Source organism: Notechis scutatus, chromosome 11 (genome assembly GCF_049901735.1).
Source record: "Notechis scutatus isolate UNSWTSFEM ecotype Mainland chromosome 11, rNotScu1.2, whole genome shotgun sequence".
Taxonomy (NCBI): Eukaryota; Metazoa; Chordata; class Lepidosauria; order Squamata; family Elapidae; genus Notechis; species Notechis scutatus.
Window position 1 is genome coordinate 9,790,776 of NC_142019.1, and position 288,358 is coordinate 10,079,133.

The 288,358-nt window shown below is 41.2% G+C and overlaps 4 protein-coding genes across 9 annotated transcripts; 2 read left to right on the forward strand and 2 right to left on the reverse strand.

Moving 5' to 3' along the window:
• Positions 1–50,135: 50,135 nt before the first annotated feature.
• On the reverse strand, positions 50,136–122,940 carry LOC113421473 (apoptosis-enhancing nuclease-like). 2 transcript variants are annotated; one of them, XM_087972771.1, is made up of 4 exons: positions 122,895–122,940; positions 54,965–55,697; positions 53,765–53,965; positions 50,136–53,113 (listed from the first exon to the last, which is right to left on the reverse strand). In XM_087972771.1, the coding sequence occupies exons 2-4, from the start codon at positions 55,694–55,696 to the stop codon at positions 52,910–52,912; spliced, it is 1,137 nt and encodes a 378-aa protein (XP_087828897.1). In that variant the 5' UTR covers position 55,697; positions 122,895–122,940; the 3' UTR covers positions 50,136–52,909. The 2 variants fall into 2 exon arrangements, with proteins under 2 accessions (XP_087828897.1, XP_026537645.2); XM_026681860.2 differs by lacking the exon at positions 122,895–122,940 and adding an exon at positions 58,533–58,589.
• A 21,217-nt stretch (positions 122,941–144,157) lies between these two features.
• On the forward strand, positions 144,158–173,497 carry DET1 (DET1 partner of COP1 E3 ubiquitin ligase). 4 transcript variants are annotated; one of them, XM_087972767.1, is made up of 5 exons: positions 144,158–144,252; positions 146,198–147,388; positions 151,942–152,132; positions 156,041–156,232; positions 172,586–173,497. In XM_087972767.1, the coding sequence occupies exons 2-5, from the start codon at positions 146,306–146,308 to the stop codon at positions 172,641–172,643; spliced, it is 1,524 nt and encodes a 507-aa protein (XP_087828893.1). In that variant the 5' UTR covers positions 144,158–144,252; positions 146,198–146,305; the 3' UTR covers positions 172,644–173,497. The 4 variants fall into 4 exon arrangements, with proteins under 4 accessions (XP_087828893.1, XP_087828895.1, XP_026537647.1 ...); XM_087972769.1 differs by lacking the exon at positions 172,586–173,497 and adding an exon at positions 164,615–165,128; XM_026681862.2 differs by lacking the exon at positions 172,586–173,497 and adding an exon at positions 160,883–161,328.
• A 6,224-nt stretch (positions 173,498–179,721) lies between these two features.
• On the reverse strand, positions 179,722–190,077 carry MRPS11 (mitochondrial ribosomal protein S11). Its single transcript, XM_087972765.1, has 6 exons — positions 189,930–190,077; positions 188,650–188,763; positions 186,826–186,924; positions 185,104–185,233; positions 182,398–182,463; positions 179,722–180,015 (listed from the first exon to the last, which is right to left on the reverse strand). The coding sequence occupies exons 1-6, from the start codon at positions 189,980–189,982 to the stop codon at positions 179,908–179,910; spliced, it is 570 nt and encodes a 189-aa protein (XP_087828891.1). The 5' UTR covers positions 189,983–190,077; the 3' UTR covers positions 179,722–179,907.
• Positions 190,078–192,505: 2,428 nt separating this feature from the next.
• On the forward strand, positions 192,506–200,887 carry MRPL46 (mitochondrial ribosomal protein L46). Of its 2 annotated transcripts, XM_087972766.1 has the most exons (5): positions 192,506–192,743; positions 195,293–195,473; positions 199,754–199,927; positions 200,449–200,621; positions 200,735–200,887. In XM_087972766.1, exons 1-5 carry the CDS (start codon positions 192,522–192,524, stop codon positions 200,744–200,746), a joined length of 762 nt encoding a protein of 253 aa, XP_087828892.1. In that variant the 5' UTR covers positions 192,506–192,521; the 3' UTR covers positions 200,747–200,887. The 2 variants fall into 2 exon arrangements, with proteins under 2 accessions (XP_087828892.1, XP_026537639.1); XM_026681854.2 differs by having other exon boundaries at positions 200,449–200,887.
• The last annotated feature ends 87,471 nt before the right edge of the window (positions 200,888–288,358 follow it).

Genomic DNA, 288,358 nt, shown 5'->3' on the forward strand with positions numbered 1-288,358 from the left:
TCCTTCCTTCCTTCCTTCCTTCCTTCCTTCCTTCCTTCCTTCCTTCCTTCCTTCCCACTTAGCAATAGCACTTAGACTGATATACCACTTCCCAGTGCTTTACAGCCCTCTCTAAGCAGTTTACAAAGTCAGCATATGTCCTCCAACAATCTGGGTCCTCATTTTACCGACCTCGGAAAGATGGAAGGCTGAGTCAACCTTGAGCCTGGTGAGATTCAAACTGCCTAATTGCAGGCAGCCGGAAGGCAGCAGAAGCAGCCTACAGTACTGCATTCTAACCACTGCACCACCTCAGCTCAAAAATGATCATAAGTCACTTTTTTTAGTACCATTGTAACTTTGAACGGTCACTATATCAACTGTTGTAAGTTGAGGACTAGCTATATAGCAATTTCAGAATCTTCATGTGGTTCATTCTTTTTATACTGCTCTTGGAGTGGCATTTGGACAGCCTCCAATCTTGCTGGACTGCCTTCTGTCAAGTAGCACAATTAACCTGTTTCTTTCAGATTGAGAAGGCATAATTTTATAGCAGTGCTGCAATTTAACTAATTATAGAAAGCCTGATAAGAATGCAAAAGTCTTGTGGATAAAATTAAGGCTGATCTGGCTCATTATCTGTTTCCCATTGCAAATAGCTAGGTATCTTGATATCCATGAAGGCAACAGTTGCCTTCTGATGCTTTCCTGACTGTCATTGATACTTTGCTTCTAAACTGATGGGTTTCATCTCTAGCCATTACAGCAAATAATAAGCAACATAATCATCTCCTCCATGAATTCATTTGACTCCTTTCTCTGTTCTTATCAGACGGCATCATCAATTAAGTCTTGTTTGGGTGAATACTATTAATGAATGATCTACTCAGAAGATTTCCCCTCTTTCCCCAACATCTTTAATCTTTTGCCCATTAGAGAGTCCACTGGAGTTAGGTGGCTAATAAATTCACACACACACACAAATAATAAAAAAGAGGGTTTAGAACAGTGAGACATGAAAAGAGGCACATATTGGGATCTATGGCAACATCAACACTGAGGATCTTTAGGTGGTAGTTCACTATCACAAGTAACTTTTGTGTCTTTTTGGATGTCTGTCCATCACTCCTTTCTTGAATCCATGACATGGCTGTTTAGATGCAGGTCAAAGGCAAAGAATTACCATGTTTCTATGGATCTGTAAAATAATCTTGGAATCTTTCAGGTTAATCAGTAAGATATAAACAGCTGCAAAATGAATAAAGTGAATCACTTGGCAGAAATTTTTCAGAACTTTAGCACAGCTCTTTCCTAGCCGTTCCTAAAAATAATGGCAAAAGATTGAACCTTGGGTTCATTGCTTCTAGAATACCAGCTTTGTGGTTATATTTTGCAGAGGTCCACAGGAACCTGGGACACAATGCATCTTGGCTCTTTTATTTGGTCACATCCCTCAACAGAAAACACCCCAGTATGTCAATTTTTAAAAAATATTTCCTTCATTTACAGAGGAAAACTATTCCACACCTAATTATAATACCTGAACAGAGTATACAAAAAATGAACTTACTGGAAATGTTAAAGAAGAAACAAGGGAAACTCTGTCTTTTTATTTCAGCAATTTGTTGAAAGTCTCCAGACTGCAAGGGATGGAACGGGACAATATGAAGGTTTACGCTGTAAGAAAGAGCTCCTTCACAAGCAAGGCAGGACTTCCAGGTGTTGGGAGAAATTGAGCCAGAAATGGACCACAGCATATTTTTCCAGGTTTACTGAACGGCATTTGTCAAGGTGACTCCTCCGTAATGTTTATGTTAGAATAACAAAACACTGGTTTGGGGAAAATATCGGACCACAAAACAAGGCATTTCACATTATTGTAGGCCCCTTTCCTTCATTAGACATATGATTCACTATAATGTCACTGGCACATTCCCTATGACTCCATTCCCATGCTAGGCTGGGTCAGTTGAAGTTTTAGCAGATGCATTCAGACAACATAGCAGCAGTGGTTAATGGTAACCCTGACTGGAGGGTTTTTTTTATTATTATTTAGACTATTGGTGATGCCTGGACTAATCCCTGAAGGTTTTTTTTTTGGGGGGGTGTGTGCAAGGTTTTTTGGTAGTGGTTTGCCATTGCCTCTACCCTAGAGCTAAGAGAGAGTGACTGGCCCAAGATTCCCCTGTTGGCTTTGTATCTAAGACAGGACTAGGACTCCTGTTTTCCTGGCTTCTAGCCTGGTGCCTTAATTTCTACATTAGGGGTGGACACTATGGCCCCTTTACCACCTGTGGACTTCAACTCCCACAATTCATGAGCCAGCCATAGAGGTCCAGAGGTCATAAAAAGGCCATAGGTGCCCAGCCTGCTTTACACCAAAAAGATTCTCGACAAGGGCATTATTTCCTATTGATATGGACTGAAACACAAACCTAAACTAAATCTATAAACTACCTCTTTCCAGCGGCTCACGTAGAACACAGAACAAATATTTGCAACTCCTTAGATCAACCCAGAAACCCCATCCTTTCCTTCTTGTATGGCATTATTCCTTATCCACTGCAGCCCTTGGAGCCAAAGAACTCAAAAGTCTGACCCTGTTCACCAAAGGTTGCTTGTTTCAGCATGTGGCTATCTAGCTGCTCTGGTTAGCCACAACCTCAAAGGTGGAAGCATTCATCATTAGCTTGGCTGGAACAGAAGTGTCTAGTCTAGTGAAGAGAAGGACCAGGGGAGACATGATAACAGTCTTCCAATATTTGAGGGGCTGCCACAGAGAGGAGGAAGGGGTCAAGCTATAGTCTAAAGTACCTGAAGGCCAGACAAGGAATAATGGGTGGAAATTGATCAAGGAGAGATTCGATCTGGAAATAAGGAGAAATTTCCTGACAGAGAGAACAATCAACCCATGGAACAGAAGTTGCCTTCAGAAGTTGTGGGATCTTCATGACTGGAAACTTTCAAGAAGAGATTGGACTGCCATTTGTCAGAAATGGTGTAGGGTCTCCCGCTTGGATGGGGGGTTGGACTAGATGACCTACAAGGTCCCTTCCAACTCTGAATATCTGTTATCTGTTTATCTCCATAGATAACAATATAAGTGGGAAATATATATATATAGGAAATATCATCCAAATGCTCCATTGAGTAGACAGCTGGGGAGGAGGAGCAGTATTCTTTACAAAGAGACAGACACCTCCCTGGGGCTTTGATCAGTCTCTACCCTGCTTTAAAAAAGAATAGAAAGTATATGTAATTTTTGTTATTGTTGTCAAGCAATTTAGAAACCTGCTCAAGGCTAATTTCAAGCAAAGTGCCTTCACAAAGTCCTTTGCTTGAGGACTTCCTTGAACCACAGACTGGCTTTGAATAAGCCTCAAAGAAGCCTGACAATGGAAGAAAAAATAATAACATTATACTTTTTAATTCATTTAAAATGCAGTGTGAACATTGATAAAGGAAGAGGAGAATATGCTCTCACAAACCATAGGTAAAGTACACATCAGGTATGCATTTCTTAGGTACCCCATATCTGGATTTCAAAAATCCAGAATATTGGGTGGCCCATACTGTACTTCTTGGATTCCTGTGCTGTATCAAACAAACACTCAAACAAGCAAAAATCTAATTAAAGCTCAACTTGACAGCCTGATTCATGCAATCCACTAAGACAATGTAGCTGTCATGCCCCTGGTGGAGACTGACTCTGAGGAAGAGGAGGAACAGCCAACAGGGAGTGGAAGTGTGGCTCCAGAGGTGGTGGAGGAGGTTGGGGAAGGGCAGAGGCCAGCTGAGCAGTCAGAGGAGGACCAAGGTCCATCCCCTATCCATCCGCGCAGGGAGGAGAGGATCAGGATAAAACGTGGTCTACTTGGAAGGAGAGGGCCATGATCCTCTTAATGGATTGCAGGTGTGAGATCTGCATAAGAGGTTGGACCTACATGCTAACAGATGCTGGAGACAAATTAGTGTTTTATTCCTAAAGAAGGTTTATCTTGGTTTGGCGTTCTTCCAATGGACTGTACTTGGTTATCTTCCTGAAGTTGGCAATTATCTATTCTGGTCTGTTGTGGAACTTTATTCAGTGCGGTTTGTTTTTGTTTTTTGCTTCGTTATCGGCTCTTTGAATTTGAACTGTGTTTCTTTTCTTTGAAATGTTATTTTGAAAATAGTTTACTCCTCCACTATGAACAATTAAACAGTGAAGCCAAGTTGAAGGCATTAAAGGACTTTTATTTATGTTTTAGTTTTTGTTATATTTCTGATATACTCTGGGTCATCACATTTTGTCTCCAGCCACCCTTCAACTTGTTTCTGCTTTTCGTGGGGTGACCATGGATCAGCTCAGAGCAGACATCACCCAGTTAAACCAGCAAGTGGCTCTTTTGACTGCGCAAGTTGCACAAATGCAAGCTGTCCAGCCACGCTGTAAATGCCCAGTAGCGGTGCCAGATATATTTGATGGATCGCTGGTCCAATTTCCAGCATTTTTGGGGCTGTGCCAGCTTTATATGAGCCTTCAGCCAGAGGACTTCTCCACTGACCGGGATAAGGTGGGGGTTTTGATTAGTTTGTTGTCAGGCTCTGCAACACATTGGGCGACGCCTCTGTTGACCCAGCCCAACCAGGTGTTGGACAATTATGTCAAGTTTTGCCGTCAGTTCCAGGCCATGTTTGAGGACCTTATTCAGAGCTAAACAGCAAACAGATGTTTGAGAGAGTTGAAGCAGGGGTATGGCTCGCTCATGGATTATATTGCTAGCTTTCGGGTGGTCACCCAGGACGTACAATGGAATGAGGCAGCACTGTTAGACCAGTTCCAGGAGGGTTGGTCGTCGGAGCTCCTGGACGAGTTGGTGTGTACTGAATGCCCTCACACCCTTCATGAGCTCATGCATCTGTGTCTTCATATGAATGCTAGGCTTCAGCAGCGACGGGTATGACGACAGACGGAGACCGCCCCAGCAAAGCGGCACCTCTGGTGGGAGTGCCTTTGGAAGAGCCCATGCAGTTGGGGGCTGCCCGCCCTCACCTGACCCAAGTAGAAAAGGATAGGCATCGTCATGATTGGTTATGCCTCTATTGTGGCAATCGAGGCCATTTTGTGGCCAAGTGTCCTATTAAGACATCCACAGCAGGGACGTCAGTGGTGGTGGGAAACAGGTATCGCCTGGCCTATGGGGGTCTATAGGTCAGGTTTCAAAGTCCCTAGGCCCGCCATCTTCACCATCCTTGACACCCTCACCATCTTTGACATCTTTGACATCTCCGCCCCAGTCGTCATTGGTGAAGCATCTTGTGCTGACAGCAAGTGTGTTTGTGCCTGGTCATGGAGCAGTGGAGATCCAAGCCTTGGTCGACTCAGAGGCCACAGCCAATTTCATGGATGCTCATTTTGTTGAGCAGTGATTCATTCTGCAGCAACAGGTGTCCCTGCCAGTAATAATGGAGACAATTGATGGTCGGCCCCTTTGTTTGGGACCTGTGGTTGCTGCAACCAAACCCCTTCGCACGTGTATTGGACAGCATGTGAAGGAAGCTGTGTTTTACATTGCCGCAGTATCTCATTTTCAGGTGGTGCTGGGTTTGGAGTGGTTACAGGCCCATGATCTACAGAAATGTTATTTTGAAAATAGTTTACTCCTTCACTGTGAACAATTAAACAGTGAAGCCAAGTTGAAGGCATTAAAAGACTTTTATTTACGTTTTGGTTTTTGTTATATTTCTGATATATTCTGGGTCATCACAGTAGCTGAATTTCACAGTACACTGAATTACAGATTTGAGCCTTGTGGAAATTCAGTATCTGTTTCTTTATAACAAATAAAGGTAAAGATTTCCCCTGTCCAGTTGTGTACAATTCTAGGGGGCTGTACTCATTTCCATTTTCTTTTCGAGGGAGACAGCATTGTCCGCAAACACTTTTTGTGGTCATGTGGCCAGCATGACTATACACCGAGGCACACAGAACACATTCACACCAAAGTGGTACCTATTTATTTACTCGCATTTGCATGCTTTCAAACTGCTACGTGGGCAGGAGCTGGAGCAAGGAATGGGAGCTCACCCCATCACACAATGCTTAGGTCTCGAACCTAGGTAGTCAGCTTTCCAGTTGACAAGCTCAGTGTCTTTAACCGCTGAGCCATTGTGCCCAAATGGAATGTGGTAAATCTGATCTGCGGCCTTATACAACCATGTTGGGAATAAAATGAAATAGTTTGCCATTGCTTTCTTCATTTGTTCAAATTTCCTTTCCTCTCTAATCAACAGATGTGGCATTTTCTTGGTGATTTCTCCTCAAAATGCAGACCATATTCAATTCTGCTTAGTTTCCTGAAATTTGCAAAGTAGACAACAATTTTGCTAATACCTCTGGTGAAAGAAAAAAAAAAGCGAAACAAAACAAACAGCAGCTTTTGTACACTGTATGTTTTGCCACCCAGCTAGGTTGGGAAGTGAGACTGTGTGCTTTGTCCCTTGTCTGAATGTCAGACAATCAAATGGCTGCAATATTGACAAACCCAATTCTGTGTCTAAATTGCATCATTTACTTTTATCTTGAGGTACAGCTGGACAAAAAAGAAAGCAAAAAAGAAATGTAAAATGTAATGAAAATGAAAATAAGAGTGATCCTTTCAGAGACCTTTTGTATACTTGTGTCTTTGGACAGCACCGTGCTATTGATCCACAACTGTGGACTGCACTGAAATTCATCCACAGACGCACCCTAGAAATCACAAGGTTATCATAAACAATGTGAGGCTACCATGCAAATGATATCATTTGTGACACTTATGGCTGCCTCTGAAAATCTTTTTCATACTCTTTCTTCCTCTAGCAAACTTTTCATTGTGTTTGTTCAGGCTAATTTTGTTCAAGGCTGTGGTTGAGCAGTAGTTAGAATGCAATATTGCAGGCTAACTCTACCCACTGCCAGCAGCTCAATTCTCACCAACTCAAGGTTAACACAGTCTTCCAACTTTCTGACGTCAGTAAAATGAGGACTCAGATTGTTGGGGGCAATGTGCAGACTCTGAAAACTGCTTAGAGAGGGCTGTAAAACACTGTGAAGTCTAAGTGCTATTGCTACTTTTTGCATGAAATAATTTCTCTCTGGATTCATATATATCTTTGCTACTTCCGTCACTACAACAGTAGCATCTATTTTCAAATTAAGCATTTTCTCCTGGGCTCAAGTCCCAAGCTCACTTTATTTGGCAGTAAGTAGTTTTCCATATGCAGGATGCCCTTATGGGCTAAATCCTGAAGCAGAAAGATCTTAGCCTGTTGGCCATGACAATTTCCTACTGTGTGGGCGTATGTTGGTGATGGCACAGGAGTTAGTCAACTATAATTGGCTACAGATGGCTTTTGCCATAAAACCTTGCAGAACTGGTATTTTCCAGAACACTATCCAAGAGAGAGAAAAGAAAATTTAGAGCTACACCAGGTGAAGACAGACTTACCTTGATTAATGTTAAATCCACCATCATTCCAATGCTAAGGATTAAGGGAAATAGATAAGTAGTAGAATTTTCAAACATGAGCATTTGCCATACTGTGCCTCTAAGGAAATCCTAAGATGCAGACCAATTTATATACTGTATTAAAGATAGATGAGTTTTTAAAGAAACCAAAAAAGAATTTTGTTTCTGCAGCCCAAAACTTAAGAAACTACTGTCACAGAAGGCTTCATGTCATGTCACAGAAAGCATTACTCTACTTGTGTTTCCATTAAGACAATTTCTGAAGGTAGTAAAGCAATATATGGCTTCTGTGGTTCAATAGCTCTTCATTTTGAGAGAAGTGTTTGGGGACATCTTGTTTTAGGTGCTTCAGCCAGGAAGTTGGTGTCCACAAGAATCTGGCAAGCAAACAGTAACCCCCTAGGACAACATTTTGGAGAAGTACTGGAAGTTCTGGCATGCTCATTTCACAATGAATGTTCGTTGTAGGACCTTAAAACGTGTTCTCTGCATATTGCTGTCTGCACTTCTTGTTCATCGCCTATTTCTTCCCAATACTTTCCCCCTCAATTGCAATCAATCATTTAGGCTTAAAGATGAGCTTCCAACTATATGACCCAAAGCATATGAGTTTCCTATATGAAATAGCAGGGTTATTGCTAAAGAGACAAAAATCTTCTGCCTCTTTTATTTTTCTTCCTGCCAACGTATGGTTAGTGTAGTGATTGATCAATATCACCTGTGTGTAGAATAATAGGAAGTCTTCTTGTCCAACTCCCTGCTTGAACAGGAGACTCTATACCATTTCAGACAAAGGATTTTCTAGCCTCTTTTTGAAAGCTTCCAGTGATAGAGCACTAACAACTTCTGAAGGAAAGCTATTCCATAGGTTGATTAGGATTAATATCTATCTATCTAATTAGTTCCCAATTAGATAGAGTCATTTAAATTAAAAATACACATCCATATGTTCTGTCTCACCTGTAGCCACAAGGTGAGGGTCCAAATTTCCAAAGGAAAATACTTAAACAGACAGAAACAGGAACGACAGAGTTAACTTCCTTTGGCTGAATTTGTCTTTGGCAGTTTTCCCAGAAGCTGCCTACCAAATCCGATAACGAGCAAAACAATAAATCAGAGGCGACCGCCACACAGAATAATTCATCCGAACTGCTAACTCCAATAGACAATTTGACCCGAACAGGGATTCAGAGCTAACACGCCTCCTTATATTCCCTGAGGGGCGTGTCAGTCTCTTTTCTTTTTACGTTGTATGTCACGTTTCTGCCTGCGTCTTTGCCTTGCATCAGACCAGCATTTCTCGGCTTGATCTTCAGCTAATGACTCCGGCACACTCTCCTGATTATCTGCCGACTCCCCTCCCAGGAGTCTCTATGCGGTCCATTTTTGATGGAGATAAGTGCAGGATCTGCACGGAGGCTCTGGGAGGGGGGAAAATGGGCCTTCTGGAAGTCCGGAAATAGGCCTGTTTCTGGCTTCCAGAGGGCTTCCAGAGGCCGGGGGAGGCTGTTTTCGCTGTTCCAGAGGCCCAGGCCCTTGGGAGGGTGAAAATGGCCTCCCCAGACTCTGGAGGGCCACCGGAAGCCAGAAACAGGAAGTTCCGGTAGGCCCCACCCAACATGGCCCTGCCCACCCACCAACCGGGTTGCTGGGATTTTTGAATCCCACCCCTGGGGCAAACCCCTTGTTTTGACAGTCAGCTGGCTCCAAACCAGTTTGCTCCAACGAGCATGTGGGCCTGCTCACCCACCCCTGGCTTTTTCTGTGCTTTATGTCTTTTTGTTAAAGCACAGCTGATTCGTGCAGCACAGTAGCTTGCCTTGCCTCAGCTGTTTTCTTCAGCTGCTGTTGAAGGTAAGTATTAGCTTTTTTAAACGTGGAACACATGCGCTCACCGAACTAGTTGTTATAGCGATTGAATCGCACCCCTGCCCAGGTCTCCTGGCCAGTGATTTACTAGCAAAGTAGTCAATCTGCAAGACAGCAACATGCAGAGGCCACAGAACCTGCTATTTGATAAAATAGGCATTGCTTATACAAGTACAGGTCATTTTAAATCTTCAATGGCATATATGACTTTCAGACTTATATTTAGACTGCAAGAGGAGGTTTCATTAGCGGTTGGCCTGTTTTTTAAAAAGCAAATCAAATTTCCCACTAACTTGGTCCACTTTGGTCAAATTCTCAGCATTTCACCAACAGGATTTTGGTTAAATATAGATATTAAATATATAGCAGATTGATTTAATTGGCATATTAGGTTAACTACGTTAGCCTTTGAAAATCACGAAAGCTTGGCTTCTTAATGTTTTTGCAATTTTTTCTTTAAAAAAAATCCTTTTAAAGATGCAAATGCTCTAATTTTGAAAGGCATGAATCCCTTGATTTTTTGGATAAGTCTCAGCACAAATTTGAATTGATTTGTCTTTTGGGATTTCTAGATCCGTTGCCAAAGAGAAAACTGTAACTTTAGTCACTGAATGCTGATTCAAGGGGAAAGAAGAAACATGGAATCTTACCCAATCATTATGCTTTTTGGGTTATGGATCATGCATAACTTTGGCTTCCAGTTGCCAGGCCCTTGTTCCATTTAAAAAAAAAATCTGACAAGACCACGGTTAAAAAGCCCTCAGATTTAAGGCTACTAACAATGAATTCTGTGGTCTTCAAACCACACAACTAGTATGTTTAGTGAAATTTATTGAAATTAACTGGGCCATAAAAATGTGGTCACCGGATTCTCTCCTTTGTTACTAAAACCAGATGCGACATGGTCTGTTGACAGGCATGGACAAAGAAAGAAAAGAGGGAAGGAAGGAAGGAAGGAAGGAAGGAAGGAAGGAAGGAAGGAAGGAAGGAAGGAAGGAAGATTATATGTTATTATTTTGTTATTCTTTTTGGTAGACATACAAGATAACTGTATAAATCTGGGAGATGCATTATTTTTATTTTATTAAGGAGTTTAAGAAGAAGATAAAAAAACTAACAAGGACTACTATTGAAGAAGGGGAAAGGAAGGAGAAAAAGAACAAAGAAAAAACTAGAAGACTTTAAAAAAGAACAGTAAGAAATAGAAGGAGCTTCCAATTTCCTTTGCATGCAAAATTACCTCCAACTATATGTAGTTTCTTCTACAAAAAAACCCATGTTTTTTATACTATCTATTTTTTATAATCATCAAAACCATAATTGATAATCTCACTTTTTTGAATTTCATGCAAAAAGTCCATAAATGTCTTCCAGTTAGCAATGAATGTAGATATTGACTTTTTTCTCTAATCAAAGAAATCCATTTAGCCATCTCTGCAAATCCCTTCATCTTCACCAACCATTCCTCCATGGTGGGTAATGTTGAGTCTTTGTGTGTATGATAATCTCACTGTAGTTGTGATGTGTAAATACAAAGTTCCACAATTCTCCCCACCAATCCAAATGAAAAGCCCCTGGTTTCAATTGTATGTCAATCTTTAAAATCTTTTGAAACAGTATATGTATGAAGCCAGCCAAAATTTCCTAGTTTTCTTTTTTACGTATCTGCCAAAGATGATAAAATGTCCCTCTGTGTTCTTCACATTTTCAACAGAAATGTGAAGTGCCTTTATACATTCAAGACAATTTTTCTGGTGACATGTACTAACAATACATTTTATTTTTTTAAAAAATTCTTTAGAGTGGTAATATAATATAAATTCCAGTCCTTTCAATCACATAGTTTCCCATTGTATATTGTATCCAAAATGTATACCCCATTTTCAAACAGAATAGAATAGAATATAATTCTTTATTGGCCAAACGTGATTGGACACACAAGGAATTTGTCTTGGTGCAAATGCTCTCAATGTACATAAAAGAAAAGTTACATTCATCAAGAATCATAAGGTACAACACTTAATAATAGTCATAGGGTACAATAATTCCTACACATTCTTTCACCTTTTCTTCCATTTCAACAGAAGTTTATTCCTTTTAGCAACATTTGGCAATTACAGCAATTCTGTTTCAAATTCAGTCTCACAGTGTTCAAAAACATACATTTTTTTAACCTTATTTAAACTTTTAGAATAATTATATACAAGAGAACCTCTGCTACTAGATATGCTCTTGACTTTATTATATGTTGCCCTTGAAAAAAATTCTAATATTCCATGCTAAGTTAACCATTCATATTTACATCCTAGAGCTGCATTGGGTGATATGGTGATAATGACGGAGATGGTTTTGATGAGCAATTGAGAAATAATTCATGTATGGCCCCAAGGATGCTTTTTTCAAAAGGCAACTGGATTTTGTTCTTCTGAAGAAACTTCTTGGATTTTCAAGGAAAAACAGTCCAGCTGCTTTTTTAAAAAGCACTTTTGGGACAACCATGACCAGATGACTGAAAATCTTCATAGATAATTCACGTATGCAACTCTAAATGCCCAGAAGCTGCTGACTGGGTCTTATCTAGTGAGGAAACATGTCATTGTACAAGTCTGTAGAAATTCTCAGTCATCCAAGTCATGGTTGTCCCAAAGGTACTTTTTCAGGAGGCAAATGGACTTTCTTGTTTTATCTTTTGAAGATGTTCTGCTTCTCATCCAAGAAGCTTCTTCAACTCTGACAGGATGGTGAGGAATGGAAAGATTTATATTCCTTGTAGACAGCTGGCAATCTGCATCCTTTTAGAGGGTCGTTGAAGCACTTGGAGGAAACAGATCAACCTCCAAGTGGCCTTAATGACCCTCTAAAAGAATGCAAATGATCAGCTGTCTGCAAGGAATATAAATCCTTCCATTCCCCACCATCCAGTCAGAGCTGAAGAAGCTTCTTGGATGAGAAGCAAAACGTCTTCAAAAGAAAAAAAACAAGAGAGTCCAGTTGCCTCCTGAAAAAGCACTTTTGAGGCATGTCATTGTACCCATTCACATGAAACTTTTCAGAGATAAGGCTGATGGGGCAAGAAAACTTCGTCCCCATTCCATGTATGCCTTGCTCCTGGTTGCTGTATAGTTTTTAAAAAATCATAATATGTGTAGTTTTAATGTTTTGTTCTTTACTTATTTTATAACTTGTAAGCCACCCAGAGTCACTTCATAGGGTGAAACATGTTCAACTACCACTGGGAAGAATTGGCACCCTATACACGCGCACGCACACACACACACACACACACACACACGCTTAGCATGTCATACCTCCTATTCTCTCTCTCTCTCTCTCTCTCTCTCTCACACACACACACACACACACACATGTTGTGCTTTTCCTGATCCTGTTGATGCTTCCCACAAATGGCTTTGTTTTGGCTTCAATCCCTTTGGCCTTTACCAAGCGAGTCCCTTGCCAAGCTGGGTTGATTAAATGACTTACAGCAGGTACTTAGTAATTAATGGAGTATTTCTCAGCATGTTTAGCAACATTTGCTTTGCTAGATATTGGTGCCTTCAAAATAAATGTCAATGCCCCTCCCCATCCCTACCACCCCCAGAAGGGACTCTTCAGCAGTCTCCAAAGAGTGTAAAGGAACCAGCTTCCTGTCTTCAGCTGGACCTCTTGCAGTCTTATAGCGGTGCTGCAATTGGGAAATCAGAACCAGGAATTCAGATGCTGGCCAAAGAATTCCAGCTTGGGCTTGGCGTGTTCAAAATGTAGGCCCAGACCTTCTGTTGAAAGATGAGGAAATAAAAGAGCCCCCCTCCCCCCGCTTCTTTTCTTATTCTGCCTGCATTGCAGGATTTATGCTGCCTTTCCTAACAGAAACACGAGCAATGAATCATGTTGGGTTGGGGTTTGGACATCCTTCTCTGTACAGGACAGAGCTGCTTATTCTCTTTAGTGTTTGCTTCCTGATTCATACGTGGCAGTAATTATAGCATATTCTCAGGCTGAGGAGCTGTGGAAACAGGCAGAGATGGAAGGCATACCTTTCCCTGTACTTCAACCACCCCTTGCAATAGGCTCCCTTTTGTTCCAAGTGGCTGCAAAAACATTGCTTTCAGTGAAAGGTAGAACAAAAAGAACTCTGATGGAAGCTGGAAGAGGCTTCAAGCAGACAATATTTTTCAGGGCAGTTCTAATGTTTCCCCTCAGAAGACTTTTTGGGTTTTACCCATACTAAACTGTCAGTGTGCTCATCCATCACACAACCTGGAAAACTCCCTAATGGGCAAGAGAAAAATCCAATAAATAATAGTAGCAAGAACAGTTAAAAAAATATGGTGGTCCTTCAAAGAAAATCCTGTAACAAGATAGGTGGATTTTGTCCCAGAGAGCAGATGTATCAGATAATCCCTCTCTGTTCCTTTTGTTTCACAGCCTGGATGGCTTATGCAGGCAGACTAACCCAGGAGAGAGTTATGGGGGGTTCTTGGGGCTCTCTGAGTTTTTATCCTCTTGTTCTTCCTGATACTGACTCAAAGAGAGTGGGGATTTGAAGGAAGTTCTGTAATGTATTGAAAACAATTGGACATTCAGTTTCGTAGCTACTAAGATTGTTGGCCGAGCAGGTACAAAGAAAGCCAGGGAAATGATTGAAGCCTGGCCCCTTATTAGTCAACAGGAGTGCTGATTTACCACCAGCTAATCAGGAGTCAAGGGCTTTGGAAGCACGAGGCAAGAACAGCCAATCGCCAGCCATCAACACACCAATCACCCAATAGGAAGGCATCGCATAAATATGACTCATAATATCAGGAAGAACAAGAGGTTAAAGACACTCCAAATGTTTTATTTACTTATTTTAATTTGGACCCCGCCTGACTCCAATTGACTCAGGGCAATTATGTATGAGGGAACAAGAGAGGTCGGTTTCTTATTTGGGAGTACAACCAAGTTGTTTATCAGAGATTATTGGCATTAGTACGTTGATAGAATTTCTGAAGTTTACAAAAAAAACAACCACCTTTCCTATTTATAAAGAAAATGCTATGAAAAGAGGAAGCTTGGGCCACTCCTTCCCATACCCCCTAAAATGTAAAAAGCAAAAGGTGTTATACGATTGTTGAAATAGATTTGGTGGTGGATTGTTTTTAATTTTTCTGGTTGTATATACACTTCAAGGTCAGCCTGGAAGAAAACTTCTTCCAAGGCAGTGGGGGACAGCAGAGACAGAGATAGATAGATTCACACACATACATTCAGAAATTTGGGAAGTGTAACATCATATGCTACTCACACTGACTTTGCAAGAGGAGGCCGGCACAGCTGAAGCTTCTTTAACGTTAGGGGTACATGCCTCATCTCACAGAGGCCATGACATAATCACATGTTTGTGGGAAAAAGCCTGAGAGACTGGTGCTGGAGGAACACTGTTCCGTTTCTCCACAGAACAAGACAGTCTTTGGAAGATTCTTAGAAGTTACAGAGTCTTACTATCCAAACTGCGTGGCTCTGTTTTTGGAGTGCCAAAAAGGCCAGGAGGAACACACAATGCACATGAGGTATCCATGGTTAGCTTCCAAAAGAACGTAGTCAGAGGCTCTGCCATCTGTATAGGACTCAGGAGGAATGTTCTCCAGAGGTTCTTCTCTGATTGCTCTTCTGTTGAAGACCCAAGTAACCTTATCTTGGATGCAAGTCTAATCCCTTTCACTATGAACCCAACCTGGTTTATTGGCTCCCCTGGCATTTCAGAGCTAATTGTCTTTAGACAGAGATAGTTCATTAAAACCACTGTACCAGAGGTGGTATTCAGCAGGTTCTGACCAGTTCTGGAGAACCGGTAGCGGAAATTTTGGGGTAGTTCAGAAAACCAGCAAATACCACCCCTGACTGGCCCCGCCCCCATCTATTCTCTGCCTCCCATTGAGTCCCAGCTGATCGGCTGGGTCTTCTTTTGTTGCCCTGCACAGGAGAACAGAGCTGGAAAGCAGGTTAGTGGGGTGGGGAAGGAATGCAATTTTGCAGTAACCTTCCTCCAGGAGTAGGGAGGGAAGTAGGGAGATTTTTCAGTATCCTCCCCCTGCCCCGCCTGCCAAGCCACGCCCACCAAGTCATGCCCACAGAACCAGTAGTAAAAAAATTTGAATCCCACCACTGCACTGCACCCACCCCAACTGAAACTCGCTTTAAGGCAGTGGGCATCCATGGTGGGAGACGAGGACAAAAGGTCAAGACAGAATCTACATCTCTTTTTAAAGACATGAGTTATTTGTTCAAAAAGGAACGGAGTCCATTGTGGCTGCCATCTTGACCTTTTTTTTTTTACTCTCCCTTCTACACCTTCTTGGTTGCAGTTATGGAGAAGCAACGCAAATTAATATTAAGATTTTCCTGGCATTTTCTTTCCTTCCCAAGGCCATATTCAGGTTTCAAAGAGCCTGGGCAGAATGATTTCTGGTAAGTCCAGCCCAAGACACAATTTTCTGAGGGTAGCAGAAACAGTTCTCAACAAGTTGTAGTGGCTCAGTTACCATGGAGGTAGATAAGGTTAGACCACTTCTTCATCATCTTGTCTACTCATCCTTGAACTGTTCCAGGTCAAATTACTGAATGTCCACAGCAAAATGTCAAATTTGAACACAAAGCTTTTTTACTTCTCTCTATAATAAGAAGCTAACCATATATGTTAACCCTTAGATAGTATCCCCCAGTCCTGGGGACGCAGCGGTCTGCCACCTCCAAGTGGTGTCCCCTGGATGCGCGGGCCGTTAAATCGCTGACCGTAACTGAGAGCAGACCCTCCGACGACAGGCCCACGCGCCAGGCCGGCTGGAGTACTCAAATGCCGCATCAACATGGTGGAAACGTCCACTACTGAACACACGCCCAATGCTACGCGTTCGGGGGAACCGACGGGCGCAGGAGACCATTGGCCTGCGTCAAAAATCAACGAAATGGTCCACGTGGAAAGCACGGCGCACTTGCACCGTGTGAGAAAGCTATGACGGCCGCGTCCGGGTCTGACGCCGCACGGAGACTACCCGATCCGTGTGAAAAATCGCAAGCGGGAACAGAGGATTGCCAGACGCTCAAGGTGGCCACCTGGAACGTGGATTCGCTGACTGGACGCCCGACCGAGATCGTCAGGGCCATGCGGGACAGGAAGCTGGACATCTGCTGCCTCCAGGAAACTCGCTGGAAGGGCAACAAGGCTACGATTATAGACGGCTATAAGATCATATACACCAGCTGTAAGGAAAACCGCGGCGGTGTAGCTGTGGTTGTCAGTCCCAGCTGGCAAAGCTCCGTTGCAGAAGTTAAGCGCCTCACAGAACGACTGATGATAATCGTCGTAGCGACCGAGAGGCAGCGCCTACACATCTTGTCCGCCTCGCCCCTCAGACCGGATGTCACGAGGAGGAGAAGGATACCTTCTGGGAACTGCTCGACATCCAACTCAGGCAGATCCCATATGAAGACAACATCATCATCTCTGGCGACCTGAATGGTCATGTAGGGCGGGACAAAAACGGACACCAGTGCCACGGTGGGCACGGCGCAGGCGATATGAATGAGAATGGCCAGAGGATCCTGGACTTTGCCGACTCCCATGATATGACCATCACGAACCTGCTTCATTAGGCGAGAACCTCAACTCCTCACCTACCATAGCAGAAATGGGAACCACCACACACAGATCGACTACATCATCGTACGACGAAGAGCCGCTAAAAAACGTGCTCAACGCCAAGGTGTACCCGCACGAATCGAGCAGTCAGCACAGGCCGCTGATGGCGAAGATCAGGATCAGCAAGCCCAAGACCAAGATTGACAAAAGAATGCAGACCAGCCACGAATCAAGTGGTGGAACCAGAAGAAGATGGCGGGACCCCTCATCAAACCGGAGCAGTTCCTGCAGATGGTCGACGGGCCACAGGAAGCGTGGTCCATGCTGAAGAGCACTGTTCACACTGCCGGCTGCCAACAGCTTGGTTGTACCAAGCCAGGACGGAGACGCATCGAGCGAGATACATGGCTCTGGACACCGGAAGTACAAGATGCGTGCACCTGAAGAAACGGCTCTACAAGGCCTTTCTTCAGGAGAAGACCAGCGAGAAGCTCTGCGGTACAAGGCGGCCAAAAGGCAGCCAAGAAAGCAGTAGCGACAGCCAGAAGCTCCACTACGATGACATCTACGAGAAGCTGAACACGCGAGAAGGCGAGAATGAGATCTACCGCCTAGCCAAAAGCAGACACAGGAAGACCCTGGACATTGACCAGTTTCATGGGATCAACGATAAAGCGAAAGGGGAAATTTGATCGTCAACCCCAGAGACGCTGCCGAGAGGTGGCGGCAACACCTCGAGAAGATCTCCACCGAGGAGTTCCCACACCCACGAACCCCGCGAGGTGACCCCGTCGAAGGCCCAGTCTCAGGTATTCACGCCAGCGGGTCACCGACGCCATCAAGGCCATGAAAAACGGTAAGGCAACAGGACCAGGCGACATCCCTGCCGACTTCTGGAAAAAGGCACTACCGGGCTCGGCATTGTGGCTGTGCGAGCTGTTCAACAACATCGTCTCCACGGGAATAGTGCCACACGGCTGGTACCGCAGCACCACTGTTCCGATCTGGAAGGGAAAGGGCAGCCCAGCGGACTGCTCCAACTACAGACCGGTCAGGTTACTGTCACACACTATGAAGATCTTGACGCGTCCTCGATAAGCGCATTCGGGACATCGTCGACATCAGCGTCAACCAGGCCGGATTCATCAAGAACTGCGGCACCACCGATGCCATCTTCGGTGTGCGGATGCTGATGGAGGCTCACAGAGAAGAAAATCCCGCTCCACACCGCCTTCTTGGACTTGGAAAAGGCCTTCGACCGAGTCCCGCACGATCTCATCTGGTACGCACTACGAGATCACGGCGTGCCCGAGCTACTCGTACAATGGGTCCAACTCCTATACAGATGTCACAAAAGCCGTGTAAAAGCGGCAGCTGGGATATCAGAGGAGTTCAATATCACCGCCGGCGTACACCAGGGCTCTGCTCTCTCACCACTGCTGTTCATTCTGGTGATGGACACAATTACACCACGACCTGCACACGCCCGCCCATGGAGCGCTGCTCTACGCCGATGATGTGTTCCTGGCCAACCTGCGCAAGGCTGAACTTGAGCACCTAGTCCAACAGTGGCACGACCGCCTCGAGCAGTTCGGGCTCCGGTTGAACCTAAAGAAGTCCGAATACCTGACCACTGACAACGAAACGACAGGCTCCATCCACGTGAACGGGTAGGAGCTACCGCGCGCCTCCACCTTCAAGTACCTGGGAACTACTCTTGGGGAAGAAGGCCTACTACAAACTGAGGTGGCAGCCAGGATCAACGCAGCGTGGGGCAAATGGAAGTCCGTCACGGGCGTCCTCTGTGACAAGAAGATGCCGATGCGCCTGAAGGCAAAAATCTATAACTCTGTGGTGCGCCCGTGGCTATATACGGCGCAGAGTGCTGGCCTACGACCAAAGAAGTCGAAAGCAGACTCCAGACAATGGAGATGCGAATGCTCCGATGGTCGGTAGGCCTCACCCTACTCGATCGCGCGTCAGGAATGAAGAAGTGCGCAGACGGTTCAACGTCGTGCCCATCCCCACGGTCATAAGGCAGTCCCGGCTACGATGGTTCGGCCATGTGAGTCGCGCCAAGGAAGAATCCATCATCAAATCTGCGATGAAGGTGATTGTCGGAGGAGCGAGACCGCGTGGTAGACCTAAGCAACGCTGGATGGACACGATCAAGGCCGATCTAGAGATCGCGAAGGCAGACCCGACATACGTGGCAGACAGAGAGGCGTGGAAGCAGTACTCAAGGACATTAGCGGACCTCGCCAGAGCGCGAGACAAACGCTGAAGAAAAAGAAGAAGAAGAAGTATCCCCCAGTCCAATGAAAGACCAAAAATGCCTACCCTAGTTCCTCTGATAATACCCTGCATCCCTCAATTGCCCCTTTATTGAAGAAGGTGCAACCTTCCTTCCTCCCATCATCTAAAAAGAGTTGCCTTCACCACAACCTTATATATTGATAAAATGGGTTCAGTTCTGGGCTGGTGAAGCAATTATGTTCTCCAAGGAAGAAGTTTCTGCTTTGTAAGCCTCTGTACATCAAGGATGGTCTTCCTAGGCTCCATTTTCTTGAGCAGAAAGAGTGTCCCCAGGAGAAGCCAAGATCTCTTTAAAGCCTGCAAATCCAAACTTCAAAAAATAACTATTTAACAATCAGTCTAATAATATGGAACAAATATCTATTCATGGTACCATCCATGGGAGAATGCTTTGGCCTCTTGTAACAGCTGGGATGTTATATCTATCTGTCTTTCTGTCTGTCTGTCTGTCTGTCTGTCATCTGCCTATCATCTATCAATCATCTATCTATCATCTATCTATCTATCTATCTATCTATCTATCTATCTATCTATCTATCTATCTATCTATCTATCTATCTATCATCTATCTTCATCATCATCATGAGCTGCAGTGGCACAGTGATTAGAGTGCAGTATTGTAGGCTACTTCTGCTGACTGTCAGCTGACTGCAATTTGGCAGATCGAATCTCACCAGGCTTAAGGTTGACTCAGCCTTCCATCCTTCTGAGGTTGATAAAAATGAGAATACAGATTGTTGGGGGCAAGAGGCTGATTCTGTAAATCACTTAGACAGGGCTACAAGGCACTGTAAAGCGGTATATAAGTCTAAGTGCTATGGCTATTGCTATCTATCCATTGATTCATTCATTTATATCCCATCTTTTATTGTTTTTATAAATAAGATGGTGAACATATCATAGCCAACATGTCTTCCACCTTTTATTTTCCCCACAGCAACAGACTTGTGATGTGAGTTGGGCTGAGAAAGAGAGAGAATGATTGGCCCAAGATCACCCTGCTGGCTTTTAATTCTTGAATTCACTCTCTCTTGCTCTCTAGCCTGGTGCCTAAACTGCTAGATCAAACTGTCTCTCCTGGCATCTGCAGCAGATGAAGATTGAGAGGGGAAAAAAAAGATGTTTAGAAGAATTCCTGGGCCTTTGCTTCATCTTTTTGTGTATTTCCCTTCAGCTGGAACAAAGGCGATGCAGCGAATGCTTCCAAGCTTACTTTCCCTCCCTATTTACATGCCTTCTGTTCAGTTTCTGCATTTGTTTGCCTTCCTGGTAAAAATTAAGAGAAACACGCACGCACGCGCGCGCGCGCACACACACACACACACACACACACAAACAATACATTTTGTGTATGCTTCTGCTCAAATATCCATTTCTTCTGCTAACAGACCTATTCTGGGCTGATGAAACAATTTCCTTCTCCTGGCGTCCTCACTGTGCTACTGGATGCAACAGATGTGCTTTTCATTGCAGACTAAAAAAGCCCTGTCTATAATAGCAAGTTTTAACAGACATTGAGAAGGAAAAGTTTCTCTGCTCATCCGCTGCCAGAATCAACAACATGACTTGTCACCTTAACAGAGTCCATCAGTGCTGCTTGTCCTCACTTTCTTCACCCAACACATCAGATCGTATCAGGGAGTTGAATCTCAACACGGCTTTAACGTCCCACAATGGTTTTTGACATCATTCATTCTGTAGGCACTATGGGAAACTGTAGAATAGAATAGAATAGAATAGAATAGAATAGAATAGAATAGAATAGAATAGAATAGAATAGAATAGAATAGAATAGAATAGAATTCTTGATTGGACACACAAGGAATTTGTCTTTGATGCATATGCTTTCAGTGTACATAAGGAAAAATAGAATACATTCATCAAGAATCATAAGATACAACACTTAGTCATAGGTTACTAACAAGCAATCAAAACATACTGGGAAAACAAATAAAACAATATAAATTGTAAAGATACAAGCAACATGGTTATAGTCATAAGTGGGAAGAGATAGGTAGTAGGAAGGATGAGAAGAATAGTAATAAGTAAATTGTAAATAGTAAATAGTAATACTAAGTAAATTGACAATGTTGTGGGAGTTAGTTGTTTAGCAGAGTGATGGCATGCAGGGAAAAACTGCCCTTGTGTCTAGTAGTTCTGATGTGCAGTGCTCTATAGTGTTGTTTTGAGGGTAGGAGTTGACATAGTTTATGTTCAGGATGTGAGGGGTCTGTATATATTTTTACAGTCCTCTTTTTGACTCAATAGGTCCTCAATAGAAGGCAGGTTGGTAACAATTGTTTTTTCTGCAGTTCTAATTATCCATTGAAGTCTGTGTCTGTCTTGTTGGGTTGCAGACCCAAACCAGACAGTTATAGAGGTAGAAGTGCAAATGACTGTAGCTAAACTATATTTTTCTATCCATGGATTGTATGCATGTCACTTGTCCACAAAATCTAGAATTCTGAGATAGATGATTGCCGATAAAGGAGAATATTTGTAGCTCAGAGTTGAAATGAGGGGTCCTTGGAGCTCTCTGAGCTTGATTGTTTTCTTGCAGATGTTCCTCCCAAAGGTGCTCTTTCAAGAGGCAAGTGGACTTTCGCTGTTATTCCTTGAAGACATTTCATTTCTCATCCAAGAAGGTTCTTCAGTTCTGACTGGATGGTGTAGAAGGGAAGGATTTACATTTCTTTCAGTCATTAGGTCGTTAGCACTCCCTCTGCAGAGGGACCAGATGACTGCAAGGAATATAAACCCTTTCCTTCTCCACCATTCAGCCAGAACTGAAGAAGCTACTTGGGTGAGAAGCAAAATGTCTTCAATGGAAAACAATGAAAGTCCAGTTGCCTCTTGAAAAACACCTTTGGGACAATCATGAGCTGGATGACTGAAAATCTCCATGGATATTTTGCAGATATTTCATTACCCCCTTTTTTAGGAATCTGGAAGACAGGTTTTGGTACAAGGTCATAACAATTCTGCATATTTCCAGCAACCCATGGAAATCATTGTAACTTAAAGGAACAGGCAGGAGTAATCTTTAGAGGGCAGAATCTTAATTATACTGACCTTTTAAACCCAAGCTGGTATATAAAGAGCTATTTCACTGCTCTGTCATGGAGTTTGTATAATTTTTTTAAAACACCAAACTATGAATAGATGCTTTGTAGGAATGCACTCAGTGGTCAATTCACAGGGCTTCTTTCTGTAGGCCCTTTGAGAGCTGTAGAAACTGGAAACAGGAGGTGAGAAGTATAGTATCGGCTACCAAAGGTATGAATGGATGGTCACATCTGGGACCTGGGAAAGGAAGAGGTGGTGGAAAAAAAAGAAAGAAGAAAAAGAAGTTTGTTCAACAGATATCAAAGATAAGCCAAGGACACAAAGTATCTTTCAACTGGGAACATACCTCCTTTGGATTTTATTTTATTTAAAACATGGTATCTTTCTTCCATCGTGGAACTCTGGGTAAGTTCCATAGCAGTACCATGGGGGAAAAACACTCCTGAGGTTTGTGCCACCAATTCTCACTCAATTTCACAACTGATCTCAGCCCCACCAGGTAGACCAAACCAAGAAATCAACTTCATAAGAAGACTAGAACTACTTTTATTACGTGGTGGTTCACTGGCTAAGACGTTGAGCTTGTCAATCAGAAAGGTCAGCAGTTTGGCGGTTCAAATCCCTAGCACCATGTAATAGAGTGAGCTCCTGTTACTTGTCCCAGCTTTTGCCAACCTAGCAGTTTGAAAGCATGTAAAAATGCAAGTAGAAAAATAGGGACCATCTTGGTGGGAAAGTAACAGCGTTCTGTGCGCCTTTGGCATTTAGTCATGCCAGCCACATGACCACAGAGATGTCTTTGGACAGTGCTGGCTCTTCGGCTTTGTGACGGAGATGAGCACCACCCACTAGAGCCAGAAATGACTAGCACGTACTGTATGTGCGAGGGGAACTTTTACCTTTTACACAACTGCATTCTAGATTATGTTGTTCAACTCATGAAAATGTAGTGCAAATTAAGAGAGTTAAATAGCATTATTATCTGTTCACAATAATGTGAGGTCACAGCTGCCAGTTATTAAGTGGTATTGGCCTTCATACACAATGAGTTCTTCCCAAAAATCTTGGATGTTGTAATATATTAGCGTAAGCATGGATCCAAGCCCTTTTGCAATTGACAGATGGAAATTTGGTTAAAGTACAGATTTTTTAAAGTTCTATCCAAGGTTGTTGTTGCTTTTTTTGGTAGGGTAGTCAGTGTGCCGATAACCACTACAATCACCACAGCTGGTTTATGCCATCATCTTTCAATTTCAATTTTCAGATCTTGATGCTTTGTGATTATTATTATATTATTATTACTATGCCACTTTCCCTCCTCCTCTTGGTCTTCTGCTCTGTTTCTTGGCCGAGGAAACCAACATTGTCTGAAGACAACTTTCATGGTAATCTGATCTAAGTGTAGTACATAAAATTATCTACTGCAATGTCCTACCTGTCAATGAATACTTCAGCTTCAACCATAACAATACAAGAGCACGTGATAGATACAAACTCAAGGTAAACAGCACCAAACTTGATTGCAGGAAATACGACTTCAGCAACAGAGGGGTCAATGTCTGGAATACTCTACCTGACTCTGTGGTTTCTTCCCCAAACCCCAAAAACTTTAACCTTAGAGTGTCTACTATTGACCTCACCCCTTTCCTAAGAGGTCTGTAGGGGGCGTGCATAAGCACACCAACATGCTTACCGTCCCTGTCCTATTGTTTCTTTTTATTTTTCTTATATGTATCCATTTCATGTATTCATAACTATGTTTATACTTATACCTGTTATCTTATAATTGCTTGACAAAATAAAATAAATAAATAAAAATAAAATAAAAATAAATGTGGACAGCATGCAAAAGCACACAGAATGCTCTTAATGTCTTACTGAAGTGGAACCTATTTAGCCACTCTCATTAGCATTCTTTTGAACTGCTAGGTGTGCAGGAGCTGAGGCAAATAATGGGAACTCACTCCATTGCAAGGAGCTTTGGATCCTCCTCCTCCTCCTCCTCCTCTTCATCATTATCATCATCATCATCATCTTGTGATCTTTTATACAATGTCCTAAGCAATACCTAAAGTTTTGTGACAGATTTATCAAATCCAAATTCATAGCTTAACATACTTTTTTTTTTTTTAAAAAAAGGGAGTAGATTAAGGGATAGTTACCAAATCTTCAGGTGCTTCAGTTCAGATAAATGGACGGAATTATAATGTCACCTTGCAATCTAATTTCCCCATCTACTGTAAATTATCTTCATCATCATGTATTGCAGAACGAATGTGAGCATTTCCTTTCACTGCTAATAAGGCTCTTAACTTGATCAGAGTACATAAAGCGCTTCAACCTGATGGTTGCAAATCCTGTCCCGAAATTATTTTCCCATTCCCTTATTTAAAAATTAAATTTCCCATTTGAGATAGAAATTATTCTGAACCCATTCTGCTATATTTGACAGTTTTTCAATGGGGATAAATCAAGCATCTTGGGGGAAAAAAAAGATTAGTCCCATTAGAGCCATTGTTTAATTCCTACCCTCAGAATAAATCTCTCATTATTTTGTGTTTTTAAAAATGGGTTTTAAATTAATACTATTGTACAGTCTCTTTACAGCATAAAAGATTATCAGCTATCTACTTTGCTAGGTGACCATAAGATTGTAACATTGAAATCTTGCGATATCTTTCCTCCAGGATATCTTGGCTTACATATATCATGATTAAAATTTTATTTTACTTATTTTTTTTAAACCTGGCATTAGGAAATCTCAGGGATGTAATCAGAGGTGGTATTCAACAGTTCTGGAGAATCGGTAGCGGAAATTTTGAGTAGTTCAGAGAACTGACAAATACCACCTCTGCCTGGCCCCGCCCACCTCTCTTTTCTGCCTCCCATTGAGTCACAGCTGATTGGCTGGGTCTTTTGTTGCCCTGCACAGGAGAAGGGAGCTGGAAAGCAGGTTAGTGGGGTGGAAGGGGAATTTTGCAGTAACCTTCCCCTGCCATGCCCATCAAGCCAAGCCCACAGAACTGGTAGTAAAAAAAATTGAATCCCACCACTAGGCTGGGAAGTTTTAAGCAACTCTCAAAAGGCAGTAGTGTTGAACCATTTCCAAATTGCTACCATGAAAATTACAAGGACGGATCCATTTAATCACCAGGAGTCAAACTGAATCAGAGGGAAAATGTAAACGTTCCCTTTTATAAAGTAGGGTTATTCATGCTTTCAACACTCTTCGGCAAATTGTAGGAAATAAAGGTTTGGGATACATCATTCAGCAAGTTGAAGCTGGGGAAATGCCAGTTCTCCACAGTGGGTGGGAAGAATCAAAGCAGGGAGAAACATAGGGAGGCAGTTTCCCCTCCCCTCGCCCCCAATGTGGAAGTAAGCACAGGTTGCATCTCAGTGCAAAAACACCTTACAAGGTACAAAATGTTATGCAAAATGTGAGTTTTGGCAGGCACAGCCTTGTTTCTCAGGGTAACCCATCAAGAGAGGAGTCAGAATGTCTAGGGTTGGGAAGGAAGACAGAGGCAATATATTAAGAAGCTGATGTGACTTACTCTGAACAAGAAAAAACCCATAATCTGACTCAGCATACTGGGGTTTCCAGGACATCTCCAGCCCTGTGAGTCAGAACAAATCTGTTAAGTCTCATGCAGGCTGCATTCATAAATGGATGAGAGGACCTTTTTTATTTTATTTATTTTTTATTTATTTGTCAAGCATGTATTAGATAATAGATATAAGTATAAACATGATTATTAATACATGAAATGGATACGAATAAAAAGGAAACATTAGGAAAGGGATGGTAGGCACGTTGGTGCGCTTATGCATGCCCCTTACAGACCTCTTAAAGTTTTGGGGGTTTGGGGAAGAAACCACAGAGTCAGATATTTTTAAAAAGTTCCAGGCATTGACCACTCTGTTGATGAAGTCGTATTTCCTGCAATCGAGTTTGGAGCGGTTTACCTTAAGTTTGTATCTATTGTGTGCTCCTGTATTGTTGTGGTTGAAGCTGAAGTAGTCATTGACAGGTAGGACATTGTAGCAGATAATTTTATGTTCTTAGGTCAGACTGAAGGTGACATAGTTCTCAGTTGTCTAAGCCCAAAATTTCAAGTCCGGTGGTATAAGGTATTCTGTTGAGAGCAGAAGAGTGGAGGACTCTTCTCATGAAATATCTCTGGACTCTCTCAATTGTATTAACGTCCAATATGCAGTTCCAGACAGATGAGCTGTATTTGAGAATTGGTCTAGCAAATGTTTTGTATGCTCTAGTTAGCAATATAATATTACCAGAGAAGAAGCTACGCAAGATTAAATTAACAACTCTTAATGCCTTTTTTGGCAATGTTGTTACACTGGGCTCTGGCACTTAGATCATTAGAGATGAGTACTCCAAGATCCTTGACAGAGTGGGGGTTGTCTACAAGGTTGTGTCCATCCAGCTTGTATTTTATGTTCTGATTTTTTTTTTTGGCCAATATGTAAGACAGAGCATTTGTTGGTTGAGTTTTGAAGTCGCCACTTGTTTGACCATTGCTGCTGCTGAAGTTTTGTGCGTTTCCAATCAGTGGACGTAATGGAAGAATGAACAGAAGAGCAGAGTTGGAACCAGTGATGGGATTCAAATTTTTTTACTACCAGTTCTGTGGGCGTGGCTTGGTGGGTGTGGCAGGGGAAGGATAATGCAAAATCTTTCCCGCTCTGTTCTCCTGTGCAGGGCAACAAAAGAAGACCCAGCCGATCAGCTGGGACTCAATGGAAGGCAGAGAAGAGATGGGGTTGGCGGGACCAGCCAGAAGTGGTATTTGCCGGTTCTCTGAAGTATTCAAAATTTCTGCTACCGATTCTCCAGATCTGGTCAGAACCTGCTGAATACCCACCTCTGGTTGGAACTAAGGGACCTTGGGGTTCTTCTAGCCCAAGCTCCTGCTTGAGCCAGAGACTCTATTGTCAGGCTTTGTTTTGAATCTTCCCAATCTATTTGGAAGAGGAAGAATGACCTATTTGGTGTAGATAACTTTCCTTCCTTTCTTCCTCCCTCCATGCTTCCTTCCTCCCTCCCTCCTTCCTTCCTTCTTTCCTCCTTCCTTCCTCCTTCCTTCCTTCTTTCCTCCTTCCTTCCTTCCTCCCTCCCTCCTTCCTTCCTTCTTTTCCTCCTTCCTCCTTCCTTCCTTCTTTCCTCCTTCCTTCCTTCCTCCCTCCCTCCTTCCTTCCTTCTTTCCTCCTTCCTTCCTCCTTCCTTCTTTCCTCCTTCCTTCCTCCTTCCTTCCTTCCTCCTTCCTTCTTTCCTCCTTCCTTCCTTTCTCCTTCCTCCCTCCCTCCCTGCTTCCTTCCTTCCTCCCTCCCTCCCTTCCTCCTTCCTTCCTTCCTCCTTCCTTCTTTCCTCCTTCCTTCCTTCCTCCTTCCTCCCTCCCTCCCTGCTTCCTTCCTTCCTCCTCCCTCCCTCCCTCCTTCTTTCTTCCTTCCTTCCTTCCTTCCTTCCTTCCTTCCTTCCTTCCTTCCTTCCTTCCTTCCTTCCTTCCTTCCTTCCTTCCTTCCTTCCTTCCTTCTTACCTACAGTAACTGCACAGTTTTCATGTACTTTCCTTCTCAAAATTGACAATTCTGGGTCATTATAGCAGGGAACTTTGGCGACATCTTTGAAAGGGGTTCAAAGAGTATAAGAAGGTTGTTAGTCTACCACTTAGGGCCTGTCTGTCCAATTCAAACATACTGACCACACCAATTTAATAGTGCAGCAAGTGCTTTAAAGTGATATAAGAATTCAGAACAAGAGTCTAAGCTAAAAAGAAAAAAAAAGCTGATAGAATAATCCTTAGACATTTACAAGATTCTGGTGAAGATGATAGAACTAACAGATATGGTAAAATTAATTTGTTTGCTTAGAGAAAGAGCAATGACTACATGTATTAGTGACTGGAAACCACTTATATGGACTTTTTTTGCTAAAAAAGAATATGAAAGAATATGAACTGGTGATTTATGAGTGTAAAGATTATAAAGGATAGATTATGAAAAGAAGAAATTTATAATGTAACCTTAAATCAGAGAGGTTAAAAGATGAATGTTCTTAAAACTGCCGTTAACAAGATTAGTAGCCATCTGTACTCTTTTTTCCTTTTTCTTTCTTCTCTATTTCTTTCAATTTCTTTCTTTTACTTCCTTATTACTTTCCCTTATTCTTTTTTCTCTGTAGCTCAAGCTCTATATTTTTTTATTCTGTTGAAAACCTCTTTAATAATAAAATGTCTATGCGAGGAAAGAAAGTTACAAGATTCTATAGAGATTTCTGTAGGGATAATTTCTAATTCCTGCAGTGCGAGCTATAAATGTAACTTGTTATAGTAAATGTAAGTAATTTATACAGTGTTTTTCTTTCTCATTTTTACATTAGGGATAGTTTATGTTCATGAGAAAGTGCATTTCAGGATATTTCCATGGCCTACTCCTCCATTAGAAGCTAAATCTGTCTTTCCACATTGGACATAAGCAGGTAGGACTCTAAAAGAGTTATTATATTCAGAACCTGGGAGGGCAGGATGTGAGTTTAGAATGTTTGCATAATTGTTTTTCTGTGACATGGCCAAGTATTTCTTTTAAAGGATCACTTTGGCGTTGCCCTGTTTAACACCAATTTGGATGATAGCTAGTTCTCTGTAGCAACAGGTAAACTGTTTGCATTAGAAACAATCTCTTTTAGTAATTTTTCCTTTGCAAAACATGGAAATCTTGAGCAACACTCTGGATCATAAAATCCATTCCAACTAATGGAGGAGGAGGGGAGGGGGAAGGAAGAAGAGGAGGAGGAGGAGGAAGAAGAAGAGGAGGAGGAGGAGGAGGAAGAAGAGGAGGAGGAAGAGGAGGAGGAAGAGGAGGAGGAGGAGGAGGAGGAGGAGGAGGAGGAGGAAGAAGAAGAAGAAGAAGAAGAAGAAGAAGAAGAAGAAGAAGAAGAAGAAGAAGAAGAAGAAGAAGAAGAAGAAGAAGAAGAAGAAGAAGAAGAAGAAGAAGAAGAAGAAGAAGAAGAAGAAGAAGAAGAAGAAGAAGAATCCATTTGTTGCTGCCCATCTTTGATGGTCCCCACCCTGGGAGGCCCACAACACACTAAACAATTAAAAAGCTAAGTAAGAGAAGCAAACAGACAACCAAACCAGACTGGGACAAGAAAAAGAAGAAAGATGGTGAATCTGGGAAACCTCAAAAATTGCACCAACAATTAGCATAGAGCAAGATGGGCATCAACCACAGAGAAATTGCAGAGAAGAGCAAAAAAGATGATTAGGGGTCTGGAGGCTAAAACATATGAAGAACAGTGGCAAGAACTGGGTATGTTTAGTCTAGTGAAAAGAAGGACTAGGAGAGACATGATAGCGATGTTCCAATATTTGAGGGTCTGCCACAAGGAAGAGGGCAGGCAATATATTTTCCAAAACACTTGAAGGCAGGACAAGAAGCAACGAATGGCAACAAAACAAGGAGAGAAGCAAATTAGAACTAAGGAGAATTTCCCTAAAAGTGAGAACAATTAATTGCTGGTGGAACAACTTTCCTTCAGAAGTTGTGGATGCTCCAACCCTGGATATTTTTAAGAAGAGACCAGAGAGGCATTTGTTTGAAATGATGTAGGTTTTAGATAATAAAATAACAGAGTTGGAAGGGACCTTGGAGGTCATCTAGTCCAACCCCCTGCTCGAGCAGTAGAGTCTATTCCAAATATTAGCCTCTACCTAGGATCGAACTCACAGCCTCCTGATTGTGAGGCAAGACCTCCACTCTAGGTCACCAGAGCTGCCTTTGTTTGTCTCCTTCTTGAGTAGAGGGTTGGACTAGAAGATCTCCAAGGTTCCTTCCAACTCTGGTATTCTATTACCACCCTAACACAAAGTCTGGAGAACAACCAGGTTTTTATGGTCCTTGAGAATGCCAATGTGATAAAAGTCATCTGGATCTCAAGCTGCAGGGACCTCATTCCAGAGAGCAGGCACCATGACATGGTTTCCTTTCTCTTTTGGTTGTTCTGTGTCAGGTTTATACCATCTTTCCCCCTCTTTTTCTGGAAAATGAGCAATATTTCAAGAGGAGGAGGACAGTCCTATATTTCAAATGGGTTTTCAATTTGGAGCAGTCTTAATAAAGAACATATTAACCAGACTGTAAGCAGCCCAATAGTTCCACCCAGTGGCTTTTTTGGAAGAAAAAAAAAGAGAGGAGAATTTAACAGGTTAGCCAAGAACCACCGCTGCATATAAATGGCCTTTGGACATTTTACAAGAAAATTGTGGACAGGGACATGAGCCGGAGGGTTGGCTTTTTTTTTTTCATATTTCTTCAGAAAAAGGAAGAATTTTCCAAAGCCAGGACACTTCCTTAGTGGAAACAGCCACATCACATTGCAAAACTCAAGGGGAGATGTTTCCTCCTGATAGCTTTCCATGGATTGAATGCAAGGTTGGGAAACCAAGAAGGTTTATTAGACAAACCACTGGAGAAATTATTGTATAAAGGAAGACAAGGCAGTGTATATAGGTGGCGCCTTGCCTATTGTGTTGGCATTATTTTAATTCTGCTTTTGTCTTGATTTATAGAGGCTTTATTCAGGGGTGGGCTGCTGGGGGTTCGGGAGAGCCCCTAGCTAAGATTCTGCACAGTTAGGAGAACCCCCCAATCCCACTCCTGGCTGGCCATGCCCACCTCTCCCCTCCCTGGAATCCCCACGCAGCCCGTTTTGGATGCAGGTAAGTGCAGGGCGCGCACGGAAGTTTGGGAAGGCTGGAAACAGGCCCATTTCTGGCTTCCAGAGAGCCTCTGGAGCCCAGGGAGGCTGCTTTCACCCTCCCAGAGGCTCAAGGAAAGCCTCCGGAGCCCAGGGAGGGCATAAACACCCCTACACCATGGTGCCAGAGGTTGACTAGGCCATGTCCACCATGGCCACACCCATCCAGCAACCGGGCAGAGGACCCTTTGCTTACATTTTTGAAGCCCACACCTGGCTTTATTATATTATTTTGAGTGTTCCAGGGTTCATAGCTAAGATGGGAGGAGGGGGTACATACATTTCATAAAACAAAAAAAGTCTTTTTTATTATATAAGAGACTTCCAGGGCATGAAGGGTTGTCACAGAGAAGAGGGGATTGTCTCGTTCTCTATAGTACCAGAGGGCAAGGCCAAAAGTAACAGGTGGAGGATCTTTAAAAAGAGACTGAAGCTAGAAGTAAGAAGTTTTCTGACAATGAGAACAATTAATCAATGAAATAGCTTGCCTCCTGGAATTGTGGGTGCTCCATTACTGGAGGTTTTTAAAAAACAGACTGGAGAACCATTCATTCATTCAGAATAGTGCTGGAAGGGACCTTGGAGGTCTTCTAGTCCAGCCCCCTGCTCAAGCAAAATACCCTATACCATTCCAGACAAGTGGCTGTCCAGTCTCTTCTTAAAACCTCCAATGATGAAGCACCCACAACTTCTTGTGGCAAGCTGTTCCACTGGTTAACGGTCCTCACTGTTAGGAAGTTGCTCCTTTAATTCCAGGCTGCTTCTCTCCTTGATTCGTTTCCATCCCTTGCTTCTAGTCCTGCTCTCTTGTGTTCTAGGTTGTTGTAGATTGGTAAAATTTGTGTTTGTTTATGCGTTTCCTCCAAACTAGATATGAAGATGGGGTGAAAAAGACCATTATGTATATCTTGATTAGTTTCCATCCAATTTGCCTGGGCTGGTTTCCATTGTTGCCTTGAGTTATTTGTAAAAATAATAAAGGCAGGATACAAATAAATTACAATTTAAAATAAAATTAGTCTCCTGCTTTGAGAAAGGGGTTGGACTAGAAGATCCTTGAGGTCCCTTCCAGCCCTATGCTTTTATGTTCTAAAATAAAATTAAAATGTTGGCTACTTTACAACTAAGTAGGTACAAAACCATCATGCTTTGCCATGGGAATGTCAGCCAAATTCTACTCTTTAAAGACCTGTTTTAAAATTCCAAAAGTCATTTCTCTTCCATCAAATTCTAATGAAAAACAGTAGGGGGGAAATATGCCAGGAGAATTTTCCACATCGGGCAAGTTAAGTTTCAGTTGCAACATGACCACAACTACTCCTGCAACTCCAAATGACACCTTGTAACTCTGTTCAATTCAGTCTGATTTACTCAAATGTTGAAGTGTTTGTCACCTTAATAGACAGAGCTTTTTCCTCTTTCTCCTCTTTCTTTCTCTTGATGCACTTTATTCTGAAATACAGACTGAAGAACACTTAAAAATGGAGTATGTGAATTAGAAATAAAATAAAAACTTCCCCCACAGTAACATTTACTCTTTAGAATGGTTTTTAAAGACAGAAGACTGGGGTTTTGGAAAAGAATGCCAAAGCTACATAAGAGTACTAGGAAAGAAATCAAGAGGACTTTATTGATGGGGCAAAATGGGTTTTATATTTCCCTCAGGTAATATTATCAAAGCAAAAGTAATCATATATTCACTTCCAAGAGTACATAAATGGAAAGGTACTGGGGTTCAAAGTATTTGCAGGTGATTCTCAACTTACAACAGTCCATTTAGTGGCTGTTCAAAGTTACAGTGGCACTGAAAAAAGAGACTTATGACCATTTTTTGTACTTATGACCATTGCAGCAGCCCCCGTGGTCATGTGATCAAAATTCTGATGTTGGCAACTGGCTCATATTTATGATGGTTGCAGTGTCCCAGGGTTATGTGATTCCCCTTTTGTAACCTTCTGACAAGCAAACTCAACAGGGAAGCCAGATTCACTTAACAACCATGTTACTCATTTGCCAATGCAGTGATTTACTTAACAAATGGGACAAGCAAAGTATTCTGACCCAAACCCTTTTCCAATAAAACAAACATGAACCAAAGGGAACAGAAACCTTTTAATGATTCTTACGAATCCCTGGTTAAAAGGCTGCTGCAAACTAACTAACTTTGATAAGCACAAACCTTGCCAAAACTGTACAAGGCTGCCAAGAATCACAGATAAGAAATATTTCACAACACAAGTGTCTTCAAATACCAACTTAAGATATTGTAATGTCCATGAGTCTGAGTTTCAAAATGTCTTTGCTTCCTGCAAAGAATGTTCACTTCACAGCTGCCTTTTATCTGCTTGAAGGAGGGACCATTACCTTGCAACCTTACTCCTGAGTCACCTGTGCTGCTGTAATTGTTCTTTCCTGTGAGCAATCCTGCACACACGCGCACTTGGCACGGGCTCCTTGGGAACCTCATCGCTGCTGCCAGCCCCCACAATCTCTGAAGGTAGCAGTCTACTCCCTAATGGTCCTGGCCCCTCAGCCGAGTCCTCGCTCTCCTCAGCTGTCCGCACCTGCTGCCGGCTAACCACAACACAAAGTCGTAAAATTAGGCAAACCTCACTTAACAAATGTCTCACTTAGCAACATAAAATTTGGGCTCAGTTGTGGTTGTTTAATTGAGGACTACCTGTATTGGGAGTCCATAACTCTCCCAAGTAAACTCTGAATAAAATTGGCATAAAAATAACATAGAGTATAATCTCAAGAATTTTATCAAATAATGTATGGGAAAAGGTAACACAATCCTGCTAGCAAGATCATCTACAAAGGAAGGGATCAAAAACTGTAGATGGAGTGCCCACAACTGCAGGATGTAACGGGCATAAGAAAGGGGTTAAGGCTTTGACTGCATAATCACAGTTGCCATTTTGGCATTTTGGGCACCTCCACCCTTTATGCCTGTGCCTGCTACTGAGATTTTGGCATTAATTAATAACAAAAATCCTCAGGTTTTTTTTTTTTTACTTGCTAGGAGATAATAGGAAATCTGATTGAACCAGAAAGGGGGATTTCCTTCTCTTCTCTTCTCTTCTCTTCTCTTCTCTTCTCTTCTCTTCTCTTCTCTTCTCTTCTCTTCTCTTCTCTTCTCTCTCTTCTCTTCTCTGCTCTTCTCTCCTCTCCTCTCCTCTCTTCTCTGAAAAAAGAAACCTTACCAATCTTAGTAATAAGAAATTGCCTTAATCAAAAAAGAGGAAGGAAGGAAGTGAGGGACAAAAGAACAAAAGAACAAAAGAAAGAAGGAGGGAAGAAAGAAAGAAAAAGAAAGAAAGAACAAAAGAAAGAAAGAGGGAGGGAGGGAGGGAGGAAAAGGGAAAGAAAGAAAGAAAAAGAAAGAAAGAAAGAAAGAAAGAAAGAAAGAAAGAAAGAAAGAAAGAAAGAAAGAAAGAAAGAAAGAAAGGGAGGAGGGGGGAGGGAGGAAAGAAGGAAGGAAGAAGGGAGGGGAGGGAAGACGAAAGAAAAAGGAAGAAGGGAGGGAAGATGGAAGGAGAAGGGGAGGGGAGAGGAGAGGAGAAGAGGAGAGGAGAGGAGAGGAGAGAAGAGAAGAGAAGAGAAGAGAAGAGAAGAGAAGGAAATCCCCCTTTCTTCTCTTTCTTTCATAAATGCTCTGATTTTGTTACTACAGAATCGGGACCTTTCTTGGAGGATCCAGGCAGACTCATCATGCCTTGGGTGCTCATTAGTGAAATGTTGTTGCTAGGACGCAGGCTGGCCCTGCTCATTGGTTCCCAGGATATGTTTTGAAACCAACCAAACGCCAGACGGTCTTGCTGGCTTTTACGCACACAGCAACAAGATAGTGGTTCATTTTGAGCTTATAAGGTGTTGATGATGACTCTCCCCGCTTTCCCTTCCTCTGATTCCCCTTCTTTTATTTCTATTTTTAACTGGATAAACTAATTTGGTTGGCACACGGCCACATGTACAGGCGCATGTGAAGGAGGCTTGTTTGTGCATTCAAGGCTTGCTGACATAGGGAGGAGGGAAGTGGTTCTACATTCCTAGGAAGGTGACAAGTTTGGGAGGGGAGGGTTTGGAAAATGTAGGAAGAATGGTTCGTTTGGATGGTTCCCACAAAGTGACTCTTTGAAGCTGCTATGCCGAGCAAGCGGAGACCCCCACTTCTAAAAGGAAGTGGCTACATTATTTATTTATTTTCTTTTAATTGTTTGATTTGTCAATCGCTTACAAGACAATAGGCATAAGTATAAACAGGAGTAAGAATACAGGAAATAGGTACAAATAAATGGGGACAATAGGACAGGGACGGTAAGCACGATGGTGCACTTACGCAGGCCCCTTACAGACCTCTTAGGAAGGGGGTGAGGTCAACTATATTGAGGGTCACGGCTAGCAGTTCCGGGAGCCTGAAGAGTTTTTGACATTGGGCTACGTACCCGACCCTCCTTATGAATGAAGCCTCGAAGCAAAAGAAGGGAACTTGGAGGCAACGACAATCTCCTCTGTACTGCGAAACATTTGCTACAGGCGAGCATGTGCTCACTCAAGCTTAATGGGTTTTTTTCGCCCTCCAAATAATTTCTCTGCAAAGTAGGTGGGCGATCTTATGCTTCAAAAATTTTAGCAACCAGTTCGCTGCCCAGTTGCTGGATGGGCGTGGCCATGGTGGGAATGGCCTAGTCAGCCTCCTGCACCACAGCCGGGGGGGGGGAAGCATTTTTGCCCTCCCTGAGCTCCAAAGGCTTTTTCTTGAGGGCGAAAACACCTCCCTGGGCTCCGGAGGCCCTCTGGGAGGCCCCTTTTTTTGCCCTCCCGAAGCCTCCGCATGGGCCCTGGGATCCAAAACAGGCCTGGTGGAGACTCCTGGGAGGGGAGGGACAGGGTGGGCCATAAAATTAGCTACCGGTTAGCTACGGGTTTGCCCGAATCGGGGAGAACTGGTAGCAGCAGCCCATCCCTGAATAGAAGCCAGGAGGCTTTTGAGTGATGTGCCTGTATTTTTTCTACAGCTGGTAAGATATCTTAAATTCAGTGTTTCTTCCCTTTCAGTTACGCATTGTATTTCCCTTTAGGCAAATATCTGCCACCATTTTCAACCCATCAGAAAAATAATCAGCAAAAGTGAAGTCTGCTGGGCACCTCCATACCTGGGCTTGATTAGAATCATAACGGTGGAAGCAATTGGCTGCTTTTGAATTTAGGACAACAGCTTGATGGGTAAGGGGATATTTATTAAAATGGCTTGGAACGAGTGGCTCACAAGTTTTACTCAATAAGCCAGGCTGCAAAACGATAATCAAACTGCCAAGAAGAGTGAGAAGGAAAAGAGCATAATAACACTCCAGAATTAAACCTTACTTCAGGTAAATTGGAGTATTTTCATTTTATACATAATTTTCAGTACATCTGTTTCTTTTTTTAAAAAAATCTTTTTAATAGCAATAACACTTAGACAAATATACCACTTCACAGTGCTTTACAGTTCTCTCTAAGCGGTTTACAGAGTCAGCCTATTGCCCCCAGCAATCTGGGTCCTCATTTTATCCACCTCAGAAGGATGGAAGGCTGAGTCAACCTTGAGCCTGGTGAGAATTGAACAAAAGTAGCCAATTGTATTTATTTATTTATTTTATTTGTCAATCACTTACAAGATAATAGGTATAAGTATAAACATGAGTAAGAATACAGGAAATAGGTATGAATAAATGGGGACAATAGGACAGGCACAATTGTGCACTTATGCATGCCCCTTGCAGACCTTTTAGGAATGGGGTGAGATACTCTAACCACTGCGTACTGTGTACTGTGTACAGTGTTAGAGTACTCTTAACACTGTGGTTAGAGTATTCTAACCACTGCGCCACCATGGCTCATAATTGTGTCCCGCTTCCCTCTGTGATGGAGCTCTGACTTGAAACTCGTTATACATAAAGTTCGGACTGTGTGGGGTGATAGCTCCATGGTTAAAAATGCTCAGCTTGTCAATTTGGAAGCTGACAACCTGGGTTAAAGACTCAAGCACCATGCAACGGGGGGTGGGTGAGCTTCCATTACCTGTCACAGTTCGTGCCCACCTAGCAGCTCAAAAGCATGTAAATCTGAATAGACAAATAGGTACCATTTCAGTGGAAAGGTAACAGCATTCCATCTGCTTCGGTGTACTGCCATGCTGGCCACCTGACCATAGAAATATCTTTGGACGATGCTGGCTCTCTCGGCTAAGAAATGGAGATAAGCACTGCCCTCATGACTAGACAGGGTAAACCTTTTCCTTTACACTCCCCTTTTTAAGACCCTGTAATCCCTTAATTTGGGGGTAGAGTCATTGGATTGGATTTATTGGGCAGATACCAGAGGTGGTATTCATCAGGTTCTGACCAGTTCTGGAGAACCGGTGGCGGAAATTTTGAGTAGTTCGAAGAACCGGCAAATCCCACCTCTGACTGGCCCCGCCCCCATCTCTTCTCTGCCTCCCGAGTCCCAGCTGATCGGCTGGGTCTTTTTTGGTTGCTCTTCACAGGAGAATGGAGCTGGAAAGCAGGTTAGTGGGGTGGGGAGGGAATAAGGATTTTGCAGTATCCTTCCCCTGCCATGTCCACCAAGCCATGCCCATAGAACTGATAGTAAAAAAAAATTGAATCCAACTCCTGCCAGATACCCTTCCTCGCCCCACGTAGAGGTCAGAAAGAGCATCTTACCTTTACCTTTATTTATTTATTTATTTATTTATTTGATTTGCCAATTGTTTACAAGATAATAAGTATAAGTGTATACATAGTTGTGAATACATGAAATGGGTACATATAAGAAAAATAAAAGAAGAATAAGAGAAACCATAGGACAGGGACGGTAGGCACGTTGGTGCGCTTATGCACGCCCCCTACAGACCTCTTAGGAAAGGGGTGAGGTCAATAGTAGACAGTCTAAGGTTAAAGTTTTTGGGGTTTGGGGAAGAAACTACAGAGTTTACCTTAAGTAAAATTATTCTAAAGTCAAAAATTAACTCTTGGTTAATATTTAAAAGTCTGAAATGTTTTTTCAGCTTCCCAGACTATCCTGAAGCACTGAAATGTCCTGTTGGTTTCCAATTTAAATCCTATCAAGTCTGATTCTACTTAGCTCTTTTGACATCAAGCAAAGTTAGTCACTTGCTGCGGTTATAGTGGAGTTCCTGTAAATGGAAGGAAGAACATTATTTTGTTGGTGTTGATTAGAAATGTATGCTAGCAAACAATCCCTCCACCATAACTGGGTTTGGTTGTTGTTTTTTCCCCCTGATCCAATTACATTTCATGGAGCGATTCTAAGTCCAAGGAATCAGCCTCAAGGTTGCAATCCATTTTGTGAGCCTTGCCTCTTACTGGAAATTGTTGCTACGAGATAAGAGGTGAAGTTTAGATTCAGAATGGAGGTAGGTGGATTATCAGGTTACTGCTAAACAGAAAAGCAATTCAGAGGAGGCCAGCCTTCTTTTATTGCTTGTGGGGGTAGGGAGGCATGGAGGGATGTCACTTCCATGACATCATCTTCACTTATCAGCTCCAGCAGCTGTGATAATATATCTCAATGATAAAAGCTATCCTTCTTCCTTTGTTCCAATTCATTATGAGTAAGGTAGTCACTTTGCCCATGCAAAACCAAAGAGTATCAATATTTGCATAAAATCAAGGCACAAACATGCAAATTACTCTCCCGGACTTGATGTAAGTGATGTCCTAGGTCGGATTAGAACTGGAGAACTTTGCAGAGAGTTGAGATGATGTAGTATTTCAGTTGGCCAACACTTGGCTGGGTCTGGAGGCTAAAACACATGAAGAACAGTTGCAGGAATTAGGTATGACTGGTCTAGTGAAAAGAAGGACTTGTGTTGACATGATAGCAGTGTTCCAATATTTGAGGGACTACTACAAAGAAGAGAGGGTCAACCTATTTTCCAAAGTACCAGGAGTCTTTTGAATGAAGACATTTGCATCCACTAAAATATACATCTCTGCAGCTGCTAAAGATACCAGAGTCTTAACAAGATTGACCCAAAGTACTTCCAACTGTGAACTTTTGTGGGGGTGAAGATTACTCAGGGGATAGGATCCTACCGGTTCGGAACGGTTCTATAGAACCGGTAGCTCCGAAGAGCAGCTGACACCAAACTGGTTCACTGGGACGAGGTTTTGGTCTGTTGTTTGGCCCACTTGCCTGCCCGGGCTCTAGGCTGTTCTTTAGTGGCTGCATTTTCCTCTGTGTGGCACTGCTGAGTGCCGCTTGTCAGCTGGAGAAGGTAAATGCTTGCCAGAACTGGTAGTGGGCACGCATGTGCAGCGCACATTTGACATGCATGCATGTGCTCCCCAAACCGGTTGTTATGCTGGTTGGATCCCACCCCTGAGATTACTTAATATTTACAGATAACTTGGCAGAGTGGATTATTACTCTACACTAGGAGTAAGTAACTATGGCCCTTTTACAACAGTTTCTTGCTAATTTATATCATGTAGTTGGTTCAAATGTAAATCAATTCTGGGAGCTGAAGCTCACAGGTTGTAAAGGTGCTATCCCTGCCCTACATTGTCACTCAACAATCTTTGCTCCTGTTCCTTCTATTTTTCAATGGTGCCCAACCATGTCAAGTGATCTTGCAAAATTAGGAAGAATGGGGATTGGAGTCATTTTATGATTAAAAGAAGAAAGGAACAGTCACCCACCAATAAGCAAAGATTACCTTCCAATCCATTTGCTCTGATTCACTTTGCCCTAGGTCACGGTGACTGTCTTCTCACAGAAGGAAGGTCACTAGACTGGAAGTGGAATCTGATTTTAATATTGATGGTGGGGAAAAAAATCTTAACCGACAGCAATTTAAAACGTTCAGGGTGAGCCACAAGATATTCACACCTTTGCTTTCCAATGACCTTACCTGCTCTGAATCCATCAACATCTTCTGCTTAGCAGCTGCCACAGTTTGCCTAAAGACAGAGCTGCCCCTGATCACTTTCTTAAATCAAGTTCCAGAGAGAAACATTGGAAGAAGGAAATGCTGAGTTAAAACAAGGAGTGAAACTAAAAGTAAGCTCCAAATAATTAAACCATTTCTTCAATGTGGTCTTCTCTACATCCACAGGATGGACACTTCTGAACATATATTTTGGCCGGCATGTTCTCTAGGAATCTTGGGAGTTATCCTCCAAGCTCACTTACACAATATAATTTAGCAGAAACTCTTACAGTAGTACCTAAAGGAAATACATTTTGCAGATGTCTTGTGTCAAAGGAAAATGTTATATTCCAATTGTTTCCTTTTCAACAGCTGCTACTCAGAAGTTGATTTAATAGCAGTGCCCCCCCCCCCAGCAATGAGTTCTAATGATGAATGAAATGTTCAATTTAATTTGGTCGCCAAGCTGGATGTTTGCTCTTAAAGAATATTCTTTCAGATATACTTTCAAAGAACCTTGAGGCAAGTCAAGCAATAGAGTTTGAAGAGATCTCTCCAAATAATAAGTGATAATCTCAGATTTTTAATTTCATTTCCAAGGCCTTTTCCCACACAAAATTCTGACTGGAAAGTGGGTAGCTTCAAGGTTGAAAGAACTGATTGGTTCCCTTCAATAATTCAGATGGACTTCTTTGAAAGTAAAAGTAAAATTTCACCAAACATTCACTAATTGTGCCAACTTAGGAAATTGCCTTAAACCAAGTCACCCTGTCCATCAGGTTTAAGATTGACTACATCAGTCTTTTGGGTGGTGATGGCTATATTTCAGACATCTTATGACTGCGGTTACAAAATGATTGCCGCAGTGGGCATACTCATTTATAAAATGTTTCTCTTGTTGGGGCATGGTCAGCCACAGAAAACCCATTTGGATGTTGAAGCTAAAACAAGGTCAAATCTCTAACTGCATACACCTTCCTTTTAAATTAAATGATAGCATTATTAAAAGAATATGTAAAAACATTCTAAGATACATAGGATAAAGAGGTCAATGAATACTCTGGTATTAATACAAGGCACCAAATTTGGAATTTTAAGTCTATGACAAGCTTCCTTCCCAAAAAAATCCAGACAGAAAATTCTTTGTTACTATGCAATGATTATGATTACATAGTATTATCCAAAGTTTTGCAACCTAGATCCTGTTACTCTAGCTTCCCCAGGCTGGATGCTTTTAGATGGTCTTCAAAATTCCATGTCTACATGACCAGAGTTCCCCCCCCCCCCCCCAAAAAATTATTTTTTTGCTTATCGCTATCAAAAATGAACATGAAAGGGCAATCAAATTATTTTGGTCAGTCTCCCACAACACACCATCAGCAAGGCTCTAATTCTCCGGACACTAAGACGAACACTGTTAGGAGTTTGAAAGCATGCAAATGTGAGTAGATAAATAGGTACCACTTTGGTGGGAAAGTACCAGTATTCCATGTGATTTGGTGTATAGTCATACAGGCCACATGACCACAGAAGGATCTTTTGATAATGCTGACTCCCTCGGGTAGGAAATAGAGATGACCACTGCCACCTGGAATCGGACTCGTCTTGACAGGCGAAACCTCCCCTTTACTTTTTAATCCTGAAGCAGCAGTCATAACATTGATGAGGACACAGAGACGTAGACATTAACAGTGGTTTAATATACAACAGTTATATATAGACAATACATGTGGCAGGCAAAATTCATTTACAAGCAAGCTTTCTTCTTCTTAATACACAGAGAACTTCTGCACTGAATACTGGTCACAAGAAAAGAAAACCACACCCTCTAATGGCTGCCTTTTATATACACACCTCTTAAGGGGAAATTTACTCTCCAGCCTTAAAGGGAAATAACCATACTCTGCTGAATCACTCTTGTTACATTAGCCTATTACATCAGCTTCATAGCATCTTGCAGCTACTCACTGCTGGTCAGTTCTTAAATCCTAATACCTTAATGGCAGGGGTGGGATTCTACCGGTTCTGTCCGGTTCTGTAGAACTGGTAGCTCTGAAGAGCAGCAGATATAGAACAGGTTCTATGTCTGCTGCTGTTTTGGCCCACCCGCCCGCCCGGGCTCTTACCTGACCTTTATTTCCTTCTTTTTCAACCTCAGCTGCTTTGCGTGGCACAGCTGTGGTTGAAAAAGCAGGAAAAAAGTGCTTTTTCAAATGCTGTGCACCCGTGTGCAGCGCTGCTCAGCTGTCCTGGTTGCAAGCTGATGAAGTTTCACATGCGCACGCAGAACGTAAATCACTGAACTAGTAGTTACACCGGTCGGATCTCATCCCTGCTTAACAGAGTATATTGCCGTATTTGTAACCAATCCTACCTCCAACCCTACACCTATTTCCAAGTTTCAGAAAAGGATATTCTTACTAAGAGGAGAAAACTGTCAGACAGGTTTCATTATAGTAGCTTGGGGAAATAGGGAAAGCTTTTTATATTTCAACTTATCAAATCTATTTTGTGCTTAGAAAAAATATTTCAATCTGCACCCAAGACAACCTTAGGGCTAATAGGAGCTCTGATCTCAAATTTGAGCACTTCTGAGCCATTGCGACATCCTGTCTCTAAGGTTGCTATTTTGAAATGTTCAGAAAGCTTTGTATAAGTTCTCCTCATGCTATCCTTAAAAACATTTATAGTAGGCTGGTAATCTGATTCACTTGGGGTGCCAGTTACCAAAGCCTAACATGGAGCTTTAAAAGGGAAATTAGAATGATTTCTAATTTTGTACTTGGGGGTTGCACAGGAACCCTGTGGATTGTACAAACACCAGGGATTGAGATCCTCCCTCTTGTCTCTTTGATGTCCTCTTATTGATGGGCATGATGTAGCATGATGAGCAAAAATCTTCAGTACCATGGACAGGTCCTAGTTGACTCCAGGAGCCCCTGTGAAAGATGGAATATACCCAGGGGTCTTCAAACTTGACAGCTTTAAGACTTGTGGACTTCAACTCCCAGAATTCCTCCTCCAATCATGTTAGCTCAGGAATTCTGGGAGTTGAAATCCACAAGTCTTAAACTTGCCAAGTTTGAAGATCCCTGGTATATTCTATCTTTATACTGTATTTCCATCTATATACTGTAGCATGGTCTCTTCATGATGTTTGCTCAGTGTAATGTGAATCCCTTTAAGGTAAATATGTTGACCTACTCTTGGAAGTATATCCTGGGCTTCAAACCTTGGAGGCATGAAAAAATACTCAGTTCCAGCCTCTTTTCTTTATGCAGGCTGCCTAATTCTTTGATTTTCTGAGTTGAGTATACTCAGATGGTTGAATCACTTTTAATTCTGCTTTGGAGGAACACTAACTCATTTAAGGAAATTACTGAAATTCTCATGGATGGGTGCTGTACAATGAGAATTCTTTTCATTCTTACAAAAATTACCAGGAGACTCATTCACATGTTCAGTCAATGTGCTAATTAGAGACTGCATTCATAGCCCTGCCATGGTTATTTTTATCTTTGATTTTATTAAATTAATCCAGTTTTGTGGGTGGGAATTGATTGCCTGAATCCTGAACTAATCCTAGATCCAGGGTTTCCCTGAGATATGTAAGGTGATGACTGGATTAATGGGTTTATAATATAATGAATCATGAACCAAACAAAAGGACTGGGTTCATACAGAAAGCCGAACTCCAAACAAACAAACAAACCCGTTTTAAAACTAATCAAACTTCACATGCTGCTCAATTACAAAGGGTATATCTTTGACAAGATTATTTCTGTACCCATACAATAGGCTTCGGCAGCAAGTTCTCCCAATAGCCCCAAAGCCCCACCACTGTAATTATTTTGGATTCCCATCTTTGGTTAGGCAATTCACACTTAAACCACCTCCTCAAAACCTGATACTGTGGCATTGCTATAGCGAACGCGCTTCGACAATAACATACTTATTAAAATGTGAGTTTGCAAACTTAGGGGAAAACATAGTAAAAACCAGCAGAGTTTTCCATCTGCTTGGCTCAACCTTTAAAAGAGAGAGAGGAAAAAAAGAGGCCAACTCGCTATGGTTCTATATAAAAAAAATACGAGTTGTTAGAAAATAACACCAGGAGTGTGTGTGTGAGAGAGAGACATAATGAAAGAATCAGTTAGTTGACATGCCAATTTTATTTGTATAGACACAGCAGATGGCACACCAGTCTCAGTCAGGGTCTTACAAGACAATTTGGGTGGTTCTTTAAGTTGTTGAGGAGCAGATTTTCTCCTGGAAGAACTCCAGGGTTGAGAGTTTTTTTGCATATCATTGGGTAGGGAAGCTGGAGGTGATGGAGAAGATCAGGACACTTCCTTCCGAGTTAGACTTATTATTTATTTACTTACATTTCACATTTCTCCTTCAAAGAAGGACCTCGGGTGGTATACAATAAGATATGAGAATATAAAAATATTTACAGATAGATCTTGACCTACAACAGTTCATTTAATGACCATCGAAAGCAGAGGTGGTATTCAGCAGGTTCTGACCCATTCTGGAGAACCGGTAGCAGAAATTTTGAGTAGTTTGGAGAACCGGCAAATATCATCTCTGACTGCCCCTGCTAAGCCCATCTCTTCTCTGCCTCTCATTGAGTCCCAGCTGATTGGCTGGGTTTTCTTTGGTTGCCCTGCACAGGAGAACGGAGCTGGAAAGCAGGTTAGTGGGGTGGGGAGGGAGTGGGGCTTTTGCAGTATCCTTCCCCTGCCACACCCACCAAGCCATGCCCACCAAGCCACACCCACCAAGCCACACCCACAGAACCAGTAGTAAAAATTTTTTGAATCCCACCACTGATTCAAAGTTGCCGCGGCACTGAAAAGCATGGTTTATGACCGCTTTTCACAGTCACAGCCTTTCCAAGCATCCCCATGATCACGTGTTCAAAATGTTTGGCAACTGGGTTCATATTTATGACCATTGCTATGTTCCAGAATCATGTGACACCCCCTTTGGTGACCTTCTGACAGGCAAAGTCAACAAAGACGCCAGAATCACTTAACAGCAAATACTAATTTATCAACGGCAGTGATTTGCTTTACAACTGAGGCAAGGAAGGTCATAAAATGGGGCACTTAATCAGTTAACCAATGTCTCACTTAACAAAAATAAATCTGGGGCTCGATTGTGGTCATAAGTCAAGGACTACTTGAATGAAAATTAACATGGGAAAGTTACATTTTAGAATTTATATCTATCTATCTATCTATCTATCTATCTATCTATCTATCTATCTATCTATCTATCTATCTATCTATCTATCTAATATGTATATATTTCTGTCTCTCTGTCTCTCTCTGTCTCTCTCTCTCTCTAATATCTATATCTATCTATCATCTATCTATCTATCTATCTATCATCTATCTATCTATCTATCTATCTATCTATCTATCTATCTATCTATCTATCTATCTATCTATCTAATCTCTCTCTCTTTCTCTCTCTCTCTAATATCCATATCTATATATCTCTGTCTCTGTCTCCATCTGTCTCTGTCTCTCTCTCTGTCTCTCTCTCCATCTATCTATCTATAAATAAATATTTAGCGAGAAAAGCATCATTAAGCCCCATTAAAAATTAGTTGGCAAAAGTGAAGGGAGGGCTTTCATGGCACCAACCAACAGCATGACTGCATGTTCCTTGGGGATCCTCATGTTTTAAACCTTTTTGGGAAGGCCAGGAGAGTGTGGGATGGCTTCACCTCTGCGGGGAGGGGAGAATATTCCATAAGACAAGGGCAACAGCAGAGAAGGCTCTCTTCCTAGATCCTATCAGTCAAGATAGGATGGGGGTCTGCAACATACCTTCTCTGCCTGGCCAGCTGGAACAGACTAATATCCTTGCATGAAAAAGGACATTTTCTTCCTGGCACACATAGACAGAGTGAAGTGGCCACTTCAAACTACAAATGCCAGATGGGCCTCCTGAATATTGCTTCTCTGCTTCCGCCATTTTCCTCTGTTGGAAGAGAGCGACATATTGTGCTCTGCCTGACTGCCAAGTGCCACCTAAGTCCCCTGCTGTCGTCATGTTGACAGACAATCAGAATGCTTTGAAGCAAGTATTAGATTCTGTAATGCAACAAGGACCTACAAATTAACATATCAAAGATAAAAATAGCTGTATTTGACAGGAACAAATGATTGCAAGTTATACACAAATGAAGGAAAATTAGAGCAGAGGTGAATTTGGGTATCGTGGTGGAGCAGTGGTGAGAATGCAGTACTGCAGGCTAATTCTGCTGACTGCCGACTGCCAGCAGTTTGGCAATTCAATCCTGACCAGCTCAAGGTGGACTCAGCCTTCCATCCTTTCAAGGTCGGTAAAATAAGGACCAATTGTTGGGAGCAATATGCTGACTCTGTAAGCTGCTTAGAGTGGGCTATAAAGCACTGTGAATCAGTATATAAGTCAAATACGGCAAAACTCCAGTTGTCTTCAGAAGTTGTGGGAGCTTCATCACTGGAGGCTTTCAAGAAGAGATTGGACTGCCATTTGTCAGAAATGGTGTAGGGTCTCCCGCTTGGGCGGGGGGTTGGACTAGATGAGCTATAAGGTCCCTTCCGACTCTGATTATGTTATCTGTTATCTGTTTACAAATGTCTCATTTAACAACAGAAAATCTAGGCTCAATTGTGGTCATAAGTTGGGGTTCACCTGAACTTCTCCCTCCCCTTATTTTCCCTAAAGCAACCTTGTGAGGTGAGCTGGGCCAAGAGAGCAACCAGCCCAAAAGTTTCTCAGCCAGTTTTCGTGCCTAAACTGGGACTAGAACTCCAACTCCTAGTTTGTAGGGCAGCACCTTAATGACCGGTACTATACTAAAGTGGCTTTCAAGATGGAGCTGATGGGATCTTCAACAATAGGTGAAGTTTAAAGTAATATATAAAGCAAGGAGAAATAGAATAGAAATAAGAACGGTTTGCAAGGACTGGAAGGTAGTCCAGGGACCGAGGCAGAGTGAATGCTGTTGATGTCTATTAGACATTTTTTTTTTTTTTGCATTTTAAGCAAGGAAAACAAAATCTAATAGAAGCTAGAATGGTTTGCAAGGGCTGGATGTGGTGTTGGTGTACATTAGACTTGCTGCGTTTTCTGATTCTGTATCATTCCTTGATTCCTTCTGGCTTACTTTTCTGCATTTTGCAGAATGGTGTTGTGAGAATATGCATCAGTACTAATTGGTGGCCTCATTTAGCAAACAGAGACTGAGACTTGGCTCGGTTATGCCACACGGCAGCCAGCCTTCCATGTGACAACAGTGCAACAATAGGAAAAGATGAGGTGGCCCAAACAAAGGAAACTTTTTCTTCATACCCTAAGAGAAAAGCTGCAGCAGCTGGAACGAATAGGCCTCCCAACTTCAATTTTTCATGGGAAATCTTTCTCTAAAACTAGCAGGTATTTAGCGCTCCGGGTGGTGCAGTGGTTGGAATGCAGCATTGCAGGCTGACTCTGCCCAGTGCCAGGAGTTTGATCAAGGTTGTCTCAACTTCCATCCTTCTGAGGTCGATAAAAAGAAGACCCAGATTGATGGGGGCAATATGTTGAATCTGTAAACCACTTAGAGCTGTAAAACATTATTAAGCGGTATATAAGTTAAATGCTATTGCTATTCTGCACCAGCATTTGACATTCACGGATTCTCCCCCATTCCACCCACCCATCAGTCGCTGTCAGGGTTCTGGTAGTTACCCTCTTTACATCATGAGTCTCTAGCCGGATTTTTAAAGCTTAAATATTTATTAGTAGACATGCCGGTGCTGCCTGGGTGTAGCCGACTCTTGAGACATATCATTCATTGTCACCTTTGACCCTGGTTTTCCCCCACCCCCTGGGTGTATCATAATTCATATTCTCCAATGGGACACATCCACAGCCAAGTCATCAATCATGCTCTCCAGTTAGAATTTTGCCTCGGCAGAAATTTTGGTCACCTGGAAACTATCTATGAAAACATTTCTGGAATGCAGTTTCGGTTTTGCAAGCTGCTGCACTGCTCCTCCCTCCTTTTCTGTTGGCAACTCTAAAAGACCAGATAAATATGAGTTGACAGTCAGTACAGTGATAGCAATGAGGACTCAGCAGACAACCAGATGTAAAACATTATTTATTACTGGTATGTTCAAAGTCATCCTTTGACACAAAGCTGGTGGGGCAGTCAGTTTCTGTGTGTGCCTGATTCCTTGAGCCATTACTGGACCAGTTGGATACCATGCCATGCAATAACAGTGACAAAAATGCACTGGCTTCTTTGCAGTTTCGAGAATGCTCTGTATTGCACAAATCCATCTCATATTCAAAAGCTAACACAGCAGGACTCTCCACATTCGTTTCATAGACATCATTAACCTTCCCTTAAACAGATGAAAAAAAGCCATGAAGATCAAAATCACCTTTCAAAATCACTACAGTATTCAAAATATATTGATTGCAACTTTGCAGCAACGACAGATACAGATCACTTCCATGCCCAGTCTTTGTAAGGTAAAGGTTCTCGCACATACATGCTAGTTGTTTCCAGCTCTAGGGGGTAGTGCTCACCTCCGTTACAAAGCCGAAGAGCCAGCACTGTCCGAAGACGTCTCCATGGTCATGTGGCCGACATGACTAAATGCCAAAGGTGCACGGAACACTGTTCCCTTCCCACCAAAGTGGTCCCTATTTTTCTAATTTCATTTTTACATGCTTTCGAACTGCTGGTTGGCAGAAGCTGGGACAAGTATTGGGAGCTCACTCGGTTACGCGGAATTAGGGATTTGAACTGCCAAACTGCCGACCTTTCTGATTGACAAGCTCAGCATCTTAGCCGCTGAGCCGTGTCCCTTCAGTCTTTGTACTACTCCTTTAATTAAAGACCTCAATAATCTCACACTATTCTGGATCTGAGCCCATTTTTTGACAATTCAGACATAGGATGTCTGGAATCAATGAATTGCATTTGTAATTCAAATTGCCTGAGTTCTGCAATGTTCAAATGAAGAGAAGCTGTTTTCCTATTATTGAAAACCCGTTTCATCCTTGTCCCAAAGATGTTTTTTCAAAAGGCAACTGGACTTTCTTCGTTTTTCCTTGAAGATGTTTTGCTTCTCATTCAAGAAGCTTCTTCAGTTCTGAAGAATGAAGGTGAATTCAGTCAGATCTGAAGAAGCTTCTGGGATGAGAAGCGAAATGTCTTCAAGGAAAAACAAAGAAAGTCCAGCTGCCATTTGACAAAGCATCTTTGGTACAACCTAAACCTGGATGACTGAGAATCTCCAGATCCCCATTTCATCCTTGCTTCTGGACTGTGTCTTCTCTGCACAGAATTTAAATCAACTTCCCATTCACATTTTCCCAGGGATACTACCTTTTCAATTAATGTACAGGGATACTACCTTTTCAATTAATGACCCCTCATCCTGAATTAAGATAGTTGAAGGACAGGAGATCACTGGTCTTAAATTTTTGGGGCACTCCTTTGATCAGTAGGAGGGAGAACTTATGAAACTTAGTACCATTCTGTGTTGAGGCTGGTAATAATGAAAGTGAAATAGTTCAGCTTGGAACTGTACTTGAGATTTGAGAACAGAATCCCACAATGGTCTTGAGGCACCTCTTTATTATGACCAACATAGACTTGGCTGATGGTTAAATTCCTTAGATTGCTGCAGTTACTTATGAAAAATCTTAACATCTTGGTTCTCAGACAAAGCCCCAGAAAGTCAGAGGGGAAAAGAATGCATTTGTGAATTGTGTAAAGCTTAAAAACAAAACTGGAAAGCTAGTGATTGAATGAGTCACATCTTTAGAATGAAGCTTCTTGGTGACGTTTCAACAAATCTCTATGTGGCTTGTCCCAATGAGCATTTTATTCTAAGGCAGGCTATAAATATTTGTAAAATAGTGCTAGAGAAAGGATGGAAAGGGGAAAAAACAACCAAAAAAATGAGCTGCTTGATATGACAGAGGAAACATTTTTCTGCCATCTTGGTTGCTAACTTGCTGGAGATTTTTCTATTTCTTTTTTTCATTGTCAGGCTGAATGTCTTTATCTTTTGGTGCAAACACAAATGCCTTTATTTATTCATTAAGCAAAATTATATATGTATTATACATATGAATAAAATATGCAATGTTTAGTATTAGTAAAGTATTCTTCATGTCAGGAGTTGGAAACCTGTAGATCTTCTGGTATTTTTGAACTACAGTTCTGGATATCTCACGAAGACCCCTGAGCCCCTCACTCCATGAATTAAGACCTGGCTTTAGTTTACACAAATTTAAGGAAAGGAAGTAAGCTTTTTTATGGACTCCATAAATTTCAGATTCCAGCTGGGAAAAGCTTATGGGTGAATACTTCATGCATAAAAAGATACCAAAGAAGACATTCAACTCAACACATCAAGATGAAGCTTAAAAAAAAAATTAAGGGCGTTAAAGCTGTGTTAATCGTCATACCAACATTTGAAGAGTAGGGAAATTTGGGACAGAATGCAAATAAATATTCCCTGTAGAATACTTTGTAAAACAATGGCACTCTTTCAAGAAATTGTGTATCCTCCTCGTAAATTGTGTATCCCCCAATGTACAAAGTGGCCAGTGGTTTAGCTCTGAGAACTTCTGATGTGCACAGAGTGTTATGTGGAAACAGTGACTGTAGTGCAATTTAATTTAAAAGCGTATGGCACATGGAAGAAACTTAATTATTAGTCACCAATAGAGTTTCAGGTAGAGAAATCATACTAAGACAATCATACTCTCAAACTCCCAGTCCGTGAGCCAGATGCATCACGTGCTGGCCACACCCACACCGTTTAGTGATGGGGGGGGGGAAGTCCTTGATACATCATGTGATGTCGCTGTGATGTGACTTTGATACCCCTGCACTAAGACAGCACACACACACACACAGAGCCCTCCAAATAAACTATCAAGTCAAAAAGAGGGCTGTGAAAATATTTACAGACTCCTCACATCCCAGACATGAATGTTTCAACTCCTTCCCTTAAAATGACGCTATAGAGCACTGCACACCAGAACTACTAGACACAAGGAGTTTTTTCCCCCAAACGCCATCACTCTGTTAAAAAAATAATTCCCTCAACACTGTCAAACTATTTAGTAAGTCTGCATTACTATTACTATTAATCCTCCCATCCTTCCTTTAACCCATCTCCTCCAACTTATGACTGTATGACTGTAACCTTGATTGTATCCTAACAATTTTTATTGACTGTTTCCTAGTATGATTTGATTGTTTATTAGTAACCTATGACTATCACTGTTGTAGCTTATGATTCTTGACTCTTGACAAATGTATCTTTTCTTTTATGTACACTGAGAGCATTTGCACCAAGACAAATTCTTCGTTTGTCCAATCACACTTGGCCAGTAAAGAATTCTATTCTATTCTATTCTATTCTATTCTATTCTGTTCTATTCTAATTCTAATTCTAATTCTATTCCATTCCATTCTCCATTCCATTCCATTCCACACCACTCCACTCTCCACTGCATATAAACTATCAACCTCAGAACTTTCATGCAATATCTGGCAAACAAGTCGGATGCTGGTGATTTCTAATTCTAAAGCATAGCAGGTTTCCCATTTCTGTTTGAGTAACAAAGAGAGCCTTGTCCCAATCAGATGATAGCACCAGAGACTTCTGGGGAAGCTGTTCCATTTGAACACCAAGTCATGACCAACTGTCAAAGCGGTGAAGGGGACCCTGCTCTAGCTTTAGATTTCAGATGGAAGAACAGAATGATGGAACAAGAGAGACACATTTTCACATTTGATGCTTAACTCATACTTGTTTTTGGAGATGGCCAATTCCTTCTTCTGTTTAATATTCTGGACAGCCTAGTTTAGCTTTGAACATCTGTGGGGTTCCCCTCCACCCCTGTGTGTGTGTGTGTGTGTGTGTGTGTGTGTGTTTAGCATCATAATCCTTCAACTGGAATTTGCAACAACTCAAGCTGGGCGCATTTCTACTATTCCAAGCAGTACTTATTTGCTGCAGAAAGATATCAAATGTTTTGCCCTAAGTGGTCCCAAACTCCCTTTGGATGTACTCATAAACAGGGAAACTCTCCAAATATGCAAATAAGCCCATCGCTAACACAATTAGAGATAAGAACCCTTTTTTGCAGCTATTATCCCTGCAGGAAGTGTCATTGAAGGTAACCAGGATCCATTGGTTCTGGTTACATTTCAGGATGTGAATGCATTCCTAGGTGGTTTAACGCAGAAGAAAATACTACGTAAATCAGCTGGAACATAACACACAGACGTACACACACACACACACACACAGACCTACACAGCTCCACAATGTTAAGATTGGATACGCATCACCTTAGTTTTCACTCAGCATTATAATCAGATAAGGAAATCTAAAATTAGGCCTGGAGTAAAAGGAAGTAAATTTAATTAGCTGGAAAAGAATCCCTCCCTCCTATCCCCTCCAGGTCTAGGCTGATTCAGCAATGTACTCATACGTCATTCATTCATTCAGCAAGAAAAGAATGGAGAAGGATTCTAAAGCTTTCTAAAAAAAGGAAATGGCTTTTCTGGATAGTCTGGGTTCTACACAGGTCATGTGGCCAACTTCTTCAGCTCAAACTTCAAAGGCTTAAAGGTGCAACTTTCCAAGGTTCAAAACTGAAAAAGCTAGTCTGGGCTTGAAGTTTTCTTTGGCATGTACCACTCTGAGGGAAAAGAATGTAAATAAATGCTGCTTTGTTGATGCTGGAAGGCACGAATCCCCGTTCTCTCTTTGGAATAGCAGCATCACTTCTTTACAAACTTCCTAAAACCCGAACCTTCATTTGCAGTCTATGTCAAGGTCCTTGGGCCAATATTGATCATCCATGTAGCAACTGTGATCGGTATCAACCTCCGGGGTGCCGTGGGAAGGGCCCATGGGGTGACTGGGTGTCAGGAGCTCCTCCCATGGAAACTCTACCAATCTGTAAAGTTCCATAGAAGCTTGAGCATCTTCCACAGATGAATGGCCGTGCTTGCCAACCTGCGGGGAGGAAAAACAAACAAACCATGAAATGTTACGAGTAAATCCTCCATTTAGAACCATCCGTTTACCGACCATTCGAAGTGAGAATGGCACTGGAAAAAAATAAGGCTTTGGAGCAAAATTAGTCTTAACAATTCATCTGCCTGAACACATCACTGTTGGGTGATAAGAGGTGATTTTATGTCTGTCTGTCTATCTATCTAGTTCTATCTGTCTGTCTGTCTGTCTGTCTAGTTCTATCTCTCTAGCTAGATCTACCTACTTGCCTACCTATCCATCTATCTCTATATATGTCATATCTCCCTCCCTCCCTCCATCTATTTATCTACACATCATGTCTGTCTGTCTGTCTGTCTACTATCTATCTACACTCACACACAAATTTGCTAAACCCCCGAAAAGTTATTGGACAATCATGGCATGTAATTAGATTGATTAGGAACCAAGAGGCACTACAGGATATTCAAGGATCTCAAGAAATATCCCTTGAACTCCAGAAACGACCTCGCATCAAAATAACCCAAGACAAGGTGCACTTAACAACTTTTAGATGTAAGGCAACTGAATGATACTAGGGTTTTGTGGGTTTTTTTGGCATGAGGATTCTGCTTTTCAGTGCTCTTGAGGAAATGAAAGATGGCAAGTTACCTGAATGTCTTTGTGTAGCAGCTGATGAGTTAGGTTCTTGAGAGACATGCTTGGTTTCAGAGTTGATGCGATCTTCTTCTTCAACAGAGGACACTGGCTTGTATCACGCCTCCAGGCTCGGGAGGGAAAGTATTTTAAGGCTCGGAAATCATTGTGGAGAGCATGTCCCACGACTATTTTATCCTTCAAGATCTGTATGATCTAGAAAGACAAAATAGGTTAATTCTCCAGTGATCAGGAAAGGACAGTTGTACGTCACTCAAACAAGCAGATCAAGATCTCTCTCTTCATATCTTTCATTTTTTATCAATATCTTCTATCAATATTATCTATCTTTATCATTCTCCACTACTTATCAATATCTATTTTCATATCTATCTTCTATCATTATCTGTCAATATCTATCAATAGCAATCATTATCTAGCATTATCTATCTCTATCACCTATCAATATCTATCTTCATATCTATCTTCTTTCGTTATCTATCAATACCTATCACTATCTATCTATCCATCCATCTGTTCGCTCTTTGATTCCCCCCCCCCAATTAATGAAGACATTTTTATTTTCAAAAATGAGTAGAAAATTTGTAGTAACACTTAAGGAAAAATTGTAAACCATGTTTTCTAATTTCCTGCAACTCAACTGCTGAGTGTCCACAAAAATGGAACCAAAAATAGAACAAGTGAGAAGAAATCAATAAATTGGGACCCTCGAGGTATACAGAGGTGCGTAGTCTTTAAAGAGTACACCTGTTAAAAGGTTAAAAATGAAAAACAAACTAAACAAAACTGGTCAATGAGGACTTAAAACACCCTAGCTTCTGAATTCTAACTGCTTCCCTGGAGATATATTAAAAATGGACAAAAGGAAAATGAAGTGATGGATGGATGGATGTGACGGGAAGAACAGGGGAATTGATCAAGAAGAAATGATGGGATCACCTTCACACATAATCAAGTGAAGCTGATCAGGCATCAATCAAGGATGCACTAATTTAGATACCTGTATGAACCAGAGGACTGGAATTCAGGACTTAAGGAGCTCCTTCCAACTCTACAGTGCTATGACTGTGGATAAAAGTATTGTTGCTTGCCTATCATTCTGCATTTTTTTGCAGATTCCGGTTGACTTATTATCAGGCGTCTCTTAACCCCTCACATTGTATGGATACTCCAAAATCAATCTCTTTTGCTTACCTCGCCCTGCGCAATCCGGAAAGGAATTGCTTTTCTCATGTGCTTCCAGGTGATGCCACTCCAACGCGTCCTATAATCTACAATTGGACATTCTGGAAGAATGTATTTGTCATAGATCACATCACCGTTATAGCTCACCACTGTACAACGTGCCAACTCGCTTGTCTTTCCACAAGGACCCGTGCCTACCATTTCGCAGTCAATGGCCACACGCTTCACAGATTTCTGAGGCAGGAAGGGACTAATCCCTTTTTCTGAGATGCTGGGGGAGGCTAGCAGGTTCTGAAGACCTTGGGAAGATGATGGCTGCCTGGCTAGGTCCTCAGAGGAGATGGAGACAGCTTCACCAAATCTGGAAGAAGTCTGCTGAGTTGTTATCACGTCTGTCTGGAGCAACTGGTGACTTCCGTTTTCCCAGGACGACAAGTCCTGCATCCCATCCATTTCAGAGACATCTGTGGTCCTAACAAGATTCTTCTCTTTTGTTCTGGCTGCCAGGTGTCCCTTCTGCTCCAGCGCTCTGCGCATCATGTAGCGCTGGTGCTTCCGGCTTTTCTTTTTGTTCTGAGTGCCAGCTTTGTCATCCCAACAAAGTTGATTGAAATTATGACTTAGATCCCTTCCGGTAGAGGGGCATTTGACAATCGGAATACTCATCATCTCCAGGGTACTTACCTGGTTGATCTTTATTGGGCTTATCACCCCTGGCACAAACTTGGTGCTAGAGGACATCCTACCAAAAAAAAAAAAAAAGATGCAATCCAGTTAATGTGAATTTGAGAAAATTCACATTATTTAAAATAATTGTGAATAATTATTCTGAAAAGAAGAAAGTCGACGGATTTTTTAAAAGGTGGGTTTTTTTGCAAATGGGAAGATATCATTCAACTTTTCTATTAGGTATGAAGCATTTTATCAAAATTAGGAAGCTATGACTGTTCATACAAATTATTTAACTATTTCAATTAATGACCTCACTGTTAAAAGCCACAGTATCATAAGCTATTAATGCTAATTTGGATTTTTTTTTGTGGTTTATGCAGAACAAATCTACTCTGTTTAATTAGCTTCAGTAATTCACTGCAGTATGAGACTCCAGAAAATTGGTTTATTCAAATACTAGGTAGCCTTAAATAAGTAAAAATCTCCATAGTGACAAGAATAGTAACAATTTTCCAGCTTACGGAGTGACCAGAAAAGAACATAAATGCACCTCCTGAGAGAAACACTCTATAAGGCTGAAAACTCCATAGGTAAAGTCCAATTTATTGGTGCTGCCAACTGCCACCTCCTAAGGCTTATAATGCATGATAAACACTGCATTTAAAATATTAAAAAGGAAAAAAGAAGCAATTGTTAATAATCAAGACCTGCATCTCTTATGGATTCAAAACAAGTTCTATCAAAAGTTTCTTGAGATTTATCACCAAGAATTTGGCGACAACGTGCGAAGTAAACTACAAACCAATATAATTAGAGCCATGGTGGTGCAGTGGTTAGAATACAGTACTGCAGGCTGACTCTGCCCACTGCCAGGAGTTCGATCCTGACCGGCTCAAAGTTGACTCAGCCTTCCATCCTTCTGAGGTCAGTAAAATGAGGACCCAGATTGTTGGGGGCAATACGCCAACTCTGTAAACCGCTTAGAGAGGGCTGTAAAAGCACTATGAAGTGATATATAAATGTTCTTGCTAAGTGCAAAAGCAACCTAAGACCCAAAACTTACATAGCATTTATGGACCTCTTTCCGTTTCAAGGGGCATTTAGCAAACAACATAGAAACATTCCTATCTATACTATTATCTTTTTTTAAGGAACAGGAGAAATAACTTGTAGATATCTGATGCTTCAATTTAAAATGTTAAAATTTTCAGTTTTAAATCATACAATTTAACCTAAACATTATCATTTGCATTGCCTGTTTACATCCAGAACTGCCGCACACTTGTGTCGTACTTTCATACGATTTAAGCCAAACGTTAATGATGGTTTGCTGAACAAACACAACTGATTAGATTTATACGTGATAAAGTTGCCCTCAAGTCGACTTTGATACCAGGTGTCTGCATTATTTTCCAATTTCTGCAAATTTTGGACTTTTCAGTCAAGTTCAGTTCAAACTTTACTGTCAATGCACAACATGTGTACAATGAAATTGAATGAGCCTCCATTGGTGCAGCCCATACAAAACATAGAATACATCTCCATAATAAAAGAAAACCCCTAAACCCAAGTAACTAATAGATCTAGGCGCACATTTCTACATGCATATACATACATACATACATACATACATACATACATACATACATACATACATACGTACGTATTGCCCATTACACTGGCACTGTAAGTCTGTCATATTAAATCTGGTTATGGTGTTGTGTTTCATTTAAAAGTCTAACAGCCCGTGGATAAAAGCTACTTTTCAGCCGATTTGTCCAGCTGGCTATGCTTCTATAACTTCTGCCCTGTGATAGAATAAAGAAATGCTGTCCAGGGTGTGAATCATCCCTCAGGATTTCTCACCCTTGGCAACTTTTAAGATGTGTGGGCTTCAATTCCCAGATATTTATTTGATTTGTCAATCGCTTACAAGATAATAGGTATAAGTATAAACATGATACAGGAAATAGGTACAAATAAATGGGGGCAATGCCAAAGGGACGGTAAGTACGATTGTGCACTTACGCACAATCTTACAGACCTCTTAGGAATGGGTGAGGTCAATAATGGGTTAAGAAATGTACAATTATATTATTATGCGCACAAGATATATGTATCCAACCAACACACTGTAAAATTGAAAGATGGCTTTATTTGTTGTCTTTGTTGTTAAAATAAACAGAACTTTTTTCTAATAATAATAATAATAATAATAATAATAATAATAATAATAATAATAATAATAATAATAATAATAATAATAATATTAATGGGGTTGGGAATTCTGAGAACTGAAGTCCACACATCTTAAAGGAGAAACATTCCAGGAGTGTTCAGCCTTTGGCATCTAAGTACAAGCCAGATCTCACCTTTCATCTCTTCTTTCGTTTCCCTATGACTAGGACCACCACCCACGAATAGAATAAAGTAACAGTTGGAAGGGACCTTGGAGGTCTTCTAGTCCAACCCCCTCTGCCTAGGCAAGAAACCCTATATCCCATTTCAGGCAAAGGGTTGTGCAATCTCTTCTTAAAAACTTCCAGTGTTGGAAGCATTGACAACTTCTGGAGGGCAAGTCGTTCCACTGATTTACAGTAGCATTTACAGGCCACGATTGATGGGATTTCAGAAATTAAGCCCAAGTTCAACCCAAACCACGTTTGACTTACTTTAAGAAACGGAACAAAGGGGCTTTCCCGGATCCTGCTATATTTAAAGAGAGCTAATTTAAAGCCTCAGCCTTTCATGCGGAGTCTTTTCTCTTCCTTTATTCCAGGGCTGCCCCTTTCCTACCCAACAGTCCCAGGACAACTTCCCCACGTTCTCCAAAATCCCCCCAAATTTCTGATTCTTGAAGCTTCCCCACCCACCTCCCGCAAATCAGCCCCACACTTAGCCTTACCCAGCTAAAGCCGGCTTCGCACGTGTAATTCCCGGAAGCGAAAAAAATAATTACTCGTATCCGGACCGATCCGTCGTGCCGGCCACGCCTCCTCCGACTTGATTGGCTGCTTTGGCAAAGAGAGGAGGAGTTTATTTGCATCCTAAATCGGCCTTCCCCCCGGATTTTTTTTTTAAACATAGGACTCTTGCTTGCGCATGCTCACACGCGACTCACTGGTCCCTAAAGTCGGGTTGAAGTGCGGTTGTGTATTTATTTCATCTCACAACTTTTCTTTTCTTTTTCTTTTTTTTGTAGCTTGTCTGCAACGTGGCTCTCTCTCTCTCTCTCTCTCACGCACACACACACACACAGAGCCTTGCGACGCCAATAGGGCTGCAAAAAGAAAAGGATAATAATAACAATAACAATAACAATAACAACAACAACTATTATTATTATTATTTATTATTATTTATTATTATTATTATTATTATTATTATTATTATTATTATTATTATTATTATTTGACACAAAAAACGACAGTGTACACAGCAAACGAGATAACTATGCTGGGTTTCATATCACAACACACTTGGGAAGTGTTCGACTAGTGATTTGTGATACGAAACCCAGCATAGTTAACTCCTTTGCTGTGTACACTGTTGTTTTTGTGTGCATGATGATGATAATAACAGCAACAACAGTAACAACAATAATAACAGTAACAACAATAACAACAACAATAACAATAATATAAAGCATCTCTCATACACACACACACATAGCCTTTTGACAAGGGATAGGGCTGCAGGACTGCAAAAAGAAAAGGAAAATAGTAAGCATCTTTCTCACACTCACACACAGACACACACAACCTTGTGATGGTGGATAGAGCTGTAGGACTGCAAGAGGAAAAGGATAATAATAGTAATAATAATAATAGTAATATCATCTGGTGATCTCGTGCAGTTAACTACACGAACTTGTGACGTGCTAACTAAAGAAACTACAAGGAAATGGGGGGGGGGGGGAATAGCAGATGTTTATTGGAGAGCATTGATGCCTCCATGTCATCATTTATGCACACACACATACACACATATGCAAGCTCACCCTTTAATAGGATTACTGTACCAGGCGCCTAGGGGAAAAAAAGGATGTGTCTTCCCTTTTTATGTTCTCTGGCCAGCAAGCAGAGCCTCGAATAAGCATCCAGCTTTTTGAGTGTCTGGGGGGGTGGGGTTATTTTTATTTTTTAATGGGCTGTTTTCACTCAACAATAATCGCTCCAATTTTTTACAGACAGCATGTCAACACTACATAAGAGTACTAAGAAAAGAATCAAGAGGATGTGTATTGATGGGGCAAAATGTGTTTTACATTTCCCTCAGGTAATACTATTGAAGCAAAAGTAATCATATTCATTTAAATAGAAGGGTACTGAGGATCAAAGGATTTACAGTTAGTTCTCAATGTACAATTTTTCCATTTAGCGACTGTTCAAAGTTAGAATACAGCACAGAGAAAAGTGATATATGGCTGTTTTTCACACTTCTGACCGTTGCAGCATCCCCACAGTCGTGCGATCAAAATTCGGACACTTGGCAACTGACTCACAGTTATGACCGTTGAGGTGCCCTGGGGTCACATGATCCCTTTTGCGACAAGCAAAGTCCATGGGAAAACCACATTGACTTGACAACTGTGTTACTAAATTAACAACCACAGTGATTCACTTCAGTTGTGACAAGAAAGGTTGTAAAATGGGGCAAAATTCACTTAACACATGCCTCACTTAGCAACAAAAATGTTGGGCTCAGTTGTCATAAGTTGAGGACTACCTGTATTTTGGTCTTGTAAATTGCAGCCTCGTTTTTTCCCCTCTGGCTGTCCAATTAGATTTAGATTAGTTAATTTATTTTCTGATTCCATCAATTGGCTTCAAGCTGGCTCTTTCAAATCTCAGATTCCTATAATCTAGATTCCAACACTCCCTGTAAATTGCTAAGGAGAAATTCGAAAAGTGTGCCATTGTGGATTCTCTATTATTGCTGTTGTATGTTCTTGAAAGTAAAGATGTGTTGGAAAAATATTGCGATTGAAAAAGCAGTCTTTCTGATGCTGGAAAAAAAGGTAATTTCATGTACATGTAGGTCTAACTCAAGACTCTTCAAACGTGGCAAGTTTAAGACTTTTGGACTTCAACTCTCAGAATTCCTGAGCTAACATTGTTAAAAAAAAAAAAAAAAAAGTCTTCTTTTGTTGCCCTGCATAGAGGAATGGAGCTGGAAAGCAGGTTAATGGGGAGGGGTGGGAATGGGGTTTTGCAGTAACCTTCCCCAGAGTGGGGAGGGAATGGAGATTTTACAGTATCCTTACCCTGCCATGCCCACCATGCCACGCCTACCAAGCCCGCCCACCAAGCCACACCCACAGAACCGGTAGTAAAAAAAAATTGAATCCCACCATTGCTTAACTCTCTGTTTTCAAATATCCATTTATTTCTTTCAGACTCTCATCCTAGCCCACAAGACAAGGGAGGCAATTTTTAGACCAAGGATTGCAAATGTCTATGAAGATTTTCAGTCATCCAGGTCACTGGAGGAGGAATTCTGGGAGTTGAAGTCCACAAGTCTTAAAGCTGGTCTAACTATGTTTTCTTGCAGCTTTTTGCTGTCATTTTTGTGATAAATACCAAGAAAAGTAAATAGTGTGTCCTTCCCCTCTCCCCTTTGTTCCCTTTTTTAATTGTCTGTGTCCTCCTTGGCAGTGGTGGAATTCATTTTTTTTTTACTATCGGTTATGTGGGCGTAGCTTGGTGGGCATGGCAGGGGAAGGATACTGCAAAATCCCCCATTTCCTCCCCACCCCACTAACCTGCTTTCCAGCTCCATTCTCCTGTGAAGGGCAACCAAAGAAGACCCTGCCGATCAGCTGGGACTCAGTGGGAGGCAGAGAATAGATGGGGACGGGGCCAGTCAGAGGTGGTATTTGCCAGTTCTCCGAACCACTCAAAATTTCCACTATTGGTTCTCCAGAACTGATCAGAATCTGCTGAATACCACCCTCTGCCCCTCGCCTGTTCAAGGTATCTGGTCACCCTACCTTCCCAGCTCTTTTGTGTTTGGCCAAGACAACTGCCTGTGTGGACACTGCACATAACAGGCTTGTCTCTTGCGAGAGCGACTTTCATTAGCAGCTTTCCCATGGAGTGGAAATTGGCTGCAGTTGCATGTATGAAGTCTTCCCAACTGCCTTCTCAGCTTCTCATCCCGTTCCTGAGCTTTCCGTTTGTAGGTTTCCATCCGTGTGTGGCTCGCGTAAACCCTCGCCTACTTGCCAGCGTTTGAATAGCAGGCAATTTGAGATAGGGTTTGCGGGTGCCACTGCCTGCTGAAAAGCGGGGAGGGAGGAAAACAACAACAGAAGACAAAGCAACAAACAAAAGGAAAAGAAAGAGCTTTTGGCCTTCCTTTCAAAAGGGAAACTGATCTGATGACCAACAGAGGAGGTTGACTGGATCAACTTCCAATTTAGATAACAGGAGTCTGTCTGCTTTGTTCCCTGCCAATTTCCGCACCCCTCCCCAATCAAACTAAGCAACAACGGTCTTCAGATCCTGGCTCAGAAAATCTTGGTTGATGTCGCTTCTCATTCTCTCTGGGAGAAGCAATGAGAAAGGAGACATTAGAATTTCCATGGTTAATAACAAGGCATCTTCTCCATTTCCTTTGTAGAACCATGGCAAGCTGTCATGTATGTAGTTAGCCCTTGACTAATGACCACAATTGAGCCTAGAGGTTTGGTTGTGAAACACCAAGTCAGTGGTGGAGTGAATTTTATGGCCTTTTTACCATCTTTCTTGCCACCGTTGTTAAGTGAATCTGAATTGCAGAGGTAAGTAACCCAGTTGCAAAGTGAATCTGGGTCTCCCATTGACTTTGTTTGTCAAAAACATTGCAAAAAGGTGATCGTACGAGCCCGGGACATTGCAACCGTCATAAATATGAGTTAGTGGCCAACTCTCTGAATTTTGATCATGTGACCAAGGGGAGCCTGCAAGGGTCTTCAGTGGGAAGAGTGGTCATAAGTCACTTTATTCAGTGCTGTTGTACCTTTGAATGGTTACTAATTGAACTGTTGTAAGTTGAGGTGTATACCTGTAGTCTACATTCACACAACATGCTAATTGAGTCTGATAATTGAGCTATGGTGGCACAGTGGTTAGAGTGCAATACTGCAGGCTCCTTCTGCTGCCTGCCGGCTGCCTGCAATTTGGCAGATCGAATCTCACTCGGCTCAAGGTTGACTCAGCCTTCCTTCCTTCCGAGGTGGGTAAAATGGGGACCCAGATTGTTGGGGGCAAAAGGCTGACTCTGTAAACTGCTTAGAGAGGACTGTAAAGCACTGTGAAGCGGTATATAAGTTTAAGTGCTCTTCCTTCCTTCCTTCCTTCCTTCCTTCCTTCCTTCCTTCCTTCCTTCCTTCCTTCCTTCCTTCCTTCCTTCCTTCCTTCCTTCCTTCCTTCCTTCCTTCCCAGTGTTTACAATGCAGTATTGCAGGCTAATTCCACTCACATTGCTAGGAGTTTGATTCCTGACTAGCTTAAGGTTGACTCTGCCTTCCACTCTTCTGAGGTGGATAAAATGAGGACCAGATTGTTGGGGGCAAGATTCTGACTCTGTAAACAATTTAGAGAGGACTGTAAAGCACTATAAAGCAGTATATAAGTTTAAGTGCTATTGGTATCACTATAATTTGTAGAAATTATTTGGTGAGTGGAAATCTTGGTTTGGGATGGAGGGCTATCTTTTTGTTGTTGTTGTTAGTTCACAGTTCCATCCACTGGAAAACAAATGGTTTAGAGGGTGCAGTCAAAGATTCAAATCAGGGTTTATTTTAGATTTATCATTGACATCGACCAATAACAGCATTCAGGGAAATTCCCCAAAAAGAACTTTTTACAGCCTTAAAGGTGGGAACACGGCTTCCAAATACGTATGATATCCTAAAACTGCAACTCATTTGTAAATGTCATATTCAATGACATTTTTATTTCTCCATTTACTGCGATTATGCAAGAAAGGCAGCACGCCTGGAATTTGTCTTTCTTCATGCCAGCCTTTTGCTATTCCTTCTCCTGGTCATGTCTCATTAATCTTGGAAGAAATCCCAGCATGGCAGCGTTTTTAACTTGCCTCTTTCCTTCTTGTCCTTCAACCCCCCCTGGAAGTCCAGGGCTGAAGAGAGAGAGATGGTAATTTGCACTCTCCTCTTGTGCAAATAAGATTTCTAACAAGGACGGGCTCCTGCTGGTTTCATTGGTGATGGGCTGACAGGAAGACTGGTGGTTGCAAAGGGCTGTGAGGAGAACGGTGCCACCTGACCTTCTCCTCTCCCCTCAGATACTGCGCAGAGAGGAGTTTGCTGAAGCACTGAACAAGGAAGCAGAGCTTTGGATAAAGTTTGTGACACCTTCACGCATCGGGTTTACCTGGCATGTAGCAACAGATGGGGTGTCCTGTCCACTTCCCTATCCCCAGAAAAATTCTGGAGGTTAGTTTTAGTCTAAAACAGCCCCAAGGCTGTTAAATCTAAGTTTGAATATATCAATAGAATAGAATAGAATAGAATAGAATAGAATAGAATAGAATAGAATAGAATAGAATAGAATAGAATAGAATATAGAATAGAATAGAATACCTTTATTGTCATTGCATTCTACAAATACAATGAAATTTGAAAGCTACTCCAGCACAGTGCCCCAAACACCACATCACAATCACACTACAGAGTATATAATAATAATAATAATAATAATAATAATAATAATAATAATAATAATAATAATAATAATAATAATAATAATAACCTAGTCTAAAATCTATTTAAAACATATGTTAAGTTAGATAGTTTAAAAATGCCACTTTATACATAGGACTCACAAATGCACTGTTTGATTCAAGACAATTATTGCCTTGGAAAAGAAACTGTTTCTCAATCTATTAGTCCTCATTTTAAGACACCTATAACGTCTCCCTGATGGTAACAATTCAAAATATGAATGACCAGGATGAGACCGGTCTGTGGAGATTTTTTGTGCTCTAGAGAGGAGTCTAGAAGGAGTCTAGAAATTAATATTCTGACCAGCTGCGACACTTGAAAGATTTAAGGTAAAGGTTCCCCTCACACATACATGCTAGTTGTTTCTGGCTCTAGGAGCCGGTGCTCATCTCCATTACAAAGCCGAAGAACCAGCACTGTCTGAAGATGTCTCTGTGGTTGTGTGGTGTGTGGGCCGGCATGTCTAAATGCCAAAGGTGCATGGAATGCTGTTCCCTTCCCACCAAAGTGGTCCCTATTTTTCTAATTGCATTTTTTTTCTAATTGCATTTTTACGTGGTTTCAGACTGCTAGGTTGGCAGAAGCTGGGACAAGTAACAGGAGCTAACTCCGTTACGCGGCGCTAGGGATTTGAACCACCGACCTGCTGACCTTTCTGATTGACAAGCTCAGCGTCTTAGCTACTGAGCCACCGCATCCCTTTCCTTTAAAGCTTTACTGAAGCAGAAACAGAATACTTTTTAACACGGGACTTGTTTTACCAATTGTTGACTAACAGAAATAGAGGTTAGAATCTAAAAAAACCAAAATGGATAATAAAAAATGTTTGTATTGAAATTTTTGTAAGATGATAAACTAATGGTAGTATTACTTTGCAATTAATATTGATAGGTTGGTTATGATTATGATTACGATTACGATTACGATTATGATTAATGTTGTATCTCTACTTAAAACTAACTGTGCCCAGACAACACGCTGTTCAGATAGATATGGAACTTTTTATGTGTATTAAAAATGTATTAATAAAACATATATTTAAAAAAAAGAAAGCTTTACTGAAGTAAAGGGGTAACCCTAATTCTCTCCATCTGAGACAAAATCCTTACAAGGCCTTTCTAAAATGGGCTCTTTCTAATCTATCTATCTCTCCTTCCTTCTCCCTCCCTCCCTTCTTATTAAGTGTCATCTCTGCAGATGAAAAGAAAAGAGTGAGCTGTGGATTTATTTGTGGATTTATTTATTGCTCTGGTAGAAAAGAAATGAGAAACTGAGGAAGAGAGTGTGTACCTCTCGTAGTCCTTTCAAGAAGCTGGGAGGACATTAAAAGTGACCCAGTGATCCCAGATTATGTGATGCTAGTGTGTAGTGATGTATGACTTCAACAGGGAAGGGAGCAACTTGATCAACCATGCCTTGCAAACACAGCTAGCCTTAATGTGCACCATGCCTTAATTAGACCTCATATGACACTCTCAGTCCATTTTGAGTTAATCCACCTTCCAGGTGTCCAATTTATTGAACAGTAAGGTATCTAATTAGGACACCAAAAGAAAATTAAACCCATCTTAATAAAGCTATCAAGATGCATGCATTTATCTCTATATCTTACCTGTGCTAGTTAAGTGTTGTATAAACTCAGCCTCTGTGTGTGTGTGTGTGTGTGTGTGTGTGTGCTTCCAATTTTATTCTTGTTTGAAAAACCTCTTTAGCAATAGCAATAAGACTTATATACCACTCCATAGTGCTTTGCTGAGCGGTTTACAAAGTCAACATATTACCCCCAACAATCTGGGTCCTCCTTTTATCAACCTCGGAAGGATGGAAGGCTGAGTCAGCTTGAGCTGGTCAGGATCAAACTCCTGGCAGTGGGCAGAGTCAACTTGCAATACTGCACTGTGTCACTGCAGATAAAGATGCTTTAGCTATATCTCCTGACGTATGCCTAAGCAACCTTTTACATTCAGTCGTATTCACAGCTTGAGATGTTTCTCAATGTAAAGCTCTTCCTGGAAGACCAGATGAATCTTATTAAAAAAGCATTTGCATAATTTTGTCTGGTGCTCCAACTGCATGAGGGGGCATCACTCATTTCTCATACAGGCTGCAGTGTCCAGTTTATGAGGTTGCCCTTGAAGACTGCAAGTAGACACTGAAGCAGATTGAGTCATAATGTGTTTTACAGGCTTTATCATCTCAGTCTTACATTCACTGTAAAGCAGTGGTCCCCAACCACCGGGCCCTGGACCGGTACCAGTCCGTGGACCATTTTTACCGGGCCGCAAAGAAGTGGGTGCCGCCATCTTGTTTCGACGGTGCTTGAGAAAGTGCTTCCGGGTGAGCTTGTCGGTCGTCGGTTGGAAAGCGGCGTTTGGGTGCTGAAGGAACCCTCGCACCTTAGTTTCGTCGGGGGCGGCTTCGAACGAAGAGCCGTCCCGATGGCGGTGGAGTCTCGTGTTAGGAGGAGATTAAGAAAGAGCCCGAAAAGCCCATCAACAAAGGTACAAAGGAGGAGTTGAAGGTGGCGGGGAGAAGCGGGGGACGGCTGGCTGGCCGGTCGCTCGACTCGCCTTGCCTTGGTCGTGCGTGCTGATGCCAGTACCGGTCCGTGGATCATTTTGTGATGCCGGTACTGGGCCGTGGGACAAAAACGGTTGGGGGCCACTGCTGTAAAGGTAAAGATTCCCCTTGCATATATGTGCTAGTCATTTCCGGCTCTAGGGGGCAGTGCTCATCTCTGTTACAAAGCCGAAGAGCCAGCACCGTCTGAAGATGTCTCTGTGGTCATGTGGCTGGCATGACTAAACGCCGAAGGAGCACAGTATGCTGTTACCTTCCCACCAAAGGTGGTCCCTATTTTTCTACTTGCAGCGCTAGGGATTCGAACCACCAAACTGCCGATCTTTGTGATCGCTAAGCTCAGCATCTTAGCCACCGAGCCACCACGTCCTTTACATTCACTATACAGACTTCCAATTTCTTTTTTGGATCCAGTGCAAAACAGGGGCACAGGCATTCCTTGTGGCCAGTGTGGTTTTGGGACCATATTATACTGATGTTAGCTGCAAGGATATTCCAATTTCTTCTGTAGCCAGCAGAGAGAAGGCATTTCAAACCTGCCCTCCTATTGCTTTCCTTTCAAACATCCACAAAAGCAACAGTGGAGGTGATTGGAAACAGCAAAATTCTTCAGCACCCTCAAATACACCACCCATCTTTTTGGCGGGTGGAAAACGAGGACGAAGGGAACCACCAGAGTTGATCCTTTTCCATTCATCACTGAGGCAGGGCCAGACCCCATAAGGCAGACTGCGACTTGTTGTCATGAGATGAGCTACAGAAACAACAAAATCACTAGTCTTCCATAAGGAGTCTGGCAGAGATGTGCAATGGCTCTGCAAGGAATTCATTCCATGTGACATCTATGTTCCCAAAGTGTTAGCAGTGTTCCAATATTTCAGGGGTTGCTGCAAAGAATAGGGAGTCAAGCTATTATCCAAAGCACCAGAAGGTAAGACAAGAAGCAATGGATGGAAACTAATCAAGGAGAGAAGCAACCTAGAACTACAGAGGAATTTCTTGATTGTTAGAATAGAATACTTTATTGGCCAAGTGTGATTGGACACACAAGGAATTTGTCTTGGTGTAAATACTCTCAGTATACATAAAGAAAAGGTACATTCGTTAAGAATCAAGAATCATAACGTACAACACTTAATGATAGTCATAGGGTACAATCAACAATCAAATCATACTAGGAAACAGTCAATATAAATCGTACGGATACAAGCAACAAAGTTACAGTCCTACAATCACAAGTGGGAGGGGATGGGTGATAAGGAGTAATGAGAAGATTAACAGTAATAGTGGTGTACACTTTGTAAATAGTTGAACAGTGTTGAGGGAATTATTTGTTTAGCAGAGTGATGGCTTTCGGGGGGAAAACTGTTCTTGTGTCTAGTTGTTCTGGTGTGCAGTGCTCTATAGCAGGGGTCCCCAACCACCGGGCCACGGACCGGTACCGGTCCGTGGATCACTTTGCACCGGGCCGCAAAGAAAATAAAAATAAAATAAAAATGGCGGCTTTCTTTGCCTTCGGTGAATGCTGCTGGGATCAGGGATCAAGGACACAAATGAAAGAAGGGGAGGGAGGAAGCAACCAAAGCCTGTCCTGCTCTCTGGCTCAGCGGCTTCGGTTTCCTCCCTCCTTGTTCCTCTCTCAGTCGCTCTCTCGCTCCTCCACCAGCCCAGGAAGAAACTGCTTCAAAGAAGCCCGCAGGGTGGCTTTTCCTGTCGGCGCAGCTCCCCCGAAGCGCCTGTTCACCCTCACCCCGCCGCCAATCAATCCAGGTTCAATCCAGTGCTCCGTTCTGCCTGCCTGCCTGCCTTCGTTTGTTTCGGAGCAGCTTCAGCTGAGAATAATAACTACTCGCCTCTTTTACTCAGCCGAAGCTGCTCCGAAACAAACGCAGGCAGGTAGGCAGGCAGGCAGAACGGAGCACTGGATTGAACCGTGGGCGGTGGGGTGGGGGTGAACGGCGCTCGGAAGAGCTGCGCCGACAGGAAAAGCCACCCTGCAGGCTTCTTTGAAGCAGTTTCTTCCTGGGCTGGTGGAGGAGCGAGAGAGCGACTGAGAGAGGAACGAGGCAGACATCTGAGGGATGAGGCTGAGGGAGGGAGGGAGACACCTGAGGGATGGGGCTGATGAAGGCAGGGCCGAGAGGCGGGCTTCTCAGCCGTCCTGCAGGGACTATCTGTCGCTCAGGGTTGCGATGAGGAGGCATTGGCGCTCCTGAACTTGGTGGTTTGCTGGCAGACGTTTTATTACCCGACTAGGTAACAACATCAGATGTTACCTAGTCAGATAATGAAACGTCTGCAAGCAAACCACCAAACTCGGACTCCCCTCCTTGAAAAAGTGTTTCTGCCTGAAACTGGTCCCTGGCACAAAAAAGGTTGGGGACCACTGCTCTATAGCATCGTTTTGAGGGAAGGAGTTGAAACAGTTTATGTCCGGGATATGAGGGGTCTGTAAATATTTTCACAGCCCTCTTTTTGACTCATGCAGTATACAGGTCCTCGATTGAAGGCAGGTGGGCAGTAATTGTTTTTTCTGCAGTCCTAATTATCCTCTGAAGTCTGTGTCTGTCCTGTTGGGTTGCAGAACCAAACCAGACAGTGATAGAAGTGCAGATGATAGACTCAATAATTTATCTGTAGAACTGGATCAGCAGCTCCTTGGGCAGTTTGAGCTTTCTGAGTTGGCGCAGAAAGAACATTCTTTGTTGTGCTTTTTTGATGATGTTTTTGATGTTAGGTGTCCATTTTAGGTCATGTGATATAGTAGAACCTAGAAATTCGACAGTCTCTACTGTTGATACTGTGTTGTCTGGTATTGTAAGAGGTGGTAGTATGGGAGGGTTTCTTCTAAAGTCTACCACCATTTCTACGGTTTTGAGTGTGTTCAGTTCCAGATTGTTCCGGTTACACCACAAGGCAAGTTGTATAACCTCCTGTCTGTATGCAGATTCATCATTGTCTTGAATGAGACCAATCACTGTTATGTCATCAGCAAACTTCAGTATTTTAAAAGATGGATCGTTTCAGATGCAGTCATTGGTTTATAGGGAGAAGAGAAGTGGAGATAGCACACAGCCTTGGGGGCCTCCTGTGCTGATTGTACAGGTATTGGATGTGATTCCACCTAGCTTCACCTGCTGCTTCCTGTCTGTTAGGAAGCTTATGATCCACTTACAAGTGTGTTCAGGTACCGCTAGTTGATTTAATTTACTTAGAAGAGTGTCTGGAATGATGGTATAGAACAATTAATCAGTGGAACGACTTGCCTCCAGAAGTTGTGAATGCTCCAACACTGGAAGTTTTTAAGAAGAAATTGGACAACAATTTGTCTGAAATGGTGTAGGGTTTCCTGCCTGAGCAGAAGGTTGGACTAGAAGACCTCCAAGGTCCCTTCCAACTCTGTTGTTCTATTCTATTCTATTCTATTCTATTCTATTCTACTCTGTTAGGCAAAATGTATAAATCATGAGGGTCAGAGAAGAGGGCAAGAGAAAAATGTCTAAAGATTTCTTTAGCCATTTTGTAAAAATTGGGTTTAACTGGGCACAACTGGAAGGCTGAAAATTGTCTTTAATTTTTAGAGTGAATTGGATTTTCATTTCTATGGTAAAGAAAGGCAGACAGATGAGTAATGAGGGACAGAAGAGAAGGAGAATCTGTCAGTCTTGCCATTTAAAGTATTAATTTCTAATGGCATTTTTAGGGAATTTTTAGGGACTGTGGTTGCTTCCAACTCTACAGTTCTGTGATCTATTGCGCAACCCACTTTCCCTTGCTTTAATTAGTTCCCAAGAATACCATCATAATATCTTTCTTTATATTTTAAGACAAGGCATATTGCTTTTCCAAACATATTATCTTATATGGTAAATTCTCTGACTTTAGCCTCTATTGTTTGAAGTGCAAGGTTTGCACTGAATGAATGAATGAATGAATGATGGTTCATTTAATAAATGATGCTTAAGCCTATCATGGATTAATATGTTGTATGCTTAAAAGATGGGGTCTCCCCAGGCATTCTAGCACAACACAAGCATGATTGATTGTAAACCAGGGATGTCAAATTCGCATCATCAGGTCAACTTTTCCCCTCTTTGCTAAACCGGGAGTGGGCATGGCCAGCACATGATGCATCCAGCTCACGGGCTGTGAGTTTAACTCCCCTGTTGTAAACCATGGTTTATGGCTCAGAATCATGAATCCCACCTAGCCAACTATGATTTATTCAGTTAGCCATGGTTGAATCTGATGTGTTAATTCAGTTTCTCAAACAGTCTTGCCCCATTGCCTTAGGACATTTTGGACTTGTTTTCAGCAGTTTCTACATATCCAAACATCAACCACTAACTTCTGAAATTCTTACAATATTTCAAATAAACAGTTCATTTAGTGACCGTTCAAAGTTGCAACGGCACTGAAAAAAGTGACTGATGACTGTTTTTTCCCCATGGTTATAATCTTTGTAGCATCCCCATGATCACGTGATCAAAATTCAGACATTTGGCAACTGGTTCATACTTATGACCTTTGCTGTATCCCGGAGTCATGCAATCCCCTTTTGTGGCCTTCTGACAAGCAAAGTCAATGGGGAAGCCAGATTCACTTAACAACCAGGTAACTAACTCATCAACTGCATTGATTCACTTAACAGTTGTGGCAAGATACATCATAAAATAAGGCAAAACTCACTTAACAAATGTCTCACTTAACAAAGGAAATTTTGGTTACAATTATGGTCATAGGTTGAGAACTCCTTGCCTTGACTTGGGTCCCAAATTTTGCTGCCTGAAGAGTTCTGTTATGAACTCTCCAAATGGAAATGGATTTTTCGGTTGCCCTTTTTTACAAACTCATCATTTCTGGTCTTTCTTTTGATCTAGTTTTGAATGTTTCCCACCCACACCCTTCCACGTGTTATTCTACATTCTTTCCATCTTTAAAAAACACAACTAGTGGCTAGTCATTATGGCTTTTCCATCACCAAAGGGCATTTTATTCTCTGAAGAAAAAAGAAAGGTAATAATTGTCCTAAGAGCAATATCTCATCCTCTTCCCCTTTTCAATCTTTCACAGCTATAAAAAAAATCTTTGCCCTAATTTTTTTTTTTTTAAAAAAAGAAAAAATCTGAAATATTTTCATGGCCCTTGGTGTCAGCTAATTAATGCTCCCTTAATGACTAAATGATTTAAACATTGCACAATAACTTCCCAGGAGGCCATCAAAGGTCATTCTGATTCATAGCAAAACTCCTTTTTTATTATGCATGGCAAAAGCCACAAGGTATGGGAGGGGATAATTATCCATGTGTTGTTCTTTTTGGAAAATAAGAAATAGGAATGGGCTGCCAAGCTGCTGATAGGGGAAGCAGCATTTGGGTCATGCAGGAAAGTAGGGTCTATTAAAATGCAAAAAACCCCAGAAGCAATGGAGACATAATCTATGTGTAGAAATGGATCATTGACAGTCAAAACAAGTACAAACAAGTGGATTTAGCAAGAATGGCCTTTGTTTGGGGTTTGTTTACTGTTAATTCCAATCTTTCTCACTAAAAAAAAAACATGGTTTAGTGGAAAGTAGGATCTGTGAATTTAGCTACTTGCAAGACAAAAGACAGATTCACATGTATTAAGCCATAGACTGCTTAACCCTGATTTTCTGAGTGTCACAGTTGGGCCATATGTTACACAGAATCATAAGCCACGGTTTACAAAGCACATTACTCAAGGTGGTTGTTTATTAACCTTGATTTATAATTTAGTATTATGAGCAAGATAGTCTGTTATAGCTAGCTTAACAAACTATGATGAAAAAATATATGAAATTTATGAATTATCCATTAACCAAATTTTAAAAAATGATGGCCTAGGATAATTTGTGAGCTGAGCTAACCAACCAATATACAGTTGTAGTATTCCCCACTCACCAAACAGATGTGAGACTTAACATTTTAAAGGCATAGGATGGCAATATAATTTCCCCTTTACAGCTTTGATTGTTCTGGATTTAATTTTATAGCGAAGAGAATAACACAATATCATTTTTAAATGATAAGCAATGTTGTGTTTATACTGGTTGTCACATTGCACTAATCCATAATTCTGCCTTACTATGTTGTGTGAATCCAGTAATTTCAGTTTGTAAGGTATGGTTTAAGTATATGGTATGAACACAACACTTTGTGGCTTTTTTGACACATGATTATTTCATTAAACATAGTGTAAGATATAAAGCTAACCTATAAGTTAGTGGCTATTATTTCAAAAGTAATAGTAATTTCTAAATGCTTTTTTAATATGTTGTATGTCTTCTTCATGGCACTGGCATTCACTTAAATGGAAGATCAGATACAACTATAATATGCTCGATCCACATTTCTATATCAAACCACATTTATTACTGAAAAAGCCTGTAACAGCACAGTATAACAATTGTCTTCATAAATGTCTGAATCCTACCCAAGTGAGATGTTTTATTCAAGAGACAGCTGAAAAGCAATCTTCAAAAAGAACACTTTTAAAAATCTACACTGAATTCTGAACTGCTTCATAGTGAGGAGAGAAACATAATGTTACCTGGGTTGTGTGACCTGTTTTAATATGCTACCTGATTGAATAGACCAACCATTAGCTTCTTTTGTGTAGGGTGTTGGGTTGCGTGTGTGTATGTGTGATTTTCTTCTTTCTTTCGCTTTTAGAGTTTTCAAGGTTTTTATCTGAGCCAAAAACAAAGAAGTCAGATGGAAGGCTTTTAAAGAGAAAGACTTTTGTTTTGTTTATAATATAAACCATTTGCACAATTCCTGAGGTTAAAAAAAAAAGGTTCCTAATGGCCAAGCCTCTAATCAACTCTATTTAGGTGAAGGAACTTAGCCAGGCAGTCCACAGTAAGCCTTGATGTATGTCAGAATTGCTTTTAATGGTAATGGCATGAAGATTTAACCAGTGGAGAGATTTTGGCTGAGGCATTCAGGAACAATTCTGACACACAAAGAGTTACCAATAGGCAGGCCTTGACATTCTGCGAATTGCATGTGGCACCTTTAAGTCCCCTTTCAACAGTTCTTGGACACCTCTTCCCAAAAGATTGTGTTGCAAAATTGTGGCAAGCATTGAACAATATCACATAAGAAAAATATCAAGAACCAAAGAAAAATGGAAATGAGGCTTTTGATAGACTTAACACAATTATGCATAACTAAGTACTTTACAAAACAATGTTATCTCCTTAAAAGGGGGAAATCTTCAAAATTCCTAACTAGATTAGTCTTCTTAACTAGATTAGCTCTTGTGATATCTTTCTCTTAAAAAAAAAAAGACAATTTCATGATGTTTTTCAATAAAGTAGCATCATTATCTTATTTTCTTTAATCTAATAATACATTACTGTAAGGTAAATTGCTATATAATGTTTAATATATGATATAACATAAATGATAAAGCTAGGTGTCTCTTAGTTTCTTTTATTCTATTAAGATTTTTAAATTATTTTTTATATTTTTATATTTTAATTTACTATAGCAGTAGAAGCTGATTCAAATTTATGGAGCTGTGGTCAAACATGCATAGCATGTTCACACAACATGCTAAGTCACACATACATACCAAACAAATAAAGGGGAAACCTGATCACACTTAGCTTATTATGAGAATGCAACAACTTAGTTTTATTGAACCTGATAGGTATTTTATATGATTTCAATTTTTGGCAAATTTCATACAACTTGTTAAACTCGGTTAAAATATGATTAAGTGGTTTCAGATTTGGGGAATTATAGCCATTGTTTTTAGCATATTGTGTGAACTGGGGCCCTATAGTTAGCAGTAATATGTTTGGCACAACTTGATATATAAAGCCTGTGTTTTGTTCTCTGGAGGTTAGATTTCAGCAAGTTACACGAGCTCAAGGATTAACTTTAGCAACGTTCCTTTAATCCATACAGCCCCCCCAAAAAAGACAAATTCATGATATTTTACAACAATAAAGTATTGCCATCATCTTATTATTTTCTATTTAATGATAGAATATTATAGGTAACTTTTCATAAGTTAAATGAAATGAAATGTTTTGGGAGTTTAAATATTTGGGGAGGGAATTTGAGGTTTTATCAGCCTCTGGTGGGTTACATACTAATTCTTGCATAGGAGAGGACAACCAATCAAAGTTCAAACATAAAACACCATTAAATGAGAAGCAGGAGAGCTTGGTTTCAGCACCTGGACAGCTGCCCCAAATGATGTACTGCACAATAGAAATCATATTGAATCTGGTTTAAGATAACATAACATACTATGCAACATACTATGCAACATACTATGCCTATCCCCTATATTACAGACAAAGAGATGGTCTAACTCACACAACACAAAGAGACACATTGAACTCCAAATTTCCTCATCACATTTTTGCTAAATATATATAAGCTGTGCAAACCTATACAAGGGCGTGAAATCTCGCCTTAGGTATGAAAGCAAGTTGCTTGACTTTGGGCCAATCACCAAGAGATGGTGAGTTCTAGTCCCACCTTAGGCATGAGAGCTGGATGGGTGACTTTGGGCTAGTCCCTGTTTCTTTCAGCCCAACCAACCTCATAGGGTTGTTGTGGGGAAGATAAGAAGAGGAAGGAATATTAGGTAACTCAAGTTTTGCTCTTTTGATTTATGTTTTTTTTAAATAATAAAGGAAGGATATAAGTAAAGAAAAATAAATAAATACCAATTTGACTTTAGTCTTTTTGGTTGTTTTTTTTTCATACAATACACTATATTTAAATTACAGCTTTTCTACACCTGGCACCTACTCAAGTAAATTGGCACACACAAATTTTATACTAATGGCACTGAATGCAATGGGGCTGGAGCAAAAGAATTGCTCCATGAATCATAATGTTTTCTTACAGCTGTATTTCCAGTACATATTTTCTACTTGCAGAGCGGTAAATAAATCCAATCCTTTCCTTTATTTCCTTCTCAAGCTTGGGTCTGTTGTTTCAAATCAAAAGGAATATTGGAGGGATTTATTCTCCACCTGCTCAGATTTGTTTTCTAACTCACTTATTCTTATACAAAGATATATCTGCATGTCTTTATCGATACATTCAAATTACTTTAAATGGAAACCTTTTAAAAGAGCAGATTCTTCCTCTTTTGACATTTAATACTACTAGCCACCATTTTCATTCCAGGTTTCTCATATTATTCACTTATTAGTAATTTCTCTAAGATACTCTTCCAGCCTGCTATCATTTGCTCTAAGCATGTATATGTGTGCTCAGTTTTCTGTTTCATCTCAGCCTATTTTTCTCTCTCTCTCTCTTCCATATCAAAGCAGGAGAGCAGCTGCTTAGCCATCTGTCCATACCCCGAACCTGGACCTGAATTATACAAAAGGTAGCATCATGCACTCAAATTAAATTTATGGTTTTGATCCCTTCACTTGGTTCATATCTTGACTTTTCATCAACCACCTGTTTCTCCAGAGCTCTGATTTATCAAAGACTGTTTGAGAACAGGAGGGCAAAGCAAACAAACCAAAACATTAGGCTTTCTTTCATTCTTTCTCTGCGAAACTTTTAGTAGAGATAGGGTTTTTTTTTTTTTTTGTGGAGCTAAATAATAAGATAGATACTAAAGTCCTGGAAAGCATTGAATGTATCAGAGCTGTCATTTTTATTCTGATTTTCCAACTTTTATGATTTGGATTTCTGAATCAGACAAATCACGTTGGTCCCATTTGAAAGATCAATTCAAGGAGAAGAAGAAATCTTTCTGCTCATATGTAAAACACAATTGAATCATTGGTTTGATTCAGAAGCCAGTGATACAATTCAGCAAGCTGAGTTGATGATTCAAATGTCTTCAGACCAAGCCTCTCAATACCTTTGCAAAAATACACCCGCTAATAATCTTAAACTATTGATGCATTTTTGCACTCTGATTTCTTAATCATGTTCCCTTTCTTTCTTCACTCTGAAGATCTTTCTGCAAGTTATGTATGTATGTATGTATGTATGTATGTATGTATGTATGTATGTATGTGTCTGTCTATCTATCTATCTATCTATCTATCTATCTATCTATCTATCTATCTATCTATCTATCTATCTATCTATCAAACTGGCACATTCCTTCATCAATGATGTGATGCTGACCAATCTCTAATGCTGACCGATTGCTTATTCTACTCCCATAGGAGTCCAATTTCTCTGAGATTATTCTGTGCTTATCATATCACCCTGTCTCTTTGAAGAGAGTAATATTTTGCTGAATTGGCTGCATGAATTGAGCTGTAACAAATTCAGATGGAATGGCCAGTGTTCTTGAGGATATGGAGAGACAAGCATCAAGGCTACTACAGCAATGTGTGTATTCTCCCATCTGGCTTTTGTTGAAGCTAGCTGTGGATGTTTGCCCACAGAATAAATCAGAATGCCTGATGAGAGAGAGAGACACAGAGAGAGACAGAGAGACAGAGACAGAGAGACAGGGACAGAGAGAGACCCTGAGAAGGGACAATAGACATTTAGAACTGGCTCTGCAAAGAGACGGGAAGTGAGAAGAACTATTACGGTTTGCAGACTTAATTTAAGTTCATTTTCTTTCCTAGTTATCTTTCTTTCTTTCTTTTTAATCCCTAGCCTATGACTTTCATTGTGTCTCTCTTCCGCCATTCTCAGAGAACTCTTTTCTCCCTTAATCAAAGCCAGATGTGGAATAATAACATCTCAAGATTTGGAGTAGGAAAGAAGATGAATGCAGGCAATGTTCCAGCACAGGGGAGGGAGGCTTGGAAAATGAAAGTTGCTTCTCCGGCAGATAATTAACATGATCATGTTTATGAATGCGGATCAGTAATTCCAGGTAAAATCTCCAGCCACCCTAATGCAGAATAACAATGCCTCTGCCCTTGCTTGGGGAGTAACGTGCAGAGCAGAGGGCACCACTGATGCCAGCGTGTTCCTGACGTGACTCTAAAATGCCTCATTTCTCAATCCTGGGCCTGGGAGTGTATTGTTATGTGTCCTTGAGAAGTGATTATTACACAAGCTGGCATTGTTAACTTGTGGCTTTCATCCATCTCAGCAGAATTTCTCTGTGGGTTTTTTTGTTTCCTTGAAACCATGACGGCTATATGGTGATCTCTGTGCTTTTGTGATGCTTTTGGGCAAAAGATGAAATGCAAAAAGGGAATTTCCTTACAAGAGAGGTATAGGCCTCTGCCGTTTCAGGCAGTTGTAGAACATGGGTTTGCAAGCTTCCTCGGGGGTACCCAGCAACAGTTTTTTCTTCTTTGCAAACATATTACATGCAATAGTCCATGTCAATGTCTGGAACTCACTACCTGATTCTATTGTCACCTGCTCAAGCCCTCACTCCTTTACCCTCAAACTAACCTCTATTGACCTCACCCCATTCCTAAGAGGTCTGTAAGGGGCGTGCATAAGCGCTCAATCGTGCCTACCGTCCCTGTCCTATTGTCTCCAATTATTAGTTCCTATTTCATGTATTTAAACTTATGTTTATTCTTATTTCTATTATATTGTAAGCGTTTGACAAAATAAATAAATAAAATGTCTGTTACATGGACTATTGTTGGGTTTAGATATCCCAGACCGAATTTTATGTATTGTTCAAAAATGAAAACCCTCTGTTTGTTTGCATGTCATCTTATAACATCGATTATGGCTTATTCAACAAATCATAATGAAGTAAACTGCATTTTATCATGAAGATGAACGAGGACACAGTCTGCTTGTATTGGTACCTTCCCTGGTTCTTTGGATTCCTTAACTCCAGAGGTGGTATTCAGCAGTTTCTGACCAGTTCTGGAGAACTGGTAGCAAAAATTTTGAGTAGTTCAGAGAACCGGGAAATACCACCTCTGACTGGCCCTGCCCCCATCTATTCTCTGCCTCCCAAGTCCCAGCTGGGGAAGCTGGGTCTTCTTTTGTTGCCCTGCATAGGGGAATGGAGCTGGAAAGCAGGTTAATGGGGAGGGGTGGGAATGGGGTTTTGCAGTAACCTTCCCCTAGAGTGGGGAGGGAATGGAGATTTTACAGTATCCTTACCCTGCCATGCCCACCATGCCACGCCTACCAAGCCACGCCCACCAAGCCACACCCACAGAACCGGTAGTAAAAAAAATTGAATCCCACCATTGCTTAACTCTCTGTTTTCAAATATCCATTTATTTCTTTCAGACTCTCATCCTAGCCCACAAGACAAAGGGAGGCAATTTTTAGACCAAGGATTGCAAATGTCTATGAAGATTTTCAGTCATCCAGGTCATGGTTGTCCCAAAGGTGCTTTGTCAAAAAGCAACTCGGCTTCGTTTTTCCTTAAAGACATTTTGCTTCTCACCCAAGAAGCTTATTCAGTTCTGACTGAATGGTGGAGGGTAGAAGGATCAATAACCAGATGACAGAAATGAAATCTAAATCTTTCCATCCTCCACCATTTAGTCAGAGCTGAAGAAGCTTCTTGAATGAGAAGTGAAACATCTCCAAGGAAAAACAAAATCCAGTTGCCTTTTGAAAAAGTGCCTTTGAAGGATTACACTTAACTTGGTTTTTGAGTGCAAATGGGAGTTTAAAAATTGGTGGAGCCATAACAAACTTTTAATTTGGTGAAATTCATTAGGGTTAATAAGTAGCTTTAGGAGCTGGTCATTTGTGGCCAATCTTGCATGGTCTTGGAAATGAAGGAGAGTGATTCCAAATAGTATTTATAAGAAGTACTGTCCAAAAAATTCCCCAGCTGCTGTCTGTATTGGAAACTGAAAATCCTTGTCCTAACAGGAAGAATCAAACCCAACCTTGTTGACAATTGTTGTCTCTTTACAGAATGTGGGTGTCTCTTTTTCTTTCTTTGACCCAGACACCCATACTCTGAACTGAAGATGGGAAGATTCCCCAAATCCTCAACCATTACTTGGAGTGACCAATTTCCATGGGATTTCCCCTCCACTTGCACCTTTAACAAGCTTAACTCTTGGAAGAATGAACTGCAATTACAGTCCTTTCAGGAGTTTCATTATCACTCTGACTTGGCCTTGTTTGAGGAGGCCTTTTTATTGCCAAAGTTATTATACATAAAATGTACAGCTCCAAGCTGCAATTTCCTCTCTGTGGTGATAAGCTAGGGAGCACCCGCTGTTCAATAAATAGCTTTTTTTTTTAAAGTCTCCATCTAGGGTAGGAGAAAGGAAGGATAACTTGTCTTTGTTAATGAGATTAATGCTGATGATCCTAAAGGGAAAGGGAAAGGGGAAAGGAAAGGAAAGGAAAGGAAAGGAAAGGAAAGGAAAGGAAAGGAAAGGAAAGGAAAGGAAAGGAAAGGAAAGGAAAGGAAAGGAGGAAGGGAAGATGAAAAGGAAGGGTAGGGAAGGGAAGGGAAGGGAAGGGAAGGAAAGGAAAGGAAAGGAAAGGACTCGGCATAAGAAGTGGGTTATGGATGGAGTTTGCACCCAGTGCCAACTCTTGCAAGATAATTAGTCAGTTTGACTTTCAAATCTCCTGTTTCTAGGATTATTGTCTGTCTAGCTATTGTCTGTTCATCCATCTGTCTGTCTGTCTGTCTTTCTGCCTGCCTGCCTGCCTGCCCATCCATCCATCCATCCATCCATCCATCCATCCATCCATCCATCCATCCAATCTCTATCTATCTATCTATCTATCTATCTATCTATCTATCTATCTATCTATCTATCTATCTATCTATCTATCTATCTCTATCTATCTATCTATCTATCTATCTATCTATCTATCTATCTATCTATCTATCTATTCATCTATCCATCTAGCTAGCTCACTAGTTATCTGAATTGAAGCATCTGCACACATTGTTCAGCAATTGCTTCCTTCCAGACAAGAAATGCAGGAATGTCACATGTTGAGTTATGTGAACAGCACAGACCAAAAAAACCATAACAGCACAGACCATAACAGCACAAACAAAAAAAACAACAGGATAGTGCCCAAGTCAAAAATCATTAAGACCCAGCTGAACACAATCCAGTAGACTGCTTACCTTGGCGCAAAGTGCATGGAGCTCAGAGATGCTCAGTTCCAGGAAAGAGAGTCTCAAAACACAGGGCAGTTTTAATGGTCAACTTTCAGACAATTGAGGTGTATCCTTTACCTTCTAGATAGAAATACCCTTGAATCGCAACAAACAAAATGAAGGCATCCCGCTTTGGTTTCTATCCCTCACCATTGCATTTTTTCTCTCTCTGGATCTATCACAAACAACCAATGTGTGGTCTTCATTCATTTCCCAGAACAAGGAGAAATATTATTTGTTTCTGCACTGGGAATAAAACCCCTATTGATAGATCACCACCCCCAAAATGCTACGGATAGTTTATAGACAGTTTCCACTTGAGCTTCAAATAAGTTGCAATAGATTCCTTTAATATCTCATCCTACCAAAACTTTCCCAACTATGCAAGAGTCTGCCTGACCTATTTCTGCAGGAGTCAAAATTCTCTAGGTTTATTATCTTGCAATGGAAGAGTCACTGTAGTAGAACATAGTGGGGAGATATACAGGGGATTAATTCATCTGAGCAAATGGGACGTTTATATTGTTGAAGGGGAAAATGTCCATGTAAAAGCCAAAAGAAAAAAAGAAAAAGAAAAAAAGCTTTAAATGCATATCTGTACAAAAAAAAGGGTTGTGTCTCAGCAAATGTATCTCTCCCTTTCAATTATGGCCAGGTTGAATAAATTGCATTAATACACAAGTATTCATGGACACACACACAACTGTGGAACCCTGTGATGTTGGCAAGGAAACATCTCCTTCTTAGCAACACAGAGGCACACAAACTTTATCCATGTCTGCTGGAAGCGGAGTAGAAGATTTGAACGTACAACTACACACATAAACACACGTACACACCGTAAGAAGCTCTTTTAAAGTACAGACTGCCTTGCTAGTGAACTAGGATTCCATCTATTGTTTAATAGGAGATAAGCTTAATAAGATTAAGATAAGCAGTGTGCCCATAAACCTCACTTTAAATTGAATCACTGTGGGGAACCGTAGAACAGAGCTGAAAAAAGATGGAAATAGGAATGGCTGTGATCTTACTCCAATCTACACTTGCTCTGGAATTGCTTTCTAAACCAACATCCTGAGATTCAGAAGGTTGGGGTGGAAGATCCCTATACAAATTCCAAAAGTGCTTCTTTCAAAGGCAAATAGACTTTCTTTGTTTTTTCCTTGCAGATGTTTCACTTCTCATCCCAGAAACTTCTTCAGTTCTGAAGACTTCTGAGAACTGAAGAAGGTTCTTGGATGAGAAGCGAAACCAGGGAAAACAAAGGAAGTCCAGTTGGCTTTGGAAGAAGCACCTTTGGAACAACCATGACCTGGATGACTGAGAATTTCCAAAGACATCCCTAGGAAGAGCATCTGAACCACACAGAAAATTTCGAATTCATACGTGATTATAAGGCACTATTTTCCCCTCCCACATTTATATTTAAACTATAAAACAGGTAACTTTTTGATTTTCAAATCCATAGAGAACAATATAGCAAATGAATGCAGAAGTGACAACTGATGGAAAAATTTAGTTATGTATGTATGTATGTATGTATGTATGTATGTATGTGTATGTGTATGTGTATGTGTATGTGTATATGTATATGTATATGTATATGTATATGTATATGTATATGTATATGTATGTATGTATACATGCATGTATGTATGTATCAAAGGTGGTATTCAGCAGGTTCTGACCAGTTCTGGAGAATTGGTAGCGCAAATTTTGAGTAGTTCGGAGAACCGGCAAATATCACCTCTGACTGGGGCCACCAACCCCATCTATTCTCTGCCTCCCATTGAGTCCCAGCTGATCGGCTGGGTCTTCTTTTGTTGCCCTGCACAGGAGAATGGAGCTGGAAAGTAGGTTAGTGGGGTGGGGAGGGAATGGAGATTTTGCAGTATCCTTCCCCTGCCATGCCCACCAAGCCACGCCCACAGAACCAGTAGTAAAAAAAATTGAATCCCACTACTGGTATGTATGTGTGTGTATACATATGCGTATGGATACACACACACACACACACACACACACACACACACACACAACATTAAAATTTTCCATTAGTTGTCATTCTTGCATTTCTTTGCTTTATTGTCCTCTATGGATACTGTACTGTGTGTGTATATTTTCTACACACACAGTGATTTTATAAACCACTCTAAACCTAAACTAGAATTTGACATTTATAATACATCTTTTTTTTCTGGGAACTCAAAATAGCAAATATAGAGAATGAATCCATCTTAATGTCATTCCCACAGATAAGAATAATAACCCTGTGAGAGGCATTAAGTAAACTCTATGCCTGAGTAGTAAGTTGAACCTTGGTCTCTCTGTTTCAAGTTGATAATTAGGATAATGGAATAAGCCAAGGTTAAAGTTAGCTAATTAGTTATTAGATCATTTGAACACTATGTGACATAAGTTTGAGTGCCTGTCTGGGTCAATGAAAACTTGGTTTTAATCTCTGTTTGGCCATCATCTAAGCTATAAATCTTGATTTATAAACTAGTGTGTGTGCTCATGCAGCAGACTGAATTAAAATCAAGCCAATCACCCAATGGCTTTACATGTTGTATGTACCAGATATATATTTCTCAGCTGAATTTACATTACAAGAGTTTTCTGAGAATAAAACTGCAGGGAAATAATGCAGAAGAAAAGAAAACTACAGAATGTTTTTTTTCCCTTCTAAATGCAATTAACAGTATATGTACCCAGTCTGGTTACAGCTATAATCCTAAGTACTTCTACTTAGGTACTTGGGTACTAAGTACTTCTACTTCTGTTATACTCTATATCAGGGGTCCCCAACCACCGGTCCGCGGACCGGGACCAGTCCGTGGAACAAGTCCTACCGGGCCGCTGGTTTGCTGGCGCCGCCATCTTTTTATGAAAAAGTGCTTCCGGTGAGCTTTTCCGGTAGAAAGCTCACCGGAAGCACTTTTTCATCAAAAGATGGCGGCGCCAGCTGATGCCGACCGGGCGCGGCGCCCAGCTGATGCCGGTACCGGGCCGCGGCATAAAAAAGGTTGGGGATCACTGCTCTATATGGTATAGGGTTTGCTTTTTTTGCTTGAGCATGGGGTTGGACCTGCAAGGTTCCTTCCAACTCTGCTATTCTGTTTCCAGTAAAAAAAAAAAACCAACACTCCTGTTGTGCCATTTTGAAAAAAATAAAACCATTTTCTACACTGTCCAAAGGCCGTTTCTGCAGACAGATAAACATTAGTTATAAAATGCAAGCTGTTAATACTGAAATACATGAATTACATAGCACTGGTTTTGAAATACTTTTTAAAGAAAAAACCCTGCCACCAGTTACCGATTCTTCAATAGATATTCCACATCGGAATCTGCAGCAAATAATTTTTTGAAATGTCTTCAAGGGGCCAATTCATTTCTGCTCTAGAATTTAACAGCCCAGCGGTGAAAGCTGTTATTCACCTGCATATCCATTAGAGGAATGAGTCATAGAAGTTAGCAGGGAGGAGGGGGAAATAAAATTACTATGTTCTGACAGCAGCAGGGGCTCTCCATACTTCACTTGATGCCTTATGCCACACTGGGCTAGAGGCACATGCTCTGTGACAGCCATCAAATATGACATTTAATGGCATCTCTTTTTCCTCTCACCTCTAGATGGACTGAAACGCTCTCTGGGTCTTGGTAGAAAGAGTAGAAAGGGAAGGATTCTGAATTGGAAAAACTGAACCTTTGTAGTGGCACAGACTATAGGTGGAGGTTCTGCTGCAGGGACCAAACAAAGGAGACAAGGCTATCTTTGTAAGACGCATAATTGCGGCATGAACCTGCTGTGAAATGAGTGAAACCAGCCAGTTGTGACTCAGGGCCTGGTGACTTGAGGGACTTCCTGTCTCCCATAGCATCTGCCTTGCCAATTCAATCTTGCAAGGTTGGCATGTTCTAGGTTCCCTTTCATTAAACAATGTCCTCTGTTGGGACTGGGAAGCGTGGCCTCCCTTGTAGTAGCTTCCCTACCCTCTGGAACGAGGTTTCCTCTGAGATCTGGATGACTCCCTCTCTCTCTCATTGCTTAAAAGATCCTGAAGATGTAGCACTTCTCCCAGGCCTTCAGTGAGGTAGAGGGAACTCTTTGCTTCACTGCACCTGCCATCTTTTGTTTTTGTTTTCATTTTTCTGTTCTACTGATTTTATTATAATTTTCTTTGATTATGGTGGGGTCCCTAGAGTCACTGAGAATTGGGCGGCATGCAAGATTAATAAATTATTATGGTTGGTTGCATAGTCAGCCAAATGTATAGACTGGATGTTATCCACCTTTTGAATCTTTTCCAAGGGTGAGAGATAGGCAGATATTGTTGTTTGAAGGTGTTAAAAGTGTTGTCATATTATTATTCAAGAAGCCTGGTTCTGTTAACAATAGTTGAGCCCAGTGTATGAACTCAGTCAAAAATCCTTCTAGTCCAACATGCTTGATTTGAAAATTGCACACCTGGTGAGGTATGATGACAAGATACTTAGATAACAGAATAACAGAGTTGGAGGAGACCTTGGAGACAGGGGTGGAATTCTACCGGTTCTGTCCACCTCTGTAGAACCGGTAGCTCCGAAGAGCAGCAGACATAGAACCGGTTCTATGTCTGCTGCTGTTGTGGCCCACCCGCCCGCCTGGCTCTTACTGGACTTTTATTTCCTGCTTTTTCAACTACAGCTGTTTGCACGACACGGCTGCAGTTGAAAAAACAGGGGAAAAGGGCTTTTCCAACCGCTGCGCAGTTGCATGCAACGCTGCTCAGCTGTCCGGGCAGCTCAGCAGGTTGTAAATTGCACTCGCACGACTCGCACGATGCTAATAGACAGAACCAGTAGTTATACCAGTCGGATCCCATCCCTGCTTGGGGGTCTTGTAGACTAACATCTTGCTCAAACAGGCGTCCCCATGCCATTCCAGAGAAGCGACTGTCCAGTCTCTTCTTAAAAGCCTCCAGTGATGGAGCATCCACAACTTCTGAAGGCAAGCCATTCCACTGGTTAATTGTTCTCACTGTTAGAAAAACTTAGTTCTAGTTTGCTTCTCTCCTTGTTTAGTTGCCATCCATTGTTTCTTGTCTTCCCTTCAGATGCTTTGGGAAATAGGTTGACCCCCTCATCTTTGTGGCAGCCCTTCAAATATTGGAACACTGCTTGTCATTTTACCCCCTAGTCCTTCTTTTCACTGGACTAGACAAACCCAATGCCTGCAACCATTCTTCATATATTTTAGCCATCCAGCCTCCTAATCATCTTGGTTGCTCTTTTTTTGCATTCTTTCCACAGTCTCTACATCTTTTTTTTATAGTATAGTGACCAAAACTGGATGCAGTTTTCTAAGTGTGGTCTTAATAAGGCTTGTATTTTCAGACTTGCAAGATTCTGCTAATGTACCTTTACAACAAGGTAGAATCTGCTTATCTGATGGTGTTTCCTGTCCAGTCTACTTGGTAAGGCTGACATAAATCTTGCAAGTGCTTTCTGAAAGTACAGTTCTCTTGCTGACTTCTTTACAAGTGTCCCTTCTGAGCCTCCTGCCCCACCTACTAACCAGCCGAGGGCTATGCTGTCTACTATCTGATTGTTCCCTAGGCAGCATCTCTCCACCACCCCATCTTCCAAAGTCTTTCCATCTTCAGAAAGAGAGTCAACAGAATTCCTTGGCATTGCAAAGATCCTGTTAGGGTCCCAACAAACACAATCCCAAATGAAAGACCTCCGAGTCATGAGGTTTCCTCAAAGAACATTTTATTAGGGCATGTCATATTGGCACAATGCTGGTGAAAACCGGATCTAAGTTCCCACGGGTTCCTCCCCCCACATACACACACCAATTAAAAGCAAAAGTTTGTCACTTCCCCAGAGTTGTCAGTAACTTGGTCCAATCAGCACACAGTCCAGATGTGGGATGGTCTCAGTCTCCACCTCCCAACCACCTGCACACACAACCTTGGTTCCCAGGGGAAAAAATGTTGTTTTGGTTACAGTACCCCAGCTATCTCTATCCCTCATCTCCAGTTTGTGTCAGCACTAAAGCTTTGAAGAAAGGAAAAACCTCAATAGAAGAGGAAGATATAGCCAGCTTCAGGATGAAAAGTTTCCTTTATGGCTCAAAGAAAAGCCATAATGAGCAACTAGGACTAACAAAACATTTACAACATTAGAATCTCTAGCAATAAATATATTGGAACACCACATCCCTTAGAATCTCTCAAGGATAAAAGATTTTGGAACACCACCTCCCATAAAAACAGGAGTGCTAGTTTCCCTATAAATCAGGGCTGTCAAACTCATGACAACACATTGTCATCACATGACATATCACAACTTTTTCCTCCTTTTCTAAAATGGGAGTGGGTATGGCCAGCACATGATGCACCTGGCCCACGGGCCACAAGTTTGACACCCCTGCTATAAATGCTCCAGATACTAACTACAGTTATGTTTCTGTCCTTCATCAGGAAACATATCAAAAACAAACAAACCCCAAGACATTTTATTGATGGATCAGAATTGCAACCAAGTAAAACAACAATCCGTAATTGGTAGTTTTGGAATCAGAAACCTCTTGAAAAATCTGAAAGCTCAATCCCTTTGCTGCCTCCGAAGCCAAGTACTTAGAAGAGCCTTGCAGCTGCTCCCTCCTTGTCTGTTGCAAATTGCATTTGTTGATGCTCAGCTGGAGCTAAAGAGCTGCTTCTGTGTTGGGAAATAGTTCAATTAAATGAAATATTTCCTCAACAATTTAGTTAGAGATAAAACAAGGACAAAAAACATCTCCCTTGAAACACCTGCCTGTTTACTAGTTTCCAGTGTGGCCAATGGTATAGCACCAACCCACACATTATAGTGAAACACAGGTTAACAAAGATTTACAGAAGAAACCACAATGGGTTGTGTTCTCCCAAGCCAGCAGGGAGCCCAGTTGTAGACTCCAGAGGTTGTCCAACTACTTCTAGCTGTATTCACTGTCTGGCCAATGGCTGTAGATTAGCAGCATCAGAAATTTAAGCTGTATGCTGATTTACCACTTTAAGCTGTAAATCATGTTTTATTCACATCCATTGTGGAGCTCACATAACCCACAAAGACAAAAGCAAACTAAAAATATGATGGATGCATGAGTACACATCATGCAATGTGTGAACTCAGTCTGAAAGAAGATTCCCTAGGACAGAGGTCTCCAAACTTGGGAACTTTAAGATTTGTGGACTTCAGCTCCCAGAATTCTCCAGCCAGCTAGGGTTGAAGTCCACAAATCTTAAAGTTGCCAAGTTTGGGGACTCCTGCTCTAGGAACTGCTACCAAGCTTTTGGAATCTTCTTCAAATACTGATTTACTACAACAAATCTTATCAGACATAGTTACATTTCAAACTATAAGCCAGTTTGGAATCACAGAGTTTACAGCACTCTCTGAGTGGTTTACAGAGTCAGTATATTGCCACCAACAGTCTGGGTCCTCATTTTACTGACCTTGGAGGGATGGAAGGTTGAATCAACCTTAATTCTATCAGGATCAAACTCCTGGCTGTGGGTAGAGTTACCCTGCAATACCGCATTCTAACCACTGCGCCATCAGGGCTCCCATGTAGAACAGACTATTAGGGCTACCAAATCTGACCTTGCATCCTGCAGGAATCTCGTCTAAAGTGTTCTTGATAGAGGGCTCTCCAGTTTCTGACTCAGCAGACCCAATTCAAGTATGTCCCATAAAACACCCTGAGATTTAGCCAGGCAGGCATATCTGGGAAAAGAGCTATGGCTGGCGCAGGTTAGAATGCTGTATTGCAGACTAATTCTTCTGACTGCCAGCAGTTTGATTCTGATGGCTCAAGGTTGATTGAACCTTCCATCCTTCTGAGGTCAGTAAAATGAGGATCCAGATTGTTGGAGAGCAATATGCTGACTCCGTAAACTACTTAGTGACATAAAGCACTATGAAGTGGTATATAAGTCTAAGTGCTACTGCTATTGCTAAAATCCAAACCTTCCCTTTCTACAGGGTAAATGCCTGGGGTAGAGTTCAGGGGGAGATAGAAAGTAGGTAATCACCTTGATGTCTTTAACTAACTTTTAGTTAATATATCCTAGGGAAGCTTGTGGAGGAGCATATCGTTGCCATGTCATAAGCACAACTCAACAAAAAAAAGTGATATTTTGGCATGGCTTGGGCATGAAAGCTTCCACCAAAGAACTGTTTGGATTCTGAAACACACATATATCAAACACACATAAAATGCAGTTTCATAATATATTCATTTTGGTAGCCCAAAAGCAACCTTAATGAATTCATGTGTATCTCTTACCGTGTATATAACCTGTTTCCCCAAAAATAAGACCCACCCAGAAAATAAGCCCTAGCATGATTTTTCAGGATTCTTGTAATATAAGCCCTACCCCCCCCCAAATAAGCCCCAGTTAAGATTGTCAGTCAAATGGATGCATTTAGTACTGTATTTCCATGAAAATAAGACCTAACCAGAAAATAAGCCCTAAGGTGACTTTTGGAGCAAAAAATAACATAAGACCTGATCTTATTTTGGGGAAAATACAGGTAATATATCTGTTGTGGGAAACTGGATTCCTAGACTGTGCTGCTCTATGCCCATTCACCAAGCACAGGAGCTAGGTAGCTTCTTTTCCTTCCTTCCTTCCTTCCTTCCTTCCTTCCTTCCTTCCTTCCTTCCTTCCTTCCTTCCTTCCTTCCTTCCTTCCTACCTACCTACCTACCTACCTACCTACCTACCTACCTACCTACACTATAATTTGGTGCAGTCTTCACTTCACCATTGCAGAAAAACCACATTGCCAATTTTCATAAATCCTGGGGTAGAAAGTCCAAATGGTTGGAAGGCCACAGCTTGCTGGCTCCTGCTATAACCAGACCAAGGCTCATTTTTCTTGTAAGCCAAGGTGTTCCTTCCCTGCAGTGAAGACTTCAGCTTTGCCTCCAAGTAGATACATGTTATTTCTCCAAACTGTCCATTCCAATTTCTCTCTTTTCTATAATATAAAAGCAAATCTTGAAAGGAAGAATGAGGAAAACAGCTTGTGGCATTGTTGACAAAAGAAACAGAAAAGGAATACACAAGAAAAGGAGACAAAATATAGTTTTAAAAAAAGAAAGAAAAGCCCTATTTCTTTCTTTTAAAAAAAGATTAAAAAGCAGCCAAAGTATTGAAGGGTAATTATCCCTTAGTTCCAGCTGAAATACAATTAAGACAGCTCTCAATGAGTCCCTGGGAGATTGTGGTTTACTAATTAACAAGCGGATATGCTATGGTCCCTGTCAGGGCAATTAAAGCATAAGACAGCTTCAGGACTTCTAATTACACATCAGACTATGACATGCGCAGCAAAACAAATTAACAAGGAAGCCTAGCTGACATTGGAAGGAGTTTATCTTGCAAGCGGGAAGGTACCACTGACCAAGGACAAATGATGGGTGAGAAGGTGGAGCCAGAGGTAGCTCAAGGAGACACAAAATGTCACCACTGTAGATGTGAAGCATGCTGTGTGCTGAAGAGTAGATGTGGAAATTGGTTCATTCACGCTACACGTAGAATGAATTGGATTGTCTTCCCCCTCCCCATATAACCTCTCCACAAGGAATAAAAGACTGAGGGAGAAGTCCATTAGTTCTACAGATGACTGGGAATCTTTGGTGACCTTTGTTTCCTACTTGCATGGAAGCATCTAATCAAGCACTGCAGGTGCTGTTTGCTAACTTAACCTTTTCTTCTGAAAGATTGGCTTTCAATGCTGGGGAATAGCAATAGCAACAGCACTTAGACTTATATATTAAACCCATAGTGTTTTACTGCATTTCCTGGACAGTTTACAATGGCTGCATATTGCCTTCAACAATCTGGATCCTCATTTACCAATCTCAGAAGGATGGAAGGCTGTCAAACCTCAAACCCCATCAGGATTGAACTCCAGACTGTGGGCAGAGTTAGCCTGCAATACTGCATTCTAACACTAGCCATCAGGCATCGGGGGCCTCCGGGGAATACTGGAAAATATTATCAGATACATATGGAAGGTGCCAAGTTGTGATTTTTGCTTTGAATTTCTTAGCTTCAGGGATAGTACCATTCTCCTATGCATGAAAAGTGGGTGGGTGATGTTGGGAGTTCTCAGTTCCATACATCGCTTAGCAGCCATGGATGGAGAGCCATAACATTTCTAGCTCAGGTAGGCACTGATGAACCACTTATCATTTTAATGACCCCCCAGGGCCATATTAGCAACACTCTCAGCCTCCTGTAATCTTACATGATTATTGATTATGGTCTGGGAAACTCTCTACATCACATCTGCCTCATCGTGCTGTCAACCTGCAAAAGTAAAATTGGTACAAAATCAAAGATGTTTGATTGCATGCTCCTACTGATGCTTAACCAGCTGAGATCACACTAGGAAGGAGAGAGATATCCTTAACAAAAAGCATGGGGTCTGATTTAAAATATTCACTAGAATAGTCAATCTAAAACATAAGATGGAATATTCAGCTATGGAGTTTTTTTCACTACAGCCCAAACATGCTGGGTGAATCTCTCTCTTTAGCCAGAGGTGGGATCCGACAGGGTTAACTACCAGTTTGGTCATTTACGAGGTTCGGTGATTTACAATGTGCTTCCCTGCACGCTTCCGGCACACGTGTAAATCATCATCAGCATGCTGCGTGCAGAGAAGCAGCCTTTCAAAAAGCCCTCTTTTCCTGCTTTTTTAATTGCAGCTGTGCCTCGCAGGGCAGCTGAAGTTGAAAAAAATCAGGAAATAAAGGTCAGGTAAGAGCCCGGGTGGGCGGGTGGGCAAAAACATCAGCAGACATAGAACTAGTTCTATGTCTACTGCTCTTCAGAGCTACCAGTTCTACAGAGGTGGACAGAACCGGTAGAAACCCACCCCTGTTTTTAGCCATTTTCAATGAAGTTGTCTTCCTCTTATTTCCAGTCCATTAGTGACATGGGCTTAATGTATCCATTTTGGTGTGAAAGCAGTGGTGCTATTCTACCGGTTCAGCCCAGTTCTGGCATACCGGCAGTGCCGAAGATCAGTGGAGACCGAATCATTTCTCTCTGATGAGCTGCTGTTGGGCCCACCTGCCTACCTGGGCTCCCATACTGACTTTTATTCCCTGTTTTTGAAGTGCAGCAGCTTTGCGTGCGTCAGCCGTTCAAGAGACAGGGAAAGTGCAGGATTCCGGGAAGTGAGTAGGAAAGCCTCTGTGCATGCGCAAAGTGTGCATTTGGCACATGTGCATGTGCAAAGGCTGTGCGCGTGCGCAAAGTGCACCCACCAAGCCATGTCCATGAACCTGTGCTAAACCACTTTGCAACCCACCACTGGGTGAAAGGAATGTTTTCCTTTTTCTTTCAACACTGTCCAAAGGCAGTGATCAAGTATATAAACACCTTCTTGGGTTTGGTTATCTGCTGTCTCAATGTCATGTTGGGGAACTACAAGGGCTGAAAATGAGAATAGAGGTAGAGATCAAGAATGGGGACAGTCTACTTTCCTGCCCAAGCGATATTTCAATCCTGTATGGGAGAAAGACTCATCCATTCAGATAAATTCACATCAAAGTGTCCTCTGCTTGACTGGAGGTCTGCAAGGCAAGAGAAGGGCATTAAAATCTCATCGGGAGCATACTGGGGTGATTGGCTCATAATTAAGAGCAGGGCATGAAGCAGTGATAACCAAGTAACCACAATTGCTTTGCACAAATTAGGGATGCTGCTGTGGGTTAATTGGATTCCTTGCTGACTAGGTGAACATTGTTGCACCAGAAATGGCTGCCAGAAAAGGATCTTAATAAGGAAGATGCAAACCCAGTAAATTACTGCCCAACTGCTAAATATCATTAGAGAAATTCATACTTCTTACTCTTCCTTTTTAGAGTTCTTTATCTTTAACTCAAATCAAAACCTAATTGCTCCTCATATGCAGGCTTGCTATCATTAAAGCAAGACACAGCATCACTTTTTCTCCTTACATAGTCACCCTGGTAGCATACTTCATTTATTTTATTTGCTGATACTGTGATTGTTGAACCCAAAGGTGCTTTTTCAAGAGGCAACTGAGGCTTTCTGGTTTCTCTTTGAAGATGTTTCACTTCTCATCCAAGAAGCTTCTTTAGCTCTGACTGGATGGTGGGGAATGGAAAGATTTATACTCCTTGCAGACAGCTGGTCATTTGCATTCTTTTAGAAAGTTGTTGAAGCCACCTGGAGGTTTATTTGTGTTGTCAGAGTCACCAGTGTAGTGCAAATGGATGTGAAGCCTTCTTGGAACTGTTGAAAGGACTGTGTGGTAGACTGGAGATAAGAGGATGTTGCATCCCTCTGCCTCTGTTGAAAGAGGACTGTTCAATTTTGACATTAGATGGTCTCTTTTGACTTTGACTTTGCTGTCTTCAAAAGAGTGGCCTTTGTCCTTTAAATACAGATGGATGCTGAATCTTGTCCTGATAGTTTGTTCTCCTATGTTGTGCCATGTGTTTATGAAGCGGCTGTTTTGATTCCCCTTCTTGGATGAGAAGCGAAACATCTTCAAAGAGAAACCAGAAAGCCCCAGTTGCCTCTTGAAAAAGCACCTTTGGGTTCAACAATTATAGTATCAGCAAATAAAATAAATGAAGTACGCTACCAGGTGACTATGTAAGGAGAAAAGGTGATCCTGTGTCCTGCTTTAATGATAGCAGGCTTGCATATGAGGAGCAATTAGGTTTCAATTTGAGTTAAAGATAAAGAACTCTAAAAAGGAAGAGTAAGAAGTATGGATTTGTCCATTGATATTTAGCAGTTGGGCAGTAATTTACTGGGTTTGTACCTACCTTAGTCAATAGATTAAGCAATAAGCACCCAAGTCAATTGCTGGTAATCAGTGTCCTGTCCTGCATTCATGTTTGAATTGTACAAATACACCAGGGACTCCACAGTATTTGAATTATAAAACTGACTTCTATATCTACTCTATGCATGTCAATTGGCGCACATAAATTTTGTTATCTGCTTTTGTCCTCTTTTTTTAAAATAAGGACCAATTTACAAAGCTGCAGTTCTCAGGGGTGCTGGGGAGGATGATGCATTTAGAATGAATGATAACTCTGGTGACTGTTTTAGTTAATTGTTTAATTAGAATGTGTGTGTGTGTGTGTGTGTGTGTATACACACACTGTGGCTTTTTAAATTTTGTTTAGCATGAATGTTTGATGTCTTGAGTGTTATGGTTGTTAACCTCCAAGATTCCCTATAGATTTTGGGAGGATATAAATTTGCTAAACAAATGACAACCCAAATAAAATGTCAGGAAAATGAAGACTTCAAGAAATTGGTTCACATGGAAGGTGCCAATTCCTATATTCATCTATCAAATGTTCACCTAATCCTTAAAGTGCTTCAGGCCACATCAAAGCCCTCCAGCCTGCCCATGCTTTGATGACCCCACTCACTCATTCAGGCACTTCCCCTCTTCTCCCATGTGCAGTGATGCATCTGGAATAGAGGCTTACCCACCCCACTCTCCCTGTGCCACCATGGAAAGAACATAACAGACTAACAGAGTTGAAGGAGACCTTGGGGTGTCTTTTAGTCTAACCCCTGGCTCAAGCAGGAGACCTATACCATTCTGGACAACCAGTTGTCCAATCTCCTTCTTTAAAATCTCCAGTGATAGGGCACCCACAACTTCCTGCCTTTGTTTTTACAAATAATTCAAGGTGGTGAACATATCTAACACACCTTCCTCCTCCTGTTTTCTTCACAATAACAGCCTTGTGAGGTGAACTGAGAGAGAGTGACTATCCCACAGTCACCTGTCTGGTTTTTATGCCTAAGATGGGACTTGAACTCAGATATTCTGCTTTCTAGCCTGGTGGCTTAACTAAACTGGCTCTCAAATTTTATATTTGCTATAGAAAAATGCCATTTGGAATTGATGGACAAATTCTCCTGCTGGAAAAATGGGGAGAATTCATCTGTTTCATTTCTTGGCCAACAAATTGGGTGGGAAAAATCAAAAAGCCATTATTTGGGTGTAGCTCTTGTTAGAAGTCTTTTTCCCGACATCTCACTTTCTCTGTGCTAGGAGTGTGCTGCAGTGGTGATACTTATAGCTTGCAATTCAGAATATTCAGACCACTGAAGACAGCACTTGCTACTTAGCAAGGTTCAGCCAGATACTCTTTATCAGTTTCAGCCTATTGCTAAAGACAAAAGGTTGCTTTGGAGCAGAGGTGGTATTCAGCAGGTTCTGAGCAGTTCTGGAGAACCAGTAGTAGAAATTTTGAGTAGTTTGGAGAACTGGCAAATACCACCTCTGACTGGCCCCACCCCCATCTATTCTCTGCCTCCTGAGTCCCAGCTGATTAGCTAGGTCTTCTTTTGTTGCCCTGCACAGGAGAATGGAGCTGGAAAGCAGGTTAGTGGGCTGAGGGGTGTGTGTGAATGGGATTTCATAGTAACCTGGGGTAGAAATGGAGATTTTGAAGTATCCTTCCCTGCCACGCCCACCAAGCCATACCCACAGAAACGGTAGTAAAAATTTTTGAATCCCACCACTGCTTTCAAGACACCCATAAGGCATACATGAATTACATGTGTCAGAGTTGGTTTGCTGTCAGGATTCTGGAAATTGCTCTAATTAAATACATGAGCCTCGAGCCAAGCTTCAAAAGAATCCAAAAGATTTATTAGGAGCAACATGTCGGCATTATCCCAGTTGAAGCCAATTCTGACACACATAATTCATGGTCACCTGTGACCCTGTTTTCCCGCCCCCCTCTCCCCTGGGTGTGTCATACATCAGATTCTCCAATGAAGCATGTTCACAGGCTGGATGTCATCAATCACATTCTCCAATGAAGGATTTTCGCAGGCAGAAGATCCGGTAGCCTAGCTACAATCTTTGTAAGATAAGCATGGAATGTACTTCTAGTCCCCCCCTCCCCTTGCTTATGGCAACTTAGTAACAGGCATGCTTTACAAGTTGACACTACAACCATCAGAAACCATTTCATAGCATCATTGCAGAGCTGTTTGTCCATCCCTTCTCCACTCAGCTGTTTTGGCATGCATTGTTCTCAAATTCAGCCAAATGAGGGAACCTGTTTTTTGTTTCTATCTCCCTTTCCACCATGGCATGAATAAGATCTTACATTCCATGTTTTATGCAACCACTTTCAGGAATCTTTCTGATTGCCCATTTTCCAGAGTGGCAAGTATTTTCCCTGAAGCTGAAATCTAACTTGTGTCAGGCTTCCAAGTAATAGACCCATAGAAAGTAAAACTCTGAGGCAGGTAGATTCCTCAAAGAATAACTTTATTGGATATATCATATTGGCACGTATCTGGTGAAAACTGATTCTGAAGGTTTCCACGGTTTTCACCTAATTAAAGTTAAATTGGGATAAGTCATATTCCAGAGAGTAAAGCATATTCCAATTAAAGCTATAATGATCATTGTACAGAGGACCAAACATCTGGCAGTGTGCAATGACATCAGTCCATCCAATCAGGAAAGGGACAAACTGTTTATTCTAAAAGACGAATGGACAATGTTTCACAGGATGAGGAGAGTGTATTTCACTTTGGCTTGATAGATAGGTCAGGAACTGGATTCCAAAAAGTAGTGGATGGAATGACTAAAAAAAAAAAAAAATTAAGCTGGGTTTCATGTCTTTTCCATATAGCTAAAGTGAACACAGAATGGAATAATAGAATAACAGAGTTGGAAGGGACTTTGGAAGGCTTCTAGTCCAACCCCCTACTCAAGAAGGAGACCCTGTACCATTCCAGACAATTGCCTATCCAATCTCTTCTTCAAAACCTCTAATGTTGGAGCATCCACAACTTCTGGAGGCAAGTCGTTCTACTGATGAATTGTTCTAACAATCAGGACATTTCTCCTTAATTCTAGGTTGCTTCTTTCCTTGATTAGTTTCCCTCCGTTGCTTCTTGTCCTACCTTCAGGTGGTTTGGAGAATAGGTTGACTCCCTCTTCTTTTTGGCAGCCCCTCAAATATTGGAACACTGCTATCATGTAACCAGTAGTCCTTCTTTTCATTAAAGTAAGATATACCCAATTCCTATGACAGTTTTTCCTGTTTTAGCTTCTAGTCCCTAATCATCTTTGTTGCTCTTCTCTATACTACTGTATAGTCTTTTTCCAAGCCAAGATTTTGCAATTTCCATATCAGATCTTTTAAAAACAATCCATAATAGAGAATCAGGGACTGCACGTAGCCTGGGAACTCACTTTGTGTATTTCTGATCTACATCATAGAAAATATATTTTTCTAGAACCCTGAAAAGGCAGTTGATGAAAACAATTACAGGGGTAAGTGGTGGTAAAAAAAATACAAAGTACCCTCTTTTCAATACTTGTTTTACTGAGATAAACAGTTATCATCCAATTATCTCTGCAATTATTTGGCATCAATGCAGAGCTAACTTTCCAAACTGCAGATGATTAAAAAGAAATCGGGAGGGGACAGCAGGGGGGAGGGAGAAGGAAAGAAAAGAGTACTGTGGATTAGTAAAACAAGCAGCTCTTCAATATTGCTTCCAGAACCTGTTTCTTGCTGCATCCTGCTATGTATGATGTCACTTGTAACCTAGGCTATAATCTGCAAAATTAACAGACCATTATGTTTTCATTGGTTTTTTTCCATAGCACCACTGCTTTCTCGCTGTTTCTTCAGGCAGATAGATTCTTCTGGGTTGTCTTTCTCCAACCTGGGTTCCTCCAGAGGAATCAGGTTTAAATCCAGCAATTGGGTATGTCTAATTCAGTGAAAAGAAGGACTAGGAGTGACATGATAGCAGTGTTCCAATATCTGAGGGACTGCCACAAAGAAGAGGGGGTCAACTTATTTTCCAAAGCACCAGAAGACAAGACAAGAAACAAAGGATGGAAACTAATCAAGAAGAGAAGCAACCTAGAACTAAGGAGAAATTTATTGATGGTGAGAACAATTAAGCAGTGGAAGAGCTTGCCTTCAGAAGCTGTGGGTGCTCCATTACTGGAGGTTTTTAAGAAGATATGGGACAGAATGGTATAGGGACTCTCCTTATGAAGAGGTTTGAACTAGAAGACATCAAAGGTCCCTTCCAACTCTGTTATTCTGTTATTCCTCTGTGCCAATACCAAGACCCAAACTGGTGCAAAGTCGATATACTAGGACAGCCTTGCTCAATCAGGTTGCCTTCCAACTCCCAGAATTCTCAGCACTGTACATGAAGGCTAGGATTTCCAGGAGATGAAAAGTGCACATCTGGCTAGGCAATGTATGATGTCCATCTTCTAAGCACACTAAAGTTCAGGTGAGTCTACATCGTTGGCTAAGAACATAAGCTTGACTTTATTAAGTTTGGAGTGAATCTTACTATGTCTATTCCTGTTTGTGTAACTGATCTCATAAAACATCAAACAAATGGTGGTTAGTGTTTGGATGAGAGGCCAACCTTTAGACTGTGGGTGATAAAGTGAAATAAATGACCCAAAGAAAAAGCAATGGAAAAGCATTTCTTCTCTCTACACTATATGGACACATCTATATAACCAGCTGCAGGTGAGCTTGACTGAGTCTATTATGAAGTCCTACTGAGCTCAATAAGACTTTCTTCTGAGTCAACAAGTATGGGTGAGAGCCAGGCAACATTTCTGCTTCTATTGGCCACAAATAACACCTAGTCATAGATTGGGAGTTGGGAGTTGGGAGGAGTCTTGGAAGTTATCTAATCCAAACCCTGCTCAGTGCAGGAAACCTACCATCCCACCAATGGCTTTCATGCCAATGCCTATGCCAGAAATCAGAAGTAGATGACCTCCTGTCTCCCCCTCTTTTTTGTAGCCCTAAGAGCTCAGCTCCACTTATAACTGCTGAAAATTAACACCAGAGGTTCCTGTCCTCTTTGAAGTGCTAAGACACAAGCACAGCTTGAAAACAAGCATGTAGGTCTCCTTAAAACACACAAAACACACACACACACACACAAAACTCTAAGGGTTCCCCTTGGACACCAAAGGCTCACCCCCAACTGAACATGCAAAAAATGATAGCATATCACCAGAGAACAGAACATAAGTACTTGATATAAAAAACTATTTGGGAAGAACCAGTTTGGTGTAGTGGTTAAGGTGCTGCCCTAGAAACCAGGAGACTGTGAGTTCTAGTCTCTCCTTAGGCATGAAGGTTAGCTAGGTGACTTTGGGCCAGTCACACTTTCTCAGCCCAACTCACCTCATTAGGTTGTTGTTGTGGGAGGAGGAAGAAGGAGTATTATGTATGTTTGCCATCTTATTAGCAATAGTATGTAGACTTATATACCACTTTACAGTGCTTTACAACCCACTCTAAGTGGTTTTACAGAGTCAGCCTCTTGCCCCCAACAATTTTGGTCCTTATTTTACCCACCTTGGAAGGCTGGAAGGCTGAGTCAACCTTGAGCCTGGTGAGATTCGAACTGCCAAATTGCAGGCAGCCAGCAGTCAGCAGAAGTAGCTAACTCTAACCACTGCACCACCATGACTCATAAGTTACTTATAAAGTAATAAAGGTGGATGAAAACTAAATAAATTTGAACAGACTTTATATCAAACCACAAATAAATCATTTGTGAGCCAGAATGACTGATCTCACACCAAGCCATAATGCAAAGCAGGAATCCCTTGCTCCATCTTTCAACAAGTTATCCTTGTTGAAAACTATCTAGAATTCACAAGGCTCAAGTTGGCATAGTAGTCATTACAACTTGATGAGTTGCATGGAAGCTCTCAAGGCTGCTGGATGGAGCTCCTAATTCTCCCCAGTGGGAAACTCAAGAACAGGGAAACGCAGCTGTCGCTTCTGTTAAGCTCTTGGCAATGACATTGGAAAGCCCAAATGTGTTCTCCACAGCCTTGACACTTGCAGTTGCTCTCTCTCTCTTGGAAAAAAATATCTGTTGCCATGGTTTTTCCAAAGACAACATATTTGTGCCCCCTCCTCTATTCCCCTCCCACCACCCCCATCTGCCTTAACCTTGTGGCAGCAATGATGATACTTGTCTCATTCAAAAGGCCACTTCTTGTAACCATGGAAACAATTAGATTGTATTTTATTTTACTTTGGGGGTTATTGTAGCTAGAATGGCCAAGGTTTGTTCTCTTGAGTTTGGGATATTCTTATCTTTGTGGAGCAGAAAGCTTGTGCTGTGATGATCAAAGAGGTAACCTGTTAGAGCTCAGGGTATCAACCATGATTTTGATGAAAGAAGAGTATAGCTGCCCTAGGATCCTTCCTTCCTTCCAGCTTTAAGTTTTCTTTAGAGAGGGAGGGCGGAGCTGGCGTCACGACGATACGGCATGCGATCTTGGAGGTCTGAGATCGCTGCCGATATCTTTGCTCCTGGACGGTCCTATCAGATCTAAACCATCCCGAACAGATGGTGAGAGTGAAGAGCGCATCCTGTCGATCCCAGGGATACCGCAAAGTCCCTGGTAGATCCAGGAGAAGCTCTTCTTGCCAGCGGCAAAGAGGCAGCCATTAAAGCTGCTGAAGTTGGGACAGCTCCGAAACGAAAGAGAGCAGAAAGAGAGAGTGTGTCGGTTTGGTGAGAACTTTTTTTTTATTCTAAGATCTGAAAGGACACCCTAAGGAAAAGAAAGAATCTGTAAAAGTTTTGACAGAAGTGATTAAGTGGCGATTTTAAACAGGAATGTCAAAGTAATGTTGTTGTTTTTTCTCATTGCTGGATTTTCTATATGCGATCTTGTATTTTGAAACTGGACTGATTTTTTCATTTACATCTATTTTCTTTTTTCTCCTTTTTGATTTTGTAATATTTTAGGCTAGAGGCTCCCTTTAGTTATTTCTTTTTTAAAAAATATCTTTTTCTTTTTTTATTAATTCTTATTATATCTTGCTCGGAAAAGGAGGGGGAAAGTGAGAGCAAAGAAACTTTGTAACACTGCCAACTAGAGGCTTGAAAATATTTTATTTTCCTGTGACCAGACAAAGCTGAGAAAGAAAGAACTGAGACTCTTTTTCAAGGACATTGCTATTTGATAAGATAGAGGGAAGAGCATGGGAGAGTATTATTGCAGGTGCTCTTCAGGGTTTCTATCAACAGCTGGAGTCTGGTGTTGAAATCTAGGGGAAAAAAAGGTAATAAGTTTTTGGAGAAGAGAGCTATAATAAGAGCCTTGGATAATTAAACAAAGTGCAGTGTGCCCTTTTTACTTTTTCTAAGTTGTGCTATCCCTCCTCACCAGCTTTATTGCATTTCATTTTATCTTTTTTTCTTGTAATAACTATATGGGGTTTTGGCTTTGTTAGAGCTTGTCTTTGTTTTTCCTTTTTTCTTTGGAAGTCCAATTTCATCGTTTGCTTTTTATTTTAAAGGGAAAGCCTTAAAAGCCTTTTTTTTTTCCTTTCCTGGTATTTTTGTTTTTTCATCTACCTTTCTGGTTTATTCACATGCACTCTTTTCTATTTGAGACCTTTCAATTGGATTAAGGTGTTGAAGAACCTGAATAATTTTTCCTTTTTCTTTTTTTTCTTTTTTTTCCCTTAAGCCTTTTTCTTCATCTAACTATTGATTGGATTAAGGTATACAAGAACCTGAAGAAATTTTGTCCTCCCTTTTTTTATCATTATTACTGGACTTCTTTTTTCTACTATTTTTATTTTGAACTATAATTGGTTACTTCACAATTTGATTAAGGTTTAGAAGAACCTGAAGATTTTGAATTGCTTAAAATGAGTAGGAAATTTACAGCTCCTGGTTCTTCAACTTCTACTTCTTCCTCTCCACCATCTGGAGGACAACGTTCAATACAGACAATGTTAAAGCAAGAAAAAGAACAAGAAAAAGTGACTCTGCAGATGATTATGCAAGGAATTCAAAATATTCAAGCAAGATCAGAGAATATTGAAAAGAGAATAGAGAACATTGAACAAAGAACAGAGAACATTGAACAAAGAACAGAGAACATTGAACAATGAACAGGGAAAACCGATGAAAAAGTGGAGAACATCCAACAAATGATGTTGAAGTATGATGAGGGATTCCAAAAAATTGAAGAAGAAGATAAACAAAGAGATAAGAAGATTGGAGATATTGATAATAGATTAATGGTGGTTGAACAAGATAAAAGTGGTATGTTGAGATGGGAGATGGATAGATCAGAATTCTATCTTAGATTCCAAAACATAGAAAAATAAAAAGGACAAAACGTAGCTGAGATAATGATAGAAATACTGGCTGAAGCTTTGGAAATAACTCAAGAGAAGATCATGGATGGAATAGATGAGGTTTATCAAGTTTTCACAAGACATGCGATAAGAAATAGCTTACCAAGAGAAGTTCACATTAGATTTACAAAGAAAGCCATTAAACGCAAATATTGCAAGTGGCAAAAGAGAAAACATTGAAATATAAAGACAAGGAGATTGTGGTCTTGAAACAAATACCCAGAAGAGTGAGAGAGATGAGAAGAGAATACCGATTCCTGACTAAAATGCTACTTTAAAAAAGAGGTGAATTATAGATGGCTGATTCCAGAAGGATTAATGTTCACATGGCAAGAACAGAGACATAGAATTGACTCAATTGAGAAAGCGGAATTATTTTATACAGAATTTTTTGGAGGAAAAGAGGAAGAGGCAGAAAAAGAGATCTCACTAATTGAATTCCAAGAAGACTGCCAAATGGCAACTGAAAAAGAAGAAGGTGCAGTAGGTGGAAAGGTGGAAGCCAAAGAACAACGTGAACTAAGATCTACGAGAGCTGCTATACCTAACTATAAAATATAACCATGGAAGAGAAAAAATTGATTACAATTAATATAAATGGACTTAACTCAGCTGTTAAAAGAAGGAAAACCTTTCACAAATTAGAGAAATTAAAATTTGATATAATTTGTCTACAAGAAGTACATATTAAAAAACAATATGAACAATTGTCGGTACAGCCAAAATTAAGGAAAATATTTACTTCTTTGACACAATGTAAGAAAAGAGGAGTGGTTTTATATATTAAAGAGACCACCCCAGCAAAATTGATTTATACCAATGATGATGGAAGAATACTAATGGTGGAAATAATGGACAATAATACGAAAACACTCCTGATTGCAATTTATGCTCTGAATGACAAACAAGAAGAATTCTACAAAAAATTACATATGAAAATAATCGAACTGGACTATGCTAATATAGTTATGATGGGAGATTTTAATGGAATTGTAGACAATAAATTGGACTATACAGCACAGAAAACAATAAAGCAAAACAGAAAGACTCTCCCTAAATCTTTTTTTTAAAATGGTAGATGAAATAAACCTAAAAGATACATGGAGAGAAAGAAATGCTAAAACTAAACAATACACCTTCTATTCAAATAGACACTTATCATGGTCCAGAATAGATATGATATGTCAACAGAATTAATAACTAATATTCAAGAAATAAATATTGAAACAAGTACTTGGGCAGATCACAATCTAATGACAATTAAATGGAAAGGACAAAAAACAAGAACTAGATGGACGTTAAATAATACTATTTTAAATGAAAAAGACTTCACACAGTGGATGGAGAAAGAATTGGCTTTTTTCTTTAGAGAAAACAAAAAAGAAGATACATCAATTCAGAATGTATGGGACACAATGAAGGCATATGTTAGAGGCTTGATAATAGACTATACAAGGAAAAGGAATACTATGAAAAGACTAGCCTCTAAGGCCTTAGAGGATGAGCACAAAAGTCTTGAAAAAGAGCTACAGAAAATGCCACAGAAAAAGGATATCCAGCGAAAAATTGATATAATTAAACATAAAATGGGTCAAATAGAAAAAGAAGAATTAGCACAGAAAATTAGAGGTGCTAAACAGAACTACTTTGAAGACGCAAACAAACCAGGTAGATGGTTAGCATACAAACTGAGAAAGGAGAAAGAATCATTGCAATTAATAGATGATCAAGGCCAAGTTTGCCATGGTAGTAAAGAGAAGAAGGAAATCATTCGAGACTTCTATGGGAAATTATATACGCAAGAGAATATTGATGAGGAAAGAGTTAAACAGTACTTACAGAATGCTAATTTACTTCAGATACCTAAAGAGACTGAAAAAATGTTAGAAAGCAATATAACGATGATGGAGTTAACTGAAGTACTCAAGAAGCAAAATAATGGAAAGGCACCAGGACCAAATGGACTTCCGGCAGAATTTTATAAAACATTACATGAATGGTTGAATCTTCCATTGCTAGAAGTTATGAATGAAGTTATGTTAAAGAAGAAGATACCTAAACATGGTCAGAAGCCTATATTACACTTATTCCAAAAGAGGAGGCCGACCCATTACAAATTAAGAACTATAGACCCATTTCTCTACTAAATGCAGATTATAAAATTTTTGCTTCAATATTGGCAGAAAGACTTAAAAAATATTTAAATAATTTTATCCATCCTGATCAAAATGGATTTCTGCCAAAGAGACAAATTAAAGACAATATGAGAGTAATCTTGGACACCTTGGAATACTACGAAGCACATCCTGAAAAACAAATGGCTCTGATATTTCTAGATGCACAGAAGGCATTTGATAATGTGAATTGGCGATTCATGTTATTATTGTTGGAACTGATGGGTTTTGCTAGAAAATGTATTCAAGCAATAGAAGCTATATACTATAAGCAAACGGCAAAGGTAATGATAGAGGGAGAACTGACAGACTATCAATATAAGAAAAGGGACAAGACAAGGGTGCCCACTATCACCTTTGTTGTTTGTGTTAACTTTGGAAGTGCTAAACAGAAACATTAGAGATGAAAAGAATATAAAAGGAATGAAAATCAAAAAGGAAGAATTTAAGCTGCAAGCATTTGCAGATGATCTGGTTTTCATCTTAGAAGACCCTTTAGAAACAGCATCAAAATTGATAGAAAAGATAGAGATATATGGAAAGGTGGCTGGTTTGAAAATAAATAAAGATAAGACAAAGGTCTTGACAAAGAATATGCTATTAAGACAAAAGGAAGAACTGGCAGACCTATTGAAAATTCAGGTCACGAATAAGATCAAATACTTGGGGATATATTTGACAGCAAGATGTAGTACATTAAAAGAGAATAATTATATCAAACTTAAACAGCAGATAGCGCTAGATCTGGCGAAATGGGAAAATTTACAAGTGTCACTAATAGGGAGAATTTCAACAATCAAGATGAATATATTACCCAGAATTTTATAGTTGTTTCAAACAATTCCAATTAGGCTTGGAAAAGACTACTTTGAAGATTTAAATAAAATTGTGTTGAAATATATATGGCAAGGTAAGTAAGCGAGAATAAAGTTGAAACTTTTGCAAGATGCTAGAATTAGAGGAGGATTTGGTTTGCCTAATTGGGAGTTGTACTACCAAGCTACAAATCTAATGTGGGTTAAGGAATGGATAACACTAAGAAATACTAGATTGTTGACATTAGAAGGACATGATTTGTTGTTGGGGTGGCATGCTTTTTATGGTATAAAGCAGGGGTCCCCAACCGCCGGCCGCTGCCGACCGGGCCGCGGAACAAGCCTTACCGGACCGCTGGTTGCTGGGCGCCGCCATCTTTTTGGTAAAAGCGCTTCTGGTGAGCTTTTCCGGTAGAAAGCTCACGGGCGCTGTTTATCATAAAAGATGGCGGCGCCTCGGTGAGCTTTTCGGTAGAAAGCCATTTACCGAAAAAGCTCACCAGAGCGCTGGCGCCATCTTTTATGCTGAAAGCGCTCGGTGACGTCACCGAGCGCCTTTTCGTCATAAAAGATGGCGGCGCCAGTTGACGCTGAGGCCGGCGGCGCCCAGCTGATGTCGGAACCGGGCGCGGCGTCGAAAAGGTTGGGGATCCCTGGTATAAAGGAACTAAAACACAGGGGTATTTTAGAAGACATTATATACGGGAGTCTCTGTGGTTAAACTTGGAGAAGATTAAAAGACAATGTTATTTGAAAATTCCAGTCTGGTTATCGACTATTGAAGCATTTTCTTATCCTATAATATACAAAAAGGAACAAACAGTTAGATATGGTGAAATATTGAATGAAAAGGGTGGACTCAAATCTATACAAAAACTAGAGGAACAAGGTATAAAGATGAATTGGTTTTCATATGCGCAAATACATTCAAGGTATGATAAATATTCTAAAATGGAAGGTTTCTATGATAAATTGATTGATTTAGATAAGATTTTGACAGGTACTGATGAAAAGGTGATTTAAAATTGTATGGATATTTATTAGAAATTAAATTAGAAGAAGAACAAGTTAAAGAAACTATGATTGCTTGGGGGAAGAATTTTGGATATGGGATCGATTTAGAGAAATGGCAAAAATTGTGGTCTCACAATTATAAAATGACAATGTCAACAGCATATAAAGAAAATTTGTATAAGATGTTTTACAGGTGGCACTTTCCCCCGACAAGAATAGCAAGAATGTTCAAGAATAAATCTGAAAAATGTTGGAAATGTCATCAGACACGTGGCTCATATTACCATATGTGGTGGACTTGTGCGGATGCTAAAAATTACTGGACTAAAATCCACATGTGGTTGGAAAAAATGACAAAAAAACATATAGACTTGAAATCAGAGATATTTTTATTGGGAATTTTACCTGAAATATACAGTAAAGACTTGAAATACCTGATTGTAAATGTATTAACAGCGGCCAGGATTGTATTTGCTAAAAACTGGAAAAATGAGAAAATACCATCACAGGAGGAAATCATTAAGAAAATATTGGAATGTGCTAAAATGAGTAGATTGACATTTGAAATTAGAGAACAAGATGATAAACAATTTTATAAAATTTGGGATCTTTTCTATCAATGGTTAGACAATAAAATACACTAATGAAATATGTAGACTTTTAGAAAATAATAAATATATAAAGATGTACTTCTTTCTTATTATATCTACAAAATGATTTTAGGATAGATTTGGGATGATAATATGAACTGATATAAAATAAACTAAGTAAATTATGATTATCTTGTAAAACATGAATGAATAAAAGTATAGTCAAATGATTGATTAATAATGATACTAAGGTATTTAATTTTTGATTGAAAATATGAGATTATATGCAATGTAATTGTAATTGAAGACTACGAAATGGAAGCACAAAACAATTTGTAAACCAACCAGCACACTGTATGTACACATATGGAAGATAGCTTGATGTTTTTATGTTTGTTTGTTTATGTTTGTTTTTAAAAACCAATAAAAAATAAAAAAGGAAAAACAAAAAAAAGAATAAGAAAAAAAAGTTTTCTTTAGAGGAGGACAAATATAGACAAAACTGAAGCTTTACACTTCCCTCCCAGACAATAATTGGAACCACAGAAAGCCATGGCTTATTTTGAACATACAGTAGTTTCTTGAGTAAGCTACTGTCTCCTGCTTTAGACAAAACTTGCCTAAAAGAGAAATACACAGCCAAATTGACTAACAGTCTGGTTTAAACTATAAGTGGTATCTTTTCTTCCCCAACTCCAGCAACAAACCATGTTACTAATCCAAAAACTACTGGCATGCTTAGGCATAATTAACTTGAACCAGAGATTGTTGGGTAAACCACCATGCCCTGGGTTCATAGCCATGGCTTACAAACCACCTGGGCTTGTACAACATACTAAGCTGTAAATGTGGTTTACAAGCTACCAAGACTATGTTCAAACATGGTGATAGTATTCTCAAACTGACATCATGTCACCTATAAGCCTGTTGGTGCCCATTTCCATTCTACAAGGAAGGCTTCTCCTGATGAGTTAGAGTTGCAGCTCACTTGATTTCCATATTTTGATCATTCTGGATTCTTTCATATCTGGTTCTTTCCAGAGGAATCAACTGAACTAGAGGGATGAATGCTTGCTTTCAAGCTGGCCAATATAATTAAGATGCTGAACTTGTCGATTGAAAGTTCGGCAGTTGGCGGTTCGAATCCCTAGCACCACATAACAGGGTGAGCTCCCGTTACTTGTCCCAGCTTCTGCCAACCTAGCAGTTCGAAAGCACGTAAAAATGCAAGTAGAAAAATAGGGACCACCTTTGGTGGGAAGGGAACAGCGTTCCGTGCGCCTTTGGCATTTAGTCATGCCAGCCACATGACCATGGAGACGTCTTCAGACAGCGCTGGCTCTTCGGCTTTATAATGGAGATGAGCACCGCCCCCTAGAGACAGAAATGACTGGCATGTATGTGCAAGGGGAACCTTTATCTTCACCCTTGCTACCAATTTTCAGGCCAGACTCAACCTGCCAGACAAGCCCATGTATTTATGGGGTCTCAATTTAGGTGGCTCATCTTCCTCATCTTCCTCCTCCATTGCCCGTGTTTTCAGACATTCCCTAGAAAGATATTATCTATCAGTGATATTACACAATTCAGTTTCAAGAGCCAGATCTGTTATCCCCAACAGACCATTTCTTGGATATTGGTCAGGGTACACAATTTTTAAAATTTCCCTTAAAAAATCACTAGAAGGCTAGAATTCTACAAAGATTTATACAATCATTAATAAAATAATACTAATGCCTGTGGTGAATTAAAAATGGCTGTTTTCCACTTCTCAAGCAGTTTAGATATACTATAAATCCCCTTGAGATCAACACACCTGATTCAGAGGCTGGATTCACACAACCTGTTTGTCCAGCTAGATATGGCTGCATTTGCATAACATGTTAGGCTTGGTTAATAATTACTTTAGATGGCTCTTTGTGTCTTAGTATGCTGTGGAAATCCAGACCAATTGGTGAATTTATGGTTCAGTGTTTTGCCTGAAAATAGTGTTCAGTGTTTTGCCTGAATTTGGTTCAGTGTTTTGCCTGAATTTATGGTTCAGTGTTTTGCCAGAAAATAGCTCGATTCAATAACCAGGATTAATTTATGTGAAATATGCATAGGATTCCAAAGCATAATGAAAAAAAGGACTTGCCTCTAATATAATACTCACTATGGAACATGCCCAATACTTGTCTGTTGTTACTAGCTCCTATCTTATGAACTGACAATATTATACCACGTTTGCTTTGAGGAATAATCTAGCTCAGAAGAATGCCAAGGACTAGCCACATAATTGCAAACAAGCATTACCATTCCTCCTAATCCCACTGTTTTGACTGTTGTTTTTTCCTCTCTGGAAAATGCATGGGTGTTCCTGCTTGATCAACTGAAGTGCAAAAATTAATCAAGAAGCATTTTCTTCAGTCAGGTAGCAGCCCTTATTATCTTTGACTAGTTTCATCAGAGGAGAGAACTTCTCCCACTGTTAACTAAGCATCAAGGAATGGTCTTGCTGAGCACCAGATGCTCCAACCACATCTTAGATTTTAACTAAAACCTCCTTAAAAGAGAAATACACAGCTGTTTTATTTTTGTATTAGAATTCAGAGTACCAAGTATAAATTCCAACAAAGATAGGAAACCATATTCTCTGTGTCTTCAGGATGCAAAGGCCAGACAGAAAATAGTATAATGAGAAAGAAGTCACAGTGAAGATGGGGAAAAACTTTGTGCTCTCAATATCAGAAATTCAGGAGTGTTAGCGTGAGTTGGATTAATATGAATGATACCTAGAAGTACCTTGCCTATACACAATAGAGAAATGATTAGACTGTGAAAGAAAGATAGATGAAGATAGAGATAAAGATGAAGAGTTAGAAAGATTAGAAGTTTACAGATTTTGGGCATTTTTCTTTTATGAATGTTTAAATAATATAATGAGAATTACTTAAATTTGATAAATGTGATAAAGATTACTAATACTGTTATTGTGAATTGGAATAATATGAATGTTACCCAGAACCAACTCTGTTCACACACAATATGGATGTATATTTTTTTAAAAAAATAATAAAAATATATTTTTTAAAAAGAAATTCAGGAGTTTGTGTGTGCGTGTGTGTTGTGCACCTGTGTGTGCCTGGAGCAAGAAGACAAGGAGAATTGGGAGTCAAGGCCTGGAAACAAACTCAGAAACTACAGGTGCTTGTCACAGAATGGAGCTCTTTCCCATTTTATGGACTTCTTGACAATGGCAGGCCCTATTTAGGTGACCATAAATAATCCAATGTTTCCCCCTATTCATTGTTGTAAATGCAGTAAAGCTGGATTCTCAGCAGATTCAATTCCATCTGTCTCAGAAGGGAAGGAGAGGAGGTGAAAAGGCAAGCCAGAGACTGATAACAGAATCAAACATTTGCTAAACATTGGAAGGCAAGGGCAGATGGTGAGACTGAGGGAGTACGGGAGGGAGGAGGGAGAAACAGGATGAGAAGCTGGAAGGCAGGTGAGGGAAAAGTGTAAGAAAGAAGAAGCACTTAACTTTTACGTTCTCTCATTTACCCCTCCCTGTTTTTCTCTCTACCTACTTGATGTTCAAGGATAGACAAAGAGAATGAAATTAATAAATTGGACAGGTACCATCATTTTAAATTGTAAGCGTGTTTAGCTGTGCTCACAAAGCACACTCAGCTTGAGTGTTCTTTTTAATCAGGGCAACCTGGTCTATGCAAATATGGCACAGAGCATACTGCTTCCACTTTCGCCATTCCGCCCCAATCCAGGAGCCTTCACGGGCAGTCGCTTTTGCAACAAACTATTTTTGTATTGAATTTATATTTACCGGCAAAGGAATAAAGGGAGACTATATTTCAAGCTATTTAGCTCTTGTCAACTAGCTATACCCTTCTGGGATTCGAAAGTAGCCCAGGTTCAAATCCCAGAAGGGTATGGCTAGCTGACGAAAACTAAATAGCTTGAAATAGATCTATACCAATCTCCCTTTATTTCTTTGTCGGTAAATATAAATTCAACACACTCAGCTTGGTTTCCAAATTAACCCACTGTGTTCATATCAATGCTAAGCTTCCGTCCTCCCAGTTAACAATCAAAGTTAAGTCCTATAAATGCAATTTAAACTGGGGTAATCATACCAAGGGGATAATTTGGGCATATCTTGGTGGTAATAGACCAATTTGTGATTGGGTCACAGGGATAACTGAATCAAAAAAAAATTGAGAACCCCCGTCTTAGAGTACTGAGTAAACTCTGCTCACTGTCCAAAAGAACACGGTAAAGGGGCTGAACAAGATAATTAAAAGATCAAGTATCTTTGTGAAAAGTAAACATTTCTGTGTTTCACTTCAGGAAACTGAAGATATTTATCAAGCACAGATTAATTTTTTGGTCTTCAGTGCTTTGTGAATAACAAGCTTGGATCAGCCAATTATACAGGGTTGCCTTTCTTTTCTCAAATATGAGTAAAATAAGAATACTATTCCTGTAAGTTGGCCTCTGACCAGTTGAACTTCTAGAAATAGCTGGCTCGCTATTGAGACAGCTACATTAGCATAGAAGAGAAACACCTAAAATTCAGAATGGGAAATTTCGAACGTTTTTGAAGCTCCTTTTCTCCAGGATTTTGTTTCTAATCCTGGAGAAAAGAAGCTTCAAGAACATTCAAAATTTCCGATTCTGAATTTTAGGTGTTTCTCTTCTATGCTAATGTAGCTGTTTTTCAGGTATTGATGTTTTGGTACTTTGTGACTGAGGTGAACAGTTTTTAGGATTATCTATGGAGATTCTCAGTCCATCCAGGTCATGGTTGTCCCAAAGGTGCTTTTTTCAATAGGCAACTTAACTTTTTTTTTCCTTTGAAGACGTTTCGCTTCTCATGAGAAGCGAAACGTCTTCAAAGTAAAACCAGAAAGTCCAGTTGCCTATTGAAAAAAGCACCTTTGGGACAGTTTTTAGGATTTAATAAGTTAAAATAAAACATATTTTGAAATCAACAATCTAGCTAGGTTTTTCCCCCCAAATTTGGCAACTTTAAAATGTGTGGACTTCGCTACGCATCTTAAAAGTTGCCAAGTTTGAAAAACACTCTCACTATAGGTAGTCCTTAGCTTATGACCACAACCAATCCCAAAATTTATGTTGGTAAATGAGACATTTGTTAAGTGAGTTTTGACCCATTTTATTATCCTTTTATTACAGTTGTTAAGTGCATCACTGCAGTTGTTAAATTAGTAACATGGTTGTGAATCTGGCTTCCCCATTGGCTTTGCTTGTCCGAAAGTTGTAAAAGGGAATCACGTGACCCAGGGACACTGCAAAACCATCGTAAATTTGAGTCAGTTGCCAAGGGTCTGAATTTTAACTACATGTCCAATAGTTGTAAGTGTGAAAAATACTCATAAGCCCCTTTTTTCTGTGCCAGTGTAACTTCAAATGGTCATTCAATAAACTGTTGTGAGTCAAGGACTACCTGTACTAGCAACCTTTGTGTAATCTCCTTCTCCTCTTCACTTCCCCACCGTAATGCTTTTTGGAAATTAAATGAAAGGTAAAGTTTCCCCTCGCACATGAATGCTAGTCCTTTCTGGCTCTAGCAGGGCAGTGCTTATCTCTGTTACAAAGCTGAAGAGCCAGTGCTGTCCGAAGATGTCTCCGTGGTCATGGCTGGCATCAGAGGTGGTATTCAGCAGGTTCTGACCAGTTCTGGAGAATTGGTAGCAGAAATTTTGAGTAGTTCAGAGAACCAGCAAATACCATCTCTGACTGGAGATTTTACGGTATCCTTCCCCTGCCACACCCATCAAGCCATAGCCACAGAACTGGTAGTAAATTTTTTTGAATCCGACCACTGGCTGGCATGACTAAATGCCAAAGGCGCATGGAACGCTGTTACCTTCCCACCAAAATGGTCCCAATTTTTCTACTTGCATTTTTTTTCAGCCTGCTAGGTTGGCAGAAGCTGGGACAAGTAACGGGAGCTCACTCCATTATGCAGTGCTAGGGACTCAACCTGCCAAACTGCTGACCTTTCTGATCGACAAGCTCAGCGTCTTAGCCACTGAGCCATCGCATCCCTTGGAAATTAAATACAATACGGCAAAATCATCCTGAACTTCCAACTGTCCTTGGTTGCCAACTCATGTTAGAATCCAGGCAACTAGCACAGCTGATGATGGAGAATGGGGTGTGGGGGGAACGACATAAGTCTGATATTTTTGTGTGTCTCTGCACCATGCCAATTCTAAAACTCCTCTTGGCTTCCTGAAACACAGCCAGAATCAGGGAGACAAGCCACGTTGAGTGGTTCCTATCATTGCTTCCAGACCAGGAGAGAAAGATGTATCTACTTCTGCATTAGCTTATCTGTAAGGGTACAGGATGCTGCCTTCTATTGAGATGGACCTGTTGGCATATATAGCTGAGTCTTGTCATTGTTGACTGGCAAATGCTCTGAAGGATTTTGAAGCAGGGTTCTTTTCAAGCTCAGCCTAAAGATGCTGGGATTTCATTCATTAAGGTTGATTTAGGACCCCCGCTTCTATCAGAGATATATGGTCATCCTGTAAGTGTTATCTGTTGCAGGATGAGAGCTGGCTGTTTCACCAAGCACGACTTGATTATCCCTCAACTGAGGTGTTGTCATTAGACTTTTTAAAGTAAAATATGCCTCGCAGAGATATCAGCACATCAGTCATCCAAGTCCCAGAAGTGCTTTTTCAAGAGGCAACTGGACTTTCTTTGTTTTTTCTTGAAGATGTTTTGCTTCTCATCCAAGAAAAAACTGGAAAACTGGATTTTCTTTGTTTTTCCTTAAAGACGTTTCGCTTCTCATCCCAGAAGCTCCAGTCAGAAGTGAAGAAGCTTCTTGAATGAGAAGCAAAATGTCTTCAAGGAAAAACAAAGAAAGTCCAGTTGCCTCCTGAAAAAGCACCTTTGGGCTAACCTGAGAAAGATGCATTTCTATAACCCTGACCAACCTCTGTCCAGTAGCTAGGTACACACAATGTGCCAAAATAGAAAAATAATTTTTGGTTTGCATATGGTTTGTTACATAAACCCAGCTGTTGTGATACAAAAATCATAATTTATGGCTTACCATTTTATGAGAAGCTAGTATTATGCAGATAGTATTGTCTCAGTTCATACAGCATGCTGATTTGCGTAAGGATGATTTGTTATAATACAAGTGACTGGGTTTGCACACAACATGCTATACCTGGTTTAGAAACCACAATGGCTGTGTTCACACGATAAGCCAAACCCCCAAAAAGATTTAGCACAAAGTATGAAAACAGCCAATAATTAAACAGATCTCTATTCTTACCTGTCCATTTCTCCCCAGTTGATTCAAGGACTTCCCAAGCGACTATAAGCTATCCAAATACTTTCAAATATAATAATAATAATAATAATAATAATAATAATAATAATAATAATAATAATAATAATAATAATAATAATAATAATAATAGTACACAGCTATGTTTCTAGTCAGCTGCTGATTTTTTAAAGAAAGATTCTTAATATTTTAATTGCTATTCTGCCTGTGTTTAGCTTCTTTTTAAAAAAAATCTACCGTGGAACATTTTTTTGTTTCGTTTTTTTGTTTTAGCCTTGTTGATAGCAAGTAATTATGTCTGAAAGCCTGCTTTGACAGCCAGGCTTGGTTAAAAAAAACAGGGGGAAAAAGCCATTTAAAACAAAACAACTGCTTGCTTGCCTACAGTTGTCAAGGAACACTAGTGGTTAAAAGTTGGCACTGCTTCTTAAGACGTTTTTTTGGGGGGGAAGTGAGGACAACACTTTTCTTCCACCAATGTTCACCTAATGGCTGTTTCCCCGAGAACTGCAATAATTCTGATGTTTACTGCTGTGACATCGTAATCTTGTAATTGCGGCCCCCTCCTCTTCCTCCTTCCCCCTCCCCATCTGCTGCCATTGTAACAAAACTGACAAATGGGGACACATTGCAGAATGCCCAGCCCATCGTTAGTGTAATTAGCAGCCTCTACAGTGGGTACTCTGCTCTAGGGGGAGGGTACTTTGGAAGGAGGAGAGAGAGAGAGAGAGAGAGAGATGATAGATAGATTAGATATAGATAGATAGATAGATAGATAGATAGATAGATAGATAGATAGAAGAGAGAGAGAGAAGAGAGAAAGAAAGATGATAGAAGAGAGAGAGAAAAAAGATACATAGATGATATATAGTAGAAAGAGAAAAGATAGATGATAGATAGATAGATAGATAGATAGATAGATAGATAGATGAGAAAGATAGATAGATAGATAGATAGATAGATGAGAGAGAGAGAGAAGAGAGAAAGAAAGATGATAGAAGAGAGAGAAAAAGATACATAGAGATATATATAGAAAGAGAAAAGATAGATAGATAGATAGATAGATAGATAGATAGATAGAGATAGATAGATAGATAGATAGATAGTTAGGTAGGTAGGTAGGTAGGTAGGTAGGTAGGTAGATAGATAGATAGATAGATAGATACCGTGTTTCTCATATAATAAGGCTGGGTCTTTTTTTTTTTTTGAGCCCCGAAAAAATGGCTAGGCCGTCTTTTCGGGGGTGACTTAATCCCCCCCCCTTGCATCTTCGGGTGGGCGGGTAGCGACGGCTTGGATGTTGACCTTGGCGTTGGTGGGGCACTTCGTATCGGGGTCAACGCAAGCAGCACCATATCCGGGTGTGCAACAAAAGTACTTCCTAACGGCAAGCCCCCCACCATCCGCCCCCATTTCGCATGTTTTAATATAGGCCTTAATATGGGGGGAGGGGCTTAATTTCATTTCATGCCTATAAAACATGCTGGGACTTCCTATTGGGGGAGGCTGTATTGTTGGAGAAACAGGGTAGATAGATAGATAGATAGATAGATAGATAGATAGATAGATAGATAGATAGATAGATAGATAGATAGATAGATAGGAGAGAGAGGGAGGGAGAGAGAGAGAAGCAGGAAATAAATAACCAAAATGAACATTGTAGGATGGAAAGGGATTTACATCAGGCCAGAAAGAAATGGTATTTTGCGTTCATTCTTTGGATTCTTTCCTGCAGATAGGAAACTGGATTGTGTGTGTTTTTTAAAGGAACTTAATGAAAGATAAATTCTTTCCTCCTGTTTGTTTCAGGAGTCTTCGTGTAATGATTTGGGCGTGGGAGTGGAGGAATTCTTTTAAGTATGCATGAAATATACAATCCACCTATTCACTGTTGTGATCCAGAGATGGACAAATGCCTGATTTGTTTGTTCAATTTTTTTACATTAAATCTCTGCATGAGTGCAGCTGGGACAGCTTACTTCTCTCCATGCTTGGTAACAATCATTTTAAGAGATAGAGAAAATGACATTTGTTGCTTTTTAAATACCTCTAGACATTTGCTGCTTGAGTAGGGCAGTTGACCCCACTTTGTCTCGTGACAGTCTCTGGATAATAAACGAATCAAATATTTGGCTTTGTTTTGTTTTAGGATGTTTTTTGAGCTCCCTATTCTTTCTGTCCTTCTGTCCTTTGATGCTAGAATAGCACTAGAGTCATAGCTATTAAATCAGACCATAAGAGATTCCATAAAGAAAAATTATGGAAGAGGGAACAAACCACAATTTATGGTAAAGTCCTATTTTTCTTTATGCTGAAGAAAAATGAGATCCTGTCAATATTCTCCTTGGAGCATGTTTATCTTCGATTGGATGGCAGGTTCGAGCTAAATAATCTGCATTGTGTTGCTTATCAAATCCCAAACGTTTTCTTTGGCTCAGTGTAAACAGCTGGCAGTACAATCAATAATCAGACAGACCTTTTGCTCCAGTTGGCTTTCAGTAGAACAATGTTCTCCTAAAGACTTCTCCGCCAACCTCCTTCGATGTATTTGGAAGGCACCGCTAAGAATCTCAGTTCCCCCCAAATGCTCCTTCTATTGGAAGACTGTGAAAATGGCTCTTTTAAACCTTGAATAACATTTAGAGCAAGAAAATGGTGATGGAATAATAGTCTTGATTTCAAATTGTACCAAGCACATAATCCAATCCATTTAAGTGTGATAGTTTTACCCAGTTTTCACACACTCAAAGCCTTCACAGCCTTGATAGTTCTGTTATTGTTCTTCTGGAGTGAGAGTAAAAGAGTGAGCAAGCGCTCCCTTAATGGTCTTCTTTAAAATAATCAAGTGATATTAGGATGCTATTTGTTTCTCTTTGCTAGGTAGGTAGCTATGCTTCCTTCCTCCCTTCCCTCCTTCATTTTTCTTTCTTTCTTTCTTTCTTTCTTTCTTTCTTTCTTTCTTTCTTTCTTTCTTTCTTTCTTTCTTTCTTTCTTTCTTTCTTTCTTTCTTTTTTTCTCTCTTCCTTCCTTCTCTTTCCCTTCTTTCCCTTCTTTTATTTATTTTGTATATTTAATCTCATACACTTTTGCTTGCCATCTTTCTGCTATTTCTCTACTCTTTCTCATCCTGATTTTAATTTATCTGACCCAGCAGTTTATTAAATGATTTCAAACAGGTTTCTTTTGTTTTCCTCAAGGAAAAAAAAAATAAGCTGAATCGACTCTTCTCTTCCTGTGCATCAATCTGTTTGCCTTCCTCATTTTACAACTGATTCTAGGAAGACTCAATTATCTATCATTTTCATTTAAATCAAAACAAGCTTCGCACATTTGCAATTGTGGGTGGATAAGTGGCCCCAAACCCTACAGAATTCTGAACAGCACACATAGTAGGAATGAACAACAATTTATTAGGCTACTGAATTAAATTGGTTTCACAGGACGGGGGAAGGGAGAATTTTATCATTTGTGATGCAGCCTGGAAACAAATGTAATAGAAATTATGCCGCCCTAGAATGATACACAATAACATGAAAGAATGTTAATAATATGGAAAATAAGGGACATTAAATAGCAATATGCTACTATTGTGTAGAAAGGCTATGATGGACAAGGACAAACTCAGAAAATATCGTAGAACCTTTTCAAATACCAAGAAGGGCAAAATATGTGGAAAAATATGCCTACCTACAAACACAGGTTTGTGAAACTTGAATAAAGAATGGTGTACCATACATCATACTTGGGATTGAAGCTACGCTGCTTCATAACAGCCTTTGGATTGTGAATGCAAATCAGCCAGCAGAACTAAGATATAAATTAGTGTTAACACTTTGGATAAAAACTAGCTTTGTTTGGCATGGATTGCTTTCAAGAGATGAGAAAATTTAAAACCAAACTAACTTCTTGAACTGTTAAGTTTTTACCAGTCTCAGACTGTGAATTGAATTGAAGATTAAATCAATAATAATAATAATAATAATAATAATAACAACAACAACAACAACAACAACAACAACAACTGTGGCAAGAGAGGATTCTATTCACAAGGAGGATCAAATAGAATACAATAGCAAATAAAGAATACATTTGCTTGAATAGAGCGCATTGAAGGGAGAAGGAAAACATTGATACAAATACTTTGCCATCAGGTAAACTAGGCTACAATTTAGCTAAAAAATGGCTTCCTTAATTCCCTTCTGAATTTTTTTGCCAGCCTTTCTGCTTCTGAATTTTTTGAAGTATTGCACACACTACGAAGAATGAGACTGTGAATGGAGATGGACTAATTATGGATTCATCCAGATTGAAGGAGCAAAGGAGTCATATTCCTAAATTCTCCCAACATAAACATCATTCTTCTGGCAGGAAACCAGCATGTGGGAGAGAAGTCTAGCTCTTTCTTTCATGTACATCATAGAGGGTTTAAAGCAAAACAAATCCTCAGTTTCTCTTGAATTTCTCATATCCCTTACAAATACAAATCCCTTACAAATTCATAATGTTCCCAAAGACATTTTAGAGAACAGCTCAGATGTCAGCAGCGCACCAGAAAATGGACGGAATGAATATTTTTCACAAAACTGGGTCTTATGATTATCTTGCCAAGAAAGACAGAGGGGAATAATAATCATAGGCGGAATTCATTGAACATGCAAAATACAATTGCCATGTTTGCTTTGGCACAACGTGATGGCCTGGTTCATACAGTTTGCTGAAACAATAATAGGCTTCCCAAATCACATTGAATCAAATTACACTCATCAGTTTTAATCAGTTTAACCTGTTATGTGGACCCACTCATAAATCTAGAAGGGGACATTTAAGTCCAATGCAGTTACATTCCCGATTAGTGGCTGAGTGTTCATTACAAAGGATGAACTCTAACAGGTTATTTCATTGCTTACTTCGCTGGATCCTAACTCTTGAAATTTACATTATTAAAGAAGGGCAGATTTGTCAGTGTAGGATGATTTAGCTCAGCAGGTGATTGTTCATAAAAATAAGGGCTGGATGTTGATGTTAGATTAAGCTTGCTAAAACTAAGGAGGCCTTTTGGGCAAACATCCCCAGGACCATTTTTATCCCATCATCCCATGGTAGAAAGAAGGAGACAAAGATGTAATGAATATCCAGAACTCATGAAAACATTTTACTTCTTGCACTCTGACCCAGTTACTATTTAAAATACAAACCCACCCAAGAGGGATTTGATATACAAAGAATATTGTACTGATACAAATAATAACATTAGTGAATACCATACGGTCCTCTATTCTTTGTAAAACATCTATTTATTTGAATCTACCTTTTGAAAAAAATCAAAGAGAAAGATAGCAAAAAACAAAAACCACCACCTACCTGTAGCTGAGACCAGTGGTTATCTTCCTTTGATGAAACCAGTGCCCTGTGAATCTAAGAAAAGAGGCTTTCCCAGCCACATCTTCTTTTCCAAAATATTTATTCCAGAGTGGTTCTGTTAGTCTTTAAACATATATAGCATCAGTCTTTATGACACATACTCACCAATGTGCCTGATGGTATTTTGTATTCATCTCCTCCTGTCCTATTCCTCCTGCCAACATGTTTGTAACACTCACCAATAAGTACCATGTCTGCTGAAAGCCCCAAAGACCAACCACATCAAACATGACATTGCAAAGACTTTTCAGTGCCAAAGGCTTTGGTCTGCTTGGTGCCAAACACCAAGCATTGCCAAGAATATATCAACTTGGTGTGACATTCTTTCCAACCCTCTGTCTGTACCGTGAGCCAGTCTGCATGAAACTTGCACGGCAGATTGTACAGTACAACTACAATACTACAAACTTTGCAAGGCAGCATATAGTTTTCTAAGTTTTGTATGAATGGATACCCAAGGGATAGCTAATCTTAAACTATTTTTCTAAAGAGGTTACTCTTAATAATTGCAAGGCAACCATGGCAAAGATTTCAGAAAAATGCCTCTCAGAAAGGAGCTGTCCAATGGCATGGTGCTGAATGATAGCCATCGTTTCTGGAAGACACATGTTGTCTAAGAGCTGTCCCCAGAGAGGGTACTGATATTTCACCCCAATCTACCCTAGACGGCTAACTTCCAGTCAATTGCAAAACAATTTATTTAGAAAAATTAACCACCTTTTCTGCTGTGGAGTTTTCACCCATTAAATTTTCACCAATTATCATGCCATCTCTCCTGTCACAAAAGCATACCATTTATTTTAAAATGCATCAGTGCAAACAATTATGACACAAAAGCACACCATATAGACTTTTAAAATCATTTGCCAATGACATTTCAAGCAACATATCTTCCACCTGATAAAAGAGTAAAATTTATTAACAGTGTTTTCCCCTTCATTATAAGACAGTGAATAAAATAAATATTTTTTGAGGGGGGGATTGTTCAGGTGGTACTAAAATGAAGCATTTTAAAGATTAGTACACCAATACACAGTGTATATTTATCTTGGAAATATTCACTTGTCTAGGCATCTTGCATTAATTATAGATAGGAAAGTCCCCTAATATTTGTATAATTTAATGATGCTTCAGTTATTATTTCCTGAAGGTTTTGTGGTTCTGCTGTTTTGTGAACCACTGTTTTTTGTGTGAACAGAGAAACTGTATTGCTTTTTGGTTGGCATTGAGGAATGAAAAGAGAATCTGATGCCTTTAATTTCTATTGAATGTAGAATCAAAAGCCTGGACTGAGATTCTCCTCAGCATAAATCATTTGACAAACAGCAATCAGATAATTGAGAATGACAGTGACATCCAGCACAATCTCTTTGTTAGCTCCTAGGGTGTGATTGTTCTCCAATTCAATTTGCACCACAGAGAATTCAAAAGAAGCAGTTTCTCCCGTCTTGTACCAAAAAAAAAAAAAAAAGGATGGAAGGAAAGAAGGAAGGAAGGAATCATGACAAGCTCTAGGAAATGAAGAAAGAAAAAGATTCCAAGATTAGATTAAAGCATGACACTGTCATCAAATTTGATGAAATCAATTATTGAGATTTAGTAAGTTCTGCAAAAGGGCAATCAGTGCCCCTTTGCAAGAGATTACCTTGTAGTATCATTAACAGCTTTGATCTCAGAACAGGGAAGGGAGACAAAGTGAAGGAAAGGGCTTTGAAAGGATGAAAGCCAACAGCAGAGAAGAAAACTCAGTTTTGCTACCATCAAATGTACAAGAGGTATTTTATGATCAAAAGGCAAGATAGTTGGACAAATGTTTAAAGTTTCAGAAGATTATTTGATCATTATTTTAGCATTCCAATTTCTCTCCAGGAGCTCAAGGCTACGTTCCTTCATGTTACTCCCACAAGAATAACACTGTGCAACAGAACTGGGCTGAGAGTGAGTGGCCCAAAGTATACAATAGCTGAAGACGGAATCGCAACTCAATCTCCCCAATATACACTTAAACCACGATGACTCTTGAAGGCTAAAGAAATATCAAGAAGAAAGAAAGAATAGTTATCAATACAGGAACAGTGTGGAGCAAGGTTTTATATACCTATAAGATTTACAAAGAGTGTATGAAAAGGCACCTCTAATAATTGGATTCCACAGAGATGGATGTGAAGGAAAAACTCAAATTCCATAATTTATTACAGTCACACCCTGACTTTCCATCCTTCCATCAGGATGAAAAAAAAGCCATCCAAACCTAACAACAGAAAACACACTAGTAGAGCAACAGCAGCAGAAAGTCAACAACAATGATGAGAGCACAGTATGGTGAACAAGTCAATCTAATATTCCGAGAGCAATCTGAAACCATTGATCCTGAAAGCATCTGCTCAAAATATTTCTCACATCTTCAACTTTTTCGGGAACAGGTTAGGAGGTGGAGATTTAATGGTGTCCTGTTTCTTAAAGGGGAAGCACACAGGAAGGAGGGAAATGCAAGCATTGTCTTCGGTAAAGTTTGGAAGTCCTTCTTGGTAGCTGAAAAGGGGAGTGGTAGAAGCCTTTCCTATCTGCCTGGCTTTGATAGATTGCAAGAAATGTTTAGAAAGCAAGGAGAGAGACTAGATGATCTGGATCGGTATCCTGTTTCTGACAGCAGTCAGCCAGATGCCTTTCTGAGTAACTCATTAAAGGGAGACAAAACAACTTTTCCACCAGTTCATTTTGTGTCAAGCCCTGGATGCTTCAAAAGAGGTTGGTGGTGATACAAACAGATCCTACTGATTGATAACGGCTCTCATCTAACACCCAGCCACAATCAGAGGCTTCAAGACAGCAGCTCCCATCAAGCCACTCTATACTCAGGCTCACTGACTAGTTTATGGGAGTTGGTGTCTGCTCCACATGGAGGGCAAGACATAGAATGTTCCTCTGCTCCTTTTGATGGTCACAAACATCAATTCAAGAAATAAAACAAAAATATATATTTTTCTGGGGACATGAATCAATCGATTGGAATAAATTTCCAGAGGTGTACATGGGGTGCACAATTGGCCTTCGGAGAAACTCAACCCACCAACCCACTGGAGCTATGCCCTGAGTGATGGATTGGTTCCTGGTCTCCAGCAACAAGAAATTCTTTCCTAACACATCTTCACATCAGGGAGGTGGGTTCTCTCTCTTTTTAGTCTTTCTTTTTTAACCTCCCTCCTGTCTTTCCCCATCCACTGAAAGGCTGAAGCAGAAAGAAATGAGAGAAAGTGAGAGAGAAGAAAAGAAAAAAGAAAAAAACTTACCTCCGGGTTCATCCCAAAGCATTGCAATGGGATGAGTGAGTTGCATGTTCATTTCCCAAAGTCTCGTCTGGGATGAGATTTCTTTCCAGTGGGGTGATTTTGGGTGGGGGGGTCCTCCTTCAGGATGCTTCTTGGGCTGCTTCTCCTCAAGCACGGCGGGTGTGTGAACAGGGAAGAAGTGCTTTGTTCCCTGACAGCCAGGATCAACATGTGCATGAACCGAGCTGTCAGAATCAAGCTTGGTTAGCAATGGGAAAGGGGGAGAAATTACAGGAGTAGAATGGGGAGGGGGGAAGCTTTCCCCACAGACACACAGAGACAGACCACACAACTAGATTCCCTCTGCATCCAGCTGGAGCCTGTCTCTTTAAAGCCTCGCTCAACCCACAGGTGGCCTCCATCACCAAGGCGGACACACATGACGTCATGCTGAAGAGGGCGGGGTGGCTGCAACGTGTGTGCATGTGTGTGTGAGGAGAGAGAGAGGGATCCACTTCAGAACAAAAGCCCCCTCCCAAAGATGCAACCATGGCAACGCAATTGTTAATGCCTGCACTCCAGCCATTTTGAAGCTGCTCAGCAAAGCTCTCTTGGGTTCTCCTAGAGAAAGAAGGGGCTGTGTTGAAAACACATATTAATGTGCAGCAGATTAATATGTTTTAATGGATCTCTTCCCCCCCCACAAAAAAAATAGGAAAATTGGAAAAGTGCAAGATCACCCTAAAGTTATATACTGGGTTTCAATGTTGTTCTAAGCAACAGCTTTCTTCAGTGAGATGCATTGAATGAATCACAAATGGCTGGGTTTGCCCAAAATTCTAAACTATGGATTATATTTTTTGAACCGTAATGGGTAGCTTCCTACAGAATGGCCAACATCAAACTGTGTTGTCCTTTTGTGTGAAACAGACTGTCTAGAGTGCTAATTGGATCCTTCCTCCTATAATTATGCACAAACCCACCCGAATGTGTTTCAAAGGTTTGAAGAATGTTGGCTATAAACTTAGACTTGTGATTCAGGCCTGTTTAATCTCCATCCCACCTCCTGCTAGGTTCTGTATACTGAGTGGTACCTTATCATGGCACAAAGATTCTGCGAATTTCCTCTCCGTCTTCTGACATTGTTTTCATCTTGTCGTGAAAGAAACACTCTTAACTTATTCTTTGTTGGAGTGGAATTGCAGTCATATTCTGATACAGCCCACTGATAGCCCACTAGCTTGGCAAAATCTGTTAAACTTTGTTACCCATTACTGGGAAGGAAAATCAGAGGAGTGGGGTTAGAGGCAAGATAGAGACCAGCAACTTGACAATGAACGCAAATAGGAATACAAAGGTTCTTACCAAAAATCCGGATGACCACCAAGTGACTGTAAAGAGTCACAATTTTTCATATCTTTTTGCTGCCATCCAGTAGTCATAAGAATTTTGTAGAGTTCAACTCTGGTGTTAGCTCTAGTGTTACATACAAACTAGGTCACTGTAATTTTACCCACAGTCCATATTTAAACAAGCTATCATTTCCAATTATGGGTGAATTCAACTGAAAGTGTCCTGCTAATTTAAGGAGTCTTAGAGTTCTTGGGAATAGAGGCTAAAAATTCTTTGTTTGTTCTAGGTTGGGTAGGGAACATGCAACTTTTTTGATGTTGCTGAATTACAAGTTCTAGCTAATCTGACAACAAAGAAAGCACCCTTAGTACTGTAGTTTAACTTCAGTTAACCTGTTGCCTAAAGCAAGAAAGTGCCCATTTCCAGTTAGCATTAAGTGGATTTTGAAATAAGTTTAGGGTGTTGATTTCAAATTCCAGTTAATACTGACTGGATATGTAGGCTGCCTGCTCTAGGGTTAGGCGACATAGCCTAAACTCAGATAAATCACTCACAACGGTTTATGAGCTGTGCAAAATAGGGTTAAGATGATGACATACATTCTCATTAACCTACCAGCTTGCCTTAGCTTAGTCTAACAATCTCACTAGAGTCAATCATCATCCTTTTAAAAACTATTTGCAGAAATCTAATTTTAAAAAGGAAAATAATAAAATTTCATGCAGGGGTGAAATGTTTTGGACTAGCACAGAGGGGAGTCAGGTTCAAATCCTCCTTCAAATCATTGGATGACTCGGAGGTCCATCCAAAGGATTCTTTTTGTGGGAAAAATTGGAGGAAGAAGAGCCGTATATGCAATCTTCATCTCATAGAAGAAAGGAAATAAGCCCAATGAGTAAACAAGGTCCAGGGCTGTGCTCTAAAGGACTATATTTGAGACTAAAGAACCCAGCTTACTTTGGACTAGCTCACACGCACACTTATTTTTTTCTGCAGACTTATGTTCATTTAAATTCATGTTTGCTGCCATTAATATCGCTCAATTTACACTCAGATCAAGTATGAGCAATTATTTCCATTTCTTCATGAGATTTGCTACTGGAATAATTAATCTGAAATTTATGTAGGAGATGACCAGGCTAAGACCGAGGGAGGGGTCAAATGTGTTATCAGTCATGAGACCTTGCACACCCAGAAGAGATCTAAGCACAGCCCACCTTTAACGTCTTTCTTAAATCCTGCTAATTTCCCTTAACTGGCCAGATTCTTGTAGCGATCTTAAGCTTGCAATAAATCTTTATACTCATTTGAACTGCCTGGATCTTCTGATTTTCCCAGCATTTGACAATTTATACATTTAGACATCATGCAGGAGAATGCACGGGGGGGATTCAAAAGTGTTAAGATGGCAGTGGTGATCATTGTCAGGATTCTGGCAATTATCCTAATTAAACCATGAGCCTCGAGCCAAGCTTCAAAAGAAACCAAAAGATTTATTAGCAGCAACATGTCCGGCATTAACTTGTATGACGCCAACTCTGGCATACATAATTTACAGTCACCTGTGACCCTGTTTCCCCCCTCCCCCCTGGGTGTCTCATAAATCAGAATCTCTAATGAAGCACATTCATGGGCTGGGTGTCATCAATCATGTTCTCCAATTAAGGATTTTCAAGGGCAGAGGATCCAGTACCTTAGCTACAATCTTTGTAAGATAAGTGTTGGAATGTACTTCTGGTTTTAAACTGCCACACTGTTCCTTCAGATTTCCTCCCCCTCTCCCCCCATTTATGCCAACTTAAAACAGACATAGGAATGCTTTACAAGTTGACAATCATATCCACTGCTATGCCCGAGCACAGTCCCTTTATACATGCATTGCACAAAGGGCGTTTTTAAAATGGTAGTTTCAGTTACATGGTTGCACCCAACCTAGTTGGACTTCTTGACCCCCTGCAGACACTCTTAACACGCTGTAAGTATAAAATCATAAAATTAACCATAGTAAAAAAAATTAAGGCTAGTGTCCAAACAGACACACTTAGAAGATTCATGAGCAAGCATGTTGCCTTCCTTCGGTTCTTTAGTATTTCATATTTAGTAGTGACATGAGAATGAAAATTTATTAAGGCTGAGATGGGCCTAAAGCCCTAAAGTTGCACGTGTTCCCCACAAACCATGGAAAAATTATGACATTGTAATTTTTAATATAAATGGTAGAGAAAAAAATTATTATTTTATCTTGGCTTGACCACTATTGAAACGCAGGAGTTTAAGGACCTTGGAGATCTTAGTGATCTTATTTAGCTCTCTTCAAATGTCTTGGGATTTTGAGACTTCTCGTGTTAACACATCTCATGAACAGCAAGCAGGGAAAGTTTAAGAAAATGAATTCCAGAAGCTTCCCTCTAGCAAGGAAACACTTTATAATTCCTGGGTAAGACCACATTTGGAATATTGCATCCAGTTGTGGTTGTCATGATATAAAAAAGATGTTGAGACTTTAGAAAGAGTTCAGAGTAGAGCAACAAGGATGAGTAGGGGACTGGAGGCTAAAACATAGGAAGAACAATTGCAGGAATTGGGTATGCTAAGTTTAATGAAAAGAAAGACAAAGGGTGACATGATAACAGAGTTCCAATAACTAAGGGACTGTCACAAAAAAAGAGGGGATCCACCTATTCTTCAAATCATCTGAAGGCAGGACAAGAAGCAATGGATGGAAACTAATCAATAAGAAAAGCAACCTAGAACTAAGGAGAAATTTCTGACAGTTAGAACAATTAATCAGTGGAATGACTTACTGAGGCAGTTCAATAACCAGTCATTTCAGTGTGCAAAGATGTCTGACTGCCTAGGTAGCATTTATTCTTTTTAATATGATTTTGTACAAGTAGCAAAAAGCAATATAAATACAGCATCAGGATTGGTGCATCCCCTCCCAATCCTTAAGAATAGTGATGATCTTAACAGGTGAGATCATTGTACCAGTCCGGGACTTACCAGCCTGGGACAGGGAGTGAGATTAGGCAAACAGCAAAGAGGCCCACATAGGTATTAGGCACAGCAGTATGCTGCGTGTGCCTTCTACAGGATCTCAATTGCTACTACACTTACTCGAGAAATTGTGGGTGCTCTGACACTGGAGGTTTTAAAGAAGAACTTGAAGAACAATTTGTTCAGAATGGTATAGGGTCTCCTGCTTGAGCAAGGAGTTGGACTAGAACACCTCCAAGGTCCCTTCCAATTCGGTTACTTTGTTATTCTGTTAAGAGAAGCCTTGAAAATTGTGTTCCATTTTGAGGCAGCCTTCAAGTCGTGTAGAACTTTATAGGTCAAAACACACACTGTTAGACTACAGTGGTAAATGCCAAGGAATAGGTGCAAATTGCTCTCCTAGGATGTACTGATTGCCAAGGATATGCATTGTACGCATTATCTTTAGCCGTTGAGTTGTTCTCAGTGTGCAGTCCTCTGATGAATCAGTTAGAGGCTAATGCCCTCTCAGACCTTCAGCCAACTGCATTGTTCCATCGTTTGGTATTTGGATTTGGGAAGTCTTTTGTCCCTGAGCTCACATAAGTGCTTTTTTTTTTTTAAAAAAAAAAATCTACTTGTATCTCAACAAGGGGAAGGTGGACCTTTCATAATTATGAGCTGAATTACTTAGAGTGGAACTTTAAGACTCTGTGTCTACATACAACCAAATTGCCAGTGAATTGGAGATCACTCATTAAAAAAAAACCATGTTCATGATTTGGTTTCCAGGAGCTGCGCAGTGCTTGAAGAAAGCTCTATTGGCATAATGGTGATGTGTAAAACTATACTGCACAAAGTATATAAATCTAATTATAAGAAAATAAAATTGTTGCATTAAGCAACAACCATAACAATGAAGATGTAATCGATTAATTGTGGAATTCCAATTTTCCATGTAGAAAGTCCATGTTTTAGTTCCTGGAATCTTTAGAAGGTTTATAAAAATTCCAGCCTGAAATTCAGAACAGCCTTGGTCAATCACTGTAGGCAATTCTTGATTAAAAGGATCATACAGTGGAAGATAGCTTCTTAGAATTCACAAGATCCAAAGAAGGAAACATTCCATTCAATAATGGAACAATAAAAAGCATAGCTTGGTTAACTGATCAGTAAATCTTTTTATTAGAAAAATGCATTATGAAAGGCTAAAAGTTAAGAGCCATATATATGTCTGGTTTGGGTATTTACATATTGACAGACTTTAAAGTTTTCTCGAAGTCATAAATTATTTTACCATTATTTATTGAACAAGTCAAAATTGGCTTTGTGTTCACATATAACATAAGCCATAAATGATGACTTACACATCAGAGGCCCAAATGAAACAAATTGCTTCATATATGAACCAAATCTAACCCTCATTTGAAATTTTGGAGAGGTTTATTTTTGGAAATCTTAGTTTCCACCAGACAGCAACCAAAAGTATTCTTCCTCTATTTTATCTCCCCATCTCACCACCTTATTCTCCTATCTGGACAAATGCAGATTTAGAATTAATTTAATCGAATGGTGATCCCTGAAGACATTTATTTCATTTTAAAAAGTACTTTTTAGAGTCCCATTTTGTTACGAGGATCAAGGGTGTGTATATGTGTGAGAAGGTTCCAAGATAGCTTTCCTCTGGTGAGAAGGAATTGTTTCTCCTCTCGAATCGAGAACTGCTCCTTTCCTGGAGAGTGTTAATGGTGGCTGTTTGAAGATTTGGAGCCTAACACTCAATTTGATCAATTCTGATCAAAGACTCTTTGTTGGGTACTGTCTGCAATTGTTGAACAGGAACTGAACATTGGAAGCTTCTACTGCATACAGGGCAAAAGTATCATTCTTTTTATTCTGGTTTTCTCACTTTGCTCTTTTTACACTTCATTGTTCCATGCCCACATTACCAAGTACAGCAGCTAGGTAGCTTTCCTTCCTTCCTTCCTTCCTTCCTTCCTTCCTTCCTTCCTTCCTTCCTTCCTTCCTTCCTTCCTTCCTTCCTTCCCTCCTTCCCTCCCTCCCTCCTTCCCTCTTTCCTTCCTTCCTTCCTTCCATGGGTCCTCTGTTTTGCAGTCTGATTCCAGCATTATCATAATGCATGGTGGAAGAGGAGGAAAAGGAGGAAGGAAGGAAGGAAGGAAGGAAGGAGGGAAGGAAGAAAGAAAGAAAGAAAGAAAGAAAGAAAGAAAGAAAGAAAGAAAGAAAGAAAGAAAGAAAGAAAGAAAGAAAGAAAGAAAGAAAGAAAGAGCTGTGTGAGAGAAGAACCTTAAATTATTTAGTAGATTGTTGCATGCTCCTTCTGGTTATTAGGATTTGCATTCCTGCTAGAAATGTAATTTCTCATTTTGTAAGCCTCATTTTAAGAAATTGATTTTTGAGGTGCAGGCAATCCCCTCCCCCATCCCCAAGAAAAATATTTCTTCCCAAAAGGAAGTTATCGCAACTACTTGATGATGTTTCCACAAATAACATCCCAGAGAAATCTCAGCAAAATTTCTATTTTTCTCTGCATGGGTAGTCACAAGCTTTGGTTTTTCTGAAGTCACTCTTGCCCAGTGCCTTTTAATGTCTATGCAATAGACTGTGGGCAGATGACAAAGCATCAAGATCTGGAATGGAAAATAATATTTTTTTCAAAAGCCCAAAGGTTGGACACTTGCTTCCTGCAAACCGGTCTAACCTTTATGGTTCTGCTTTCTCCAGCCAAGCGTCCTTGGAAATGTAATTCATGGAATATGCTAAGAATTTACAGTCTTTGGGCTTCCCTGCAGAGAGGAAATTACTGTGAAACAATTTGAGTTGGTAGTGTAAGGAGATGCTTTCTCAACGGGGCTGATGGAGACTGGGTTTTTTTCAGCTCTCTTTACTGATGGGGAAAAAGCTGAGCCCCATGACAAGAGTCTCTCTGGATGGATAATAATTACTGCTATTGCAAATGGTCAGAATGCTCTTTGGCATACATTTAAGCATGAATCAAATGACCACCTCTGTTCTTCTGGCATTTCAATCGTATTTAGTTTACCGATTCTAATGATATGGTATTAATAGCTAGATGATGGACTTTAAAAAAATGTTGACTTGATTCAATCGGGCACGTTATTTCTTACATCTGTTGGAGAACTTCCTCAGCCACTTGTCTGCCAGTCTGAAATTATAAGCCAAGATAGTCTTCATATGATTTGCTGAATATAACTGGCTGGATACATGGAATTCCATAAAGCAAACCAAGATAGCTAAGCAGAAATAGTATGCTAAACCCTCCATAATTCTCAGTTTTAATTTATTTTATTCTCAGTTTTGGATTCATATGGAGCAGGAGTTCAGCCATTATGATTTGTCCACTATGATTAATAGTTTATTTTGTGAACCAAGCCAACTGTAGTCCATACCATAAACCATGACTGAATAAAAAATGGCTAATTATGATTTCAAATTCCCAAAGAGGTAATTAACTAAGACATATAGTAGGCTGCCACATTGGATCAAATCAAAGTTTCATCAAAACCATCTCTTGCTATTCTTTATCAGTTACCCTGGTGCTTTCCATGTTCTAATCTAATGGCATAATTCTAGCTCAGTTTCCATATTGCCACCATTTTTCTTTGTTCATTTATTAATCCATTAGTTCTTTGATCATTATTTCTGATGACATCCACAAAGTCTAGGAAATTAATTTCCCACCTCTGTCATGCCTAGCATGATATTTTTAAGAAGAGATGGTTCTTGTCTATCATCTATGATTTGTCAGAATGTTTTCCTCTGCCTGAATTAATACAAAATTCAATCCATCATCAATCAAAGTTATTACTTTACTGGGTGCAAATGTTGGATTCCTTCTATTATGATGGAGTGGGGGTGCATGAGAGAGGACAATTTACATATTTTGCACCTAGTATGTTGCATTGCCATCTGCTTCATTTGGCTGTTATTCATTTTGGAATCTTATATCATTTAACCTTTCTCTTCCATCCCATTTTTATTCTGCCATATCTTTTTTCATCCAACGTTTTGTTATAGCCGATGGCTAAAGCAAATGGAATTTGATTTAGTAATAACAGCACTGCACAATAAATAGTATCCGCTCCTATTTATCATACAAACACACACACACATACACACACACATACACACACACAGAGAGAAGTGCACATTCACAGGATGAGCTGGAAACTGGAAATCAGGTCTTATTGGGGAAGAGGAAATTAGGTGTGCTTTTCCTTGCGAAGAGAAGATTGGCAGTCAATACAATAGTTGAGTCCAGTTGCTCACCCCTTTCTCCTGGATGTTTTAATTTGTCTTCCCACCTTGAAAAAAAAAGTTGGATGTTTTAAAGGTATTAATTTGTCCTTTTCAGTTCCATCAATAGCCAAAGAAACATGGGCGGGGGGGGAGAGAGAAAAGTTGAATTCACAAGTCACAATTTCAGCAAAAGTTAGTTTGATCCTGAATGCAGCCCTTTGGTTTCTAAATCACCATTTATGGCCTAGTGGATTGTGGGAACTTGACTATGTCTGAGTCAACAATCATCATTTCCAGCAGTCTGAAAAATCCAGTCACATGCATATCCTGCAGGAGCCAAATCAACAGCCCCACTCAGAGCACTGATTCACACATCAGTGAAGAATGTTTTGGGAAACAAATTTGTAATACGTGACTCGACAGCTCACCTTACAAGAACAAATTCTTGCTTCTAAAAAGGAACATTTAGATTCCGATTGTTTCCATGTCAAAGATGGATAAATAAACATGTGTGGGTGTGATACAACTAGCTGCAGAGTTAAGAATGTAAAAAATATTTGGTCAAGCATTCAGATTCTCACAGACATCAACTAGATGATTCTGCTGCTATTGGCTTCTTCTATGGCTCTGACTTGTAGCCATCACTAATCTTGTTGTACGTTATCCTTACGCTTTTGTCAGAGCTATCCACATACTCTGTATATGGCAGCTGCAGCACAGATAAAAAAATACAGGAATATACACTGTACAGGAGTAGATTTTGGTTTTTCTTCCTCTTCCTTCTCTACTTCCTCCTCCTCCTCCTCCTCCTCCTCTCTTTCTTTCTTTCTTTCTTTCTTTCTTTCTTTCTTTCTTTCTTTCTTCTTTCTTTCTTTCTTTCTTTCTTTCTTTCTTTCTTTCTTTCTTTCTTTCTTTGTTTCTTCTCTTCGACAGCAAATGAGGCAATATGATTTCTCTCAGAGGACTGAAATATCTGCTCAAAGAATGCTCTAAAACGTAGGTTAAATTTGCATGAAGTAATAACAAGGGCCTCCCTCATCCAGCCGTAGAGTCTTCCTCTGCTATATATACATTTTTATTTATTGTTTAGTTGTTTATCATTTATAAGCCAACCAAATCTCAAGACTGCAGGGGGGCTTACATCTAAAAGATATATATACCTGCCTTTTCTTCAAGAGATCCAAGTAACTTCTATGGGGCTTTTCTGACAGCTTAAGAAGGCTTACTGCCTTCTTAGGCTGGACTGCAAGGGGGTGACTGACAACAAGGTCATTCCAGTGAGTTTCCATATGGAAGCTGGACTTGGTTCTGAGACTTTAATTTCTACACCATGATGGCTTTCATTTCTCCTCTAGTGTCATCTACTGACATAGTCCTTATTACTTCACTTCACTTCTATTTTAGGCCTTCTATTTTGTGTCATCACATGGAAGATTTCTTTCGATTTGGGGCAATTTCATATCTCCTAGAAGTACAGAAAGAGATCAGGAGAGCAAAGCCCACCATTTCTGGTTCTGAGTGCAGATCATTCTGGACTGTTCCTCAACCCAATTGTTGTCAGAAAGATTCAGATTAACAGAGTTGGAAGGGGTCTTGTAGGTCATCTAGTCCAACCCCCAACCCAAGCAGGAGACCCTACACCATTTCTGACAGATGGCAGCCCAGTCTCTTCTTGAAAGCCTCCAGTGATGAAGCTCCCACAACTTCTGAAGGCAATTTCTGTTCCATGGGTTGATTGTTCTCACTGTCAGAAAATTTCTCCTTATTTCTAGGTTGAATCGCTCCTTGTTCAGTTTCCATCATTATTCCTTGTCTGGCCTACAGGTGTTTTAGAAAATAGCTTGACCCCCTCCTCTCTGTGGCAGCCCCTCAAGTATTGGAACCCTGCTATCATGTCTCCCCTGGTCCTTCTCCACTTATGCCACCTTCTCCATTTGTCTCACCCTTTCCTGTCAGTTTCTCTTAGGCATCAGCAGAGGAAGTGGCTGTTTGAGCTTTATTTAATGGCGTCAAGCCTCACCAAATCCCAAGCCAAGCCAGAGAAGCAGAAAAGGTGCCCCTTCTACACCAGGCAGAAAAGTTCAAAGGTGGGGCTAACAGATGTCCTCTATCAGCTCTGGAGCACCTGAGGCAGGAACGGTGCTGTTTGTTTAACAGCGTCATCAGTAACTGATTATTGGCACGAGCTGGGAACATCTGTTCCATTTACAGAAATGGCTACGCAAACCCCTTTCTCTCACCTGACATCTTCCCTGGGTTTTATTGAATCTTTGGGCCCACACAATTACCTCTAATTTCATTGCTGGCCTTGTGTGAAGAAAAGTGCTTCCCCCCGGAGCCTCAGCAAAGACACAGAGGTTGATGGCCTCTTCCCTCTATCTCCATCGTTGCCCTTTTATTGGCTGCATAATGCCAACAAATGTATCTGTAACGGCTGGATGCCATTTGTCTCATGGCTGGATTGGTTTGCCTTGGGCACCTGGCTGACTAATCCGGAAGGAACCTGGAGATCTTCTGCTTCAAAATTGTCACTGTCTCATTTTTCGTGGCCATGGTGGCATACAGGAACAACAGATTAGAAAGATCACGATCAAAATGGCCTGCTTTCCCTTTCTGACTGGTGGGTTAGGTTGTTTTATTTATTGGGAGTATTGTCTCTCTTGCTTTCTACAGATTCTACTCAGGGATGGGCTACAAAAATTTTAGCAAAGGGTTCTCTGCCTGGTTGCTGGGTGGGTGTGGCCATGGTGGGCGTGGCCTAACCGACCTCCTGCACCACGGTAGGGTTGGGGAAGTTTTCCTCGAGCCTTTGGAGGACAAAAATGGCTTTTCCGGGATCCGGAGGCTCTCTGGAAGTTGGAAACGGACCCATTTTTTGCCCTCCCCAAGCCTCTGCACATGCCCTGCACTTACCTGCATCCAAAACGAGCTGCGTGGGGACTCCTGGGAGGGGAGGGGTGGGTGGGGCCAGCCAGGAGTGGCATTTGTCCGAACTGCACAGGATCTTAGCTAGGGGCTCTCCCGAACCCCTGTGAATCCCCAGCAGCCCACCCTGATTCTACCCTAATGTTGCAATGAAATCTCCTTTGTTGGTTTTCTACGTTTTTCTACTTGGTTCTCAAGGTATTTGAGAATTTCTTGTGTTAAATGTATATTTTACCAACAAAGAAATAAAGGGAGACTAGTATAGACTTATTTCAAACTATTTAGCTCTCATCAGCTAGCCATACCCTTCTGGGATTTGAACCTGGGCTACTTATATATTAGATAGATGTATTAACCTCCAAGCCACAGGTATAGCTTTGCCAGCTATACCAAGGGAGAGATTAAGTGTTTTTCGTCAGGGCAACCTGGTCTACCCAGATATGAGATGGAGTGGAAGTAGTATGCTCCATCCCAAATTTAGGTAGACCAGGTTGCCCTGTTAAAAAACTTTTGAGAATTTGTTCCAAACTTCTCTTGATGATGTTTATAAGCTTCCTTTAGTGGTGAAGGGCATAGCTACCGTTACTGTTGTAATTGTTAGAAATCTTTAAAACCCACCATAAAACTCATATTAAAAAATAACGTGAGAACACCCCTCTTGATACCTGCCTATATAGAAGCCACCGGAGAAAGGACTGTGCAGGAAAGGAAAGGTTAATCACACATACCTTTGTTACCTTATAGTCTAAGTGCAAAGTCCCACACCTTATCCATTAATTTTTTTTTCTTCTCTCTTGCACGCGCTCTTTCAAATGAAATAATAGAGAAATTTCATTTGAATTGAAATGTTGCACACACTTTCTCTTTCATCAAATGAAAGAGAATGAAAACAGATTAAATTCTTTTCAGTGAAATTATAGATTTATCTGCCTTTCCCACATGTACAATGGAAATGATATCTGGGGAAATAAATCTGAGAGCCTATTGGTGCAGTAGATTAGGTGCTGGACTAGAAACTGGGAGACCATGAATTCTAGTGCCTATCTCAGAAGCTGGTTGGGTGACCTTGGGCTGGCCAGCTTCTCCTCCTCCTCCTCCCTCCCTCCCGCCCTCCCTGGCCCTCTCTCTCACATACACACATCAGAAAACCTGCTTCTTTCAAGATTATCTGGATCTGCAACGGCGGGATAGAAATAAAATAAAGAAAAACTAAAGCACTTTTTCATTTTGGCCTCCAGCTGGTATTTAGCTGTTTGAGAAACTTATTTTTTGTTGCTGCCTCTTCTTAGAATCTTTAATGTTTAGAATACAGCAGATGATTTGAGTGGCTTATGTCTGTGTGTGCACGCATGCGTGCTGGGAGTTGTATTCATCTATGTTTGCGTTCATCCACCCACTCTCTGAAAATTGTAAAGAGTTTGCTTATTTATTTATTTTCTTCTTCTCCAATATTGGATGGCTTGTTTTTAGTAAACATTAAACAAACTAGAATCAGCTAATGAGTGAGCGAGAAGGGAAAATAACATTTATATTCTCAATGTGCTTATATTTATTTGTTTGCTTATTCTGCTAATTATGGTGTTTAAGGAATTTGTGGACACAATTCATTTATCTTTGCTTTTTGAAAATGTCCCAGTTCCTTTTTTCGCATTTAAATAACACAAAATACATATTTTAAGCCCATCAGTGATGCAACATATGTAGGTTATTTCGACTTCTTTCCACCACCATCCCAAGAAAGATATACAGCTCACATTCAATTGTTTTCCACTAAATCAGGAGGTGCTTTGAGAAAAACTTCTGAGTCCCAATATAGTGTCTGAGGGCTGAGGGCTCCTATGCTTCTGTGTATGATAATTATAAAATGAGGCCAAAGGATACCCTTCAGAGCTGCAGAATTAGAGATACAAATAACCATCTGAAGAACGTTAATGATTTTTTCCTCCCAAAGTCAATGCAACAATCATATAGGGGGATAAACAAGAGCTGCAGTTCATCAAAACTGAAAGGCATTAGGCATCAGGCTAGAAAGCAAAAGAACACGAGTTCAAGTCCTGTCTTGGTCATAAAAGCCGGCTGGGTGACTTTGGGCCAATCCCTCTCTTACCCCAGGTGGTTGTTGTGCGGAAAATAGGAGAAGGAAGGTATGTTGGATATGTCTGCTACCTTGAGTGATTTGTACAAATAATAAATAAATGAAGATGAATTTTGTTTCCCGCTGTGGCCAATGAGATGCCTTCAGAAAGCTCCCTTCCCCCACAAATGGTGACAGGAAAATGAAATCTCATCCCTGCTGTTTCCCCTGCTTAGCAACTGATTTTTCCGAAGTCTGCTTCTTATGGATATGATTCCATTAATACTGATAGGCAGAGCCTTGGATAGAATGGCTACTTTTCCTTTCAGAACTAGGGACCAGCGCTACGTGATGTGTTTTTCTTGCTAAATGGAGCAGGCTGTCCAGTTCTACTCTAGTAGTCAATTAAAAGGGTTGGGGGAAAATCAAATCCTAGTATTGTTCAGCAGCCATCTCCCTCCCCATCTTTCTTCCACCCACCTCCACGTCTCTTGCATGTCCTCTACTTCTGAAGTAGCTTCAAGTGCCTACGTATCTTGTGCTGGGGATGCATAACAAGGCACTTAGCTTAGGGGAAAAGAGAACCGGCCAGTAGCCAACAAATGGATCTGAAGAGACTCCTAATATTTATCTTTTCAAAGGAGGGAAGAGGGGTTTGGAGACGAGGAACTGAAGTGAAAGATGGACCGTCTTTTTGCTCCAGCCCTCTTGACTCCTTTTTCCTTTTCACTCAACCCCTCTATTACCGCCATCCCTTCCGAACATAAGGCAAAGGGGAGAAGAGGAGTAGGGGGAGAGTTAAAAGCTCTGGTGGATGAGGCATAGCCTGGAAGAACTGCAGGCTAGAGTTGAAAAACAAATTACTAAGAAAACTCCATGGAAGTTGTAGGATCCAATCTGGGTCAATCACCAGAACCAGAGGTTTTGTCCTCCGAGTTTTTGGGCTTGTGCTGGAGCCCATCCTCAGGGAACTTCTCTCTAGTAGAATGATTGGATCCTGCAACCTTATGCTGGGACACGTAAATTTGCCTTCATTCACTCCGCACTCACCAGGAATAAAGCTTGATTCAAAGATCTTTTGTCTTGCTTTCAAACACATCTCAAATGTACAAACAAATTTTGGCATTGTCCCCTAAATTATGCTTCTCCAAGCAGCTCTAGTCAACTGCCATTACACAAGAGAGATACAGGTCCAAAGCTGGAACTGTAGAGAGCTGATTTCTTGTAGGGTTAGAGAAAAGATCTCTAGACAAAAGTTCTAGAACTGAAAAGGTCTCGCCCTCAAGAAATTATGATGAAAGCTTCCACAATTTAATATCCCTTGAATGCGCCATGCATCGTTAAAAGGACATTGATGAATAATGTGACACCATGGAAATTATTATGTGGATCCCATCATCTGAGTGTCATCTTCAAAAGATTGCTCCTTTATTGGGCCCTGGAATGGAAGCAAATGGAGAGAGGGCCCATCAAAAACTATTCTGATGGAACAAGGAAATGCGAAGTTCATTTTGGATAGTGGTAGGGAGTAGGTATTTTATCTGTACAATATTGAACAGTGGGAAAACATCTACTGAAGTCATTCTTTGGAGTTATTCCTGAAGTAATTTTTCTCCCATTGTCTACTGTTTTTCTGGGAACACAATAGTCAACCTGTTGTGTTTTATGATGAATATCCTATGAATTGGTACCCATCATAACTTATTCCTGTTGGTTAGGATAAGACAAGACCAACTTCTGGCTCTTCCCTTTCCCCTTCCCCTTCCCCTTCCCCTTCCCCTTCCCCTCCCCTCCTCTCCCTCTCCTCTTCCATCCCCTCCCCTCCCTTCCCCTCCCTTCCTCTCCCTCTTTCCTCTAGTATCATGCTTTTTTCAGCAGCATTCCTATAAGCAGGGACTTGGTCTTATTGATGGTTGTGGATCGCTGAGAATGAGAAATCAACAGATAACAAATTTGTGACTAAGTGTACCGGTACGATTGTTCCAAGGCATCTTCTTTACCAATGTTGTTTAATGGCATACGGAGTTAAAATGGTTTCGCTGCAAGGGGGAGGGAACCAGATGTACCAAAGCAGAAAAGTTATCTTCAAGATTTCTGCAAACCGGATTTGTCCAACCCTCATCCTGCACCATAATCCTCCTGATTCCCACTGGGGAAGCATTAGTTGTTGACAATGGGGATTGGAAGGCTCATTGCCTTTCTGAAAGAAGGACCTGAAGTCAAGAAGTACAATCTTTCTTTAAACACAAACAACAATGAACTGAAGCCAGTTCTTGGAACTGTTCTTGGAAACGATTGAAGTTGGCTTCAACAATAGAAGCACAGCCCCCAGATTCTGCTCACCTGGGAACAACGCAAACAACCAGTGGGCTCGCAATGCAGGTTAGCTATAACTGAGAGAGGAAATCTGCAAAGAAAGCAATGGATCGGGGAGCTGAATTATCTGGTTGCCATGGGGGTTGGCACTGATACTCTTCTGTGGCAGATTTATCCCCTGTGTTGCCCCGCAGCTCATTTGTTCCTTGCACCTGTTCTAACAACAGCACTTATCTCTTCCTAATTCCCCCACCGATGCTATTGACTTGAGGGATATTTGCCAACAGAAATGAACTAGCCAAACACAATTTAGGGGGCTTGAGATTGTATGAATTGGAAGCCATTCAATTGCCAGTGTCCCACAAGGCTCAAACGCTGATGTTTGTTACTGAACCCTCTGACACAAAGGCATGTGTGCCAGGAAAATTGTGCAGGGAACTTTTAGTAGATAGGTAAGTAGAATTGTGCAGTCTGTACATTGCGGTATTTGGAATTGCTTGGACTTTTTAACTGCCATTTAATCTACACAGGACCTGGGTGCAAAGGCTAGGGGAATGCTATTTAACATCAATCCGTAAAGTGAAGGGAAGATAGGCATTGTGAATTTTTGCCCTGTGAGTGTGTTTTAATCTCAGAGCTTCTGCTCTTCTGTGTTAGAGACTGGGGAGGGGGGGGCAGAGCAAAGAGGGCAAAAGAAACTCTGTTTTTTTGAAGGTCATCAAGCCCTACATAATTTAATTTTCTGCCAGTTTAGGATTTTTTCTTTGTTTACATTTAAAAAACATATTTAATCTGATTCATAGAGCTAACTCACATGCAACCATAAACTAATGCATCGGGCTAGATCTGTACAATGTTCTAAATACAAAATACCCTAAAACATAACAATTATGGATATAAAGGAAGTTTAAGAGCGAACACTAGCCAAGTTTAATGCATTGTGCTTGCATTCAACTGAGAAAGCTTTACCTGCTCTAGTGAAGGGCATTGTGCCATCATCACTATAAAGTCCAAGACCATTTGACCATGTGTTGTTTGACGTGATGAGGTGGAATTAAGTTGGATCTTTTGTGCTTAACTCTGTCCTTGAGAGGAGATATCCTTTACTTGCTTTGTTTTAATGATAGAAAACTGGGAATGAAATGTGTCAACAGGCAACTACAACTTTTTTGTATCCAAACAAAGAATCCATTTTACAAGCTATTGGAGGATGCTATTCATATATTGATATCAGAAACTGCTCAAAGGGAAGTTTTCTAAACTAATAATGGATGCTAACTTGGAACCAAGATTAACTTGAACGTTTCTGTCAGGGCGCTCCTAAACCATGATTCCCTGAATTAGAACTTCCATAAATAGGAACCCTTACACCTTTGATTTCCCTATAATAATATTGTCACAATTTTTAGTCCTTCAACACAGGGAACCCAATGAGTCACTATATTATGTGTAACCATGAATTTGAGTAAACCATAGCTCAAGTTAACCACAAGTAAGCATCTTCTGCAAATTGCCAGAAAAAACTACAGATGCCTCTCCTTTTCCCTGGTTATAAAAATGCAGTAATAATAATAAAGCAGTTCAATAGCCTTGGATTCTCTTTCTATGATACTAAAATAGGTCTAGGCTAAAATATCCTGCCTTTGATAGACAAAGTGCCTCCCCTCACTTTCCGTAATATAAAAGTCAACAATTTAATCTTTGTTTGATAATTATGTTGGAACAGTGTCTTTGCAATCCCAGAAACAGCCCTGTAGTTCAATGGGCACATAACAAACTATAAAGTTCACAGCTATCTCTCCTTTGGCATATTGGTATCAGTTTCCAAAACATGCCTCCTGACTACCATCTGACCTGCTACCATCTGACCAATGATAGGGTTGGTCTTGCATTTATATCTATTATCATTAAAAGCTGATGTCCTCTGAATGGTCCGATGATTACATCATTTTTGGTGTTTCCTCAAGGCCTGGATAAAATCCAGCTGGTATTTCTTAATTTGTTTCCTTCTCTCCTTTTTTTTTTTTTTTGCTCCATATTCGCTGTTTGGCCTTTTTATTATGGGTGTGAAGATCAGTTCAGATCTGATTGGATAAATTGATTCGATTCAGGTCAGTCATTGATTTGATTTGGAGTTCCAAAATGGATGGTTGAATTCAGCAGATCTTATTTGGATTTGATGGAGAACCTTTCTTCACACAAACAGAAGACATCAAATGGCCGGAGCCATCTGGATGCTCCTAATTTGATTCAACAGTTTCATCATCCAAATCAATGATCCAATTCAGGAAGTCAAGCGGGTTGGTAAATTATGTTGAATCAAATCTTCGCATTGCCTTATTTTTTTCTGGCTCAGAAACCTTGTCTTAATCCAGTGGGATCTCTTTGTCCTCTAGACTTACATGGTCATTTTTGTGGGATCTTACCTCGGCCTGGCTTATTCTGTAGGGAGGGGGTAGTCAAATAAAAATCTTGCAAAAACCTTGAGAATAATGACAAAAGCATGCTGGGAGCTGCTTTGTCTTCCCTGCCTCCACCCCCACCTGCTGAGGAGAGAGAGATAAAATTTGCCCAGAATTTATGAGGCTTGACCTTTTCCACCATGGCCTCCACCCACCCAATTTGCTTAAAGAAATCTTGCCACCTCCACATCTCTTGTATTTCTTTCAGGTATCATAATTTATTAGAGAGCTGTTTCTCTCTCTCTCTTCTCCCCCCCCCCCCCAACAAACTCTCTTGAAGAAGAAAAAGTGAGGAAGATTTGCAGTTGGGCTATTTTTCCCTTAAACTGGACCCTTACAGTAGTAGTTTTTTTTTTTTTTAATTAATCTTCCACTCTCATCAACACATCCTGCTCTGGCAAAGGGGTGGGAGGCATGCTTTAAACCAAGGATCCTTATTCTGTAGTTTAGAGCAAGTTAGAAGTAAACAAGTGAGGTCAACTGTGACTAGATGGGCTCATCTTGAAAAATTATTCCAATGTCCTTGGCTGAGCAGTACTTGAATAAAAGAGGAGAGAAAGGAATGAAGCAAAGCTGCAGGCATCCATAAATAGTTCCCCATCGCCTTTCCTCCTACCCTCTTGCTACTCAACTATCTTGCTTTCCATTCTCTTTCCTCCCTCCTAGAACTTAGCAATCCAGTTTGGTGTAGAAGCTACAACTTTGAATATGTGCAGTTTTATGGCTTTTTCAGGTATAACTGAGAGCCAGTTGAATGTAAGGGTCAAAGTTCTGGCCTAGAAATCGGGACTGTGAGTTCTAATCTCACTTTAGGCATGAAAATTGGTTGGTGGCTTTGGGCCCATCATTCTCTCAGCCCAATCCACTTCAAAGAACCATCTGTAAATTAACAGGTGTTACATAGTCAAGATAAAAATTCAGGGCAAAGAAAGGTGGCCATGGAACTAAAGAACTATAAAACAATAGCATTCAGATGTTTTTTATTGGGTATTAATTTCACCTTGCTTTTTTATTTTTTTATTTTGGATAGAATCAGTATAAAACACTGAATATAATCAAACATATAACTCAAACAATACATAATTTCTAAAGTCTGGGAGAATCAATAATGTTTTCTCTACTATTCCTGAATATTCTATATTGTTGGTGTCCATAGACAAGAGAGTTTTTTTTCTTTATCTGCTGTACTTCTGACCACACTTATCTTCTTTAGAGACTGGCAGTTATGCACTTACTAATGAGCCATTTGTATGTTTGGATAAATATAGGTATAGAAAATCTCAAGTCAAGTGTAAATAGGCCATCCATTGATCTTTTAAAACACTTGTGGTTGGAGAATTAAATGACATGAATGAGCAGAATCTGAGAGAGCAAGCTGGATCTAAAAATTGCTAGTTTGCTATCTGTAATACCTGTAATATAAACCCAGTTCAATTGTTTTGTTTCATAATATTGAAAAATGGAAGACTTTGATTTAAGTCACTTGTGATCAATGTAAGAGAACCCTGATGTTTTGCAATTGGATTCTAGCAGTCAATACACAGCAGGGATATTGATTCCACTAACTTCACATGAAAACATATTTTCCAAACACTAAGCCAAAACAAAATTTGATCTGTTTCATTGACAGATCAGAGAGCAAAGGTTTTTTTTTTAACTTTTACCTTTCTTTTTCATGTAACTTCAAATACTTTGGGTGTTCAAGGGAATGGTTTCAAAAAATCTGAATCATGATCCTAAAATTGGTTTGGTGGACTTTTTTGGAGGGTGGGGAGTTGCCCAAAATAAATTATATGTTTTGAGATAAAACATATGAAAGCTGACAACATTGTGAGCAGCAAATTAATGAGATATTGCTGTATTTAAATTGCAATCCCAACTAAGTCCCATTCATCTCTTAATACTTTCTTGATGCATTAACTTGGGGTTTTCTAAAGAGGTTAATGTACTGTAGTGATAGTAGTTGAATTGCGTTCATAGTAAGTTCTTCAGTTTACATGAACAAAACATGAAACTAGACCATTAGACAGCATTGATCACAATAGGAAAGGAGCATGGATGATAAAAAGTAAAAAAAATATTTTCTGGTCATTAAGCTGGGAATCATATATCATAGTCCTCAAAAGCTTCAAAGTCCAAGTTGGCAACATGTCCTGTTGTAGTATGGTTCCTATCTTTCCATCACAATCTGCTTACATGTTGCCATTTTCCACCTTATGTCTCCACACTCAACATTTCTAGTCTGCATAGCAACTACTCACTACTTGGCAGGTGTAACATGTAGAGGATACTAGGCTGGTGTGTATATGTTCATGTATGTATGAGATGTGGTCGTGATGCATTAGGTTGTCATGGTATCCTGCTAGGTAGCAGCTGTGGTGGCAAGGCATCCAACTGATGAGAGTGGTTGGCATGGCAACCTCAAGGGGCCTGTCTTTATTCTCCCCATACTTCAAAGGTTGGAGTGGGGAAGGTCTCCCTTGGAGTGGTTATCCTAGGGACCACATCTGTTGGTTTGTCTATTGCCATAAAGCAGATCATGAGGCCCATCTTCAGCCACTAAGGTGCCTTCTAGAGGAGCGGGCGGCTCTTTAGATACCAGGAGCGCTCTTCCTTCCTAAGAAGCGGGTTGCCAAGGCGCCAATTTCAACGAAGATGCGGTTGCCATGACAGCGACGCAGAAGGCGAGATAGAGGGACCCAACGCGCGTCGCGCCCTCCAGGCGCCAGGAGACGCTGCCCGGCGGCAGAAGAGACGGAAGTGGAGTAAGACACATCGCGGAGTGGTCACTCTAGCATCCCCCTCTCTCTTTACTCTATGTCCTCTGTGCGAATTTCGGGCTTCAGAGTGAGGCGGACCAGTCAGCTGCGGCGGGACTCGTTGGTGAGGTTAGGCCCGCCTCCTCTGGCGGAAAGATGGCGACCGCCAGCGCTGTCGTGTGAGCGGTGGAAGTTCGCCCCATCAGGAGCGAGTTGGAGCGGGAAGCATCGAGGTGGGCTCTTCCCTTGCCGCACTCTCCGGGGACACGCGTGGAAGGGCTAGCCCCGTGCGTTGAAGGGCTAACCCCGGGGGAATCGCGCTTCTCCACGGCGTGGTTCGCTGTCGCCCAAGGGCTGCTGCTCCTGTCTCTTTCAGGGGGTTCAGTCGCCTCTTTGGGCTCTCCCTTAAGAACATAAACCGGGGGAGGGGGAAGGTCGATTGAAGCCAATGCCAGCCTCTTGCGAGCCAAAACTTTATTTATTTCCTTCTATATCAAACTTCTTAATCGCCCATCTCTCTCGTTGGAGGTTCTCTTGGGAGGTGTGCAATTTAACCAATTATCATAAAACATTTAAAAAGCCCCAAATAATTTAGAATTTTTTTTCAAAAAAATGTAAAACAAAACTGTTGAAATATCTTCATAATCATTAAGATAGCAATAGCACTTAGGCTTATATACCGCTTTGCAGTGTTTTAACAGTCCCTCTCTAAGATAATGGAAGGATGCCACGACCCCAAAGGCTTTTATGATGCTTAATTTCTCAGACCCATAAATGGCATTTATATTTCTCTCAAGTTAGTTAGGGGAAAAGTCCCTTAGTTCTTTGTTAGTGCAGCTGCCCACCTTGATGGGTGGCGACCTCTCTAAATGGCCTTTCCACTTAGGTGGGTTGACTTATTGCAGAAAGGGAGAAGTGCTGGCTGATTATTATTTTGTTTTTTATTATTAAATGTATTTGTTATTTGGATATGTTTGCCACCTTCAGTTACTTGCAGAAATAATAAAGGTGGAATACAAATTAAAGGAATAGATGTATTTGCCACCCATCTTGCCCTTCGAGGTGAGCAGCTTACAACGGGGGAAAATACATTAGGTGAGGAGTGCAGATCTTTGAATGCAATGAATTCAAGAATGCCTTCTATCAGACTTAGATCCTGCCTTGCTTTTGGGAGGTTAAAACGGCACATATAATGCTCCCTCCTCAGTTTTCCCTGAAACAATTACCCTGTGAGTAAAGTTGTGCTAAGAAAGAATAACTGGCCCCAAGTCACCCAGTGAGTTTCTATTCCTGAGGGTGGACTTGAACCTGCATCTTGTTTCATTGGTTTTACTTACCTACTTGCCTAAGAAACTCTTACGCCAGATCAGCTCCATATGATTTGCCCTGACTTAAAACAGACTTTCAGAGGCAAGTTTTTTTTGTCCCCCTGTATCTAGATATTTGAAATGTTCCAAATATAAAATATGCATTCCACCACTGAGTTGTGATGGTTTTGCATGTGCTTAAGAAAGAAAGGTGGAAAAGAAAAGAAGAAGAAACAGACTAATAATGTTCAGCTTCAAGTCAGCTGAGGCATACTGCATTTTACCCCAAATTCAGAAATACTAGATAGAATGGTTGAGCTTGTATTCCAATGTGTATTCATATTCTATTCAGTCCAATCTACTTCACTTAGTTGCAAAGAAAAAACAAATACAAGAAAAAGCACTCTTGAAACAAAGATCCATGCTATTGCAGAGGGATTGCTACTATCGAAACCCTCTCATTCTTATTTGTGTCAGATTAGATCATATTTCATAAGAGGTTGAGTCAAGTTTGAGCTGCTCTTTCTAATATTCTGGCCTGCTTGATTACATCATTGCCACTTCAAGTGGAATGGAATACCCCAAAAGAGGGATGGGCTTCCAATTTTTAGTCATTAGCTCTTCTCAGCAGTTTCTAATTTACATTAAATGTTAGCTGATTTCATTTGGGAAACAAATTCTTAAAGTGTGTTTCTTTATAAGTATGATATTTTAGGAAAGTTCTTCTGATAGTAATCGTGGAAAACTACAGAAAATTGGAGAATCTTGTGGCAGCTTAAAAATTAGCATTTTTTTTTTGTATGTATGAGTATGGCAGCTTAAAAAAATTAAGACTGATATCTCTTTCCTTGAATATCCTCCTTCTCTCCAGTTTTATTACCACTGCCTCCAAATGTTCCATTATTTGACAACATGATTTGCCCTGTGGCTCTCTCGGAGCCCAGTATTCCTGGGACATTCTCTGTTTGAAGAAATTAGGATGGAACATGACAACCCAACCATCAAACCTCGTCGGATCCAGAACCAGAATGTAATCTATCGTTTAGAACGTCGAAGGATCACCTCTGGCAAAATTGGGACACATTGGCACCAAGTCCGCATTTTTCATCAAAACATTTTCCCCAATTTTACTGTGGTCAACGTTGAGAAGCCACCCTGCTTTTTACGAAAATTTTCCCCTGATGGGAGATACTTCATTGCTTTCTCCTCAGATCAGACTTCTTTGGAGATTTATGAATATCAGGGATGTCAGGCAGCAGAAGATCTACTCCAAGGTTATGACGGAGAGATCTTGGCTAATGGCAATGACCAGAGGTCCATCAACATCCGCGGGCGTCTCTTTGAACGGTTTTTCGTCCTTCTTCATATTACCAATGTGGCCTCCAATGGTGAGCACTTGAACCGCGAATGTAGCTTGTTTACAGACGATTGTCGATACGTCATTGTTGGTTCTGCTGCCTATTTGCCTGAGGAGCCCCATCCGCCCTTTTTTGAGGTTTACCGCAACAGTGAATCGGTGACTCCTAATCCCAGGTCTCCCTTGGAAGATTATTCTTTGCACATTATAGACCTACACACGGGTAGGTTGTGTGACACCCGGACATTCAAATGTGACAAAGTCATCTTATCCCACAACCAAGGACTCTATCTGTATAAGAATATCTTGGCTATTCTCTCCGTGCAGCAGCAAACTATTCATGTCTTCCAGGTCACTGCTGAAGGTACCTTCATTGACGTACGAACTATAGGGCGCTTTTGTTACGAGGATGATCTTCTCATGCTCTCGGCCGTTTATCCAGAGGTCCAGCGGGATTCACAGACAGGAATGGCCAACCCGTACAAAGAGCCATTCATCAATTCTCTGAAACACAGGCTACTAGTCTATTTGTGGCGAAGGGCAGAACAGGATGGGAGCGCTATGGCTAAAAGGAGGTTCTTTCAGTATTTTGACCAGCTGAGGCAGCTTCGCATGTGGAAGATGCAACTGTTGGATGAGAGTCACCTCTTCATCAAATACACAAGCGAGGATGTAGTCACTTTACGAGTGACGGATCCTTCACAGGTAGAAATATAGTAATTTTGTAGTATTTGGATTTTGTCTGGTTGTATGTATGTTGTATGAGTCCATCTGATTCAACGGTATGCAACAAAGAACTCTGAAACTTAGTCCAGTCTTCCACAGTTCTATCCAGTTTCCTTTTAAAACCATCATTGCCTCATTTGATAGCAGCAAAATTCTATAGTGTTTGTCTATAGAATAATTATAATTATTGATTCTGAATCTCTCCACATTTAGCTTAAATGAATGACTACAAATTAAAAAAAAAAAACACTCTAGCCACATTTCTGCATGTATATATTGTTTTCCTACCAGACTGTATATTTGTCTAAAAATCTCTCCAATCTGTAATCTTATTTCAAAGGAAACTAATTTAGCCTGTTCACTGTTTTATTTTGCACTTTTTCTGCTTTACCATTTCTCTTTAAAATGGGTTGAACAGAACTATATGCATTATTTAAAATAGGGTTTTGCACATCACACACGCATACAAACTAGTATAAAGTGTTTTACTTTCAGTTATATTCCAACACAGGGACATATTACTATGTTTTACTTTCATTATCTTCCACATGATTCCTAGCAGATTTTGCCTTTTTTAGGGTTAACTTTTCTACTGAAGTATCTACTGTGAGTACAAAATCCTTTTCCTAATCAGTCAAGCTCAGATCTCATTACTGGAAAAGTTGGTTGTTCAGAGAAAAACAACAACAACCCTAATATAGTTTAGATTCCTGAAATTCTGCTTTCGTTGTTTATCTTCACTTTTCATACCTTTTAGATGGAGGAAGAGATGTAATTTGCCAGGAGATCTTCTTACCATGCCTATGTGTGCTGCTGGGACCAAAGCAAACAATGTTCCCCCAAAGGACTTATACATTTTAGTCTTCTAAAGAAAGAAAACCTGTGCTGATTGATAGGACAGACTTCCTGAGGGCTCCATAAGATGATTGCAAGAATACAGAAGGAACCTGAAAATCAAATGGGGGGGGGGGGCAGGGGGAGGAAATTGATAAATTAACCCCAGTTTTAAAGAAATGATGGAGGAACATAACCTGAGTAAATGTTGGCAAGGAGGTAGGTTAATAGGAGAAAGTTATTTGTAGAACAAGAAAGGATGGTCTTAAAGGAACAAAAGAAGTTTGAGTAATCAGAGAAATGGGCCTTTATACAGTTGTCGTATGACACAGTATGTCTGATTGCACTCTTCAGTGAAAAGCTGTACAGTCTTTTGTGTGTGTGTGTATGTGTGTGTGTTTGTAGGAGAAGGAGTGGCAGAACATGGGGTGGAGTTAAAAGAGGGATCAGTTTAGAATCCCTACGTCGCCACAAGTGGTCTAAATCTAACTCCCTTTGAATTCCATTAATCTTTGTCTAACTCCAGATGCCAACTGTTCTTTTGAGAGAAGATTCCTGTGCACATGTATGAGTAGCAGTATATCAGTTTAATTGGACCATCACGTGTGGACCTGGCCTTTCACTCCTGATAGGTTGCTTCTTGGTTCTTCAGCATTCTCCCTCATTTGGGTGTATAAGATGGGCTCAAAAGACAGTGACTTGGAGATGATACCTCTCAAAGTATTGGCCTTTTTCTTGATGGAGACTTTAAAAAGTGTGAGGTTTTCCAGATGTGTATCCAAGGTGCAGTGTTTTTTCAGTTGCTCATGGCAGCTCGGTGGAAGGCCTAAGCACATCTCTCATGATTGGAAGCATGTGGAACGTGGTTGCCTCCATATTTCAAGCAATGATTATTGCCACAGATATATGACAGCATCCATTCGGACTATTCGGACAGCCAGATTATGCTTCTAGGACAGTGATGGCTAACTTTTTCGGCACTGAGTGCCCAATTCGCGCGTGCACACATCCCCAAAATGCAATGTGCATGTGCACACCATCTCCTGCACATGCTCAGCAGAGATTTGAAGACCAGCTGGCAGGCAAGAGGTGCATGCGCAGCAGAGCTCACGTGCCAACAGAGAGGGCTCTCCGTGCCACCTCTGGCACACGTGCCATAGGTTCGCCATCACGGTTCTAGGATTTCCCTGCTTTTCCTGGCCCCACAAATACTTTTAGCAAAAAATGATTTTAGCTGAGATGAATGGAGAGATTTAATACAGGTAGCTCTCGACTTACCTCAGTTTAATTTAGTTTACTTTAATTTATTGTCATTGCACCTTGTACAACGAAATCAAACACCATCTTCACTGCACAATCATGACCATGAAAATAAACAAAACACACATCCTTCGCACTGCATACATTGAACCGAAAACCCGCAACACCGTACCATCACTGCACTATACAGTAGAATTCAAAAGAGCTACTGCCCTGGGATAGAAGCTGTTTTTCAGCCTATTTGTCCTTGTTTTTATTATCCTGTACCATCTGCCAGATGGTAATAGTTCAACAAAAGGGTTTCCAGGATGAGGTGGATCTTCGAGAATGTTTTGAACTTTCTTTAGGTAGCAGGAGCTACAAAGCTCTTCCAAAGGGGAGAGGGCAACCCATGATCTTCTGGGCAATGACGTCAACCCTCTGGAGTGCTTTCCTGTCTGCCACTGTGCAATTGGCAGACCATACAGAGGTGCACTAAGTTAAGATACTCTCTATGGTGCAGCGGTAGAAGATCACCAGCAGTTTTTCATTCAGCTGTTGTTTCCTGAGAAGTCTCAGGTAGAATAATCTCTGCTGGGCCCTTTTGACCAGGGCTGCAATGTGGGCACCCCAGGTCAGGTCCTCTTTTATGGTAACACCCAGAAACTTAAAACTGGCCACTTGCTCCACTCGGTCTCCGTTGATAAGCTAGGGCTGATTGTCTGGTCTGTTCCTTCTATAGTCCACTATAAGCTCCTTGGTCTTATTGGTGTTGAGGATCAAGTTATTGTCTCCACACCACAAAAGTAACTGGTCCACTTCATCTCGGTAGGCAGACTCATCCCCCCTGGAGATGAGTTCCACAACTGTTGTATCATCTGCAAATTTAGCAATAGTATTACTAGCATGAGTGGAAATGCAGTCATGCACATAAAGAGTATAGAGTAAGGGACTCAACACGCAACCCTGTGGTGTACCAGTGTTAAGAATAAGGGCTGAAGAGGTATGATTACCTAATCTGACCCTCTGTGAGTGGCCAGACAGGAAATCCATAATCCAAAGGCAGATTGAATAAGAAAGTCCAAGGTCCAGAAGTTTAGACACTAGTCTGTGTGGAAGAATTGTGTTAAATTTTGTGTTAAAGCTTGTTTAGTGACTGTTTGAAGTTGCGACGACACTGAAAAAAGTGACTTACAACCGTTTCTCACACTTACGACCATTGCAGCATCCCCCTGGTCACATGATTAGAATTTGGATGCTTGGCATTTGACTCATATTTATCACAGTTTGCAGTCTCCCGGGGCTCATGCCCTTTTGCCACCTTCTGAGAAGTAAAGTCAGTGGGGAAGCCAGATTCCCTTAGCAACCATGTTACTAACTTAACAGTGGCAGTGATTCATTTAACAATGGTGGCAAGAAAGGTCACAAAGTGGGGCAAAAATCACTTAACAAATGTCTTACTGAGCAACAGAAATTTTGGGCTCAGTTGTAGTCATAAATCAAGGACTACCTGTACAGAAATTGGTTCATTGCCAGGGATCAACTGAGCATGGAGAAGCTTTAATTTTTCTTATGATTTTATAAGCAATTTTAACATTCGCAACAATATAAACTATAGCTTTTTTTTTAAGAATAAAAAAAGATTCTCAAGATGCAGTGCTCCAAAAACCTAACTTACAAGTCTGTAGAGCTGCAGAAATACAATCAAGCTTTTTGGATTCATCTGCAATCTTATTTTCTAAGGGACAAATTCTTTACCGCTGCTCAGGAGACTCTGTAAAATCAAAACATACCTTTTCAACATTCTTAGATAAGAACACCAGTAATTCAAAAGAAATAGTTAATGGCACTCATCCTTTCTTTTCCAAACCAGCAGGAGATCCTAAACAGTGCAGTGTTTACAGGCAGCAGCAGAGCACAATGCCATTTCAAAGACTCATCTCGGCGGGTTAGAAATATTAAGACAGCCAAAGGAAATTACTGCTCCCCACCCAACCCCTTCCCAAATAAGTCCTACAACTCTCACCTTTCTGCTTATACCGAAGGAATAATCAGCTGCCAGCTCACACCTGAGTGAGGGGGGAGGGGGAAATTAAGGGGAAGAAAACCCATTTCCCAGCAGGAACTAAAATTAAATCTGCTTCTCTGAGAAGAAAAGCAAAATCACCCTTGGCAGAGAAAGAAGTGGACTGTTGAGTGTCCAGTTCAAAACAAACAAAACGAAAGAAAGCATTGGAGGAATTTCACCTAGCTTCATAAACGATTTGACTGTGGTTAATAACCCAGTCAAATCGGCTCTCCTTTCAGAAGAAAAGGAAAATGCAAGGAATTAATGACAAAAGGCAGGATTCTTCCACAAAATGAGGCTTTCTTTTTGGGTTGCTGTGCGTTGGGTGGGAGTTGGCTTGCTCGCCGGACTTCTACCCAACTGGCCTCAATTTCTTCCTTCCTTCTTCCAGCCTTCATTTTTCGTAGTGTACAATATGGTGACTACCGAGGTGATTGCTGTCTTTGAAAACACATCGGACGAGCTGCTGGAACTCTTTGAGAACTTCTGCGACCTCTTCCGCAACGCCACCCTCCACAGCGAGGCCGTTCAGTTCCCTTGCTCAGCCTCAAGCAACAATTTTGCCAGGCAGATCCAGCGCCGGTGAGCCTCATGCCTTCTGTTAACCCCCCACCCGCTGCTCCCCAGGGTCAACAAAAGCAGCAAGGTCGAAGGGGCTAAAGCTGAAAACCTCAGGTTCAGCTCCCCAAATGAATTGGAATTGTTCACACACACACACACACACACACACACACACACACACACAGAGCAGGAAGGGTGGCCCAGGCTTTTGGTAGGCGAATCTCATGTATTATTTACTTTATTGGACAACTACTGGTCTGAAGTGGTATAGGGTCTCCTGCTTGAAGACCTCCCAGGTCCCTTCCAACTTTGTTAGTTTGTTATATTTAAGACTTTTGGGAAAGGGAAGGGCAGCTGTTCTGACCCACCTCCCCAAACACAACAAACCCTCTGGTGTGAACACAAAAGATTCCTTTATTAGGAATGCCAGCAGCCCTGACTCTCTCACTGCAGGCTAACAAGTTTGTCCGGCAGAGAGATGAATAGTTAGTTGTCTGCCACACCTATTCATCTCCATCCCCTGACTTTTATTCCCAGAGCTAAGGTGGGGCTTCGCTTAGTAGCAGTGGCTCTTCTGTCCCAAGGACCGGCCCATAGATTTCCACTGCTCTGCTCTCTTCTGCCTTCTGCGCATCCACGTGTCAGGCACTGGACCCAGCAGTCCCTCCTCTTCTTCATCGGCCACCTCCAGACCTGGCGGCTGTTGACTTCCATCTGAGGGGTGGAACCTGAAGCTCTCAGCTTGCCTTGATGCTGATCCATGCCTCCTCCTCCTCTGATTTGGCTGCTGGAAGGGATGGCGGCTAACAGGCCACAACACTAGCTACGGGACAGGCAGGGACTGCATTTTTCTAATAGGAAAGGGAAGAATTTGGCTTTTTTATTTTTCTCCCTGGCAATTTGTCCCTAATCTTCCAGACCTTCCAACAGTGGCCCCATGGCCACTTTTAACTGATCCCATCCATCCATCCTCTCTTTTGCTTTCCTTCTACCTTTCCCAGCATTAGAGCCTTTTCCAGAGAGCTTTGCACAACATTTCCAAAGCAGGATAACAGGAGGCTGGTAATTTATGCCTGGAGTGAGAGCTCTATAGATCGATTCATTGGATCCATAAGACTGTTTTCTTAGCTCTCCATCATATTCTTGTTTTACAATTTACCTGATAGATTTTTTTCAGTCTTGCCATGCATCTTATTCTCACCCATTGTAAGTTGGAAGGGACTCCAGGAGCTGCGCAGCCAGATACAGATAGTACTCAACTTACAACAGTTCATTGAGTGACCGTTCAAAATTACAACGGTGCTGAAAAAAGTGAGTTACGACCCCTCTTCACACTTAGGAGGATTGCAGCATCCCCATGGACCTGTGATCAAAATTTGGATGCTTGGCAACTGGCATGCACTTATAACTTATAGGAGCCTCTGTGGCACAGTGGTCAGAGTGCAGTACTGCAAGCTACTTCTGTTGCAGCCAGCTGCCTACAATTTGGCAGTTCAAACCCCACCAGGCTCAAGGTTGACTCAGCCTTTCATCCTTCCAAGGTGGGTAAAATGAGGACCCAAATTGTTGGAGGCAATATGTTGACTCTGTAAACTGCTTAGAGAGGGCTATAAAGCAGTATATAAGTCTAAGTGCTATTGCTATAACAGCTGCAGTATCCTGGGGTCAGTCATGTGATTCTATTGAGAGTTTTGCAGCGATAATTCAGCGCCAGAAAAATAAACACAGATGGCTGATGCTTCATTTAACATCTTTATAAACATAAGTAGATTTTACAAACCAGTTGTAGATTTCTCCAACATGGAGCAAACTCAAACAGAAACATGTTGCAAGTTCAGAGCAGAGCTCCTGTCTTCAGCAAGCAAGCAAGTTAGTTTCATCTTCAATAGACAGACTCAGAGCTCAACATAGCTGCAGATTGCAGAGCTTAATATAGAGCCACGCCTAGGCTACTTTTAGTTTCAGTTTCCAGCCTAGGCTACTTCTAGTTTCAGTTTCCAAAAACAGTCCTCATTGGCTGACTTAGTTGCTATGCCTATTCATTGGCTGACCTTGTTACCAAGCTCTATTCCAGTTCATGAATATACTCTGACAGATTCACTTAACAACCATGTTGCTAACTTAACCGCAGTGATTCACTTAACAACTGGGGTGAAAAAGGTCGCTCTTTAGGGTCAGTTGTGGCTGTAAGTCAAGGACTACCCATACATCTGATGCTTCTGATGCCTTAATTTTTTCAAAAAAATACACCCATATTTTCCTCCAGCGGTCTCCAGATATTTTGGACTACAGCTCCCATAGTATCAGTATTTGTGCTGGCTATGCCTGACGAATGTTGAAGCCCAGTACATAAATGGACTTCATGGAAGGCTTTTCAGGTGTTCCTCCCTTTGTAAGATAGGGTTTCCCATCTAGTCGGTGATGAAATTGAGGGATTAGGGTTATCTGAACTGTAAGGAACAGAATAATCTTTCCTAGAATTCACCTTGGTAAAGACAACACGGAGCTGTCCCTGTTTCCTAACTTCAAAGCAAGCATTCACTTTATCTTGCATACTGTAGATTATTGTTTTCAACAACTTAAAAGGACACGCTGCTACCTTCCATTTACATTTCCCTCCTGCCCTTTACATAATTCAAGAATGAGGATGGGTAGCCATAAAACCTTTTGGTTTTCATGTTGTTCTTCGACAAAACATAATTTAAAGGCAAGCATTTCTAATCCTTGTCACCCCATTGTGATGTCTGTCATATTTTGCCGTTTAAAGAGTTCATTTCTTGGAATAGTCATACAGGTTTACTTCTGGACTTATTTCCTAGAAACCAGCACTTGGCCTTTCAAATAAAAGACTTTTTGCACAGATTCAATATTCCTGGAAGGGCCAGAAGTTTTAGGTTTAACATGTACGAATACGAACTTTAAAGAGATCTGAGATTTTTCCCGTTGAATGGTATAAAGCTGTTATCGTTCTGGTATTTTGCTTTAATGCAAGAGATTGAATGAACAATGACCTTTTAATAGTGCAAGGTGATTTGGTTGTCTCTAAATTATTAATTTATGTTTTTCTTGAAGAGAAAGATATTTCATGCTTCAAATGAGTTACCTTTTTAAACTCTTGGTTTCTTTAGTTCAGCATCTGGTTCCCTCTTCCATTTTATTGGCTCAGTATCTGGTTAGTTCTTTCTGATTATTTTTTTCTGCTAGTGTTCCCTTGACCCAACTGTCTGCTGGCCTTGACTTTATCCTTGTCCTTCCACACATCGCCCATTGAATGAAGGCTGATCTATAGAAATTGCTAAGTAATTTTTTGATAGGTTTCTTTATGCCACTACTGATTTTCTGACAGAAAAGCCTGTAATGAGCTGCTAAGGAATCTCTGTTAGATTTTGTTGTTGTTGGAAATGAAATCTAAAAATGATTAGGCTGCTCAATTTCTCTTCAAGTACAGGTGATTCACTACTTGAGAACTATTTATCTGGTTATCTGTCTTCATAGCTATATAGCTGTTTCATTTGTGTCTTAATTGCTATGAAGGAGCTTAACTACATGTTCCTCTTGCTTACATTTTAATCTCAAAACAAGCCCCCAGAATAGACAAGTTTGAATTTCCATAGCTTTGTGGAATTTGAACCTGTCTGTCTAATCTGAGCCTCTGAATGATGCCATTATTTCCTCTAACCTTATTCAGTGACTACAGATTCAAGGTCTTAGGCAGAAGTTCATCAAACTCCTTCTTCCCCAACGTATTTTTCTCAAAAGAGATACCAAAGATTGGCCATAGCTAAACTCCAGTCCTTTTATGAACTCAGGATTCTTGTTTGCCTGATTTCCCCAAAGCTAACATATACTATCAGGTGGGTGGAAGGAAGGAGAGGTGTTTTGTTACGTCGTTTCTTTCAGCTCTGTAGCCTTCACCTTCTCTGCTTCAGTTTCAAGGACACCATTGTCAACGCAAAGTACGGGGGACACACAGAGGCCGTGCGCCGGCTCCTGGGTCAACTTCCAATCAGCGCACAATCATACAGTGGCAGCCCTTACCTTGACCTCTCTCTCTTCAGCTATGATGACAAGTGGGTTTCGGTCATGGAACGTCCCAAAACGTGTGGTGACCACCCAATCAGGTATGCACCATGCCTCGATTTCCACGATCGCATTAGAAAGAGCAAGCCGTTGCGTGTAGTTTGCATCCCAGTTAGCCAGGAAACAGGTAATCATAAGATGTCTCATTCATTGGGCAGTTAATAGGGTCCTTGGTTTGATCCACCATAGGCTACACGTAGCCCTTATCTTACCATCACCATTGAGCCCAAAATTTACATTGCTAAGTGAGAAATTCGTTTAATACAATAGCCCTTAGACTATAGCCCTTATATACCGCTTCACATTGCTTTACAGCCCTCTCTAAGCGGTTTACGGAGTCAGCCTCTTGGCCCCATCAATCTGAGTGCTCATTTTACACAGAAGGATGGAAGGCTGAGTCAGCCTTGAGCCCGGTGAGATTCGATCTGCCAAATTGCAGGCAGCCGGCAGTGAGCAGAAGTAGTCCTGCATTCTAGCCACTGTGCCACCATGGCTCATGTAGCTTTTGTTGAGCTTCATCCACGCTACCTTCCAGTCATACCCTCCATATGTATGAATGACCTCCGTTTTTAATTTCACATCGCTGCTCGTTTTCCTCACTGGTGTCTTTGATGCTTTGGAAAGGTCCTTATAGGTGATCATGTGGCTGTCTAACAAAACAAGAAAAGCAGTTCTGTAGATGTTCTCGGCCATGGGCTTCAGCAGTTATGAAAGCAGATAGCTCAGGTTTGCTCCTACGTTTTGGAAAGGCTGAAAAGAAATCCGAGCTTGTGGATGCTTGCGTTTTCTAGTGTCTGCTTAGCAAGCAGGCCAGTTTCAAGAACTGAGGGGGATGAACCTCTGCTTTGTCTCTCAGTAGCATCTAGAGGGACACGGTGGCTCAGTGGCTACGACGCTGAGCTTGTCAATCAGAAAGGTTGGCAGTTTGGCAGTTCGAATCGCTAGCGCTGCTTAATGGGATGAGCTCCCGTTCCTTGTCCCAGCTTCTGCCAACCTAGCAGTTCGAAAGCACGTAAAAAATGCAAGTAGAAAAATAGGGACCACCTTTGGTGGGAAGGGAACAGCGTTCTGTGCATCTTTGGCATTTAGTCATGCCGGCCACATGACCACGGAGACGTCTTCGGATGGCGCTAGCTCTTTGGCTTTGTAACGGAGATGAGCACTGCTCCCTAGAGCCAGAAATGAGTAGCACGTATGTGCGAGGGGAACCTTTACCTTTACCTAGCATCTAGAGCAGGGATCTCCAACCTTGGCAACTTGAAGACTTGTGGACTTCAACTCCCAGAATTCCTCAGCCAGCATGGCTGAATGAGGAATTCTGGGTGTTGAAGTCCCCAATGATGCCAAGACCAGGGGTCTAGAAGGCCAAGAGCCTTCACTTCCGATCTGCTTTCAACAAGAGCAGTTGATAACAGATAACAGATAATCAGAGTTGGAAGGGACCTTGTAGGTCATCTAGTTCAACCCCCCCCCCGCTCAAGTGGGAGACCCTACACCATTTCTGACAAATGGCAGTCCAATCTCTTCTTGAATGTCTCAAGTGATGGCGCTCCCACAACTTCCGAGGACAAAAGCTGTTCCATGGGTTGATTGCTCTCACTGTCAGAAAGTTTCTCCTTATTTCCAGGTTAAATCTCTTTGTTCAGTTTCCATCCATTATTCCTTGTCTGACCTACAGGTGCTTTAGAAAATAGCTTGACCCACTCCTCTCTGAGGCAGCCCCTCAAATGTTGGAAGACCACTATCATGTCTCCCCGGTCCTTCTCTTCACTAGACTAGCCATGCCCAGTTCCTGCAACCTTTCTTCGTATGTTTTAGCCTCCGGTCCCCTCATCATCCTGGTTGCTCTTTGCACTTTTTCTCAACATCTTTTTTATAATGTGGTGAACAAAACTGGATGCAGTACTCTAGGTGTGGTCTTACTAAGGCTTTATAGAGTGGTATTAGTACTTCCCTTGATCTTGACTGTATCCCTCTGTTAACACAATTTAGGATTGCATTAGCTTTTTTGGCTGCTGCTGCACACTGCTGGCTCATATTTAGCAGGTTGTCCTCTGAGACCCCAAGATCCCTCTCACAGTTACTGCTATTGAGCCTGGTTTCACCCAGTCTATATGTGTACTTTGGGTTTTTCTTGCCTAAGTGTAGGACTTTACTTTTCTCTACATTGAATTTCATTTTATTAGATATGGCCCAGTGTTTTAGTCTGTCAAGATCCATCTGGATCTTGAGCCTATCTTCTTAGGCGTTAGCTATTCCTGCCAGTTTAGTATCCCCTGCAAATTTGGTAAGTTCCCTTTCTATTCCCTCATCTAAGTCATTAATGAAGATATTGAGGAGTACTGGGCCTATGACAGAACCTTGTGGCACCCCACTGCTTACTTCTTGTTGTTGTTTGTCCTACCCGATTGAAGCCCATTCCCCCATCTTCTAGTCCCAGTTCTGTCTGCTCCTCCTCCTCAACTGCTCAAATGCCAGTTCTCACCCTTCAGCGAGCTCCCTTGTGGCACCCAACTAACGAGCTGCTTCGGAGGTCTCCTTTGGATCTTTCCTTATTGGCCTGCCTGAGTTCCAGCACAGTTCTCCATCCCCAAGAATGTGGAGCCTTGCCTCTGCCTTTGTGTGCCAGGCTTGGCTTACTTTTGAGTTCTTCTTCCCCTTTTGCCCACCACCCGCCAGCTGCTAAAATAGCACATTTCATGCTGAGTTGGATGGAAGATGACAGGTCTTTTGCCACCCGCTCCTTACCCACCTTAAGCCAGGAGACTTCTTAGCTGTCCTCTAGCCTGGGCCATTAGGATGAGCAAGAAACAATGGTGGGATTCAATTATTTTTACTACCGGTTCTGTGGACATGGCTTGGTGGGCGTGGCAGGGGAAGAATACTGCAAAATCCCCATTCCCTCCCCATCCCACTAACCTGCTTTCCAGCTCCATTCTCCTGTGCAGGGCAACAAAAGGAGACCCAGCCGATCAGCTGGGACTCAATGGGAGGCAGAGAATAGATGGGGGCGGGGCCAGTCAGAGCTGGGATTTGCCGGTTCTCCGAACTACTCAAAATTTCCGCTACCAGTTCTCCAGAACTGGTCAGAACCTGCTGAATAACCTACCTCTGGCAAGAAAGCCTTCTGTTGACAGTTGAAGGGCCCCAAGACTTAAGCAGACTGAAAAATGTCACCGTAAGCCTTTAAGGGAGGAGCGTTTTAGAAGCCCAACAGTGTGGCAGGTAAGCTTTCCACTGCTATAACAATTGGCCCCCGGAGAGAAGTGCTCTCCATTACTGTTCTTATTGGCACGCATCTTGCATTTCGGGATCTTAATTTCACCGCTGCGTGCAAAGCAGTGCAAATGGCCTCTGATTGCAGAGCACTTTTCAAAAAATAGATGTGGGGGAGGGGAAAATGCAAGACAGAGCGTATCTTGGAGATTACAGAGCACTTTTCTTGAGTATGGCAAATTGCCCTGAATTAGAATGGCAAAGGCAGAAACTCACAGAATGAAGTTTGCTCCCCTTCCTGTTTTCCTCCCCCCCCCCCCCTTCTCCCCTTCGCCTACCAGCTCCACTTCCTGGAGAGAAGGGAGCCATTTAGAAAGTCAGGCTACCCAGATTGTGGCTTGTTTCCCTCTTTTTTGGGTGGGTGGGTGGGGATTCTCTTAATTGTCAGGCCAGCCCGGAGGGGGGAAGGGCTTTTAGGAGCAGAATATCAATAATGACTGTTTAGGAAGAATGTGATGAATGCAACAGGCCATTATTGTGAAAAGCGGAGGGTGTTCTACTTATCCTGAGAGCATCATCTTTCCCACTCTGTCTGCATGTATATGAATGGTGTGTATATTTTGAGGGAAGGGGAGGCACATGAAAGATTCGAGCAGAGAGGAGCACCCTATGAAAATACTCACCTGCAAAAAAGAAGGGAGAATTATCTCTGTTATCTATCAGTCTTACCAAGCTGTGTTTTTTAAAAGCCCAAGTCCTCATGGCGTTTTTCTCATCCCAGTATCTCCTGCAAGGGTTCTAGCTGAATATCTGCCGTGTCGGAATCCAAGGTTTGACAGCATCCGGGTGCAGACTTGATTTGTGTAGGACTGAGCTGGAGAGTGGACAGTTTCCTTGGCACTGAGGTTCTCTGCTTCACTTGCCTTTTCAATTTTTCTCTTAGCCCAACATCGCTCACAATCCTTTTTACTGGAGGAGGGGAGTTTTCAATAGGCTGCCTTGAGCTGCTCTAGGAAAGGCAGGATCTGAGAAACAATTGATAATAATGTACATCAATCCCACCGCTAGCTCGTTTGGTAAAAGGCAAACTTTGTTTTTATTGAAACCTCTTTTTAATAGAGGAGTTCTAATGTCTCCTTTCCTGTTTTTTGCCTTTGCTTTGGTCAAAATAGCATGTGGTCTTTCTTTGTTTACTGAATTATGGGAGATTGATGTTTATTTGGTTCTATGTGCCCAAAGACTAGACATCCAGCATTCTCTCTTTCTTTCCCTCCCTCCCTGTCTCTGTCTCCCTCCCTCCCTCTCTCCTCCCCTCCTTTCCACCCATCTCCCTCCCCCTCCCTCTCTCCCTCCTTCCCTCTCTCTCTCTCTCTCTCTCTGTCTCCTCTCTCCCTCCCTTTCCTTCCCTCCCCCTTCTCTCCCTCTGTCTCCGTCTCCCTCCCTCCCTCTCTGTCTCTCTCTTCTCCCATTCACAGATTTTATGCCCGAGATTCTGGTCTCCTGAAGTTTGAAATCCAAGCAGGACTTCTAGGTCGACCCATCAATCATACTGTCCGGCGCCTGGTGGCATTTACCTTCCACCCTTTTGAGCCCTTTGCTATCTCCGTGCAGCGGACTAACGCGGAATACGTCGTAAACTTCCATATGAGGCACAGCTGCACATAGTGTTTTGCTCTACTGTGGACACTGAATAGAGACATTTTTTTTTTGTTTTTGTTTTTTCACGGATATCCCGGAGCCAAAGTCAGGCTGAAAGAAACCAAAACACTAAGCTTGTGTGGAGTGATGCTGTTTCAGTCCTGCGTTTTTTGAATCTCACAGGAATGATGGTGTTGATGGATCCATAACTATCTCGAATTCCCCCAAGGTGCTAGCCATTCTTCTGTCATTCAGCACAAACCAAACAGATTATTTTGTAAAGATCTCTGCTCTGATACTTGACTTATTACTACACCTACTAGTACTACTTCTATTTAGTGGGAGGGGTGGTTCGGTGGGGTGTGATGACTGGCGTGGCACAAAGGCAACACAGTTAAATAAGCAAGAAGAGTCCCTTTATCATCTCTAACTTTGCCCCCAATGTCCAGGTTACCTTTGGCTGGAGAAAAACTCTCCCAGGAACAGTCTTTAACTGTAGAAAATTCAGTGCAAAACAAGGTAAACGAACTGTAACTAAAAATCCAAACGAACCACACTTGACAGGGCAGGAGAAGGAATTGCAGACTTGAAAGGCCAGCAAAACACACACAGTTGGGAAGACGCCAGGAACACAGATAAGTCTTGACAATACCAGATAAATTCACGATTTGCTCCCAACCCATTTGCCTGAAGAAGAGGGCTTGGGTCTTCCTCTGAACTCCTTGCACAGGAAACCCATTTTGTAGCAAGGCATTTCTTATTTTCCTCTCTCTCTTGGAACAGAGGGATAAAAGTCCTATCACTGCCATATTTCAAGAAGGTCGGTTGGTTCCTTAGTGGGAGATAGGAATATGGTGCCTGCTTTTATACAGGCAGGGAAGAGAATGGGATAAAATACTCTCATAGAAACACTTTAGAGGAATCTTAGCCGTTAATTCCCCATCTCTGTCTCTCTAGATTAGATTATAACCCACAAAAGGTTTTGTGCTGCCCAAGTTCTCTTCTATGAAAACCCTCCTGCCAACCTAAGCATGCCCATCGTCCAGGTCTCAGGGTCCAGGATGGCCTATGTGGAGTGTTAAGGTTCTGTTTTGCTACTAACTGATCATTCCAGTGGAGTGTCCTGCAATATCATGCAGTTGTGTTACATGCCTATTTGATTCACACAGGCTTTAAATGAGGACATGGTTAGTTTGGGTTGCTGCAGCTCAGATGTAGCCCCCTAGCCTGCTTGAAAATCCTTGGTTACAAATTGTGAGCCTCCCAGAATCGTTTGCTGAAAACTATATATATATATATATATATATATATATATATATATATATATATTATATATATATATAAGCAAAAGTCCACTCATGCATCATCACAAAATCTCCAGAACTGTAAAGCCTACAAAAGGATTTTTTGAAATGACCATCAGAGCATTAGTATTTCGTATATCATTATTAACACGCTCTGAATTCAGTGGTGGGATTCAAATTTTTCTACTATCGGTTGGTGGGTGTGGCAGGGGAAGGATACTGTAAAATCTCCAGTCAGGGATGGTATTTGCCGGTTCTCCGAACTACTCAAAATTTCCACTACTGGTTCTCCAGAACTGGTCAGAACCTGCTGAATGCCACCTCTGGCTCTGATGCTAAGGAGTTCTACTCCCCCTCCCCATCTGAAAAAGAAATCTGTTCCAAATGCAAAACACAAGCAGAGGAGAGGAGTTACAGTTTTAGTTTTCATAGCAGCAACCAGGTTTAGTACAGAACAGTTGAGCTAAGCCGGGCCCAGGCACCTTGCTGTCTCCTTGCTCACACAGCAAATACTACTTCAGTTTCTCAACTCTCTCACACACTGACAGGATGCTAGCCAGATGAATACTGATGATGTAGGCAGAGGCAGAATTCCCCCCCCCCCTATTTTCCTCCCCAAAAACTAAGCCTCACCACATAGTTTTGTAGTGAAGCACGGGTATTGAGCTAGTAAGTAAATACATGAAACAAAATAAAACAGTCCTCTTCCCCTGCCTTTGATTAACTTGCAATCAGGTTGAAGAATGGGCCCGTTGATATATGTATCTAACATTTCCCTTTCCTTAAATTTGGTGCCAGTGCTACTTCCTGGCAATTCTCAGCAGGAGGCAAGGTTTTCCAAAAGTTTACACCTGCGAGGACATTTTCATATACTCAAAAATGGTAGGCTTTTGTCTTTGAACCCAGAAGTTCAGGGAAATAAAAGCAACACAAAGAATAAAAGTAACATGAAGGTAGAGTGTGATTTGCTCTTTGGGTGCCCTTTCTCTGTCTTGCTGTGTTTGAAAGGAAACAGCAAAGCTGAATGGACGTGCAAGGAGGACTTTGGTAGCTTGTGACTCTTATGAAAACTAGAAAAGTTCCCGTGAGATCATCTGAAGAGGATCAACTCCAACATTTCTTCATCAGTATTAACTTCCCAGTTTTGAAATTGCCTTCTGAGTTGAGTCATCTGGTAAGGCAAGTCATAACAGATTCTGGTTGGATGCACCTGGACATACATGAAGCTTAGTCACAGATTGTTGTAAAAATACAGATTCCTTTGCCTTCATCTTTACTCCTAAGAACCACCCAAATATGCTTACGTTAGTGCAACACTACAAAAGTAATTCGTTCCTTCTTCTAAGATTCCCCCCCCCCCACACCTTCAAGTTCTGAGAAGAGTCCTGGAATTTCCTGGTGATCTCCAATTTAAGCCATAATTAGTTGTTGATCTTGATTGGCTTTTTTCAGTATCAGACGTGGTTGATGAGGGGCTACCTCCCGAAGATCACGTTTGGTTAAATAAGACATAATTGCCTTTATTTAATTCAACTGCAAAAGGCAGCAGTTAAGGGAGGGGGAAAAGGCACTAAACGGAAATCAATATAAATACATTTGGGTTTGCAAATTGGACGAGATTGTAGTTTGCTGAAGAGTGGTTGAATCCCAGTCAGCTGTATGCTAACCTATCTGTCATAGTTTTACAAAAGATAATGACAATTTACATGAGATGTAAATTGGAAATTTAATGAGACAAATGATCGCTTAGATCAACATGTTTACCTTCATCGGTTGACTCCATGTTATTTATTATTTTGTTTTTACTGTTGGTCAGAGCGGAAAAGACTCAAGCAGTTAGGTGGAATGCTGCATTTCTAAGAAGTCCAACCAACTGCTTTTGGAAAGATATGAGGTGAACAAAAAAACTGTTCCAGACCAGTGCTTATTGTCCCCTAAATACAAAGATGTTCTGGGAGATTTCTCTTTCAAATGTTCTTGAATTGGCTTTGATTTTAGAGTAATATTATTAAGAAGGAGTTGCTTATCTCTTCCCTCAACATAACTGGTTTCCTGATCAAAACTAGCGTCCAACACCTTCCAGCATCACATGTTTGTCACACATAAAAACTCAGGGGAGGTTGTCCCTTAAGGTCTGCTTTTTTGAAGAGAGAACTTCATTAGTTTTGTAGGCATAATGAATTGATACTGCTAGATCAGGTTATTTGTAGCTCAAGGTTGAACTGTGGGGTCCTTGGTACTCAGAGCTTGGTGGTTTTCTTGCAGACATTTCATTATCCAAACTCAGTAACATCATCCGTGCACTGAAGAGAATGGCTTCCTACAACGTGACGAACTGCAAACTACTCAAATCTCTTTTAGCCTTGTCTAGTGAGCTGGTCACTCTTGTCAGCTGAAGACTTACAACTTTATAGGAAAAAACAGCCAGTCCTTTTCTACCACTCTCATTTTGCATGGCCTTCCTGTGATTAAAGATACAGCTTTCAAGTCAGGTACCTCTCTCGTCCATAAGCCTGTTAAACCCTCATTGAAAATTGGCCGTAATCGCATTTTTGTTGACAATGAATTCTGAGGCTTAACTGTTGTGTCTGTTCAACTTGAATTTGCAAGGAGCAGTGATAAGGAAGAGGAACGCCAATTTTTACTACATCAAAGCAGTAAACCAGTAGACAATGTAAACAAGGTTCTAAAACCTGATGCTGATAGGATCTGGGATAATTAATTCAGATGTGCAATTTGTTTCATGAGTCTGCTGTCATTAAAGAACCGACCTGGCTTACACGAAAGGCTTTATAGGTGAAAGTTTGGAAACCGGGGCATCTGGAATCTACAATTTGTAGCATAGAGAGAGAGAGACCCTTAGTAAATTGATATTCCAGCTGCTTTCCAAGGCCATCGAGGGTTATAGATATTAGATATCAAGTGCCTGTTAGTCTGGAACATCAGGAGAACACAATGTCAAATGGAGCATAATTATATAAACTCTGGTTTCCTTCCGCCGTGGGTAATTAACTATTGTGTCGGAGGTTTTATCCTTGTCAGCCATGAAGTTTCTGATCTACTCAAGTCCTCTCTAAGTGTCTTCTGCCAAGACTCGAGAGCTACGGAGTTTTGTTCTCCCCTGGAGAAAAGTCAGATCTTAGGTCTTTCAGCTGGTAGTAAGGAACATTCTCGCTGGCCCTGTTACTGACCACCCATTTCAATCTCCGGTTGACTTTTCAAACGCCAGCCACGGAAGTGGATTGAGCTGGCACAAGTTGAAGGAGGCCTGGGCTGAGTCAAGATGATTTGGGGCACCCGGAAAACTGTCAGACTGACTCAGAAGACAATGAAAGAAGAGGCAAACCTGGCAGGGGCCTATCCGAATAATAGCTGTGCCACCCATTGAGCGGCTCTTCAGTGTTCCCTGAATGCTTTAAAAGAAGGGCAACTCAGAAAGTAGCATCCAGGTTGCTTTTTTAGGAAGTGGGCTGGGAGAGGATGAAGGAAGATGGGGGGCAGGGTTCTTTACTCGTGCTGATGCTGGCATGGAGCTCTTAACAATTGCAGTATCCATGGCAACTGGAAGAGAAAGCCCTGCCAGATTGGCTGTCCAGACAGCAGAAGTGAGGTGTTGGTGATGTTGGTAACTAAAGCAAAAACAACAACAGCAACAACAACACAGCCAAAGTTACTTGTCTATTTTCTTTGTTTGCAAAAAGGATGCTTCTTGTACACATCACTACAGTGTTTGCCAAAAATTTACTTGTTGATCGGATTCACTTGTTGGCTTTCCCCATTATATTCAACCATAAACTAACCAAGAAGAAAGGGACTAGGGATTTTCAGCTGCCAGAACTTCTACCATGTATAAATATTGGGAATTCTCTGGCACTCTGCCATATGCCAAGTAAATGAATACAAATAAACTAACCATCTAGATTAGGTACGCCAGACAGACCCAGAAACCGAACCAAGTTTAACCAAGTTTAGCATCATGAAAAAGAGCAGCCAGGAACAGGCAGTCCTTAACCTATTGCTGCAATTGAGCCAACATTTAGGTTGCCAAGTGAGAAATTTGTTAAGTGAGTTTTGTTGCATTTTACAGCTTTTCTGGCAAGTGTATCACTGCAGTTATTAAATTAGTCACATGGTGGTTAAGTGAATCTGGCTTCCTCATTGACGTTGCTTGCCAGAAGGTCGCAAAAGGGGATTGTATGTCTCAAGGACGCTGCAACCATGAGTCAGTTGTCAAGTATCAATGTAAATTATGTGATCATGGGGATGCTGCAACACCCGGTCATAAGTGTGAAAAATGCTCGTAAGTCACTTTTTTTTCATTGTCATTATAACTTTGAGTTAACTGTTGTAAATTGTCCTCGACTTGATTAAGCAAGATGTGTGAACTACCTGGACTACATACATGAGCCACGGTGGCGCAGAAGTTACAAGTGCAGTACTGCAGGCTACTTCTGCCGACTGCCTGCAATTTGGCAGTTTGAATCTCACCAGGCTCAAGGTTGACCCAGCCTTCCATCCTTCCAAGGTGGGTAAAATGAGGACCCAAAATTGTTGTAAACCGCTTAGAGAGGGCTGTAAAGCACTGTGCAGTGGTATATAAGTCTAAGTGCTATTGCTATTCTGTACATTCTGCACTTTAAAACCAACAGCCGTATTATCCAACTGCAAACCTTCCAAATATGGGTCTAATGATCTGCAACAACCCTCATTTGTTACAATTAATGAAAAATAGCTTATCAGAGCAAAGGTTTCATTTGAACAAGGCTATTCTCTAATCTCATACCATGCCTGAACAGTGCAGTAAAGCCTCTTAAACTGAAAGGCAAACTTGTGTTTGACACGGGATTGTGACAAAGCATGGTAACCTACTCCAAGTAAAAGCCAAAAATTGTGCTGTTCCTTTATTTAATTCCAAATTGGGTGCGACTGTTTTGAAGCTAAGGGCCACATTTAATTCTTGAATGATAGGCAAGAGTTGCTCTCCACTCTAGGCCAGAGCAAATTGATTTAAATTTAAATTAAACCAAACCAAACACAGCTAATATGTTTATTTCTCACAGATCCAGTCACTTTCCTCTTTTATCACATAAAAAAATACAATTTAGTGACAACTTTGGGAGGGGTTCCAAGAGCTGGAGCTATATATAATTTTGAGCTGAGTGTATCTAGCCTCCAGAATTTCAGATCGTGCATCACATTGAATTAATTAACTTGCAAGATCCCAAGGCAAGAGCAATTAGATCACCAAAGAATTGATTTTTTGGTTCCGAGGTGTAACTTAATGGAGCTCCCCCACCTCAACCCTCTGCCAAATTGAAGAGATGGATTTTGCTCCTAATTACGCTTGGCAAATGGAAAACTCATCGAGGATGTGGTAGATGGCAAAAATGTATAAATTTCCCGCGATCCAAGTTAATTGGAAAACATTTAAATGAGGAAAGTCTTAAGAACAGCTTGGGAGGTTGATGAGATCAGGTGCTTCATCGGGGAAAAAATGGAAGAGGGGCTTATCTGTACCTTTGGACACGACAATTTATTTTCCAGGGAGAAACGGCCGACATCTGCCTACCTCTTGTCCTTGTTCCAAATTATCTAAAGTAGGGGTGTGTTTTGCAATACACATCTTGGGAGACAAGGCCGAAGCTTCATTTGTTTTAACAGTGAAAAATAACACAGCTTGGCTGAGAAGCTGACCTTACAAGTTAATATTTATTTATTGTTTGCTTCTGTTAATCCCCACCAAATTCTGCTTGGTGTCAGGGTTCCAGAAAAGCCCAACTTCACTTAAGAACTCTGAGACAGGCATTTGCTTAAAGTTTCCTTTTATTAGAGTAGTTATACTGGCACATCTGAGGAAGCCTGAATCTGAGAGTTCTGGGTTTTCCCTTAGTAATTCAAAAATCAAAACCCAACCCCTGCACCCATCAGTCCATACATGGTCCAATCACTGTCTGTTCCAACTTGAGACATCCCTTCAACCACTCCTCCTTCAGGTGCAGGAATAACATGACCTTGACTGAAAAGAAGAATGCTATTATGTCTAACTACCAACACTCCCCCTCCCCCGCTCCTATTTTTCCAAGCATAGGAATGTGGCAGCATGGAAGCTTTTGGTTCTTTTTTTCTTCTTCCAAAATTACACATCTCTATTTACATTGTTAACAGTATTGTGTCATCAATATTACATATATTTACATTTATTTTTCTACATTAATCCTTATTCCTATGCTCTGTCTACTTATACCATTTATCCCATGCTGCATAATAATCTGATTCTTCCTTGCCTTTTAGTTCTATTGTAAGTTTGTCCATCTCGGCACATTCCAATATTTTTTGTTTTTGACACCACTTTGGACGATATATTTCTAATATTCAGCCCTGCACGAAAACTATCCTCGCTGCTGTTGTTATATGCAATATGATGTATTGGATTTGCTTGCTAAATTTCCCTTTAATTATTCCCAGTAGGAATAGTTCGGGTTTAAATTCCATTTGATGTTCTATTATCTCCTGTAATGTGATCCCCTTTTGCGAACCTTCTGACGAGCACAGTCAGTGGCGAAGCCAGATTCACTTAACAACTGTGTTACTAACTGTAACAACTGCAGGGATTCACTTAACAACTGTGGCAGGAAAAGTCGAAAAATGGGACAAAACTTACTTAACCAACGTGTTACTTAGCCACGGATATTTTGGGCTCCATTGTGGTTGTAAGCTGAGAACAACCTGCATTTGTTTTTATTTATTTTGCTTTTATCTCACCTTTTGTTATTTTTATGAATAACTCAAGGCAGTTACTGGTTCCTCCTTCTATTTTCCCCACAACAGCAAAACCTGTGAGTTGAGTTGAGTTGAGCTGAATGGAAGTTTCTGTCTGTGATGACCCGGGGCATGGCACAAAGGCAACACAGTCAGATAAGCAATAAGAGTCCCTTTATTATCTCCAACTTTGCCCTCAATGTCCAGGTTACCTCCTGGCTGGAGAAAAACACTCCCAGGAACAGCCTTTGACTGTAGAAAATTAAGTCCAAAAGATAAGCAACACAAACTGTCACTTAAAGTCCAAACAAGCCAAACTGAAGTAATTAGTTTGGCAGGGCAGGAACAAGAATTTCAGACTTGAAGGCATGGCAAAACTCACATGGTTGGGAAGATGCCAGGAACACAGATAAGCCACGACAACACAGGATAAAGTCATGTTTGCTCCCAGCAGCCTGCCGCACGCAGTCTGCCTTTCTTATCAACTGTCTTCCCAGCTGTGGCTAATGAAGGGAATCAGGGCCCTTTCCTCCCCCGTAAGCCACATAACCCACGTTGCTCTCTTCTCCGTTCCTCCCTGCGTGCCCTAGAAAGAAGAGGGTGTGGGCCTGGGTCTTCCTTTGAACTCCCTCTCCCTTGTTCTATCTCTTCCCTGCTCTGCCCAGCCAGACTTTGCCCTTCCCCAGCCTCCTCACAGCCAATGGAGCCCCACTCCCACTCCCTGTCAGCTGTTCGGCTTCCTCCTCAGATTCAGACTCCGACAGGGGCATGACACCATCCTACAAAGAGTGGCAAAATAGCCATTTCTGACAAATTGCCCAGGGAAGTTGGTGACTGCAATCATATTTTTTCCTCTTAATCCAGAGATCTGCCACTACAGGGCCAGCAATGAACTTAAAGCTAAGCCGTGAACATTTGAGCAAACAAAACACTAGTGTTTTCCAGGTTGCACTTCACACGTATAGTTGATTCCCTTAAGCTGCGAGGTCTCCGACTTAAGCCAAGGCCTGGAACAGCAACAGGCTGGGTTGCTAAATTTTATTGTATTTTTCCACCCTCCTGTTTTCCAACTGCATTTTGATCAGCAAAGGTTAGCAGGTGGCAATATGTGTGTAATCTTTTGTGCGATGCTTGACTGATTGTGTTTGCAGGACAGGGTAACTACGGTTTACTGAACTAATTCAATTTCTTGGGTCCGTTAGAACACCCTGAGTCACAAACTAGCCGATCCTATTTTAAACTCGCACGTTGTGAGAATATGGCTAGGAGGCTGGTTCGTTCAGGGAAATGACCCTGCTCTCCAGTGTGCCAGAAGAAAGAATCAGCAACCTCTTAAACCAAAGGAACAGAATCTGGAAGTCACATTTGCAAGCTGATGACGAAGAACATATTGTGCATCTTTAAGATTTAGCCCCCAAATCTCTTTTCTTTTTCTTTCATTCTTGGGGTAGGCACAGAGACACGATTCTGCTGACTATCAGTTGCTGATGGGAAAAAGAAACTGGGAAGCATCCTGCCTCCATGTTCCTTTTGTAGAATTTGGGGAGGTATCTGATTCAGATGGAGCAGGGAAAAGGAAGTAGCCTTCGATCTCACCTAATGGATGAGCTAACCAGAGCTAACCAGAATTTATTCCCTGTCTGCCCAATTCAATACTATTCAGGTCTTCAAAATACCAGATATATTTAACCATATTGGGGGCGGGCGGTGGGTGGGTGGGTCCTCCCTGAACTTATAAGCTAACTAAGTTCTTTTCATGTTTTTAATTTTGGAATGGGGAGAAGATGATTTTATTTGGTAGCTGGGGAAGCGCTAAGCTCTGATATATTGCCAGATAGATTAGTCCAGTCCAGGGGTGGGATTCAAATTTCTTAACAACTGGTTCTGTGGGTGTGGCCTAATTTGTGTGTGGGTATGGCTTGGTGGTCACGTGACTGGCTGGGCATGGCTTATATGTAAATATTGTAAATATTTATGTAAATATAGATTTTTTTTTTATTATTCAAAAGCAACTTTTACCCAAAACCAGGCAAAGCATGTAGGCAGACAGCGTTGCTCACAGAATCACAGATTCACTCAGAGATCTACCATTCTGCAATCTGCTACCTGAGTCTGCACTGAATAATAGAAGCTTCAGTCCTAAGGAAGGTTCAGCTCTGCTTTTAGGTTAGCTAGAAAGCAAGAAATCCAACCATTCCCTGCTTTCTAGTTAATCTAAATCTCCCAGCACAGCAGAACAGCTGATGGTCGGGGAAAACAAAAAGGAAAAATAGCAACTTACCAAATGCAGGCAAGTTGGATGGTCTGCATGCCAAGTAAGGAGTGAGTGGGCGGGGAGGGGAGGAGAAGGGCCAGCCAGTGGCGCAATTTGCCGGTTCTCCGAACTGCACAGAATTGTAACAACCGGTCCGGCCAGGTAGAATCCCACTCCTGGTCCAGTCTCTTCTTGAAAGCTTCCAGGGATGAAGCTCCCAGAACTTCCAAAGGCAACATCTGTTCCATAGGTTGATTGATATAACCATAAATAAAGTTCCAGGTACACTTGGGAGTGTGCTTTCTTCTCTGGACTACCTCACAAGGCTGACAATAATCTATATGGCATATATTGGAGCTTAGCACTCAAGTTCAAACCTTTATTGTCAGAGTACAACATGTGTACAATGAGATTGGCTGAGCCTCCCTTCGTGCACACCCCCCCCAACACAGTACAACTCACAGTGAAGACAAGAAAATCCCTAACCCAGTGAATCCCACTAACAAACACACAATCTTATTGCACCATGTGAACTTATTGCATGTTGCACAATAAGAAAAAGCTGAACCAAGCTGCATCGATCAGTGTATTATATAGATCATAAGAGTGCATGAGACCCATAGCAACATTAGCTCTGGGGGAAGGGGGTTGCTCTCCCCTTCAGGGTTTCTGAGAGTTAAAGAAGTGCTGTAGTCCATTACTAAACTCTTCCACCATATTCAAACCTCTTGGATGCTTTTAGGCAGTTCGATAACCAAAGCCCCCGGCAGCTCCCAGAGTGCCAATTAAAGCTTGGGTGTCTTTCAAGGAGTGGAGAAGGATAGAAAACAAACAAGTGGTGGGCTCTTGAGTTTCTTTGCCGTACCAAATGTTACTTGAGGAATGTGGAGATGCTAAGGGCTATAGCTCTACCAGCTTTGGAGAAATGGTTGCAGAAGATTAAGTAAACAATCGACTAGAGCTGCAAGAGGCTGAATAGTCTTATTAATTTTATCATCTATATTATGCTGTTGGTGCTGCAGAGTAGCTTACAATCTTAAACAGGGAGTGTCCACAATCTTGGCAACATTAAGACCTGTGGATTTCAACTCCCAGAACCCCTCACCCTGCTATGCTTAAAGTCCCAAAGTCTTAAAAGTTGTCAAGCTGGATCTAAAGTGCAACACAAAGTAGAAATAGTCTATACCTCAAATTGCTTCCTGTCCTATAACAATTTATTTTAGGTTTTGGAGCCATACCTGTCTAAAGACGTCTCCATGGTCAAGTGGCCAGCATGACTAAATGCTGAGGGCGCATGGAATGCTGTTATCTTCCCACCAAAGTGGTCCCTATTTTTTTACTTGCATTTTGTTTACATGCTTTTGAACTGCTAGGTTGGCAGAAGCTGGGACACATAACGGGAACTCACTCCGTTATGCAGCTCTAGGGATTTGAACTGCCGAACTGCCAACCTTTCTGATCGACAAGCTCAGCGATTTAGCCACTGAGCCACCTTTACGGAGGAAAGAGAAGGAGAGGACAACCAGAAGCAAGGGGGATGGATTCAGTGATGGTGGTGATGGGTGCACTGCTGGAAGACTTGAAAGACCAAGTCAAGGCTAGATCATCAAGGGGAAACGTTTATGTGGTCACTAAGAATCAACACCAATGTGATGGCACATAATCCATTTCCATGATATTGGCCCTGCAGAGAATTCTAGACAGATTTAGCTAAGAAAAACTTCACAGGAAAAAGGGATAGAACAATTCCTACCCCCTGCTGCTAATTAGGGCAAAGCCATAGCCCTCCCCACATGCAAAAATGGGATTCTGTTGAACTGGGAGAAGTTATTGTTCTCTTTCCAAGCTATTTTTCTACACACCCAACCAGCTGCTGCTAAAGGCAAATAGGCTTTCTGCATGACTCAGCAAAGTAAGGACAATTCTATTTAAATTATAAGTTCTATTTTTACTTAAATTGTTTCTATTCTTGACTATATTTTGATATTAGCAATTTCCCCACCCTTTAGAAAAATAACTCCTCTCTTCAATGATGTCTTTGAACTTTGATGTGTCATTGACCACGTTTTCCTCTTCCAAAGAGGAGTAAGGCAGGAGCAATTGCCAATGAATGTTCAATAAAATTCGCTTTCTCAATGACATTGTCCTCCCTTCCTTCTCCACATATTCAGTACCACCTATTAAAAAGGCACTTTCCATTAACAATTACAGTTTAATCAGAGTATTCAAATAAGCATGTGACTCATTGGCCTGAAATAATTGGTTTGAAAATATTTCAGGGAGAAAATCATGAAAATTAGCATGTTTAGGCTTTGGTTTATATGGATTTCTTGAGATTAGGATTGCTCTACATATTTGGTACTTCTGGTTCTCCAGGAGATCAATACCAAAGTTTTCTGGTTCTTCAGGAGATCTTCCCTGCACTAAGCTCGTTTAAGCAACAAAGAAATTTTGCCTTCCAGCCGAAAATTCTGGTCTTGCATATTTTGCATTATTTTTCCAACTCCCGAGATCCTTCCTCCTACCCCAAATTAACTTTTTTTTTTTACTCTTGTGCTAAGCATGATTTGATCAGCCCTGATTTATTGAAGAAGCTACTGGCTTCCCATAGCTTGGTCAAGAATAACTATGCTTATCAACCACGTTATGACTTAAATATGACAATTCAGCCTGTCTACATTGGCCTTTGCTTTGCACAAATGTTAAAGAAAGTTGTTGGAACTCACCTTTGTCCTTCATCAGCCAGATGTCCAGCATTTATTCTGCTTTGAAGGTGTTTTGTGTGTGTGTGTGTGTGTGTGTGTGTGTGTGTGTTGTTTAGACTGGTGGAGTTTGTTTTCAAATCCTTCTAAAGGTTATGCTGAACTGCAGGATTGAGCAAAGAAACAAACATGTCAAGATGTTCCCTTTCCATGACCTACTGGGCAACTGGCAAAATAAAAGCTACTGCTTCCAGGCTAGGTGGATTTCAAGTGCAAAACAAACATATTTCCAGGAAAACACAGGAACCAGATTGTACCAGTGTGATGGTGGGGGAAGAGAAGGAGAATCATGCTCCTTGTAGTCAGATTTTTTTAGACTTAATTTTACAGCCTTGTAGATTTTATTATAATGGAGTGGATTTAAAACAGGAGAACCAGGGAGATGGGCAGTTTGGGAATAAGAAATATAAATAAATAAAACAAACCATCTCTAGGACAAACACCTCTTAAAACTTTAAAATCTCACTGGGGAGAGAACTACAGATCTCAACAGTAAAGTAATAGTAGACACAGGTGTTTTCTAATCTTGGTATCTTGAAGATATGTGGTCTTCAACTCCCAGAATCCCCCAGTCAACAATGAGAATTACTGCAATAGAGTGTAAGCTATTTTTTTAAACAAAACTTACTGATTTGTGTTTTTGTTTTTTTTACTTAACAAGACTGGCTGAAGTTCATGTCAGGCTCGATCCAAATAGCTGAATCACATTGTAACTATCACGATACATGAATTGGCCTTGAATTATTTCAAAAGGTGACAAACCTACCCTACAGTTTGAGCCATGGCCAACTGCCCCAAAGTCTACCTTACTTTAAATGCACATACCACCCAGTCTGCATTGGATGGATCTATGTAGGATCAAACTCCCAATGACTGCTACGTATTGATAGCTATTTGCTACCTTCTGAATTATAGGCAACAGAGTGTAGATGCTGCTGGCTGAGGAGCAGTTGTGGAAAATGGCATCTTCCATCCCAAGCTTTGAGAGCTTCCAAAATGCATCCAGTTGTCCAACGTGGTGCAGACTACTGGAATTTATGACCTGATCCAGCAACGCTCTTCCAATCTCTGATGCTTAGTTGTTTAATAATCCATGGTTCAGCTCTCACTATAGATGTGTTAAAGGACAAAAGAAGTACACACACCAATGTCTAAATCAGTCCCCCACCCCAATTCTGATTATAGAAAAGGCACAATGTAGACTGGGCGGTGTGAATTCCTTCATCATACAGCTAGGGCTAATTCCATGGGTCTTTCCAATGATATCAAGAGCTCAGAATAGTTGCTTACACTGACATTATTGGCACATATACCCCAAAGGTAAAATTAATGTTATCTACCATAAGGCATCAGCTCCTAAAGTCGTCGTATGCTTTACTAGGTTGAGTGCTTTGGAAGAATTTCCTAACAATGAGAAGTTATTTAATCCATGGAACAACTTGCCTCCTGGAGTTATGGATGCCCCATTGCTGGAGGCTTTCAAGAAAACATTGGGCAGCCCTTTTCTCAGTGATGATATAAGGTCTCTTTGCTTTGGACAGGTGGTTGGACTAGGAGGCCTCTAAAGTCCCTTCCAGCCTTATCCTTCTATGATTCTATGAGTGAGATACATCAACAATCTTGAAAGCAGAATATCTTCTAGATCAGGGGTCGCCAACCATTTGGACCTCAGGGACCACCAAACTCATAATTTTAAATCCTGCGGACCACTAATATGAATTTTGGCTGACGGTGGCTGCAGGAAAAAAGTCTGCAGGAAAATTCCCCACCTCATTTTCCTATCGATCGATCATTCTTTATTTGGGATCGCAGGATACCGTCTCCAGCTCTGTTCTTGGGGAGAGAGACTTTTGTCTTCATGCAAGAAAAGCAGCAGAAGCAGCAGAAGTCTTTCCTTCTCTCCCTCAAACTCTGCCAGAAATGAGTCTTTGCCGGCGCAGCCTCTTGGAGCAGGATGCCTTGCAGGGTCCCAAAGACTCATTTCTGGCAGAGTTTGGGGGGGAGAGAGAGACTTTTGGAGATTTCCTTGCATACAGCCAAAAGCAGAAGCAGAAACAGCCTGGTGGCCAGATGGGGTGGGGTGAATAGGGCAAGTTTCCCCCCCTCCGCCCTTTCCCCCCTCCCCTTTGTACTTGGTGTTCAAATGCAGGCGATGCAAGCCTTGTGTTCCCGCAGGCCATGTGGGCAGTGCATCCTTGTGTTCCCGCACAGCCTGGATTGTTTTGGGGGTGACATTTCTCTGCAGACCACCAACATTTTCTCGTGGGCCACCAATGGTCTCCAGCCCACTGGTTGGCGACCACTATTCTAGATTCCATGTTTCCTACAGAGGTGGTATTCTATCGGTTTGGCCCGGTTCTGGTGTACCGGTAGTGCCAAAGATCAGCCGAAACCGAACCGGTTCTCTCTGAGCTGTTGTTTGGCCAACCCGCCCACCCGGGCTCCCATGCCGACCTTTATTGCCTGCTTTTGAAGTGCAGCTGCTTTCCGCAGCACAGCAGATTGCCGTGCGTCAGCTGCTGAAGTGACAGGGAAAGTGCAGGATTGCAGGAGGTGAGTCAGAAAGCCTCTACGCCTGTGCAAAGTATGTGTTTGGTGCGTGCGTGCAAAGTGTGTGCATGTGTGCAAAGCGCGCCCATCAAGCCACACCCACCAAATTGGTGATAAATTATTTGGAAACGCACCACTGGTTTCTTCCATTTTAAGTTATTCTTATTCACCCTAGGCAACCAGGCCAATGGCCGACGTTCCACAAAATAAAGGGAGAAATCGCCATCGCTTTTGGTAGCGGTGCTTAGCAAAATGCAGCAAAAAAATTCACAGTGGGAAGAGTGGGGGAAATAGCCTACCTCCAATCAAGATGATTTAATCTCACACGCTTTTTTTAAAAAATACCCTGCAAATTAAAAACTGAAGGGTATGATACCTGCGACAATTTAACTGAGCTGCAAAATTATTCCCCCGTTTCCCTTATTGTAAGAGGTAAATGGAACTCTAACCGGCCTTCCCACACACTGTGCATTTCAAATTGTTAGCGGAATAATCACCGTAATTGTGTGTGTACGTGCAAGGGTGCGCTTCTCGCCTCTAGCTTGGCCGTCTCCCCACCAGTACGTACAGGAGGTTTTCGTAAGCAGCCTCTGTAGACCACGATCTCTCGTGCCATCCCTGGCCCAATTTTGCTCAGAGGGAAAAACATTTATCCAAATCTCGCCGTGGGGAAAAAGGGTTCGAATTCTAACACGTTGAAAGCAAAAGATGATTTTTTAAAAAAATGGGGGGGGGGAGGGGTAGAGAAAGGAAAAGAACCCTGCCTTATGACATAACAAAGCCAGGAAGGAGTTAAAAGAAAAAAAGGAAAGCTGTCTGGTTGCTATGGTGCCCTTTTCTTTTAAAGAGCAGAGTTGATTACAACATTAGAAACCAGAGGAGCCCCCCCAACAGCCCCTCCCAAAGGGGGAATAATGGAATCAAAAGGGAGGGAGGGAGGCAAGCAGGCAGGCAGACATAACACTCTCTTTTAGTTCTGACAGCTGGGCCAAAGGGAACAACGTACGTCCCATTAGCGCTCATGACTAAGAATGAAGCATGCTTGCTAAAACTTCCAAGCATCTTGTTCTTGGTTCCAAAGCAGCATGCTTTCCGAGATGACTGGCCTAATTCACCAACCTTCTCAACAGCCATCCCTGTGGATCTTGGCAGGTTGGGAAGAGATAATGCTCTATATCCAGGCTGTTTATGATTGATTTGTTGTCCCAGGTTACGGCTAATTTGCAGCAGAAATTTGGGGGATGTTCCGATGCAACCAAGAACAGCAACTAGGATGATTAGGGGACTGGAGACTAAAAGATATGAAGAATGGTTACAGGAACTGGACTTGGCTAGTCTAGTAAAGAGAAGGACCAGGGGAGACATGATAGCAGTCTTCCAATATTTGAGGGGCTGCCACAGAGAGGAGGAAGGGGTCAAGCTATTTTCTAAAGCACCCGAAGGCCAGATAAGGAATAATGGATGGAAACTGAACAAGGAGAAATTCAACCTGGAAATAAGGAGGAATTTTCTGACAGTGAGAACAATCAACCAATGGAACAGAAGTTGCCCTCGGAAGTTGTGGGAGCTTCATCACTGGAGGCTTTCAAGAAGAGATTGGACTCCCGTCTGTTAGAAATGGTGTAGGGTCTCCTGCTTGTGCAGGGGGTTGAATTAGATGACCTGCAAGGTCCCTTCCAACTGTGTTAATCTGTATCAGCTCCTTGTTGGGTTTGCAGGAGAAAAGCCAACAAGCTTAGCACCCTTCTGAAGCAGCAGAGTTACTATCTTGGATCAGTTTTTCCAAGGGAAACCCAGCCCGTGCACCTCGCTTCTCTGTGGTTTGTTTAACTTGTGGCTTATTGGATGAGCTACAGTTGATTGGGCTCACGTTCTCCGCATTAAGCGAAAACAGGACAAGATCCCTTGTGGTACATAAACCAGCTTACGACTGTGTGGTGCCAGTTGAACTATCATTACTTTTATAAAATGGCAGCAGGCAAGAAGTTTTCTTGGCAATCATGATGCCAACTCTTGCCAGCTTTCCCTGAGGCACTGGGGATCCCCAGTGTATGTTGTGTGAACCTAGAATAAAAGAACCTGCTTTCTTTCAAGTCACCCCATAGATGCTTCCACAGAATAATTCCTGATATGTTCCAGTCATCAGCCACCTGTGATTTCACCACTGATGGTAAAAAAAATCTGTCTCTGTGACACACCATAGACATGAAAGCAGCCTTCTTGGGTTCGTAAGAAACTGCCTGAATAAATTGGCTAGAACTATGCTTACCAACCTTGTTCCTTAATTTCCCAAAGCACTAATCAGAAAGTCTTATTGAAATTCAAGAACCAATCATTAAGTCCCTTCATTTCAAACAGTGACTGAACAAATGGCCGTAACTCGAGAACTGTCTGCATTATAAAAAATGTTATCGCTGAATGAACTTAATGTGAAATCAACCAATAACCACCCGTATTTCCACAAATTTTCATCTTCAAGGGATTGCAGGAGATTTGGGAGTAAATTTTAGTACAGGTAACAATCTTTAAATGTTCCTGGTTTGATTGGGTAATGGGTTCATTTATTTACTTAAAGAAAAAAATACTTTCCCCCAATTTTGAATAATTTACTGAGATTTGGGAGGCACTGAGTTATAAGGTCCAGAATGCAAGATGAATGTTGGCTTACTGACAACTATTTTTCATACTTCCTACTGAACTGCTCTGGACTCCCTGATTTTTCCTAACCGACTAAATAGAGAAATTCTAGTAGAGATGAGATCTCTGTACTTGCTGATAAGCCATAAAATATTCCCCCCTGGCAAGTGGATCTGTGAACTCTTCATAAGAGACATGGAGTTGGACCCCCAAATGGCACAGTGGGGAATTCTGTAGATGACAGAAAAGAGTTTCCAGATGGCCCATTTTGCAACTGGAAAAAGACTCGCTCATCACAACCAACCTGGATCGAGTTGAAAATGATGGTAAAAAAACGATTCCGTCCGTAACGTTAAAAGTGGAAAACAGCCCCAAACCAAAGTGTAATTCAAAGGGCCCCCCTGAGATAGGAGGCAATTTTTTTCTTTATATTTTTATGAACACAGTCTCTGGGTTGCCTTCCTACGGGGGCAAACCTCAAGCCTTTCTCTGTTTTGAAAGTTGCAGAAAGAGGAACAGCTGCCTGAAGATGGCTGCATAAACTATTTGAGATCCGGGCACAACCTCTTCTCTTTTTCTTTGCTGCTCCACTCCTCTCACAGCCTTCGTGCTTTCCGAGGGCGGCAGCCGTTGTGCGGTACTGGCGTGTTGTCCGTGATGGAGATCACCTCCAGCCCCCCTAAGGTTAAGCCTTGGATTGCTGCCTGAAAGGGAAACAAGAGATATCAACACGGTGCTCATGGAATGCTAAGTCAGTCTGTTGAAGCACATTTTCCCAGATAAACCATAACTACTTGAGTTTGGATAACCCACAAAGCCCTAAATCAGGGGTGTCCAACCTTGGCAACTTTAAGACTTGTGGACTTCAACTCCCAGAATTCCTCAGCCAGCTTTGCTGGCTGAGGAATTCTGGGAGTTGAAGTCCACAAGTCTTAAAGTTGCCAAGGTTGGACACCCCTGTCCTAAATCTTGCTTTGCCGGATACAATATTAGATTAGCTTTACCATCTCTATGATACCTTTGTGAAATGTGAGAAGCTAGTTCAAGATTTTCAAACAAGAGACAGAGCTTGTTTAGAACTTGCTGCTGTTTTTTTGCCAAGAATTAGAGGTTCTGGAAAGTTTCAGCATCTCCCATTTGATGCCTGAAATATCTAGCATCTTACCTTTTGCATATCTCTTCCCCCCCCCCCCCATGGAACAATTTAGAAATCGAAGGAGGCTGCCTTATATTTAGGCAACAATTGGTTAATCTAGTTTAGCATTATCTGCTTCAGATTCAAAAGGCTGCTGTTGCTGGAGATATATACACACTACAGCTAGGGCGTATCAAAATTTTTCACTTTCGATTTCCAAACATTAGGGGTGCTCAAAAATTGTGACATGCCTTGGGGATTGTTTAAAGGTATTTTGGTTACTTTAATATAATTTAGATGAATAGAATTCTTTATTGGCCAAGTGTGATTGGACACACAAGGAATTTGCATAAGCTCTCAGTGAACGTAAAAGATACATTCATCATGAATCGTAAGATACAACTCTTAGTGATAGTCATAGGATACTAAATAAGCAATCAAAATCATACCAGGAAAGTAAATAAAACAATATAAATCATAGAGATACAAGCAATAAGGTTGTAGTCATAAGTAGAAGGAGGAAGGTAATAAGAAGCATGAGAAGAATAATAGTAATACAGTCTTAGTGTTACAGAGTTTGACAGTTGTGGGAATTAGTTGTTTTGTGTCTAGTTGTTCTGGTGTGCTGGTAAAGCTAACTAAATAAATATCTTTTATTTATGTATTTAACTATATAAACATAATAAATAAGCTAACTACCTACAAGATGTGCTTGGTAAGCAAACTACATAAATATCGTAACTTTTTAACATTTGGGGTGTGTTTTGTTTGATTTGCTATACCCGTCGGCAGCTCCATAAACCCAACTTGTCTTTACATTAATGATAGCTTCTCCCAGGATGACACTGCAACTGCAGAGAGCAGTGGTGCAAACGGGGAGAGGAAAAAAGATGCAGCTGCTTTAAGCAGCTGCAGACAAATGCTCCATTGGCAGCCCCCTCAATTAGCTTTTTGCCATCGTAGCCAAGGTGCTGCCATGCCAGATTAGCTCCAGCAGCCGTCTCCAACCTGGTCAGTCCCCTGTATGAGTGTTCTGACCAAGGCTTCCTGAGATAGTAACAATCACACACTGTTCCCCAAAACCTTGTTTTTTATATGCATTCACAGCCGTAATGAGTCCCAAACAGCTTATGAATAGTCCAACAGAAGCCTGCCACAGTCTTTCGGGATAAGGCTGATAAGCACCCACCTTTATCTCCCTTGAAATGCTGCCAACGACTAAATTGGCAATTAGCTGTACAAGACCAAACGGAGCACAGTCAACACGGAGCTTCAGATTTTAAACCGACCAGAACAAACAAAGTTGCTTCCTGCAAAGGCTCATGTCCCTTTGCTCCTCCTTTATGTCTTATGGGAGGGGCCAATCATCTCCAAACCTTACTCCCGAGTCGCTCCTTTTGTCTTAACTGTTTTTGCCATCTGGCAGCTCAGCGCAAGCACGCGCTGGGAACAGACTCCCCCTGTTCCTCTGCCTCGCTGATGTCAGATTCTGGAGGCTCTGAAGTCAACACATAACTCTCAAATGGCCCTGGCCCCATCTCTGTGTCAGATGCAGATCCCTCGACTGAGCCCTCCCCAGACTCCTGGACTGGCCCATGGTCCTCTCCACTGTCCGACTCTGCTGCCAGCTCCACAGGTCGCCGGCGGACCACAACAATGAGTTGGATTTTGGTTTCCATCACTCCTGCCAGCATGAAGAATGCCAAATCGTTGAGAAAGTATTGGGCTTCTGGTCAAACACAGCTGGAGGACAGCAGATGGGGAAGGGCGTTTGAAATTGAGAAGAAGCTTCCAGGGCATGCAATTGTTGTTTTTCTCAGCTTTCTGGCACGATACTCCCACTTAAGTGACATTCACTCCATCACCGTGGCCCTTGATAAACGCAGGAGTTCAGCCAATAAAGACTCCCTCTCACTTGAAGAACGACTACAAAGAAACAGGAAGTGCTTACCAGCCGCCCAGGTCCCAGGCCTTTCACCACGACTCGAACGTGATACACGCCCTTTTTCGCTGCTTTCTGGACAGGGAGAGAGGGAAGAAGCACGTTATGCAATGAACCAAAGAGTATAATGACCGCTACTCCGGCATTCAACTGAGATCCTATTTGCCCTTTCCTCTCAATAGGAGCTTCTACTCAGTGGGACAAAGACCGCTATTTTCTTTCGAGCAAAAGACATTATTGATTTTTACGGTGCTTTCTTTGTTCAGAGCTGCTCAGAGTCAGGCAGCGTCGGAGTTTAATAAACTAATTGCTCACAGCGATGTAAAGTCACAGCTGCCAGTTCTTTAGCTGGTATTGGCCTCCCTAGGCATTGAGACTTTTTTATTTTTGGTATGGCACCCAGGGTGCCGATAACCACAGAGGCCACCAGAGCCGGTTTAGGCAATAATCCTTCAATTTTGATTTTCAGATCTTGATACTCTGTGATCTGTTTATCGTCATCGCCACCGTCATCCTAGCTTCAATGGAACTGCTCATTTCCCCCAACCCCCCATTAGAACAACTAGTGGAACAGGAGCTACTGGGGAAAAAGGGAGCAGTGATGAAAGGTGCTTTGCAGAAATCTAGGATCTCTGTCCTGTATAAATAGGAAGGCTGGAATCTTTTTTGGATTTGTGGCTGAGCAAAATCACTCTTGATCAACCAGCACCTCCCACAAATGGGTTGGCTATTCACTTCTAGACTTCCAGTCAAAGCACCCACTGATTATCTTGGCTGAAACGCTGGGTGCTGAAGTCCTACATGTCCAGAGATTTGGTGAAGGCTGCTATTTGCCGTCATTTTCCAGACCTGAAAATGCACACAAGTAAAGAGTACTTACAAAAGTCATTTACATTCAACCCACTGTGGAAGAAATGGCTTGCTTGCAGTACACAAGAATCTTGCTACATTTAGAATGGGGAAATTAAAATACTCAGCTGGAAACCTTCCGTATCTGCTATGCCATAGCTCTTTTAAATGTTTCCTACATCCAAAATGATTAATGGGAATTTCCAGAGAAGCCTGACAATGGTTACAGTAAGTCTGTTGGGCTAAGACTGCCATCTAGTGGCTATTTAAAGACCCTCCATCTGGGCCCATGGCGTCCTTGATTTACTATATTTTCATTTACCTGACACCTTATAAAATACAAGATTGTATTTTGTAAATACTGTTCTGTTTTGCATTGATCTGACTGCAGAGGTAGTCCTCGATTAACGAATGCTTTATTCAGTGATGTTCAAAGTAAACAACAGTGCTGAAAAAGTAACTTTACAACTTATGTCTGCATTTATGAATTTAGCGATGTCCGTCAGTCACACAATTGCCATTACGGCCAGTGTGCATTGTCCTGTACATGACCTGTTTCTCCCCCCCCCCCCCCTGCAGAGGAGAGAGAGATGGGAGAGGAAGGGATTGCAAGAGAGTAAACAGACACAGAGTGGAGAATTCACCGGGCTGTTTGCAAAGTGGGCTGGTGGCTGCTGGTGCATTTGCATTGTATGCAAAGGGCAGGGAAGAAAAGCAGATGTGAAACTGACTAGTTTTGTCAATTCTGAGCAGGAAAGTAGTTGCTTAAAGATGAAATTCTCTGTTCCAACTTAAACAAAGACTAACTTAGCATAAACACCTTACTCATACCTCTGAAGTCCCTTTGGAGGGAGGTCTGGCTTAAGGGCATATGTGAACCTAGCCACTGTGAATCCACAATGGATTCAATCCAGCAGCATGGATTAGTCAGACTAGAATATTTGACTTCCTCTCCAAAGTACAGTTTTAACCCTTTCTTCATCTGTTCCCTCTTTTTGAGAAAGGACCAGAAAGTGAGTCACAGTTACTCCCTAAAGAAGGAGCAAAGTTTCTCTGCAAATGGATTTCCCACTGCTTGGTACAGGTTAAAAGATGCAATAAATCTAGGATTAATAAAGTTCTGTCCTTTTGCTGCATAAAACCAAAAACTAGGCAAATCCTTTAGATTCTAGGGTTAATACTGTATATAAAACCAAGCAGTCCCTGATCTTGGTCTCTGTTCATTTATAATCATTTGTTTGTGATCGTTCTCTGATCATCTTATCTAAGTATAAGCAATTGGATTTTAGAATCCAACAATGGTTCAAAGGGGTGCCTCAAACAGCAAGCAAATATTAGGATCACAATAATAAGGATTCCTTGGAAGTTAAATAAGAGTTGCTGATTTAAGAAGCCTGATTCAGCCAGTTCTGGTCAGCCTGATAAGTCAGGATTCCGGAAGTTACCCCCATTTGTCATGAGTCTGGAGCCAAACTTCCAAAACTTAAAAAGGATTTATTGAGATTTAACATGCCGGCACTACCTGGGTGTAGCCAACTCTGACTCAATTCATTGTCACTCTTGACCCTGGTTTCCCCCTACCCCTGGGTGTATCATAATTCATATTCTCCAATAGGACATATCCATAGCCAAGAATCATCAATCATGCTCTCCAGTTAGAATTTTGCGCAGCAGAAACTTCAGTCACCTAGTTACAATCTTTGAAAACGTTTATGGAATGCACTTTTGATTTTGCAAGCTGCTGCACTGTTCCCCCCACCCTTTCTGTTGGCAACTCTAAAAAGACCAAATAAATATTTTATGAGTTGACATTTTGCCCATTTAACTTAGGGAAAGATTGGTTCGAAGAACAGGATGTTAACTTACATTTCCTGCTGCAATTCCAGTTGTCTGTGCTGCAAGAGCTGTCGATTTCTTTGCATTCTTGAACCCCATGTAGCCACAGGTGAGTAGGACCAGAGGGACTTTCTCAGCTGTGAAAACCTGGATGTGAGTGCTACAGGTGTCATGGGATGATAGGAACAACATTTGGTTAGAAATCCATATTCTTGTGATACTTTTGGATTACCCTGCAAACTGTCTGGAAAACAACAACAACCCCTAATATTTTAACTCAGCTCTTGCGTTCTTCCCATGGAAACAGCAAATGGGTGAACTAGGATGCAAAAAAATGAACAGAATCACTGCCAGTTTGAGACACACTTATTCCAAAATGGACTAAAAACTAGGATAATTCTTCCCAACTGACTGCCCTCCAGATGTGCTCAGACTGCAGTTTTTAACAGGTCCAGTCGGTATGTTTGCTAAGCTCCAGTTCCAATGTCTTTGATAGGCACCAGGTTTGAGCAGGCTGTTTTAGACATTTGACCATTTGGAAGGATGCAATTAATCCTCAAAGGAGTGTGGGGACGTGAACTTGTAGCCACTGAGATTCTTTCTCTGTCACTTTCAGAAGTTTCCTTGAGAATTACTACTGAAAATTACTCAATTTAGTGCTCGCTGTTCTAAGACAGGAAATAACATGAAGACTGTAGCATTGTCAGTCTTACCAGATGGAGCAGAGAGAAAATACGATCGGATTGGTTGTACTTTACTGTAAAGCTAATTAATGCAGCATAGTTAATGCAAGTCTGAAAGTACAAATCTCCTGCCATTTCCTTTACACCCAGGAAAATAGGGAGGATTATTTCTGAGGTTTTTGCTCTGTCCACCATCCAGCTGCGGAATATGCTATCTCTTATCTGACCATTCCCTAGGCAGTATCTCTTCATCTTCTCTCCAGGTCTTTCCCACATACATTCCGTCCAAGTTCTACAAGAGCTTTAACTTAGGTTACAAAACAGCCCCGCCCAAGAAACAAATAAAAATCCAGCCCCATTTAAATTACAACCTTGAGCTCTGCCCAAACTCCCAAAGCAAATGTAATGGTAAGCTTTGTCGCCAGAAGTTTCTCTACTCTAATAAGCTTCCTGATACTTAGGTTGTCTTTAGCCAACCTGGTACAAGAATAAATTATTATCGTCATCATTTACATGCAATTACATGAGGGTTTAGATCAGGCAAAGGTAGAAGCAAAGAACTGGAGACTAGGCTGCTCTGTTAGAAGGGAAACAAGCAGGCATCCCCTGTTGTCTATCTGTCTGACTATCTATCTTCTATCCATCCACCCATAAAATTTATTATCTGCCTAACTACAAGGCAACTCTGGGTGGCATTATGTAGCATCACAATAAAACACTATATATAGCACTTCACTATAAATATGCCTTGCATTTTGCACCTGGCAGTTTGCTCTTGAAAGAAACTTAGGTTATTAAAGACCAGCGTCCTTGAATCACCACCCACAAAACCTGTAGCATTAGATAATTAAATGAGCACAGTGGTTAAGAATGCAGTATTGCAGGCTAATTCTGCCAACTGCCAGCAGTTTGATCCTGACTCACCCCCGAGGTCGGTAAAACGAGGACCCAGATTGTTGGGGGCAACAATGCTGACACTGTAAACTGCCCAGAGAAAACTCTATGGGGCGGTATATAAATCTAAGTGCTATTGCTAACTATTCTGTACAAAGAACCTCCACTCACTCACTTATTGTAGGTAGCTTTGATATGAACTATTGGGATTTCTTCAAACTTCTTTCCATCCCACTGCAAGGAGCTTTCTTTTCCCGGCACTGGAGGGAAATAGCTGAAAAGAACAAGAGAGAAGGTAACCACACCAGCCAGTTCAACAGCTCAGGCATCCCCCCGCCCCCTTCTTCAATATTCAAGAGGTGTAAGGATTATTTTTATCAGATTATCAATGGGCATATTTGTTCAAAGATGAGTGGTGCAATGGGCTAGAGGTGGAGCTCTTGCCTCACAACCAGAAGGCTGTGAGTTCAATCCTAGGTAGAGGCAAATATTTCTCTCTGGGCACAATGATAACATATCTGCTGAACAAAGCTCTGCATTGGTGACAGGAAGGGCATCCGGCCAGTAAACACTCAACTCCATTCAGTTTCCCAGACTCCACCCTGCAAGGGATTATGAGGTCATTAAAAGATGATGATATTTGTTCAAAGATGCTCACACAATAGGATTGTACCGGTATTCAATTTCCCACTCTAGAATCTGCATTTTGCCTGCACTGGAACACACTAAGCCGTAAACCATTGTTCATAAACTCAAAGCCAATCAGTTTCACACAATACAGTAAGCTAACATCAAATAAAGAGCATTATAGCGCAGTGCAATGTATATTCCATTTATATAACGACATCTAAAGACAACTAGACGTAGTCTCTCATTCTAGCCCAAAGCGCTTAGGAGGAAGAGAGTGATTAAAAAAAAAGATGTTGGAACTGGAGTGCCTTTTCCCTCTCCTGAAATTTGACTGACCACCTTTTGATGCAGCTCTCGTCCAAACTCAAAATCATTAAAAATATGAATCAATAAGCTCTTGAGGCTTTTAGAAAGACGGTGAAAACCTGGCTGTTCCATTAAGCTGATGGGTTGCATTGTTTTGACTGCCTCTTGGATCATGCATTTGGGCTTTTCATTTGATGTTGTTCCATGTTTTTATTTGTGAGGTTTGGGTCCATTGGAACACGCTGTAGTAGTTGTTTTTAAATATACTGTAGAGTTTTAGCCCCAATTAAAAGTTGGGAGTTGTATACTGATCAGCCTAAAAGCTCTGAAAATAAAGAAACAGGTGATCACTAGGGGCAAAAAATATAATTCTATGATGGCAAAAATCATAAATTATAATTCTGTCAGGCAAAAATTGTTAAGTAAATTTCTGAAAAATTTAAATGTTTCAAAATTTGAAAAACCAAAATATTATGAATTATAATTCTATGATGGCAAAAATCATAATTTCTGAAAAATTAAATGTTTTCAAAACTTGGAAAACCAAATATTATGAGTTCCGTTTCTGCATTGGCAAAATTCCTTGAAGCAACCTAACTCCCCTGTTATATACCTTCATAAATTCTCTAATGCTTGATGTAAACTGATGCAAACATGACTATTTTTTTCTGCTTGTTTCTTTCCTGGACATTTTTGATGGTTAAAAAAAAATTGCAAATATGCAAGAAAACAATGAGACAAAGTGACATCTTTGTTAAAGGATTCCTGAGAATGTAACTTTTGAGAAACACATACTGGTTTGAAGTCCCAATGGTGCTTTTTCAGAAGGCAACTGGTGTTTTTTCTTTTGAAGATGTTTCACTTCTCATCAAACTTCTTCAGCTCTGACAGAATAGTGGGAACTGGTTTTGAAGTGTTACATTTCACAATTTGTCTCTTTCCTGCCCCCCTCCAAAATACCGGTATTCACAAAATGCCCAATCACTATTGCAATTATGCACACCATAATTTTTCCTAGAAATAAGCAGCTACCTGCATCCCATAAAATGCGACATTAACTCACCTGAAGCCCTTTGACTGTGTGGAATCTAGCTCTTTGTCTGTTGCTGAGTCTGAGTTTTCCAGTAACGTTTGAAATCTCTGGATGCCTGTTTGTATACTCCGAGAAAAGGTGATGCTGGAGCAGTTGCAAATAAATAAAAAAGAGATCCAAATTTAAGAACAGCGTATTGAGGAACGAGTGCAGAATTCGTATGAACTGCCAAGGCTGGCCCATTGCTTCCAGCTGCAGAGAGGATAATTTTACAACATTTGACCTTCCAGATGTGGGACTCTAGCACACCCAACTACCTGGGCAGTGTTAATGGATGGCTGCTTACTTCCATGATTTCCTCTTTCAGCTAGGACCAATCTTGATGCCCATACAATTAAGGTTTCCACAGTAAAAACACAAAAGTTAAACTACTTCATTAAGCTCAATGACATAATTCAACAAACATTTTGTCAGCCCATCCAACAAAACAAGGGCCTGAAAAGGAATAAAGAAACCATCAGATATAGCGGTAGCCTGTCAATTACCTTTTTTAATGCTTAAAGTTTTTTGGGGGGGTGGGGCGGGAGGGAGAGGGAGAAACCCTGTCTTTTTTCCCCCTGGCTAATGTCTAGTGTGATTTTCTCAATTTCTCTTCTTTGGAGGCAGCAAATGGGGATTCAAAGCTCCATTCCTCATCAGCCAGCCCTCGCAGACTTGCAACTGGTCTGGGATTACAGGATCCATGATTCCCAGGAAGCGTGGAGATTACAGTCAAGTAGCAGACCCTTGCCTGTGAAAGGCTGCCTGAAGTCTTCCCTCAAAGCAGTCCTCGCCCCTGGAGTTAAAAGGGTGGGATTAAGACCGGTTGCCCTGGGGAGGCAGAATGATGGGAACTGTAGTTCTCCAACTCCTTTCCAACCCATGGGACAAGTCAAGTCAAGTGAAATTCAAGTCAAGTGAAATTCAAGTGAAATTCAAGTCGTGAAATTCAAGTGAAATTCAAGTCAAGTCAAGTGAAATTCAAGCGAAATTCAGATGAAATTCAGGTGAAATTCAAGTCAAGTCAAATCCAAGTCAAATTCAAGTGAAATTCAAGTCAAGTCAAGGTAATGCACATATCATCCTCGTTGAATTGACCTGGGATCCTAAGGTCATCGGTGCATGGAGGTTTAAGGAGGGGGGCGGAGGGAGGCAGAAATGCAACAGGAAGTCTGGACCGGTTGGATTTCTGCCTTCCTCCGCTGACAAGCAGGAGCCCGACCCTTGCATTCCATAGACCTAGAGACCACCCCGCTTCTTTCCCACCTTACCCCGAGCCGCCACCCAACAGCCCCCGCCGGGCGATGGCCACCGCAGCCTGCATGGTCTTTTCCCCCCCCCGTTCCGCGGTCCGGGACTCCGAGCGTTCCAAAGGGACAGAGTCTCCGCCGCCGATCAAATCTCGCGATGCGTGGCTGGAGCGGAAAAAAAATGGCGGCGCCCACTCGGAGAAATAGGCGAGCCTTCAATGGCCGCGCCCTCGCTGCGGAACGTCCGTACGGGAGCTGGCGGCTGGTCTCCCCCTTCGCTTCTCTGACAATTGAAGCGGGGCGGAGGGGAAGTTTAACCAGGTTTAGGGCCGCCGAGAAGCGTTGTACGATTTGGTTTTGTTTTTTTAGAGATGTATTCCCGAGTATGAAACATCTTCATTCATCGTCTATGGAGGTTCTCGGTCATCCCTAGCAGTCTCCAACCTTGGCCACTTTAAGACTCGTGGACTTCAACTCCCAGAATTCCTCAGCCAGCAAAGTCTTAAAGTGGCCAAGGTTGGAGACCCCTGACAGATCATGATTATCCCAAAAGTGTTTCCCCCTCAATTCCTTCAAAAGGCAACTGGACTTTCTGATTTTGCTTTGAAGACGTTTCACTACTCAGTCAAGAAGCTTCTTCAGCTCTGACTGGATGGTGGGGAATGGAATCCAGTCAGAGCTGAAGAAGCTCCTTGGATGAGAAGCGTAAGGTCTTCAAAAAGAAAAACCAGAAAGTTGCCTCTTGGGAATTAAAAAAAAAAGTACCCTTGGGTACTTTCTTCTGTCAACCCTGCTTTTTAGGCTCTTGTGGGGAATGGCCTTGCGGGAATCCCAAGCCGCTCAATTGAGCAATGATACTATAAGGGAGTCTCCTGCTCGAGCAGGGGGTTGGACTAGAAGACCTCTAAGGTCCCTTCCGACTGATATTCTATGTTCTATTGTTGACGGAATGACCAGATGAATATAGGAGCCCACGCTTCTGGCTCTTGTTCAATTAGACTGTGTTGTTTCTCTGTGTCATATACTATATAGGGGTATGCGCATGATTCTGTGTTTATTTTGTCATGGTATATGAATAATTTATTAATTTATAATGTTTATGTAGTGTACATTGGAGGTGGAGACTCTTTTGAGAGCTGCATGCAACGAAATTTCATTTTCATGTATGCAGATTAGTGTACATTCAAAGTGACAATAAAATAATTCAAAGTCTAATTAATCCCCTTACAAAGAGGAAATTCCAGTAGTTTGTGGGGAATATTGTTTTATAGTAGAAAAGTCCTTTTTCGCCCTTGCCTACCTACTTTTACAGAACCCAAAAGATATATGAATGCTGAATACGAGTCCCACTAAGCCATGATTAATACAGAATAAGAAGGGAAGGCTTTTTATTGTGCCTTCCTTCTGCATTTGGAGTCTTATGAACGGCGCTTGCAGGCAAGGTCTACGACCCTGATAAGGCCTGGATTGGATTTTGAATGAAGCTTGGCTTAGCATAGCACTAAGTCTGTAGAGATTCTCAGTTATCCAGGTCATGGTTGTCCCAAAAGTGCTTTTTTAAGAGGCAACTGGACTTGTCTTTTTCTTTGAAAATGTTTCGCTTCTCATCCAAAAAGCTTCTTCAGCTCTGACAGGATGGTGGGGAATGAAAGGATTTATATTCCTTGCAGACAGCTGGTCATTTGCATCCTTTTAGAGGGTAGTTGAAGCACTTGGAGGTTAATCTGTGTCCTCAGGATCACCTGAGTAGTGAAAATGGTTCCTGCAGCCTGCAATTTTTCCCTCTGGAAATCCATTCCTACTCTCACACAATTCGAAGGGGGTTCATCCCAAATTGTATAGCTAAACCTCTGTAAAAGTCCACAGATTTGCAGAAAATATAACCCTAACCCTAACCCTTTGAATGGGGTGGGAGTAGGAAGGGATTTCCAGAGGAAAAACTGCAGACTACAGGAACCATTTGCACAACTCAGTTGACCCTGAAGACACAGATAAACCTCCAAGTGCTTCAACTACCCTCTAAAAGGATGCAAATGACCAGCTGTCTGCAAGGAACATAAATCCTTCCATTCCCCACCATCCTGTCAGAGCAGAAGAAGCTTCTTGGATGAGAAGCAAAACATCTTCAAAGAAAAAAAACAAGAAAGACTAGTTGCCTCCAGAAAAAAAAGCACCTTTGGGGCTTGGCACATAGCACATTAGGGCACTTCAGGGTCCCAGCCATTCTCTCAACACGTGGATCAAAAGAGTCCCCCCCCACGGATCTAGGGGTCTTGGCTGAACCCAGGAAGCTTGACTTCACAGCCTGTCAATCAGGTGGAAACCCTGGGAGCAGGGATCTCCAAACGTGGTCACTTTGAGACTTGTGGACTTCAACTCCCAGAATTCCCCAGCCAGCGTAGCTGGCTGAGGAATTCTGGGAGTTAAAGTTCACAAGTCTCAAAGTGGTCACGTTTGGAGACTTCCTGCCTTGGAGGCTGCCTTAAAGCGAAACGATACTTTGAGCAAAGCCACCAACAGCTTGGCCGGAATGCCCCCTTTCCTGGAAGCGCCTCCTTTCGAAGTTTTACCGGAAGCGGAAGTTGCGCTCCCGGCGGAAGCGGCCGGCCCCGCATGGCATGGTGGGCCTTTGGCGGTAAAATGGCTCCCCTCGGCCGGGTGCTGGTCTCCGTCCGCACTTGGAGCCGTTTTTGCGCCGGCCGGAGGGCGTTTTCCGACAGCCCCGGAGCTGCGTCGGGATGGAAACTGTACGGGGCGCTTTGCTTGCAGCGGAGGCCTCTCCTCGCTCAACTCCCGAGCCCGGAGGAGGAGGAAATGGCCGAGCTCACGCAGCAGGTGGGGCGCCGCACGGGCTGGAGCTGCCCGGGGTGGGGTGGTGGGAGGGGTGGTAAGCAACTGCGAGGCTTTCTTGGAGACGAGGCCTTCAGTGGGGGGGAGACCCGCTTTGTTCGGGAGACGGCCGTCCCTGCCCTTCCAGAAGCCGCCCTAGAAAGGAGGGAAAGATGGGGCCCAAAGCGATGAGGCTTTGGGGTCTTTCTGTGGCTATCTGGACCCACCAGCAGGTCCTGACAGCCTCAAGCAAGGGTTCGATTTTGGGTTTCTTTGGCACCTTCGAGGCAGTCTTGACACCTGGCGACTGCGGAGAAATCTCTTGGCGAGATTTCAGAAGGAGCTTGCCATTGCCTTCTTGTTAGGGCTGAGAGAAAGCGACTGGCTTAGAACTTAGAAAGGACTTACAATAACTTTATTGTCATTTGAATGTAGCACTAGCACTTAGACTTATATACCACTTTACAGTGCTTTACAGGCCTCTCTAAGTGGTTTATAGAGTCAGCCTCTTGCCCCCAAAATCTGGGTCCTCATTTTACCCACCTCGGAAGGATGGAAGGCTTGGGAAGGATTGAACTGCCAAACTGCTGCAGCCAGCAGAAGTAGCCTGCAGTACTGCATTCTAACCACTGGGCCACCATGTGTCTTGAAACCTAAACCTGGATCTCCAATCCCAATGCAACTTTTTAACCCCCATGCTACACTGTGTCCCACACTTCATGACCAACATGCTTCCTAATTATCAAATTAAACCTTAATCTGGTTTGCATGATGCATTAAATTCAATAGAAATTTACACAAGATGCAAAACCGGAATAGCAATAGCACTTAGACTTATATACCACTTCACAGTGCTTTTACAGCCCTCTCTAAGTGGTTTACAGACTCAGCCTATTTGCTCCCAACAATCTGGGTCCTCATTTTACCCACCTCAGAAGGATGGAAGGCTGAGTTAACGTTGAGACTGGTGAGATTCAAACTGCCAAATTGCAGGCAGCCAGAAGAAGTAGCCTGCAGTACTGCACTCTAACCAACTGTGCCACCACGGCTCATGCACAATATATACAGTAGTGTACACTAATCGGCATACATTAAAATGAAATTTCGTTGCATACACCTCTCAAACAGTCACCCCCTCCAATATACGCTACATAGCCATGACAGAATAAATAAGCACAAAGATATGCATATACCCTCATATATGACACACAGAAGCAATACAGTCTAGTTCGGATGCATACATGGACATGGCGAGAAAAACGAATCTTGAGAGTTTACCAGACGGCATAGGGAACAAAGCTGTTACAGAATCAAGGTCATCCTGCTAGATTCAGGCCTAAATGAGGATTAGAACTAAGTTTCTAGTCTGATGTGTTAACTACTACACCAAACTGGGTCTCAATGGCTCATTGCATCTGGTGATACCCCAAAATCACTTCCCTTCATCCATCTGGAAGAAGCTCAAGAGTGCAGGATCCCCAGTGCAGAGGCCAAGTAATTGGGCATCTTAGTAAGAGCGTTTCCTGGAGTATGGGGGTTTGGAACAGGATTGGCTTTAAGAGCCCAGATCAAATTAATTATTTCATCACGAATGAAGGCAAATATACGTTTCCCAGGTTAATGTTGCATTTCATCCTTGTTGACTGACTGATGTTTGGGGGAAGGGATTGGGGGAGGCTGATCCCACAGAGGCCTATGTGGCTTGAAACCCAATTAGCTGTCATTCATTGGTGTAAAGTAGTGTTTCTGAAAGTGTGGTTCAAGAACCCCTGGGAGTCTCAAATCAAAATTATTTGTCAGATGTTGAAGATATTTTCAAAAACTTGAAACAATGTCCCTCTTCTCATTATTTTGTATTTGTTAAAAATACAGGAATTTTTCATGAAAAATATAGTAGATACCTAACAGGTTTAATATTGTTATTTTTATAGGAGTCTGTGAATGTGTCAAGTTTAATTTTTGATATGGTAAATGTTGATAAATATGATCCATACAAAGAAGCCTTTTTATGTGTGTGTTTACTTTCATGGTCATGGTCATGATGTGCACTGAAAATAGCGTTTGATTTTGTTGTACAAGGTGCAGTGACAATAAAGTAAAGTAAAGTAAACTTTTTAGGTTCCTCCATAGTTTTTAAAAGTGGAAAGGGGTCCTGAGAGCAAAAGGTTTAAGAAGCTCTGATCTATGCTACAGCAGTATTGTCAACATTATGTTCTAAAGCTTTCCATGACTGGAAAATACAATAATACCTGTAAACATGTATTTCTCTGAAGAAAGGACCTTCTAAGCTTTTTGAATGAGTGACGAGTGGGACTTAAAATATGAAAGCATGATAATTACTGCTGTGCAGAATCTCAAACTAGATGGACCAATGGCCTATATAGTGCTAAGCAGTACTTCATTTAATTAGGATTTACTGAACTAGGATCTCATGACAGGCTGCATTATAAGTGAATGACTGATTTTGGATTGATCCAGGTTTGTAAATATTACTCTAGGGTGTGTGTACAAAGCAAGCTAGTTTCTACAGCTTGGCAACTTGTTTTTCTTTTCAGATAGAGGTAGATAAAAGCTTGTATTCAGACCATGAACTCAGATGTTTCGCAGAGGATGAGTTTCTGCGTCAAAGGAGTAAAGAAAAATACGATATTCCTGAGAAGATTGTCCTGGTCCAAGATATTGAAGATGCCTGGGAACAGAAATTTCAGAAATTCAAACCTGCCCTACGGATAACAGGTTCAAAACCATGCTTTTTCATACTAACTTTGTTGCATATGTTTGGTTATAGCTGAATTCAGATGAATTCTACTGAATTTGGAGAACTACATGCTTGAGAAGACCATTGAGAGAGAAATCAGCATTTTTCAACTCAGGTTGCAAAGACTACAATATGTTTTTTTTATCATTTCAGAATACACCATTTCTATAACTTAAATCAGGGGTCCCCAACCACGGTCCATGGACCGGTCCCGGTCCGTGGAACAAGTCCTACCGGGCCGCTGGTTTGTTGGCGCCGCCATCTTTTGATGAAAAAGTGCTTTGGTGAGCTTTTCCGGTAGAAAGCTCACCGGAAGCACTTTTTCATCAAAAAAGATGGCGGCGCCCAGCTAATGCCGGTACCGGCCGCGCCATAAAAAAGGTTGGGGATACCGGGCCGTGGCATAAGAAAGGTTGGGGATCACTGACTTAAATTACAGAAAGATTCTGGTTTAAGAATTTTGTAAGAAACTTCTTGGGCCGTCTGAAAGCAGAGTTACAAAGAGAGGTGGTGGTTTCTTTCTTTTTATGTGAAAGTCTCAGAAATTCTTTGCACTCAGTTCCTGCACTGAAGACAGAGGCCTCATCCCATAATTTTTCTTTGCTTTTGTAAAGCTGGTGAAAGCAGGACACAGACAGTGTGCAGAAAAGAGTGACTTTCAGTTAATTGGGAGGGAGGAGAGAGGAGAAACAGTATCTAGACCAAAGTGGAACTGATTATATATAGGAAAAGACGAGACCTCATGATTTCCAAAGAATAATGAAAAAATATGCACATGTACATATATCATGAGAAAACATGATGTATGGTTTATTCTGCCAAACGTAAATACCAAAATCTGGTCATGATGTGTACATTCTTGCTTCAAGTTTCACACTGGAAGAAGTCATTTCATTTTCCCCTTATGTGGAAGAGTAGCAGCTCAGTGGTTAAGGCTTGTTGGTTCTAAAGCTGGCAGCCCGGGTTCAAGACCTGAGCGTCACACAACGGGCTGAGATCCTGTCCTTGCTCCAGCTCCTGCCCACCTAGCAGTTCAAAAGCATGCAAGTAGATAAATAGATACCATTTCCGTGGGAAGGTAACAGCGCTCTGTGAGGTCATGCTGGCCACATGACCACGGAAATGTCTTCAGACAGCCCTGACTCAATGGCCTTGAAATGGAGATGAGCACTGCCCCCTATAATCAGCAACAACTAGTGGAGTAAAATCCACATTGGGACTCCTTATGTGGAAGAGCACGTGATTAATTCCATCCAAGGCCAATCAATTTCAAATGACCTTTGTTACACTAGATCAGTTAGCCACAAGCTAGCAACATTAAGGATGCTGAATATTAATAGGATGAAAAAATATGCATGGCAATTAACTGCAATATGTGGTTTTAAATTTCACATCTTTAAATATTAAATATCTTCAGAAGAATCTCTTTCCCTTATCTCCAGTAAGTACAATCAGGTACTGGCTGTCCTTTCTGATTTGAAAGAATGAACTTGTGTGTAATTTTTCTGCTTTTTCCCCTGGAGGCATTTCCCACTTACCATTGGCAACCCACTAAATGGCTGTCTGCAGCTTCTGTAAAGCATCTGCCTGGCTGATTCTCCAGGCCAGCTAAAACCAAACTGCTTTCACTGTTTCAACTGTCAGGAATAGGTATGATTAAGCCTGGCTGAATCTAGATAGTGGCCAAGTTGAACTGAAGGAGAGACTTTCTGTAATTTTATTATTATTTTTTTTAAACAAGTTTTATTAATTTTTAAAACACACAAATTATCATTATTCATTACATGTTTAAACCTTTTTTCATTGTAAATTTAACAAGTCAGATAAATTATGATTCTGTTTTAAACCATTTCCATATAACATACAAAAACCTCTTATTCAATTTTTCTTTACTTCTCTTTACTCTTATTCAATATCATTATTATTATTTCATCTATTTCTTTCTGACTTAGTTACCATTATTCTCATTCTATATTTCTGCAAGTTTTTACTAATTCTCCCCTCAAAAATACATATACACACAACACACAAAACATAAAAAAATCTTTTGGAAAGTAACTTGGACCCAGGTCTCTCTCTTCATGGACTTCAATTATATTCATGCTCATCTTACATATCATTACTTATTTTATTTACCATTCTAAGCCTTCTATATTAACTTCTCCACATATTTCACTCTTCTTAATTCTATCTTAATTAATCATCTTAGTTTGAATCATTATATTTGTATCTTTTGTCCATTTTTTATCATCCCTTTGTCTCATTCCTTATAAAAAAAAAAAAGAAAATAAGTTTCTCCTGAAATCATTAATCAGAGTATGATGCCTTTCTATCTCCCCCTAAATTAATCAAATTAACCTTTAAGATAACATCCAATACCCAATCCGATTTTGCTTGGTACATTCTATCTAACTAGTACATCCAAAATAATTAAATACATAATTAGACAATAAATCCAAATATTAAAAACAAATACTATAATAAAATTTTATAATAACATCAATACCATAATCTTATTAAACTCTTTAATTAAAACAGTATTCTAAACCTCCCTATTATTAAATTTTAAAGCCAATCATTATTAAACATTTTAACATTTTAATCTCTTATCAACTCTTAAACCATTACAATACTACCATCTCATCTTATGTACCTTGCAAAATCTTTTTTTAAAAAATTATACTTTATCCATTATCCATAAAAATTCCTTTTTTTCATTTAATTTCAAAACGTTGTAGCTTTTCTCCACCTTTTCCCTTTCTTTCTTCTCCCAACAAACCTTTCTACCCCCCTTCTTCTAGCCTCTGCCTTACTGGCTTCTCTTCTCTGTCGTATTCCTTTTCCCTTTTGTTTACTATCATCATATTGATTTTGCACCTTATTTTTCCCTTTTTTAAATGTTTTTTTAGATCTTAAGTCCTTTAGTTCTCTTCTTTTCTCTCTTCCTTCTTTCTTGATCAAATTCTGAGATTCATTAAAAATGGCTCCTTCCTTTCTTTCTTGTTCCTCTGCTGTCTTCATCTGTTGTAGTGTTTGTTGATAGTTAGTAAGCGCCATTTCTAAAAAAGGAAAGCTTCTTCCACACCATCTTTACCATTTTTTTTGCTTGTTCATATTCTTTTCTTAGTTCCTCAACAGAAAAAGCCATTATAAATCTTTTCTTTTCTTTTCCCCTTCTTTCTTCTTACAACAACCAGAATATTCAAAAGAAAATAAAAAAAATAAAGCAGTCCCAAAGTTATCAGTCAGTCCAAACCAAGGCAGAGTTCTCACTTTCTCCTTCTGGGGTAATATCAATCAAAGAGAAAGAAAGTCCAAATCTGTTTAAAATCTTATTGCAATATATTCTAGTCTTCAAATCCTTAAGGCATCTCCTCCAACAAAGTCTTAGCATACAAATATTTTCTTTTTAATCCTCTCTCTTCCCACTCATCGCTTAAAACCAATTTTCACCTATAAAAATAGGTTTCTTAATATCCAGTTATTTATTCCATAGGAAAAGAGGAAAGCTATCCTTTCAGCACCATCAAACTGCCGCTTTTTTTCCTCTTCTGGCAGGTATTATTCAGAAAGTCATACTTTTCAGGAATTTTATTAAATATGTCTTAGAGTCCTAGGAGCCAAGAAAAACTTTCTCCTCTCAAGCACTTTCTCCACTTCCTCCTGCGCATTCTTACCCGGCTGCCAGCTTCTTTGTGGCGGCCATTACGGACCGCCGCTGCACTGCGTCCTGGGAAAAGGGGGTTCTACCGGCCGGGGAGGGGTCTGCAACACCCCAAACCCTCTCCGGATCCCCCTACCTTCAGCTGCCCCTGCAGGGCAGCCTAGCTCCGTACCCGTCTGGGTCGGAGCCCCAAAACGCTAGCGGCAGGGATCGCGCAGCTTCGCAAATCCCTGCCGCCGAAGCCGACAAACCGGAAGTCCTCTGTAATTTTATTATTTTGTGCTGCTTAAAAATGGCTGATTTCACAATGCTGCTGTGGCTTAGATGTGACTTTTGTCAAGAGCATTGCAAAATCAAAACCAATTTTAAGCCAAGTCAGTGGATGGAAATTGGCTATTGCATTTATCTGCATTACTGTTTTCTAAAGAAGAATAGAGTATAGATGGCTGTTTGCTATCACCAGAAGTAGGAAAGAATTTTGCAGTCAGTTCTGTCTTCTTGGTGGCAAGTTCTCTTGTCATTTGTTCTTAGTGTAGCCTCTTTGGATTGTTGAGTAGCTGAATACTTCTTATGCTAAATTTCTTTCTGAGCCAGAGGCTGACCAAAAGAACGACCGGACCTCTTTGAACAGGAAGTTGGACCAGAATTTGCTGCTTTTGGTTAAGCAGAAATTTGGAGATGAAGATATATGGCTGTTGCCCCAGACAGAATGGCAACAAGGAGAGACTTTACGAAACACAGTAGAACGAGTTTTGGTTACCCTTCCAGGTCGGTGACATATTTATATTCTTTAAAACGTCTCTGCTTTTCCCTTCTCTTTCTTTACATACTTTCAGTTTCCTTTGTTGTGTGTAATTTTTCAGTTGTAATCTTTTGGGACAGAAAACTATCCTTTCACTTAGAAGTATCTTGTATATAGTGCTATCTGAACAATAATACATTTGTGTTTGTGGCTTGTTGCTTTTGAAGCAGTAAATTCCATTCTTGCGGTTTGTTATTTGTGCGTTAATAAATTGAGAACCCAGCTGTTATGCATCATGAGCCATGGTTTATGGAACAATATGACGGAAAAACACCTTTGGGACAACCATGACCTGGATGATTGTGAATCTCTATAGTCAATATTAGAAAGCATGTTGGAATTGAAGGAAAGTGCTTTAAAAAGAGGGGGGGGGAGGGTTGGGGCTGGGGACAAGGATGGCATTATTATTTGTTCTCATGTTGCTCACCGGGTTGCTGCCTTTTTCTTTTTCTTTTTCTTTTTCTTTCCACCTTCTGAACCTCCCAAGGAATCCAGACGCAGGCCAAGTTCCTAGGAAATGCGCCCTGTGGCTTTTACAAGTTCAAGTTCCCTAAGGCAATCCGCACCGAGACCGACATTGGAGGGAAAGTGTTCTTCTTCAAAGCCTTCTTGGAGGGCAGCCCCCAGCTTCCATCCAAGGAGAAAGCGGACTGCTTATGGGTCAGCAAAGGGGAGCTGGGGGACTACTTGAAACCTGCCTATCATTCTCAGGTTTTTCGGTTCTTAGTGGATATCTGAATCCTACAACTATGTTTCTCTTTTGTCACTATCAGTGTGGAAAGTAAGAGGAGAGTGACTTCACATGGATGGTGGAGATGGCACCATGCGTCCTTTGCATGTGTAGATGCTATATTGGGTCCAGGATAAGGATAATAAAATAAATACTAAATATAAGCATGCCAGGAAACGGCAACATCTATGTTTAAGCTGTCTGGTGTCTTCATTTCCTCACAGTGCAAACAACTGCCCAAGGAGCATAGCGGGTAAGAATGCAGACTAAGGCTGGACTAATACAAATCTATTCTCTGGATAGCCCAATGACCTGTCTGATGTCTGCTCCTGTGTACCACCTAAGTGAAGCAGCTTCTTTGTTACTGGGACATCAGCCTTTCCTAGGGGATGTAAGAAAAAAACCAAGTAAGAGGGCCCGCAAAACATGCTGCTGTGAGTCAAGAGGACATGCAATGCCACGAGGCAGATTGATTGCAATGCAATCAAGCAGATGGAGAGATGGAATGGGCAGCGTGCCTTCTTCCGCCATAATTTGCTGGATTTAATAGTAGGCCACCTGTTTTCAATCGAGAGCTGTATTATTTGCTTTATGCACCATTGTGGAGCTCATAGTGGCCTTTGAAGCCATTCCCTCCATAAATGAGTAGTGAAAGAAACTATTGCTGCATTCACACACCCTTGTTACCTTGAACAAAACTCTCAATTCTTTGGATTCACAAGTGAGTCTGAATCGTAAACTATAACACTTGATCGAATGATGCTCATTCAGGATGTTTTCTGTCTTTTTGGATGCTGGCATCTTCCTCCTGTACCTGCCAGGTTGTTGGCAGATGGGCAATTCTTGTTTTGAACCAGGTTTTGTACCACAATGGGAGTAGCATACAACCATGGGTTTGCATCAGCCAGGCTGGGTGATCATTGGAGGAGACTTGTCTCGCCTTGTCTCCCTTTTCCTAATACACCATTGTGCCAAGGGAAGAATGGGCGTGTCTGTCACATTCTCCCCTGCCACATTGCAGACTGTGGCTATAAGGCATCCACTTGGTTGAACAAAAGGCAAACTCGAGGTTGAGTTTTGTTCTTTACAAGGGAGTGGGGTGTGTTTTGGCTCTTCTCTAGCTAGGAAATGAGAATATTAGTGGAGGCATGTTTGGTCTTATTGGTTAGGAAGGAGCCAATCTCTGATAGGTTTGTCATCGATATTGCAGACTTGCAAAGAAATCACTTCAATAACATCCTTGTAACCTGAGAGAATTGTATTTTTTCGGAGTATAAGATGCACTTTTTCCATCCCCAAAAGTGGGTGGAAATGTCTGTACATCTTATACAGTGAATGTTGAAGCCCTGCCCACCTGCCTGCCCCCACTCTTTTTTGGCCTCTGTGCGCCCCATTTTCCACTTGTTCTGATCCCTGCTGCCCGGAACGGGCTGAAAACTGGGGCGTATGGAGGCCGAAAATGGGGCACGAGGAGGCAGCAATAGGCTGGCAATCCCTGCAGCCTGAAACAGCTGATCATCAGGAGGCCGATCCAACCCACAATCAGCGGCTTGTGCTGATCAGGCTGTGCTAAAGCTGAAACAGGCTGTTTCTGTAAGGAGGCAAATTGCTGGGAGGCAGAGACACATTTTTTTTTTCTTGTTTTCCTCCCCAAAAGGTAGGTGTGTCATACTTTGGAGCGTCTTATACTCTGAAAAATACGGTAGTCTGTTTTGTTCCTACTAAGAGCCATGGTGGCTCAGTGGTTAAAATGCAGTATTGCAGGCTAACTCTGCTCACATTGCCAGGAGTTCAATTCCCTCAACCCTGACCAACTCAAGGTTGACTCATCCTTCCATCCTTCCAAGGTTGGTAAAATGAGGGCCTGGATTATTGGAGGTAGTATGCTGACTCTGAACCACTTAGAGCTGTAAAGCACTGTGAAGCTGCATATAAGTCTTAAGTGCTATTACTATTGCTACTTTAATATATATATATATATCTGTAGTTAGAAGATCTGGTTTTGAGATAGAAGATACCATCGGGAACTGACCAGAGGGAGACCTGACCAAGTTTATTTATGCAATCAAGGCAGAGGTGGTATTCAGCAGGTTCTAACCAGTTCTGGAGAATCGGTAGCAGAAATTTTGAGTAGTTTGGAGAACCGGCAAATACCACCTCTGACTGCCCCCCCCCCCGCCAATCCTCTGCCTCCCGAGTCCCAGCTGATCGGCTGGGTCTCCTTTTGTTGCTCTGCGCAGGAGAACGGAGCTGGAAAGCAGGTTAGTGGAGTGGGGAGGGATTGGGGATTTTGCAGTAACCTCCCAGGAGTGGGGGAGGGAATGAAGATTTTGCAGTATCTTTCCCCTGCCATGACCACCAAGCCACACCACGCCCATCAAGCCATGCCCACAGATCCAACAGTAAAAAAATTTTGAATCCCACCACTGAATCAAGGTCGTCTAGAGTCCTGTTGTAATAATACTGAAACTCTAGGCTTATTGGTTCCTCTGGACAGTGGTGCGGAACAGAACATGATGAGTCTCCTAAATTGGATTCAAAGCAGAAGATGTTTATACATAGTTTAATTAGTAGTATAGTTTGGGATCTGCTTTAATCAGGAAACAATGTCTTCCTCCGGTAGTCTTTGGCCCCCTACAAATCAAATAAACTACCTTTTAGTGTCAGCTTTATTTCAAATTTTCAAGCAATACGAAATAAACTCCCAGCTCTTAAAATAGGACATTTGTAATCAATAGAGCTCTTTTTTGCCCTTTTTTTCTCCCATCACCAATACACAAGCTCGGACACACACAGACACAAATAAAAATATCCCTGTTTCAATTACTTAAGTACCATTGCAGAGACTCCAAAAATAATGGAGTAATTGGCAGAGATATTAGATCACCCACTTGGGAGTTTCTCTTGCTAGTGCTCCCAAATTTTAAAAGAAGAAAAGGGGGGAGGGGGGGACTTTAACCCATCTCCCCATGCTTCAAGCTGTCTAAAGTGCAGTATGTCAGCTTTTTATTTTTGTAAAAACCAGGCTGCTGTTGCCAAGCTGTAGGGTTGCAATAAATAAAATAGACTTCTACAGCATGAGGCTCCCTCCAACCTTCCCGTGTTCTGAAAACACCCTGGGAGACTCCTTAGGGACTCGGCTCAGCTGCTGAGACTTGGACAGGCAGAGCAATTGCAGACTGTGGAGGGGAAAATAATAATAAAAAGAAGTAAGGATGGATCTGAGCCAAAGAACTATAAATTAGTTTCCCAAGGTCTCGTATAACTAAAGCCTCTCATGATGGGCGGGTGAGGAGAAAGAGGTTAAAAGCAGCAGACTATTGCTAAGGGCAGGGCCTGACAAAGTTTATTTGTGTGCATCCCCCACTGGCTTGGGTTGAGTGTTGATGCAGAATGTGAGGCCTGCAAAATTGGTTTACCAGATCTGGAGAGTGGTAAAATAAAAATGACTGTTGAGGATTGAACAATTTGTGCCCCTTTTCTACTGGTCCAAAGAAACCTAGCCAGCTTTCAGATCTGCAGTGAGACTAGAACTCACGGTTTCTGTCTGTCTCTATCTCTCTCTACATCTGTATCTCTAGATCAAGGGTCGCCAACCTTTTGGACCTCAGGGACTACTAAACTCATAATTTTAAATCCTGCGGACCAGAAACCCTGGGAAAACCCCAAAAAAAAAGTCTGCAGGAAAATTCCCCACCCCGTCTTCCTACCGATCGATCATTCTTTATTTGGGATCACAGGATACCATCTCCAGCTCCATTCTTGGGGAGAGGGAGAGAGAGACTTTTGACTTCATGCAAGGAAAGCAGCAGAAGCCTTTCTTTCTGTCCCCCAAACTCCGCCAGAAATGAGTCTTTGCTGGCGCAGCCTCTTGGAGCAGGAGGCCTTGCAGGGTCCCAAAGACTCATTTCTGGCGGAGTTTGGGGGGAGAGAAAGAAAGACTTTTGCTGCTTTCCTTGTGTGCAGCCAAAAGCAGAAGAAGAAAGAAGCAGAAAGAAAAGGCCTGGCAAGTTCCCCTCTCTGCCCTCTCCCCCCTCCCCTCACTACCTTGTGTTGTTCGCAACGCAAGCCTTGTGTTCCCGTGGGCCATGTGGGCGGTGCAGACTTGTGTTTCCACACAGCCTGGATTAATTGCTTTGGGAGGTGCTTTGAGGGTGACATTTCTCTGCGGACCACCAGTGGTCCCCGGCCCACTGGTTGGCACCCACTGCGCTAGATAGTGAATTGTAATCTCACCCTAGGCATGAAAGCAGGCTTGGTGACCGCATGCATAGATGGGTGGGTGGGTGGATGAGAGGGGGCAGGGGAAGGGAAAGAGGGAGGGAGAGATGAGATAGAGGTAGATATATATATAGAGAGATAGAGATAGATAGATATAGGTAGATAGAAAGAGATTAGAGATAGATAGATAGATAGATAGATAGATAGATAGATAGATAGATAGATAGATTAGATTAGATTAGATTAGATTAGATTAGATTAGATGATTAGATTAGATTAGATTAGATTAGATTAGATAGATTTAGATAAGAGGGAGGGAGGGAGGGAGACTTTTACCTGTCTGTGTTCAGGATTATGTATGTCTAATACCCAAGTTTTAGGTACTTAGCTGCCTGCAAAGCTTTACCTTCTGTTTCAAAAATGTCTGCCTTTTCTCCAGCTTTCCAAGACACATTTTAGCTGGATCTCTTGCATTTCCTCCCCTTGCCTTATCTACTTATAAAAAGCAAGCCTTGTTCAAATCAAGCTCCATCTGTTACATTTGCTTTACTGCACTCCTGCAGGATTGAAGGAAGTGGGAGACTGAGCTTCTAATTTTCTTGGCAGCCTTCTCCACCGAGGCTCTTTAAAAGAAAGTTTATGTTATAAATTCTTCCCTATCGGAAGCCTGCAGGCTTTTGGATGAGGTGGGGTTTTATTATTGTTGTTGCTGCTGCTGCTGGCCATTTCTGAGAACTGGAGCTTGTTTTCTTTCCTTTCTACGACTTGGCATCTGCGACCAGAAAGGGGCCAACAATGGAAAAAGGAATTCCATTCACGGGGGCCAGATGGCGCAGCCGTTCAAGTCAGGGATGCTCAAAGCTTTCAAACATCTCTTTCCCAGATTAAATATGCCTAATGAGGAATACCAGGGTTGGCTGCCAAGGAGCTCTTTCGTATTGAAAAGGATTGTGAGAAGTGTTCACATTCCATTCCGTTCGTGGAAAGCTTGGTCCAGGTGGGTTGATCTTCAATTATCCATGGGAACATTAGCCTAAATATAATGCCCTCCAGACACAATAATTCTTAGAATTCCCCATCCATGATTAACGTCTGTCCATCCGTTGTCCATCCGTCCATTGCCTGCCTGCTTGAACTCCTTGAATTCCCCATCCAGGATTATTGTCTGCCTTCTGTCTGTCTCTTATTCCATCTGTCTGCCTGCCCACTCCCACCCCCAATATATATTATCTATCTGTCAATTGATCTATCAATCCATCATCTATCTATATCTAATTCAAAGGCTGCCAGATTTCTCCAAAAGGAGGAATAAGATATCCATGTATATCCAAAATAAAACCATAGATAAGACACAAAAGAAAAATCAATGGGACCTCAATATTTTCAGAACATCACCAGGGTGGGAGCCATATGGATCTTTGGAGAGATTCTGTGACGGTGATAGCATCTTTTTGGGTCCCAATAGATGACATTAATTGAGGATAGTGAAGCACATTCACTCTTCCTGAACTTACTGGAAGGATAGAAATGAGGATTGGACATAAGCGGTCCATCATATAACCACCCTATGCTGTGAAGGGCTTTATAGATAATAACCAGCATCTTGAATTGCACTTGGAAACCAACTGAGAACCATTGCATCAATGATGACAAAGCAACCTATTTCAGCATGCCATCACTTGCCCATGCTGCCATATCCTAGGCTATTCAGCAATAGCATCCAAATACTACGAGTTTTTAAAATTATAATTCTTTTGAAGAACATCAAGTAGGGGAAAGGTTGATCTGCTTAGCAGTTTAATATAAAGAGAAGGGGCATGACTCAGTTCACAAACCATGTTTAACTTAGTGTCAAGCCCGGTATTGACATATCTGTAGCCATTTTAGTTAGGCTTAATATATATTCTTTTCCTTACTTTCTCTTTGGCAGTCATGGAGGAAGGGTTTCGGGCTTGCCACATTCCTAAAGGATAGAGAGGGTTGTTTAGGCTAGGTGATCATTCTTCCTGTGGGAACCTGAGCTGTCCATGCCTAGGCACTGGAGGTGGAGATTTATGACATAAAGCAACGTTGAATTACTTCTATTGGAGAATGTGACCTTTGGGGGTTGTTTCTAACTTCTAATATTGTGGAGTAATTCCGGGTTGGGTCAGATCTGGAATTACCATGGACTTTGCCAATTTGATGCTTTCCTAAATAAAAGAAATTGTCTTGGAAGATGGACTTTGTGCTTTCCTTTTTAAAATGGATTTCATCACTTGGAAACCTGACACTTAGTTTCTGTCCTAATCAATTTGCTAGATTATAGAATGAATGAGCTGGAAGGGATCTTGGAGGTCTTCAGCCCCCTGATCAAGCAGGAGAACCTATACTATTTCAGATGTGATTGTCTAGAGTTTAGACTCTTCTTAAAAACATTCAGTGATGGAGTGCCCACTATTTCTGGAGTCCAGCTGTTCCACTGGTTAATTGTCCTCATTGTTAGGAAGTTTCTCCTTAATTTCAGGTTCTTCTCTCTGATTAGTTTCTATCCATTTTTTCTTATCCTGCCCTCTGGTCTTTGCAGAATAATTTGACCCCCTCTTCTTTGTGGCAGCCCCTCAAATACTGTAATACTGCTATCATGTCACCCTTAATTCTTCTTTTCTTTAGACTAGCCAAACCCAAGTCCTGCAGCCATTCTTCATATGTTTTAGTCTCCAGGCCTTTGATCATCTTAGTTGCTCTTCTCTGACCTTTTTCCAAAGTCTCAACATTTTTTAAATAGTATGATGATCAAAATTGGTTGCAGTATTCCAGGTGTGATCTCACTAGGGTTTTATAAAGCAGTAGTAATACTTTACGTGATCGTGATTCTATGCCTCTGTTTATACAACCCAGGATGGGTAAGAGATGCTAAATCGTAAACTAATCAAATGGACTGGATTTGTGCAATGAACTAAAGCTAATCAAGATTAGCATACCTGAAAGCTATAGTAAAGAAAAGACATACTTATTATTCATGTATTAACTGCAGCTAGAATAGTATTTGCTCAAAACTGGAAAAGTGAAAAAATTCTGATAGAAGAGAATGTGAACATAGAGTGAAAAGAGTTAAGAAGGGGATGCTTATAACAATAACATATATTATGTATAGTAGTTTGATATAAGAATGTAGTTATTGTTGACATGGTAAGAAATTTGTAGTAATTATAAATGTAATTGCACAAGATGTTATGTACAGGAGTTTGAAATAAGATTATAGTTATTGTTAATACAATAAGAATCTGTAGTAATTATAAATATTACAGCACAAGATATTTGTACCCAGATGACACACTGTTTAAATGAAAGATGGACTGTTTGTAAAAATAAAATAAAAAATTATTATTAAAAAAAGATTAGCAAACTGTGCAAATGTACCCATTAGATATTTAGCAGATGTGATTATGTGGAATATGTGTTACCTGACTGAACTCTTTTTGTTGAGATTATCTGCAGAATATCTGAGGAATCTTTGGATTCTTTTGGTACACATTCTAAAGAGCCAATTTTTTTTCTATCCAGGACCTGAATCCTCAGTCTGATGTCCTACTGTTACATTGGGACTGCAGTTGCTAGAATACTTAGCTAGCACCCTAAAAAAGGCTCTCGGTGATGTGGTTGTAGTAGCAGCTGTTCCTCCACACCTTATCCAGATGGGCATAGGATCCAGAGACCCTGGAGGTAGCTGAACTTCTTATAATGCTTGGGCCAAGGTTGACTTGCAAAGCCCCTCTTTCTGCTCACAACTTGACAAAGAAGCTAAGAGAGGGGGAATGGGCATAATTGGAAGGTGTGGGAAGGTGGGAGGCAGAAAAGGAATCTACGTGAGCCATTTGCAGCCTGAGAAAATCTCGCAAACCCAAAGTGAAAAGCTGAAGATTTTCAAAAGGTGCAGATTGCCCCCCCCCCCCCAAATATATATATATATATATGCTGAACCTGGATCGGTGGACTGGGGAAGGAAGCGGGGGTTTCATTATGGCTGCTCTTTGCTCCAAAACCTCACAACTGGCTTCGCTTCTTCTGGGCCTGTATGGATTTGTCAGTAAAGTTTTACTCCTGGTAATAAAAATGCCCCACGAGTTTCTTTTGCTGTGCATGCCAGCGGGATGGTTGACAGCTTGTCTGCCAATTCTGACTGGTAAAATTTACCCATGGAGCTGGACTGTTTGTTTGAGAGTGACAGATTTTTGACACTCTGTTGGAGAAATGCTGAGAAATCATCTGCCAGAGTCATATCTCTTTTCTTTTTTGCAGGGGAAAGTGAGTCCTAACCTTCACATCGGGTTTCATCAAATGGAGAAAGAAGAATGTTGTTCCTCAAATTTTCTGCTCCCAGGCTATTTAGAGAGGTGGTACCCCAGCCCTTAATATGCTCATTCTCCTTCTTATGTTCCACCTTGGAGATTCAATAAGACCCCTCCACCCTTTCATTAAATCGTGGGAGTCCAGCAGAGATCCTAGCTTTCTGAAGACAAGTGCTTGTGGGCTTTCCAGCATCAGATACGCTTCAGATTTGCTGCCTGCTTTTTCTCCCTTTCATTTATCTCCTTGTTGCTGGGTGTGCTTTCTTACTTTCATCTATCAAAGTAATGACACATCATATTTATCAGGCCAGGAGCAACATCTCCAGAAAAATAACTAAGTATAATTCTCATTTAATAGGCCAGATCGGGCATCCACTGTCCTTTGCTTCTCAATAAAAGAAGACTTCTTCTGGTGCATTTATCCAGAGTGTGTGTGAGCACACTATATGGGCTTCCTGGTTGGTGGGAGGTGGGCGTAACAATATATTGACTTGCAAGATAGTCTTTTGTGCCCAGATCCCACTTTGCAAAAGAAAAAAGAAGAAGAAGCTTGAGTTGGATTTCTGGCCAAAAATAACAGAAAACAGAGTTGGAAGGGACCTTGGAGGTCTTCTAGTCCAACCCCCTGCTCAAGCAGGAAACCCTATACCATTTCAGACAAACGGTTGTCCAATCTCCTTAAAAACCTCCAGTGTTGGAGCACCCACAACTTCTGGAGGCAGGCTGTTCCACTGATAAATTGTTCTCACTGTTAACAAATTTCTCCTTAGTTCTAGGTTGCTTCCCTCCTTGATTAGTTTCCACCCATTGCTTCTTGCCCTTCTTATCATTAAAGTAGACATATCAATTCCTCCAACCATTCTTCATGTGTTTTAACCTCCAGTCCCCTACCAGTCCTCTTCCCTTTGGGAATCCCTCCATGTCCCCAAACCCAGTGCTACTGAAGTTTGCACCCATATTGAAACCTTCTCTATCTTGTTAAACGTGCTACATGAGAGCTTTCTTTTGCCAACAATGATTTGTCAATTCCAAATAATTAGTGGAGGTATGCTGTGAAATGCCTTCCTTCTCTGAATTTCTCCAACCAGGAATGCTAGGCTCTTTAGGTCTGAAATGGAAAAGGTACCCTGAATCTAGCAAAGGCATGATCATTGTGGCTACTAACAGTTCCTTAACGATTCTGCATTTTTTTCTGGGCTCATATAGTAGCTGTATCGTCATCATCTTCTTTAATGACCCCATAATCCCTTGTGGGGTGGAGTCTGGGCAACTGAATAGAGCTGAATGGAGCTGGCCGGATGCCTTTCCTGTTGCCAATGCGGAGTTTTGTTCAGCAGATACATTCTCATTGTGCCTAGAGAGAGAAATATCTGCCTCTACCTAGGATCGAACTCACAGTGTCCTGATTGTGAGGCAAGAGCTCCACCTCTAGGCCACCACACTGCTCGATATATTAGCTGTATGGTTCCAAGAAAATACACATTTGGGTTAAAGAGTTATTTTCTGTGCAAGTACATATATAAAAAGATGAGGTTTCTCTAAAAGAGCCACTGTCAAGTACCCATGTGGATCGGAAGCATCTTCCTTGCTTTGGGTTCAAACAGCCATAGATCTTTTATCCTCATCATTGACCCAAATTAGTAAACAGAAACCACTACCCCCCCGCAACAAATTGTGCTTGATTTGTTAGTAATCCTGGGATTGGGGTTGTTGGAAGCACTTAGGAGGAAACAGAGTAAAATCCTGATTTTAAAATTGAACTCTGACCAATGACTGGTTGTATCTTATTTATTTATTTATTTGATTTGTACCCTGCCTTTATTATTGCTTATAAATAATTCAAGGTGGTGAGCATCCCTAATATTCCTTCCTCCTCCTATTTTCCCTACAACAACAACCCCATGAGATGGGTTGGGCTGAGGGAGAGGGATTGGCTCATAGTCTCCAGGATACCTTTGGTGCCTAAGGCAGGACTGGAACTCACCGTCTCCTGGTGATTGGCCCAAAGTCAACCACCTTTATGCCTAAAGTGGGAGTAGGACTCACTTTCTCCTGATTATTGACCAAAGAGACCCATCTCATTTCATGCCTAATTTCATGCCTAGAATTCACTGTCTCCTAGTGTCTAGGCCAGCACCTTAACCACTAGACCAAACTGGCTCTCTAACTTATGCTTCAGAGCAGAGGTGGTATTCATCAGGTTCTGACCAGTTCTGGAGAACCGGTAGCAGAAATTTTGAATAGAACCGGCAAATACCACCTCTGACTGGCCCTGCCAACTCCATCTATTCGCTGCCTCCTGAGTCCCAGCTGATCGGCTAGATCTTCTTTGGTTGCCCTGCACAGGAGAATGGAGCTGGAAAGCAGGTTAGTGGGGTGGGGAGGAAAGGGAGATTTTGCAGTAACTTTCTCCCTGGAGTGGGGAGGGAATGGAGATTTTACAGTATTCTTCCCCTGCCACGCCCACAAAGCCACGCCCACAGAACCGGTAGTAAAAAAATTTAAATCCCACCACTGCTTCAGAGGTAGCTCAGTCATTAGACAGAAAGAGGCAGCTTACTGGAAAAATTGGGGGAAAATGATTATGGGGATCTGTGGGAAAGTGAGAAGGAAGCAAGAGCTCCTTATTCTGTTGTGAAAGCAGCAAGGTTTGCTTTGGTTGATTTCCACTCAGACGGGTTGCTTTATTTGATGTATAAGACTGCCAGTCTCAAACAAGCCACTTGTTCCGGTTGAATTTACTTTTTCCTCCTCCTCTTTTTCTTTATGTCACATTTCTTTCGGATCGTACACCTGAGAGCAAGGACAGTCTTGTTATTGATCTTTATCAGTCACCCTGGGAACATTTTTTTTTTCATGCGAACTGCAATGTAAAAATAGTTTAAAACAAATATAATCTTTCAGACTAGGCCATATGTTCCAATTGTCAGGGAGAGTTCCACGTTCCAGATATTTTTCCATGAAAAACACCGCTCCTCTTCCTTTATTCCTATTTTTTGCCTTGGGGATGCCTTTTAAATGTACATCTGTCGCAAGAGCTATTCTTTTGCAAGTTGTGATTTCATTGCCTGGGTCTCTGAAAAGGAAAGGAGCACTTGATCTTGTTAAGCTCAGCCAGCTCCAAATTTTAGCATCCCCTTGGCATGTGTTTTGGAAGCCAACAAGGAAAGAAGAATTCCAACAAGAACGTTTTTGCAACTCAGACTACAGTTACACAAAAGAAAAACAAAGCAAAGCACCAAATACAGGGGTGGGAAAATGTGCAGTTCAAAGAAGAGCAGATCAACAAATTGTATTAAGCTGGCTGGTGTATAAAATGATTGATCACCATAGGAAAAATAAGCTGAATTGTACCTTTATTTTATGCCATTATTTGATAGATTTAGCAATAGCAATAGCACTTAGACTTCTGTACCTCTTCACAGTACTTTACAGCCCTCTCTAAGTGGTTTACAGAGTCAGCCTCTTGTCCCCAACAATCTGGGTCCACATTTTACCCACCTTGAAAGGATGGAAGGCTGAGTCAACCTTGAGCCGATCAGGATCGAACTGCCAAATTGCAGGCAGCTGGTAGTCAGCAGAAGTAGCCTGCAGTAGTGCATTTCTAACCACCGTGTCACCATGGCTCTTTATTTTAAAATTAGTTTAGTTTAAATTTAGTTGCATTCATTGTCATTTCTCTCTTATTTGAGAAGGGCCCCTGAGTTTGACCCAGTGTCCTGTTTGAAGGTTATAACTAAGATATGTGCATCAACTCTATGCCTCTATGTGGTGACAAGAATCAACTGGTCAATCTCCATAACCTCATCTGTAATGCTTAAATACTACCAGTGCTACCAATTGTAAATGTTTAGACAAGTTTTGGTCCCATTCTCAATGATTGCTGGATTAAGAGCATATGCCTCAAACTAGTGTGCCATTATCAAGTTTCCCAGCTTAGAAAACCCCACACATAGCAAAGCTAGCGTGTCTAGAGCATTTGACATGAGACAGACAGCAATTGGCTGTCAGTTAGATAATGGAGTATAAACCAGCCAGCGTGCTTACCCGAGCCTAAGCCAGTACCCTACATTTTATCTTCTTCCTATTTCTCATTCTACTCCTCTTGCTTTTCTGGTGAAATATGGACACTTTCCAAAATTAATTTCAGCACCAACACATGGATAGTTTCCCACAGTGCTTACTAAGCAACTTTTCCCTGACAAGTTACTTTTGTTCAAGTACGAGCACATGGCACCCAAGAGAAATCTAGAGGCTGTGGAGCCATCTCTGTATAATTGCTCTTTTGTGTGAGCTCCTGGGCATCGGTGACTTGCAAGGAAGGAAAACAAGACACGAACAGAAAGCTGTGTGATATTGTGTGTGCTCTGTGTTTTTTTATTTTTACAAAGATAAAGCTCTGGTAATTCTACACCAGGGAAAAATTCAGAAAGGAATAAATTTGTTAGCATATAAATACGGGCTGCTTTCATCTATGAGACACACTAAGTCATCTTTTTTTTTTTTTAAAGGAACTCCTGACTCGTTCACTGTGCCATAATTTGCATGGTTCATATTGACTAATCCATATCCATTATTATAATGAGCAATTCCTGGATTGACATGACGTGCTATGAATTCATCTGTGGAATCCAAGAGCTGGTTTACATAGATCACAGTCTTTTGGGGAACCAACAATGAAATGAATCTTGTCAGTGCTGGGCTGCTGGGGGTTCGCAGGGGTTTGGGAGAGCCCCTAGCTAAGATTCTGTGCAGTTCGGAGAACCCCCCAAATCCCACTCTAGGGTGGCCCCCCTGCCCCTCCCAGGACTCCCTACATGACCCGTTTTGGATGCAGGTAAATGCAGGGCCCACGTGGAGGCTCGGGGAGAGTGAAAAATGAGCTTCCTGGAAGTTCGGATGGGCCCATTTCTGGCCTCCAGAGGGCCTCCAGAGCCCGGGGAGGCCATTTTTGCCCTCCCGGAGGCTCAAGGAAAGCCTCTGGAGCTTGGGGAGGGCAAAAACACCCTCCTCCCACCGTGGTGCAGGAGGCTGATTAGGCCATGGCCACACCCACCCAGCAATCGGACAGAGAACCCGTTGCTAAAAAATTTGAAGCCCACCCCTGGATCTTGTACATTATCCAAGCCAGAAATATCTGTGATCAAAGTTCTCCTCCTCCTCCTTTTCCTTCTTTTCCTCCTCCTTCCCTCCCTTCCTCCCTCCCTTCCTTTCGTCCCTTCCTCTCAAACATTAAACTTCCAGAATGAAGCCACCTTCTTGGTTTTGTCATTGACCAAAAATAAGCCATTATCAGTACATGTTTCTGTTAGTAGCTGACATACCAGCAGATGGGCCAACCTCTGTGTCTCTCCACATTCACACAGCATGTTGTTATCTACTAAGAGCCTCCAATTGAGTGAATTGGTTTTACATTTAGGCAGCCCAACTGGTGGAAGAATAATTCAGGTTGAGCATCTCATGTGACAGATGTAAGAATGGGTTGGAGTCTACCACGTGCATGTTCTCCATCTCTTCTGCTTTGTTTATTTGTACTATTTAAACAAGCGAGATTGATTTGCTGTTCATGTTCCTCCAGGAACTCAGCTACAAATAACTGGAAACCTCTGGGCCATCTACTGCTGTGAAATAGGTGGCCCAGATAAAAAGCAAGCAAGCAGGCCACAGAGCTAAGAAAGGAGGGGATGATGAATTAAACAGGCCAAGCAATCTTGTATAGCTTTGCCAGGCTTGTGATTAACTCTTTAGCCTTGGAACCTCCAGTATGATGCCCACTTATCTACCTGATTCCTCATACAGTTTTAAAGATTCTTGTAAATAAAATGTATTTATTTACTTATTGTATTTATTTGAAAGCCAAGTGTTAGCGTCTGGCATCAACTTTCTTTCCAAAGTCTGTCCTAGAGTCATTGAGGTAAACAAAACAATGATAAAATATCATCTGGCAAGATTCATTCAAAACAGACAACTTGAACGAATGGAATTAAAAACAGCTGACTCCAGAATTGAAAAAAATGTTGTATTATCTCACCAACTCTGCATTGTAGACTTAAGGTAGGAAGTAAAGTTTTGCCTGGAGTTATCTGTGTTCATTGTTGCTTAGCCATTTCCAACACTTTGTGACCCGACAAATTTTGTCAGGATTGTCTTTTAGTCTATTGTTATCAGGGGCAACTTCTTTGAGTTCTTTTAAGATCAAGTTTGTGACAGTATCTAGCTGCTTTATCTTCTGTTGGTCTCTTTTTTTGATTGCCTTCGATTTTTTTCCAGCATCAGAATCTTCCCCAATTACTTTTGCCTTCACATGATGTGTCTAAAATATCTAAGTTTTAACTTCATTATTGCTGCTTATCATTCGCTGGCTGGTTTTACATCTTTTGAAAGATTAGTTCTTTCTACAGTCCATCATTTTCTCAATAATTTTTTCCAGCACCATAAATTCTTTTAGAACTTGCCTTTTCAACATTTATTAGGTGTCCTTGCTCCTCTCCCTTCTGATCCCTTAGTCATTTCTGGGCTTTTAATCTTTCTATGACCCTGTAATCCCTTTATTCAGGGTGGAGTTGGGGCAACTGAATGGAGCTGAGCATTTACTGGCTGAATGCCTTTCCTGATGCCTATGCAGAGTGCACAGCAGGTATTTTCTCTTTGTATCCTGATAGAGAAACATATGTCACTGCCTGGGATTGAACTCTCAACCTTCCGAGTGGGAGGCTAGTGTCTATACCTCTAAGCTCATTTCTGGGCTTTCCAAACCTGCTCATAAACTGCAAGTAGTAATGGGATATGGGAAGAAGAGATCATTTGTTATATTTTTTTAAAAAGTTGGTAAGTTACTAAAATTGTTCATACTTGCATGATCCTCCCTCCTTCCTTCCTTCCTTCCTTTTTATTTTTTTGCTTTAGTTTTTACCCTTTGCAATTGTAATTAAAAAAAAACTATATTTAAAACAAACAAACTGAAAGTAATGCTTCATCTGCATCATTCTGTAAGACTAAGAATACTTTTGCTAGTATCTACTTCATCAATTCCTACAACTTTGTTGAAGCAATTTTTTCTAGAGCCCCTTCACTTCTCTTTCCAGGATGCTCAGGTTTAATTCCCTGATCAAACTTTTATGTGTGTTATTTCTTTGGGATCTTTTTGTATTGTTCCTACCTACCTTCGTTCTTGTTCTGATAGATGTTTACCTTCTTTATTTTTTATTAGATCCATCTTTGTCTTCCTGCTTCTCTCTTGAACGTTGTTTGCATTGGCAAATTGCCTTTTGCTTTCTTGAGCTATTTTCAATACGTCCGCAGACAGCCACGATGCCTCCTTTTGCTTTTTAAAGACTGTCACAAAGTTTTGAGATCAAATCCGTCATGTCTATTATTTACCTTTACTAAGGCTAGGCTAATCATGGAAATATTCCTGAGGCCAAATCTGGTTGGCCTGATGATTTCATTTCCCCGTCCCCCTTTTAATTTAAATAGCAATTTTGCAATTATGTGATATGAACTATAACGAGCATCAGGTTTTGCTTGTGATGACAGAACAGAAATTCTCCAATTTCACTTGCCCTTCATATACTCAATTTCATCCCTGTATTCCTCCAATGGCGTCCTTGTGTACAGCCATCTCCTAGGCCATTGGAAGAAAACATTTGCTATAAACATGGAATGTTCTTGGCTGAGCTCCTTTAGTCTTGTCTCTTTTTTTCATTTTGTGCACTGTAAGCAAATTTCCCCCTTGTTCCAGATGTTCCAACTTCAGCATTCCAGTTGCCTATGATTACTTTGACATATTTTTTTAATTGTATCAATAAGGCACCACAAGTCACTGTAGAACTGTTGTATTGGGACTGAATCATATTTTAGGTCATCATAATATTGATGGGCTTATCTTGGACTTGAACCAAGATCGGTTCAATTTTGGAAGAGATTGCATCTGAGCACTGACATTGATATTCTTTTGTATGTGGTGGCTAATTCATTTCTTCTGTTTTTCTAGTCCATAGTAAAATATCTGATGTTCATCAAAATGAAGTGATTCATTCTAGTCCATTTTAGTTTGCTGAATCCCAGAAAGTTTGTGTTCAATCTTGAGAGTCATGCTTAGACAACCTCAAGTTTTTTCTTGGTTCATGGTCATGACATTCCAGTGGTGTATATTTCTTTGCTGCATCAAATTTTCATTTTGCCAGTGGGGATATCAGCAGCTAGACATCTTTTCAGCTTAAATCTAGCCACATCATAAACCATTACTGTTATTCATGCTTGCTCACTGCTTGTTAGATACCTTATGACTGAGGGAAGGGTGCTCAGAGTTACATTTTGACATTTTCAAGTGTGAATATCTATCTGGAATTCTTTGGCCAAAATCCCTGCGTGAGTTTCCATTTCTTTCTTCAGTGAACTGAAGAAATCTTATCTACTGATTTGCTAATCAAGGATGCACCTTTTGAAAATGTATACTTCCAATCATATAGCTCACAGCATAATTGGAAGCTCAAACACCATCCCTACAAAACAACATTCATATATCATATTTAATCTAGTGAAGTCAAAACTCTAGCAATTTCATGTGTACAACTTGTTAAATATTCACCCTCGTTAGTTTCCTTGGTGTATTGTGTAAATTCAGCTTGTTTATTTAACTGAGGGTTCAATAATTGCACAATTCTGGTGACTGGGTTCAACATGTTATGGAAATACAATCCTTCTCTTGAACAAGAGACAATGAAAGAGGTTCCTTATGAGAAGGCAATAGCTGCAGAAGGGATCTAATGGGATCTAGCCAATATGACTTAGACTGGAGGTTTTAAACTACTAGCTTTTCAGTCCTTTTGTTAATGTGACCTGATGCTAAGGAACATTGGATTCATGAACCAGAAGAGAAAGGTCCACAGTGGTTTTGCACACTATGCAAATTGTGGCTTTTCCTAAACTAGTTCAAAAGCTATGGCTCAATTACAATCAAGATCAAGGGAGGCACTAATACCACTCTGTAAAGCCTTAGTAAAATTACACCTAGAATACTGCATTCAGTTTTGGTCACCACACTATAAAAAGATGTTGAGACTCCAGAAAAAGTGCAGAGAAGAGCAACCAGGATGATTAGGGGACTGGTGGCTAAAACATGAATGGATGAACGGTTGCAAGAACTGGGCATGGCTAGTCTAGTGAAGACCAGGGGAGACAGGATAGCTACAATGCTACAATGTCCTACCAGTCAATGACTACTTCAGCTTCAACCACAACAATACAAGAGCACACAACAGATACAAATTCAATGTAAACTGCTTCAAACTGGATTGCAGAAAGTACGACTTCAGCAACAGAGTGGTCAATGCCTGGAATGCACTACCTGACTCTGTTGTTACATCTTCTAACCCCCACTCCTTTAACCTCAAACTAACCACTATTGACCTCACCCCATTCCTAAGAGGTCTGTAAGGGGCCGTGCATAAGTGCATCATTGTGCCTACCGTCCCTGTCCTATTCTCCCCATTTATTTATACCCCATAGCAGGGTTGCAATATTTGAGGGGCTGCCACAGAGAGGAAGGGGTCAAGCTGTTTTGCAAGGCTTGGAGTGCTATGTGGAGCCAACCAATTGCAGCTTATTTAATAAGCATTCTTAAAACTCAATATAACCAGGATCTGAGTTCTGCTCACAGTTGGGTGAATCTTATGTGGCCTTTTCTAAAGTTCCCATCTCCTTTTTACTGGAGGATCCACAGAGCCTCCAACTCACAAAACAGCCTCACAACTGTGGAATTGGCAGACATTCCCTTTTGCCTTTGCTAACTTCTTGTAAGTATTTTTCAGCAAAAAAGGGGATTATCAGGAACTTGTCAGAGTTTTTTGGATTTTTTGGGGAAAGGGGGAATTAGTCTCATGGCTCAGAAATGTTCTCTTTTGTGGGATTACATGATAATGCATATGGAACAGGGTTGCCCCCAGCCAGGTTTATGGATTATTCCAAAATGAAATTTCCTGTAATCTCCGCTATCTGGCATCTCTAACCAGACTGCTGCCAACTAACCTTTTTTCAAGGGCGAGGTGCCAAGCAATTTGCCAGCACAAGGCTTTTTGGCTAGAGGTCCAAACCAAACCACTCCAATTTATTCTATAAAAAAGAAGAATGTGAATCAGCTAGGGGTCAAAGCTGAGCCTCCTTTCTGAATTTCCTTTGCCTTGTAAAAAAGGTGGCTTATCCCCAGGCCCACTGTGGCACGTGAGTGCAGAAGTGGCATGACTTCTAAAGCCCGTCTGTTTTAATTGCTCTGATTTGCTTCTTTGTCCCCTTCTTTTGGCCAGTTGCTGGTGCATATGGAAATTGTCTCTTTATTTAGGATTTTGAACCTGCCCAAGGCTCTGAAGAGGAGTGGGGGTAGGAATAACACATTTAGAAGGTGTTTTAAGCTGCTTTTGTTCTCAGTCATTTCCCCTCACTCCCTACCTTTCCACATGGTTCCAGGTATTGCCAGTCTTCTAATGCGTTATGAATATTCATCTCCTTTGAAAGAGTGAGGCCCAATAGGTATTTGGAAACATGTGCTTATTTGCAAATATATGCAGGTAGAAGACAGATTAGGATAAATAGTGCAGGACTTCTGTCGAACAGCGAATCTATTACCTGGTGTCAGTTGTGCAAAGAGAGGGATGCTTCCTTTCTGCTCGAGATAATCCTAACAGCTTTATACATCATATTAAATCATTTGCTTATTGGCTGAACAGAAGAGAACTGAAAAGAATTCCTCTACATATCTGAAGATTCAGGTCGCCAGTTGTATTTTTAGAAGATTTTATTTTATTTTATTATTTTAATTGTTTTTCAATGAACCAAAAGAAAAAAAGGAAACAAAGAGCAAAATATAAAAATAATAGCGATCTGTTACATTGTCAAACAGAAACAACTAGACTTGTTTCTTTTTGAAGAGGTTCCGCTTCTCATCCAAAAAGCTTCTTCAGCTCTGATTGGATGGTGGGGTCATCAGTCAGAGCTGAAGAAGCTTTTTGGATGAGAAGCAAAATGTCTTCAAAGAAAAGCAAGGAATTCCAGTTGCCTCTTGGAAAAAAAAGCTCCTTTGGGACAACCATGACCTGGATGGACTGAGAATCTCCCAAAAACATGCAAAGTTCAATAACAACAACAGTGAAAAAAATAACAAAAAGAGAAACATATGATGTCTCCTTATAACAACCAACAGTTACAATGTTATGTCTAATGCAAATATTAGTCAGAATGAATATATTTCTGATACATTTCTGCAACTATCGTTTTAACCTCCAGGACTCTTTATAAATGAATCCCATATTTCATTATACTGTTCTACAAAGTCTCTGTCCATTGGCAATTTGTTCATAGGAGACAATTGCAATCAGGTCTCCAATCCAGTAGGTGAAAAGGACACTACATTTATTTTTCCAATGCTGCAATTTCAGTCTTTTGCCCAGAGAAGTCCATACAATGTCTATTTTTTTTTTTTTGGACCAAGGGCTTGTTCAAAGAGATTAACATGGTGTTTGTAGAGAGATTCAGATGAATCCAATAAAATTGACTAAACTGCACATGTCAAAAGTATTATCCATAATATTTAATACTAGAAAATTATGTCACTATTTTTTGTGTAGTTGGGTGTTCCTCATCATGCTAAGTAAGCTTTGGCATGCTTAATTGCTGAAACACTTGGTGTGCTTGATTGTAGTTTGTAGGAAAAGCCGTGATTTGGATTTCTTCCAAATCTCCAAGGCATAAACCATGATTGATTCACCACAATTATCCGAGTCTTTCTAAGCTAACTGATCACTTCATGAGCACCTCACTTTAGTGAGCTGAAGAACCCATTTATTATTTATTTCTGCTCTGGCTGTAACAGGGATGACCTCCTAAAGTGGAATTAAAGCAAATTAGTGGGCTACAGTTTATTACACAAACAAGGTTAGAAACTAATCGAGGAGAGAAGCAACCTGGAATTAAGGAGAAACATCCTAACAGTGAGGACAATTAACCAGTGGAAGAGCTTGCCTTCAGAAATCGTGGGTGCTCCATCACTGGAGGTTTTTAAGAAGAGATTGGACAGCCACTTATCTGAAATGGTATAGGATCTCCTGCTTTAGCAGCGGGCTGGACTAGAAGACCTCCAAGGTCCCTTCGAACTCATTCAATTCTAAGATACACTTCTCTATACAGGTAGTCATTGACTTACAACAGTTCATTTAGTGACCATTCCAAGTTACAATGTCACTGAAAAAAGTGACTTATGACTCTTTTTCGCACGGATGACCAGGGGTGGGATCCGACAGGGTTAACTACCGGTTCGGTGATTTACGAGGTTCGGTGATTTACAATGAGCTTCCCTGCATGCTGCGCGCGTGTATAAATCTTCGTCAACTTGCTGCCTGGACAGCTGAGCAGCGCTGCGTGCAGGGAAGCAGCATTTGAAAAAGCACTTTTTCCCCTGCTTTTTCAACTGCAGCTGTGCCTCGCATGGCAGCTGAGGTTGAAAAAGCAGGAAATAAATGTCAGGAAAGAGCCCGGGCGGGCAGGTGGGCCAAAACAGCAGCAGGTATAGAACCGGTTCTATGTCTGCTGCTCTTCAGAGCTACCGGTTCTACAGAGCCAGACAGAACCAGTAGAATCCCACCCCTGCTTATGACTGTTGCACCATCCCCATGACCACATGATCAAAATTCAGTCACTTGGCAACTGACTCATATTTATGACAGTTGCAGTGTCCCGGGGTCATGTGTTCTCCTTTTGTGACCTTCTGACAAGCAAAGTCAATGGGGAAGCCAGATCCACTTAACAACATAAAACGGAGCAAAATTCACTTAGCGAATATCTTGCTTAGCAACAGGAATTTGGGGCTCAATTGTGATTGTTAAGTCAAGGACTACCTATTAATATTATAGTTTGGGATCTCCTTTAATAAGCTAACAAGGTCTTGCTTTCCTCCAGTAGTCTTTGCCCCCCTCCATAAATCAAATGAACTGCCTTCTTCTGTCAGCTTCATCCCAGATTTCCAAGTAATATGAAAATAAAATAAACTCCCAGCTCTTAAAATGGGATGTTTGTAATTAGCAGAGGTCTTTTTGACCTCACTTAACAAATGAGTCAAGAAAGGTCCTAAAATGGAGAAAAAATTCACTTAACAACTGTCTCACTGATCAACAGAAATACCAGGGTCCATTGGGGCCGTAAGTCCAGGACTACCTGTAATTTAAACCAGATGTCTGAACAGGTAGTCCTTGACTTATAAAAGTTCATTTAATGACCACAGCACCGGAAAAGGGGACTAATCACCATTTCCCACACTTCTAACCTTTGTAGCATCCCCATGATCATCGATCAAAATTCAGATTTCTTGGCAATTGGTTCCTACTTGTAATGACCCAAAGGGGCGGGGCACAAGGGCAACACAGTCACATAATCAGTGGGAGTCCCTTTATTAGCTCCAACTTTGCCCCCAGTGTCCTGGTTACCTTCTGGGCTGGAGAAAAACTCTCCCAGGAACAGCCTTTGGCTGCAGAGAATCAAGTCCAAAATGTGGTCAACAAAAATTGTAAGTCCTATAAGTCCAATCAAGGCAAAATGAGGTAATTAGTCTGGCAGGGCAGGAGAAGGAATTCCAGACGTGAAGGCACAGCAATAACTCAACATGGTTGGGAGGATGCCAGGAACACAGATAAGCAAAGTCAACACAAGATAAACTCACGTTTGTTCCCAGCAGATGCCGCACTCAGCATGCATCTTTTTTAAACTCTCTTCCCAGGTGTGGCTAATGACGGGAATCAGAGCCCTTCCCTCCCCTATAACCCACACAACCCACGATGCTCTCTTCTCTGTTCCTCCTTGCGTGCCCTAGGATGAAAAAGGGGAGGCTGGGTCTCCCTCTGAACTCCCTCTCCCTTGTTCTACCTCTTCCCTGCTCTGCCCGGCTGAATGTTGCCTTTCCCCAGTTTCTTCCCCAGCCAACAGAGCCACAGTCCTATTCCCTGTCAGCTGTTCATCTTCCTCTTCAGATTCAGACTCCGACAGGGGCATGACACCTACTTATGTCCCCTTTTGCGACCTTTTGATCCCCTGTTGCAACCTTTGGACAAGCAAAATCCATGGGGAAGCCAGATTCGCTTCACAACCTTGTTGCTCACTCATCCACCGCCACAATTCACTTAATAACCAGGCCAAGAAAGGTAATAAAATGGGGGCATATAACAAATGCCTCACTTAGCAGCTGAAATGTGGGGGCTCAGCTTTGGTTGTAAGTCTAAGACTACCTGTATTTGTATAGGCTTTTCGGAGGAGACTTTGTATATAGTGGACATTCGCAGGTGGGAGCTGATTTGCCCAGTCTATCTGAGCTCCTGGTAGGAAGCAACAGCTGCTCCTGAAGCACTAATGAGATTTGAAATGATTGCTTGCTAGGGCTTTGGAAAGGTGGCAGCCCTGGGCCTGCTGGAAGAAGCTGAGGCGAAACAAGGTAAGTAAACTCGCCTTTTCCTTATAAATATTAATCTGAAACTGTCAAGGGTGGTTGGGGTTCAGCATGGAGAGCCGGCGCTCATATTGGGGAGGGGGATGAAGTGACAAATGGAATTGTTGCTGGCATGTAATGCCAACTGACATCTCTCAGTGGTGTGAAACCGTGAGGAATCTGGTCCTTCAGCGTGAACAAAATGCCAACCAACAATACTCAAAGGAGTAAACTGGAAATAACCAACTGTTAAGGTTTGTTTTATGCTTTTTTAGGGGTGTGTGGAGTTTACCTTTTTTTCCCCCCAGGAATTCCCCAATGTTTCCCAATGTTGTTTTTACAACAATATTGCAGTGTAAGATAATGGGAGAGGGAGTTAATGGTTTGTTTATTTAGCGTATGGTTAGAGCACACAAATAATAATAAAATGATAAAGGAGAAGCACAGCGTTTGAGGGAAATATGTAGTCAATTAAAAAAACTATAAGTTTTAGGTTCAGAAGTTGTATAGCCTCCAGAAAGTGTGGGTGTTCCAACATGGGAAGTTTTTAAGAAGAGACTGGACAACCATTTGTCTGAAATGGTGTAGGATTTCCTGCTTGAGAAGGGGGCTGGACTAGAAGACCTCCAAGGTCCCTTCCAATGCTATTATTCCAATTACATTTTAAAATACATTGATTCATAAGAATAGAATAAGTGTTCTATATATTAACATCTAGACTGTTTATTTAATTAAGTGCAGTATTTGTTAATTGGAAAAAGGCTACTTCTCCTCTTGTTTAAGCTCCCAAATGGCAGCTGGTCATTATGTGATCCGGTGTCTGATGAGGGATACAACAGTCATATTCAGGGGAGGATATTCTGCCTCATTTAAGAGAGCTACATTGACTTTACACATTGTTATTTTAAACTTATGATTTAACAATGATTTATAGAATAAACCAGAGTTTGTCTTGCATTGCAGCTTTAAAGTCTTGTGTGAGTAAGGGAGTTGCTATAGGACTATGTGGTACTTTAATTTTGATCCTAGCCACACCAAACTTTAATTTTGATCCTAGCCACACCAAACTTGGTCCATTGTGGTCTTTGTTACAATCTTTATTGGACAGCTGGCAAAAATTATCTTTTTAACAATAACATAATTCACACTGTAGTGTTCTCTGGCCTGACAATATGCTATATGAATCTTACTGATAACTTCACAAAGATTGCAGGATTCCTTGTACTAAAGTTTTTGTTCTTTAAAGATAACCTATGAAATGACCTGGTATGAACAAACTACTGTCGCTAACCTCTAGTTTTTTGATACAAAAACATTAAGTGCTAATAACCGTGGCCTCCATTATGTAGATATAAAACATATCCTTATTAAATATGGGGCTTTGATCACGCCAAAATCTTCCCTTGCTTTACCCACTTTCTAAAACATTTTAAAGCTGTTTTCTTAAAGCCCAGAGACTCCACAATGACAACAATGAATTTTGCTTGTATATTTTTAGCATTTGCAAATGCAAACATACTCTGGATTCCTGGAGGAATTTCCAGCTGCAAGGTATGTTGGGCCAGTGAGATCCAGTTGTGTTTTTAACAATGTAGTCTGGAAATGGGGGGGAGGAATGTGCCCACAATCAGACAGAGGTGCCGAGACACAACAACATGGCACCAGAGTTCACTTTACACTCCCTTAAACGAGGATCAGTTATGCTTTCCCCACCACTTTCTCTCCCAAGTCCTGAATAATGTGATCAAGTACTGCTTGGGAGTAGTAATGCTCAGGTCAGGTGGTTTTGCTGAGCAAAAGTTATGACCACAGAAAAGATAGCACAGAAAAGAAAGGCAAAGTAGAGAGTTAATTATGTCTTTGCTTTTAGCGAAGTTTGGATTATACCATAATCCTGGATTGGAAATGCATTTGACTGTCCCATTAGCAAGGGGAACTTACTCTGACTTCACAAAGCAATTTCTGTGTTCTTAATCCCATAATCCTGCCTATGCCCCCTCCCCCCCATAAGACCCATTCAGATTCTGGTCAGAAAATGGTAGGATTACTGCTTGATGGGCCTCAATACAAGAAGAACAAAACCTAGCAAAGAGGAAAGATAATTTGCTGGATGAACTAGCACATTATTCTAACAAACTCAGTTGAGTAAATAGTCTTTTCATCTGATTAGTTGCCCCTTCCAAGAAGAAATCTTCCCTCCTTCCTTTTCAGAGCCTCCTTCACTCTCTGCTAGAAATCTCAAAGAACTGTGTGACAGTACATGGCAAATATAATGTAAGAAAGGCCCATTATTGTTCTCTTTGTCACTGTCTCTTATTTATTTAACAAATCTATATAGCTGCCCATCTACCCCAGGGAAGACTTTTTGTTGTGGTTGTTTTTACTGTTCACTGAATCAGAAGGTGACACTGTCACATTGTGCTAGTCTGTGCTAATATAGATTGGGTGTTTGTTGTTCAGGTTGTTATTGAGAACCCAGTTGTTATGTAAAGCAGGGGTGAACTTGTGAACTTCAGCTCCCAGAATTCCCCAGCATGGCAGGCTGGGGATTTCTGGAAGTTGAAGTCCACAGGTCTTAAAGTTCTCAAGGATGGACATCCCTGATCTAAATGTTCTCAAGGTTGGACGCTCCTCTCACGTTTGATTTCTTTCAGCAAAGCATCCAGTATATAAACACAGCCATAGTGGTTTATTAACACATTCAAGTTGAAGACTTGTTGTGTTGGGTAACCATGGTACAGCCAACATTCCAAACCTGGTTGTTACTTTCGGTTTAGCATATCATGTGAAAGCTATGATGTTTTTAATATGATTTTTATTGGGGGGTTTTAAAGGGAGATAAAAACTGAATAGGAACTTCCATCTTCTTTATAGCACTTATAAGTAAATTATCAATTTACCATGAATCCTATGAATTGTGACATGCAAACTATTGTCCATATGTTAGCACTCTTGTGTATGTGCAGTCAGGTGTAATTTACCAGGATTAAACAAATCTGTAAGACAGTGTATAAAGTTAGCACTGACCCCTCTCCTAGAAGAATGAAATGTTCTAGGAAATATTAAAAAGGCAGAATATTATATTTCCCTGGATGAGAAAAGGAGAAACATGTTTTAAAGACAAAGCAGCTTCCTGCAGCTCCCCGCCCTCCACCTTCTGCTCCAAGGTGATGGTATTAAGACATGGCCCTCAGAGAATGATAGGGTTACCCATCTCACCACATGGCACCTGGGAAGATTACATCACCCAGCAGAATTCAACCAAACTTAGCACACATACAACCTACAAGCTAGCTACGACCCCTGGCAGCATCGAGTCAGGATACTCTTCCTGTGCCCCAGGAAGTTCAAAGCTTAGAGAGGGCATAAAACCAAGGGACTCTCAGCATCTCCTCCCTTTTCGCCCAGGAGCTCCAAGAAATGTGGTCCTTTCCGCCATAAAACCTTCTTTCCAAGCAACTTCCATGAATCCAGTGTCTTTTTCCCCTCTTGGAACTGAACCCAGAAGGATATTTCTTCCAACAACAGGGATGTACAACCTTGGCAAATTTAAAACATGTGGAATTCTGGAAGTTAAATTCCACAAGTCTTAAATTTGCCAAGTTTGGGCACTCTTGCTATACGGGATTCCAGTTGCCACATGATGCTTCTCATGGCTACTATTGCCTGTGTGAGTCTCTGTGTCTATTCCCATGCATGTGTCTAGTTGGGTGCTTGAATGTGAACTGTTTCTCTGTGATAATGCAGACATTAGTGTGTGTGGCATCTTCTTAATGAAAGACAAGAATTGCACCAAACTGTTGTACTGTCCAAGCTACTGGCTTGGAAAATAGAAGATAACCTGAGGTTCATATATCAGTGTCCTGTCTTCCATTGTACAATCCTATCTCCAGCGGTTGATAGCTTCCCTGGTTTCCTTTCAGAGCCAAAGAAGACATCAAGAGATCCTTTCATGGTCTGTCTCCAGTTGGGAAGTAGAGACAGCTAGGAAGGCTGCAGACCGTTGACAAGAGGTCATACAAAGGAGCACTATTAGTAGTGCTTGATCACCCATAACTGAAAAAGATAATGTAGCACTCTGCATAATAATAAAAAAGAAAATCTTCCATAGCAGAAGCTACTACATGAAAATTTGGAACAGTTCACACTTGAGCGAGCACCAGAGGTGGTGTTCAGCAGGTTCGGACCAGTTCTGGAGAACTGATAGCGGAAATTTTGAGTAGTTCGGAGAACCTGCAAATACTGTCTCTGATTGGCCCCGCCCCCATCTATTCTCTGCCTTCCGAGTCCCAGCTGATTGGTTGGGTCTTTTTTTGTTGCCCTGCACAGGAGAACGGAGCTGGAAAGCAGATTAGTGGGGTGGGGAGGGAATGGGGATTTTGCAGTAACCTTCCCCTAGGAGTGGGGTGGGAATGGAGATTTTACAGTATCTTTTCCCCTGCCATGCCCACCAAGCCACACCCACCAAGCCAAGCCATGCCCACCAAGCCACGCCCACAGAACTGGTAGTAAAAAAAATTGAATCCCACCACGGGCGAGCACATAAGAAGTTTGTTTGTTTTTACAAAAAGTTACTGAAGTGAAATTGAATTTTGAAAAACAGAAACACAAGTTTAAGTGGGTCAAGACAATAGTACAGTAACAAAAAGCCTTCAGTTCTTTCTGCAATGCTAGCATGGCATTGGGTGTAAAAAAATGTGATTTTACTGCTACAGAAGGAATGCTAGAAGAGTATAAGCCTAAAACTGGTTACAGAATTTCTCCTTTATCTGCACAGCCTCTACTGCTGTTTGTATGAAAGCTCCAGAAATCATAAAGCACTCTGGAAATAAAGTAGGAAAATGGAAGCCTCTTTTGTGAGGTGGTTGGTGAAGGAGGATCTTTTTAGTAATTGAGTAGAAAGCTACTGATTTAATTTTCACTCTCCCCAACTTGATCCTTCAGATGTGCTGGGCTACAGTTCTAGCATAACCAGCCAAAATCACTGGTTCAAGGACAGGGATTGTTGCCTTTCTCCTTCATGGAGTCCTGCTTGGTGGGTAACCATAGCAGATCAACACAAATAGTGTGCCAAAAAGATTGTGTCACAACTAGGCCTGAGTCATAAAATCATTGAGCAATTGGTTTTGAGACTTAGTCAATCATCTGGAAGCAAGGGCCTAAATAATCCACCATGGAATACAAAAGGGATGCTTCAAAATTTACCCAATCAAGCTTCAATAGTTGATTCAATACAGTTTGCAAGAGAGGCTACTCTGTTCGAGACTAGGGTTCTCCCAACGTGGCAACTTTAAGACTTGTGGACTTCAACTCCCAGAATTCCTCCATGCTGGCTGAGGAATTCTGGGAATTAAAGTGCACAAGTCTTAAAGTTGCCAAGTTTGGAGAGACTCCTGGTCTAGACTTGTGTTTCTCAACTTCAGCAACTTTAAGCATGTTGGCTGGGGAATTCTGGGAATTAAAATCACCTGTCTTAAAGTTGCTGAGAAATATTGGTCTATACAACTCTCAATGGTTGTACAACTCTCAACTCTCAAAGGGTGGTAGGAAGTCTCTTTCTAATCAGTCAGACTGCTGGTTTTTCTTGCATGCTATTTTCAGTGCTTTGGCAGTGCTTCAGAATTGCGGGCACTTTTTCTAGCCTAACCTACAGATGTTGGGGAATTAATGAGGGACTTTCAGGGTTCGCAATACATACTCCCCAGATTCTAGTTATCATGGAACAGAGTAGAATTTTGTTGCAAAAGGAAAATGGTTGGGGACACACACACACATGCATTTTATATATACACACACACACACACACACATATATATATCTAAATTTAAAACATTGGTCTCTTCTCCCTGCCAGTGATTCCACTCTAAGTACATATAATAAATAACACCCATGTGTTTGTAACTATGCATCTGGATCTGTGTTTAGAATTGTTGCTTTTCTTAAAGGAACAAATGCCAAAACACACAGGGCAGGCCAAAACTGCATATTTGTTCTCCCTGCGAGGCACCCATCCCTTGTGATTTTCTGTTTAGGACTCGGGTGCACTAGATCGACCCCCAGAAAATGTTCAGTAGTCCTTTGATCTCAGCATAAATGGAAGCTGCCAAGACTAACTCAGTTTTGATTACCTGAGTAGAGATACATTGGCTAACAGAGTTATTATTCTCATCACTATTTGGAGAAGTGTCCTGCAGGGGGAAAAAATGTCTATTTTCCACAAGGCTCCATGATGAAAGAGGAATAGCTTGAGAAACGTCTTCCAAACAGAAGAGAGTCATGGTGAAATTCGCCTCGATGGACTATGCCATTCTTGCATTTGCTTAGCGATGAGTTGGCCAAATGATATGTGTGCCGTGTTTTTCATTATTCCATCCTCTCGCCAGTTCTGAGCAGGTTTCCTGATTCCCCATGCTTCAATGAATTCTTAAGAGAAGATATCAGAAGGAAATTTCTGCTAAAGGTCTGTGGTCATTGATCAGGAGAATCTTGCCCATGTTTGTGGGGTTTTTCTTTCCACTCAAAATATTTAGGGAAACATGCATCTGATTTCTTTGTCTGCAACTTGTTGGTGAATTTTGCAAGGCCATTTGTATCCCACTTATACCTGCAGCTCTATATTCTAGAAAAAGAAGACACTTAAGGGTGGATAAAATGGAAGAGTATTCAAACTACATCTAGTGGCGCAGTGGTTAGAGTGCAGTATTATAGGCTACTTCTGCTGACTGCCAGCTGCCTGCAATTTGGCAGTTCAAATCTCACCAGGCTCAAGGTTGACTCAGCCTTCCATCCTTCAAGGTCAGTAAAATGAGGACCCAGATTGTTGGGGGCAATATGCTGTGGGCTGTGAAGTACTGTAAAGTGGTATATAAGTCTAAATGCTATTGCTATTTTGGGCCTAGGGAAAATTAAAATGTTTCTCCCACTTGTTTTGGCTTTCTTCATAGCTACCAGCAAATACTGACAGACCAGGTGTACTCCAGTTTTCAAGCAGCTGGAACAAGTCTAAAATAGTTACAACCTTATGGAGCTTTGCATGAATGAAGCTGTTTTTTTCTCAAATAGAATCAACCCTATTCTTGGCAGCCAGTTTTTTTTTCCTGACCTAGATATTCACAGATCACCTTGCTCTTTGGAGCCGATCAGAAAATTAGCAGCACTGTTTAAATGGTCTAAAAGGAATGTATCCGTTTCAGTGGTGGGATTCAATTTTTTTTACTACCGGTTCTGTGGGCGTGGCTTGGTGGCCATTGCAGGGGAAGGATAGTGTAAAATCTCCAGTCAGAGGTGGTGTTTGCTGGTTCTCTGAACTACTCAAAATTTCCGCTACCGATTCTCCAGAACTGGTCAGAACCTACTGAATACCACCTCTGATCTGTTTACTTTCAAATTTCTGAAGGCCAGAGGAAGTATAGCAATAGCAAAAGACTTATATACCACTTCACAGTGCTTTAATAGACCTCTTTAAGCAGTTTACAGAGCCAGCATATTTCCCCCAACAATCTGGGTCCTCGTTTTACTGACTTTAGAAGGACGGAAGGCTGAGTCAAGCCTGGTGAGATTCAAACTGCCAAACTGCTGGCAGCTGGCAGTCAGCAGAAGTAGCCTGCAGTACTGAATTCTAACCACTACGCCATCTCGACTTTTAATCAAAATAGAGAGGTGGGATTAAAGGACAAATGAAGGTATCTTAACCAACACATCTGGATGGAAGAGTGTCGGAAAGTTGGTTGTAGAAGTAACCACATCCAGTGCTTGGGGTACCCTTATCTTAAGGCAGCAGGACATTCTGGGACTGAGCAAACAAGACCTGTGTGGACCTTCTCTTTTGCTTCTGGAAAGAAACCACCTGCTTTACATTACCGTCACTTAGAAGACTGGTGTCAGCAAAGAAACTGGGCATTCCCAATAAATCTCTATGCCTTTTTGCTGGCGCAGCACTTAAGAAAATGCAAAGTGCTGCCTCTCTGCAGCCAAACAGTCTCTGTTCTCATTCAGGGTACCCTCCATCTTCTCTTCCTGGCTGTTCTGATTGTCAGATTAGCTGCCAGTCTGCCACTTTCTGCTTCTTAATCCTCCAAAGCGAGCACTTTCTTTCAGCAAACGTGCTCAGAGCCAAATGTTGGAGCTCTCATGGGTGAATCCCAAGAAACTTTTGTTTAGAGGTAGAGATGCCAAATCTGTTGGATGTCCATCACATTGTCCCTTCTGAATGCCTGGACATTTTGTTCACATAGGGAGAGGAGACTAGGAATCTGCAGCAAAAGGCGATTTTAAGTTGTTTGTCAACATTTGAATTTCTCTTTTTTTGTTTTTGATAAACAGACCAGAGGACTTTATAATAATTGGGTCAATCCTTATGGAGTGGTTTGGTGGATTTTTTTCCACTCCCCATTCTCTCCCTTTTAATTTTAATTTGGTTTCACATTGTTCACGCGTAGATATATTTTTGGTTAATTTGAAATACGGTAGTAACATATTTTGAAAACACTGTCTCTTTGGACTGGAGCTTCATTTACCATTTCATGAGAAAGCCATTTCCGTGGCTATGATTTTTGCACTGCATAATGCTATTTAATTGTTTTGTTTTAACATGTTTTGTGAACTGAACCATGGAGGCGTTTAGCTTCTTAAAAATGAAGACAGCTGGGCTGAAAAAGGCCTCTTCGGTGCTCTTTAAGCAGATATTTTTAAGTGGATTCTGGACTGAGCATTGGGGCTGGTCAGGATAATGCTGGAAGTCATTTCTAAAACTCAGAAATTAAAGTTCAATAAAACTCAATAATCAATGGGAGAGTTTCTTGCTGGATTATCTTAATCTAGCTATTTTGCTTGGCGATTCTGAGTTTTTTCAAAACATAGCAAAGAAATACGGAGTTAGTAGATACAGATACAAATTAACAGAGTTGGAAGGGACCTTGTAGGTCATCTATTCCAACCCCCTGCCCAGCAGACCCTATACCATTTTTGATAGATGGCAGTCCAGTCTCTTCTTGAAAGCTTCCAGTGATAAAGCTCTCACAACTTCTGAAGGCAAGTTGTTCCATTGGTTGATTGCTTTCACTGTCAGAAAATTTCTTCTTATTTCCAGTTTGAATCTCTTCTTCTTCAGTTTCCATCCATTATTCCTTGTCTGGCCTTCGGGTGCCTTGGAAAATAGCTTGACCCCTTCCTCTCTGTGGCAGCTACTCAAATATTGGAACACTGCTATCATGTCTCCCCTGGTCCTTTTCTTCCCTAGATGAGCTGTGCCCAGTTCCTGCAACAGTTCATCATATGTTTAGCCTTCAGTCCCCTAATCATCTTGGTTAATAATCCCCTCTCAGCTTTGTGAACACAGAATGAAAGTTGCTAACTCTTTTTTACTTGACAAAGTCTTCATCTTTAACAGCTATGTGACTTGACAACACAAATTACCTTTTCAGTTTGTTACAGTGCACTTGTCTGTATGCACATGTATAAGAGTTTTGTTGGTGTCTAAAAATAATGAATTGTTCAAAATGTCTTTATGAAGAAAACTGCAAAATTTGGTAAAGGTTGAGGAGATCTTATAATTTTATAAATGAATATGGGAAAAAACAAAACTGCTTATCCTATTGCATGTTATTGTTATTAGTTCAGATATGAACAACCATAGTTTCAGGGGCGAGATTCAAATTTCTTAACAACTGGTTCTGTGGGCATGGCCTAATTTGTGGGTGTGGCTGGGTGTGACTGGGTGGATGTGGCTTGCTGACTGGACATGGCTTGGTGGTCATGTGACTGACTGGACGTGGCTTATATGTAAATATTGTAAATATTTATGTAAATACTGAATTTTTTTTATAAAAAAGAGCAACTTTTACCCAAAATCAGGAAAAGCAGGCAGGCAGATTGAGTTGCTCACAGAATCACAGATTCATTCAGAGATCTACCATTCTGCAATCTGCTACCTGAGCCTGCACTGAAAAATAGAAGCTAGGAAGGTTCAGCTCTGCTTTTAGATTAGCTAGAAAGCAAGAAATCCAACAATTTCCTGCTTTCTAGCTAATCTAAATCTATGGCACAACTGATAGTCAGAACAGCTGATGGTCAGGGGAAAAAAAGGAAAAATAGCAACTTACCAAAAATTAGGCTAACACAGGCAAGTTGGATGGTGCACATGCCAGGTAAGGAGTGAGTGGGCAGGGCGGGGAGGGGAGGGGCCAGCCAGTGGTGCAATTTGCCAGTTCTCCAAACTGGGCAGAATCATAACAACCAGTTCTATAGAACCGGTCCGACCAGGTAGAATCCCACCCCTGCATAGTTTTTCTATCTTTGGTTTATTGATTAGGCCATCATTGGCTGGTTCATACGGCTTATTAATCAATAAACTGTATATTATCTGCCAGAGGTTGAGCTTGCATCTAGCATAATTCTTTTTAATTTTGAAAGAGGAGGGAAAAGAGTTAACTAGCTGATGCTTGGAAATATTTTATTTTGTTATCCTGGTTGATCTTGTCAATTGTTTGCTCTAAGGAATCCTTGGAAAAGTTCTGTGTAAATGGAACATTAATGTTTTATGAATTCAACACTGGAAAAGTAAATTAAAGGGTCATTAATAAGTTCATTTAAAGTATTTGGCACTTAGTGCTGAATTATGAAAACCAGCACATGGTGCAAAAACAACAACCCCAAATAAAGTATTAGACAGCTTGAAAGTGGTGGGAAGAAGATCCTAACCTTGCTTTCTGCTTCTTTATAAATATGTTCTTTAAGCACAATTAGGTGGGATGAACAAATGCTGAAAACCTAATTATTCTTTCTTTCTACCTGGTTCTTTCCAATCATCTTGTCTTCACACTAATTCCTGTCAGACACTTTTGGCTGAGAGACAGAAGACTAAGTCCTCAATGCTAAATATTGTGTGTTTAAACATAGTTGGTTGAATAGACCACAAGTGATTGGCAGGAAAAATGCTGACCAGTTTACCTACCAATCATCTCTTACCATTTTTGGAGACACGGACTAGAACCCGATTGGCCGACTGACCGGCTGTGATTGGGTTGCGACGGATCGCCCGCGATTGGCCGAACCGATCGTGGGGAATTCGAACGCCCGTCATTGGCCAGCAAGCCGCATGCAGCCCTATATGAAGGACTGCCGCGGCTCCAAGGTTTTTGTACTGATCTGAACATAATAAAGAGCTGAATGTTCACTGTTGGTCTCGTGTCTTCCTGAAAACCGATCTACCCGATCTAACAAGTATTATTTTCAAAATGTGTCCTAGTTGTCCAAAAAGGTTGCCAATATCTGGTCTTTAGGGCAGCTGCTGTTGTTTGTTTGCATTTATTAGACTTGTATTTTTCTTTTTTACATGAGCTCAGGGTAGCATACAGAATAACAGATTTGGGAAGGAACTTGGAGGTCTTCTTAATTCAACCCCCTGCTCAAACAAGAGAACTTAATACCATTCCAGACAAATGGCTGTCCAGTCTCTTCTTAAAAACCTCCAGTGATGGAGCCCTTAATCCTTCTGGAGGCAAGTTGTTCCATTGATTAATTGCTCTCACTTTCAGGAGAATTCTTCTTAGTTCTAGGTTGAATCTCTCTTGATAAGCTTCCATCTATTACTTCTAGTCTTGCCCTTTGGTGCTTTAGAGAATAGGTCAACCTTCTTCTCTGTGACAGCCCCTCAAATATTGAAATAATGCTATCATGTCATCCCTAGTCATCTTCTTTGTTAGACTAGATATATCCAATTCCTGCAATGGTTCATTGTATGCTTTAGCCTTCAGTCCCCGAATGATCTTTGTTGCTTTTCTTTGCATTCCTTCTAGATTTCAACTTTTTTTTGCATTGTGGTAACCAGAACTGGATGCAGTATTCCAAATGTGGTCATACTAGTGCAGTATAAAGTGGTACTTCATGTGACTTTGATATTGTTCCTCTGTTGAAGCAGCCTTAGGATCACGTCTCTTATTTGTGCCTACATGACCCCTGGACAGATAATCAGAGTTGGAAGGACCTTGTAGGTCATCTATTCCAACCCCTGCCCAGCAGACCCTATACCATTTTTGATAAATGACAGTCCAGTCTCTTCTTGAAAGCTTCCAGTGATGAAGCTCCCACAACTTCTGAAGGCAACTGCTGTTCCATGGGTTGATTGTTCTCACTGTCAGAAAATTCTTCCTTATTTCCAGGTTGAATCTCTCCTTGTTCAGTTTCCATCCATTATTCTTTGTCTGGCCTACAGGTGCTTTAGCAAATATCTTGACCCCAGAACTCTAAGAGGGACTGAGAGGGAGAGGATACGGCCAAGTCATCCAGGCAGGTTCTACCTCCTGGGTCTCTCTAGTCTTAATCCAACAACTTCACCACTATGCCACACCACCTCTGTTATTCTTGACCTTTATTCTCAAAATAATTTGGAGAGTCCCATTTGTGTAAAAGCTGTTGCATTAACTGGTAGCTAGTAATAGGAATCTCCCAGTGGTGATTCAATATATTTCTAATTCCTATAACCAAATTAAGGTCTTATCAATGCTGGCTTGCTTAAAAAAACACCCTCTGGAGGAAAAATCTATGTAATATTTTTAGAAGTAAATTTAATGAGTCTGGGTGGATAGGGAACTTATTTGTGGGTGGATATGCATAAATTCAGATTGCACTTTCATTAGTAATTTAAATTGGCTCCATAATTTGAAGGTGCAACCCACACAGAGACTTTCATGTGGCGGTTATGGACCAACTGGAAGCCCAAGCTTCAGGCTTTCAATGGTCTACTGGTAGGCATATTTCTGTATATTCTATATTAACCACACTTAATTATATTAAGTTACATCAATTCAAAAGGATTATGATATTTCACACTATTTTGTTTTGTATTAAAAATAAGGACTCTCTTTAAGTTGAGGACAACTTTTGGTGGCCTTCCAACATAAATGCTTAATTTTCATGGCAACAATGAATGGTTTGCCTTTGCCACCTTCTGGGTGTTCTTGTTGGCCCTCTTGGATGTTCTTGGCTTGAAAGAAACCCAAACCACATCCCTCCTGCTATTCCAGGTGCCTCTTTTATCCAAAGAGACCATCTCAAGAAGGTTGCTGGAAGTGTCTCCTATCACCCCCGAAGAAGGTTTGCCGCTTTACCATGCGGTACGTTTGTTGCCGCCACGGCACCTCCAGATAAATCTGGGGGACTGTCCGGCGCTAGCAATACTTTGTCAGAAGATAAGAGTTTACCTTTAAGGGTTCAGGTGGATGCAGTTACTGCAGCTATTCAAGAAGCAAAGAATAGAGGGGAATTATCAGGAGATGATTTGGTGGAGTTTGGAGTAAGTTCAACTTAATCCAGTAGAAATTGTCATGGATGCTGCATTAAATCCGCAGCGGGAGTGGGAAGCCTTTACAGCTCAGAATTTTGAGGGAAGTTAAGCAAGCAGCAAAAGAATATGGTGTTAGAACGCCATATACTCAGGCATTGTTAGAAGCAGTTGGTTATGGAAATAAAATGATTCCGGCTGACTGGAAAGCTCTGTTGAATATGATTTTAACTCCAGCTCAATATTTGGTGTTAGATCAGAAATGGAGACAGCTGGCAGTCCAGAGGGAACAGCAAATGTTACCCCAGATCAGCTTTATGGAGCTGGTAATTTTACAACAGTGGAACAACAGAGAGATGGTATGCCTGAGGAAGGGTTCATTCTTCTCCCACAAATAATTTTTCAAGCCATAGGGTCTCTCCTGACGGCGAAGGTGGTGAGAAGACCTTTACTAACATCAAACAAGGGAACAATGAACCCTATGAAAATTTCATTAGCAGACTGAAATTGGCTATTGAAAGACAAATTGATAATCAATTCGCCCAGAAAGAGTTGCTTTTTAAGTTAGCAGTAGAACAAGCTAACACAGATTGCAAAAGATTTTAAATCCACTGGTAGCAAGTGGAGAGAGAGAAATCGCAGATTTGATTAATGCATGTAGGAAGGTTGGGAGTCAGTCTTTTAACATGGAAACTTTAGCTCTGGCTTTACAAACAGGACATGCTCAGAAGGGGAATTGTTTCAATTGTGGGAAGCCTGGACATTTTAAAGCACAATGTCGGGCTCCTGGAGGAGGTCAAAGTCAGCAGAATAAGAGATCAATGGGACAGGGTGTTCGTCCTAAATCAGTGTGCCCAAAATGTAAGAAAGGATACCATTGGGCATATCAGATGCTCCTACAGTTTTTACTGATGGAGGGAAAGTTTTTTGGTGCTTGTGTTTGGAAAGATAAATCTGGAATTTGGCATACAAAAGTGACTTCAGAGCAGAAGTCTGCCCAGCAGGCAGAACTTGCTGCTGTAGTTTTGGCTTTTCAAAATTTTCACAATCAGGATTTTAATTTAATAGTGGATTCATTGTATGTGTATAATTTGTTACCCTTTGTAGCAGGTTCTTATTTGTCTCCTGGAATATCACCTGATATTTTAAGATTGCTTTTGCTGTTACAAGGATGTTTGGAGCAGCGTGTGAATGTGTGTTTTGTTGCTCAAATGCCACGCTCAAGACCATGTTGACTAAATTAAATAAAAAGGAGGGAAGCTCCTGGGGCTTCCGGCGATTCAAGATCAATTAAATCTAGCTTTGTATACTTTAAATTTTTAAATTTGTCTGGTAACCCCCTACGGCGCGGCCAGCAGGCATTTTTCTTCTCCTTCTACAGATGCAGTGAGACCTCGGGTGTTGGTGCGGTTCCTTCCGGATCCGGCATGGGTTCCTGCTGAGCTGATAACGTGGGGACGTGGTTATGCAGCAGTTGAACATCTTGGTCAAATTCGTTGGGTTCCTGGTCGTGTGTTCGGCCTGATCATTCGCAGGCACTTGTGAAGGAAGTTTCGGAGGAGCAGGATGGCGCATCTGTGGTTCCTGATCCTGTTGATTCTGCCTAATCTGTCCTGGGCTGCTCGGGTGCGGAGAGAGCAGCGACAGCATGTTCAGCGTGCCGGAGATTTGGGCGATGATTTGTGGACCGATAATAATTACATTAAAGATTTGCACAACTGCCAAAAACTTGAACATCACCAATTGTTGGTTGTGTATGCACCTTCCTGGGAGAGTGGGAGAAGGACTAACATTGCATGGAGTGCCTTTTGAGGAAAAAGATTTAATAAAGAATGCAACCTGGAGAAAACAGTTGTCTTGTGCTACAACAGAGCAATTCCAGATCCTAACCATGGGAGGTAATCTATGGACACAAATTTCTCGAGGTCTTATCCGCCTTTGGGAATTGCTATGAACTATAGGGATATTCATATTTTAAATAATTTTACTGTTGCTATGTTTAATGATACTATAAAGAATATTAAGATGATTAATGTAGAAATGTCTGAAATTCGTGACAGTTACTTTGCAAAATCGATATGCTTTAGATATTATGTTAGCTGCTCAAGGAGGAGTTTGTGCTTTAATTCATTCACATTGTTGTGTTTTTATACATAATTATGAGCCAAACATTACAAAAACTGTTCAGGACATGGAAGATCGTATTGCTCAGCATCAATCTGGAGCTGATGGGTTTAATGCATCATTCTGGGACAGTCTGTGGTCCTGGCTTCCTGATGGATCATGGTTTCGGCTCCTTATTGCAAGGGGTTGTTATTATTATTGCTATATGTATCTTATTATGTTGTTTTATTCAATGTATTCCTAATCTATTACAAATGTGTTACCTCAGTCTTCCGAGCGTGAGGATCAGGTCATGAGGGAACTGTGTACTATGCCACTAAAACACCCCCTATCTTTGAATAAATAAAAAAAGGAGGGAATGTGGTAATATAACCTATTGATCATTTTATCATTTTCTGTAAGGCCTTTGTATAACTAGCAGTAAGTCTAGGAAGATGTGGGCATTCTTGGTGGGGGTAGGAGTATCTTTGCTCAGAGTGCCTCATTCTGTTTTGATTCTGCCAGTTTAGAAGGAATAGGAAAATGGGTGAAAGTTCAAGGTACAAGATACACAGTTGTGCTTTCTCATGGGACTTTCCAAACTTTCCCATGAGACTTTCCGTGGCTGTATGATCTCATCCTAGCAAGGTAACATCTGGGACTTTCCAAGATTGTGTGTTCTCATGCTGGTGAAGTAATCTCCTGTTGAGGTCATTGTTTTCTGAATATGCATACTGTATATTTTGCTTGTGTGTTTTCTCAATAAATACTGCTACCTGAGTTCTCTCAGGGTTGGCATTTTTCTCAGAGACAGTTCCCTGTGTCTCATTTCAATGTCAAACCACCATAATCTTCTTTGTTAGACTAGATATATCCAATTCCTGCAATGGTTCATTGTATGCTTTAGCCTTCAGTCCCCGAATGATCTTTGTTGCTTTTCTTTGCATTCCTTCTAGATTTCAACTTTTTTTTGCATTGTGGTAACCAGAACTGGATGCAGTATTCCAAATGTGGTCATACTAGTGCAGTATAAAGTGGTACTTCATGTGACTTTGATATTGTTCCTCTGTTGAAGCAGCCTTAGGATCACATCTCTTATTTGTGCCTACATGACTCCTGGACAGATAATCAGAGTTGGAAGGGACCTTGTAGGTCATCTATTCCAACCCCCTGCCCAGCAGACCCTATACCATTTTTGATAAATGACAGTCCAGTCTCTTCTTGAAAGCTTCCAGTGATGAAGCTCCCACAACTTCTGAAGGCAACTGCTGTTCCATGGGTTGATTGTTCTCACTGTCAGAAAATTCTTCCTTATTTCCAGGTTGAATCTCTCCTTGTTCAGTTTCCATCCATTATTCTTTGTCTGGCCTACAGGTGCTTTAGCAAATATCTTGACCCCAGAACTCTAAGAGGGACTGAGAGGGAGAGGATACGGCCAAGTCATCCAGGCAGGTTCTACCTCCTGGGTCTCTCTAGTCTTAATCCAACAACTTCACCACTATGCCACACCACCTCTGTTATTCTTGACCTTTTATTCTCAAAATAATTTGGAGAGTCCCATTTGTGTAAAAGCTGTTGCATTAACTGGTAGCTAGTAATAGGAATCTCCCAGTGGTGATTCAATATATTTCTAATTCCTATAACCAAATTAAGGTCTTATCAATGCTGGCTTGCTTAAAAAAAACACCCTCTGGAGGAAAAATCTATGTAATATTTTTTAGAAGTAAATTTAATGAGTCTGGGTGGATAGGGGAACTTATTTGTGGGTGGATATGCATAAATTCAGATTGCACTTTCATTAGTAATTTAAATTGGCTCCATAATTTGAAGGTGCAACCCACACAGAGACTTTCATGTGGCGGTTATGGACCAACTGGAAGCCCAAGCTTCAGGCTTTCAATGGTCTACTGGTAGGCATATTTCTGTATATTCTATATTAACCACACTTAATTATATTAAGTTACATCAATTCAAAAGGATTATGATATTTCACACTATTTTTGTATTAAAAATAAGGACTCTCTTTAAGTTGAGGACAACTTTTGGTGGCCTTCCAACATAAATGCTTAATTTTCATGGCAACAATGAATGGTTTGCCTTTGCCACCTTCTGGGTGTTCTTGTTGGCCCTCTTGGATGTTCTTGGCTTGAAAGAAACCCAAACCACATCCCTCCTGCTATTCCAGGTGCCTCTTTTATCCAAAGAGACCATCTCAAGAAGGTTGCTGGAAGTGTCCGTCCAGAACCCCAGTAGGGCAAGCATCCTGGACAAAATATCTTAGGTTTTTTCAGTTTAGACTACCACCTTGATATTCCTTGGAGATGTCATTCACCCAAGTCTAATAAAGCCCAATCCCACTTAGCTTCTGAATCCAGATGAGTACAGGCTGCCTTTGGTGTTAAGATAGTAAGATAGACAAACTTCTATTCTTCATATTTGTCCACGTTGAATTTAATGGAAATTAGTCTCAAATGAACATGGATAGGGCTGCCAGTTCAGAAAGATTTCTGACTCTTGTCTGTTACTGCAAAACCAAGTAATACATCATACCAACACATATATAATTTACTACTTTGTTTTATACATATCTTTCAAAAGGAAGCTAAGGAACTTTGGCAGTCTGCTCTCATGGAGAATATGGGCGTGTGAACCTTTTAAGAAAATGGAATGTTCACAGGGAAAAGAAACAACATAACCAGCAGATTTAGAATGACAGGTAAGGAATGAGAAGTCTAAAAAAGAAAGACGCATTCACTTACCTAACAGTATGGTCCATTAGTTCAGGTGGAAAATAGATTTAAATCTACTGATCATTGAGTGATTAGTGGCAGACTGGCAAGGATTTCTGACTGCCGGTGGACTGACAATTAAAGAAACCAAAATAACTTTGCTGCCAACCATCTTCATGTGAAATGATGCTGTGGCATTGAAAAAAGTTTGGCCTTAAGGCCTTCCTTGTAACCTGCCCTCCACACAACACGCAGTTATAGATTTTGGAGTTGCATTTGCATAAAATCCTAGACTTGGTAAATGCTAACTTTGTGGCTTAGTGTGTTGTGCAAGCTCAGACAATTATATGTGTTGGTGCATTGTATTATGTTCACAGGAAAAATGGGTTAATCCCAAAATCCAATTAAACATTTTGTACACCACATGGAGTTGTGTTTGTATCTGGAATCATCTGATTGAGCTGAACGGGGTCCATTCGTAATAAATACAGCAGTGGGCTGCCCACATGGACAAGAGATGTTATCAATACTAAACTACAGATCTAAGCTAGAGTTGCGCCACCACTTTTGGTGGAGATTATTTAGGGAACATTGCCAATCATGTCACGGGTGTTTCACTGAAGAAGACCTGTTTGTACCTAGAACCATGTGTGTATCAGGAAAATAGGTAAGAATGTATCATGTATCCTATCCCTGTAAATCTCGGGGGGGGGGGGTGTCTCTTATCGTCTTAGATTCTTTTATCTTGTTTTGCTTCCTTAAACTACATCATGGATTTATAGGCGGCTGTTATGTATAAGTTGGGTTGACAAAATCAGAAATGAGGAGGTGATAAGCCACTTGGGAAAGCCAAGGGAAATCATCAAAACCATTAAAAAGCAAAAGTTAGAATATTTTGGACATGGGATGCGACACCCAGAAAAATACGGCCTACTTCACTTAATCCTCCAGGGAAAGATTGAAGACAAATGAGATCCAGGCAGAAGAAGAACATTGTGGCTTCCAAATCTAAGGGGCTGGTTTGGACAACATGATCCCCAACATCCGATGACAGATTTGGAAGAAGAAGGAGAAGGAGAGGAAGAGGAAGAGGAAGAGGAAACAACTATATTAATGCTTGTCTTCCCTTGTTAAGAAATTCCCAAGAATATATGAGATCTGATCTCCATTAAGATGAGCTTAACTAATCACTTAGTTCTCTCACAGTTTCATTTATTTCCTTATTCATCTACCGCAAAGGGAGAAAAAACAGAAAAGTGAGGAAAAAGAGAAAATTAACACAACCTTTCTTCTCAAATTCTTTTACTGCAGATGTTCGTCTGGTCCCCTTTTGCAAGGAGAGGGAAACACGATGGCAAAGAGAACAGTGCATACAATTCATTATTGGCTGTAAATGTCAATGACAGTCAATGATATTCTCCTGCACCCTCATCATTACTGGTAGCCTGAAGATGAAGTCTTTTGTGCTTTCTCTTCAATTACCTCTTGATGAGGAACCCCTGCGGCTGTCTGCTGCAGAACAGAGGGGATGGGATATAAATACACATTTGATACCTCATGATTGCTGCTATGAATAGGTATTGGTTAATAGGATCTTCTTGAAAGAATGTTAGGTCTGCCACTGATAAATTGCATCAATGTGAGAAGAGCTGTCTTAAGAGAACACTGGGCTTAAGTCCCTTGTGGTAGATGAACAGAAGTAGTAGGCAATAGGTGGGATTATAAATAATCCTCCCAAATTGGACAGCTAGACATCATGTTAGCCTAGCCCAGGGGTGTCAAACTCACACCGTCATGGTGGCGTCATATGACATATCGGGACTTTCCCCACCTAAACTGGGTGTGGGTATGGCCAGCACATGACACACAGAGGTGGTATTCAGCAGGTTCCGATCAGTTTTGGACAACCGGTAGCGGAAATTTTGAGTAGTTCAGAGGACCGGCAAATACCCCGCTGACTGGCCCTGTCCCCATCTATTCTCTGCCTCCTGAGTCCTAGCTGATTGGTTGGGTCTTCTTTGGTTGCCCTGCACAGGAGAACAGAGCTGGAAAGCAGGTTAGTGGGGTGGGGAGGGAATGGGGATTTTGCAGTATCCTTCCCTCAGGAGTAGGGAAAGAATGGGGATTTTATAGTATCCTTCCCCTGCCATGTCCACCAAGCCACGCCCACAGAACCGGTAGTAAAAATGTTTGAATCACACCACTGGTGACACATCTGGCTTTTGGCCCGGGAGTTTCACAGCCCTGGCCTAGCACATTACCTGGGTCCAACCTATGGGGTTATTTTATAATTCAGTGTGTTGTAAGAATCTGGAACATTAGGTTGGATAATAGTTAATCATGATTGCATGTTTCATGCAAACTCAGTCCTAATGATTGATTTGGGCTTAAGGTGCTTGGGAGCCTAACAACTGTGATCAGCCTTGGTGGTGCAGTGGTTAGAGTGCTGTACTGCAGGCCACTTCTGCTGACTATCAGCTGTTCAAATCCCACCAGGCTCAAGGCTGATTCAGCCTTCCATCCTTCCAAGGTGGGTAAAATGAAGACCCAGATGGTTGGGGGCAATATGCTGAAGGCAGTAAAGCACTGTGAAGTGGTATATAAGTGCTATTGCTATCTTGTAGGCTTCGAATAGGGTCTTAGGGTATTTTATCTCTGGCTTACTGAAATGTGCAAACCAGTATGTGGTTTAACCCTTGGTAGTCCCAAAGGTGATTTTCCCAAAGGCAACTGGATTTTCTCGGCTTTTCCCTGGAAAACGTCTACTCTTCATCCAAGAAACTTTTTCAGTTCTTAGTCCGGCTTCTTGGATGAGAAACAAAATCTTTTCCAGGAAAAACAAAAAAACAAAGTCCAGTTGCCTTTTGGAAAAGCATATTTGGAAAACCCTGACCTGGATGAATGAGAATCTCCATGGACACTCTTGGTGTGTACTAGGATGTCTGGTGAAATGAGACAGTTCACATGATTAATGTCTTCCCCCCACCCCCAGTTACCTTATATCATTCTGGTATTAATCTGACATTTCTCACACTGCCTGGAAGGTTTCTGTGCCTTTAGCAGGCAAACATTTAACAGACCTAGATATATATTTTTTTCTAGAACAGGAATGCAATCATTGCTAATTATGGTATGGACTACAGCCATAATAGATCTAGAATTAAGGTCAAAGATTGGCTATGGCTCAGACCAAAATAAAAACCAGATGTATTTATTTATTCTTTTAAATATATAGTTAATGACTGACAACCAGATGTTTTTCTTTAGGTATGTTGCAGAATAGCCATTTGGTGAGAGAACATGGCTAGGAGGAGATGGTTTTCCACTGGAAAAACAGCTCTGATTATTTTGAGGTGATGTCAAGAAGGATTTTGAAAGGGTGATGTCCTTCTCACTAAAAAAAAGGCAGCTTGATTTGTGCAACACATTAAATCAAAATACTTAATGGACACCCCTGTGGTTTGTCCCTGTTGTGTCTTTCTTGTTAATTGAGATTTGAGGCTTACAGTGCTATCAAAACTGGGGGGGAAAAAAACCTACCACTCTGGATCTGTGGAATCTACACTTCGTATCCAACACCAAGTATTGGCTAGAAATGCCAAATTGCAGCCATTTAAAATTTAGAGATGGTCACAGACAATAGGATGGAAAGGGATGTTGGAGGTCTTCTAGTCCAACCCCCTGTTCAAGCTGACTTTATATCATTTTGGACAAATGGATGTCTTAAAAACCTCCAGTGAGGGAGCAATCACAACTTCTGGAGGCAAACCTTTCCACTGGTTCATTGTTCTCACCGTTTGAAAATTGCTCCATAGTTCTAAGATGTTTCTATCCATTAATTATTGTCTTGCTTTGGAGAATGAGTCAGCATGGTTTTCTCTATGATAGCCCCTCAAATCTTGGAAGACTGATATCACGTCACTCCTAGTCCTTCTCTCTCTCTCTCTTTTAGACTAGATAGATCCAGTTCCTACAACTATTCCTTGTATGTTTTAACCAGAGGTGGGATTCAGCAGGTTCTGACCAGTTCTGGAGAACCAGTAGTGGAAATTTGGAGTAGTTTGGAGAACCAGCAAATCTCACCTCTGACTGGCCCCACCCCCATCTATTCTCTGCCTCCTGAGTCCCAGCTGATTGGCTGGGTCTTCTTTGGTTGCCCTGCACAGGAGAACGGAGCTGGAAAACAGGTTAGTGAGACGCGGAGGGACTAGGGATTTTGCAGTACCCTTCCCCTGCCACGCCCACAGAACTGATAGTAAAAAAAATTGAATGCCACCACTGGTTTTAACCCCCCAGTCCTGTAATTATCCTAATCATATCACCCCATAAGGGTGAGATAACATGGTACAAATACATTTCTTGACCAGACCCTTTTTGGCTTTGGCCTAAAAAATGCTTCAAGCAATATTGTGCTGAAAGAACAGAATTCTTGTACACCTTGGAATTAAAACCAGTGTCAGAACTGGCAGCATTTAAGGGTATTTTGCTTCCCTCCCATTTGTTCAAAAGTTTTAAACAAAGGTACAAATTGTTTTACTAGTACTGGAGACAGGAGGAGAAAAAGATGGGTTCAGATACTCTAAATCAAGGGGTGTGTTTGTTCATATGGTTTGTGGAATAAGTTACCATCAGCTCAGATAATTTGCTAAGCTATAAATTGAGAGTTGTAAAAGGTTCTAGGCACAATTAATACAATCTAGGTTGGTCTGCAGAAAAATGCTAAAGGTCCTTCATCTCAAAAATTAACTTTGAAATTTAGACCTTCTTGGTTGAACCTCCTGGCATACTTTTTGAGTTCCTTCTTCTTTTGTCCTTGTATTCTGAATTGTCTCTACTGATGAAGTTTTCTGGAGAACTTTGAAAAGTTTATACACACTTTTGGTTTGGTACTACTAAAGATCTGTATATTTTTCTCAAACAATTTTGTCATCTGATGACTTTAGCTGTGATTTAATGATATACTTACCCAGGTTAACTGCACTATGTTTTTCAACCTGAGGTCCTAGGTTTACATAATAACACATTTTTTTTCTTTTTACAACTCCTAATCCCTTAATTTGGGATCCAGGGGATGGGATGAAGCTGAGCATTTAATGGCCGGATGCCTTTCCTGACACCTGCATGGAGTTTGCAGCAGATATTTCCTCTTTGCTCCCTGAGAGAGAAATGTCTGCTGCTACTTAGGATTGAACTCTCAACTTCCGAGTAGAAGGCAAGCATCTTCCCCATAAAATTACCAGTCTAGCTGACTTTGGACAACCTACTAGGCAAAAATATCATGGTCTAGTTTAGGGGGTATTGTTTTACAGAACAGGCTCTTTATAAACTTAACCTTTGGTGATGTCTTTAATTAACTATGGCCAGGTTGCTCCAGTCTCGTCTTTGGTCAGAGAATTTCAGCCCAACAGCTTTCTTTTTCAGAATGGAGAACTCCTAAAATGCATTAAAAGAGATCTGCCAAAGACCATTTACAAAGAATGGATCAGAGATTTTTCAAGAGCTCTCAGCTTAGCAATCGCTGCCACTTTATGCAAGGAGTTTTTCTCGACTGTCTGCCCAAAGAGATTTTTTTTTTTTAAAAAAAAGGAGGGCAGAAAAGAAAGGATTCATTGTGTGGTAACCACAGGGGACTGATTGTGTGTTTGACTGGTTCTCTCTCTCCCCCTTCCATCTCCCCCCCCCCGCCCCCCCAGTGTGTATGGTAGGAGGAAACTGCTCTAGATGGTAGGGAAGGTGCAAGAGTAAGACTAAAAGGGAATTACCCAGGGAACATAGTAGGAAGAGTTTCAAAAAGAAAAGTGGGGAGAAAAAAAAAGATTGCAAAGTGCACCCACCCCCTCATATCGCAATCAGAGCAAATTGCGGGAATGTATGCAAATTGGTGCCCATTAGCATGAGATGCCTTAATTTACAAGATTTTCTTCTGAGGTGTTTGGATGGGAGTGGGGAGGATGGGAAGAGAAGGATAGCTGGGCTTCCACAGAGGGTGGGAAGCTTTGGAAAGTACTTGGGTAGAACGCAGAACTGGAACAGGTGATGGAGTCACCCAAGTGAGATTGGAAACCTTCAACCATGGACAGGGAACTGAAGCCAAGACGAAGTAGATGTAAAGGCTGACACCCCTTTAAGCTGTCCTCCTAGTGATTACAGGAACCAGAGGTAATATTCAGCCAGTTCTGACCAGTTCTGGAGAACCAGTAGTGGAAATTTTGAGTAGTTCGGAGAACCAGCAAATGCCTCCTCTGACTGGCCCCGCCCCCATCTATTCTCCGCTTCCTGGGTCCCAGCTGATTGGCTGGGTCTTCTTTGGTTGCCCTGCACAGGAGAACAGAGCTGGAAAGCAGGTTAGTGGGGTGGGGAATGGGGATTTTACAGTATCGTTTCCCTGCCATGTAGAGGTGATGTTCAGCAGGTTCTGACCAGTTCTGGAGAACCGGTCGCGGAAATTTTGAGTAGTTTGGAGAACCAGTGGTAACCTTCCCCCAGGAGTGGAGAGGGAATGGAGATTTTACAGTATCCTTCCCCTGCCACACCCACCAAGCCACACCCACCAAGCCATCCCATGCTCAAGCCACGCCTACAGAACAGGTAATAAAAATTTTTGAATCCCACCACTGCTGCCATGCCCACCAAGCCACGCCTACCAAATCATGCCCACCAAGCCAAGTCACACCCACCAAGCCACACCACGCCCACCACGCCACACCCACAGAACCGGTAGTAAAAAAAAATTGAATACCACCACGGACAGGGACCTATCCTTGTAGGTTGGGCAGTAATGTAGAAGGAGGACGCCTTTGGCTTCTTATGAAACACTTAAAAACACTGCCAAAGTTAAACAGAGTTAGTTGTTGGGCATATTGATAGCAGAGTAATAAACTTTGTTCAACACAACCATGCCACACTTGGCATCACAAAATCAAACGAAGATGACTGTTATTGCCTGTTTTAGAGGAATATTGTCAAGTTGATGGAAATCCATATTAAGATTTAACAAAGTCAGACAGCCAAACTCGGCAGAACAATGGACATGCTGTAGATCAGACAGTTGCAAACAACAGAGGTGAATCAAGTGGTCCACCAGGACAGGTCAATACATCAATAGTAATAGCAATAGCACTTACTTATATACCACTTTACAGTGCTTTTGCAGCCCTCTCTAAGCAGTTTACAGAGTCAGCCTCTTGCCCCCAACAATCTGGGTCCTCATTTTACCCACCTTGGAAGGATGGGAGGCTGAGTCAACCTTGAGCCTGGCGGGATTTGAACTGCCAAATTGCAGGCAGCCAATAGTTAGCAGAAGCGGCCTGCAGTTCAGCACTCTAACCACTGCACCACCAAGGCTTTTAATTCAGGAGGTACAGAATAGTGCGGTTGCACTGTACTAAAGAAATCCAGGTTCAAGTCACCACTTAACTTGAAGCTTAGTAGACATACTAATGACCTCTATTCCTGAAATTAAATCAAGGTGATCATCTTTACCTTCTAAATTTATAACACCCCCTCCCTTTTTAAATAGACCTGATAGTCCCCAAAATGTTTTTTTTTTAAAGGCAACTGGACTTTATTTTTCTTTGAGGACATTTTAGTTCTCATCCAAGGAGCTTCTTTAGCTAAAATGGAGAATCTTTAGTCTGACAAGCATGTATGAGAAAACAAGTATAAGTATGAACATAACATATAAACATATAAGTATTAACAAGTATATGTATATACATAATAAATGAGTACGAATAAATGGGAACAGTAGGATAGGGACAGTAGGCATGCTAGTGCGCTTATGCACGTCCCCTTACTTGACTGCTGCTGGATTTCCTGGTTTCATGCTACTGGTACTTCGTAATAGTGGGTGAAATACTCTTATCTTTTTCATTGCCTATTTGTTGAAGAAATATAGGTAGTCCTCAGTTTATGACCATAGTGGAGAACGCTCATAAAATTGAGTCTGCTCGCATGATACCTCACTTAATGATCCCACTGGTTAAATGACACATTTTACTTCCTTATTGTGGTTGCAAGGCAAGGACTTACCTGTAGGCAGAATGATTTAAAAGGCATTCCAGCTGCTAAGGAGGCCTAGCTGCAGCAGAGGAACATGTATCCACAGCAGGGGTCATGTAACCATTTCTGCAGTTCTGTATGCTATGAAACCAACCCAGATGATTTATGTGGTACAGATGTGAAGTTGACAAGAGTTACATCACTCTAAACCACGTTTATGGTGATACAATTAAGGTCACTGCCAATGTTGCTTAGCAGGATCGAAATTAGTTTTGCTTTGATCTACGGCAGAACTTGCATAAACATGTCTCCAGTGGAGATGGCATGTAGTTGGTTGTTTTTCTCCTCCTTTATTTGGGGAAGACAAGAGGAAAGCTTTTACTGTTATTTCCTTTGATTTGTTCTGTTTTCTACATCATGTTTTGTTTTTAAATTGCACCTTTGAGGAGGAGAGACATGTATTTATTTAGTGAATTTAGGCCTTGTGTTTCTATTTATGTGAGCATCTGGTATGGTGCACAACCCTGGAAACAATCATATAAATTTAAAACAAAGTAAAAATCACTTAACAAAAGGCTGGAGAAGGGATTATATTTTTGCCATCTTTCTAGGTATTGGGACTGCGAAGGTTAGACTGCTATGACTAACTCTGGAAATACCATCTATTTTGTGTATAAAATATGTAGTAGTTTGCTGCCACCAATTTGCTTTCCACTAAGTGTGTGTGTGTTGGTGTAGGTGGGGGAGGAGCTGTGGACTGTGCAATGCATTTTCACAAGATTGTGATATCTTCTTGCATAGGCAGCTACTTTAGCCACCATGTTAATAACAGAATTTGCCATGGTCAACTCACTGCAGGACAACTCATAGTAGGGCAATTCAAAGCTGTATTAATTGTTTCATTAAGGTAAAGGGAAAGGTTCCCCTCGCACATAATACATGCTAGTCGTTTCTGGTTCTAGGGGGTGGTGCTCATCTCTATTACAAAGCCAAAGAGCCAGCACTGTCTGAAGATGTCTCCGTGGTCATGTGACTGGCATGACTAAATGCCAAAGGTGCAGGGGACGCTGTACCTTCCCACCAAAGGTGGTCCCTATTTTTCTACTTGCATTTTTACATGCTTTCGAGTTGCTAGGTTGGCAGAAGCTGAGACAAGTAACGGGAGCTCACTCCATTACGCGGCGCTAGGGATTCAAACCGCCGAACTGCTGACCTTTCTGATTGACAAGCTCAGAGTCTTAGCCACTGAGCTACTGCATCCCCCAATTGTTTCATTAAGTTATTGTTATTATTGGTGACCACATTTTCGTCGAAGGTATTGTAACTCATGTATTTCTGGATTGACTTTCTATATTTTGTTGTTATTGGCCACAGTCCTGTTGAAATTAACTGTTGTATTTATTGATTTGTCCTGAGGCAAGTTGGCTGTAACCATTCCACTTTCTGAAGTGGTGCCTATCAGGTAGCTGACTAGCTTAAAGATGAAGAAGGCACTGCAGAAACTGGAGAAGACATGCAAGAGAAGGAACCCATGGTGGGATGAATAGTGCACTTCATGTAGGTCATCCACTTATCATAGCTTTAGAAATGTCCATTTTAGGCAGCTGATTTTGCACCATTCCTGCTTAAGTGGCCCACAATTCTTAGTCTTCGGGAGCCTTAGAAAAAAGGGGCTTTCGAAGGCTCCTTCTCTAATATATCGGAGAGCCAGTTTTTATTTTGTGCAATTAGCAAAAGCCGTTTTCTGCTAAGAGAGAGGCAATTTGCTGACGAATTTTTCCTCTATATTGCATAGCATCTTACATCTTTGCCTACGCAGTAGGCAGCATGTGCTACAAAAGATGTTTTTGGAAGTTAAAGATCAGAGGTGGTATTCAGCAGGTTCTGACCAGTTCTGGAGAACTGGCAGCAGAAATTATGAGTAATTCAGAATACCACCCCTGACTGCCTCCTGCCGCCCCCAATCTATTCTCTGCTTCCCAAGTCCCAGCTGATTGACTGGGTCTCCTTTGGTTGCCCTGCACAGGAGAATGGAGCTGGAAAGCAGGTTAGTGGGGTGGGGAGGGAATTGGATTTTGCAGTAACTTTCCCCTGCCATGCCCACCAAGCCACACCCACCAAGCTACAGCATGCCAACCAAGCCACGCCCACAGAACCTATAGTAAAAAAATTTGAATCCCACCACTGGTAAAGATGGCATTTTCTACTTCTTGCTACTAAATGGTTTTATCTGCACATAATGAAAAACCAGGTGGCAGAGAGAGATCATTGAACATACTTATTTGCAGCCATTAGTCTATTAGCTGCCAACAAGTAAAAGTTCAGTATGCATAGTCTTTGACTTACAACAGTTCGTTTAGTGACTTATGACTGTTTTTAACCCGACTGCTGCAACATCTCCATGGTCACATGATCAAAACTTGGTACTTGGTTCATATTTATGACCGTTTGCAGTGTTCCCGGGGTCATGTGATCCCCTTTTGTGACCTTCTGACAAACAAAGTCAATGGGGAAGCCAGATTCACTTAATAGCCATGCTATTAACTTAACAGCTGCAGTGATTCACTTAGCAACAGTAGCAAGAAAAGGTCATAAAACAGGGCAAAACTTCACACAACTTAGCAACAGAAATTTTGGGCTCATTTGCAAATCGAGAACTACCTATGTGCTACTTAACTTCATTCAAATAGGAGTTATGCATTTTTCCCAATATGGAGATAGAATAGAATAGAAAGAATAGAACAGAACAGAACAGAATAGAGTTGGAAGGGACCTTGGAGGTCTTCTTGTCGAACCCCCTATTTAGCCAGGAAACCCTATACCATTTCAGACAATGGCTGCCCAGTCTTTTCTTAAAAGCCTCCAGTGATGGAGCACCCACAAACTTGTTCCACTGGTTAATTGTTCTCAGTGTCAGGAAATTTCTCCTTAGTTCTAAGTTGCTTCCCTCCTTGATTAGTTTCCACCCATGGCTTCTTGTCTCAGGTGTGTTGGAGAATAGCTTGACTCCCTCTTCTTTGGGGCAGCCCCAGATGTATTCAAAACTTTATGCCTTCCTTCATTTTAAGCTGTACAGCAAGGATGTTGAAGTTGGTGACCTTCCAGCTGTTGTTGAATTGTAGCTGTAATCATCCTTCATTATCAGACATGCTGGCTGAGGATTATGGGAAGTGGAGGCCAACACCACATGAAGGACTGCCAATTCATCACCCTGTTGGGTTGTCTCAAGTTCTGCCAATGTTGGTCCCTCACTCCTTCTGCATAACAAATAGGTTGGCTCTTGTTCAGAAGCTGTTAAAAAGCAATTGCACAGGAAAGGAAAGTGCACACAAAGACAAAAATATTAAGTACTGTGGGGGAAAATGGGCACAAAATCACAAAATTCTTCCCCAATTCCACACAGGTAAATAAGATGAGGATTAACCAGCATCCCTAATCTGGCACTTCATCATTTTTATGCTATAGTCAAGATGTATGTCATGTTTCTGGCCTCTGGTGGAGCTGTGATGAACAATAAGGATTATGGATGTAGTACTATTCAGATCTGCACTAAAATGTTGCAGTGCAAAATGCTGCTTTAAAGACCCCAATTGTTCTATGTCAACCTCCTGCTTGGTTTTCCACTCCCTTCCTTATCACCAGGCAGCTAAGCACCCTGTGGCCACAAAGCAAGCTCTGTTAATAAGCCATGCAAGTATCATTCCCTAAACAAGCCTGCCAATGACTCAGTCTTATATATAGGTTGTGCCATTCTGATGCCCAAACAGGGTGATGGACATCCTGAATCCTGGGAACTGATAGGAAAAATTAGGTAGATGTTTATCTTTTGAGAAAGAGATATTGGAAGGAAACTGGCCTAACTGGGGGAGGAGTCAAGCAGGTAATCAGACTGCCAGTCGGGGAAAGTTCCTAAGAAATAGGCATGAACAATAAAGTAGCTAATTGCACCTGTGGATTTGGTTGTTTGTGCTGACAAAAGGTTCTACTTTCCCTTCTACAAAGAGTGTGTAGCTGTCCCATAGCATGGAGATTCTACAGCAATTGGAGAAATAAAACAATCTCAGTTCTTTGCAAACAGATTGTGCATGTAGAAAGAAACTCGTAGAGCCCTTGAGCCCAGGAGAGAAAGACAGAAGACTGAATTTTCTGAACCTCCCTCAAAGCCACTCCTTGCAGCAATAGCAATAAGACTTATATACCACTTCACAGTGCTCTACAGCCCTCTCTAAGCGGTTTACAGAATGAGCCTATTGCCCCCAACAATCTAGGTCAGGGGTCTTAAATTTGATAGCTTTAAGACTTGTGGACTTCAACTCCCGGAATTCCTCCTCCAGTCATGTTAACTCAGGAATTCTGGGAGTTGAAGTCCACAAGTCTTAAACTTGCCAAGTTTGAAGACCCTTGATCTAGGTCCTCACTTGACCCATCTCGGAAGGATGAAGGGCTGAGTCAACCATGAGCCAATCAGGATCGAATTCCTGGCAGTGGGCAGAGTTAATCTAATTCTAATCACTGTGCCACCAGGAATGAGAATGAGAAAGGGAATAAGAGAGGGAGGGAGGGAAAGAGGGAAGAAGGAAGGAAGGAATAGCAATAGCACTTAGATTTATATACTGCTTCACAGTGCTTTACAGCCCTCTCTAAGTGGTTTACAGAATCAGCTTATTGCCCCCAAGAATCTAGGCCCTCATTTTACTCACCTCAGAAGGAGGGAAGGCTGAGTCAACCTTGAGCCGATGAGGATCGAACTGCCAAATTGCAGTCAACCGGCAGTCAGAAGTAGCCTGCAGTACTGCACTCAATCCACTGTGCAATGCTCTTGTTAAAGCTTCTTTCTCTTTCCTTTTAAACAAGGTTCCATGACTCCTCTAAAACTTTCATTTTTATTAAAAAATGGCAAGAAAAACAAAATGCACAAGTACAGTATATGTGGTACCTTGCTTAATAATAATAACTGTGAGAGGGATCTTGGAGTCCCAGTGGACAATCACTTAAATATGAGCCAGCAGGGTACTGCAGCTGCCAAAAAAGCCAACACAGTTCTAGGCTGCATTATTAATAAAGGGATAGAATCAAGATCACGTGAAGTGTTAATATCACTTTATAATGCCTTGGTAAGGCCACACTTGGAATGCTGCCAAGTGTGAAAAAGATGTTGAGACTCTAGAAAGAGTGCAGAGAAGAGCAACAAAGATGATTAGGGGACTGGAGGCTAAAACATATAAAGAACGGTTACAGGAATTGGGTATGTCTAGTCTAATGAAAAGAAGGGCTAGGGGAGACATGATAGCAGTGTTCCAATATCTCAGGGCTGCCTCAAAAGAAGAGGGAGTCAAGCTATTCTCCAAAGCACCTGAGGGCAGGACAAGAAGCAATGGGTGGAAACTAATCAAGGAGAGAAGCAACTTAGAACTAAGGAGAAATTTCCTGATAGTGAGAACAATTAATCAGTGGAACAACTTGCCTCCAGAGGCTGTGAATGCTCCAACACTGGAAGTTTTTAAGAAGAGATTGGACAACCATTTGTCTGAAGTGGTGTCGGGTTTCCTGCCTAAGCAGGGGGTTGGACTAGAAGACCTCCAAGGTCCCTTCCAACTCTATTATTCTATTATATATATTTTTTCTTTCCCTTTTCTTTATAATATAATGATTTTCTCCAGCGGAATGGCAAGTTTTGATCTGTCATTCAGGACTTGACTGGCATCTCCACAACTCTGATAATGAAGCGTCCATTATTAGTCTAAATCTCTTTCCAAAGTAGAAGTGTTTCCACGATGCCCAACTTATTTTTTAACACTTTTATTAGATTGATACTCCAGCTTTTTGCTCTGACAAGGGTATTCTTAAGGCAGTGAGAGGAACAGCATCCCAGGTTTTGCACGTATGCCCCACCCTTGTCCAACATCCTTTGAAACACTCCCATTCTAGGATCATGCTGGGAAATTGAGTGCACATCTCCAATTTATGACAGGACAATTTTCCAGAATAATGCTGTAGTTCCTCCACCTCATCTTCCTTTCAGCAACCAGCTTCAGCCTAATTTAATTTTCCTATCCCTCTCCCAGGGAATGAAAATTGTTTTGACGTTGGTTACACACTTTAAAAAGTTAGGTGCATTTCTAATGTTTTATATGTCACTATAAATCTTTAACTGCTAGAAACTTGGAATGCTGTTGTAGCAAATAAAGTACTTACTTGGTGAGCTGAGCTATTTTCTGAAGCACTCAGATTTGCTTAGAGCAAATGCAATAAGTTTACCAACCCCATCTAACACATTCCTGCCACATGGCTAAGACATAGTTTGGGGGTAAGGAGCATTGATTTGCTGAATACTTGGTAGAGTTGTGCAGTGATCTGAATTCCCCCGCCCCAAAAAAGGGAGGGACAGAAAAGTGGTTCTAAATATGCATTTAGTACCTGACTTTTCCCCCTTTGAATTCAATTTGCTGTCCAGGCCTACTTATTCAGTACAGCTCTTCAAATGTACTCAGTTTGGAGAAATACTTTTGAAGGCAATTCATTCAATTACTGGAATCAAATCAGCTTTCCAAATTGAATTAGAAAAGTGAGTTCAAATCGTCAAATCAGATAAGGCTGCTAGATTAGGCTCTTGATTCAGGCATTTCAGAAGCTTCTGTGCATGTTCAGGAAAGGCTTTTTCCAAATCAGTTCCAACATCTGAATCAAATCAATCTGATTTTTTTTGACTCAGAGAAAGCAGTTAAATCTAATCAAATTGATTCTTTGAATCAAGCCAATAATCTGAATTGAGGTTTTGCTTGATATTCACAGGTAAGCTATATGGGCTTCATACCTTAACTCTGAGCTGTTGCTTAAATACAATTCTTTTCAAACCTTTCTATCTAGCTTTCTTCTCCCTTGGAAGGTTCTTGGTGGCAGGCTTGCATGAAGAATCCAGTTAAGAAATTCCATAAAAATCCTGTTAATTCATGTACCACTTGAAGATCACTGTCACTTCAGTAAACAATATAACATTTTTCCAAACCAGGAAGACACTCTGCTTCTACATGCCCAGTCCATCTTCTCATCCTGGATTTCTCAAATAATCAAAGATCTGTGTAGTGAAGATTTGACCAATAGAAGCCTATAAAGAAAGCATCTGCTGGATTAAATCTGGTGGCGTGGTGGCTTAGGTGCAGTACTGCAAGCTAACTCTGTCCACAGCCAGGAGTTTGATCCTGATGGGGCTCAAGGTTGACTCAGCCTTCCATCCTTCTGGGTAAAATGAGGACCCAGATTGTTGAGGGCAATATACAAATAGTGCTTACTTTGTAAACCACCTAGATAACGCTATGGGGCGGTATATATAAGCCTAAATGCTACCCTTGTTGTGTATGTAAACTTGTTCTTCACTGTTTTAGGTTGTGTGACTGGGACCTTAGTTATCAGAGGAAGATCCAACCTGGAACTAAGGAGGAATTTCTTGATCCTGAGAACAATTAGTCAATGGAATAGCTTGCCTCCTGAAATTGTGGGAGATTTTCAAGAAAAGGTTGGAAAACCATATGTCTGGGATAAAATATAGACTTCTAGCCAGGGCAGAGGTTGTTAGACTAAATGACCTCCAAGGTCCCTTTCAGTCTTATGCTTCTATGATAAGGAGTTGCTTATTATACAGTTACAGTTGAGAATGGAAAGCTTTTTGGGATTGTAGATGTCAAAGTAAAAGAACAAGATTCAAACTGCCACTCCCAAGATAATTTACTTCCTCCATTAGATATTTTGCTTTGATTGTTACTTTGAGTTCTTGCTTTGGTCTACTATCATTAAGCATTGTACCTTGTGATTCTTGACTCTTGATAAATGTATCTTTTATGTATACTGAGAGCATTTGCACCAAGACAAATTCCTTGTGTGTCCAATCACACTTGGCCAATATAGGATTCTATTCTATTCTATTCTATTCTATTCTATTCTATTCTATTCTATTCTATTCTATTCTATTCTATTCTATTCTATTCTATTCTATTCTATTCTATTCTATTCTATTCCATTCCATTCCATTCCATTCCATTCCATTCCATTCCATTCCATTCCATTCCATTCTAAGGTTGAGTTGTTTTCAATTCTTGCTCTTGAATGCTCAAGGGGCAGGGCAGAGTGGACTTCAGTGGTTTCTTTACAGTTTGAAGATTCCAGCGCCTTTGCTGTTATTCACTAGTCAGCTTCCCATTACACTGGCTAATCAGATCTCTACCACAGCCTGGTTTCCAGATTGTGATGGAAACATGTTGGATCTGTTTTTTCCTTCCCTACTCCATGTCTCCTGATTTGCGCCACTCCATAAATATTTACTATATTGCTCAAGTATTGGGCAAATTGTGGTATTCATGGCTGAAGGGAAGGGAGGGTTTTTTTCAGATGTTTATGGTTGTGCTCTGCTAATCAGACGATGGATGAAGAAAGGTATGGTTGGAAAGTAGGCTTGCAAAGATGATATCACGGCTGTTATTTACCATTTGCCTTCATTAAAATGTCAGAATTCTACAGTCCACTACAAAAGCACCGCAGTCAGCTGGGTGCAGTATGGGAGTACATTAGATAATTCTGAAGAAAAATGAAATCAAGATAAAAGGGAAGGGGGAAGGAAAAACATGCACGCAAAGTTCTATTTCACAGAATGAGGCAATCTCATTTTAGCGCCGAGTTAGTAAAAAAACAAACACCCTTTCAGAAATCTGATTTTTCCACAGAAAGCGAGCCTTGAGCAATGCGTTCCAGGAGGAAGATGTTCCTAAAAGAAAATTCTGCTCCTATCGTTTTTTCCCCCTTTGCAGTTCTCATTCACAGTCCAAAGCACCTGAAGAGAGGACAGGAAATAATGAATGGAAACTTATCAAAGCGATCCAGTCTAGAGCTCCTGACAGCCAGAACAATTAATCAGCAGAGTGGCTTACATCCTGAAGTTGTGTATGCGCCATCACTGGAAGTTTTCAAGAAGAAACTGGACAGCCATTTGTCTGAAATAGTGTAGAGTCTCTTGCATGAGGAGGGGAGTTGGACTAGAATAGAGTAGAGTAGAGTAGAATAGAATATAGAATAGAATGGAATAGAATAGAATAGAATAGAATAGAATAGAATAGAATAGAATAGAATTCTTTACTGGCCAAGTATGATTGGACAAACAAGGAACTTGTCTTTGGTGCATATGCTCTCAGTGTACATAAAGAAAAAATAAAATACATTAATCAAGAATCATAAGATACTTAGTGATAGTCATAGGTTACTAATAAGCAATCAAATCATACTAGGAAACATACAAAAATATAAATTGTAAAGATACAAGCAACATGGTTATAGTCATAATTGGGAAGAGATAGATAGTATGAGAAGAATAATAGTAATAATAGTAAAACAATCTTACTAAGTAGTTTGACAGTGTTGTGGGAGTTAGTTGTTTAGCAGAGTGATGGCATTCGGGAAAAAACTGTCCTAGTGTCTAGTTGTTCTGGTGTGCAGTGCCCTATAGTGTCACTTTGAGGGGAGGAGTTGAAACAATTTATGTCCAGAATGTGGGGGGTCTGTAGATATTTTCAGAGCCCTCTTTTTGACTCGTGCAATATACAGGTCCTCAATGGAAAGCAGGTTGGTAGCAATTGTTTTTTCTGCACTTCTAATTATCCATTGAAGTCTGTGTCTGTCTTGTTGAGTTGCAGAGCCAAACCAGACCATTATAGAGGTGCAGATGACAGACTCAATAATTCTTCCAATAACTCAATAATTCCCTCAATAATAATAATAAGATCCCCAAAGTTCCTTCCAACTCGGTTGTTTTGTTGTTCTGTTAGTCAATAAGGTTTTGCTTTCTTGTGAAAGAGAATATCTTCAGGTGGAGTCTGCTGTTCTTACTCTTAATAAATGTCCTATTTCCATTGAGGCATGAAAAGGGAATTATCTTGCTAGGTTTGCTTTCTGATTTGGAAGTCTCAGAGGGAGCAGCCGGTTAGGAAAGAGTAACATCAACAGCAGTACTTCCCACAACCTCCAGTAAGAGAGGACATTCAAACCTTCCCCACACTAAGACAAACTTGAAATAAATTGTTAAGCACTCCGAGAACACAGACTTAGAACCTTTTAAGTGACTTGAAACTACAACAGCCATGGGAAAAAAATCTTACAACCGGTCCTCACATTTGCAACCAACATAGCATCCAAACAGTTACATGATAAAAATTGGCAACTGCCATGTATTTATGATTGTGCGTCTCAGGATCATGTGATCTTCCTTTGTGATTTTCTCAGTTGGCTTCTGACTAGGAAAGTCCATGGAAGAAGCCAGATTCCCTTAACTGCCGTGATTCGATTAACAATCATGGCTGTTGGAAGAAACATCCATCTGGTTCAGTTTCAAGTGGGGAGAAAGACACTGGAAACATGGAAGCTGATTGGAAAGATGGTTTATTGGTGAACAGGACTACATGGGTTTGAGGTCCAGGGCAGCTAACCACATGGAGTTGAGAGAGAGAGAGAGAGAGCTTGAACTTCCTTTTCCTGTGCAAGAACATGTATTCTATTGGTTGTTTTAGGGGGTCGCTGCTAATTTTGTAGGCTGTCTTGAGCCCCAGGTTTGGTTGAAGCTTGCTGGGTGATCCAATGAAGGGGCTTTGTTGTGCAGTTTCTATTGTGGCTAAATGGCTTTGCCCTGAAGGATAATACCATCATCCTGGAGCCGAAGATCTTTTGTTTTGTAGACAGGCTGGCCCAGTCCTTCTCAATGGGCATTATATATCTGCTGGGGGTATGGAGCTGAAGCTCTGAGTTTCTGTCTTTAGAAACATGTTTCTCCTTTAGGGGAAATATAATATTCTGCCTTTTTAATATTTCCTAAAATATTTCATTCTTCTAAGAGGGGTGGGTGCTAACTTTCTACATGGCAAAAAAGGTGTAAAATTGGGCACGATTTAACCACTGTCTTGCTAAGCAACAGAATTTCTGCTCCTAATGATGATCCTAAGTTGACTATCTGTAGGACTGAAAAACAGGATATGATTTTGACCCAGTGTTAGTTTCTGAACATCAAGCAAATGGGGTAACTCATTGTAAGCAACTCATTGCTAAGCAACAGAATTTCTGCTCCTAATTATGACCCTAAGTTGACTATCTGTAGGACTGAAATGCAGGAGAGATTTTGACCCAGTGCTAGTTTCTGAACATCAAGCAAATGGGGTAATGCAACTCATTGTGCATTGTGACTAGTAAACAGCCGCTCTTAAAAACAGCAAATCTCCCTTCTTCAAAATACTTCTCCAGCTATTTCAGTTGCCTTGTAGTATCGCCTTCTGGCAGGACACCTCCTTTTCAAATGTACTTCCTTCTTGGTCTTTCTCCAGATTCTTCATTCCACCCTCTTCCACTTTTCTATTTTTGTTCTTTTTAAAATGACATTCAACATTCTATATAATTACCAACTGTGTTGAATTCTCACTGTAGGGTTGGTCTGTTTGTTTACTTCTTCAAACCTCCCTCTTGTTTTTGCTCTGTTATTGTTACCATTTGCTTCTTTGGTTTACTCTAATGAAACCTGTTAGAGAGTCAAGGCCAGCTTTGTGTAGCTGAATAACTACCCAGATTATTTGTCTAGATCAAAAGGACTTCATGTCAAATCAAAAGGGAATGACACTTGCACAAAAATAGCAGATTTAAGCTTTTTTTAAAAAAATAAAAATCTCCTTAATTATTGCCAGCAAATGCTTTGGCTTTCATCTGTAGAGATGTACATCCACATAGCCAGTTTTCTTATGTATGATCCCACTGGAAATGTTGTCTGTGCTTTTCCATCCTGAGACAGGCAACAAGGGGTTAGCAGCGCAAAGAGGCTTGCAAAAGATGTTGCTGCTTCAACAGTTCAGAGAGCGGTCCTTCATTCATGCTAATGTGCATCACGAAACACCCTTTTGGGAGGGAGGTATGAAGAAGGGCTTGTACAGCTATGCTGTTTGCTCATCTTTCCAGCTATGTCCTATTTCCCTGCTTGAGCCAGAGTTTTCATTTCATTTGAATATTTTAATGGGGGATAAACATTGAGATATTTCCTCCATGCAGGTGTATCTTCTACTATGCAACTCTGAGGCCACTATGCAGAATTACTAAAAAAAAAAGTCCTTCCCCCACCCCTCCCTGCTTCCACCGTCATCTGGCAAAGATTACATTTCAAATCCAGTAGATCTGGTTCTGAAAAGAGTTAGGGATCCATCTCTAGGCCAAGAGATAGCTTCTATGCAGGATTAGTACCACTTTGATTAGTATTAGTATCACTTAGAATGCTGCATCCAGTTTTGCTCATCACAATATGAAAAAGATGTTGAAACTCTAGAAAGAGTGAGGAGAAGAGCAGCAAAGATGATTAAGGGACCGGAGGCTAAAACAAATGAAAAACGATTTCAGGAATTGTGTATGTCAGGTCTAGAGAAAAGAAGGAGTAGGGGAGACATGATAGCAGTATTTGAGGGTTGCCACAAAGAAGAGGGGTCAACCCATTCTCCAAAATACCAGAAGGCAGGACAAGAAACAATGGATGGAAACTAATCAAGGAAAGAAGCAACCTAGAATTAATGAGACATTTCTGCCAATCAATGGAATGACTTGACTGTAGAAGTTGTAGGGGCTCCATCACTGGAGGTTTTCAAGAGATTGGACAACCATTTGTCTGAAATGGTTTCCTGCTTGAGTGGGGGTTGGACTGGATGACTTTTGGTGTCCCTTCCAACTCTGCTATTCAGTTATTCTCTTATTCTTTCTACAATCATATGTATCCATCCCCTCTAACCCAAAGAAAGTATGGAATGATATAGGATCTCCTGCCACTGGTAAGGGGTTGGATTAGAAGATCTTCAAGGCCAACCCTATAGTTTTATATTCTATATTTTACTTATCTCACTGAGAACTAGTTTTCAACTTTACGTGACCAATAGAAGAGGAGGAGGAGGAAGAGGAGGAGGAGGAGGAGGAGGAGGAGGAGGAGGAGGAGGAGGAGGAGGAGGAGGAGGAGGAGGAGGAGAAGGGTCAGAAGGAGAAAGAAAAAAAGGGGAAGGAAAGAAAGAAATTCAGAGTGTATATTTTAAAAAAGCAATTAACAACAACAAAAACCCTCTAGAAGCCAACTTAGTACTCTAAAAACATTTTTTCAAATTTGCGGTTTCTTTCAAGCAGCTGTCCCAAGATGCAGTAGGAAGATGCCATCCCTCTTTGCAGTAGGAAGTCTGAGTAGAACTGGTAAAGGACATATGTGTGTGGCATTTGGTAAAGCTGTAGATCCTACTTAGCTAAAATTAAGCATTCCATGCTGCCAAAATACTCAGAAGCAAGTTTGCAAAAAAGAAATGTGCGTGTGTATCTGTGCATACGCACATATGTATATGTGCACATTTTGTTTTGTTTTGTTTCTTTTTTCAAAAAAGAAAAAAAAGCATAACTATTCTCATTAAAACCCATTTTCCACCTGCTACTAATTTTCTTTGCTGTCACAAAGGACTTTTGCTTGTTTGAACAAATGAAGAGGAATCATTAAAAGTCTGTGCTGGCCATCAATAGCAGTTAAGCTGTTCGGGGAAATGTGTGAGAAGACAGCATGACTTAAACAGCTTAAAAAATACCAAAAACAGAAAGGGATGAACAATGGGATCATGCACTATAATATGTTTTCATCTTAGAGATCTGCTGATAACACTGGAATAAAATGGAACATCCTGTTGGATAAAGAAGATCAAAAACTGGCTCCAATTCATTTGGGGTTTTGAACTTGGAAGTCAACCATCATTCAAATCTAACTTAGGGTTGAGGATCTACAACCGGGTCAAGATTTCTAAGATCATTACCCAAGCTAAAATTCCAAATCCCCTGTATTTGTAGCAGAATTCCAGGTTCCTAGTACTGGCAATCATACCATGTCTTGTCTATCATGGAATCTCATCCTTGTAGGAACCAGTGATGCTGGTTAATAGATTGTGGGAAATGATATCTGCTACATCTGAAGATTAACAACTTGGAAAAAATTCACTTAAGTGATTCTGTTAAACAAAAATGGATGGGAAGAAAATTGTAAATAAGAGTTTTGTCCTTTATTTGTTTAAAAAACAGGCTGTCCCTAAAAAGCTTCTATAAGGTGAAATAAATATCATACTTTGGGACAAGATGTTATCCTACCTGGACACAGTAGTGGATAGTTGGAACACTTCACTTAGTGGAAATCCAGGAGCAGTTTTCTTTCTCACAATGCCTAGGAGAGCCAGTTTGATGTAGTGATTAAGGTGCAGGCCTAGAAAATAGGAAACTGTGAATTCTAGTCCTGTCTTAGGCACGAAAGCCAAATGGGTGACTTGGGTCACTCACTCTCTCTTAGCCCAACCCATAAGATTGTTGTTATGTGGAAAAAGAGGGTGAGGTATCAGGCAAACTAATTTATTTCTACCCAGGCCTATGCATAAGAATGTTCTCAAGTAATGGTTAGCACTTACTTGGGATTAGATATGGATTAACAGAATTCAAAAGGGGTTGGACTTAGTTTGCTTGTGGCTACAAAAGGACTCTAGGCTGATGCCTCTTTTCACTCTACCCCCAGGTTATGCTTATTCCACAAGAGGAAGGAGTATTATGAATGTTTGCCACCTTGAGTTACTTATAAAGTAATAAAAATAGGATAACAAAATCTAATAATAAATAAAAATTAATATGATGTAGTGCTTTCCCTTAGTGGAGGAAAAGTGTTGGACTGGTGGAGAGGCTCTGTTATACAGTTGGTGTGGATGTTAAGTGCTGAGCTTGCCAATTTAGACATTCATTTATAAGGCTCTTTTTTGAGCCCAATCATTTCTCTTTTGGTTCCTTCCTTTTTGTGTGGTGAATCTGATATCCATCTGCAGTTCAATACTTCAATATTGTTTTCATTGACAACTGACTGTGCAAGTCTATTTAGTTCAATTTTTAAAAGTACCATCTTGTGGTCCAGGATGTAATTTGTGGCAGATAGCTTTGTTTGCTTGTTGAAGTAAATTGTCGTAAAGTGAGAGTCATAAGAAGATTACATCCCCATTAATCTCCACCCCTCTACAAAACAGGCATTAAACCTGCCACACATCATATTTGGATTATACTCTCCCCCTTTCTTTGTCCAAATTCCAAGCTGCACTCAAGGATTCAAAGTATGATTAATGAGAGCACAAGAATGGAAGGAGGGAACATATCTGCAAGCAAAATGTTCACAATAGTTCAGGCCAACAATTTCTTCTGCACTTAAAAAAAACCTGCTATTTTATTTATTTTTCCAAAGAAGAACATTTGGGGGAAATTCTCCCGGGTGGCGGGCTTTAATTGCAATAGGACTGAGTCATGTATAAAAATGGTCCACTTTTTTTTAACTGAATCACTGTGGGTTTCTCTCACTTCCATTAAATCTCAGGGAGAATAGCATGACAAACTCTTTGTAAGGTGTTTTTTCCCCTTTGGGAAAAGGAGATGGAGAAGCTGTTTTTACATCCTCTAACCTCCACTCTTTAACTTCAAACTATCCACTATTGACTTCACCCCATTCCTAAGAGGTCTGTAAGGGGCCTGCATAAGTGCACCATTGTGCCTACTGTCCCTGTCCTATTGTCCCCATTTATTTGTACCTATTTCCTGTATTCTTACTCATGTTTATACTTATACCTATTATCTTGTAAGCGATTGACAAATCAAATAAACAAATAAAATAAATAAAAATGGAGAATGGAAACCCAAACATTTCTAGAACTTGGTTATCCTGTAATGCAAAAGCAAAGATTAAAAAAAAAAAACCTCAGTAAAAAATTACCAAGTGTAATAATAATAAACACAACATGCACCAACAAATTGCTGCAATCACATGGCATCGCTATAGCACAATAAACCAAATAAGCCTTCCATAACATCTTAAGCCAACCCAAAAGACCCACTAGCTCAAGATGCCATAGAGATTCTCAGTCATCCAGGTCATGGTTGTGTCAAAGATGCTTTTTCAAAAGGCAGCTTATTGTGTGAGAAGCAAAACATCTTCAAGGAAAAACAAAGTCCAGTTGCCTTTTGAAAAAGCACCTTTGGGACAATATCCCAGGAATTACAATTAGGAGTCATCTACAGTATATAATGCAAAGGCTGCAATGACCACTATGTAGAACACAGGTTTGAAACCCAATCGCATTACGTGACATTGTCACGTGTAAACTCTGGAAGCCATATTAAACCCAGAACTTTCCACACTGCCACATTCCTGTGCCTGGGAAATTAGGAGGGGGGATTTTTAGAGTGTTAGTAGTTAAACAGAATAGCATTCTCTTTGGTCAAGGTCATGTTATTCCTGCACCTGGAGGAGGAGTGGTTGAAGGGATGTCTCAAGTTGGGATGGTTGATGATTGGATGATGTGATGGACTGATGGGTGCAGGGGTTGGGTTTTGATTTTTGGTTTACTGAGGGAAAAACCTGGAACTCTCAGATTTGGGTTTCCCCAGATGTGCCAGTATGACTTTTACAATTAAAAACAAAACTTTGCGAATGTGCCTGTCTCTGAGTTTTTGATTGGGATCTGGTTTTGCTGGAATGCTGAGAGCCATATCATGACGTCTTGTGACATTTTTTGTGGAGCCAGGCTGGGCATGGTGGCCTGATGTAGAACAAAGAGGCAGAAGCTTAACAGAGCACATCTATGAACATCAACCAGCTGTCAAAAGACATGACAAAAACTCCTTAATCTCATAATATAGAATGGACAGACTCAGTCACAGTTTCACCTGGGAAAATATTAGCATCTTAGACCAAGCCACATCCAAAAATCCTACAGGGTTCCTGGAAGCTTGGCATTCAGACCAATCATCCATCAATAAGCACATAGAGATATACCACTTTACACACCATTCAAAAGAGACAGTAAAAAATTCTGAGAAGGAAACAGAGTGCAATACTTGTCCTCCAAAAACCCTTGTGCAGATAAACAGAGATAATCACCAGACAAACAATCAGGCAGAAAACAATAGTCTAATCCAGGGACCAGCAAGGAGGAAACTATTGGCAGGACAATCTCCTGCATATCACTAGGCACCATACTTAAACTGATGATGTTATCTGTCTGGGTAATGAAACATCTTCAAACGAGCAACCAATTTCAGAGAGCACCAAGATCTCCCAAGTTCAATCCTGAGTGACATATACTCTCTTCTATTAAAAAAATATATTAAGGCAATCTGAGAAGGAGACAAAAAAAAATGAAGCCTCTTTCATGTGGTTAAAGAATATAAACAACACTGAAGGGCTGATTTGTCTCCTGAATTAGTAAAAAAGGAAAGTAGGAATATGGCAGAGGTGTGATTTAAGCCAGGTAGCCAAAATTCCAACAAGAAATGTGAAGAGTTTAACTTTCTTTTCATGATCTGCAGGGAAAGGATTAATATTTAGAGAAAAGGAACTAAAACTCAGGATAAAGGTTTGGAATTAAGAAATCGCTTTTGTTTCAGAATTTATCTTAGCTTTGTATTTGTATTCACTAGGATTTATTAAAACTACCGCTGAGTGGGCCATTTTAATTTTAGTCTTAATTAAAATGTCATGACCTTTCATGAGTTTATATAAAACCTTCCCCCATTATTTTGTCCATCGTTATTCTCTAAATCTCTTTTGCACACCCATCACCGTTTTCTGTTCGGGAGCTTAGACAATGCAAACTGTCAACCTGTTCTATCTCACTGCCTCTTTTAAATCACTTCTGTTTTCCAATAGAGACAATCTTTTTCTTGGTGTTCAAAGAAAGCCTAGTCCCTCCCCCCATCTTCTTTTATTTTCAGAATGATTGTCCTTAGGTTTTCTTCAGGTCATGCAACCAAGACAGCATCATCTGCATATTTCAGGTTATTGACATTCCCTCCACCAATACCAACCCCAAGCGTAAATTCTTCCAGATCTGTGCCATATATGATGCATTCACGGTTTAAGATTGAACAGGCATAGCAATCAAATGCATCTCTGGCTGACTGAGATTAAATAATTCAGTTACCAAATTCTGTTCCCAGTGTGGCTTTGTGATTATTATAGAGGGGGATTTTTGAGAGACTTTCAAAATCTTCAGTGACTGATAGTTAAAAACAGATTTAAAACTTTTATTATTATTATTTTTCTGTTTTTGTCATTAATCTAATATTACTTAAAGTAATACATTTTATATCTATCTATCTATCTATCTATCTATCTATCTATCTATCTATCTATCTATATCTATCTATCTCTTCATATCTATCATCTTTCAATATCTACCCTGTTTCTCCAACAATACGGCCTCCCCCAATAGGAAGTCCCAGCATGTTTTATAGGCATGAAATGAGATTAAGCCCCTCCCCCCAAATTAAGGCCTATATTAAAACATGCGAAATAGGGGGGAATGGTGGGGGGGCTTGCCGTTAGGAAGTACTTTTGTTGCACACCCAGATATGGTGCTGCCTGCGTTGACCCCGATACGAAGTGCCCCACCAATGCCGAGGTCAACATCCAAGCCGTCGCCACCTGCCCACCCAAAGATGCAAGGGGGGGGGGAATTAAGTCACCCCCGAAAAGACAGCCTAGCCATTTTTTCGGGGCTCAAAAAAAAAATAAGACCCAGCCTTATTATATGAGAAACACGGTATCTTCATCATATCCATCATCTATCAATATCTAACTATCTCTTTTAAGAAGAGACTGGATAGTCACTTGTCAGAACTAGTATAAGTTCTCCTGCTTGAGCAGGGGGCTGGACTAGAAGACCTCCAAGGTCCCTTCCAGTTCTATTCTATTCTATTCTATTCTATTCTATTCTATTCTACTCTACTCTACTCTACTCTACTCTACTCTACTCTACTCTACTCTACTCTACTCTACTCTACTCTACTCTACTCTATTCCATTCCATTCCATTCCATTCCATTCCATTCCATTCCATTCCAATCACATTAAAAAAAATAAGTTAGTAGCAGGGGTTGCAGAAGGTGCAACCAATGTTTATAGAGGTCTTCGGGTTGTACAGAGGTCTTTGCCAATTCACTCCCAAGCATTTACATGTAGGATGAAACCCTAACGGCTGTGAAGAGTTTCAGATTCCACAGGGGAAAAAAAAATGGTTTTGGAGTGTTTTCTTAGGACCTCATGTCTACTTTCCACAGCTACAGCATGATGCTGGGAAAAGATGCATTTGGTAGAAGGAGTTGCAGGCTAAATGCACTTAAGGTCGGCAGTGTTGGACCCTATAGACAAAATGTTTCATTCAGTGGAAGGCCACGTCTCAGGTTCCATAGAGGCAATCAGGAAAAGATGTTGGACTGTGGCTTGGGCCTGCCTGAATCATTGCGTATGCTGTGAGCGAGCTGAGTTAAAATGAGCTGCTATATTTAACCTTGCTTTGCTTCACTGACCACTCCAACTTAAGACAGGATTGAGAGTTACAGCCACAAAGAACCATCCTTGCATTGTTATGACAAGTAATTAGAGGGTGATGTGAGATGTAAAAAGAAAAAGTACTTTATTAGAGGAAAGAGGCTGAGAAAGCCCAGAAAATAATCAGACCTTTTCAGTGTCTCCAGACTTCATGTCCTCTTATCTTTCACTCCCACTGTCTTGAACCAAATACCTTGGCTAAAGAAGAAAGAACCATCTCCCCAGACTTGTTTCCTTGCCAGAAATGTTGGACAAGGAATGGGAAATGAGCATTGGAATATGTCATAACAAACAATCAGCTGTTGCCTCTTTAGCCAGTTGTCAGCATCACACATCCTTGCTCAGTAATCTTAATATTCTTTCTTTCAGTGTGAGGCCGAAGAAGGCAACGAGGTCAGCAGATTGAGAATGTCAAACTTCCAGTAGAGAATTAAAGAGGTCTATTGAGTCATGGGATCACTGGTTGGGTTCATACAACACACACTGACTCACAATCTGGCCAGCCACACACTGATTCGCAATCTGGCCAGCTGCATTTTGGTGTATTGCCTAAATCCATGCACTGTAGTTCATCTATGCAGCAGTGCGTTGTGCAAAGCCACACCACATGCATATACAAAAAGGGATGGAATTTCAATGACATGGTTTGTAATGGTCAGCATGACTTTTTTTTTTTATACAACCTCCTGTTGCTTTGACTCTTAGCTTATCTCAACACTTAGAATCATACTCGTGAATCTGGTAGTGTTGGCTGCATCATCTTCTTGAAATGACACTTCTTGCTTCCTTGTTTGAGGAAGTCTTATTAGGTTGTGAAACCTCTTCAGCATCCTATAACTGGGAAAGGGATACAGGGGAAAAAAACGGCTCTGTTATGGCACCCCATCTGGAATGGCCTTTCCTTAGAGGCCAAGCTGATGGCAATAGCAATAGACTTATATGTTGCCTCATAGTGCTTTACAGCCATCTCTAAATGGTTTACAGAGTCGGCCTGTTGCCTCCAAACAATCTGGATCCTCATTTTACTGACCGCGGAAGCAGGGGTGGGATTCAAATTTTTAAACAACCGGTTCTTTGGGCATGGCTAAGTTGGTGGTCATGTTATTGGCTGGGCATGGCCAACTCAATATTACTCAAATCGAGGCATGCATCTCCTCGCCTGGCCTCTCATGACTGTGGGGATGCTGCAACAGTCATAAGTGTGAAAAATGGTCTAAAGTCACTTTTTTCAATGCCATTGTAACTTTGAATGGTCACTCCACACAAGCAAAGTACCAGCAAAGGAGTGGAAAAAAACTCCAGAGAAGTTCCTGAGACAGGAAGTCTAGTCCTGCCAAGAATGTAATAAGGGTTAACGGAGAGGCAGTTTCTGTAAGCAACACCAGAATGTTTCCTTCCTGCCTTCCTTACAGGATTAGGCCAGTAATTTCTTCTAATAACCGGTTTTCCGAACTGCTTAGAATGTTAACAACCGGTTCTAGCAAACAGGTGCAAACTGGTAGAATCCCACCCCTGCGCAGAAGGATGGAAGGCTGAGTCAACCTTGAACTGCTCAGAATCGAACTCCTGGGATGAGCAGTGAGTTAGCCTGCAGTACTGTACTCTAACCACTGTGCTACCATGGCTCTTATCACCATCGTTCTATCTTTCACCACCTAACTTTTTACTCTCACATATAGGACTTGGTGTCCAAAACTTGACCATGCATTTGGTTCATGAAATGCCTTTTTATCAGTTTTATTATAGTTATTACTTTGCTCTTAAGGTTAAGTTATTTATTATATTTGGCTTCACAATTTTGCAATGTTGATGCCATAACGGCAATCTGAACTCCGTCCGCCCATCATTGCAGATGCTGCTGAACCAGAAGTTCTCAGGATAGAGATGTCAGTTATGCCAAAATTTCTTGGTTTCAAGGGTTTAATGCACAGAGGAAAGAGTGCATTAAAATACAGGGAAAGTTAGAAGAATCAGCACTGGGTTTAAACTGCCATGAGAAAATGAAGGAATTGACAAAAAATTTAAAGTGGTTTCATTCTAGTTTGCAATAAAGATGCTCATCTAATCACACCATGTTGTATATTTACACCAAGTCTGAGCCTAATAGTACTCTAAGCCATATCAAGTGAGGAGGCTGAGATTTACTATCAAGAGCTGTCCCAAGACTAGAGGTGGTATTCAGTTCTGGAGAACCGGTAGTGGAAATTTTGAGTAGTTCTGAGAACTACCTCTGACTGGCCCTGCCCCCATCTATTCCTTGCCTCCTGAGTCCCAGCTGATCAGCTGGGTCTTCTTTTGTTGCCCTGCACAGGAGAACGGAGCTGGAAAGCAGGTTCGTGGGGTGGAGAGGGAATGAAAATTTTGCAGTATCCTTCCCCTGCCATGTCCCCAAACCACTCTCCCCCAAGTCATGTCATGCCCATCAAGCCACACCCACAGAACTGGTAGTAAAAAAATTTGAATCCCACTACTGCCCAAGAACCTAAGCCTAGCAGCAACCAGCCTTACAATTCCTTTTCTGGAGCTAGTAAACTCTAACCTGGATAAGCAACCTATTTGTTTTATTGGGCTTTGCAACTGTTGTGGTATGTAAGATCCTCTGGACAGAGGGCAGGCTATAAATATTTTAAACAAATACAGATGAGTGGATTGTGACACCATAAATCTGGAGGGCCCTCAACTGGGCAAGGCTGGTTTGAAAACAAATATAGACACCCTTGGGTATCAAATTCAAGTATCACAATAGGTCAAACCCAAATAACCAATATATGTTGGCTATTTCAAATCTTGCAACATTCAGACTAAACCTAGGAAAATTCCTCAACTGCAGCAAGAACCTATTTAGGGGGAATAAATTCATTTTGTGCCTCTCTCCGAACTAACTTGGACCTAGGTTGTGTGACAGAAGGGCCTTGCCAATCCATTAAGAGGTTGATTAAAATTTGATGGGCCAATGTAACCTATATCACTGAGCCTGATGGCCTTTAGCATGCAAAAAGAGCTGGTAGATGGAAAGCCCAGCTCCTGACTTGAACTCTTAAGTGGCAGGATTGAACTTTATAGCACCAATTAGACCAATGCAAAACCTTCTAAACAAGTTTAAAAGTGCCTGCTCACTCTCTTCCCACAGATCCTAAAGTGCTGAGAGGAGACATGGCGTATACCTTAGGCTAAGGTTCAGCAGAATATTTGTATTGCATTGTTTTATTATTTTATTTTATTCTTTTATTTTTGATAGAATACAAGGAGAGCTGGAAGCAACTTTTTGTTTATGTTCAAAACTTGCATTGGACTGGAGGCATTTGTGTGTTGGAAAGGACAAAGGAGTTTTCTTACCAACTTGGGTTCCCTTTTCTGAGATGGTTAGGACATGCTTAGGACACAAATCGTTAGGACACAGATAAGACTCAAGCCACACACTCTAAGCCAGGGGTCTTCAAACTTGACAACTTTAAGACTTGTGGACTTCAACTCCCAGAATTCCTCCTCCAGTCATGTTAGCTCAGGAATTCTTGAAGTCCACAAGTCTTAAAGCTGCCAAGTTTGAAGAGCTTTGCTCTAAGCCGGTGATGGTGAGCCTATAGCATGTGTGACGGAAGTGGCACGCAGAGCCACTTCTGTCTGCATGCGAGAGGTCACCTGGAAGAGCCTCACTGTGCATGCGTGCACACCCCCGTCAGCCAGCTGATTGTCGGGTATCTGCTGCACATGCACGGGAGAGACACACGTGGGGGAGATATGCGCACGCATGTGCAGAGGCATGCAGCATAGGGGGATTGCGTGCACGTGCACAGGGGAGTGGGGGAGTCGCACGTGCATTGCATCATGGGTGCAGGCATACAACGTGGAAAAGGTTTACTATCATGGCTCTAAGCCATAGCTTATCTAGTCACGGCTTGCTAAGTAGATCTCTATAGCTGGGTTCGCACAATACAATGTACTAAAAATGTTTTTCTTTAAAAGCAGATTGGTTAGGTTCATATTTAGTTGAAAATAAACTTCACCCTGCTTGATTGGATTGCATGAATCCAGCCAATGAGATATCTTGAGGTAGGACACAAAGCCACACGCTTCTCCCATTTTTGGCATTCAGTAGTCCACTTCTCTGAAATTGAGGGAGTGCGTAATATAGATGTCAGGACTGGTAGCCATGGACTGACTGATCTTTTATGAATCCTTCTCTAATCACTTTGTAAAATTAATTAAGTTTGTGGCTATTGCTACATTGAGCAACAGCAAATCCCTAAATCAATTAGCCACTCTGTCAAGAAGCATTTCCTTTTATCTGCACCAATTACCCTGCAAATCAGTTTCTTAACTATATGAAGAGAGAAAGAGAATTGTTTATTGATTCATTTGTTTATTTAAACCATTATCAGGCAACTTTTCGATGGCTAGGGGCCACATCTAATGATTCCCCCCACCCCGCTATTTCCTGGAAAAAGAGGGTGAGAATGGCTGAGGGTTGATACAAAATGAAGGGGGATGAAAATTCAGTTTTATTATGCCCACCCCCATGATAGCTTCTTAAACTACAGTTTGTCTTCAAACAATGGGAAACCATGCTGCCGATTTTCAGTAGCTCTGTATGCTAGGATTTTAAAGGGTTTGTCAATGTGCTTTAAAATATAATTGATTAAATCCTAAATTGCTTCCCCAGTTTAAACACAGAGACTGAGATCACAGTAATTTTTCCTGTTAGAGAAGCTGCTCTTGTCCTCTGATCAATTCTATTGCCTTTTTTTGTGATTTTCCCTAATTTGGCTATCTATGTATCTATCTATCTATCATCTACCTACCTACCTATCTATCAAAGTGAAATACCACTCCCGCATCATCACAAAATCTCCAGAACCATAAAGCCTACAAATTTGAAATTTGGCACGTATGTTCCTCTTGGCTTCTAGGGGCTCACCAAGAAGGGATTTTTCAAAATGACAATCAGAGCTTTAGTATTTCGTATATTATTATTAACATGCTCTGATGCTAAGGAGTTCTGCTTCCCCTCCCCACCTGAAAAGAATTCTGTTCCAAATGCAAAACACAAGCAGAGGAGAGGAGTTTCAGTTTCAGTTTCAGAGCACCAAGCAGCTTGAGCTAAGCCACGCCCAGGCTCCTTGCTGTCTCCTTCTTGCTCACACAGTAAATACTGTTTGTGTTTCCAAATAGCCCTCAACTCTCTCACACACTGACAGGACACTAGCCAGATGAATACCGATGGATGTTGGTAGGCAGAGGCAGAATTATCCCCTCCTTATTTTCCTCCCCAAAAACTAAGCCCGACCACATAGTTTCGTAGCGAAGCACGGGTATCGAGCTAGTTGAATTATAAGGGCAAGGCAATTGGAATGGTGCAGCACATGCCAAGTATAGAGACCCCTCCTCCCCAAAGAAAGGACTGTTGAAAAGGGAGGCAGCCTTAGGTTCCAGGGGTCTCTCTCCCTTGTGTGGCCAGGGGGTGGAAAAAAATCAGTAATGCTCACTCACAACAGTGCAGATTCTATCCTTTTTTTAATGTGCATCCTCCCCTATCTTGCCTTTACTGCTTCTATTTAACTGTCAGTCCTTTGAGGTTGTCCAGGTCTAGAAACAGACATTGCAGGGATTCCAGAAATGTTATTCTATTATAGTTGAAAGCCTGTCCAAGTTTCTTTCTCACACCTAAGTCAACCCCCTTGCCTTGTGCAATGTTTTCTGCAAATCACTTTTTATCAGTTGTTTCATAGCTTCCCCAAGGTGATCTCTAAAACCCTTGACATTGACCTACCTTGCCAGGTGATTGTAAACCAAGAGGGAGGTGTCCCTTCAGCTTATCCTTCAATTATAGCAATAGCAATTAGCCTTATATACCGCTTCACAGTGCTTTCCAACCCTCTCTAAGCATGTTTACAGAGTCAGCCTCTTGCCCCCAACAATCTGTGTCCTCATTTTACCCACTTAAGAAGGATGGAAGGCTGAGTCAACATTGAGCCTGGTGAGATTTGAACTGCCAAATTGCAGGCAGCTGGCAGTCAGCAGAAGTAGCACTCTAGGTCTGCACTCTAACCACTGTGCCACCATGGCTTATGGCACCGTGGCTTAATTATACTACTAATAATATGTACGAAAGAAATCTATCTCTGAAGAGGTCCACGCTGACTTGGGGAAGGTATGAAAAGCTATTGTGAAGAACTTGAATGAGAGATTTCATACCCAGTGATAGAAGGGAGTGTGAGAAAGAGACTCAAGATAACCTCACCTTGATTTTGTTTGGTATTAGTTAGGAAGCAGAGAAACTAATGTAGGCTTTCAAGGTTCTGTTATATTCTACAGCAATAAAGCAGCCGCCTCTGAATTTCTGCAGGTCTGTTTCTTGACCTGGCCTATTTCAAAGGGCCGAAACCATCTGTTCTGTTTGGATAAGGATGCATTTTTCTTAACAACTCAATTTACAACAAATACTCCAACTTCGCCCAGTTGTCCCAGAGGTGGTTCCTGATAAATTCCACTTCAAAGTCTCCATCTAGCTTCCTACGGAATAGGCCACCTTTGCCATCTGAGCTGATTTGCAGAAGAACAACAAATGGGCTTGAATGCAAACCGTCTTTAATGTGCTTCTTGTGTTCTCCTTCCACTCTGTAGCTTCCTTACCAACGATGTCTTTCTCTGGTGAACAAAAAACAATCCGCCTCAGCCTGGCACGTAGGTAAAGGGAACGTTGACACAAATAGGCGGCAGATGTTTTAATTTCTCTCGATAGCAAAATAAGAGAGATGGATGCTACAATTATGGATTGATGCAGTGTGAGAACCTCATCCCACACAGATGGCCATTGGGAATAAGTGCCATTTTATTGCACTTAATAGTATACCAAAAAATACTACAAAGGACAAGTGTTAAGTACACACCACCCAGGCAACTATCCCTGCCTGGGTTTTTATAGGGGTAGCCATGGCAACTTTATTCAATCCAGGTAGGGCCTGGGACATCCCAGGTATTTGCTGCTTTCCCCATTTTGGCTCTAACAGAGTCCAGAAATAATATGGACAGAAATCGTAAAGTTTTGCAGCAGGAAATTGAAACAAATATATGCCTTTCTTTCTTTCTTTCTTTCTTTCTTTCTTTCTTTCTTTTTTTTTGCCAAAAAAATGATGCACACCTGCTGAAATTATAATATTCTCAAAAGGTCATACCTTTTAGTTACATGATTACGGGGTTTTTTATTTGTATGTTTCTTAATGGGCTTGAATTAACCTTTGTATTTTAATGTTTTTAGCAAGCAATGAGGTTTAGAAAATAACAGTAAGCACTTCCCACTAAGGAAGAGGAAGAGAGTTCAAATTGTGCTTGGCAAATTTCCCTAGAAGTACAGGTAGGCCTTGACTTACAATCACTGTTGGGAGCAGAATTTCCATTGTACGTCATTGCAGTTGTAAGTCAAGTCAGACCCGATTTTACAAAAAGTTTTACAGCAGTTGTGAAATGAATCATTATGTTCCTTCAGCGAATCCAGCTTTATATATTGCTGGAAATTGGCAAAGGCGGTTGCAAATTGTGATATCGTAACTATGGCGGTGCTTTAATGGTCGTAAATGCAAGTACAGGTTGTAAATCATTTTTTCTACAGCTGCCTTAACTTTGAAGCACTCTTAAATGAATGGTTGAAAGTTGAAGAATATCTGTAATTATGATAGCAATAGCACTTAGACTTATATACCGCTTTATAGTACTTTTACAGCCCTCTCTAAGTGGTTTATGCAGTCAGTGTATTGCCCCCAACAATCTGGGTCCTCATTTTATTCACCTCGGAATGATGGAAGGCTGAGTCAATCTTAAGCCTGGTGAGATTCGAATTGCCAAATTGCAGGCAGCCAGCAGTCAGCAGAAGTAGCCTGCAGTACTGCTAACCACTGCCCCACTGCGCAGGGGTGGGATTCAAATTTCTTAATAACTGGTTCTGTGGGCATGGCCTAATTTGTGGGTGTGGCTTGCTGACTGGGCATGGCTTGGTGATCACATGACTGGTTGGGCATGGCTTCTGTGTAAATATTATATATATATATATATATATATATATATATATATATATATATATATATATACACACACACACACACACACACACACACACACACACACACACACACACACACATATATGAACAACTTTTACCCAAAATCAGGCAAAGCAGATTGAGTTGCTTGCAGATTCACAGATTCACTCACACAGATTCACTTTCTGCAATCTGCTGCCTGAGTCTGCACTAAAAAATAGACGCTTCAGTCTTAAGGAAGGTTCAGCTCTGCTCTCAGGCCACTTCTCCCCCACCCCACCCCACCCCCGTGAATACCATCCCTGACTGGGCCTCAGGGAAGCTGGGTGAAGGCAAAGCAGTACAACAGCGATTTAGATTAGCTAGAAAGCAGAAATCCAACAGGAGGGGAGGGGCCAGCCAGTGCCGCGATTTGCCAGTTCTCCAAACTGCACAGAATCGTAACAACCGGTTCTATAGAACTGGTCCGAACTGGTAGAATCCTACCTCTGCCACTGTGGCTCATACATAATGGTGTTTGTATCCCCGATTTTGATTCAAATGATTTCTTTAGCATATTAAATGTGTCAGATTTTAAGCATTTTAAAGGCATATTCATTTTTGACATATCAAAGTAGTGCTTAAATTTTTTTCTTCCAATGCTGTAATGTTGACAGATTGTGTGAATATTGCGCAGGTTTTTTCCCTTTCTTGATCAAGAAAGTCACCAGTTACCCCCTGCAAGATCAAACATGGAAAACCACCAAAAAGCTTTGCCAACGTTTTAGCAATTTCCATGGCTTACGGAAGTCATTTGGTGTCTCTTGACTATTGATCATTGTTTTGGGTTTGATTTCCTTGCAGCTTGAAACTGTCTTTGTGTTTTATTGGCCTCAGACTGCAAATAAATAAATAACTAAAAAAGGGCAACAGCGACTCTGCTGTCGTTTAGGACAGTCCTTCAAAGGTAACCACAGTTACCAACAGTGACCACAACATGATTGACTTTTGTCTCAACATACGTCCACACAAAAATCATCACAATGAAGGAATCTTCAATTATAACTTTAAAAAAGGCAACTATGATCTTATAAACAATGAACTCTCATCCCTTTATTGGCAATCTCTATTCACTGGATGCAATATTGTAGAAGACCATTACAACATATTTTTACTTGAAGTCAAAAGAGTCATCAAACTATATGTACCAACAACAACTCCCAAAACAAACAAAAAACAGATTACCCATAACAATAAGGAAACTTCAATCCAAAAAGAAATCACTTTGGTGGAAAAACAAATCTGGTCACGTTGCCAATTTCAAAAGCCGATACAAAAATTTATGCCACCAGATAAAGACTGAATGCACCAATTATCACATTAAACAAGAAGCAAACCTTCTACGCACCAATTCCACCCGTGCTTTCTACAATTTTGTAAACAACAAACTAAAAGACTCAAGGTCCATCCCACCCTGAAATGACCTAATGGTAAAGACTGCAATGACGACACTATTAAAGCCAACCTCTTTAACACATTCTTTGGCTCAGTATTTGTAAACAGCAATGGATCATGCCCAGTATTTCCTAGTCAAACCACAGACAACTACAATGATCTAATACATATTGATTTTACAGAAGACAATGTTGAAAAAGCACTACGCAATCTAAAACCATCTCTATCTATTGGACCAGATGGAATATGTGCTTACTTCTTAAAAAAATATCCACTGCCATAGCAGAACCTCTAAGCATAATCTTTGAAAAATCTTTCAGGACCAGCTCCTTGCCAAAACTATGGTCACAAGCCACGGTCATTCCCATCTTCAAAAAGGAGACCCCAGCCTAGTTGAATATTACAGACCAATCTCTTTATGCTGCATCACCTGTAAAGTCATGGAATCAATTATTAACCAATCCATCATCCTCCACTTAGAAACAAACAACCTACTCTCTAACAAACAATTTGGTTTCAGGAAAAAACTATCCTGTAATCTGCAACTCTTCCACTGCAAAAATATATGGATACACAACTCGATCAGGGCAAAGCAATAGACGCAATCTACATAGACTTCTGTAAAGCCTTTGATTCAGAACACAACAAACTACTCCTAAAACTAAAATCTTATGGTATCTCTGGACACCTGCATAACTGGATAGAAGCATTCCTGTCAAACAGACAACAAATGGTCAAAATTGGGAGCGTCCTATCAAATTCTGTGTTCTAGGACCAACTATTTTCATACTCTACATAAATGACCTCTGTGATCATATCAAGAGCAACTGCGTTCTCTTCGCTGATGATGTAAAGCTATTCAACACCACAGACAATACTGCTACCCTTCAAAAAGAATTTGACTATGTATCACAGTGGTCAAACAAATGGCAACTTCAAATCTCAACAAATAAATGCTCTGTCCTACATATTGGCAAAAAAATCAGAAAATAAAATACAGGCTGAATAGTCAAGACCTTGTTGATGATCCAAACTCTGTCAAGGATTTTGGAGTACTCATCTCTAATGATCTAAGTGCTAGAGCCCACTGTAACTACATAGCCAAAAGGCATTAAGAGTTGTTAACCTAATCTTACGTAGCTTTTTCTCTGGTAATATTACACTACTAACTAGAACATACAAAACATTTGCTAGACCAATACTCGAATACAGCTCATCAGTCTGGAAGCCACATTACGTATCTGATATTAACACAGTTGAGAAAGTCCAGAAATATTTCACAAGAAGAGTTCTCCACTCCTCTACTCGTAGAATACCTTATGGCACCAGACTTGAAATTCTAGACCTAGAAAATCTTGAATTACAATGTCTTCAGTCTGATCTAAGCATGGCATATAAAATCATACATTGCAATGACTTACCTGTCAATGAATACTTCAGCTTCAACCATAACAACACAAGAGCACACAATAGATAGAAACTCAAGGTTCACCGCACCAAACTTGATTGCAGGAAATACGACTTCAGCAACAGAGTGGTCAATGTCTGGAATACTCTACCTGACTCTGTGGTTTCTTCCCCAAACCTCAAAAACTTTAACCTTAGATTGTCTACTATTGACCTCACCCCTTTCCTAAGAGGTCTGTAAGGGCGTGCATAAGCACACCAATGTGCCTACCATCCCTGTCCTATTGTTTCTTTTATTTTTTTATTTTTCTTATATGTATCCATGTATTCATAACTATGTTTTTTACTTATACCTATTATCTTGTAAGCAATTGACAAAAATAAATAAATAAAATAAATAAAATAAAAAAGTCCCTCTTTCATCAAAGCCCCCCCCCACCCCGAGGCAGAGTGATTTGTGATCCTACAGTTGTTCTGGGATTTTATTCCTTGGTTTGTGGTGTTTCTTCTCCTCATATAGTAACACATATTGGTTTTTTTTTGGTGTGGTTTATTGCTATTTTCTACTTGTTTTATCGTTTTAATATGTTGCACATCGCCTAGAGTTGCTTGGATGATTGAGGCGGCATATAAATTAAACCAACAAACAAATATATATCTCTTGGAGTTACCTGGTGTATTGACAAGCAGTTTCAGTCTGGGTGTAAAAGGGTCTATTTGTCATGTTTGACTTGGCTCCAAATGGCCCTCAAAGAATTCAGCCTCAGTTGAAGCTAGACAAGCAATAACCTCCCTTCCCCAAATGATTGCAACTACCAAAAAAGAAATATAATTCTGTGAGATCAATGTTTGAAGATGGTCCTTCCAGAGTCTCCTAAATCTGATTAACTGTGAGGTGGGAGTGTGAGTTGCTAGGTTTATATTTTCAACCATTTTCTTTTCTAAAACAAATATGTACTTAAAGGCAGTGGCAGATTAAGGCTCACTGCTGCCTTAAGCACTGACAAATCTTGGTGGCCCCCCTCCTTTTTACATATTGTACAAATGAAGCCATATTCTCAACTTTGTGGTGCCCCCTTTGGGCCTGGTGCCCTAAGCATGTGCTTAATCTGCTTAATGGTTAATACACCACTGCTTGAAGGACCCCAGAATCCCCCCTCTTTTTCACAAGCTCCACATAAAGGTGTCTAGAAGAGATTTATCTAGAGGTGTAACAGAATAACAAAATAACAGAGTTGGAAGGGACCTTGGAGGTCTTCTTGTCGAACCCCCTATTTAGCCAGGAAACCCTATACCATTTCAGACAATGGCTGCCCAGTCGCTTCTTAAACACCTCCAGTGATGGAGCACCCACAACTTTTGGAGGCAAGTCCTTCCACTGATTAATTGTTTTCACTGTCAGGAAATTTCTCCTTAGATCTAGATTGCTTCTCTCCTTGATAAGTTTCCATCCATTGCTTCTGGTCCTGCCCTCAGGTGTTTTGGAGAATAGGTTGACCCACCTCTAGAAGATGTGTCTAGGAGACCTTTGTATCTCAGGTGACTGTGTGTAAGAGAAAATATTTAGGTGACCTTGTAGTCAAAGCCCCTGAGCTCAGGGATGAGAATATTTGGGTGGTCCGGGACTCTTCTCTTCTCTTCTCTTCTCTTCTCTTCTCTTCTCTTCTCTTCTCTTCTCTTCTCTTCTCTTCTCTCCTCTCCTCTCCTCTCCCCTCCCCTCCCCTCCCCTCCCCCCTCCTGCCACAATGATTAGAGTAGTGATACTAAGTAGGTGGAACAATGATGAATGATTGAGCTCAATGGATGAGACCAGGAGTTTAGCTAAATTTCATCTTATTTCATTTAATGTACATGGGTTTGATGCAGTTAATGTGATTAGTCACTATGCAGTTGATCAATGCTCCAACATTATTTGCATTTTTGGAAGGGCACTAGATGCATGACCAACATTTATTTGTTTGTTTTGTGGGAGGAAGGGATTGCAAATTGTGCCTTCCTCTTGCAGAAAGATAAGTAGAAGAAGGATCAGGCTACAGCCTGCTAAGAATACTGACAAGAAGATGGGCTGGATTCATTCTAATCTCTGGGTCTCCATTTTTTTCTGCTTATTCCAGAAAGCCTTGGAGATTCCTGACTTCTCCCATCAAGCTACAATGGCCCAAATGAGCCAGACACCAATCCCAGGCCTCACCTCCCTTCCTCAGCCTCACATACACTCCCGTGAATGCAACTCGTGAATTACTCGCCTACCCAGATGACAAGGCTGACATTTTAGCTCTACTACATTCTCCTATAATTAGTCCAATCTAATGCAACACAGGGAAGGGATCCATTTTACACACGCATTATCGTAATGCCTTTAAATAAGATAATTGATTATGCCTCTGCATAAGAAAATGAAATATTCGGTATAATTAAAACCGGCATTTGGATTCTGGCATACTGACAGGTGAAGCCGTGTGACATTTTTGTAAAACACTTAAAAGGAAAATTCACGCCCACGGAGGCAGAGTTCACAAAGTTTGTGAAAGCGATCTGGGAGGTGGGTGGGAACTTCTTTGAGGTTGGCTGCTTTAATACAGAAGCAGTCGGGTGAGAGAATTTCACTTCTCTCAAGGCCAGACAGAGTCTTCTTAGCTTCTATGGCACAGATTTGAGGTTCTCCCTTTCACACAAGATCCTGGCATCGGGACAGAAGGCACACATGACATGCATGCAAGAAGTTAAATTCCCAAGCACCTCCAGTTGGATAAATCAAGAGGGAAGTAAAGAGAGAAAATGCTACCTGTAACTCTGCAGGCTTCCTATCAGTCAAAGCAAATATTAATGACTAAAGCCCCCCAAAGTTTGGTTTCCATTTAACATTAAGTCAGGATATACTAACCTATGAAATATCAAAAAAAAAAAAAAAAAGGCAAAGGGTCTTGATTTGCACATAAAAGCTAACCTTAATGGCTGGCTTCACACATCACACTAAGCCTGAAGCAAACAAATCACATTTTGACATGGCATAACTTGAACCAAACCATGTGTTCTAAGAAGAAGGCAACTGTGGATGCTTCTATATGCTCCTGAGCTGTCTAATCCCTCACAGCTGGAGAGCATGAGATTCATAATAGGATTTCCTTTTTAAAATTAAATTAAATAAATAAATGGGGGGGAAGAGGGGAGAATTGAGAAAAAATATGGTATTTGGATGAAAATAGATTTAATTCACCCCAAATCCTTTTCTCCCAGTGCTTTTGAGGGAAAAAAAATATTGTATATCTCTATTGGGAACAGATAGGCAAGCATAAAGGGTGCGATGGTTCAGTGGTTAAAGACACTGAGCTTGTCAGCTGGAAAGCTGACAGCCCAAGTTCAAGATCCAAATGCTGCATGATGGGGTGAGCTCCTGTTACTTGCTCCAGCTCCTGCCCATCTAGCAGTTCAAAAAGCATGCAAAATGCGAGTACCACTTCATTGGGCAGATAACAGTGTTTGTGATGACCCGGGGCATGGCACAAAGGCAACACAGTCAGATAAGCAATAAGAGTCCCTTTATTATCTCCAACTTTGCGCCCAATGTCCAGGTTACCTTCGGGCTGGAGGAAAAACTCTCCCAGGAACAGCCTTTGACTGTAGAAAATTCAGTCCAAAACAAGTACAAAACTTAAAATCCAAACAAACCAAACTGAAATAATTAGTTTGGCAGGGCAGGAGCAGGAATTTCAAACCTGAAAGCATGGCAAAGCTCACATAGTTGGGAAGACGCCTGGAACACAGATAAGCCACAACAATACAAGATAATGTCACATTTGCTCCCAACAGCTTGGTACACTGTGTTCCCAGCTGCAGCTAATGAAGGGAATCAGGGCCCTTTCCTCCCCCGTAAGCCATGCAACCCATGTTGCTCTCTTCTCCATTCCTCCCTGCATGCCCTAGGATGAAGAGGGGGTGGGCCTGAATTCCCTCTCCCTTGTTCTATCTCTCCCTTGCTCTGCCCAGCCGGACTTTGCCTTTCCCCAGTTTCTTCCACAGTCAATGGAGCCACACTCCCACTCCCTGTCAGCTGTTCGGCTTCCTACTTGGAGTCAGATTCCAACAGGGGCATAACAGTGTTCCATGCCCCTCAGTGTATAGTTATGCTGGCCACATGATCATGTAAAGGTCTTCGGACACTGATGGTTCTCTTGGCTAAGAAACGGAGATGAGTACCATCCTCTAGACTCGGACATGACTGGACAAGAGAAACCTTTACCTTTAGGCAGGCTTAATTTCTACTGAGAGCTGTGTTGTCTTGAGAATTACTTGGCTGCATGCCAATGTGAATGGGACTTAGGCAAGTAGGGTAGATCCTAAAGGGAAGGAAGAAAGGTTTATTCTCTCTCTCTTTCTACCCTTCCCATACAACAGGCAAGGAAGAATTGCTTCTGTTGAAAGAATTGCTCATAGGTGTTTCTTTGAAATTAATCCGATTGAATGCAATGAAACCAAAGTCCACTGCTGGGCCACCCAACGATCAGTTATTATGTCAGGTGGAGCTCCATTCCAAATTCAAGAAAGAAATACTTAGACTCTTTAGATTAGAGAAAATATATCTTTTACTGAAATTGAAGTGGTAGCAACCATAGAATTCTGAATCTGGGAAATTAGGCGCTCAGATCACATATACAAAGTGATGGAAATGTTCCCACCCCCAATAGTTCAAATGATTCTTCCAATAAAAAGTTGTGAATATGATCATCTGGACATCTTCAGGTGATGATGAGGCCTCTGTCTGTTGACCTTGGCATATTTTGATAAAAGTTTGCAGTTGCGCAGAGAAAAGAAAGCTAAGCGAGAAATAGAAACCTAAGCACGAATTTATACTCCCCCCTCCTCATTTTAACACAACACTAGAATGTAACACCTCCAGCTTGCTTCCCAGACTTTACCCCCTCCTCCCCCCATTACTTATGGCAGCCAAAAGATGCAAAGCAATAGTAGAAGATCTTGAAGGCTGACATTCGGCCCTCCTAGAAAAAAGACGTTAGTCCTACAAGAGAAAAAGGAAGATAAAAGATACTAATTAATAATCAGTTAAATAAAATGGATACATTTCTAGGGTTTATCAGGATACTTTGTACGAAAGGCTTTGATCAGTTTAGGGGCTCTAACATCTTTTTCTCCTTGTTCCCCCTGGTGGCCTTTTGGTCCTGGAGAACCTACCAGTCCGATTTCCCCCTGAACACCTTTCTTCCCAGGAGGTCCCATCACCCCCATTGCTGGCACGCCAGGAAATCCTTGAATGCCTTGGTCTCCTTTTGCTCCCTGGGGGCCTGGAAGTCCCTTTTCTCCTTTGATACCATCTTGTCCCCTTTTACCGTTTCGCTGGGGGTTTTTCAGGCTTCCTCCCTCCTGTTGGCGCCCCCTTTGGATCCAACTTGGCCCTGCAGTCCGCAGCCCGGTGACCTTCCTTCCCACATCGGAAGCAGGCAGTGGTTTTGGGTCTTGCCGCCACCCCTCCCTTCTGGGGCTTGGGGGCCTCTTGGAGACGTGGGGGGAAGGCTTGCTCCACCCAGAGCCCCCCCGTGTCTGCTTCGGGTTAGATCAATTTCCACCTCTTCTGCCAGCAAGTACCACATCTGCAAGTCATTGGGGTCCCTTCTGGCAATGCATCTCTGGTATACGTCTTCATTTAATCCATCTTTAAACGCTTCTATCAGGGCTTCCTGGGACCAGCCTTGGATATGACACGCCAGCTGTCTAAACTCTTGGGTGTAATCAGCCACTGATCTCCGCCCCCGATTTATGGTCTTCATTCTGATCCTGGCCTTTCGCTCCGCCAGTGGGTCCTCAAATCTTGCCCGCAGCGCAGTCATAAAAAGGTTATAATTCAGCAGCTGGGGGGCGTTATCATTATGCAAAGTCACCATCCACTCTGCAGCTATTCCCTCCAGAGCCCTGGTAACACATCTCACTTTGGCTGCTTCTGAGGAGAATTCCTCCCCGTATTCTTCCATATAACTCCAAACTTGTTCTAGGAAGAACCCCAAGTCTTTGGGATTTCCCCCATATTTTACTTCTAGCGGAGGCAGCTTGGGAGCTCTATGTCTTCTAGGGATTACACCTCCCGCTGGGGCCCCCGGGGCTGTTGCTGGCTGTTGCTCTGGCTCAGGTTGATTTATGGGGGTGGGGGCTGCTCGGCTCCTTCTGGCTGGGGCTGCTCCCCCTTCCCCTTCATACCTTTGTGCAGCGTGAGGTTGCCCAAACGCCTCATTGAGGAGTTGCCTGGCTTGGTCCAGTAAAAGCTCTCTCTTTTCCCTCTCTTGCCATGGCTCCTCTCTTCCACGCCGTCGGGTGATGGTGATTCCGGCGGGGGACACTCCTCCGGATCCTTCCAGCCAACACCCAGTGACCATCTGGGCTTCACAGCTGGGATCTCTTCCAGATTGAGCTCCGCTAGCAATTCAGCTTCCTGTACCTCCGGTATCAGTAAGGAATCTTGCCCTCCAATGGCGCCCAGATCTTCCTGGTCACTAGCTGGAGATGACATGATGTTCAGACCCCCTTGGAAGAAACTGGATATTTTCTCCGGGTGGGCTGGTAGAGCAGATTCAGAATAATGTCAGGTGGAGCTCCATTCCAAATTCAAGAAAGAAATACTTAGACTCTTTAGATTAGAGAAAAGATATCTTTTACTGAAATTGAAGCGGTAGCAACCATAGAATTCTGAATCTGGGAAATTAGGCGCATGAGATCACATATACAAAGTGATGGAAATGTTCCCACCCCCAATAGTTCAAATGATTCTTCCAATTAAAAGTTGTGAATATGATCATGTGGACATCTTCAGGTGATGATGAGGCCTCTGTCCGTTGACCTTGGCATATTTTGATAAAAGTTTGCAGCTGCGCAGAGAAAAGAAAGCTAAGCGAGAAATAGAAACCTAAGCAAGAATTTATACTCCCCCCCTCCTCATTTTACACAACACTAGAATGTAACACCTCCAGCTCGCTTCCCAGACTTTACCCCCTCCTCCCCCCGTTACTTATGGCAGCCAAAAGATGCAAAGCAATAGTAGAAGATCTTGAAGGCTGACATATTAGTTCTTTGATTATTCCATCCGCAGGCATGTTAGATCAAATGATTTTCATGGATATGCTACTAAAAAAATATTTACAATTAAAGATGGTGGGAATCGAATGTCTTAGCCAATTATTTGGCTATTGAACTCTGCTCTCCTCTTCCTTCTTTTAAAAACAGGTTCATTGAGCCCACAGGATGAACAAATGAAAAGAAGGTTGGGGCCCTAGTACTTCTTAAAGGTAGCGATTATGATTTAAAAAAAATGTTTTGAAGATTCCACAAGTAGTTTAGTATTGTACCTTCACAAGAAAGGTCAATTGGGTCATACACAGTGGTGAGATTCAATTTTTTTTTGCTACCAGTTCTGTGGGCGTGGCTTGGTGGGTGTGGCAGGGGAAGGATACTGTAAAATCTCCAGTCAGAGGTGATATTTGCCACTTCTCCAAACTACTCAAAATTTCCACTACCGGTTCTCCAGAACTGGTCAGAACCTGCTGAATACCACTTCTGCTCATATGCCTCTGTTCTGTCTTCTTACTAGGAAATAATTTGGATTGCATTTTCTTTTGTCTACTCTCTTTCAAACCTAAAGGCAATGTCCCAATGTAACATCTGCCAAACGAAGGATATTCTTTCCATGCCAGATCCAAAAGTGGTGGATTTTTATGTGATGGGACTGGATTCTATGATGCAGATTGGGTTACTGAATGATTCCCCCTGTACAGAAACTTAGAAAAATTACTTTCTCTTAAAAGTCAAATGTTGAGAATCACAAATTGTTTGCTTGTTACTTATGCAGAGATGATAGTGACAACTTAAATGACTTTCCAGAGATGATTAGATAGAATTCCTGGAGGGAAAGTTTATCAAAATGAATTAGAAATAAAGTCATTTTGCAAATCTTGGGTCAAAGACAGTATGCTTCTAGACATCTATTGCTGTGGAGCACAAATAGCAAAATGTAAATGAATCATGGCGGTCTTTGGACTTTGCAGAAACATCTAATTGGCTACCTAAGACCAGAATGTTGGATTAGAGTGACTTTTAGTCTGACCCAGTAGATTTATTCATACCTATTTCCTGTATTCTTACTCATGTTTATACTATTATCTTGTAAGCAATTGACAAATCAAACAAATCAAATAAAAAGAATCTTTTCTAATGGATAAAGGATTTTTTTTAGGACTGTGT

Bases quoted from the DNA above. Each gene is read 5' to 3' on its own strand.
- LOC113421473 (XM_087972771.1), bottom strand. From the start codon at position 55,696: ATGTCCTCTAGCACCAAGTTTGTGCCAGGGGTGATAAGCCCAATAAAG. The intron at 53,966-54,964 runs GTAAGCAAAAGA...TTGTCTTTCTAG, and splicing joins TCCGGATTGCGCAGGGCGAG to ATCATACAGATCTTGAAGGA. The intron at 53,114-53,764 runs GTAACTTGCCAT...TCCTCCCCGCAG, and splicing joins TGCTACACAAAGACATTCAG to GTTGGCAAGCACGGCCATTC.
- DET1 (XM_026681862.2), top strand. From the start codon at position 146,306: ATGGAACATGACAACCCAACCATCAAACCTCGTCGGATCCAGAACCAG. The intron at 147,389-151,941 runs GTAGAAATATAG...TCCTTCTTCCAG, and splicing joins GAGTGACGGATCCTTCACAG to CCTTCATTTTTCGTAGTGTA. The intron at 156,233-160,882 runs GTATGCACCATG...TCCCATTCACAG, and splicing joins TGTGGTGACCACCCAATCAG to ATTTTATGCCCGAGATTCTG.
- MRPS11 (XM_087972765.1), bottom strand. From the start codon at position 189,982: ATGCAGGCTGCGGTGGCCATCGCCCGGCGGGGGCTGTTGGGTGGCGGC. The intron at 188,764-189,929 runs GTAAGGTGGGAA...CAACTGCTCCAG, and splicing joins CTGTTGGGTGGCGGCTCGGG to CATCACCTTTTCTCGGAGTA. The intron at 185,234-186,825 runs GTGAGTGAGTGG...TGACACCTGTAG, and splicing joins ATCAAAGCTACCTACAATAA to CACTCACATCCAGGTTTTCA.
- MRPL46 (XM_026681854.2), top strand. From the start codon at position 192,522: ATGGCATGGTGGGCCTTTGGCGGTAAAATGGCTCCCCTCGGCCGGGTG. The intron at 192,744-195,292 runs GTGGGGCGCCGC...TTTTCTTTTCAG, and splicing joins TGGCCGAGCTCACGCAGCAG to ATAGAGGTAGATAAAAGCTT. The intron at 199,928-200,448 runs GTCGGTGACATA...GAACCTCCCAAG, and splicing joins AGTTTTGGTTACCCTTCCAG to GAATCCAGACGCAGGCCAAG.